The sequence below is a fragment of the Malaclemys terrapin genome, chromosome 10, assembly GCF_027887155.1.
Source record: "Malaclemys terrapin pileata isolate rMalTer1 chromosome 10, rMalTer1.hap1, whole genome shotgun sequence".
Lineage (NCBI taxonomy): Eukaryota > Metazoa > Chordata > Testudines > Emydidae > Malaclemys > Malaclemys terrapin.
In genome coordinates, this window is record NC_071514.1 from 83189192 (window position 1) to 83420590 (window position 231399).

Consider the following 231399-nt stretch of genomic DNA (forward strand, 5'->3'; position numbering starts at 1 on the left):
TCAGACACCTAGTTTTCTGATTTATACCAATGCAATGTCTACACACACACTAACACACACTTCTAAACCAGTCCATCATATCTTTTCTCTTTGGGGCAGGGATTCTCTTTTTTTGTATTATCTGTGCAGTATGTAACTCACCTCTATTGTGAATAAGTATCATTTGACAGCCACTGTGCACGTGTGCGACTGACTAGATACTATTCATGGCAGTGGAGAATCGTGCCCTAAGCCTTTAGGCTCAGCCTGGGGAAAGGGTGGTGAGTACAGTACTGTACCACAGCTCTTGGTAGGAAGAGTGACACAATTCATCCCCTGCGTTCCTCCTGCTCTAGTGGGGCAGAGAGGTAATCTTTTCAGTGTGCTGTTTGCTTTCCCCCTCACGCCAGGCCAGCAGACTGTGTTGGAGGTGGGTGGGGCAGAATCATGGCTCTGCCCACTCACCAACCGCTGGCTCACTGGGGAGCACTGGGCAGATGGTATTACTTTCCCACCACCATAACAACTCAGGCCAAAACATTACAGGGCCCCGGCGTGGCCTGAAGCGTATGGGGAGACCCCCCTGGCTCACTCACCAGGTCCGTGAAACTTAGCAATTTCTCCCATGAGTCTGGTCTGACTTTCAAGTCAGCACTAGGTGAGTGTCTTCCAGTCTCGGGTTTTGTCGTGAACATTTTGCACAGATGTATTTTTAAAAAAACAACAAAAAACTACTTCTCATGCGTGGCTTAGCAAAAGTGGCAAGGATGACGGGCGAGTGGGTGTGAGGTTTGAGTGTCTTTTGCGAAGCTTTACCCTGTGTGTTTTCTGGGAAATTTGGTCCATTGGAGAGCAAGAGAAGCCTTTCGGGAGGAAGGGAGCACCTTTCTTGCCACTGAAAGGATCTAGAGGACCTGAACTCCACGTTTGTTTTTCTTTCTTGACAAAGGACCACAAGAGTTTGAAATGCTGAAGAGCAAGGTTGGTTTTGTTTCTGCTTTTACACTGGAGGGGAGATGGTAGTGAGGAAAGGGTCCAAACAAGTCCTTCTGGCTGAAGGCAAAAGAAAATGTTGGCAGAGAGAACTGTGCCATAGGGAAAACAAAGGTTGTCCTAACGGTTCATATTATTCCACAGGGGGTGTATAAAATTGTCGGACAGACTGAAGTGACTGATACACAAAGGGGAATAAAAACTCATTAAAAGTCTAAAAGAAAACCCTATTAAAATGCCAAATATAAAATAGAGGAGACTCGATCACCCTGATGCTATAGAAACATCAGGGCTTGAATGAACCAAACGCTTCTTGCTTTTGAAAATGGAGGAAATGTGTTACATGGAGAACCAGGTGCAACGAGGGGCAGATAGAGCATCAAAGAGCACTGATAATATTGCAGGGACTTGAGAGGAGCCTGAAATGTTAAGGGGCTTTATTCCAGTTCCGGTGGGAAGGAGCATGCTAGCAGGTTTTTGAAAGCATTCCACCCTGGTTCGGATTCATCTGTTTCTTAAATCGAGAGCTCTTGGCTGCCACGTTGCTGAGGTGGGGAGCATCTTCCACATCCTCTGTCTCCTGCACTGGATGCAAGCTGGCTCACAACCCAACTGGGAGTGTGTGGGGGGAATTAGCTCTAGGTTCTCTCCTGCGATTCCCTCTGTCTGTCACTTTATTTGTCCCCTGAAAAGCCCCACATTGGACTGAATCATTCTTACGGGGCCTGAAATACCCTGGGAAGGGTCTTTCTTCTGGTGTCTTATTTCTGGTTTATTTGATCTTGGAGGAAGGCAAGAACTTATCCATATTCTTTCAAGCATAAAAATAAAGATTTGTTTTGGTTCCAGCTGAGGTGTGATGCCACCATCTAGTACCACTTGCTACTGCGGGCAACCTGTGTTCCTAGTAATGTCACCATTGTCTTCCTCATAACTCCATCTCCTGTGTGTTCTACACCCATCCCTCATGTCTTGCCCCATTTGGATCATAAGCTCCTTGGGGCAGGAACTGTCTTTTATCCCAGCACAGTAAGGTCCTGATCCTGACTGGGGCCTGTGCATAGTACTGTAATACTAATTATAAACAACAATAAATATGGATGAGAGACTGAGTCAGTTCTTATTTTATCCACAGTCTCTAGAACTGGCTACCTCCGAATAACCCAAACAGTAAACTCTTACTTGACCTACGCAATCATATTGTAACAAATAGATGGCCACTTTTCACTGCATGGCAACAGAGACTCCTGCTCCAGATGCATAACCCCTTACCACTTCTCCATTAGCGGTCAGCGGTATGGGGCCTATGCCACACAACTGAGCAATTCTGATTCCATCCACTAGATTCTGATTCCATCCACCCGGCCAGGTCATTACAATACATTCTAAGGGACTTTGAAGGGTTAAAAGGGAGACAATCTCAACTACATTACCATGGAAAGTTTGCCTTTGACAGATGCAATCAAACATACAGAGAAGCTGGAAATGGATACAAAACAGGGCCACCCTTTTTTCCAAAACTCCAGCATGAGAATCTCTTCGAAAACAGAAAAGCAATAAAAACCAGTCAGCAGCACTGCCGTCCTAGGCTGGGGCGTTCTGTATCAGCTAGCCCACAAGTCTGTGTTCCTGGAAAGATCTACGGCTCCTCGTCTGGGTTCAGCGGACTGTTGGATTAACACTTGCCCATGTGGAATTGTAGGTTTCAGTCCTCAGAGCCCTTTTCAGTCAATTGATCTACCTTGAGCTTTTCATCAGGTACAAATGGGCCTTCGACTTTCAACGGAATGGAGCAGCAGTAAATATAAATGGGACATGAATATTTTTTCGAATGGACATTTTAATGGTCTGTTCGCTGCTACTGCGGTCAGAGAGGCATTCCATTTCTACTTCATAAGTCGGTGGATTGAAACCAGTTCCTCCGACTCCTGTGTACTTCGTTCCCACGTATCTAACGGCTCCAGCATCTCCAGCGCATGCCACGTCAGGCTGCCCCACGATGGTCTATTGCAGACCCCCTGTGTCTCAGTGTAACTCGTGGATGGGGTTGCTTAAGTGTTCCTGCTTGAGACACGACAGCTCAGTTGTGTGGCTTGGCCCCATCTGTATAAAATAAACAAAGAGAACGTCAGACCCTCTTCGAGAATTGACTCATGCTCACGTATGCTGAAATAGTACATTATTAATGCATGACATGCAAGCGTGTACATTTTTCTTGAGCTATCCCACCTTTCACACCAAGCAGCTCAACCTTGGCTATTTCCCACTTCTTTATTTTGGGGATGCCCTCTTCTTTATTCCCAGGACTTCCAGCTCTTTTCAGTGGGAAGCTATGACACACAGTACACCGGGTATCTAAGCAGTGAGTATATGCATTTTGTCTCGCCCCAGCAGTCTGAAGGGCCAAGCCCCAACTTCCAGTGCACGACAGGAGTCAGTGGCACATGCCCAGCACAGTGGACTAAGTTTTGAAGCAGCGAGGGTGATGTAGTCCCCTGAACTTTTTCTAGTAAAGCTCCAACTAGCTAAAAAGTGAGCAGAAATTCATCACTTGTATTGCCAGGCACGTCCCCAGACATTTCCAGCACAGTGCAAGCTATGGTTCGGTTGATGCTGGCCATTCACATGTATGAAACTGAATGTTGCACTGTAACATTTAGAACTGTGGTCCATCATGAATAACACCCACCTTAGCTATAGTGACAGTACTATGGATAATAATAATATTTTGCACTTGTACAGAACCTTTCATGAAAAGTCTTCAAGGCACTTTGCAAACACTAATTACACCATATGAAGCATGGAGAATAACAACTGCCATTGCTCTGTGGGAGAGAGGAGACAGGACTGGTTGTGATGAACATAAAGGGAGTTCTTCACTGAGGCTGCTGGACGCAGACAGGAAGCTTCCCTTCTCTGCAGCTCTAATTCCCAGATGGAGCTACTGTGGCTTCAGCCACCTACTCTGACTTTCCTGTTCTCTCCAGATTCCTGGCCTGCCCCCAACTCCTGGCTGTCACGGTGGTTGGCTCTGGTGGTTGACTCTGCCGCCTCCTTATATCACCCAATTTAATGCCTCTCTGTTCTCAGATCCTCTCCTCATCCAATCAGACACTCAGAAGAGTCTTGGGGAGGAGTCCAGCACCAGGAGTGCTGAGTGATGGGTCGGGGAAGGAGAGCAGGTGCTTCTCTAATTGTTCAGAAGAGCTCAGTCTGTGTGTGAAGTACTGAGGAGGAGGGTGAACAAGAGGAGATTATGGGAGTGAGCAGAAGATGTGTGTAGAGAGGGAGAGAAGTCATGGATGGATGTCTTGGGGGATTGAGAACAGATATGGGTGAGGTGTCAGGGGAGGAAGAACTGATGGGAGGGAGTGTTTGGAGGGAACAGAATTATTGTGCATGGTATCTGGGGGCACGGAGGGAGAAAACTGATGGAGGAGTGCTGGGGGACAGAATTGATGGAATGGTGATGTCACGTGGGACTGAGAATTGAGGCGGAATGGGGTAGGGCAGTGGTTCTCAACCAGGGGTACTCATATCCCTAGGGATACACAGAGGCCTTCCAGGGAGTACATCAACTCATCTAGATAGTTGCCTAGTTTTACAATAGGCTACATAAAATGCACTAGCGAAGTCAGTACAAACTAAAATTTCATACAGGTGAGGACTTGTTTATATTGCTCTATATACTATACACTGAAATGTAAGTACATTATTTATATTCCAATTTATTAATTTTATAATGATATGATAAAATAGTTAGAAGGTTTTCCTAATATCTAACCTAAATCTCCCTTGCTGCAGTTTATGCCCATTACTTCTTGTAATTGGACACAGTACTCCAGCTGAGGCCTCATCAGTGTCAAGTAGAGCGGGACAATTACCTCCTGTGCCACACGTACAACATTCCTGTTAATTCAACTCTGAATATTAGCCTTTTTTTTGCAACTGCATCACATTGTTGACTCTCATTCAATTTTGATCTACTATAACTCCCAGATGCTTTTCAGTGCTACCACCTGGCTAGTTATTTCCCGTTGTGCATTTGATTTTTCCTTCCTAAGTGTAGTATTTGGCACTTATCTTTATTGAGTTTCATCTTATGGCTTTCAGACCAATCCTGCAACTTGTCAAGGTCATTTTGAATTCTAATCCTGTATATGTAAAATATGTATGCAAACTTGCAGATAAATTCCTCTACATTTACAAATACAAAGCCTGGCATGGAGCAATGGGATAGCATGAATGCAGTCTGCGTAAAATTCAATCAACTTCTTTTACCCCCACAAAACTAAAAGTATAAACAGAACATCCGCCCTCCATTTTATGGGTGAGAAAACTCCAACGTAGATGTGTTTCAGATGAGATGGAACATTGAAGTCCTGACCATTTCTGGCCATTACACGATTCCATGGCACTTTTCCCAAGAGTTGCAGTCTTAGCCTTGGTGTTCTGGCCAAACTCTAGTTCTGCTCATATTAATTCCCTCTGCAGTGTCAATCCTTCATTTCTTGCCCTAAATTGCTATGTAGTATTACTGTCTGCTGTTAAAGTGCTGCTATGTTACAGAGGTGGCACCATTTCACTGGTGGATGAAATATCTATCCAAAAAGTGCTCCACACCTCTGAAATCAGGCTACTTAGTTAAGTGTCAGAATATGCCTAATTTTAGGCACCCAAGATTGAAACAATGTACTAAAGATATAAAGACATTAAATGTATCCAATCCTATTAGTAATAGAATAGTGATCATTCTCATGAAAACTTTTTTCTAATATGTAGTAAAAGCTTTAGAGAACATACTACACTATATTTGCATCATTTGAGTAAAACACCAGTCATATTATTAGTTGTTTTTCTCCCCCCATAGCTTCTAATAGTAACAATACCAGAACTGTTCTTCATTGTTATGATGTTTCTGGTCAAATCAAAATAGTCCCTAGATTTTCCTTGGGTTATTAACTAATTGCTGGTAATCATTAATTTCTCGGGAATTAGTTCTCAAATCCTCCCCAACCAGATGGTATACTTTCACACATCCTGCTCGTTTTTAAGCCCAAATAATACATTGCATTCCTAATCCTGGAAATTAGAAGATTGTTTATTAAGAATATCCTGTTTTATGCATAATCCTTCGACATTTATATTCCCTTAGAAGGACCTGAGAATATGTGGCAGTTGAGTTTCAATAGCTTCCTAGGTGCCAGGTTAATAATCGGAAGTTGTGGCACTCTCTCTCTATGGCTTTTTCATGCTCTGAAAACTGTTTCACTGCACAACTTGGCCAAGCTCCTAGAGAAAGAAACTGTCAATTTTAAAGCTCAGCAAAGAGCTAAAGTACCATCTAGTGTTAGCAAGGTGGTTGTGAAGTGTGATGGATATTGTTTTGATTATAAAAAGAAGAACAGGAGTACTTGTGGCATATGCATATGCATCCGAAGAAGTGGGCTGTAGTCCACGAAAGCTTATGCTCTAATAAATTTGTTAGTCTCTAAGGTGCCACAAGTACTCCTGTTCTTCTTTTTGCGGATACAGACTAACACGGCTGTTACTCTGAAACCTGTTTTGACTATGCGAGTTGACTTTTTCCCTATTGCCTGATCGATTTCTAATGGAGAAGAGTGTGTTGTGATTAGCTCATTTTGCCACAATGGTTATTAAGCATAATGAAATACTCTGTAACCACATTTGTTTGTGACACTTTAAAAAGAAGAGTATGGCAATATAAAATATTCCACTCACTGGCTAAATTCTGCTGCTTTACACCCACACACAACTATAGTGGGGAAGAACAATTCCCTGAACTGTAGGAATCACTGGGCGAAATGTTATAGGCCCTGTCATGGAGGAGGTCATAGTAGACAAGTGTTTCTCAACAACAAGGTTGCAACTCCTTGTGGAAGGCAAGCAGGAGGGTGGTGGTTCCAGAAGGTGTTAAAATTGTAATTACAATCTAAAGCAAAGAAAATCTTTGTGACACTCTACACCCCAGGGGAGTGCCCTGTAACCTCCATATTCATCATTATGTATAATTGTGACACCTCACATGGCATGCTTTATATGAAATATTGTGGAAAAGGTTATGATCTGCTGAAACCCACTGTTCCATCTAAATATGTATATCATTAATGCATATGAAGTTATGAGAACTGTGCTGTATGGTTGTCACTAAAATATGCTGTGGGTTTGGGAAGCGCCCAGATACTAGCTTTGCAAAGACAATAACCAACTCAGGGACGGGTGTCAAACAACCATCAACAGCCATTGTCCAGCAAGGGAGCTACAATGCAATGACTCACCTGCAGAAGGCTACACCAGAAGCATTGCTCAACCTTGCCTGGTGACTCAGCAATGCCCCCAGACATGCCTGGATTTATATTCTCCAAGCACATGGACTAAGGCCTTGGCTACACTCGCGGATTCACAGCGCTGTGAAGCGCGAGTGTAGTCGTGTCGCCAGCGCTGCGAGAGCCCTCTCGCAGCGCTGCAAGTACTCCACCTCTCCGAGGGGAATAGCTTGCAGCGCTGCGAGTGAGCGTGCAGCGCTGCAGGCGCTGATTACACTGGTGCTTTACAGCGCTGCGCTCGGGGGGGTGTTTTTTCACACCCCTGAGCGCAGCAAGTGCAGCGCTGTGAATTGCCAGTGTAGCCAAGGCCTAAGAGTATACAGTGGCTCCATGCTTGGCCTTTTTTCCTCCCCACATTTAAACTGCAAGCAACTTGCCACTTATAATAAGTGGATTTGGGGTTGTTTTTTTTTTTAAATTGCTCTTAATGTGTTATAAGTAGCGTGTTGCAGGGTTTGGGGATTTTTGGGGGGGGGGCTTCTTCCACTTTTTGTTTTTTTGTTTTTCATCCTCACGCAATCTCTGCTTTGCACATGCACAGAGTTCTAGGGGGAGCTTAAAAAGACTTTAAAAAACCTTCCTTGATTTGTGTTTATAAACAGCGTGATTAACAGGTGATTAAGATAAGACAGGGCTGCTAGAATGTTTCCTAAAGATAAATGGTCTGAACCTGCAAAAAGTGAGTAACCGAAATGATAGAAAGCAGACGCCCCCCTCCTTCCCCCCGGGTTACGCAAACCCGACTTATGCAAATCCACACTTACGGAAAAAGTTACATAAGCTAGAAAGAGGAGAGGGGTTTTTTGTTTGTTTTTTTTGCGTAAAGGTCAGGTATATGTTTTCAACGTACGCAAAATTCGAGTTACGCAAGGCTCTGGGCTGGGGATGAGGGGTTTGGAGGGCAGGAGGGGGCTCTGGGCTGTGGGGTGGGATATGGGGGCTCTGGGCAGGGGAGGGGGGGGCTCTGGGCTGGGGAGTATGGGGGCTCCAGGCTGGGGATGAGGGGTTTGGGGTGTAGGGGGGCTCCAGGCTGGGGATGAGGGGTTTGGAGGGCAGGAGGGGGCTCTGGGCTGTGGGGTGGGATATGGGGGCTCTGGGCAGGGGAGGGGGGGCTCTGGGCTGGGGAGTATGGGGGCTCCAGGCTGGGGATGAGGGGTTTGGGGTGTAGGGGGGCTCCAGGCTGGGGATGAGGGGTTTGGAGGGCAGGAGGGGGCTCTGGGCTGTGGGGTGGGATATGGGGGCTCTGGGCAGGGGAGGGGGGGCTCTGGGCAGGGGAGTATGGGGGCTCCAGGCTGGGGATGAGGGGTTTGGGGTGTAGAGGGGCTCCAGGCTGGGGATGAGGGGTTTGGAGGGCAGGAGGGGGCTCTGGGCTGTGGGGTGGGATATGGGGGCTCTGGGCAGGGGAGTATGGGGGCTCCAGGCTGGGGATGAGGGGTTTGGGGTGTAGGGGGGCTCCAGGCTGGGGATGAGGGGTTTGGAGGGCAGGAGGGGGCTCTGGGCTGTGGTGGGGTATGGGGGTTCTGGGCTGGAGGTGAGGGGTCTGGAGGGCAGGAGGGGGCTGGGGTGGGGATGAGTTTGGGGGGTAGGGGGATGCTGGGGGTGAGGGGTCTGGAGGGCAGGAGGGGGCTGGGGTGGGGATGAGTTTGGGGGGTAGGGGGATGCTGGGGGTGAGGGGTCTGGAGGGCAGGAGGGGGCTGGGGTGGGGATGAGTTTGGGGGGTAGGGGGATGCTGGGGGTGAGGGGTCTGGAGGGCAGGAGGGGGCTGGGGTGGGGATGAGTTTGGGGGGTAGGGGGATGCTGGGGGTGAGGGGTCTGGAGGGCAGGAGGGGGCTGGGGTGGGGATGAGTTTGGGGGGTAGGGGGATGCTGGGGGTGAGGGGTCTGGAGGGCAGGAGGGGGCTGGGGTGGGGATGAGTTTGGGGGGTAGGGGGATGCTGGGGGTGAGGGGTCTGGAGGGCAGGAGGGGGCTGGGGTGGGGATGAGTTTGGGGGGTAGGGGGATGCTGGGGGTGAGGGGTCTGGAGGGCAGGAGGGGGCTGGGGTGGGGATGAGTTTGGGGGGTAGGGGGATGCTGGGGGTGAGGGGTCTGGAGGGCAGGAGGGGGCTGGGGTGGGGATGAGTTTGGGGGGTAGGGGGATGCTGGGGGTGAGGGGTTTGGAGGGCAGGAGGGGGCTGGGGATGAGTTTGGGGGGTAGGGGGATGCTGGGGGTGAGGGGTTTGGGGGGCAGGAGGGGGCTCTGGGCTGTGGTGGGGTATGGGGGTTCTGGGCTGGGGGTGAGGGGTTTGGGGGGCAGGAGGGGGCTCTGGGCTGTGGTGGGGTATGGGGGTTCTGGGCTGGGGGTGAGGGGTTTGGGGGGCAGGAGGGGGCTCTGGGCTGTGGTGGGGTATGGGGGTTCTGGGCTGGGGGTAAGGGGTTTGGGGGGCAGGAGGGGGCTCTGGGCTGTGGTGGGGTATGGGGGTTCTGGGCTGGGGGTGAGGGGTTTGGGGGGCAGGAGGGGGCTCTGGGCTGTGGTGGGGTATGGGGGTTCTGGGCTGGGGGTGAGGGGTTTGGGGGGCAGGAGGGGGCTCTGGGCTGTGGTGGGGTATGGGGGTTCTGGGCTGGGGGTGAGGGGTTTGGGGGGCAGGAGGGGGCTCTGGGCTGTGGTGGGGTATGGGGGTTCTGGGCTGGGGGTGAGGGGTTTGGGGGGCAGGAGGGGGCTCTGGGCTGTGGGGTGGGGTATGGGGGTTCTGGGCTGGGGGTGAGGGGTTTGGGGGGCAGGAGGGGGCTCTGGGCTGTGGTGGGGTATGGGGGTTCTGGGCTGGGGGTGAGGGGTTTGGGGGGCAGGAGGGGGCTCTGGGCTGTGGGGTGGGGTATGGGGGTTCTGGGCTGGGGGTGAGGGGTTTGGGGGGCAGGAGGGGGCTCTGGGCTGTGGTGGGGTATGGGGGTTCTGGGCTGGGGGTGAGGGGTTTGGGGGGCAGGAGGGGGCTCTGGGCTGTGGGGTGGGGTATGGGGGTTCTGGGCTGGGGGTGAGGGGTTTGTGGGGCAGGAGGGGGCTCTGGGCTGTGGTGGGGTATGGGGGTTCTGGGCTGGGGGTGAGGGGTTTGGGGGGCAGGAGGGGGCTCTGGGCTGTGGTGGGGTATGGGGGTTCTGGGCTGGGGGTGAGGGGTTTGGGGGGCAGGAGGGGGCTCTGGGCTGTGGTGGGGTATGGGGGTTCTGGGCTGGGGGTGAGGGGTTTGGGGGGCAGGAGGGGGCTCTGGGCTGTGGGGTGGGGTATGGGGGTTCTGGGCTGGGGGTGAGGGGTTTGGGGGGCAGGAGGGGGCTCTGGGCTGTGGTGGGGTATGGGGGTTCTGGGCTGGGGGTGAGGGGTTTGGGGGGCAGGAGGGGGCTCTGGGCTGTGGTGGGGTATGGGGGTTCTGGGCTGGGGCTGAGGGGTTTGAGGGCAGGAGGGGGCTCTGGGCTGTGGTGGGGTATGGGGGTTCTGGGCTGGGGGTGAGGGGTTTGAGGGCAGGAGGGGGCTCTGGGCTGTGGTGGGGTATGGGGGTTCTGGGCTGGGGGTGAGGGGTTTGAGGGCAGGAGGGGGCTCTGGGCTGTGGTGGGGTATGGGGGTTCTGGGCTGGGGGTGAGGGGTTTGAGGGCAGGAGGGGGCTCTGGGCTGTGGTGGGGTATGGGGGTTCTGGGCTGGGGGTGAGGGGTTTGGGGGGCAGGAGGGGGCTCTGGGCTGTGGGGTATGGGGGTTCTGGGCTGGGGGTGAGGGGTTTGGGGGGCAGGAGGGGGCTCTGGGCTGTGGTGGGGTATGGGGGTTCTGGGCTGGGGCTGAGGGGTTTGGGGGGCAGGAGGGGGCTCTGGGCTGTGGGGTATGGGGGTTCTGGGCTGGGGGTGAGGGGTCTGGAGGGGGCTCTGGCTGGGGCAGGGCTGTGAGGAGTGGGGGGGGATGAGGTCTCTGGGGGGACCAGGTCCAGCGGGTGTCCCTGCCCCCTATGGCCCGGCGCCTCTAGGCCTGCAGGGCCCAGCACTAGCAATACTCCACCCCTCCCCCCCCCCGTCTGGCTCAGATGGAACCTTCCGCAAGCGGCGCCAGGAGCCAATATGGCCGCCGCGGCGCCCGTCACGTGACCGCGTAGCGGCTCCGTTAAGTCCTGGCGGAAGCGCCGGTGCCACCGCCCCGTCCCGGGGCCTCCGCGCGGGGTCGCGGCTCCGGAAGTCCTGCCTGGTGCGTCAGCCGCGAGACTTGAAAGCGACGGCGGCCGCTGTGGGCGGCAGAAGGGCAGTGGCGGGGTGGGCGCTGTGTGAGGGGGCCGGCGAGGGTGCGCGGGGGTTGGGGGAGGTTTGTGGGGCGTGGTGGGGGGGCAGTGACAGTGGGGGGGGGGACTGGAGGGAGGTCTGGGGAGCAACGAGGGTGGGAGTGAGTGTGGGGGTCTGGGGGGGAGAGTGTGGGGGCGGGGACAGTGGGGGATAGAGTGGGGGGGTCGGGGACAGTGCAGGGAGAGAGTGGTGACAGTGGGGGGGAGACTGGGGGAGCTCTGGGGGTCAGGGACAGTGGGGGGAGAATGGGGGGTCAGGGACAGTGAGGAGAGAGAGTGGAGGGGATTGGGGACTGTGGGGGGAGGTCTGGGGGACAACAAGGGTGGGAGAGAGTGGGGGGAGGTCTGGGGGATGGGGAGAGAGTGGGGGGAGGTCTGGGAGTCGGGGACAGTGGGGGGGAGAGGGGAATGGTCTCTTCAGCCCATTTCTAGTTTTCCTGGTCTAGTTCTGCAGGAACAGTTTAAATCACGAGTCAGAAGTCCAAATATTTTTTTACAAAAACTTTTTAGTTACCTTCATGTGGGGCTTTCGGTGTTGTGGGTGGTGTTTGTATAAGGTTTTCTGAGCTGCCAGCCAAAGCATCTGTGGGTTTTAAAGGCTCCTAGGATGAGCAGGGTGGCCTAGGTGATAGAGCATTGCACTGAGACTCTGGAAACCTGAGTTTTATTCCTAGCTGTGCCACTGGCCTGCTGGGCAACTTTGAACACATCACGTCCCCTCTGTGAGCCTTATTTTCCCCATTTGTAAAATGGGGATAATGACACTGACCTGTTTTGTAAAGCACTTTGAAGTCATTTGATGAAAAGCTCTATACTAAGAGCAATGTATTGTAGCAAAGTTTGTTTCTCTCCTCTAGTCCCAAATTGTTTTCTCTTTTTGATATTAGGTATCATGGGCCCACAACAAGGAGGTGCGCAGGAGGAAAGTGTGATCCTGATAAGTGATGATGAAGCTGAGAGTCCTCTCGGGAACTCAGTCCTGTTAGTTGAACCATTGCGTAAGTGTTGTGCTTTTGCCTTGTGTAAGTCTCTGCAAAGAGACTTTTTTTTAGTTCAGATTTGTTTTAAGTATTACTACTGCTCTTGAGTCTCCCTGCCAGTGTTTGTAGTTCTAAAATAATCAAAGTGTGAGGGTGTTTCCTCTGTCTTGTGGCAGTGTATAACCACCACAAAAACAAAAAAGAAAATTGACTAACCAGGGGCAGCAATAAAACAGGGTACAAACAAAATGTTTGTAAATGCACTTACTAAACAAACTGGAAAAATAAGCATTTCCCTTCTCTGTTATGGCAATATTTGCTGTAGCAAGTTCCAAAAGCAGGTACAAAATATGCATATAAAACTCATCCTTTTTTTTTTTTAAGTGGACCGTGTCTCTCTTAAATTGGTGTCTATTACATTAAATTCCTTTAAAGGGCAAAGTATACTTAAGGAAAGTTGTTTTAAGTGGTTTTGTTAACCGTTGTAGTCATCTTTTGCCATTTAATGATCCTTCCTTTTGTTCAGTTTAAAATGTGGAGAAGTAGTTGAAATGCAGGATATCTTCATCGGGCTTTAGCAGCAGATACCGTAATAACTTAATAGGTGAACAAACTGGGGAGGAGAATCAGGAGGGTCACTAATACAAGGACAAGCTGTGTGATATTGGTGCTTATGCTGTTAGAAAATGAGATCTTTTTCAAAAACAGAGAAAGCACAAGGTTCTCCTAGTATTTCACATCTTTTAAAAACATTCAACGTAAGATCTCCAGAAATGTTAACTTTTTTTAAAGCACAAAGTAGTTTTAAGTTGTTAACCAGTTTCTTTAAATGCGGCTGGTGTGTGGTATCAAAGTACCAGTAGGATTTCCAATGCCTGTCCTGTATCAATGTGAATAACCCCTTTAATTTCTGTTGTGGTGGTGCCAGTCATAGACCAGCAACCCCCCATTGAGCTGGTCTCTGTTCAAACACTGAACAAAGACAGTCTTTGCCCCAACATGCTTAATGAATAAAAGCTAATAGCTAGTTTGGGTTTTAACTAAATCTGAAATCATTTTACTCTGAAATAAACCACAATGTATTTCCCTTTTTACAGAAAAACCTATTCTGGAAGACAAGAAAGCTGAAGAGATTGTGGATGAGGAATGTGAACTAGTAGTAACTTTCTGTAAACAAGGGAAAGTGATGCCTCATGCAAGATATGACTGTATGACACACCCATTTGAGTATGTTCAGTAGCATAGTGGATACTATGGGTTTCCCCTTTTATAGGGAGTAATACCAGATCTTTTATTATTGAGATTTTGTGTGCATTTATTTAATTTGTACTAAATTTCAATAGAGGAGTCTGAAAGCCCCATATCAGTGACCTCTTTTTTATGGCTAGACAATTTAAATCATATAATTGCAATCAGGGCACAAAGCAAGGTCTCAACTTTCCTGCTGGGCCACATGCTATTCTAAAATACCGTGGGTTTTTTTGTTTTTTTTATTAGTGCTTTAGTGCTATATATTAAGTTTTACCGGTGTAAGTTTATTAGCTGATTGTGTTAAATAATTGTGGCAGGATTTTAATAATCAGAAAAACTGTCATGAAGTAGAAGAGGAACAGAACAGTTATTTAGTGTATACTATAAATAGTGTTCTGCTCTATCAACCTACAGGCGAACAGAGTGTGAAACACGTTCACCGCTTGAGAACAATGCCAATATCTGTCATCAGTGCTACTGCTACATTTGTGATAAACTAGCTTCTGAGGTAAGGAAGGACTTGAGGTGTAGTTATGAAACACAGCCTTGAGTTGTCCAAAGTGAACTGTATAATAGGAACCATAAGGACGGCCACACTGGGTCAGACCAAAGGTCCATCAAGCCCAGTATCCTGTCCTCTTATACAGGATCTAATTAAAACAATAAATAATGTAACATTGAGTATTTTAACATAGGTTCCTAAACATCAATAATTCTCTCTTCGAATTGCCACTAAAACAACTTACTGGAAGCAATTTCTGTAAACTTATGGGGGCCAGATTCTCAGTTGGTGTAGCTCTTGTTTGCTTCGGACACAATGATGGTGGCTTGCATTGTGGTTTCTGTGGAAGTAACCTCTGATTCCTCTTTTTTCCCCCCCGGATTAGCTTGATATCAGAAGTATTCAGATTTCTCCACTTTTTGTTGCAGACAGGTTAAAAAAAAAAATGCTAAAATTTTAACAATGTGTAATTCATCAAAATATTCCAGCTCTTTACCAAGATTTTAGGGAAGTTTTGAACATGGAGCCACGTGTTCTATAGAAAATGGTTCATTAGCTCAAAAGTGGCTTAAAATATTTTCAGGATTTTTTTCCCCTTCTTCCCCCCCCCCCCCCACCCCCAATATTCACTAAACTTTTTGGGTTTAAACTATATGCCTTTCATCCAGGGATGACAGTGCTTTTCAGGTACCAAATAATTAAGCCTCACAACATTCCTGTGAGTTAGTTACACAAGTATAAAGGCTTAATCTTTCTAAGATCCAGTTCTCACTCTTTCTAGATCAGTCTGCTTTTCATGTAATTCCTCTCCTGTAATAGTATTTCCAGTTGTTGGTTGAAATCCACGCTCCAGTATCTTAAATTTGGATTTTGAGTACACTGGGAATGATCAACTGAAAGAAACGTATTAAAGAGTAAATAGAACTGAAATCTCCATGCTCACAACCAGTCAGACCTTGGCTGTTTTATATTCTTTAGTCTAGGTCTGGTAATGTGTGAGAAGAAGTACTACTTTGTAATTTTGACATAGTAGATTTATCAAGGAGGTTTATAGTGTAGATTATGCCTTTCCAGGCACAGGTATATTACTGTACAGTTTGTAAAATCAGCTAACGTTTGCATATGAATATGCAGTAGCTCAGTATAAAAGATACCTAGCAATACGAATGCAATGTTGACCTTGCTGAGCAAGGGATCGTAACTAATTTTTGTTTTGGTTAACTTGAATGCAATTTTTCCTCTTCCTTTCCCCCCTTTCCCTCATAAAACAGTGCCAAAACTGGACAGCCCCGTCTCACTGTCACTGCAATGCACATAACAAAAGCACATTCTGGAAAGACCAGCGTGGTTTGGCCTTGGCTGGTGTTCTTGTGATGTTCAACTTGGACCTCACAGATATAGATTCAGACCTTCGACAGGGTGGTAAGCATTATGCTTTTGTACTGTCCCAGAATCAGCGAGGTTTATTGTATAATATATAGGACTTTTTATGGGCATAACACTCTAGAAGAAAGCTTATTTCGACACTCTTTCCTCCTCAATCCCCCAGGAAACCTTCTGATAGAATTTGTCCATGAACTTTCAGTGGAATATAACAAATATCTTGTTGGTGAGAGAGTGTCTCCCAATTCACATGAATGTTTCTGTCACCCAAAACGGGGACCTGGGCAATGTAATATCTGCAGACAGCGCCATGTGGAGCTTATATACAGGTAACTGATGAGAGGTTCAGTGAATTTCCAAGGAATGTTTTTTAATTCACAGGGATTTGCTTTCCAGTACAGTTAGACTCATGACAACCTAAGGTTAATAACTAAACCGTGCCATAGAAAACTCGCTTTTTTTTCCCCTTCCCCAGTTAGGCCAGACCAGGATCCATAAATAAACCCTAAACTTTAGTGTCTGTCCTTGTGTGACCAAAGATTTAACAGTTTTTCCTCACTGTTTAGTTTTAAACTTCCATGAATTATAAATTCGGCTTCCTGACTAGATTTTTTTTTTTTTTCCTGGGGTGGAGGGTCCAATTTCAGTCCCAATACATTCCTTTTAAATGTTGCGGTTTACTTTAAACAACTTGTGTCTTTCCCTTGAAAGCATCTGAAGTATCGTGACCAGTCCATTTAAATGCTAACTATAGTATTTTGTGCAAATGCTTTTCCTGCTGGCACACCAGTTCAGAGCAGATCTACTTCACTAGAAGGACTTTTCATTCTCCTAGGTATTCTGGCGTTTTTGCACTGGTAACAACATTTCTAAATCAGGCAGAAAAAGAGACACCTAAAGCTGCTGCGGTCATGCTCCTGGGAGCAGCCAAAGAAATAGCACTTCATAAGGACCCTGCTCAGTAAGTATTCCAGTTCACCAGCTAATCCCCAAACCCCTTGGCCACAGTTGTGGCCCCAGGTGATTTACAACTGAATCATGGCAGAGCTTAAAATAATTTTAAATCAAAACGGGAGAGAAGTTGGAAATCCCAAACAAAGGGGGAGGATGGTCGAACAGTTAATTGGATTGCAACTTCTACTATCTGGACTTCTTTTATGAGCTTGGGCCGGTCACTCTATTTCTCGGTTTCAGGTCCCTATCTTTAAAATGAGTAATAATTTTCCATCTCTGTTTTGTGTGTTGAGCTTGTAAACCCCTGCCTTGAAGAGCTATCTCTTGTTCTATATTTGTACAGTGTCTAGCACAATAGATGCCTTCACTTTAGTCAGGGCTTTAAGCGCTATTGTAATACAGATAATATTAATTGTAGAAGGTACTCAATGCATTGAGTATGTTATAACGCTGCAAAAAGTTCAGTGGGGTAGATGTCATCTGTTTATGTAACTGATTTCTCTTGTCAATTTGATTGCTTTAAAACCAGTCCTAGGAAGAATATGTAAGCACTAAACTAATGCATTTGTGTTAGGAACTTGCAAAATCTTGGTGTCTCTGCATCTTTGAGGACGGCTGTACCTTGTCTAATGGAAAGGTAAGACTTTGCTTAGTATGGTGTGAGATTCATTGTCAATGGGATGGTGGTTGGCTGCAAAGTTTCTATAGTTGTGTTACAAAGTACATTAACACGTCAGATCCTCAAAGGCCAGCTTCAGTTACTGAAGGGTTTAAAATAGCTTTGGTGCTTGAAATCTAAATTTCCTGATCTAGAATTCCTTAAAGGTGAATTGTATAGCTCTAACACTAAGTAATACTAACTGTATCCATAATGTTACACAATTGTATTATATAAACCAGGATAGATCAGTAGAAAAGGTTAGTTAAAACTTACCACTCTACTAAATTTCTTCTGAAGCCTGAGGAATGGGGACATGTAACTTCTTTGCTTAACTCAATTCTTACTTTAGCTTTGCAGTTTACTTTTAACAGTAAATCCACCAGCCACAAAGCTAAGAACTGATTTTTGGGAAGACTTAAATCCTTTCCCTCCCACTGTTTCCGTAATTTAAACCAATGGCCAGGTGTAGCCTACATCTGTCCTCATTTTAAATGACTGCTTTTTACATTAGGGAAATAATTCTTTACAAAGTTAATGCCATATCACTTAAATTGTATACTTTATGTGACAGGGACCATTGTCTTGTTCTGTGTTTGTACAGCACCTAGCGCAAGGGAGTCCTGGTTATGACTATGGCTTCAAGAGAATAAAAACATGATCCCGAAGGAACATGAAATAGGATTTTTTTTATTTTATTTTTTGCCCTCCAGTTTTCCTTGATTTGTTTAGGAGCTCCCATTTAAGACAGAAACCGTGAAATCAAGTGCGTTTTCACCACCACTCTTGCAATATCAATGGTTCACGTCAGAATTGACTTCCTACTTGCTGCTACATACCTATTACAAAACACTTTGTTTGTAATGGCATTTGAAGTTACTTATTTAAAAGGACAGTGACAGTTTCTTTATTTTAAAGTAAAATATTTTAATCTCAAATTTAAATTTTAAATCAAAAAAAAATTTTTTTTACCACTATTCTGTTTTGTTTTTTTTGAATTTTGACTACAAATGATCTATCTAGTTTGGTACACACTGGCATGATGCTGTAGGGTTTATGTTGCAAACAGTGTGTGAGGCTCTTTGAATTAAAAAAACCCCACAATAAATACTTGACTTTTAAAAACCGAAGACTTACACTGGTTGTAAGTGTGATGGTGGTTCTCCCCACCCCCCGTGTGCCACCTGGAACTGGGGTACCACTGAGACCTCTGACTCACCAGCCTTGGCTCCCTCTCAGCACTGCGCTGCTGTGATAAGCGATAGACCGCTCCCGGTCCTGCATTTCCACCAGTATTCACACAGGCAAATCATAACTTTTCCAATGACCCCTCACATGACTCATCTTGTACAAATTGCATCATAATTCTGTCATAATCATTTCATAACCATACCCCCATGATGAATATAGGGTGTAGTGTCACAGTAAATCTTGTAAAATTGTTTTTATACAAAATCTAAATTTTAATCCAAAGTATCCATTCGAATTTTTTTATAAAACACTATAGACTTGTTCCTAATCAGAAAAGAAACTGACCTAGTGAACAATTCAGCTGGCTTCAAAAGATTTTACTCGCATCACTGACTTTTAAAACTAGTTTATTTTTGTAAATGCAGGATTACAACACAACTTCAGAGGATGCTCGTGCTGTGTGACTTTCCAAAAGTTTTATATGAAAAGTTCATTAGTTTTTTCCAGACTATCTCACTTCCATGTCACTGCTATTCCTTCTCAAATAGGTATGTCCTTTGCTTCTATTGGCTAAATGTTATTACTCGGTGGACTTAAATGTACTCAAGTGTGAAAGGGAGTATTTACATGTTATATCCATTGGGATTTCTAATGTGTTGCTACAACAGACTGTGGACAACAACCTGAACTCTTGAAATCTGTCCAGAGACTAAGCCTGGCGTGTGGTTTAATAGAAACTAGTTATAGTGTCCTACTAAATATTCCTTTTACTGGTAGTCTGGGAAATGGAAGCTTAAAACAGCAGGGCCGCATCAGGCTTACTTTTATTTGCCTTTAGAAATCACTACAGGAAATGTTCAGAAGCTGTTTGTAATAGTGACCGTAAGCATTCCTTATGATATCTCATATCTCCATAAGACACACATTGTCAAAACATTGGCTAATATTCTGGTACGTCCAAACAAAATTACTGAAATTCCTTGGAAAAAGCTACATGGTGTCATGCTTGTGTGGTTTGTGGACATTTAAATTAGAACTGTCAGCGCTCGGGTTGCAAACAACCATTTTTAGATGCAATGGTTATGTGGTCTAAGTTCTAAGATGTTTTTAGTTTAGCAAACTCAAGATTTACTGCGTCAAATATATTGTGAGCATTATGATGACTTAGCAAGAAGGATTAGTCTGTCATGATCAATACAATCTCTGTAGCAACCCAATCGTATTACACAAATATCTATTCCAACACAATTTTCTTCTAATGAATAATTGTCCTGAATACTGGAGATGTATTGCACCAAGGTCTGCTAGTAACTAGCTTAATTGGTGCTAGTAGCTTCACTCAGCTGCCATGACTAACGTGGGGTCCATCAAGTTAATTTTCTGAAATGAGTCATAACCTTTAGAAATACTGTAGCAGTCCATGTTGCACCAAACCTTAACACTTTAAAAAAAAAAAAAAAAAAAGAAAAATTGTGGTATTGCAGTGATATGGGTGTCTCTTTGCTCTGTTTTGTGAATTCTTATAGTACCTTGCAATAGTTTTTAGAATAATATTCTTTAACTTTAATTTTCAGCCTAAATGTGGTGCCATGGGATCATGGATTACTGACAACTGTCTTAAAAGGCCAGAACATCACTGGTCAAAGAACACAGAAAGGAAAGAAAGTATTTCTGTGGGAAGTACTTCCTGTCATACAGGCTCGAGTAGAAAAAATGGAAAACCAGGGACAGTAAGTTCTTATCCATCTTTTGAGGACTTGCATTCTGCATCATATCCGCTTTATAGAGCATGGTGTCTTTCAAACACCTAACATTGCTGCGGGGTGGGTGGGGTGGGGGTGGGGTGTGACCTTTTTTTTTTTTTTTTTAAACCAATGATGACTGACAACGTGTAATGAATGTTTTTCCTTCATGCTTTATAAAGACCATCCAAAGGTGCTTCTGACACCCTTATTGGTCTTAAAATGCACAATTCACAAGGAAGCTTCCTTCTTCTCTTCTCTGCTCCTTTTTTTGTCTCCTTAACCCCCAGGCATTCTCAGCAGACATGTCAAACCTGCGAAAAAAATTCAGAAATTGGGCTTGGTTTTGGCTTAATTGGCTTGTGAGTTGCTTGTTGGCTAGTTTTTGGCTTGTTGATTGTTTGGCTTATAGCTTGTTGTTTCTTTTTTTGATCGGCTCCCGGCAAGCAGAGGGAGGAGGGAAAAGAAGGGGAGAGAGTCAGGGGTGCACAGAGGGCCCACCACAGTTCCAGACTGCACGCCGGGGGGATCTAGTCACCTAGAGTGTTGGGACTCTTAAGGATTGGCTTGTTTTGGCCTTGTTTTGAAATGGGATAGCTTGATTTTTGGCTTATTGTGAAAGTCGGGGTGCTTATTTACCGCGTGAAAGTTGGCAACTGTGGTTCTCGGCCAGATGCCTGGCATTTAAAATAAAATCTCTTGGTAGGTATGGGACATTCTAATCTGGGCACAGTGATGAGAGACTCTCTCTTGCGTGGTTTGTTCTACTGGCTAGAGCAGTGGTCTCCAACTCTTTTACGCCCAAGATCACTTTTTGAATTTAAGGACAAACCAGGATCTATCCTGCCCCTTCCCCAAAGCCCCGCCCTGCTCACTCCTTCCCCCCCCCCCGTCTCCATGGCTCGCTCTCCCCCACCCTCACTCACTTTCACCGGGCTGGGGTAGGGGTTTGGGAGGGGGTACGGGTTCTGGGCTGGGACCGTGGGGTTTGCAGTGTGGGAGGGGGCTCTGGGCAGGGGGTTGAGGTGCAGGAGGGGGCTCTGTGCTGGGGCAGTGTTGGGGTGCAGGGGGGGTGTGGGCTTGTAGGGAGTTTGGGTGCAGGAGGAGATACAGGGTGCTGGCTCTGGGAAGGGGGGTCACTGCAGGGGGTTGGCTCTGGGAGGTGGGTCAGACTGAGCAAGGAACTAGAAATTAGGACTCTGGGAGCTGTTCCTGTCTCTTCCACAGATTATCCCCTCAGGCATTATCCCCATTTTACAGATGGGTAGAAGCAATCTCCCAAGGGTGTTGTGAGACTTGATTGATGTTAACAGAGCATTTTTAGATCACTGGATGCAAGGCACTGTAGAAAGCTAGTGAATTATTAGAGAGATTCTTGATCTGCTTCCTGTAAGGCCATAAGTAGTAATGTTAACAGTATCTCTTCGGTTTTGTCTCTGAAACTTCTTACAACATTGATAAAACCTTGATAGGTCTATGAACATACAATTAATACGTCTGGGACCTGTGCAAATGACTCTTTCAAAGAGTGTATAAAGATACATTTTCTTGCTGGGTAAATTGCTGTCTGTACTGACTCTACCTTTTGTAAAGGTTAGATCCTATAATAGCAGCTGCCATTGGGGATAGAATGAAAGCTTTTTCCAATTAAATGTTAATTGGGTTCATTCAAAACTTCGTATCCATTTTTGTAAGAAAACTCTGTTCCTCTTTTTTGTATTCATATCCAGTTTGAATGTTAAGGACAGTTCAAGGTACTTGATGTTCATGGTTCTGTCTAAACAAATCTTCATGGTCCAATTAAAGATCTGAATGATTTGGGACCCCAGTCATGTGAGTCAACCCTCTCATTTGATATGCTGCCACAGCACTTGCTACCAGAACCCAGATTTCAACCCTCGTTGTCTGGCTTCTCTGTTAGTGGTTTCTTCCTTTGGAATTTGTTCCACTGGGAAGTCCATTGGGGAAGCATAGCATAGGTCAGGAGTGGCCAACCTGTGACTCCGGAGCCGCATGCGGCTCTTCAGAAGTTAACATGCGGCTCCTTGTATAGACACCGACTCCGGGGCTGGAGCTACAGGCACCAACTTTCCAATGTGCCGGGTGGGGGTGCTCACTGCTCAACCCCTGGCTCTGCCATAGGCCCTGCCCCCACTCCACCCCTTCCCCCCCGCTCCCCTGAGCCTGCCAGGCCCTCGCTCCTCCCCCTCCCGAGCCTCCTGCACGCCACGAAACAGCTGATCGGCGGAGTGGGAGGTGCTGGGTGCGGGGCGGCTGCTGACGTATTACTGTGGCTCTTTGGCAATGTACATTGGTAGATTCTTGCTCCTTCTCAGGCTCAGGTTGGCCACCCCTGGCATAGGTGCTATTAAAGCTAGTAATTATCTCTCTCCGTTATACCCATGTGCGTGCACACGTATCCTCTTAATTCCTGTTTTTCAGTGGGTGCTGCATAGGGAGTAGCCTTTGAAGTTTCCAAATCACATTCGCCCCGTGTAGCTTGTATAGCTTGGCAATCATGCTTAAGTACAGGACCAGGATTGAAGGTTCATGTAGGGGATGCCTCAGCAGGCACCAGTCATCTGTGGCAGAAGCCCCTAGCCTCATCATTCTGCCACAGGGCAGAAGCCCCAAGCTCCCCTACCAGCCCCCGAGTCTGGTAGACGGAGAATGGGGGGGGGGGGGGTGTCCTTCTGGGACTGCACTTTAACCGTGAAAGAGCCACAGTTTGGCCACCCCTGGTATAGAGAGAAGGTAAATTCCTATTGATTACACAGCTGGTGTTTCCACAGCCAGTACCACAGTGGTGACATTTTCCTAGACTTAAATATTGAATAACTCTGTATTGGTGGGTGCTGCCCATTTTTTTGTTTGTTTTTTATCTGTCCAGGGACTTCAGTACTTTTGGGGTTTATCGGAAAACGAGATACCAGCAGTTTTATCCAGGCCTTTGTTTTTTCTGTACATAAATGTCTTCTATGTGGGAGCTATTGCTTTGTCTCATTAATTCTCATCAGTATTCCTCATTCATCTGCTCAAAATTTAATGCCTCCTCTTCTCCTCCCTTCCTTAGTTATAAGGAAATAGTTCGCTACTTGAAAGCTGTGAAATGCAATGACACTCTAGGGTAAGTGGCTTTTTTTATTTTTTATCTTTAAGATTTCCCCTGTGTGTGTCTAATCTTCAGTAAAATCACAACTTTAAAAGAAATTATTCTGGTTGACAGACTTGTTTTAGTTGCTGAACACAACATTGCATCACTAACAAATATTAGCTGGTAAACATAGTAGGATCCAGATTTGATATATTTTTTTTTATAACATTTGTAGGCCTGGGTTGACATGAGTGAGTAAGCATGGGGGAGGCATGTGTCTTGGAAGACCAAATTGGGAAGACAAATAGGTCAGCAGGCTGAAAACAGAATGTTTGTGCTAACTAAGATAGGTAAAAGGGTCAGTGAGCTAAAATAGAATGTTTGAACTAACTAAGATAAGGGGAAGGAACTGTGACAGACTTCCCTGGGGTGCACCCTGGAACTGGGGTACCGCTGAGCCCTCTGGCATGCCAGTCTGGGCTTCCTCTCACACTTCGAAGACTGTGGCAAGCTGCAGACAGCTCTTGGTCCTGCACTCTCTCAAACCTTTACACAGGCAGGGACACACCCAGCTGCAGTTACATGAATGCTTCTCCTCAGCCACTCATGAACTAACAATAGAGAGGCTGCAGTCAACTCCCCATAGCTCCTTAGCCTTGCACCCCTGGACTGTACCATCTTGCCCTGGTCAAAAGCCTGGCCAGTATAAGTTTATTACCCAGTCTGCCCCTCCCTCGGTGCGGAGAGGAGGATGCACCAGTTTTTGTTCCTGAGCAGATTCCCCAAACGCTTCTAGCAAAACCCGCTGTTTTAGGTGTAAAATATAAAACCACTTAATCTCTTTCTGTAGTTAATAAATTTATTATAAGTAGTGAACATACAGATCAAAGCAGATTGCATTTTGTTTTATTTTTTAGGTAATCTAAGCTTTACAAACTAGAAAGGATTTGAATCTAGCAGGGTACCATGTTAAATAGTACAAACAGTCCACCAAGCTTCCATACACAGGCAGGCTTTCTTCTTTCCCGCCTCGGACCTCCTTCCCCAGTTCAGTCTTTGTTCCTCAGGTGTTGTGTTGTAGAGGGAGTGAGGCCAAGTGATGTCACTTCCCCCTTTTTAAAGCTTCTTTCATGTGGAGGGAATTTCATTGTCCCAAACAAGCCCCAGCACAGTTTGTGGAAAAGTGTAGGCACCAAAATGGAGTCCAATATCACATGATTTAGTTACATGCCCTTGCGTGCTTCGATGAGTCATGGCATCCATTACCCATATTTTGGCTGAAGTGTCCACAGGGAAGCTTATTAGGTAAGGCTAAGCTTTTCCTGTGGCCTTTTTTTGGTTGATGGGCCATTACCTTAAATAGTTCATTCCCAATGTGCTGGATGTGAGCTACTTTGTGGGTTACCCAGGAGCAAACACGTGTGAAATACAGATGCATAGTCATTATTAGTAACTCCAGATACAAAAATGATACATGCATACAATAAGATAACCTTTCAGCAAACCATAACTTTTCCATTGACACCTCACATGACACGTTTTGTACAAGATGCATCATAATTATGTTATAATCCTATCCTAATGATATCCCTGTGGTGAATATGGGATGCAGTCACAGGAATAACCAGGGAACCATTTACAAAGAGCAAAATAACAACGAACAAGGTAAGTTGGGATTGTAAAGAGTAGGTTGAACATGGATGATGCGTGGGCAAAGCTTGCTGTAAAGGGATTGGTTCCTACAAAGGAACCAAGCCAATCCCAGAATGTGTAACGCAGCGTATAGTAAATGTAATGAAATCTGTAAAGGTACATAAAGGAAGATGGTTTCTCTGTAACCTTGGATCTGTGATGTACCCTACATCCACCCCCTTCATTCGAGTCTAATCAACTCAGTGTAGCGTTGCTGTATGCCAAATAAAGATACCTGAGTGACGAAGTCTGGAGTCAAACTGAGTTCTTGGGAAGCCAAGTGGAAAGAGGTCTCAAAGGAAATCCCGGTAATGCTTCCATGTTGTTAATGGCATCCACAAAAATCAAATCTGCAATCCTTTCTTGTATCCAGGTTAAGAAAGCTTAGAGATAAAATCCCATTCTACTTGTGCAAAAGTGGAGACTTCGTTAGTGCTGTACATTCATTGTTGCTTCCCTTCAATAACCTTGCATGCTGTACCGCCTGCCGGATAACCCCTTTCCAGTTTGAGATCTACCTAAAGATGTTCAGAACTGGGAGTGTTCCCTGTGGAAATAATTTTCATGACCCTGGAGAGTGGATTTCAATTGGCAAGTATTATTCGTTGAAGTGCTTCTTGCTTCTATCCATTTGGTACCCCACTTGACTATGGTTGTGTGTGGTTATCTGTTTGGATTAAATCTAACATGAGATTTATGGGACTTCCAACTCAGCCATAAATTATCTGGGTTAAAGCATGGTACATAAGTGTTGGTGAGGAACAATGCTATTTAAGTTTTAGACTCAAGCAGAAATTACTTTGTTTTACCATGCTCTAACTTACACAGATGCTAACTCTTGTCAGCCATTCAGCTCCTTTTTGTTTTTTCTAAAGGACTGCCTTGTTAAAAAGTGCTGAGTATTAAACCCTTTCATAAACGTATATGTTACCCACACTGTCATGATGTGTCAGCCTTGACCTTGAGCAAATGAGTGAACGGACCGTGGAGACACTGAGACCCATTTCACTAAAGGCATTTGCTCAAGGTCAAGGCGGATATATCAGGATAATGTGGGCAATGTATACATTGCCTTTGTGTACGTTGTGGTTTATTAGAGGGTTTCTGCTGAGACTATTGTGATAATAGACCTTGGTACACACAGACTTGCCCCACAGGAACGAGTCTGATACCCCAAGCTTATTTCACACAAGTCCACTCAGTAGCTATTAGTTGGTGATATTTGTAGGCGCATGGGATATTTAAGCACAATAGTCATGTACTGTAAACGTTCTGTACCTGATGAGAGGATTTATTCCATGTGATATGTTTTAGTATCTTTAATTAATGGAGATATCCTATCTCCTAGAACCGGAAGGGACCTTGAAAGGTCATAGAGTCCAGCCGCCTGCCTTCACTAGCAGGGCCAAGTACCGATTTTGCCCCAGATCCCTAAGTGGCCCTCTCAAGGATTGAGCTCACAACCCTGGGTTTAGCAGGCCAATGCTCAAACCACTGAGCTATCCCTCCCCCCTAATTGCTTGTACATGTCCCTAAGGACTCTGGGGGAGCATATTAAACTGATGACTGGAACCTAGAATTGTGGCATGAAATATTGTAAAGTAGCGTGGACACTTCTCATTTCTATCCCCTCTTTGCTTTACTGGTGTTTAAATTGTATCCTTACACATATGAGGTCACGGCAGTTACCGATTCTGTGACTTTACCCGACCTCTGTAACTTCTTCAGCTTCATGCTGTCAGTCTCCCCCCTCTCTTTCCCTACCCCACCCCACCCACAGCCCTGCCCCCTGGTTATTTTTAGTAATGTCACAGATAGGTCACTGGCTCCTCTGAATTTTTGTTTATTGCCTGTGACCTGTCTGTCACTAAAAATAACCGTGACACAAATCTTAACATTAAATACATGTAAAAACATTACTGTACTTAATTAAATCTGCCTCTTGTTTTGTTTTTTTTAAATATGCACTTCATTTCCATCATTTTTATCAGGCTTAAGGAGGTGTCTACGTTTTTCCTCCCTTAGGTTCTCCTGTGAAGAACTCCATTCTAATTAAGCATGCGCTCAAACTCCTTTACTGCAATCTGTCCTTATACAGAAATGTGAGTGTTTGGGTTAATCTTATGCTTCTGGTGTTAGTTTCTATACAGTTCTGTTCTATAGAGCCACTGTTTGTCTAATACAAGAATACACTGTTGAGCAGCTTTTTTTATTTTTTCTGACTTTATGCCAGGTTTTCCCCCAAACTTTAATACTGTACTTATATTTTCAAAACATTTGCAAAAAGATAATCCTTTCAATACCTCGGCAGGCATTAGCTCCTTTCCACAGTTGGGGAAACTGAGGCAGAGAAGCGGCAGTTTACCCAAGACCACATACTAATCAATGTCAAACTTGGGGGTTCCTGGCTCTTAGCCCTGAGATCAGTCCGTCAGAGGTACAGCAGGGTCCAGTGACAAAGCAGAGATCGCTGTGAAGCTGTAAAAAGCAAGATGGTGCAAAGGATTGGTTGATTGAACTAGAACCTCATCAGTTCGTTTTTTGTCAGATGTCCCCTGATGTAGTCCAGTTTTCAGTGAGTTGACATGAAAGAAGATGAAATTGTATTGGTCGTTATGTAAAGGGAGAAGCAGGGTGGTAAGGAAGAATTCTGCCAAAAAGTAAAGGAAGGCTTGTTTTCGTCCTTTGCCAATGGCGATGAAGTCATTGAAAGAAGAATGGAGGAAGTTTAAAGAATGTTTCATTAAGGCAGTGGAGGTAACGTGATTAGTGGTAAGATGGGGGTGCTTTCGGAGAATAAGATGGTGGTGGAAGTCTGTACAAACAAATTAAAAATATTCAGAATTTTGAGGTTTCGTGCTAATGAGACACTCTAAAATGCATACGAACAGGCTAAAAAGTCAGTTGCTAAGGTAAGAATGGAGGCTGAAGAGGAATTACACAGAAAGATGGCAGCAGGAAATTTTGGCTTTTGGCTTGATGAAAGAGAAACAAAATATGAATAACTCTGTGTGACGAATGGGAACTGTGTGGTGACTCCACCTAAAGAAGTGGTAGAGGTATGGGGAAAAAATAGTTCTGAAGGCCATTAAATGAAAAGAGAGCTGCAAATTCAGGCACTGCTGACAACTATGGGAAAGTCTCAGAAGGTATCCATCTCTGTAGAGGAGGTAGAAGAAACACCAAATAACATGAAGAATGGTAAAGCACCAGGTGAAGATGAGAACTGTGGATATGATCAAGGCAATTGGAGGTACTGGAGTAAGGTGGCTACCAGATGACTGGAGAACAGCATTGATTGTGCCTCTCTGGAAGGATGAGGATGGTGCAAATGATTCAAACACCGATCAGGGCGTGACAATGTTAAGTCAATCCTTTAAAGGCCTTGAGAGGGTTTCGGGGACAAGGTTGAAGTGCAAGATGGAGGAAAATACACCTCTACCTCGAGATAACGCTGTCCTCGGGAGCCAAAAAATCTTACCGCGTTATAGGTGAAACCGCGTTATATCGAACTTGATTTGATCCGTCGGAGTGCGTAGCCCCCTCCCCCCAGAGCGCTGCTTTACCGCGTTCTATCTGAATTCATGTTATATCGGGTGGCGTTATAACAGGGTAGAGGTGTACAGGAGAGGAGCAATGTGGCTTTAGAAAGGGAAGGAGTACTGCAAATGCAATATTTGCAATGAGACAGACACTTGAAAGAATGGTAAATGGAGGGTATTGTAGCAGTTAAAAGCAACAGAGGGTCCTGTGGCACCTTTGAGACTAACAGAAGTACTGGGAGCATAAGCTTTCGTGGGTAAGAACCTCACTTCTTCAGATGTCTTGCATCGGAAGAAGTGAGGTTCTTACCCACAAAAGCTTATGCTCCCAGTACTTCTGTTAGTCTCAAAGGTGCCACAGGACCCTCTGTTGCTTTTTACAGATTCAGACTAACACGGCTACCCCTCTGATCATTGTAGCAGTTATTGATCTTGAGAAAGTATGTGACTTTGTACAGTGGGAGCTGGTGTTTGGAGTATGGAGATGAATGGGAGGGGGACTTCAAGATGTGGAGGAGATCGAGGAGCTGTATTGAGGGTCAAGAGCTTAGGTGGTAACAGTATTGTAATTTTGGAGAGTTTTGAGGTGACGGTGGGCTTGAGAGAAAGCACTGTGCTGTGAATCCACTTCTCTTCATCCTAGTTTTTGGAGTTAATTAGTAGGAGAACCAAGCCTGTGGGGAGACAGAGAAAATGAATGTAAGCTGACAGTCCAGCCCTTTTGGCAAATATGGCATTGGAGTGGGCATCTGTGTTTGAAGATCATGGTTTGAAGGTAAACCCAGAAAACTAAGGAAGGTGGAAGAAGAGCTGTTGGCTGACATTTCAGGAGAGAAGCAGAATCCAAAGAGAAGGTTTGTGTACTTGGGAAGTATGCTCAGTGCCATCAAGAAAGATCTCAAACTGAAAAGAACCACCCAGTGTGTGTGGGCGGTAGGAGTACTGTGGGACAGGCAATTAGTAACAAATTTGAAAGGAGAAGTCTGTGCTGTGTTTTTTTTTTCCCTCTGTGATGTATGGTTTGGAAACAGTGGGTCTCCTGGAGATAGAAGAAAACAAGATACAGGTCATAGAAAATAATATACTGAGAAGATTGTCAGGCAAGTGGAGGGTAGACTGTGTGCATGGAAGAAATTAGGGGGAAGATGAACTTGGGACTCTGGGCTGGAAAGTGCCCATTTGAGGTGGGCTGGACATGTGATAAGAATGGGAGAATGACCACCAAAGACAATGAGAAAACATGGAAGACTGAGGATGCGATGGAAAGACTATCTGTCAAAAGAAATTTGAAGAGAAAAGGACTGGAACTCCAGGACCTATGAACCTGAGCTGTGGGCTGGAAGGAGTGGTGAAGAATTGCAGGCACCTCTGACACTGTGTAAAAGGGAAAAGCAATCTAAGTCAAGTTGACCACCTTTACCACAGTGTCCTGACCTAGAACAAAGCAAATAAAACTTACCATGGTTGAATGTTTTTAATCGTCAGCCGATAGAAGTCCATGGTATGGTCCATGACATTGACATCAATGAAGCTATGACAATTGCACCATCTGAAGGTGTACCCCTGAAGCCTTTTGTTGTACTGTGATAGGGTGTGTGTGGGTGTGTGTGTGTGTGTGGAGGGAAGGGGGGAGCAGCCTTTGCTTCAGGTGAGGCACAGTGGGGATAGTGTCTGTATAAGAGGGGAAAAGACAAGCCCCGTATACTCCAATGTATAACTCTAGAGTGTGGTCAGCACAGTGACTCTGAAACTAGTATCTTGGACACACTGTTGCAAATATCTGTGCTCCTCCTGCCCATGTGACTTCCTGCTGACAGGCCAGATATTACCATTTCACTGTCAGCACTACAGAGTCACGCAGGAAGAAACCCCTCTGTTCTGTCTCACTCACTCTGGTTTGTGGTACATAAAGCAGAAAATGTTGATTTTTTTTTTTTGCAGATTCTGTGGTGTGTACCATGCCAGAAACCATTTTTTATCCCAAATATTATGTACTTTTGTCTTTACTTGAATATATAATATTTACCTTGTTCAGTCTTTCTTTAGATCTAAAGACTGATTCAGCAAACTTCACCAAAGTCTGTGGTTTTGTTAATTGAAAGTTTTTACTCTGTTTCAGCCAAAATGCTGGAGCTCCCTCATCATGGTTTTGGGTAGTAGCACTACTCTGGAGAAAAATGGGCATGTAAATCCTGTCTCATTGAAAGAGCCACCACATGATTTCCAAGAGGTAACTGACGCCACTCTGCGATGGAGAAGCTTTTGCCTTGTGTTTAATTATTTTCTTCAGTTCGGGGATTAACTCATTTTGGAGTCTTGGGAATGGATCCACATTGTATTACATCATCAATTTAATTTGGCACATGTCAAGTCTCAACCTTTTCATATGGAAAGGAGGTGCTTTAGGGATAACACAAAAGGTCAATATTTGTATAACAGAATATTTTCTAAACACAGTAAACCTAAAGCACAGTTACATTAATACAAGCACATTTAGGGGGACTGCTGAGGATGGACCATACAATTACAGCATTCCTCATAGATAGAATAACCAACCTCATAGCAAGCAGAAATGGGACTGAAAACATTAAAACACCCTATGCCAAAGAATTTCGTTTTGGACACGGTTTGACATTTGTTGAATACTTGGGCTCTTTCTTGCTCTGCTTGTGACTGTCATAACTTCCTGTTGCAGATGGTGGTGTCTGTATCTTGCGTTCTTCTAAATGAACTGAAGACAAAAGTCAATGTTTCTCTGCCATCAAATATTTTTTCTGGTCCTGTAAGTATGTAACGGTTAATGAGGGAGGTGATTGTTTTGAATAGTGGATTTTGATTGCACTATTAGGTTTGAAAATAGCTGTCTTTCAATTCAAATGTATTAAATGCTTTTGAGAGAGGCTGAGAATCTTTAGGAAGTGGCATAGGAATTCCTAGCACAGTCTAGTGGTTAGAGCAGAGGACTTGGAGCTGAGACTCCCAGGATCTATTCCTGCCACTCTGTGACCTTCGACAACGATTGCCTCTCTCCGCCCAATTTCCCCCATCTACAAAAGGGGGATAAACAGACTTCAATTTCTGTATTAGGATTTGTTGACTGGCTGCTGCTAGATAAGGCAACTTTTTGATGGCAACTGATGGGTTGGTAATAAGTAAAATCTACTATAGTTGGAAAACCTGGCTGTCCATAATTTAATAATCAGGAAGCAGAGAGTTGTATATGGTACCTGATTTGTTTAGTGTGAACGTGATGAAAGTTATCAGTAATTAGGATATATTCATTTACCTAAGCAAACTGATTAACACTACTCCTTTTATTTCCTCTGAGGAAATCATGTTTAACTTCTTTCCTAATTGTGTAACTCAAATGTCAGGATTTTCTTGTCAAGTATCAGAGGGGTAGCCGTGTTAGCCTGGATCTGTAGAAAGCGACAGAGTCCTGTAGCACCTTATAGACTAACAGACGTATTGGAGCATAAGCTTTCGTGGGTGAATGCCCACGAAAGCTTATGCTCCAATATGTCTGTTAGTCTATAAGGTGCCACAGGACTCTGTTGCTTTCTACAGGATTTTCTTGGTCCATGTAACAACACTTTCCCTACTTAACAGTGCTGTTGTGAGCCTTAATGTTTGTAAGGCAGTTTGAGAACCTTTGGTAAAAAATACCACAGAAGTGCAAAGAATTTTGATCTCCCTTCCCATGTGCAAGTCTTATTGCCCGTCACTAGATCTCTTCTGTTTCTATGACTTTTGTAACCATCTATTCTGCAGTCAGTTTGTCCAGAAGGCTCTTGGCAAGCTCACCTTGTATTGATATTGCCCAATGTGAATTGAGGGCCTGGTTCTCCTGCCTTGCACTATATGTTATCATTGACACCTGGGCAAAGTCCGTGGAAAACGCTACTAGCTCAGAATGGGAGCAATTTACGCCTGATGTGAGCGGCTATCAATGCCAACGTAGGGTACAAGGCCACGGCGAATCCGGCCTTAAATATTTCTTAACATCTTTTCTGATTCCTTCAGTTACAGCTTGAGGCTTGTCTTATCCTCACAGTGCAAGCAGTGCAGCAGATGCTTCTAAACGACCTTCCATACTTGAGTTCCTTTCTAGAAATAACACTGGCTTTCGGGGTGAGTCTTAGGAATCTTCAACTCTAGTAAATTAAAACAAATGATGCTTAAAATACAATTAACAGCATATTGAATTTTACGCACGTTTTGTCAAGTTTTATATTTTGTTTTCTTTCTATTTTAAACTTGACCAGCTGTTTATTTTTCAGGGATTTCCAATAAAATGAGGTACTGTAGCATAGAATTCCTTCACTAGCTTATTCCTCTCTTTACCTACTAGAATAACTTCTGGGCTCTGAGGCTATTATTAAATGGCCTTTCCTGTGAAGAACACATTCTCCATGGCACTATTAACTTGCTTCTGAGAGATCTGAATTTTCAGAAGGCAACAATGTTGCATCTGTGAGTAAACACTTTGTTGAGGTCTGATCGTTTATCTGTGGGAAAAGTTAAATGCCAAAGATGTGGGGTTCCCCCCCCCTCTTCTCCCCCAGAGATGTAACTTGTGTGTGTTGGGGGGTGGGGGGTTATAGACAAGCAGCTAATTGTCAGTAAGACATGGCCAAACTTTTTTTTTTTTTAAAAAGGGTTCTGATACAAAATTTATATCTGCGCAGATACCAAATTTATATCCGCAGTGTTGCAACAACGAGCGAGACCAGCAGGGCCATGGCCAGCAACCGGGCCAGGAACCGCAGCGGTGAAAGTAGCAGCATGTTGGGTCAGTGCCCAGCTCGGGCAGCTCCTCCAGTATGGCTGTACCGCCCCCTGCCCTGCCCACTGGGGCAGGCACCAGGCTCACCAGCGGCTGTCACTGGTCACGCTAGTATGTGCAAGCCGCTCACACACTCCCGGACAGGAGTCCCTTCCTGCAAGCGATGGCCTGACCTGCTGCTGCTTTTGCTACTGCGTTTCCTGTTCCCAGTCGCTGGTCGTGGCCCTGTTGGTCTCTCTCATTGTTAGAGCCCTGCAACTCCGCGGATATCTGCATCCGCAGATATGCATTTTGTATTTGCGCAGGGCTCTCCTAAAGCATTGCCAAGTGACTTCTCATACCGGATACGTGTTCTTCTAGTGCACGTGGGGTGAAGGTTTCACTTTCAAAGTGGTTCTCGATCACGGGGAAGTAGTTTTAAGACTGGGAAAACTGTATTCCAACCAGTGGCTGTATGAGAGTCAGGCAAGGACACCAGTTGAGCTGCATTACTCAGTAGACTCCTCTCTCCAGGGTAAGATGTCTTTGATCTAAGACTCTGTGGGAAGAGAGGAAATGGTCTACAAAACAAATGAACCAAATTCTATATGGTGCCACATACGTTTTTAGAACTAGATACAAGTGCCATCACCTGCTACTCCAATTTTCTTTATTGTTCAGGTGGAAAAAACTTGGTCCTCAATATGTAGGTGAACTGCTCTGCCTGTACCTGACTTGCAGAAATAGGAAGATGCAGTCCATTGGCATCTTCATCATCCATTTAATTAGCGAGAACCTGTATATGTAAGTATGAATATTTGGAGTCAAATACCAGGCTGATTATAGCAGTGAAGATTACACTGATGAATTGCTCATAATTCCATTAACATTCACACAGTCTTGTTATGGATTTTATCCTTGCTGTTACAGCCAGTAATGAGATTCAAAAATTTGATGGGTTTAAAATTGTTCTGATGTCAATATTTCAGTGACAAGCCCTGTTACCTGATGGGCCCCTCAGGGTTTTTTGCATTCCCATTCCATCTATTGTCAAAGAAGTCTGTAGTCTGTTTTTAGGAACATGACCAATGACCAGGATAATATTCACTAGTTTTCTATTTGCCTGGGGAAAACAGGTGGGTGTTCCTTCCGCTAATAGACACTGCTCATCCTCTGTGGAAGTCATTTTTGATTAGTTAAATAAATTTAGGAAAAGCTTATTAATCACGTTACTGGGTTCCTAAGAATGCTTAATACTGCACAAATGTTTGGTTAACAGAACTCGCAAACTTTCTTAAAACATAGCTGGAAACCTGTCCCCCAAATAGCATAGCGCTCTCTTTTGTATAAAGTGTTCAGTGTAGTGGTAATGTCTTTGGTCCGAAGTCCGAGGCGCTTTCCAACTTCATGGGGAGTAGATAGAAACATTTTTAAAATGGCCAAAACTTGGAAATTCTGATGTGTTTTTTGAAAGGAAATAGGCATAGTTTCTATTCAGCTGTGAAACTGACACAAATCATGTCGATTTCAGTCAGCAGCTTCCAGGGTCTGTGGCTCCGGTGCAGTTTCCCCATGGCAATTGCCCCTGGGCCAGGGACCCAGGACTGCCAGGTGCCTGGGCCAGCTGGCTTCCCAAGCTATGGGGGTCAGGCAGCCTGAGGAGCCAGTTGGCCTGGAAGACATGGGGTCCCTGGCCTGGGGCAGTTTCCATGAAGCTACGGACCCTGGAAGGCCATTTGGTCATTTTAATGAAAAGTGATGGTCACTAATAGCAGCAACAATTCCAACAATATGGAGCTCAATCAGGGTTTTTTGCATGTTTCAATGAAACGCTAAAGTAAGGCCCTGCACCTTTCTAAGGAAGTGTGTCCCACAGAAACTAGAGAGCACAACATGCAAGACTCACTTCATTCAAACAGCTCCTCCACTGAGATTGGGTGTGGAGTCTTGCATCCTTAATATAGACGTGCTTCTAGTGGGAGCTAAAGGTGCACCAATGCTTGATCTGTCCCATTTTAGGCAAACTATGTGGAGCCTCAAGTTGTGTATAAAATTCGGAGACAATCATCTGCTCTGTGACTAGGTGTGGAGGGAAGGGTTTCTGAAATAGTCGTAACAGTACTTTTGGAATACAGTTATTGCTATAAATGCTTCAGATGTGTTACAGAGAGAAAGTGGTTTCACAGGTAAGCATAAGCCTTGTCTGGTATGATTGCAATATTTTATTTCTAGATTTGGCAGTAAAGCAGTCAAGGTTTTAAAATGTGGGCTCTTTTTTTGCCTTGGCATACCAGGCCTTAAGAATTGAATTAATCCTAAAACAAGGTAGCAAATGTTTGTGTATCTGAAGGCACAGAAGTTGCCTGCTCCAAATTTTTAATTTTTAATTCACAGGCAAAACATGTTGCAGACGGCTGTAGCATAACGTTCCAATTGCACTTCCTGGAATCTTGTTCTGAGAGGAAATCAGGGACACTTAAGTTATCCGCTTCTTAAAGAGCTTCTCATTTGCTTTGTTTCCGCTGTACATGGCAAAAGGGATGGGGGACTAATCACTGGCTTTCATGAGCCTGATGATGTAGATGTGTGCATGAGGGAGGTCTGAATACAGCCTTGTTTGTCAAGTTTGCTATATTTATTGAATTCCATCAGCTTGCAGAGTGGTAATATGTCTCAACATGTGCTCAAGTTCAAAGTTGTACTCCAATGTCAAGGTGACTTCAATGGTGACCTCTCCCACATTTTGGGACATGAAGTTTGAGCATTTGACTAGCAAGTGTAACAAAATATTGGGAATGTCACGCTCTCAGTGTAACTTTCCATTCATTATGAAGTAGCTGAAATGGGGAAGGAGGCTGTCCATCCATGGAAAGTGGATTAAGAATCTAAATCTGTTTTCAGGTGTCCATGGGCAAAGCATCTTTGCAACTTTCTGAACACAGTAAGTGTCTTTGTACCTCAGGTTGCTGACCCCAGCAGTGGTTCTCAAATGTTAAATTTGTCGTCCCATGTTAAAGCATGTCGTCTCTGTAAGCAAATGGAAGAAATAAAATAGTTAGGTTGAAGCTAGCAACAATACAAAGGAATTGGTGGGTCTTAATAAATCTTGGAAACCTTAGAAGGTTTCTTGTCCATCTTTCTTTCCATGGATTGGATTTAAGGCTGTTGGCTCTAATGCTGAGGGAATTGCCATGGTGGTGATTTTTCCTTGGGTTGCAATGTGTCACATTTCCTAGTGCTTGGTCAGAACAGCATTGCACACCAGGGTAGATGAACTGTTTTCTCCTCTGCCGAACGAATAGTGTTAGTTTACATAGTGCCATCTGTCTACAGCATGAAGCACATTAAACTTAAAACCCAGCCTTCATCTGGGAGCACTAACAATCTAAACAGACAATCCCCTGAAAGCAGACTGGAGAGGAACAGAAAGCAAACTGAATTACGAAGTTTAGTACCCGTCTTGTTAATGATGGGCCTTTTTTTGGATTTCTAAAAGGTTTGTTTTTTGTAGAGAAAGATAGTCCTAGTCCTATCTAGTTGAACACATCTCTCCAGGGAGTTCCAATGTTGTAGGTCTTTCAGAAGAAGTAATCTTGAGGAAAGAGTAGACTGGCAACGTGGACTGTGTGGAGAGAGGAGGGATTCATGTGTATGGGACCAGGTAGAAGGAGGCACACAGGTGTGAGTGAGAGGAGGGCACAAAGGGAACAGTTAATCCAGCAGGTAGTCAGGGATTCTGGAAGGGAGGTATTTTGGGAGACTTTAGTAAGTGGGTGCCTTTTTTTTTTTTTTTTTTTTTTTTTTTTTTAAATAGAATTTAAAAAAAAACTTCTTTTCAATAAAAACTTCTAACCACCTCTTTTCTCTGTGCAGGGATTACGGAAGCTGCCTCTTGGTACCACGACTGATCATGAAGTTGCCAAGTTCATAGCTGTTTTGGAAAAATTGTAACACTCTGAGGGTCTCAAGAATTTTCTAACCTGCTGTATAACACCTCCCAATTGGTTGCCTTTTGTTATTTCCCCTCAATAAAATTTTCAGCCTACGAGCTGATTGACAAACAAATTTTTAAAAATCCCGTCCAACCCTAGACTTGTGTGTTGAATGGAGGAGGCATTTAAGCCGAAATGTGCTTAACGCTTTCTTCCTTCTTGCAGGTGCATACTCTAGCAGTTCTCTGCAATCTGGCTTTCATGGAATATAACTTAACATGCTTACAGGGCTGCTTATTCTATGGAAGTGCTGAGAGAGCAACAGACATGTTCTCTACCATGACACATGCATGCTGACCTGTGATGTCAGCAGCAGAGGACTTGTTGAGGGAGCAAACAGCTCCTGGATGAGGGAAACTCTTAATTCATGGTCCTGCAGAAGTTTGATAGTGTGTGTTCTTTGGAATGCCACCTCTATGTGGCATCTAATTATGTATATGACCCACTTGTTTTTGATTAGTACCTCCACTCTCCATTTTCCTGGATTTCTCCAATCCCAAGTGCTTATACAGAAACTAGAAATGGTTCTTATGATGTAAATTAATAGTTAGTTTGTAAAGAGAAATTTTAACTTTCAGGTGTATTGCAGTTGATGGCTATTTGACGGGTGCTAACACGTCTGGGTTACTTGAATTGCTATCATAATTGTAGTTTAACAGTTGACTTTAAAATTGGGTGTAGAACTAGAGAAATGTAATTCAGCAGAAAATACAGTCTGACTACAATCCCTTTGACATCTTTCCATGTTGGGAGTGAAGGGGAAGAAATGTTGACATGTCCATGTATTTTATTTTGCACATTTAAGGCTTATAATGGCTTTTACTGCTTATTCGTGCCAAGTTCGGCTAAATTATTTTCTTTACAAAACCACTTTTTTATTGAAGTTTTGTCTTTTTTAAAAAAAAGTGAAAATGTGTATCTAAACCCCTTGTATAAAGCGTTCAATAAATGGTAACTATCGTAGTACTCTCCTCTGCTGTGCATCTGTTCAGTTCAAATAAAATTATGGTGGTTGCTTAGTAGTAGACTGGGCAGAATTTTATTTTTTATTCTTTCACTGGGTTTCATTTTTTTTAAACATTTGTATTTATTTAAAATTTCACAGTTGTAGGAAATTATGCGGGGTGGGTCAGACCATGAGAGCAGATGCTGAATTTCAACGAGTTAGCTTTATAAACCGTTAAAACACACGTCAGCAAAACATGTCAAAATAGACAAACTAAGTATCCTTGAATCCAACTCTGAGCATTTCTTGCTTTGCCTATCTGTGAATTTCAATTATTGCTAGAAATACTTTTCATTGGTTTGTGTGTGTGCAATGAAATTGATGTTTACTGGTGGTAATCTAATCCTTCCAAGTTTACTTAATTTGCAATTGATGCCTATTCACTTATTAGAAGCAGAGGCTATTCAAGTTTCCCCTCCCCCAAATGCACATGGGTCCTGACCTGCAGCATAGACTGCCAGTCTCATAAAGTCTCATAAAGTCTATATTCTTACAACTCACAAAACCCATCACTTCGGCTGTAAACTAAAGTCAGTGTCCGGGGGGTGGGTCATCACACCTCGCCAAGTCCTTTCTCATTTCACACTTTCCCAACTCATCAAATAGACGTATCTATTAAAAATACGCTTATTTCAGCCTGTGATACATTGGTTCCTTTCTAGAGGAATTTGGGATGGCGTCATATGTTGGGAAAGAACAGAGAGAAGCGTAGCCTTCGCATTTGACTACTTAACTCCCTGTTCACCCCTGCAGTGAGACTCATATCCTGACATCAGAAATGCAAAACTATAGATTTTTTTTTTTCTAAATGAGGCTCAGAAGTACTTCCCTCACTTCCCTGTCAAATCCCACTACCCTAACTTCCTCAAACTGAATTCCCCTGAAATGTAAGACCACTGGGCCATTCACCACTGAAAGAGTCCTTGAGCAGAGGGAGGGCCTTTGCTTGTGGTAACATAGGGGGATTTACCCATCACTCCAGTCAGTACTGTGGGGAAATAGAGCAGGGGGGCCTTCTTTTTCATAGCCAGAGCTGTGAATCTGAAGGCCCCAAAATAAACCCTGCAACAGAGATCTGTTATGCTAACTACCCTTACACAAAGCAGTACAGGCCAGGGCCTGAACTAGACTAGACTGCACAATTCCCTGCCAAACTCGGTCAAGGGTCATGACCAGAGGAAGGGGGGGGGGGGGGCAAGGAGGGAAAGAATAGAAGAAAAGCCCCAGCAGCAGCACTAATGAAATGTAATAACCGCTTGTGTGAAGCAATAGGTAACTTGAGCTAAATGCAATTTCTTAACTCCTGCAGCTTCTCCTTTGGGTGATCTGTGACCCACTCCGTGATTCCAGCTATCTGCAAAAAATAGCCAATCATAGATCCTCTTTAGGCGTCCCAGGGAACCCCCTCCCCCGCCCCCAATCTTTAACCAAAAGACCCCAGAAAATAACATGTGTCTTGAGAAATGTACCCAAACTGGTGCCAAGTACCACCCCTGGGGAAAACCACCAAGCACCCCTCTACCCAAATAAACATCCAATTCTCAGAAAAATGAGGAAGGTACCGGGGGGGGGGGGGAACTGACCCCGACCCTAATTTCTTAACTCGCGGTTTGGGGAGGGACTGACCCCAACGCTAATTTCTTAACTCATGACGTGGTGTTTGTACTTTGCTTGCGGTTTAATGAAATAAAAGGCCGCCTGCGAGCGGCCCTCGGGGTGTCAGTCTTCGGACTGCACCCCAGTGCACTGGTATGTATGTCAATAAACTGGCCTCAGGCTTGAGTCTTTGAACTAAAATCATTGCGTGGGTGTCTTTGACCACAACAGTACCCTTCTGGCTGCCTTCTGCACTGCTATCCCACCACCCCCCATAGCCTCTGGTTGGTGCCTTTTGCACTCTTAAAACCCCTGAAACCAAGCAATCCCGCTCTGCATCTCAAACGAAATAAAATAATGCTGTGGGTGCAATTCCACTGGCAGTCTGCAGAAGAAAATAGTGTTCGAGGGGGAGGATGGCTCAAGGATGTGTGCGTTTCCTGAGACGCATTGGAACTGAATAAATCACCAAAAGGAGAACTAGGGAAATCCTTGAATTTGAATGAGTAAGTGACATGCCTATTCATTATTTATCTCCTCTTGAATGTTAATGAATTGTGATGATTAGCCAAATTCTACCGAGAGGATCATGCTATAGATAATGGTATAATCTGATGTGTATAAAGAACAGGCTTTCTCTGAAGACCAATATTTCTTTATAGCTGTTTATCCAAATTTGGATAATCAACAGAAGTTGAAAACCTCTTCCCAGCCTTCCTGTGAGACTAGCATCAACATAACCTCAAGGCTTAAGTCCGGTGGTCAATGTGGGATGTCAGGCTGAAGATCAATCGGGTTTAATGCATGTGTAATCAAGATAAGCAGAGTTTCATGTTGGATGTAAAAAGTTCTATATGATCAAAAACGGTTGAGTTTTTTTGCTAGTATTTCTCTGATCCAAATTTCCTAGTTATCTAAACTGGAGTGTTCCTTTAACAGACACCACTATACAGCCAGTACTGCCCAAAAAATGCAAATGTGTCTGCATGCGAAGTCAAATTTCATCCGAAAATGAGCTCAGCTCTAATATAGAGATTCAAGGAAGTGGCTCCACTTATTTGCATCTGGAGATGGTGGTGGGGTCAGGTAACCTTGGCAATTCAAGAACCATGTTTCATAATTCCATTGCCGTGGCCTTCTGAATCACTGACTAACAAAAGGGCTAGTCTGTGACAAGGCTGAAGGATGGTCTTGTGACTGTAGCACAAAACTGAGTGTCAGAAACCAGGGTTCCATTCCTGCCTTTGCCTCACAACTCCTGTGTGACCGTGGGCAGGTCACACAAACCACCTGTTGCCTCCGTCTCTTCATCAGTAACAGGATACTACTTCCATACTCTACCTGGCCAGTAAGGATAAACTCATTGAATTTGAGTAAAATTGAACTGATCCTCTGATGGAAAGCACTGTCTAAGTAGAAAGTAGTATTACTGGTACTAAGGGCATGGGAGCTTTAGAAATGTGTAATAATAATAAATTCTTTCTCCACATCCAGTATGGTGGGGGTAATCTTCCTTAGATGTAAATATTTAGGAATTATGCAGTGTTAACCGGCCACTTCACCTTGACTGGTCCCTTGAAATGTGTTAACGATTTATGCTAAACAATCTTTCACCTTGTATTTAGCTGGGATCGCCTGAGTAAGTTTTCAAACCTGTTGCCAAGCTCTATGAGAGCTCGAAAGCTTGTCTCTCTCCCCAACAGAAGTTGGTCCAGGAAAAGATATTGCTTCACCCCACTTGTCTTTGCTCTTCTCAAGATATCTGGCCTGCCTGTCAATTCTAAGTAACGTTCCCTAGGTTTTGCAATCAGAGCTTAAATTTGACCTGTGCAGGGCCTGACAGAAGAATGAATAGTAAACTCTACAATCTGAACATCCGTCCCTACTCCCTGATAGGGATTATTCACTACTCCATTGTCAAGCAGGTTCAGTGACCATTAGCAGCCTTTAGCATATATCCCATCACTCTTTGGGGGCAACTCAACTTATATTTTGCTGTAAATAAAACCTTAAGATCAAAAGTTCAGCAGGGTTGTCTCCTAAGATCACCTATGTATGTGATGCTGTGAAATCTTCTGCCCTAAATACAGGCCTGTATGAGGAAGAGTCAATGGACGTTTGAGTTGAAGAACAAAACATTTCTGAAGATTCAGCTACTCCTATCTTAATACTACATGGGACAGGTTTCATTACCAATTATGGAAGATTCCTGCATCAGGTTCAAGAAACCTCAGCTTGGCTTTTTTTGAGGTATGCAGAAGAAGCCTGTTCTTAGTTAAGTCATCTAGAGCTAGATTAAAAGCTAATTGTAATTTTAATTTTAAATTCTAATTCAGACAGAGAACTACTGACACATGATGCCTTCAGCAGAGAAATGAGCTGTGCGCTGTTCCAAAGAATTAGAAAGGTCATGAGAAGACAGCCTTAAAGACAACCTTAGGGGATACCTTCTTGACCTCAATCAAATCAGATTTAAGGTTATTTCCAGCTACTCTTGGTGTCCAGGAGGGGAGATAATGTGGGAACAAAAGTATGGTCAAAGGATCAAAATACACTGTTCCTAACCTAACAGGAGATTGTGATTAGCCACAGTAACTGCTGTCTTTAAATTTCTGAAGATGGGGAACAATGTTTGCCTACTATAGTGTATATCCTAAAAACTACTAACAGGGGTTGATGCTGTTTGATGTTGGGGGTAGGAGCTGGAGTGTGAAAGAAACAAAATTATTTTTGGATAATACTGATTTGTATTTAGACAGCACCTTTCAACCAAGGATCTTTGAGCACTTTACAAGCATCAATTGATCCTCATAGCCCCACTGAATGAGGTATTATTTGCATCTGTAAAGGGGGGACAATGCTACTGACCACCTTTGACAAAGCACTTTGAGATCTGTCCCTGAGCAGCACTGTATTAAGAGCCAGGCATTCTTTTTCCCAGGAGCAGAGCCCCTGTTGGGCTAAGTGCTGTATGGCAGGTTTAGTAAAACTCAGTCCCTGCCCTAAAGATATTACAAGACACACACAGGAGCTGGGTGTAGGGAACTAAAGCACAGAGGAGGAAGTCATCCTCCCAGGATGTTACAGCAGATCAGTGTCAAAGGCAGGTATAGAAGACACATGCCTTGGCCCCTGGACCGTATGACCTCTATTCTATCCCTTTTGCAGCTTGGCAAATGGGTGCTAGGAGGTTAAAGCTTTGTCTTCACTTGGAATTAGCCCCAATTCTAAGCCTTGGTGTAACCACCTGCAAACTACAAGCACAGCTATGCCAAGCCCCATTTCCAACATGAATGTTTACCACTGCTTGGAATGGGGCGGTTGAAATTATGGCTTTGTCTGCCTATCTTAAGGGTTTGCACAGCTGTAGCTATCCCAGGGTTGAAATCGGGTCTTGTCCATAGTTGGAACGTAAGATACGAACACTCTGTGTCACTTCTCCTTCTCCAAAAACAATCTAGTCTGTGCAAGAGAAGAGCTGCTGCGTCCATCCCTCAGGTCAGTTACAACCTGGGCCTGATCCTGTAAGACTGAATAGTCTCAACTCTTGTTGACTTCTGTAGCAATGGACGGCTCACTCTTGCTCAACAGCTTCCCTTTGTCACTTGATGTTGCGCCTGACTTCTTAGCAGCATCAAGCCAGTTTGCAAAGAGAGATTAAAAAGGAAGATACTTGTCTTTAAAGTAGAGTCATTGTGAGGCTTCAGGACCTGAGTTAAGGTTGCTAATAAAATAATATCTAATCCTGGCACTCTATGACCTTGGCTTGAGGAGAGTGGAGATGTTGGTTACCAGGAGTTGGACTCCTACGTCAGTGGCAGCATGGCAGGTGCTCTGTGGGCCTTTCGAAGGGGGAAGGCTAAAAGATTTGCCACCTGCCATATATTTTATACCACGTTTTTCACATAGCGTTTGTGGCTGCTTATTTCCAGCTCATTTTAGACCCAGTAGGTAAATGATTTCACCAGTCCTTGCTGCTAATCTTGCATGATCAATGGTCCCTGATATTCTACGGCTCCTAAATTATCCACTTGTATATTTTAATTCTAGATTGCATCCTGGAGGATGAGGTTATCAACTGATACAGAAATGTCAGAACAATCTAGTTAGGAACAGATATTGCCAGACTAGCGAACACTGAGTCCGGCTAGTCCAGTATCCTGTCTCGGACAGGGGCCCGCATCAGATGCTTCATAGGTGGGTGCAATAAACCCTGCAATAGGCAGACTTGGGCTAATTTGCCCCCTATGAAGATCTCATCTAAACCCTAATATTAGAGATTAGCTTAAACGTGAAACACAAGGTGGCATATCCCTTCCCCCCCAGAATTGTAGTAGTAACTATTGTAGTGCTGGATAAGCCTTTTATCCAGCTAAATGTCCAGTCCCTCTTGGAATCCTGCTAAATTTTTAATCTCAATTATTTCCTGTGACAGTGAGTGCTACAGTCTGATTGCGAGCGTGGGGGGAAATGTAATCATGTTTTTTATTCCCATTGCCCTCATCCTCACTTCCCCAGCCCCACTTATTGTTTGTTACTTTCACTCTTTGCTTTGTGTTTCTAATTAGAGCAGGCGCTTTCGGGGCAGGGTTTGTGTGTGTATGTACAGCACCTGACACAATGGGGGCCTAAGCCCCAACCGGACCTTTCAGCCCTGCTGCTATACAGCTATTCATTACTAGTAAAGCAACTTTTGAAACGTTCGGTTTTGAGATTACGGCTGAGATTTGCAAAGCAACCTGCTTCTGGCCACCACATTCCTATTCACTCGAATATAGATTAGGTATCTACCCCCCCCCCCCTTGCCAACTTCGGAAATCTGTGTATGTTCATACTCTAAGACTTTCAATGGGCAGTCAACTACCCAGTCAAAATAAGAGCAAGATGTGGTGCCATATACGGTCAACACTGAAAGTCTCTTTGGCTTTTCCTGCAGTCCAGACCTTCAATACTATATCTTTAAACTGTCTCTGCTGAGCACGATAGGACAGTCACTGATAAACTATTTCTACAGAGGACACTAATTAACCTGCTAAATGAGATTATCCCTTCTGAGCATGCACCAGAAAGCTAAATTAGCTAAAACACCATGCAAAAGAGATCCATAATTAGCCGCCTGTTCTGAGGGCACCATCAATGTTTTGGGTGACCTAATGAGGCTGTGCTTGCTCTGTGGGTTTTTGTGGGGAGCTGGGTGGGCTCATTTCTGCTGCAATGCCATTGTCCTCACATGGCATGCTGTGTCGTGAACAGGCCACTTCACCTTGCTGGCCTCAAGGTTCTCTGGCTCAGTGAGTGTAGGAGAGGATTTACAAAGACAGAGAACGCTGAGGCCAGCAGCCCGCATGCAACCAACTCAGTCCCCAGTAAAAGATATTCCCTGCCCCACCATGTCCCCCAAACAGAGTGGTGAGATTGCAAAATAAGACAGAAGTCGGTGAATGACAATGTGATCGGTGTCCTACAGCATGCACCTATGTCCCTGCCTGCGTCTCTAGGCTCCAAACATTGGAGGGCTTTGGAAATTTGGCCCTTACAGTTTACAGCCCTGATCCTGCAGCCACCGATGCTAATGGCAAAAACACCAGGGACTTCACTGAGAGAAGGGTCAGATCTGACATTAGATCAAAGCCCCAACAAAAATACCTCCATCATGCTGCATGAGGCATTAAGGACGGTGAGTAGATCAGCGGCTAGAGCAGTAAATGGGTTGGAGCATAATAGATGTAGTCTTCCAGAAGCTCCATATTTCAGTACTTCCAAGGGCTGCAGTGTAATGAGCTTGTTCTGTCTTTGGTTGGGTGTGTTTTGGTGGCTATCGAATAGGCATGTAAGTGCAGTGGTAGCGCATTTGGTTTCCACTGGATGCAACGCTTTTCACAGGTCCTGCATTGTGGAGTTCACTTACTATTTTCCAGAGGGAGCAAAATGTCAGAGGACTCTGTAGTTTTCAGGCAAGAGCCTGGTTGCAGCCCCCATCATGGCTTCGGTGGAAGAATTGCCCATCGGCTGGAAAGTTCTAAGTAGCTCCAATGCGTTACTGCAGCACGTGACATGAAAATTCCAGGCAGGTAGCTGGTGTTGAGATGGCATCTAGGTAATAAGTCGCTAAACACATCGGCAATATCTAGATTGAAGTGTACATGTATTCACCTCCAAACTCGTGGTTAAGCGAGCCCAACTCTCCAGTAGAAGGAACATCATATTCATATTGCATGCTGCCATTCACTGGGCTAATGCATGAACAAATTCAAGCACTGGACAGGTGCAGTTGTGACAGTCTGCAGGAGCTGCTGTCCTCCACAGGTGCAGTGTGAGGATAGTTCCTTACCTGGCTGGTTATCAAGGCTGGGTTCAGAAGATGGGATGGAGAAGGGAATCTGACTCTGGACTGCATGGGAACGTCAAAATCGAAGCTTTAAAATTGGACAGTGAGTGAAGGCTGGATGAAGGCATTGGGCTGGGATTCAAGTGAGCTGGGTCATTTCCCAGCTCTGCCAGGGAAATACCTGGGCCCAACAACTGTGGGCAAGTCACTCAGTCTGGTCCTCAGTTCCCCCAGTGTAAAATGATAATCTCTCATTTCTCTCTGCCTTCTCTAGTTAGGCTGTGAGCTTTTCAGGGACGGGCCTGCCTCATTCGGTACAGCACCTCGCCCAGAAGGGCTGTAATCACAGGGAGGCTCTGGGGGCAGCACTGTAACCCTATACATTTCCTGTCAGTTATTGTGTTGTTAGTTAAACACTCTCTCAATGAACTGGGGCACACACCAGTCTCTTTCTTCCAGCTGCCTGCCACAAAAATCATTTGTAATAAATTGGACTAAGCAACTAACCAGCAGCTCGTTGCTGGCTGCCAGATGGACAGATGGCCGACAATCATTAATATCGCAAAATTTCAGGAGTTCATAATTCCCTAATCTATAAAGCTGGGCCTGCAATCTGCCAGACCTGGCCCAGAAGCGTTTGCTGGGGTGACGCCCACCCCAGCTGGGGACAGTCCTCTGTAAAACTGACTTTTTTCACCAGCTGAAGAATTTGGCCCGGCTGATATTTCAATGTGAGCAGGTGGTCAGATCCGTGTGCTAGGGCCAGGCCAACAGATGTGTGGCCATTGTGCATGATTCTAAAGAAAGGGACGGATGCTCCTCCGAAGTACCCCAAGGGAGGGCTGTTCAGTCTGATGGGAAGCTGAAGTTTCACTGCGTACCAGTCTTATAAATAAATTAAATTAATGGAGATGTCCTATCTCCTAGAGCTAGAAGGAGACCTTGAAAGGTTATCAAGTCCAGCCCCCTGCCTTCCTTAGCAGGACCAAATACTGATTTTGTCCCAGATCCCTAAGTGGCCCCCTCAAGGATTGAACTCATAACCCTGGGTTTAGCAGGCCAATGCTCAAACCACTGAGCTATCCCCTCTTGATTCAAGGTACAATGCAACGGCTGCTGTGATGTATTAATGCTCAACTGCCGCATGGCCGTTTTCAGCCATCCAGCTCAACGTGTTTTGCAGAGGCGGGCGGCAGCATTAGCTTCATTTTACAGACGGGAGAAACAGAGGAGCAAAGCCGTGAAGTGACTTGCCCCAAAGTCAGCTAACAGGCCTGGGTCAGAGCTGGGCACAGGGCCCATGACTCCTGAGTTCCTGTCCGGTGGCCCCTGCTGCGTCTCTGGAAAAGCTACCCAGAAAAGCTGAACATCCCACGCTGTCAGCCCCCGCACCCCTCCCCCCCATTGAACTTGCTGGGAAACCTGTCGGAGGAGATGCTGCAGCACCCTTGATTCCCAGTTGCTCCTAAGTGCGAGGTTAAACAGAGCCAGCGCCCCAGGCAAGTCCAACGCGAATGACGTCATCTATAACAAAGCTCTTCTCTAAGGGCGCTTTCTGGGCTCTGCGGCAGATGCGCGTAGCCCTGTTTCGCTGTCACTACAGTCAGATGTCTGAAAAGCCAAGAAAATCCAATAACCCACGTTCAGCGTCATTTTGTCCTTAAACCCCCAATCCCGGCCCATAACTGTTCGGAGAGGTGGCACGAGGAGCTTATGATTGATGTCAGCGGATCAGTAAGCTGGTATTTCTGAATCCCGTCTCGCTGACCTCTTTAAGCGACATGTGGTGTTGTTTAGAAAACGCAGCGCACCGTAGAGAGGGAGGAACCCCAACAGACTGCTAACTAGGAGCCCGACATCATGGCTTTAGAGTCGGAAAGAAAAGCCCAGTGTTGGTGTCACAATGGAGATGAATCCACTCTCGTTAAGAGAAAGCATTGCTTAATTATGTAGGTCTAGTGAGGCCCCCCCCCCAAAATAAACAAATCAACCAACTAACTAAAGAAAGAAACTCACCCCTGCTCCCGGAGCGGTTTTACCCTGGAAAGGGCAAAGCACCGGAGGTGCCGGGTTGGCTACAAAGAACGTGCCAGAGACTTTGGCTTCCACTAGGGGTGCTCAGAGGCGAGGCGATGGGTAGCAGCAGCCCGATGCTGGTGCCCCAAAGAAAGAGGTGCTGGAGCTCCTCCGTTGGTGCCCCCTGCGGCCACTAGGCTGGGTTGACTTACTCGTGGGCAGCAAAAGCAGAGAAGCAGGGGTCCCTATCCTCCCTCCAGGCCTGTGACAAGGGAAAGGGCCTACGGTACTGCTCATGGGGGGATGGAGGTGTAATGAAGTGAGGAGCCTAGTCCACCTCCCTTGGCTGGCTCTGAGCGGAGACGTGGCAGCTGCCACCTCCCATCCCAGCCATGCCTGAGACAGCAGCACGAGCCGGCCTCTCGCACAGACGGTAACAGGCTGGGGCACCTGCATGCCCTGCATATGGGGAAGCCCCTGCCAGTGCTGCAGGCTGGGAAGGGGAGCCCCAACATTTCCCCAGCCCCGAGCTCCTGTCTGTAACCTCCTGAGTGGGCAGTGGGTCCCCGGCTGCAGGGCTGCCATGTCAGGCATGGCCAGGAGAGCTGATGCAGGCTTCTGGGTCTTCCCTCAGAGCTGGCCAGGCGAGCCTGGGCCCCTTGCCCTCTCCCCCCAACATTGCACCCCCGTCAGAAGCACTGGAGCTCCAGGCTGGCTCTCAGGAAAAAAAAGTGCCTCATCAAAACGAGAGCAAGAAAGGACTTGGGACTAGCAGAGGAGGGGGTGCCTAGAAGATGGTCCTGTAACCAGTGTGGGCAAGCCCTGATGGCCTTATAAAATGGAATAGATGTTAAAAAGCTGAAACCAACTGTCAAGAGCTTAGGCATGATATTTGTGATGCTTAGGAAAGGGTTAAGCTGCTAACAGCAGTGTCATGCCCTCCAGGTCACGATTAGCCAATGAGAGTTTGCCCTAGTGCTGTGATATTGATAAATTGATTGGTCTAGAAGAGCATGGGTGGTGGATTGGCTATTGTCCCTGGACTGCAGTGGAATTCTCCTTCCCTGCTCGCTGGTGAATTACTCCCTTATTCAGCATACAAGTCCTTTAGTATTTTTCAAGTCCCTGGAATACTTTTAACAGGGGACATGGTGCCCAAAGAGACAGATGCTATGGCCGGGAAGGAGCATCCAATGGGCAGCACAGATTGGCCCGATATTGTCCCTTTTGGACTCCATCTCCGCCCCAGCGAAGATCGCGCATGTGGGGCCTTCCCCGCTGTTGTCATGAAAAGAACGGCCCAAGTGAGGCACGGGCCAGCTGTTTCTGAACGTCATCATTTCGCTTAAACTTTATGTGGAAATTTTGAACATCAATTAAAAAAAAGTCAGGATTTCCAGCGAAAATGTTCTTGGGAATTAAGTTCGGGACGCTGAGCAGCAACCAGACTGAGAACCTTATGCAGAGATTTCCGCAGGAGGTGTCACTGTTAGGCCAGAGAAAACAGCACAGTGAGCATTGTGTGGGTAGTGAGAGGCAGGGTGATAACACAGCCTGAGCCCCATGATGGAGCAAGAAACCCCCATCTTTTCCAGCCAGCCCACACCTGAGAAGCCCCAGTCCTCCCAGCAGTAGCACAAGCCTGACTTGCCAGGCCAATATAATTCAAGTAGAGTGACACTTTCTGGCGGGACTGCTGGCTTTAGTTCTTACAGCGGCAGGCTTGCTAGCCCCTCTCTGCTCCCCTTTCGTTGTGTGCATTGACCAGCAACGCCAAACTGAACCAGTCTAAGGCGTGTAGCCTGGTTTTTCTGAGAGCTGAGCCACGGTTTTGCTGCCTATAAAAACACAGCTCGTACTGCAGTCTGTAGGCAGACTTTGGTTCCCATCAGCTGAGCCTGCATTGGTCGAATGGGCAGCGACTCCCCAGGAACTCACCCAAAGTTCTTTTGATTTGACATGCAGCGGACGGAGCCCGCAAAGGACTTTGTCAATAACAGACGTATAGTACCTGCCAACAGCAACTACCCTGGCGCCCATATTGATTTGGAGCGGGAAATGTATTGCCCTTGACGAGAAAGCACGGGCTGCTGGAGAACGGTCAAGAGCCATTAATAGTGTGCACACACACACACACACACACTCTCTCTCTCTCTCTCTGTCCTGTCCCTATGCATGCTGACTCACATTACCAGCATGTGTGTGTAGCTTCCCTCTCTTACACGCACTCTCTGTTGAAATAGCAGCCCATGGGTTAACGTCTTGCCTTCCTTTACCTCTCTGCATTGAGCCCTTACTAATTTTAGTGCCTTGCATGGTATCACGTATCAGGGGGTAGCCGTGTTAGTCTGTATCTACAAAAACAACAAGGAGTCTGGTGATGCATCTGAAGAAGGGAGGTTTTTAACCCATGAAACTTATGCCCAAATAAATCTGTTAGTCTTTAAGGTGCCACCAGCCTCCTTGTTGTTTTTGTAGATACAGACTAACACGGCTACCCCCTGATACAAATTTTAGTGCCGCTTTTTCATGGGTTTGTGCAGACGCGTTGCTCGTGAAAGGTGCCAGTCTGGTGCGCTGGCTGTGCTTCACTCCGGCACAGGCACCCGCAGAAGGCCTGTAGCACCCCACTCTCCTGCCTACATGGCGCGGCACTGAACGGGGGGATCACCTGAACTAGTGCTGTCTCCATGGCCCATTGTCCTTGGCATCGCTTCTCAGCTTTCCCCACATGCCCGGCAAAAGTGGGGGGAAAGGGGGCACCTTAGTGCCAAATGTTGTGAGCGCTGTGATGTGACTGATCTAGCACCTTAGCCAACATGGCAATAGAGGGCTAATGTAGTGTCTAGGAAGTGGGTGGTATCCCGTTAAATAGTTTGGGAGCTTCCGAGTGGGTCTCCCCACCTTCCATTGCAGACACCCCCAGACCCTAACGAAGCAGCGGTGTCGCTCGGGCACCTATGCAGCTTTGTGCAGGGCTGGTAAAACTGGAACCCAGCGGTGGCCATGTGGCGGCGTCGCTGCGCAAAGACACAACAGCTTGATAACGCCACCTAGTGGCCAGGTTGAAGAGAGGGCGGTTAAAGAAGAGGCCAGAGACAGGAGCATGTGAAAGTGTGACAGCCGGCAACCGCTCACAGGCGACAACGAGCAAAACACCAGCCACATTCCAGCACTGCCAAGATGGGGACTCTGTTGTGGGACATGCTGGGCAAACACGTAGCAAGAGCCAGGCCGGACAAAGGGGAAACAGAAACACTGAGCCAGAAGGGCCTTGCCTAAGGTCACCCAGCATGGAACCCAGGTGTCCTGACACCCAATCCAGTGCCCAGTGCGACTGGTTCTCAACGAAAATGTAACTGTGGAGCACTGGGAGCAAAGGATGGCCCATACCATCGAGCAGTATAATGCTAGAACAGGCCTCAGTCATGGCTTGCCCAGCTGGGGTAGTGCACATTTTGGTTCACTGCAAAGGGGTTGGGCAGGGCAAGTGTTATGCCTGCCGCCACTGCATCGGCAATAGCCAAGCTCTCCCCCTCCCAGCTCCTCAGCCAATCTGGCTCTCCTCCCCCCGCTCAGCCCCCCCCCCCCAACACGGTTCTTTGTCCCAGGCTCTTTGCCAAGCGAGTCCCAGTCACCTTTGAACTCAGACTGACTGATCTAGTGCCCCCCCCAACCTTAAAAAAATCTATGACTCCTTGTCCACCCAATTCCCAATCGCCAGTCTCCTTGCCCAATCGCCACTTCTCCCCTGCCCCCCACCGCAAATGCCCAGTCTCCCCCTGCAGCCCACCCCAGGCTCCTTGTTCCAATCGAACTCCGCCCCATCGCCCCCGCTGGCTGGCTCTGCGTTCCAATCAGGCAGCTTTCTCCTGAACACGCTGGGCGTCAGCGGAGGGAAGCACAGTGCACATCAGCGACACAGGCCCTGCTCTCAGCTTTGGTGCCCAACCTTGGCTTGGCCCACAGCCTCCCAGTGCTGCAAAGGCCGGGAAAGTCCTGCTGAGCCCTGGACAGAATCTTCTGTGTTTAGCTGCAAAGCGCTGGTAAGTTACAAGTAACTTGTCCTTGTGCCACAGCACGGTGCACTAGAGCTTTTCAAAGGATTTTTTTTTTTAACAGAGGCAAAACAATGTGTTTTTTCACTCGCCTCCATCTTGGAAACAGCTGGACCATTTGGGCTGAACTTTGGCAAAACAATTCAGCCTGAGGCAGCCGCCCGGCCAGCATGGCAACATTTCCGCCCAAACAGCTAAAATTTGGCACCGTTATAAGTAACTGAAAACACGGTGTGGTATCAGGCAACCTTACTACTAAGCAGTAGCTGTCAGGCTGGCCTATAATACAAACCGCTGAGACAAGGGGTAATTCACCATAAGCATACACTTACCGTATGTACGATGTGCTAGAAGTAGGGTACTGACTGTGTACGTGCCGGGATGTATTTTGTGCTTGGTTCATGACCACTGTTGTGTTGCAGCTGAATGCAATTTGCGAGTCTAATGCAGCAGAGATGTGCTAACTGCATGCTACTGAACGCACTAATATGCTCCTAGACGCTGGCTTGCTCACTGCCTGGGCCTGGTTACTGATCACAGTGGTGGGATGGACCAGACAGTAACTGGGAAAGCGCTACCGAGTCTAACCAAAAATACACCCGTGAGCTCAGCTGGTGTCTTTAGAAATGAGGCTATCATCATAGCAAGGTAAGGGAGCGAAAGACGGAAACTAGTGTAATAGGATACGGGGCCCTTGTGTAGCAGCTTTTAGCCCAGGCTTTCAACGCCATTAATATTATCGGTTCTACTGCAACTTACACCCGAAAAGCTCCAAGCATGTAAACAAACCAACCAACCCCTGAGCGAATTAAGACTTGTAACACCCCTGGAAGGTTGGTAAATAGCCCTGTTTTACAGCTGGGAACCTGACGAGGGGAAGTGACTTGCTCTGGGTTAAAGACGCCCTAGTTCTAGCTACTAGCCCGTCCTCTCTTCCAGCACGCAGCATCGAACCCAGAAGTCTCGAATCCCAGGCGTCTATTCTAGACCATCGTGCAGGGGTGGCCAACCAGTGGCTCCGCAGACACATGCGGCCCTTCAGAAGTTAATATGCGGCTCCTTGTCTAGGCACCGACTCCGGGGCCGGAGCTACAGGCGCCAACTTTCCAATGTCCCGGGGAGTGCTCACTGCTCAACCCCTGGATCTGCCACAGGCCCTGCCTCCACTCCACCCCGTCCCCTGAGCCGGCCGTGCCCTCACTCCTCCCCCTCACCCCCAGAGCCTCCTGCATGCCACAAAACCGCTGAGCAGTGGGCGGGAGGTGCTGGGAGCAGGAGCGTGGGGAGCTGATGGGGGGCTGCTGACGTATTACTGTGGTTCTTTGGTAATGTACATTGGTAAATTCCGGCTCCTTCTCAGGCTCAGGTTGGCCACCCCTGGCCTAGAGCATCCATCCCAGCCTTCCACACTTCTTACATGACCGCTCTGCTCCATTTAGGTGGGTGGGATTATTTCCGTTTTTGTTTCACGGTAATTAAAACAGTGGCCGTGTTAGTTCTTTCAATTCTTAGCCGTTTAGCTACCTGGCTTTTCGGAGGGGTTGACGTGTTTAAAAAATGTGTAATCCGCCATCATTTCTGTGACTGCTCCGCGTCTCATTTTAACACGTTTCAAACAGGCCGTTTCAGTCTGCTGGCGCGGCGGCCCCGCTCGGCTCCACGCAGGTGCCAGCAATAAGCCTGGCCCTGGTGCTAGGGTGACCAGATGTCCCGATTTTATAGGGACAGTCCCGATATTTGAGGCTTTTTCTTATCTAGAAGCCTATTACCCCCCCCACACACCCCCTGTCTCGACTTTTCACATTTGCTGTCTGGTCACCCTACCTGGTGCTGAACCAGCACGCCCGCTCTTGCACCAGTTGCGTGAAGGGCACCGTGGAAAAGCCGGCCGTGGGACTAGATTTTTTTTTTGGTTTAATAACGCAGCAAATACTAACCAGGACATCTTGTGCAACGTACCCAGCAAAGCCTGAGGGATGATCGCTGTGTCTGAGTGATACAGTCACGCCTGGATTGCACCGTGTTATTCTAGCCAGCAGCTCCTGGGTCCCCGGCTCCCTTAGGGACACAATTAAGGCACCAGTCTTTAGGCAAAGGTAACTATGGTAGCCAAACATTAGCTGTTACTGTCAGTGGAGAAAAGCCTGGTCAAGAACTAATGAGCCATCAGCATCAGCAGCAGCCCCCGTTATCCCGCCCAGAGGGCATTGGCGTGATCGGCACGGGCGCCAGGGACACAGGCTCGCTCGCGTTCGGCTTAGCTCGGTACCAAAGCGTTAGCCAGCCAAATCCTCCGGGGTGGGGTGGGGGAAAGACGGTCTCATTATCCCGCTCGGCGCTGTGGCTGAGGCAGCTGGCCTGGCTGTCCATTAATAGATTACACGGAGGATTTGAGATTGTTAACAGGGAAGAGCGCTTTAGCTGGATCCAGGCTGGGAAAGGGCCACTGCGGCGCGCCCAACAGCGGAGGACGCATCCTTTAGGAGGGACCTGTACTTCTCCCCCTCCCGGTTACACATTTTCGGACAAGGTAGGTGGCTGATTTGATGTGTTTCTTTGAAAAGCGGCACCACAAATGCTTTGGCAGGGGAGGGGAGATGGGGGGTGAATTATTTCCCCCCCACGCTCCCTCCAGGGGAAGCGGGGTGAGAGATGAAATCAAAGCCGCCTTGTATGCCTTGCTATTGATTTGCCTGCATCTCTCTGTAACAACAGCAGAGACACGCATCGCCGGCTCGCCTGCCCCGGAGGGGAGCTCGCGGCTGCGGCTTGTTGAACAGTCCAGGGAGATGGGAATCGCCCCGCACCAGCGGCCCTTTGCAGCTGCTGTCTGGGGCTAGCGGCTCAGTCTCGGGCACGCTGCGTTGCCATTTGTTTTAAAAGCGGGGGCCTTCGCACCGCTCAGCCGGAGAAGCTCTGTTGGGGGTCGGGGGGGGGGTTAAAGTTAGCCATGCGCGGCCTCTCGGGGATGCTCTGTTGGGATCCCGGCGGCGGGTGGATGTTTTTGAGGGGACCATTGGCGTTTACTGTCACGGTAGATGAACGGGATCGGCTCTGGGTTCGCCCGGACGCTGGTCTTGCTCGCCCACAGAAGTTGGTCCAAGACAAGCAGTGACCTCACCCACCTGGTCTGGCGCATCAGCAGGGAAGTCAGGCTCGGGGCCAAATAGGGTGACCAGATAGCAAGTGTGAAAAATCAGGACCGGGGGTGGGGGGTAATTGGCACCTATATAAGAAAAAGCCCCAAATATCAGGACTGTCCCTATCAAATTGGGACATCTGGTCACCCTAGGGCCAAAACAGCCCTCGCCGTCTGGCTGTACAGGGCGAGCGTGTGTGGCGTTGAGGGGTCCGGGTCAGCTGGCGGCTAGACGTGGGGAGAAAGTGAGTGTGTGGGTCGGGGTGAGCGCACACCTCGTGCTGCTGCGTCCATGCAGCCCCGCTAAGACTGACGACCCCCCCCCAAGGCAGTGGCTGCCCCCCTAGAGAATGCAGGGGGTGGGCTGAACAGTGTGACAAGGGAGGCGGCCTCTGCGCCGGGTTGCTTTAGGTCTTTGGGGGCAAGTGCCACCTACAAGCGGCTGGGTTTCGAAGCAGACCAGAGGCAGATGGACAAATATGACTGAGCACCAGGGCTGCCTCGGGGTAGGGGAGGAGCAGAATGGAGCTGATGGGTCTGACCACCTCCAAAACCCGGCTCTGATGAAGTCCCTCCTGCCCGCTGCCCTCTCGCAGGCCGGCGGCTCGCTCCCCTTTAAGGTGCCTGTATCCCAATGTGCTCTGGCGCACTGACGCTTAGCCCGGGGGTGAGCTCTGCGACCCCCCGAATGGATTATTGGAACTGGCGGCGGAGGCTTTGCTGCCCAAGTGCCCCCCTGCTCTAGCAGCACGAATGGGTTCTTTACATGACATTACATGCTGCTTTCCACGCACGGCTGGAGGCTGCCCGGAGGGACACACCGGGACGAGGGTAGCTCGAACTGGCTGGGTACCACCCTGCCCCCCGCCATTGACCAGTGCAGCTCGGTTTGACAGCAAAGTGCAGCAGGGACCACTGGGGACAACCAGCCATTGGAGCTGCGGTGTTAGCCAGAGGGGCTTGGCCCAAAGGAAAGTCAGCATCTAGGTCAGGTGGTTGGGTCTTCTGGCCCCTTCCTCAGACGTGAAACAACTTTGCTTATCATGGACTTATTGTGGTATTCGGTGCCAGGACTTCCAGGGGCTCACCTGGACTCTGTTATGGCCTTGCTGTGTAACCTTAGGCCATGTCCATGCTCCGTGCCTCAGTTTCCCCCGCTGTGAAATAGGGACGATAATACTTCCTTCCTCCTCTTTGCAAAGAGCTAGAGGTGCCAGCTGCAGTATGAGACATTGCACTGTACATTTCCTTTGGCTTTCGGCTCTGGTATTTCTTCCTTCCCCCCCCTTTCTATGTTCTGTGATTGTTTCCCTCCCGCTCTCTCCTTTAAATTCTCTTCCTCTCCGCAGTCCTTCCCATTCTCTTCTCAGCCTCTCCAGACTATCACTGCCCCCCGTTAAGCACGTGTCTAGTGGTGTTAGCTGGCAAGGGGCAGTAACTGTTGGAAACCTGACCAGCGCTGGCTGTTCGGGTGGCAGGGATCGCCCTGAGACACATCACTGTGCTGCTCAGTGGGGGACAATCCTGCCAGGCCCCTCAAACCCATGAACCCAACTGCAACAGCCCGCAGTGAACCCTCAGTGCAGCTCGACCCCAAACCACAGCCCCGACTCCGATCTCTCTTACAGCCGTGTAAAACCGGAGTAACATTGGCTGCCTGGCAGTGGGCCTGATCTCCACCCTTCTCCCCCACTGTGGTGCAAGGGTCAATGACTTCTTAGTGAAGGCAAAATTTGTCTTGGTCTCTTTACTCAGGGACTGCGTCCCACCTGCTCCCCCTTCTGACAACCTTTTAGCCCAGATCATGTATTCCCCGGCCATCAAACACGCTGCGTTTAGAGTGCCCAAGTGGTTACGTGCCACACTCCACCTAAGGGCAGCAGAGAATCTAAATCGCAATCAAAGCTGACCTGGTTCTCCCGGTTACTTATTTGAATGCTAATGCTGCTGGCAGCGGATGCAAAGCACAAAACCTGCTAGCCCACACTATAAACTGAGAAGCTGTCGTGTTATTTATGCCACTGCTTAGCTCTGACTTTGGCGGACTAGGACCTGTGCAAAGGTAGGTGTGGGGCTGCTATTGTGATGCGGAGACACATGCAATAGCAGGTGGGCAGCGGAGAGACACTTTTACAATAAGGGCTGGATTGTGAGAAGGGCAGCGTCTTCCCAGGCCGGCGCACTTTGTACCTGCAACGTTTTAGTTGGAATTGAATTGCAGGAACAGCTCTGGGTGTTTGCACCTCTACCCAATGCAGGGAGAAGGGCAAATATCCCATTTGGTGCCTGCGCGTTCATTGCTGCAGGCACAGATTGCACCTGTGAACAGGGAGGCCGGGCTTCAGTCCCCAGAAATTGTACCTCTACAGGTATCCCGGAGTCTGGATTCCCCAGCAGCTCCTGGAACCTTTAATTTCGAGGTGGACGGAGAAATGGGAACTGGACTTGGAAGGAGCTGGGGGGTGGGGGGAAAGAGCGTGAACAAGATGACTCAGGAAATTGGTATTTGTAAAGCACTTTTCACCTTTAGTGCACCGGCTAAGACGCAGGCTGGGCTGGTGTTAGACAAAGTTGTTCTCCTCTGGTGGCTGTTTGGTATTGGCTTGGAAGGATTCGATTTTTATCAGTAAATATCGATAAACATCAATTTCACACATACACACACACAAAAAACTATACATATGTCCATCTATGAGGATGGAAATGTACCCAAAGGCGAGGTAGGAAAAATGCTGTTTGAGAGAAAGTATTCGAGTTTGATGTTTAGGATATTTACTTTGTATATTTTGACATGCGATGTTGGGCATTTGTGTTTCAACAGTTAAAGCTTTAATTTTTGGAATCTTAGCATCCACTGTCATGAAACAATTGTCTGCCCCTCCCCAGCCCTTGTCTGACCTTCCCAGAATTTCCCTCAATGGTGAAGATTTAAATAGCTAAAAATCTAAAAATAAAAATTTATATTATCCATCAAAATCATCACAAAACAAGAATCAAATTCTGCCAAGCCCACCTGTGTGCAATAAGTTGGTTTCAGTGCAGTGCCTAGTGGACAGCCCTCCATATTACATCACCAAACCATCACCGTGACAACTGGCACTCCCACGCTGGTAGAGAAATCAAGGACCGACTGTCGTAGGCCTGCTGAACCCCACTGTGAGACCTAGTGGGGGGAGCCCGCAGGTCAGGCCTGAAGCACGTTGGGAGGACAGGGTGTGAGGGATGTTCGCAGAGCCATGATGCCAGCCCCTTTCAATCTGTGCCCAATTTAATATAAATGTCACCGCGGCAGACTTGTGAGATGGGGTTCAGAGCTTTCACACCAAGGGCCTCCCTGCTTAGTAAAATGGGACAAACCGGATCATTCTGTTCATTGTGCTACTAATGGGCCAGATCCGCAGCTGATGTAAATGACGGCAGCTCTACTGAAGTCAATGTTGCTTGCCTGACTGACAGCAGCTGAGGGTCTGGCCCAGTGTTTGCACTGTAGGCCAGATTCGGATATCTTGCCTTGTGCTGAATAGCACCTTACTCCATCAGAAGTCCCACTGACTTCAGCGAGGCTATTTGTAATGTATGACTCAGGCTAAGAGTACCAGAATCTGGCCCTTAAAGTCCTATTAGATCCAGGAGGAATCTCTGAACGATCCCTTGCATGCGCTGCAGGAAAGCAATGCTTTTTTCCCTTTGGGGCTTCAAAAGAGCCTGAGGGGCTTGTGATGCAGCAGGAGAACGCTAGGTGAGGCAGACAGCAACCTAACTAACCCGCGACGTTTTATAGCAACAAACTCGATGGGTTCCACCTCCATGTTGGAATCAGCCCCCTGAGAGACAAGGGCCCAGATCCTGGAAGGTATTTAAGAGCCCCCACTCCCATTGAAATTAATGGGGGAGAGGTGTTCAAATACCTCTGAGGGCCTGGGCCACAGTGAGACAGGAACTCTGTGGAAGAACTAGGCGTAAGCCCCAGGCCTACCCCCTATCCAAGGCACTATCCTTCCTCCAGTTACCTGCCTTGTTCGAGATTAGACAACAGGAAGCTGTGCTCAGCTGTGTTTGCCAACAGCCAGCTGTTAGAATGGCTTATGCTGGCTCCGGTGGTTGGACCTCCTCTGCGTCCACTGGCAGATTAGCCCTATGCCAAGGGAATCTCAATCTTAGCTCGGAGATTGAGCCAGCCTTCTTTCCTCTGACCCAGGGCCTCTCCCCAGCTGTCTGAAAGCCCCTCACACAAAATTTGTCTTCCCTCTCATATCCAGACTTAGCGGGTATCTGCATATGTGGCACTAGCGACTTGCCCAAATCAGAACATTGGTGGGTCTCTTGCAGGTGTCCAAAAGGAAATCTTCCCCAGGCTCATTCAGTAAGAATTGTGTTTGGTTTGTCTCCCCTGGAAGTCACTCGTTGCCTCTCTCTTCATGAGCCCTTTGCCTTCCCCCATCTGAACCCCAGGCTGCTTATAGTCACATGCCACTTGTAAGTGTTGTCCTAATGTCTGAGACAAGTACACTTGGATCATCTCTGACCATGAGACACACAATGCCAGGAGATTCTCAGTCCGCAGGATCCGGGCCTGGTTTCACACAGGGAAGGCAGGATTCGGAACAAAGGGGCTGTGGTTAGCAAGTAGTACCATGTGTCCGACCCACTTTGGAGCTTAGTCCACTGTTACACCACTCCTCAAAGGCAGATATTTACATCAAGGCTAAATCCTTCATTTCCATCGGTCAGGAACAGCTGCCAGCTCCCCCACCCCATGCCGCACTCAAAAGGATTTGTTAGTCAAATGATAATGCCGTATGATGCACTATGCAAATTGCAGAGGGGAGGGGGAAACAACGCAGGGGAGAATTACTTCCAAATGAACACACGAGCCCGACCTAGTTCCTTAGCGGTAGCCTCACACTGAGCAGCAGCCATGGCAGGAACCCTTGATGCATGGGAGGGACCCATAGTTGCATCACAGAAAGAAGAGCGAAGGGCAACAGCTGTCGAACGCTGGTGTGACTCTGGGCTACGAAGGCCTTCTCCCATGTTTAGAGAGGTGGGGCTGGGTGGCGGTGAAGGAGCTGCAAACAATGAGCCCCTGGTAAAGGTCTGGAAGGACATCTAAGGGCTATGGCAGGAGCAGATTTTGGTGGGGGGGGAGGGTCAGTGCCAGGGACCACGATGAAAGGTAGCCCAAGCTCAGCTTCCTGGCATGACCTCGCTGACCATCTGCAACCCCCAGTGGTGACGACAGCCCGAGTCTGTGGCGCACACACAGTGAATATGCCGAAGGGGGGATTCTGCATCAGCAGATCCTAAGCCCCAGGTTGTGAGTTCATTTTGTTTGAACTCTTATGGCAGGGCTACGTGTGGAGCCACCGTTACCGGGTAACCGTCACGCCCATTGCACCCAACAGGCCCCGGGCAAAGGGGCGGGTTGCACTGAAAGCCTTGACGTGTTCTCGACAAGCCACTTGATCTGTGAACACCAGGGCAGGGTCTTTTCCAGTGACTAGAGAGGCCTGTAGGAAAGCTCATTTCCAAGGGCCGTCCAGCACGGACGTGTTCAGCCAGGAAGGGCCAGAGCGGGAGGGAACAAGCTACAATAAACGCACCTGAGGAGGAATGGGCTTTGGGAGTGTTAACGAGCGCAAATTTGCCTTTGTTTTTCAGCCCAGGTTGCTTCCCCATTAAGAAGGACGTTCGCTAAGACCTGCCACCATGGATGAATGGGACCTTCCACAGTGGAAGAAGGAAGTAGACAGCCTGAAATACCAACTGGCTTACAAGAGGGAAATGTCTTCTAAAACAATACCTGAGTGAGTCAATGCTTTCCCTGGCCCCTTCTGGCGGCCGTTCAGTAGCCCACATGGAACAAGGTGGTGGGTCTCAGACCAAGGCCTAGTGGTTGGAACGAGTGAGGTGCAGTGGCAGGCCCTATGGGAAGTGGGCCCTGCTGCTGGCCCTGAATAGGACGGCAGATTCTAGGGTCTCGACTCCATCGCCCTTTGCCAGAAATAAATCGGCATCAAGAATACTTGGGCCCAGATCTTCCACAATACTTAGGACCTTTGAAATCAATTGCAGTTAAGTACTTAATTACCTCAGAGAATCTAGGCGTAAATTCCTAACCTTAGCTACACAACTGGCTCTGCCCCACCAGCAGCACCACCGATATCAAGGGAGGACGGCAGAGCCAAAAGCATTCAGGATGGCCAGTTTTCTCCAGCACTCATTATCGTCATAGGATCTAAGCACCAATACATAGAGAGAAGTGGGTTGTGTGTCCAATCTTCCAGGAAGCCTAAGCACTGGGGTTCCAGGCCAGCAGGAAAGATTTGCCCAGGATAAGGGTAACGCTCGGTTAACACATGTCTGCACCTAACTTTAATTTAGCTCAGTTTTAGACATGTTTGGGTTGGATCAGCTGTTTCTCAGTTCTTTCCCCCTGGATTAGAAAGCAAAGGACGCTTCCCCTTCGGTGACCTGCTCTTGAGGTGGTAGTAGCTTGCAGAGTTCCTGCTTTAGTCCATATTTAATGGTGGCCATGCACCGCCCAGCGGGCCTGAAGATAGCGCTCCCTGCGGAGCCAGGCTGGAGGTGCACCTAGAAACATCACTTCCTCTCTCCGCACCCACAGCCTGGATAAGTGCACGTACAACAGAGTCGCTCGGCAACACTTGTGTAAAGGCAGGCGTCTGCTGGTGCAAGGGAGGGGGCGTGAAGGGAGCTGCCACTGAACTTGCATCTACCTCTGAAAATCTGCACCTTCGGGTGCAAACTGATTGCATTGGGGACAACTCCATAGCGCACGCAGCAGGACCTATTCCATTCTAGGCACCTTCCCTGGCTTCTGGAAAAATTCATATGACTTAATGACTTCGTTAAGTTCTAAATCTTTGTAGTGTTGTTGTGCAAATTCTCATGAGAAAGGAGTCGTGCACTGTTCTTTTAAGCCCTGGGAGCTCTAAGAATCCAATCCAAGACCTATCTAGATAGCAGAAGTAATAAATAAATATGAATATATGGAGGCATACCTACCATAGAACTGGAAGGGACCCTGAAAGGTCATTGAGTCAGTCCAGCCCCTGCCTTTACTAGCAGGACTAAGTTACTGATTTTGCCCCAGATTCCTAAGTGGCCCCCTCAAGGATTGAACTCACAACCCTGGGTTTAGCAGGCCAATGCTCAAACCACTGACCTATCTGCCTCTGCCCCTGCCATCCCAACTGCATCAGATGCATTGAAATTAATGGGAGTTAGGTGTTCAAATACCTGTGAGGGCCTGGGCCAAAGTGACACAGGAACTCTGTGGACGAACTAGGCATAAGCCCCAGACCTACCCCCTATCCACAGGACTATCCTTCCTCCAGCTTACCTGCCTTGTTAGAGATTAGACAATAGGAAGCTAGTGATGGCGACCTGCCATCCCACACTTCTCTGTGCTCTGCCTCCAACCGTCTACACCCTTTGGGTAAGTGGGGGGGGGGGGGGAAATAAGGAGAGGGAGGGGGAGTAGTCAGCAAGACACGTGAAAGGGAAAATACACCAAAAAGTGAGAGAAGTGAGAAGACTGGAGAGAAGAAAGGAGAGCGAGTGGCAAGTGTAGCTGAACACGGTGCCAGGAGGCCTGGGGGCAGCTCACCCACTCAGCCATCCCAAAGGCGGCCTGCTGAGACACGGTGCAAGGGACGGACAAAATTAAAGAACCAAATAAATGCAAGAGCCACTGCTCCTCTGCTAAGTTTCCTGCTCCCCACACCACAGACCAGCCCATCGGGCTTCGTCACCACTCTGGACAATGCTGTGCCCTGCAGCCGATGTAGCTCACTCCAACGGCAGCAACCCCACAGCATTGGGAAACTCAGAGTCTGGGCGTTGAGGGTTTAGTGGGACTGCTGGGTTCTCTTCACAATCGCACTCCTGACTCTGTGTAGCTGTGGGCAATTGCTTGGCCCCCTTGTCTTTTGAGGATACTATTATTTTACCTACCTGACGGGCCGGGCCGGCTGGGCGACGCCATGGAAACGCTAAGTATCATTACTGCATAACAATGAAAAGAAACAGTTCTAGCTCCACTTCAGCCAGAATAAGACAATGAGAAACGCCCAGAGCCGTTTAACCATCCCGCCTCTCCCCTCTTCTCTGTAGGTTGATGAAGTGGATAGAAGACAGCATTCCAGAAGACCCATTTCTGAATCCAGAGCTGATGAAAAGCAACCCTTGGGTGGAAAAAGGAAAATGTACCATACTCTAAATGCCCCTAAATCCAACTTCACTCCCAAGCGGCCGTGGCTGACAAAATGGCTTCCTCCTGAGATATTCAATTTTGCATTAACTCTGAATGTACATTTTTTTTATTAGTTTCCTAATATGACTAACTGTACAAACACTATCCTCATCTTGTCTTATTATTTTTATTAGTAGAAGCGATTCTTTTTTATACTGAAAAAGCACATGCCATAAAAAAGTAAATTGGTAAGAGATGCAATGTATTGGAGACTAGCTGATTAGCACCATCAGAATGGGGACTTGAAAAGCAATGTCGAACAACGGGCAAAAGGTTTCTCTTGATTAATCCTGTAGTTTTCAATTAAGCTTGCGCTTAACTATGCTTCTGTGAACCTTACAAAGCCTTTTTGAACTTGTAAAAGAAAAAACACTTTTATAAAACATTTTCAATACTTTTTGTATATTGTAGAATATACAATTTTGCAGCAAAGCCAGCGAAATATGAGAACTAAGAGTTTATAAATAAAATAAACAAAGCAATACTTCAAAAATTTTTAAAAACATTTATTTTGCTTATTTATTTATTTATTTATTTTACAAACAGCTGAATAGAAAATAAAAGCAGGAAAGTTCTCATGAACCATACATGTTCTTTAGAAGGCTAAGAGTCAAATTTTTCTTTCTGTTCTGTATGTATTGTTTCTTCAGTTTTATTTCTTTAAATTATCACTAGAGCAAATCCTTAATGTAAATATTCCGCCGGACGGCATTCGAAACCCCTTCATTAAATCGGAACCAAACATCGCTCTTTCCAACGGCCTTTCCGATTTGTTTTTCAACAGAGTTGTGCTCGGACGTTTGATTAGCTGATGGTAAACCAGAGAAGGTTGGTGGGTGGGGAGAGAAGATACGATAATACAATTAAATCAAGGGACTTAAAATGGGAAAGTCTTAAAGTTTAGGCAACAGACTGTCATGGAAGTACCAATAAGACACTGAAAAGGACGGCACCTGCAAACATTACTGCTGGGCATAGTTCTTACGACGAGTGGTTCCATAGTCAATTCAGTACGCCACATTAAGTGCATTCAGAACTAGGGGCTTACATTCAAAAGCCCCTGATCCTACACACACTTAAGCATCTTGCGTAACTTTGCTAAGGTCGGGTCTACATTTCAAAACTAGATCGGCCTGGCTCCGTCGCTCATGGGTGTGAAAAATGTCACGCCCTGACCACAACAGTTCGGTCGACCTAACCCCTGGCACAGACACAGGTAGGTGAAGGGAAGAACTGTTCCATCAACCTAGCTCGTGTCTCTTGGACAGATGGATGAACCACAACGGCAGGAAAAGTCCCTCTATCAGTGTAGGAAGTGTCTATGCTATGATGCTACAGCACCACAGCTGTAGCATAGACATGTCCTAAGTAAAATTATTGCTTAAAACATTGCAGGAGCAGAACCGCAGCCATCTTTATTACCTATTAACTGGGCCTTTGGGTGCTTCCATAATGAAATATCCTACCCTAGCTGCTCCATCTAGGGGACTGGACTGCCTTTGTGGCCCAAGTTTTTTTTCCAATCCTCCCTTATAAATAAATATTGTCAGACAGTTGCAAAACACGCCATGGAAATTGCTCCCCAGCTCCATCCACCCTTTCGGTGACCCACAGTCAGTTTGATTTCAGCATTATGGAACCACAGAAGATATTGCAAAGCTTTCTACTACAACATATGTTCTCAGTTTCCTTCCATCTCTCCTGACCAACATCATGTCTTTTCTGCACATACCTGCTGATGGAGACACCTGTTTCTTAACAAGCTGGCGCCCAAAGAAGTCCATTTCTGGCTGTGAAAAGAAATCAAAATGGTTTTAGTATACTCCTCCCCAGCAGATCTCTGGGTACATATTGGTTATAGTGTGTATTTAAAGAGAATAGTGCCAGCCCAGTTCAACATCAGATGGGATTTTTATCTAGTTACAATCCCAAAACGTGACTTCATTAAGAAAAAAAAATTACACAATTTATCAGTACAAATGTTTCCTTTTGTTATAGAAGTAGGGGCGGCTCTATGTTTTTTGCCGCCCCAAGCACAGCAGGCAGGCAGCTTTCGGCGGCGTCCGCTGGTCACGCCGATTCGGTGGCATGCCTGTGGGCGGTCCGCCGGTCCTGTGCCTTCGGCGTCCCTGCCGCCGAATTGCCGCCGAAACCATGGGACCGGCAGACCTCCCGCAGGCATGCCGCCAAAGGCCCTCACAGCGACCGGCAGGGCGCCCACCGCGGCTTGCCGCCCCAGGCGTGCACTTGGTGCGCTGGTGCCTGGAGTCGCCGCTGTATAGAAGCACAGAAATGTAGGGCTGAAAGGGACCTGGAGGTGTCATCTAGGCCATTTCCTTGCACTGAGGTAGGATTAAGTATACTGAGATCACGCTATATTTCAGTCCCTTTTCTTTAGTCATTCAGATAGCCTGCACAGGTCCAGAAACCCAAGCAACAAACCTTAGCGTGCATGGGAACTAGAATGCAAATAATTAGAAACAAAGCATGAAAGTGACTGGTCTGATTTCACTGTGAAATGCAGACACGGGGGGCAGGAGGAGGAAGAGAGCAGAAATGGTAACAAATTAAAGTTGTCTTTTTTACTCCCTAGCTCCTAGAATCTAGTAGTTGACGACAGGTCTCCCTGTGCTTACTATGAATTAGCCAGGTCCTCCCGTAATAGCCTACAAGGTCAGAAGACTAAAAATGAAAATGATTCCACAAACCAAGATGGTTCTGAATGTATTTATTTGTTATTTTTAAAATGTGGCCTTTGGTTCTTGGTTTTATTTCACATCCTCAAAGCCACAGAGCTTATCTTTCCTACGGCTTATACTCTCTATCTGCCATTAACTTGATTTCCCCCTGGATGAGATTACTGGCGTATAATGATTTACTGGATTAGAAATAACTCCAAGCATTTCTCCGGTTGGTAACAGCCACACATTCTGGGCACTGCAGCTGCACTGGAAGCTTTGCACTCCCTGTTAGGTATCCAATGGCACTGCAGGAGGGGAACTGGATGAATCAGGAGATTGGTAGATGGATATAGAGCCTCTCCCGAATTGGTTGTCGATTCAAACCCAACCTGGCTCAAGACGACCAGATGGAAGCCCCAGCGGCTGTTTGATGGCTTGGATGAAATGAGTGGGGCAGAGGTCACAGCTCAGTGCTCAGCAGACAGAGGTTCACATTACGCTGACTGATGCTAAGTGGCCGTCTTATTGGAAGCCTCAGCAGCACAGTGTCCACACCCCCAGGACACCCCAATGGACGAACAGGGGATCTGAACCCCAAAGAATAAGCAAGTGAATCAACTGGTTGTATACAAAGTTCTGGGGTATAAATATATGTCAGGCAATGTCTTTGATGGAAGCGTGCAATGTTCTGAACTCGGTGGTCATTAGGAGATCTGTATCCAGGTTAGAGTTCTGCACGTATGTGTGTATCTTTGCGTAGAAAGTTGTAATTGTAGCTGTGGCGCAACTACAGCATCGCCTCACCACAGGGAGCGAAGCCAACGGGCAAAGAGGGACACCTCCCAGACGAGCTGTTTACACAAAACTAACTCCAGGCACCGAGCATTGTACAACCCAGGGAAAGACAATGGTGGACCACGAAAGTTAATGGAAAGACATTAAAACTCCAAGAAAACCAAGGACGGAGGGAGTTTCCCCCCTCTGGGTAATCGGGTATTACCATGTTAAAAGGGAAGAGGGGCTAAAGTGAAGGGGAACCAGAAACAGAGGCCAGCATTGAAGTAGGGTGCTGCCTGTGACACACTGGAGCCCCGCTAGGCCGAGGACATGCTGGGAATCCGTCCAGCAGCAACAGGTAACTTGTATGAGAAAAGGGAGTTTAGCAGACACAGGAGTGTCAAGCCTGAGGCTGCATCTTTATGCTGATTTTCTGCGTAACCTGCATGTGTTGCTTTTCCTCCCCAGTTCATCTCTGAACCGACGATTTTCCCGTCAAATAAACTTGCGGTTTATTTTTGCCCCCAGCAGGTCTCTGGTGTGCAAACTGTGTGGACTATGTCCTGGTGCTGCTAATTCTTATGATTTTGTCATGAGACTCATGACAATTATTGGTTTCCTTAAAGCCCCAGCTCCTGGAGTCAAGTGGATATATGACGATTTCAGCCTTCGGTCTTAAAGAAAAAGTAAGTGTCTAGCCCTCGTGGAGATGGAGAAAGCTTCAAAATGTGACCCCAGTGCACCTTCAAAGCTCAAAGCAGAAGGCAAATAAAAAGAACATAAAATCTATTATTTTTACATAATCTTACGATTTTAAAGCCAATCTCGTGATTTTTTTTTGGTGAGCCTGACTCATGGGTTTGAACATTTGGGAATAGCAATCCTGGTGTTCCAAAGTGAACTCACTGGTGGCAGGTTTCACCCCTTCGGGGGTGATGGCCCAGAGGGGAGAAGTCCAAGCATCCGGGAGTTCAGAACTTAGGGAGACAGAGCTGGAGAGACTCGGGCTGTTGAGTCATGTTGCAAGGGGTCACTAAGCTGGTGGAAGGCAGGGTGAAACCTTACGCCTGTCGGCTGGCTGCTGGTGCCAGAGCCCTGAGCCTAGCAGCACAGCATGAAGGCACCCGAAGTTATAAGACAGGCAGAGAGAACCCCTGATGGCTCTGGGTGAGCCCCACAATGTCACATGGGGGTTCACGCTACAGAACCTGACGCCGACGGGGCCCCCTTCTTGGGAGCCTCAGCACCAGATACTGTGCCGATCTGAGCAGGGAGGCTGAGCAACTCTGCACTTCAGGGCAAGCTTCCCAAGGTCACCCACCCGGCCTCCCAAATCCTCCAACCATCTGTTTCGTAAGTCCCACGCCCCTCAAACCAGCGGCAGGGTTTCCCCCGTTTAGCCTTGCCCTGAAAAATTAAACCCCAAATGGGCAGAACTCCCTAGCATTCGATGGAGCCTCAATGATTTACACCAGGTGAGGATCTGACCCTGAGGACTTTGACACAAGCTCATAAACATTGCTAATGGTGCAGCTGGTGCCTGGCATGTAGGTAATTCTGCCATCAATATTTAATTACACTGCTCTATGCACTATAAAAATCATTGATGCATTTAAGGGAAGCATGGTATTGAATCCCTTTGTTTTTGCAGAGAGGAAGAGAGGTTTATAAATATCCACGATCGACCTCCCCCTCTCCTGCAATGCCTTTGTGAACGGTCTATTCGCTACGCGCAGGCAGTCGATTTCCTCCCTCCTCCCCAATACCGGCAGCATTAGGATGGGAAGCCAAACACCCTCATTGCTGCGGAAGCCTGAGTGTAGCGGAGGAGAAAGCAGTTTGAAGCGTGGAGCAGCGGGTGCGCTGCAGTTTAATACGTGGTTATGCAATCTGCATCAGAGGCACTGGCACTCGAGCAACGCCGCCTGCCCTCTCGGGAGGTGGGGCTTTAGTTGGGTCACAGCAGTAGCAACAGCCTCCTGGCCTCTTGGAAGATGGGTTTTTTCCTGGCTCCCCGGACGTTAAAATCCCAAAGCATAATTGGCAGAGGCAACGGATGCTAGGTTACTAAGCTACACCTCCTCTGAAACCCGGCGCCTTGAGATAAACCCTCCAGCGCTCCGCCGTGTGCGTTCGTTCCACCAAAAACACGTATATGCCTTATAAATACCGGGGCCGGACCCACAGCTGGTGTAAATCAGCCTATGTCCACTAAAGCCAACTGAGCTAGGCCGATTTACCCCAGCTAAAGAGCTCACCGATCAGTGCTGAAAAGCAGAACAGAATTGGAATCAAATTTAGCGGGATCCAGTAGGCTTCTCGAAGGCCCCTGTCCTCGGGGTATCTTACCATCCGAAAGCTCGGTGCAAAGTGACGATCAGCTAGGAAGAAGCTGCAGGAGCCGTTCCAAGCTCCATAAGAGCTCGCGCACATATCGTGGGAGGGTTATTCCCCGCTCACGGAGGGGATCTTGGTTTAGTGTTTCCTCTAAAAGAGGGTCTGTCTAGCTATGCTACAGAGCATAGGGGCCGACTCCGTGGGTGCTCTGGGGTTGGAGCAACCACAGGAAAAAGATGGTGGGTGCTAAGCACCCAACGGCAGCCCCCCTTACCAAAATCTCCCCCTGCCGCTCAGTGCCTCCCCCTTCCTCCCAGCGCCTCCTGTGGATCATTGGCTTTGTGGTGTCAGGAGGCATGGGGGGGGGGGAAAGGGGGGAAATGAAGGCGCACCGTGCTCAGGGGAGGGGGCGGGAAGAAGCAAGGTGGGGGTGGAGCCTGGGAGAAGGGGTGGAGTGGGGGCAGGGCCTGGGTGGAGCTGGGGGGGAGCACCCCCCAGCAGATTAGAAACTCAGTGCCTATGCTACAGAGCCCGTACCGAGGGGAAAGGAGCATGTTACCAGGTGGGCAACAGCGGGGAAAGTGGTTGCCTTGATATCAAAGAACATGCCAAGATTGATAGTTTTACAAATAAGAGGCAAATACAGTCACTTAAATACCATGAAAAACTGCAGTCCAGTTAGGGGGTGTCTACACTTATACTGCGGTAGCCATGGAAGGAGTTTTTCTGTTGCTGTAGTTAATCCAACCCCGTAAGAGGCAGTAGTTAGGTCAGAGGAAAAGTTCTTCTGTCAAACTAGCTGCATCGACCCTGGGGGTTAGGTTAATCGAACTACATCTCACAGGGCGTGAAATTTTTCACAGCCCTGAATGACGTTGCTTGGTTGACATAAGGTTTAGGTGTAGACCAGGTCTTCGAAAGCTATTACAAGCACCTTTTCAGAGCCTGTCAGCACAGATACCCATCTGTGCTGACTGCAACCCAACGACTCATTTCATCATGGCCAACAAGCAGCTGCCAGATTTGAACCACTGACCTCAGCATGGGAACAGCAACGTGTGCCATTGTTCCAGGCCCTGGGCCAGCCAACCCCCTTTAATTTATCTCCACTGCGGAAGGGATTCCATCTCACCTTTTCATCAAAAGCGGCTTTCTTCATGATGTGCTCCAGACGCTGCTCATGGTTGCGGACGTTGGACTTGGGCATCCCCGGCTTTGCACTTGGCTTATCTTCTGTTTCACCGAGGCTTTCTTCAGACACCTGCAACGAGGGAGGTTTACTTGGACAAGCCACATTGTATTTACAGTTCCTCCTTCTCAATTGTTCTCTTGGAGACAAACCATTGATCCTGTCAAGGTAAAAGCTGCTCTCCATGAGCAACCTCTTCCTTCTTTATTCATAAAATTCAGGGGGAAACGACCAGGATACTCTTTGGGAAGTGCAACAGCAGGTTAAGGAACATCCTCTGTTACAAATCTCGTTATTAGAATCATAGAATCTCAGGGTTTGAAGGGACCTCAGGAGGTCATCTAGTCCAACCCCTGCTCAAAGCAGGACCAATCCCCAGACAGATTTATGTCCCAGATCCCTAAATAGCCCCCTGAAGGATTGAACTCACAACCCTGGCCCACCTCCGTTACAACAGGAGACATCTTAACCCTGGGTTTAGCAGGCCAATGCTAAAATCACTGAGCTATCCCCTCCCCTAAGGTTATAACTCAGCAGTACACATCACCTTTCACATGGGACTTGCTCTGGGAAGCCTCTGCATGGGAACATTGGAGTGCTAAACTGCTTGGGCAGTATCACCCTTTCAAAGGCCCCAAGTCAGCCAACCAGCTGTGCTGTGGGAACGTAACTCTTGGGTGGACTGTAGGTGCACTTACAACGAGAAGACAGTGCAGTCTCGTGGCTGGGGCATTGAACCCGTTGTCAAAAGACTCTAGTTCTAGTCCCAGCTCTGGCATTGCTCTGTTGTGTCGACCTGAGGCCAATTACTTCATCTTTCTGTGCCTGTCTTCTCCCTCCTACCCTTTCCCTGTTTTGTCTATTTAGATTGGGAGTTCTTTGGGGGTCTCGACTGTCTCTCACTATGTGTATGTGCAGCACCTAGCACAACGGGACCCAGAGCTGAGCTGGGAATTTTAGGGGCTTTTGCAATACAACACGAGGTGATAAGCTTCCAATGGCCTGGAAATAAAAATCTAATTTTAGTTTATTTTTTTCCTGCCTGGCTGTTGAGCTTACATACGTGCTCAGGGACGTAAGGAATGTCACAGACTGAAGACAAACTACCACGGAGAGAGATTTCCATGGGTTTATCCTTCCTTGAGAAGCGAGATAAGAGAAGTTACCAAGCAGTTTTCACATGAAACAAGGCTCACTTAGGCCAGTTGTGTTTAATGCGGCCTACTGTCAGCACGACACAAGACTCTATAGTGGAGGAAGAGCACATTGCCCCACGGGATGAGCCTCCAATTACTTTTTGGTCCCATCAGATCGACAAGGTACACTGGTGGTTTTCCGTAAGTGTCGCTCTCTTTTCTCCTGGCTGGAGGATGGAATTAGAATGAGAGGAGACCTTTCAAAGGAGTGGGGGCACCTTGAACTCTCCCCAAGACTCCGTGTCCGTTACCGTGGCGGCGGAGCACGTAACAACTATCTCCCTCCTTAAGAGCAGTCTGGCCAGGAGACCTGAGCTTTTCCCCCCCTTTCCAATAGCTCTTTGCCATCCAGTCCAGCCTTATGAAGGCAGCAGGCAAAGCTATGGCCACACCTGCCCTTGCCCACCTCCGTTACAACACGCGACCTCTCAGAGCTCCAGTTCTCCTCCCGCTAAGCATGCCAGACAAAACGGGCAACCCGGCTCCTCACTGCGACGTCTGCTTCAGAACCGGCCTAAAACACAGGCTCGTTACCAGCTTTAGGGCCCAGTGGAGTCTGGATCACGCCCTCATTGACCATTTCCTATTGTTGCCTCCTTCCTATTTGTTCCCGGGAGTCTTTCAAAAGCAGAAAGGGCAGGTAGGTGCCCAATCTCCACTGAAAGTCAGAGGATGTCTAACAGCCCCCTGGGCCTTTGGAAGTCTCCCTTTAAGGGCACGTCTAAACTGCACTGTCTGTGGGATACGGGCTCGCGGACTCTGTGTTTTCAAGCCCGTGCTTGAGCACTGCTTACAATTGCTGGATCTGGGGCTCACAGCTGTGCTAACACATCCAGACTGCACTACGCAGACCTTCTGACTTGGGTCTGTGGCTTGAGCTACGTCCACACTGCAAAATGACAGGGCCTGGACCCAGGCTCAGACCCACCCCCTAGCACGGTCTTTGGGCCTGGGTCTTGAGTGCTTGCTGACCCCAGTCAGACTGATGTGTGCGTGTGGACAAAAGTGGGGTTGGGCTCAAACCAGAGTCACAGCCCAGGTTTTGTGTGCAGTGTAGACATACCCTAAAGTCCTGCTTAGAGCTCAGTCCCGCCCTGCTCATGCAAGTGGCATTTTCCCTGCTGGTTGTCAGACTTTTTTCACTCCACTCCCTGGGAATCAAAGTTCAGGAGAGCTAGCCTGAGACCCACTGCCTTCCTCTCAAAGAGCCTGACTGGAGATCTCAGAACACAGTTTCTGGTTTGTCCATTTAGACTGTAAGCTCTTTAAAGCTGTGTGTCCATACAGCGCCTAGCACGGTGCAGCCCCGTGATGGTTAGCCCTTAGGCACTGCTGTAATAAACATGCTTAATAAAAAAAAAAAAAAATTTTTTAAACACACTACATCCTAATACCGTGGCAATTTTTGCCATCATTTTAAGAACTCTGAACGTTGCATCCCGGCTTGGCCTCTCGATCACTGGCGCGTGCATTTCCCCGATGGCATCATGTAAACAAGAATCCTCCAGAGATTTTTTACACCATCGCTTTTTCCCACTTGCATTCCCTGAAAAACACCCTCTGCTGCGAGTCGCCGGCTCCGAAGGATTAATTATCTCGCCGAGCGGCACCAAGGGAGGCCTCTGTTGAAAGCAATCGGAATCACGTGAGCCCCAATGATGCCGTTTCCGAGCCTCCTCCTCTCCCCATCCCTCCCTCCCTCGTCGCTCCAGACACACGACCCACAGCTCTCGCGCTGGGGGCTCTCGCGTCGGAATGCTGCAGCGGTGTGAATGGCCCCGAATGCACCAAGAGCAGAACTTGACAGCCGGGGCCGTCGCTCGCTGGCAGGAGCGCACAGCACCCGCGGCCTCAGCTGGAGTCTTCGTGCCGCTCGCAAGGCAGGGAAAACTAACGTGCTGCGCAGAACTCTAGCATTACAGAGGGGAACAGCAGTCAGCACAGAAAACCTATTTATGCATCTCGGGGCAAGGACTATGCCTTGCTCTGTGTTCTCTGTTGGCATTTAATATCCGTCCCAGCTGTGCCTCATTTCACCTCTCTCCCTGCCCTCCACATCAATGCGACCCTTTGCTAAAGGTACATTAGCAATACCCTACAGCCGCAGCGATAATCTGTGTGTGCGCACGTACTGCTGCCCTCTACTACGTGGAATACGTCAGGCCGAATTGTGGATTTACCGGGTCCCTCTCCTGGCGGAGGTTGGGAGCTGCTCTCGGTTTCAGAGAGGAAGGGGGAGAGGACCGCCCAGGATGCAGCAGGCACCCGAGCACACATGCGCAGCCAGGGAATCATTGCTAGCTGCAGAGGCAGCTGTTTCAGTGAGGGATGAAATGACCTCATGTTCCTGGCGTGCTTCGGGATCTTTGGGAGAAAGGTGACACAGAAGGGTCCAATAATAAATAATAACGGAATTAACTATCTACCAGCAAGCAGATGCCAGAGCATCTCTCTATACGGACAGCTGCTTCACTGAAACATGCAAACTGCAAGGAGATGGGATACGTTCAGAATGACCTCAGCCATTGTTGCAGAATCACTTTTCAGCACTTTCAATTTCAGTGAGTATTTATTACCGGGGTCCCTGCAGAAAGATGAGCTGTTTGGCTCGGTCAGACTCAATGCTAACGTTACACGTTTCACATGGTGCAAGCCGAGGACAGCCTTAAAGCTGCTGGTGCACGACATACAAATCGTTGATGGTGGAGGGAGGTTTTAATCTGGAATTTTCACTTGCAAAAGGAAAGCTTTCGCATTGCACTTGGCGTCAGAGGGAAGTTGCCAGACAAAGCTTTCCCCCTGCCCGCTGCCATCCTGGGGCAGAGACAGCTAAGCCCACTGAGAGGCCGGAGCGGAGGATCTGGGCAGAGGCAGCTGGAGTTTTAGAACACAAGAGAGCAGCAACTTAAGCTAAGACTTCCCCAATGGAGTCACTATAAAGGGGGCTGGTTTCCAGTCATCGCTGAGCACCCTCCCTCCGTTAGGGCTTGCACACCCGTATACCGAGCCATCCAGAATCATTAGTCTTGGCCTCTGTGCATAGGACAGAGAGTACACTGCTGACGCTCACACTGCCCCTATAATTTGTGTAACCTACCCCCACTCAACAGGGCGCTCTGTCCCTCTTTAGCTACGCCCGGGCCACACAGGGAGCTCGATGAATCTGTCACGTTTGCTCTCCTTCAGCTTCGGCCCGTCTCCCATGATCAGTGTCCCACTCCTACCTGGCTGGCGTTCCGGGCCTGTAGCACAGCTTCCGTCCTCCTCATCTTCTCGAGCTCGATTTCTCTTGCAATGAGTTGCTTGGCCTGGTACGTCAACGGTTTCCGAGCCGGTAGGTCCGGGAACCTACAGACGTCTTCCACGTTTCTAGGGGGTTTGAAAAGAACAGATTTGGGGGAATCAATGAAACGGAGCCAGTTAATATTGGCCGGTAGTGTCTGACAGCCTTTGGCTGCTGTTAAGAGGGAGAGTTTTAGGAAGGGACAGAGTGCAGCTGGATAGCCAGCTCCCACTTGCGCCTTTGAAAACCTTACCCTCAAAATCTAGGGTCAAAGGTTCATTTAAACTGATCTGCAGAACTGGGTTTTGTTTCATCTGAGCCACATTCAAAATTCAGTACTTGCTTTTCTATTATCTTTCCTTTCAGAATAAACCTTTATTTATTGGGAGGAAGCGTTGCCTCATGGCCATAGGACAGGGGGCCCAGAGTCGAGATACCTGGGTTCTAGCCCCAACATTGTAACTTCCTGTGTGTGTGACTTTGGGTAAGTAACTGTCTCCTTGTACCTCGGTTTCCCCATCAGGGTCGTGCTGAGGTTTCGAGGTCTGAGAAGCACTTTGAAATCACTCGGTGAAATGTGCCAGAAGTGCAGAGCAAAGTCGTTTCAATGGATTCCAAACCAGGGAGAAGTTCATTCAGGTCCCATACTTCTTACCGTTTGTTTTCATGTGAACGCAGCGAATGTAATGCTTGCGTGAGAAGCCACACTGACAGCCCTGCCCTATCCGAACTTCGTTTAGCCACCGCACGAGCAGCAGCAGTGAAAGGACCCTTTGCCCACTGCTCTGTCAACACACTTCCTCCGCACCTCAGAAAGAACCACCTCTACTAACCAGGGTAGCAGTTGCCAGGGTCAATCCAGTCCTCGGCCTGTTTTCCACCGGTGCCATCAGGGACGCCAGTTAGTATTAACTGAATGGTCCAGTAGGAACTGGTCCAAGAGGCTGACCCACAGAGACCACTGACCCTGGGCAGCATTCAGCCCAGTGACCTGGACGGTCAAAGCACTGCACTCTGTTACCATCCCCAACCCACCAAATCTCCACTGTACAGGTCTATCTTCAAACAGACACCTAGCCATTACGCCCTTCTGGTCTGGTCTGTACGTAACATAGCGACCCAGTAATGCCTGTACTGAGCACAATACATTGGGGTTGATCCACTGCGTATCTTTTCGAAAGTCAGCTGATTCTGATTCGAAGACGTCAAATGATGGAGAATCCACCACATCCCGTGGTGACCTGATCCAATGGTTTATCACCTCTCTATTATTTCTAGTCTGAATTTGTCTAGATTCAACTTCCAGCCATCAGACCTTTGTCTGTCTAATTATAGAGCCCTTTAGTAATTGATGAGTGCCTCCATGAGTGGAAGTTATCTCCAGTGATCAAGTCCACCTGTCAACCTCAGTTATGACTCACTATCTCTCATTCTCAAGCTCCCATATATACAGCCCTACCGAACAGAGAGCAAAATTTGGAAGGGCTCGGACACCTGAGATGTACAAGGTCAGTATCTATAGCAAATGCATCTGATAGAAATCTTCCATTGTTGTTTGCAGTGTTGTTGTAGTCATGTGGATCACAGGATACTAGAAAGGCAAGGCTGGGTGGGTATCTTTGATTGGATCAACTTTTGGTGGTGAAAGCTACTTGAAGAAGAGCTCTGAGTAATTCAAAAGCTTGTCTCTTTCACCACCAAAAGTTGATCCATTAAAAGATATTTGTCTCACATGCCTTGTGTCTGCTAGAAATGTCAATTCTTCAACATCAGAACAAGCTCGCTCAGTTTTGCTCTGTCTAGTTCCAGTGCTCTGCCCAATGAGTTGTAGAAGCTAAAATAAAGCAGGTCACCTGGGTTTAAAATATTTTCTGAAGATTATTCAGTGAGAAATCCTGGATTAAAAGGATTAAGGGAATATAGGGGGAGGGATGGACTAGACAAGAAAATAAACAACGTAATAATATGGGAGACAGATTTTACTGCATATATTGCAACTCGGTCAAAAGGCTCTAACTTCTACAACCGATCGGTCAGACATTTGCCTATTTACTACACTTCCTACCCGATCCTGCAAAACAAAGGGTGGGCATCTAATCCCGGACAAGTTAAGATCCAGCTATAAGAAGAGAGATTTGGTCTTTGCTGGAGTTTCCTCTTGGATCCCTTATTGGGCTTTTAGTACCTGATCCAAAACTCAGGGAGGTCAACGGGGTTGACCATCCGCTTCAAAGGATTTTGGATCCTAGGCCTAAAACACGCAGCACAAGTAACGTTTCAGGATTTAATAAACTCAGGAGCAGATCTACACACTTGCAGATAAGTCCAACAACTTTCAATGGATTTGAACAACAGATGTATTTAGAATTAACTCCCCAGTGTCACACTGCAACATGAAAGAGAATTCAATTTCAGAGAGACCATTTCTTCATCTTGGCTGACAGGCTTCCCCAATAAATCAGCCCACTGGCAAAAGATCGGCATTGTCTGATCTGCTGTCTGCGGAACGTAAAAGTGGGTTCAGAGGTAAAGCCCTCCACGCTACAGCAACCTGACAGAGCATTTCCTGTTGTATTGTACGTCTTTTTCTTTATTAAAAAAACAACAACCCTGTCTATTGTATCAAAGTATCTCTACCCATTCCACCTGAATGGGTTTAATTAAGCATCCTTCACATCAACTGCATGGGAAACCACCTGCCCCAATTTCCTATCCAGGACGGAATGCAACAAAGGAGAGAAAAAGATTATAACCAACTCCCATTGTTTATTTTATTGAGCTAGGCTATAACCAGTCATTTTGGCTAAGCAAAGCAGTTTTATTCTTAACAGGATTTGAGCGCTGGACTTGGAGGGAAGGTCTTTTTCTGAGCAGTTAAAACATGAACACAGCCAGAGAATTTCTTAGAAACCAGATTAACCTCCTTGTATAACAATTATAAATATTTTATGTCTTATTTGATAATATTTCTCTTGAGAAAGAACAAAAAAACCCATGCACCTGAAGATTTCTCAGTGATTTAGAGACCAGCTTTGCTATTTGAAAAAGCATTCTTCTTCCAGTTTTCCTATTGTCTCTCTGCTGTCTTCGTAACTGTAGGAAAAATAAGGACTTCTAACACAGAGCTTTGCTTTAAAATATTGGGCTTGTCATTTCAAATATTCCTCTCATTTCAAAGTTTCTATGGCTTAAAATGAGATGTAGAGAGATTTTACTATTTGAAATTAGAAGGGACACTAGCACTTTTGAGAAACAGCTGCATTGGACAGTCTTGTCTTCCCAGCAACCCACGGTCACACAGCCAAAAGTGCAAATAGGACATAAGGCACCTTCATGCATGTTCAGATCGTTACAGTCACTATTACAGTACATTGCAGAAAATGCCAGCAAAAGAAAACAAAGCCCAGACTCAAAACTTAAGATCAAATATCATCCCAGCACATGCCTGCACCAAATGGTGCTTTTAATGTCATGTGGTTTCCACACTCTGCAACATTTTCAATTAGAAGCCCAAACCAGGGACAATGGGGGAGAGGATACCATTTCACTACAACCAGAGTGTATTAGGTCAGTTCTACATTGTTTCCATATGCATGTTGTGAAATCTACACGTGCCGCTTCAAGAAAGGCGAAAGAATCACTTGAAACAAATCTAAAAACCTACCGCATAGCGTAACTGCCAGCAATAAGATGCAGAGTGAAACCCGGGCAAAATGTTTGTCCAACAACTGCTGGCTTAAAAGATCACACAAAATATCCTCAGATGTACCAAGTACAATTCTAATCCATCACTGGAAGATCCACCTCCATTAAGCTTCTCCTTTATTAGAAGGCCAATTCAAATTTTTCCAGTCCTTTGGGTTGCCGCTTGAAAAAGGTTTCATTATAATGAAATACACTGTATGACTTAACTCTGGAGATTATACACACACACACCTCTATCTCGATGTAAAGCTGCCCTCGGGAGCCAAAAAAATCTTACCGCGTTATAGGTGAAACCGCGTTATATTGAACTTGCTTTGATCCGCCGGAGCGCGCACTCCACCCCCCCCCGGCGCACTGCTTTACCGTGTTATATCTGAATTCGTGCTATATCAGGTCGCGCTATATCGAGGTAGCAGTGCATATATATTAATTTTTTTTTTTTAACTTGGAGACTACATTAGCACAAGTCTTAGCTATAGTCTAGGTCCTATGTTATTACACTGTAATGTATTCCCAACACCTTGGATGTCTGAATTGTACTGTACATACTTAAAGCAGAATATTTAAAAATTATTAGGTCTGTAGCCTGGTAACCGAATACCATTATTACTAATATTCAGCAAATAAAAATATAACAAGGAGACCGATTCATTCCTGGTGCAACCCCATTGACATCAGTGAGGTTACATCAAGTAGTAACACAAACCAAAGTGGACAGAACTCAAATCTTAGGGAAGGCTGTGAATCAATAGCATATTTTTGGTGCAAAAAATGACTGACTTTACTCCTGATGCAATCAAGTAGAATCTGATCTCCTGTGTGCATGTGAACAGAGATGTCAGTCACATATTAACAATAACCCTCTCGGCAAGCTTTCTGGCAACTGAAATCTACAAACTTAATTCCATCTACGTGAGCTGCAAAGCTAAAGACACTGTGCAGTTCAAAAAACTCCAGTCATAGCTACACATCGTTTTTTCTGGAGACCTCTACTATAACCCCCAGTTACTCCATATTAGCCTATGGAACTTGACACACGTTACTGGCAAACGGAATGACGCCATTTTCCTATGGTTTTGCATTTTGTGGACCAAGAATTTAAATGGGGAATGGCCCTGATGCAGAGAGAAATCTCCAGGTTATTAGATACATCCCTTGTTTTTAAAGCTATGAATCTCTGACAAAGCATAGGACCTTTTGCCTTGGGCAGAACCATCTTCAAAACTACTGCCCCCCTCTCTCAGCAAAACCAGCCTCGACTTCCAGACGCACCCCCAACATTTAACCCAACACAAAGTTCACAGTGAAAGTCAACCATTGTCCTTGGGTTGAGTTCTTTGTTTGCAGAGTGTTGCTGTTTCCAAGTGCTGGATCCCCTTTCAGCTGCTTTGTGCTGGCGAGATGATGTTAATTTGTCTTTGGACCAAACTTGTCTTTACTGAGAAGCCAGGTTTAAAAATCACACTGCACAGAATACCATTCAGGGTGGACAATACTGCATTGTTTCTGCTCAGAACACTGCACGCTGGAGATGACTGAAGAGAGCTACGCAGAATCTCAGAGCCCAGTGCACAAAATCTCCTGTCCTGGGAAAGCCGCTCTCAAGGACAACAAGGAGTCTGGTGGCACCTTAAAGACTAACAGATTTATTTGGGCATAAGCTTTCGTGAGTAAAAACCTCACTTCTTCGGATGCAACTCAAGGAGTTTGCTGTATCGAGTTCTCCCTTTCCGATCATCCCATGGCTAATAAATCAAAACTCTCTCTCTCCATCTACACCAGTTGCTTCCATCCCATCTCATCGAAGAAGAGGTGGAGCAGATCTGTCTCTTGTCAAACCGGTCACTCACCTACAGGGGCCATGTAAACCCAGCCAAGAGCAAGGAGTCTTTCATTGTTTGGCGAAGTTCAGGCCATTGTAACGATACTTCTCTGTTAAGTTCCTCACAGTCTCATCGACGGTGGATTGCTGGAGAGTGGCGGGCAGGTAAACGAACAGATAGATCAACCCGAGAAGGAGCAGCGCAATCACCAGCGGCACTCCCCAATCCGTGATGAACAAAGTCTCATGGCAGCGAGCCTGGAACATAGGAGCAGAAGTTCGTGCCGCATTCTATTGTTCCTTGGACAAAAGAAGCGCCACGGGCATCTTTGGTTTTTCTCTCTGCCGGCTCTTCACGCCTCTCTGTTAAAAGCCGAAAGGCAGCTGTTTCCCCTCCATTAATCCGATTAAAGCAAACAATCTCACTCTAGCGTTCGCTCGCCTGGATGCCCAGGGAGAGAGCAGAAACTTGCGAACATCAGACAGGTGGTGGGAAGAAAAAACCAGGACTTCATGTGGGGGATTTGTGACACTTTAATATATTCCTGGAAAGAGATGGCTCAGTGGTGCAGAAAGGAAGTAAGACCCACCATCAAGAAAAAAAGAGGGGGTTTATACTGAAAAAACGTCACTAAGCCCCTTAGATACATAAGGGATTTGGAACAACAGGACATTTCAGCAGAATTAACCTTGGAGGCGGCTTTGCAAAAAGATTTCTTGAATGAAAAAGGAGAGATGAGAGACAAAGAAGTACAAGTCCTTTCCACGGGCCATCAGCTCCTGCATTCATTAGGTGCTTTAGAAAATCTTTATTGCTCAATTTCAGCCATTCCCTCCACCCCTTTGTAAATCACAAGTACTGCTGCTATGTATGGTTTGCGTTTTTTTAAAATTATTATTATTAAAATGATCAAAGTTGATAGCCCAGCAAGCACATCAGCATGTAAATTTCACCCAACTTCTATAATTAATTCAAATATTTAAATTAACTTTCTTGAGTCATTTTCTTTCCCTGTGAAATCCTGGTCCATGCTCCCAGGGGAGTTCTGTGCAATGCCAAATGAAAGGGATTTTGGCTGGGGGTTAGAGCAGAGGACCTAGGTTCTATCCCTGGCTCTGTCAATGACCCACTTTGTGACCTTGGGCAAATCCTTTAACCTTGCTGTGCCTCAATTTCCCCACCTGTAAAATGGGAATAACATTTTCCTACCTCATTGGGGGTGTGAGGCTTAATTAACACACTATATAAACAAAAATGCGTTAATTGGATTTTTTTAGTACTTATCAGAGCATCTGAAAGCGATTTATAGAGCATTTTGGTGTTACTTCCATTTTTCACAGAGCTGGCTACAGGGACTTGACCCCACCCACAGATCAATCAGTGGCAGAATTGGGAAAAGATTCATAGATAAGACCAGAAGGGACCACTGTTGTCATCCAGTCTGACCTCTAAATGACACAAGTCATAGGAGTCCCAGAATTAATTCTTGTTTGAAATAGAACACCTTCTATTGATGTGCTTATAACCAGCTATACAAAGCTACTCATATCTGTTAGATGCCTATAACATCTATTAATTGTTTGATAAATGGAATCCATATAAAGTCTGATAATAAAATTTGAACATAGCTAAGTAGGATCAGCACAAACAGGGTTCTTCTCTGCTAAATTCAGCTTACAAACTGCAGCCAGCATTTTAGCAAAGGCTAAGAGATTTCTAGTGTGTACCGAACTGTGCATCTCAGAGTGCAGAGGCATTTCATTTTCATCTGTCGCCGTGCTTCCCATTTTCAGCCACAACTGGAAGCAGAAATATGATATACGTAGGATCCACGTTGGTAGCCTGGCTGAAAAGCTCAAGAAGGTAGGGTTGAGCAGATGAACTAGAACTTGTCAAAGTTTTCCAAAATTCAATTTTTCAATTGGGGGGGCGGGGGAGGGAAACCCACGAAGAAAAACTTTTGCAAAAAGCTTTTGCATTTGGCAACCAATTCTAACCTGAACCTTTGCTTCTCCTGAACCTTCCGAGGTTTGCTACCGTTTATTTGCATTCCTTTGCTTTGAAATGGCAAGTTTTTGGGGGGACTAGACAGCTCAGAGGACTCATAATAGACTATCACCTCTTTATCATTAAGCATTACCTTGACTTTAGCAAAGCTTTTGATACGGTCTCCCACAGTATTCTTGTCAGCAAGTTAAAAAAGTATGGATTGGATGAATGGACTATACGGTAGATAGAAAGCTGGCTAGATTGTTAGGCTCAATGGGTAGCGATCAATGGCTCCATGTCTGGTTGCTAGCCGGTATCAAGCGGAGTGTCCCAGAGGTTGGTCCTGGGGCTGGTTTTCTTCAACATCTTCATTAGTGATCTGGATGATGGGATGGACTGCACCCTCAGCAGGTTTGAAGATGACACTAAGCTGGGGGGAGAGGTAGATACGCTGGAAGGTAGGGATAGGGTCCAGAGTGACCTAGACAAATTAGAGGATTGGGCCAAAAGAAATCTGATGGGGTTCAACAAGGACAAGTGCAGAGTTCTGCACTTAGGACGGAAGAATCCCATGCACTGCTACAGACTAGGGACCGACTGGCTAAGACGCAGTTCTGCAGAAAAGGACCTGGGGATTACAGTGGACGAGAAGCTGGATATGAGTCAGCGGTGTGCTCTTGTTGCCAAGAAGGCTAACGGCATATTGGGTTGCATTAATAGAAGCATTGCCAGCAGATCTAGGGAAGTGATTATTCCCCTCTATTCGGCACCGGTGAGGCCACATCTGGAGTACTGCATCCGGTTTTGGGCCCCCCACTACAGGAAGGATGTGGACAAATTGGAGAGAGTCCAGTGCAGGGTAACAAAAATGATTAGGGGGCTGGAGCACATGACTTTTGAGGAGAGACCGAGGGAACTTATTTAGTCTGCAGAAGAGAAGAGTGAGGGGGGATTTGATAGCAGCCTTCAACTACCTGAAGGGGGGCTCCAAAGAGGATTGAGCTCGGCTGTTCACAGTGGTACCAGATGACAGAACGAGGAGTAATGGTCTCAAGTTGCAGTGGGGGAGGTTTAGGTTGGATATTAGGAAAAACTATTTCACTAGGAGGCTGGTGAAGTACTGGAATGGGTTACCTAGGGAGGTGGTTGAATCTCCATCCTTAGAGGTTTTTAAGGCTCGGCTTGACAAAGCCCTGGCTGGGATGATTTTTGTTGGGGTTGGTCCTGCTTTGAGCAGGGGGTTGGACTAGATGACCTCCCGAGGTCTCTGCCAACCCTGATATTCCATGATTCTATGATTTAATAAGGCACCTCTCCTACCACAAAGCATCTCAGTAGTTGGTTCAAATTGGGCAGTGGGTGATGCTAAGTTGTTACGATTTGATGGCTGTTTAGTGGTCTCAGTCTCAGTCCCAGGGCACAGATGTCAGTCCAAAGCCTATGGCCAAACACTAAATTCACACAGAAACGGCCAAGGTGACAAATAAGTAAGTGGCCAAATTCTTTGCATGGCAGTCACATCGGGTAGTCTGGGGTTATAAGCAGTCATTTACATGACTTTGTAGGTATGTCTGATTTACATACTTTGACTGTAATTTCTTTGGGGCAGGGTCCATCTTTTTGTTCTGTGTTTATACAGCACCTTGCACACAGGGTCCTGGTCCATGACTAGGCCACTTGGCTGCTACTGCACAACACGTCACAAATAACTTGCAGAAGGACACAGTTCTCACTGTGCCCACGGCCTCTATGGGACATCAAGGTAGGCCAATAAGCATCACTGCTTTAGGAAGATGACACGGGCAAGCTATCCTTATTTCCACGTGGCTTTCTTCCTCGTGGCTGTTGACTTAACTCACCACCACTGGTCGCGCTCTCCATCAGTACCCGACCCAAAGCTAGTGATCCAACTAGGTGCTACGTGCAGGGGAGGCTGCCCTCACAGACTACTATCAATTGTTATTTTTTTCCCCCTATCGATGTGTGTGTGTCAGGTGAAATCAACATTTACCAATGACTAAGGGTTTCCATTGAATCCTTTCCAGCCTACACATGGGTTTTTTTGTACTGCTCGATAAAGGAATTAAAAGTTTTCAGACCCACACCTTTCCCAGTGACCATATTCTTCCCATGGGGCTTATATCAACATCTGCTCTGATTTGTCCATCATAATGCAAGCAATTCCTTCTTATTGCAGTTAAAAAACAATGATGTCTAACAAATGACAACTAGAATGGAATATCCACTCTGGACAGTGAGACCACACCCATTAACCATCTGCTATCGAAAGTGGGGTTTCTGTTTACCGGGATTAGATACAAGCAGCTGCTCACACCCTCCTGCCTATTAAAGAGTTAACTGCAAAGCATCAGCCACCAGATTTAGAAGCCTGCTGTAAAGCAGAGAGAGGGCATGACCCAAAATACCCATGAAAGAACCTTCTGCAGAAATGAAAAAAAAAAAAAAGCCAGAGACAAGACAGATTGGTGAAAGTTAAGGAGGATAAAACAGTCTGATTAGCAAGTGGGAGGGAAGTGAGGGGGTGGAAGAGCATGGGTATTGTGGGGGCAGGGTTGTGTTTAAAGTCAACAGGCTGAGAAATGAATGTGATATTTTAGCTAGTTTGCCATCTGCTCCTAACCTCTGAAATACCTGCTTTTCCCAAAGACTGCAGCAGGAGTGAGAGCTTAGCCCAGCCCATGGGCTTTCTTGCGTTGATTACATAACCGAGCAGATCTGTGACGTCCTCGGTCGCTGTTCTGACTCTTGCAATTTTTGTTCTGAATCTTGAGGGGACGTTGCCGAGCATTTTTAAAGCTGGAACCGTTTTGTCTTGTATGCAGAGAGAGGGAACGCAGCAAAGAAAAGATCCAAGCGCTCGCTGATTGCGGGAATGTCCAAGGCTGTAAATAGTGACGGCTCTTGAGTATTATTAGCTCAGCATTTTCCTGGGTGAGCTTTTAAACTTTTGGATGATCTAATACAGCTTCCGTGCTAGAACAGGGAAATCTTTTGGACCAACTCTGAGGACAACGCATTCAACTGAAATGTTATTAAAAATGAACTGCCAGATTGGCTCAGAGAATCTAGTCAGTATTTTGTCTGCACCGAGGGCTGGCACCAGCTGCTTCAGAGGAAGGTTTCTTTCACAGTTACGGCATAAGCTTCCCCCACGGAAACCTGACCTCCAGTAGTCAGAGGGCTGCCGTATGCCCTCAAACATGAAAAATAAATGCATAGATTCATAGATTCTAGGACTGGAAGGGACCTCGAGAGGTCATCGAGTCCAGTTCCCTGCCCTCATGGCAGGACCAAATACTGTCTAGACCATCCCTGATAGACATTTATCTAACCTACTCTTAAATATCTCCAGAGATGGAGATTCCACAACCTCCCTAGGCAATTAATTCCAGTGTTTAACCACCCTGACAGTTAGGAACTTTTTCCTAAAGTCCAACCTATTCTCACTCTAGATATTTCTATTCGCCACTGAAATGTCTAATACCACGTTGAATCCTGCCAAGATCTTCGGCCTCACCAATCTCTTGTGGCAATGAGTACCACAGGCTAATTGCATGTGAGAGAAGAACTATTTCCTTTTATCCCTTTTGAATCTGCTGCCTTCCCATTTCACCTAATGACCCCGGGTGATCAAGTGGTTGTGTCACAAAGGCCTTTTATCGCACGCGATTGCTCAACGCATACTCACGGCTCCAGTTTGTAGACATACTGCCCCTCGGGAGTGCGCTGCTGGTGGTAGGTCAGGTTATAGGCCAGCATTGTACTGATCAGGTCAGCCAGCTGCTGCTTCTCCTTGAGACTGTACAGCTGCGTGTTCACCTGTAAAGAAATAACCCAAACTGAGACCCCTTCACACAAGGGCTAGATAGCTATCACTCTAAGGTACCTATCTGCCCCCCACTACCAAAGTATCTGAGCACCTATAATCATCAGAGCAGCATTATCCTCATCAGAGAAATGGGGAAACTGAGGCAGGGAGTGGCTAAGTGACTTACCCAAGGTCACACAGGAAGTCTGTGAAACAGCAGGGCCTGGAACCCTGGTCTCCTACACTCACAACTGCCGTCTCACTCATGCCTGCTCTATATGTAAAACCTCTCACAGCTTCACAGAGGGACAACAGAGAGGGTCCCAGGTCAGTCAAACCCCTTTGTGATCTAGGTTTCAATTAGGCAGCAGTTTGCAAGATTATACACGCTAAAGAAAGACCCTCCCTCTCCTCCTCTTCCATCACGACCCCCAGCTGGGGGGATTTCAGCAGGACGACAGAAGCGGCGGTGAGGGGAGCGGGGTCTCAGCACAGAGCAGGTGCAGGTAACCTGCGGCACCAGAGCACTAACGCAGAACACGCCAGGGTTTGCCATGGACGCTCCCACCAGCTGGCACAAAGGGATCAGCCATGCGGGAGGGCTTGAGAAAGAAATGGGCCTCAATTTGTGCTTGCCCCTGCTGGCTGAGAACTCTTCCCGAGGCAAACACAGGAAGGCTGACCTGAGCCCACTAGCTGTGAGCAACTGCAGCTCCACTGAATTCAGCAGCGGTGCACTGGCTTGCACCAGGACTGAATGTGGCTCCTATCGCCTAGTTCCTGCGGCTGGACTCTCCGGGACCAGGCAACAGGACTTCCATTCAGGGCCTTCCCCTTTGCAATTAGTTCCATTGCGTGATGGAGAGCAAGACATACGCCTACTTTGCAGCAGTCGGCATTTGATCAGCTGTTCCGGTGGTGGTGCTTGGTTCCTTTCTGTACCCTCTCATAATGCAGCAGGTGGGCACAGACAGCCTCAGGGCGACAGTGGCAGCCCCGTTCATCCTCATTTTATTTATTCCTCCCCTTGGGAGCATCGTATGAAGTGTCCAGGGTTGCGTTTATGCAACCAAAGCTGCTGTTACGAGGATGAGTTAAAATTCCTCAGCGCTGGACAGAGAGTGGGAGATCGACCTGATCTACCACTGAAACAGGAGCACAACCTGCACTAAACCAGGGACTCAAAGTGACGGCTGTTATTACCACGTCTGAAATATACACGCTACGATGAGCCAGTCTGGCACGGGGCGGGGGAGAAAACAAAATCCTCTTCCCCCTTCAACACAGACTCTGGGCTCTTCTGAAGCCTGAGCCAGGCAATATCATTTGAAAGACCGGGGTTAGGGGCGCTACTAGCACAGACAGACCAGGAAGGGTTTGCATTAAGCTGCTGGCTCTATGAACTCCTCCAGCCAATGGCTGCAAACCCAGCAGCACCCTCAACGGAGCGGGAAAGAGGAAATCTGCCCTCCAGCCTCTGTGATTTATTACTTGAGCAGTCAATGAGGTGCAAATTCGCCCTGAAAAGACATTTCTCCGGCAGCTCGTGCTCTGCAATGCCCTCGCCCTCGCCCTCACCAGCAATGAAATCCCGAGAGCCTACAGCACCAGTGGCCGGCTAGCGAGCTACCGCCAGCCCACGAGCGGTGCAAGGCGGCATTTTCTAACACACTGAGAAACGTGTCCGTGTGCAGTATGAAAATTCCGCCCAGCTGGGGCAGGAGGGGACACGGAACAGGCCTGGGTAGCTACATCGTGGGAGAGGAATTGTCCTGAGCCTTGCTGGTCCTGACGGCTGGAGAGTAGGTGTCCAGCTAAACATCCGGCCGCGCAGGTCAGGGGAGGGCCCGTGCGCACCCAGCTCAGACGCGACACTCCCCTGATCCTGGGACAGGCTCTCTGCAGGCCAGTCCCCCTGCACTGTGCTACAGCAGGCTGAGGGCTGCTCTAAACTTCTGCCGGTTGCTAAGGCCCCTAATGAGCCGAATCCCCAGCCAGGGATTGGCAGAGATTCGCAGTGTGCCTTCCCCGCCCCTTTTCCACACATTCCTTCCCCCCTTCCCATGCTAGAGCAGAGACGCACAGCAGTTACTATCTCGCCCCTGGACCGCTAGGGAATCCTCCCAACAGCAGACCGGTCCTCCTGGGGTGGAACCTGCCAGCAGCAGAGCACGAAGCGGCTGTAGGATGCCGGAGAGCTCTAGCCCATGTTGGCTACAGATAGCAGGCTGCTAGCAGCAGGTTTATCTGAGCACAGCCTGCTCAGGGGCGTGGGAGGGAAGGAGTGGTACCTAAAACCAGCGACAGAAATCCCGGTTACCAAATAAAGCAGGAGCCGAGGTCAGCAAGGATGGCGGCCACAACACAGCATTCAGAGCAATCCAGCGAGATAACAACGAGCCGGGGGGGACACAACAATCCATACTAGGAGACAGGGAATTGCTAGCTGGGGCTCAACGTGGATGTATCATGTCCCAGGCTCTTTTCTGTTTACTATGATGGTACATGAGAGTTTATTCCCCTTATCTTCATTAATGTAACTGGGTAATTCTTATTTCTCATGGTGTCCCGCATGTAACCCCATTCACGAATGCTAGTTCGTGTGAAAATACGCTTATATAAGTGACTTATAAATGACTTCGCCCTCCACTGGGCAAGAGACAGACAAGATGGTTATCGAGACAAGGCAGCCTATTTCCAAAGACGAGTGGTTAAAGTTAAGGCTCCAACTCCTGTAAGAGGCCCCATTTGTAGAAGCACTGAGCTCCTGCACCCCCTCCCTACTTCAGTGGAAGTCTGCTGGGTCCTCAGCACTTTTGAAGAAAATCAGGGAACTTATTTGCCTAGATATGGCGTGAGAAACTGAAAGTTGGACATCCAACTTTGGAAATCTGGGCCCATATTTAGAGGTTGTTACAGCACTGAATCCAAACCCTGCTCCCGGATAAACTGGTAGAAATGCAAAGTAATTGTATTGGAATCAATGGAGATATTGCAGATTTACTCTGCAGTAACAGAGCAAATGTTAGCCCTTGATCTACAGTATATACAACTTCATTACTTACCAAAGTGTTGTATCCAGGCAACCTATGGCCTACGCTAAATACACTGCAGCTATGGGAAAGAGATTATGCTAATAATTGGACATTTACGCAAGGCCCTTCATCCTCAAAGATTCTAACACACGCTATTAAAATATATCAATGAAATGCAGCCACTTCTGGGGAGGAGGTTGGTAACCAACAAATATCCAGAATGCTGTACAAGGGTGTGGGTAGAACTGGAGCGTGAAGAAGGGAAAATGTAGTTCAAGGGCTTTAGAATAACCCCTTGCTCGCACTAAAAGTAACAGGCTCGTTTATTCACACAAAACTACACATTAGCCTTAATTTCTGAGGCTCTGCTGAAAGACAAACAAATACACATAACCGCAGGATGACGGATTAAACAGGTGACACTTCTCAGCAGAAATACCAGATCTTGAAAGACATCTGAATGCAAGATCAAAGTGCTCTGAATAAATAAATGTCACATTTTAAGCAGCCCCAAGCCATTGTTTAGCAATTGCTTTTGCTTCAAGTCCTCTCCTGATTATATACCTTTGTCTAGCTGCCTTACATAGCTGTCCCCTTTAGCCTCTAAATATGGGAAGGTTGCCTCAGGTAAAGCTTGGACGGATGGGTCACGAGATGAGAGCAAACATGGCATAGCTATATGACGGGGTGCGGTCCCTCACATACCGACCCGTACCAGCAACCCAGGACAACTCCTGGATGCCACTGCATTCGGAAACAGAATATCCAGCTCCATGAATCAGGACAAACTTTTATAAGGGTTCTGATCCTCATGGAGTGAGGGCTTGTGCCCCGATAGCCATCGAAGGATTGGAAGAAGGTGCCCCTTTGGCAGATTGTTCCACGGTTGTCCATTACCGGGATTCTTGCCTTTTTCTCTGCAGCATGTAGTACTGATTATCATCAGTCAGAGGACTCGCGATCAGACAGAGCCCTGGCTTGAAGTGGTATATAAATTGCGATGCTCTTTCTTATTTGCACGACAGTAGCGCCTAGAGGACCCCACCGAGATCATGGCCCCATTGAGCTGGGTGTGCACAACACAGCAAGTGCCCCTGCCCCTACCAGCTCACAGTCCAGGGTGGAAGGGGAACCAGAGGCAGAGAGCGAAGAAGGGACTTGCCCAAGGTCAGCATTGGGAGCAGAACCCAGGTCTCTCAGCTCCCAGTTCAGTGGCCTGTCCATTGAATCAGGGAAAGGAGTGCCCTGGGCTAAACATACCCTGCACCTAGTGTGGACTGACAAGCCACAGTGGAAGCATTCTCAAGGTCAGATGCCAGGTACAACTGGCACAAGCTAGTTCTCTCTGCCCACACTGGGAGCAGATCCCTTCATCACCATCCACACATTCCCTCTGGACATCCAGCTGTGTGTGTGTGAGTGTGGGGGGGGGGTCAGGGGCTAGTCTTCCCACTGATCAGAGACAGGAGCTAGACCAGGACTGGTCTATGCAACAGCTTCTCCTGGCATACCAGTTATTCCTCACAGTCCCACCCTCTCCAGAGTTTTGCTCTGGTTTGCCCACAACGAAGTTAGTGCAGCAGGAGCCGAAATGAATTTAGTGAGCGGGGAGGCAGAGGCTGAGTGTCCTCAACTCCCAGCAATGCCCGATGGAAGTGGAGGACTAAGCACTTTGCAGGACTGAATCCAAAAATCAACAAGAAAGTGCCTGTCGAAATAACACGCACACACGCCAGGGTGGCTCAGGAGCTGGAAGCAGTCTATGACCTCCTTCACCACTAGGCCATTAGCGGAAACCTAGCCTGGCTCTGCAGTGATCAGAAGTTCCCTCCCCCATGATAGCTGCTTGGTGTCATCGGGTGTCAGTCCATTCCCAACAGCTGCGAGCCCACACTGTGAAACCCACCATACCAGCGAGTTTGCTCCCCGATTGGCACCGTTGGCGGAGTCCGAGCGGCGTCCATTGGATCAGCCGGGGCTGGATTCCTGCCCCCCAGAACACATTAGGGTAAGGGGTGACTTGATCACAGCCTATACAGATCTACATGGGGAACAACTATTTAATAAGGGGATCTTCAATCGAGCAGAGAAAGGTCGAACACGATCCAATGGCTGGAAGTGGAAGCTAGACAAATTCAGACTGGAAACGGGGTATAAATTTGTGACAGAGAGAGTAATTAACCATGGGAACAATTTGAATCCTGGTGGATTCTCCAGCAGGGGCAATGTTTAAACCAAGATTGGCTGTTTTTCTAGAAGATCTGCTCCAGGAATTATTTTGGGGGCAGGTCTCTGGCCTGCGTTATACAGGAGATCAGACTAGATCGTCACAGTGGTCCCTACTGGCCTTGGAATTTATGAATCAGAGCTGACGTAACAGTGAAAGAGAAGCTACTTCTCCACTCCCCAAAACCGTCCACTCAACAGCTTCCTTCAGCCCTATCTTTCTTCCCCTCGCTTACGCGCCAGGCAGCAATAGCTGCTGCCGCGCTGTGATTTTTAATTGATCAGGGACGGATTCTTGCAACACACATTAAAATACAAAAAGGCAGAAAGGAAAAACAAAATTAAGCCAAATAATCCTTAGGCCCCGAACGCTGGTTTCAGCTGGTTTCCCAGGAGCCAAGCGACTTGCAACTGAGCAAAGAAACTCAGCGCACATCATTGTGCTGCTTTCCAGGGCTATTTTTAAACACGTTTCTGGAGGGCTGCAGAGACAATCTTTAGAGTGCCGGTACCGTGCTTTTCTTCCCCTGCAGGTGCATTTTAGACACCACAATATGTAAACACACCGCAGTGACCACCTGGCATTTGCATATGTTCCCAATCAAGGCCTTTCTAAAAACACGGCGGCCTCCAGAAAGAAACAGCTTATTGCACCAAAGACTCTAGGAAGCCATCTTTGATTTATTAGACTCACTACCTTTAGTTGTATCCATGTCAGTTAAAGACCTTCCCCTCAAGAACATAAGGCCTTTCTGTACAGAGTGACCTAGTAGCTAGTACAGGAAGATGGGCTGCAGGGAGTCAGGACTCCTGGGTTCTGTCACCAGCTTGCTGTGTTAGCTTGGGCAAATCACAGTTTACCGCTCAGAAAAATGGGAGGAAACACACACAAGCTACTTAAAGTTTTATTCCTTTGAGACGGCTGAAGGAAGACAAATAAGTGCAAAATGGAACAATTTTTACTAGCAACTTTAATGCTGATAAATCCCCAAGAGAATCCTTCGTCACTGACTGAGCTGTGCATACAGTGGACAATAAGCTACGTACCTTTCCCTGCCAATTTATTTCACAGGGAAACTCAGGATGCTTGAGAACACAGTTTTACTGCATCGTGACATCTGATAACCAGAATATAACCAAGCCTGACAAGGCAGCAGCTGTGTTCAAAACATGAGTGTGAGCAGAGATGTTTGCAAAAATAAAATCAAGTCCAAACTGTACGTGTGTGTAATCGAATACAAATCAGGAAAGTTTCCGCAGCATTCAATGCTGAAAGTGACACATGAACTGATAAAGGGCTGCCCCACCCCCTACAGAAGGGGAGGAAGGCCTGTTGCAGAGAAATGAAAAAGGGAAGTTACAGATAAACCAGATGAAAGTCCTAGTGGGTAACAGCAGAAATCTGTGTCAAGAAAGAAAAGCTGACGTGACGGCATTTTTTAAAAGATCTGCGTCCAATGGCAGAGCCACGGCAGGGATCTGAGGAAGTAACACTGCGTTGCACTCGCTCTCTGCTGACCGGAGGCTTACAACTGCAGACGATGCCATTCTGCAGATGGGGAAACGGAGGCAGAGATATTAAGTGACTTGCCTGAGGTCATGCAGGAGGTCAGCGACAGAGCCTGGGATAGAAACCAGCTTTCTTCCCTCCCAGGCTCTAAGTGCTGGACAATATGGTCCCATCCTATTGCTCTCGTGGGCGGTGGATTATGCCAACCACCACCCGTTCCTATCACAACAGTGCTCCCCCACCTAGCTGGGAGCGTGGAAAGCTCATCTCCTCGATGGCATCTACCATTTCACCAGAGCCTTGGGACACCCAGGGATTCTCTGAAGCCAAAGGAGTTCGGTGCTCGTACCCCCGAACCCAGCTCTGGTCCCACCATTACACAGAGCACAGCGCTCAAAGGGGTGTTCTCAGCTATAAACCTTCCTTCCCTGTTCCCCAGTTGCTGCTCCTCAATTCAGACCCGCAGCACTGCCTGCTACACCGGGCCTGGGGATCGCCAAGCACGGGCTGGCCAGGGCAGCAAGAAGCGCCATGCTTGGTGCCCGTCTGGTGACATGCACAAATAGGGGACTCTGAATTCCTGTTTGCTTCTGACCCAGTGACAATGAGGCTGGGAAAACCCCGCGCAAACGTCTCCCAGCCAGGATAGAAGCCACACTCGGTCCATCCACTGCAGGACTGGCAGGCTGTTCCCCAGACTCATTTGTGGCCACTAAGGGACAATCTACTTCCCTTTGGTACTTCGGCGCCCCACCCGCCATTAATGGTAACTGGTGGCCTCCGCACCTTAAATGCATTAAGCCTCATACCTCTCCTTTGAGCAGAGCGGGGCTATGATTCCCATTTTACAGATGGGGAAGCGAGGCCCAGAGAGACTAAGTGATTTGCCCAAGGACACGCAGGAAGTTTGTGGCAGAGCCAGGAATTGAACCTGGCTCTCCAGTGTGCCAACCTAACCCCCTATCCACTAGACCACTCCCTTCCTTCTTCCTCTGGGTGAATGGTCGAAGCCAGCCATCAGACATGCAAAGGACAGAACGTGCCAGCACTTTACAGGGAACCAGCCTTACTGCTGCTAACTCTGGGTCGTACCGAGCATCTCTGAGAGCTTTTAACTCTTGACTTCAGGTGCTGTGTCCATAGGATGATCCTAATCTGGTGTAGCTGGGAGTGAGGATCCCCCCAGAAAGGGGAAGATCTGTTCAACAGGAGAGCATAAAGGAACAACCTCCACCTGGCAGGACTGGGCCTTCTGTCACTGCTTGTATCCTAGCAATGCCAGTTACAAGACCTTCCCCGAACCACCCAGCCTTAGCTTCCCAACCATGGGAGATGCATCTGGAACACAGGTGAGGTTAACCGAGGGTCGAGCGCAATTAATCCGTAAAACCTTTAATCGCAAAAACAACATGAAGTAGATTTTTTCCCCTGATACAAGGAGGACAGTTAATACCCAGGAGGATTAAAGCACTGAGAGGGGAGGGGAAAGAGTTTCCTATCAGGGACACAATGTGCTTGATGGAGCGGGGAGCCTTCTCAGCAGGCCAAAAGGAAAATCCACCATGACATCTAACTGAGTGCCCAGGTAACTGAAACCAGCCACCCCTGTACAAAACAAGAGCTGCTGAATAGAGACGCGCCATCCAGGGAGAAAGCGGCCTGCACTCCTCAGCAACTGCAATGTACGGGCCTGCACCAGAGCAACGTCCATGTGGGTTGGAATGAGAGACACCAAACAGGGCTGTGCCACTTTCCCCCTGGCTGATAGGGACAGAGCCCCTTGCTCTCCGGTGCCAATGCAAAAGTGCAGCATTCGCTGACCCAAGTCAGACCCAGCCTCCGCAGCCACTAGGGCCCGTAAGAGGGATCAAAGAGGAAAGCACTAGTGTCCCAGAATCCACTGGGGGTGCTTTGATCCCATCCTAACACAACAGTGTGTTCTCCTCTGGCTGCACTCACAGACCAAATCTTGCTCTATACCCCGCTTCTGCTCCCGGCCGTCTCTGTGCTCTCTGCTGGTACAAGAGCTCTTCCTTCAGCTCTGGCTACCTGTCTCTCCCCCTCACTGGCCGGCTGCCTGTACATCTCTGCTCCCTTCCCAGCCTTGCTGGCCTCATTGCTTTGGTTTGACCTTCACAGACCCCCTAATTCTTTAGGCACCGGGGACTTACCAGGACTGTTTATGTCCCACCTATGGAAGTGCAAACTGACACGTAAGTGCATAAGAACAGACACGTGCGCGAACACCCCTCTCCCCAAGCGGCTGATTACCAGAGGTGCCAAGTTCTTGCAGCTCCTACGGACTTCAGCTGTAGGCACTCAGCACTACCCCACAGACCCCAAACGTCCGGCATCGGGACTGGGATGTCCTCTCACAGCGGCCCCACTTTAAAGCTAACCCAAAGGTTGGGGCACTAGGCTCTGGGGTGGCGGGCTCAGCCCCTTTCTATTCTCTGCAATTCATACCCCATCCCCGTCTGCTGCTCAGAATTATTCAGAGCATTCTGGGCCCCAGTTTGTCTGAGGGACACTTTCCAAAGGGATGGTTCCCGCTGCCCCATGGACAAGCACAAAACACTTGCCACCAGCACGGAGACATGAGCAGGGGTCACTCACCGGCCTGAGCTTTGGGGAGATGATGTCTAGGAGCAGACAGAGTGCCTCCAGGATGAGAGACTGCGGCCCCGCGCGGCTCCGAGAGCTGGGCGCGATCCCCGATATCATGGACGCCACGAGATTCTGCATCTGGTTCAGTTTGGTCAGAGCCTGGTTTAAGTCAGAGCAGGAAACCTGTGAGCCACTGTGTTGCAAACACACTTACATCCAAAGGCAAATCACCTAGGAACCCAGGAGTCCGAGTCAAGCTCCCCTGCTCCAACGGCTGCTTCCTTCCAGCAACACAGCTGTAACCATCTTACCTACAGAAAGGAAGCCAATAACCCTCCCTCATAGGCCCCAAAGCACCGGCCCGGGCCCATTAGTTCTCAGTACTTGCCTCATACTGGCTGTTGGGATAGGCTAGTCTGGGGATGCTGGACGCAGCGAAGAGCAGATGAAAAGCAACGGGGAGGAAGGGCAGGTATCTCATCAGCTGGAAGTTCTGGTCGTGCATCACGGTGCTGTTGACTATGTCGGAGAAGCCCAGCCACTCCAGAGCCAGACACACCGCGCTGAAATTGGAATCCTTTAACTTCATGTTCAGGAAGTTGTCGTACAGGCCCTGGAAGGAACAGAGCAGAGCGACGGTTACATATCGATCCTGACTAGACAGCCTGTCACCTACATAGCTGGGAGTCGGGGTTTCACGCATCCCACTAATATGTAGTTCAATTGTTGTGTATCCACCTCCTGCACTATCCAGAAGTAACAGCAAATCAATCCTTGTGGCATCTGCGTGTTAGACGCACACAGGAAACTGAACGGGTTTTATTTATTTGTGACAACCAGCAATCCGATTGGCTGCTCTTGCCCAATCCCAAGTTTTATCGCAGTTGGTGTATCACAATGACTGGACTTTATCATGCTTCTTAATTCTTACCCTTTGAAGACTAAAGGCCACGTTTACAGAACTGTGCATTTGCGGGTGCGCAGGTTAGATGGACAATTACCGTTCCTGCGTCACAATTGCATGTACAAGCTTCGTATTTGCCCATGAAAATATGAGACTTCCAACAATGGTGTGTGCAAAATTAGCATCTAAACGATTGCACCTTTGTGCAGGTACCCAGTTGCAAAAATAAAGGCCTATAGATCTTTAGCCAATTAGAACAGTATGAAGTTATCAGTGTTTCCATCAGAAAGTACTTGTTGTACCTCCAAAAAGAATTTAAAGGGTGCCTTTCAGGTTTTTAAGCATTGGCACCCCCACACCGCTAATCAAAGGGAACTGTAAACATTTATAATTTGTGATAGTTAATTGAAGAAGAAATCCATTCCCTGGCTAAACTTCCACACAAATGCCCTCATAAAAACTTGATTTCATTTCACAATCAGAACGCCTATGTTGGAAGTCTCCAGACAGCCACCGAGTTCAGTCAGTAACATTCCCGAGATGAACAAACTCCCACGCACGCTGCTACTAATCAAGTAGCATCTCTGCCAAGAAAAGTTTTCAGTTCACAAAGGACCTGTCGCCCAGAGTAAGCAGAACATCACTGAGAAGTCAACGGAACTATACCGACTTCCACCTGAGAGTCTGGTTCACAAAATTCCCCCCCTTTCTCTGGGTAGAATAGCGACATATTTACTTCCCTCTGTCCACCAGGATAAGATACCGGGTCACGTCACGCGACACTGTTGAGTTCAGTCACGACACACTGCACCGTAACGCCACGTGGGAGCAGCTGAGTCCACCGCTTCCAAGCTGCCTTGCAGTATCACCACACATTGCATGGAGTTACGGTGTGTCCAATGGTTCTTTACCCGCCATGGCTGAGATGAACGGCAAAAGGCACCATGATTCTTTCATCTACCAAGGTATCATAAGGCAGTGGCTCTCAACCAGGGGTCCGGGGCACCCTGGGGGACCGTGAGCAGGTTTAAGGGGGCCCACCAAGCAGGGCCAAGCCTAGACTCCCTGGGGCCCGGGGCAGAAAGCCAAAGCCCCTCTGCCCAGGGCTGAAGCTCGGGGCTGGAGACAAAGCCTGAGCAATGTAGCTTCCCCAGGCAATTGTCCTGCTTGCTACCCCATAACGCCAGCCCCGGTTTTTATATGCAGAAAACCAGTTGTTAGGGCACAGCTGGGCCGTGGAGTTTTTATAGCGTGGGGGGGAGCTCAGAAAGAAAAAGGTTGAGAACCCCTGTCATAAGGGAACCTGGAAGTAATTTTCAGGCACTGCCGTACCATAGTGAAACATGGTTTTTCCCTTTCATTCCATTCCGCAGCCTCTGGCTTGGTCTTATTTTAGAATGGTCAGCTGGCAACAGATGTGGTCCTAGAGACTAAAGCTGCGTGACCTCCCTGGTGTGATGCCAGCGGTAGCCGGTGTTAGCCAAATCTCTGCCTCATAACCTGGGTGGAAAATACCCTGGGGAGGTGGAGGCAACAGCACCTGGCTTTCCTGCCGAAACTGCTGTACCTGAGTGAGCTTCTCTTGCTCCCCAGAAGAGGTGGCGAGGTGCAGGATGTGATGGAACCTTTGGGTGGATGCGTTAAGACCAGCTCTTCCCCCAGCCATGTTTAACAGGTCAGCATCACCTCCCAGCAGGATCTGATTTGGCAAGGAAGGGTCCATGCCAATCCTCTGTCTGCGGAGAGACAAAGAACAAAGGCGGGAGCGTGGGTGAATAATAAAAGGAAGAAAGGGTGGTGAGGTCCAAAGATAAAGAGATTAGCCGAGCACGCTCAGGCTGTTCAGAATGGCTTTAGCATTGCCCTCCATCCAAGTTACAACCAACACTGGAGATGGCACAAGAGAACACAAGAATATGAGGTACCCAAGAGATGCTTAAATGAAGCCCTCTGTGCCGCAGGATATGAATTAGGACCTATGCATTGTAATGGAGATTTCAGATTTCTCCATTGCAAACAAATGCACATAGCTACTCGCTTCTGTAGCCTTAGTGGTGCCTGAAACCCCCTCCTCCCACATACTGAACAAACGAGAGTCTGTTTCCTATGCTACCCTGCTCTCTCCATGGTGGAGACATAACCAGCACTCCCTTTACCTCTGAATCTTTGGAAGCTGGAAGATCTCCTGCCAGATGGAGAAGAGCCCCTTGTTCTGGTCCTTCAAGCCAATCTTCATTGTCTGCACCACCCTCATGCTGAGCTCTTTCTTGCCTCGGCCATGAAGGAACTGGAAATACAACCAAGAAGTCTGATTATAGGCAATGCCATGAAGAACGTGAGGGAGGGTCCCTGCTGAAGAGGAAGGCAATTAGGGGCAAGGCAGGAAGAGGCATTTTAGTGGCATTTGACCATTCATCCTTCCAAGCTTGTGCTGATAAAAATGGCAGTTAATGGCACCCGAATCTGACTTCACATACTCTGTCTACAGGGTGATGCTAAGTTGTGATCCCAGAAAGGGGGAAATCTGCTTAACAGGAGAGCTTAAAGAAATGAAGTGGACCAAACTGGATGGACATTTCAAAGGCCCAGTGATGGGATACAGAGCTTTTCCTCTAGACTGCCAGCTGGAATCCAGCCCTGTGTCAAGAGCCACAGAGTCTAGACCACCCACAGGCCAGTGGGAAGCGGCAGCTCTGCCGTACCTGCAAGGTGTTTATACACGACCGGATGTCATTCTCCGTCTTCTCACACAGCACCGTGAGCGCCCCTGTATCTGCCTTCATGCCCTGCTTGACGGCAATCTACAGAAAAGGGGGTGAGTGCGTTAGCTCCCGTGTGACACAGGCCTCACAGAGGAATAATCCCGGGCAGAAGGGCGCTTTGGGTGTATACTTACCTCGTACAGTCTCTGCACCAGCCGGGAGGGGGCAGTCTGAGGAAAATTTAAGAGGAACGCTTGCTGTCTCAGCTGCCTCAGAGAGGGGACATACCTGCCAAAGGGGAACACAGAGGCCTTTAAGGATAACCCGTATGGAGGAGGGAAACCAACAAAATAATGAGCCTGTAGCTACAGACCCAGCCTAACTCCTTTCTTCAGTGGAAGTTTGGTCCATAGGGACCTCTCTATTGCAGACCCTAGCATACATTTAAACGTACTGGGTTAAAAGGGTCCTGGGTAGGTGCGGGTTTGTAATGCACACAGAGGACTTCGTGATTTAAGAAAGGCTCAAAGGTGCTTAAAAGGTGCCTTCTCTGGGGAGGTTTGATAAGTCACTAAGTTGCCTTGGGAATGCTATGGTGGGCAGATGCTGCTCAGAGAACGTGGTGGGACCAGAAATGTGCCAGCATCTCTCCCGACCAGTGCTAAAATTGTAATTTAGCTGGAGGAGAAAGAAACAGTTGAATGATTAGAGAGAGAGAGAAGGGGGGGAATTGCTTTCACACAATGAATCACACAGTGTCTTCACCATAGGTCCCCAAAGTGTGGGGCACATCCCCCAAAGGGGACATAGAGGAACGTCCTGGGGTGCGTGGCAGGGCCTGGGCCAGCCCCCATGGGGGCAGGGAGGGAACGCCACCCAGCCCCTCCCTGCCCCCAGCTCTGCTCCAGTCCTGCCCCCAGCTGCGCCCCCCAGCTCATGCCTGGTGCCATCCCCAGCCCCAGTGCGGCTCCGTTCTTGGCTTGGGGCTGAGGCTGGGGGCAAGGCTGGGAGCAGAGCCACCCCTGGTCATGGGCCCGGTTGCCGGCCCCCACCACAGCCCAGCTGCAGCTCCGCTCCTGCCCACCCACAGCTGCAACTCCAGCTTTGGCTCCCTTACCCCATTCACCCGCCAGCCCCTTCCAGCCATGGCCCCGTTCCCAGCCTGGCAGGGGTGTGTGGACAACGGGAGGTGGGCGACCCTCAAAAGTTTGGGGACCACTGGTCTTCACAGTCACCCCACACAAACCATGTACTCAGGCTGGTCTGCAGAGAAGGAAGCAAAGCATTGAGAAGTAAAACTAACCACCACCATTCTTTATTCTAGCCCCAGCACCACGGAGCAGCCAGCCAGCAACCCTCTGCTGGTTGGTTCTGGTTTTACGCCTGATCCTATCTTCAATTTCCTCACCCAGAGTGAAAGGCCCCAAATGAAAGATACTAACTGGTCATTGCAAATGCAGATGATTGGCCTTAATAAGATGCCGCCTTCCCGTCTCCTTTTTCTGCCACCTGCTCCGCCCGGGTTAGCTGCCGGCTCGGTCTCCGTGTCCTTACGGTTGATGATGTTTAGCAACACGTTAATAGAAGCCTTGAAGAATTGGGTGGGGGGAAATAAAGCGTGAACGTTAGTTCTGGAGGGATGCGGGAAAGAGTGAATACGACTGAGCTAATTCTCCGCTATGGGGAAAGCCGGGGGGAGGGTCAGGATGCTCGACTCCAGTGCCGCTGGGAGGGGCACTCATCAGCTGGATCTCTCTTCCTCCGGGTCTTCTGCCAAGATCAAGCACAGAACTGGTGTTAGTACGAGATCTGTCCATTACTGGGGGGCGGGCGCCGCGATCCAATCTCTACGCTCGACAGTCCTGTACCTATCCTCTCCCCAAGACGCCCAAGTGTACCAAATGCTTTTCTTGGAAGGAAACCCACAAGCACACAACCGAGTTAAAGGCTTCACCCCATTCTACATCTGAACTCTCTCTCCCCCATTTCCGACTTGCTTAGAACCCTCTCGGCCTCTTCCCCAGTACGCGCGGCACACATTGCAGACATGAGTCGCCACCACTAGGAGTCAGGCTTTGACATCTCTCCTTGGGCCCAGCCAGAGGAGAAGCCAGGCTAAGTTCTCCTCTCTCAGAAAGTTACTGACCAGTCTGGACTTGCAAAGCGGAGCAATGGTGACTAAACACACCTGCAGCAAACCACTAAGGGCCAGATTTTTAAAGGTATTAAAGCGTCTAGTGGGATTTTCAAAAGCCTCTAGCCACTGAACTCCCACTGATTTCAGTGGGTGTCAGGCAAGTAGGTGTTTTTGAAAATATCCCTGGGTGCCTAGGTACCTTTCAAAATCTGGCTCTAAGTGTCTCGGTCACTTTCCTGCTCCCCCAACACAGAAGAACAAGTAATGAGGAAACGGTAGGATCTCCCCAGCTACGAAACCCAAGGTTGGGCCCCCCCTCACAAGTCACAGGGCTTACAGTTGGCGCACCGTCTATCTCATCAATGACCAGGCAGTTGGGCTTCTCACTGGCCCCCAGCACAGACTTCATCTGAGTAGCAGCTTCAATCCGCGTTTTGAATATGTCCGGGCTGCGGTCATCACTGAAACAAAAGCCGTTTGGAGCCGTTTATATCCCTCTTGCGTTTATTCTGCCTTGAAGATATCCTGCCAGGATAGACCGGAAGGCCAGGCAAGAGAACCGACTCACCTGGCGTTCATTTCAACGACGTTGTATCCTGCATGCTTGGCAATCACGTGGGCCAGCGTGGTCTTCCCCAAACCCGGTGGGCCACACAGCAGCGCCACCTGCAGCAGAGAGTGGGAATACGGAGCAATGCACACCGTGTGCCCAGCACCGCAGGAGACAGTCGCTCGATATCAAACAAGGTCTATGTTGCAAAGGGTTAAAGCTCTAAAAACTGCTCTGTCTTTAAAGCTGCCCCATCTTCTACCTCCCAAGGCGCTGGGAACTTCTTGGCGTTAAGACCCTATGGCACTTTATACAGCAACACTAGCCCAGTAGCCTGATCAAATCCCAGTTCGGGTCATTGTAACCTTGCCTATTTAATTCCTGCCATTTCAATGAAATTCTTCTTCACATCCTGTCTTAAATGATCCCGTGGCACTGCTATTAAACATCAGCCTCGGTCCACCCTAGAAGCGGCTGCACGGATTGCTATATTTATGCATTTTACATGGCCAAGTTATAAAAGCAAACAAAAACAGTTCACTTATTCAAAGCGATGGGAGAATCCATTACTGGAACACATAAGTCAACCTGAACTATAGGCATCAGTGCCAGCTGTGCCAGCAATATGTATGACGGTATATTTAAGTTTGTAGAGTGCTTTGGGATCCCTTCAGGGTGACACATTCTGCATAAGTGGTTAAGATCCCAGCAATGTATTTACTTAAAACAATCTTTGCCATAACCTTAATTTATATCCCTTAACTTAATCCAACAGAGGAGATGCATGCAGTGCTATTCCACTGTTGAGTATCTATTCTTATTTTCCCTTTAAAATCCATTGACGGGACAGAGCTAAGCTGATAAAATCATAAACTGGAGTGTATGATTTCATCCTCCTATGATGTATTTGTGTAGCACTGCCCTCTGCTGGAAGGAATCGTGCCTGCTTAAGTGTATGTAATGTCACCCTCTAGTGGAGGTGATTTTCAGAAGACAAGAATGTACTACAGGCCAAGCACAAGTATGCGCCGAGTTGAAGCTAGCAAGCCTGTGCTTGGAACAATCTCCTTTCACCCCAGCCGCGATCCCACTTTTTAAACTTGCAAAATGCAAGAGCAAGCAGCAGTTGACAGGAAAACCCCAAGAATTCACTTCAATTCTAAAAAGTAAATCCCAATTTCTCAGGGTTGTGCTGGAAGAGGAGGGGCCAAGCTGCTAATCCGCACCTTGTATTTGGGTCTCTTGTGTTGATCCAGTTCAGCCTCCAGAATCTCTTCTGTGAATTGTGCCTTACTTCTCCATCTGTTCTGCTGCTCCTTGGTCTGTCTGAATGGAGGGCGGGCGTCAGCGCTCGGCTTCGCTTTCTTCACCGTTTTTTCCTTCCCGAAAACCACCGCGTCCCACAGCTTCAGCCATTTCAGAAGACAGCGATTTGTGTACTGGACGACAGAGGAGGAAAGGGGGCAGGATAAATAATCAAAGGCGCTTGAAGGATCTGCCTGAGCAGACATATGCAAGAGAGACTCCCCCCGTACAGAGCTGAAAGCATCCCCCCTCTGGAGCTTAAAAAGCTACTGTTTATGGACCGCACAGATCTCGGTTGGAGGTTCTTTTCGGCGTGCACACATAAAACCACCACAGTTGAGCAGATCAGACTCGAGCCTTCAGGAGGCCATAGGGATTTCTCCCCAGCCCAACCTCGACCTCAGAATACACACGCACTCTGTGTGTGTCCCCCAATACATGGATATAATTAACTAACTCAGGCATATGACATTTTAATCTTCTTGAATGGAAGATGTCACCTGGGTTTGGAGGTGCAAGCACCATCTAGCGGGCCCAGCACTGGATCAGGAATCAGGAGACCTGTGTTGTATGCACAACTCTGTCACTGGCCTGCTGGGTGACCCTAGGCCTGTCCCTTCCCACCTCTGTGCCTGTTTTCCCTCCCACCCTTTGCCTCGCTTGGCCACTTAAATGCTAGGTTCTTTGGGGCAAGGACCGTGTCTCACTAGGTCTATGAACACCGTCTAGCACAATGGGACCCTGATCTCAGATGGGGTTTCCAGGAGCTGCTATAACACAAACAACAATAATTTGGCACCAGAAACCCCCAGGATTAAAGAACTATCATCAAAAAACCCCAACGGTGTACTTTATATAGGGATCTTACATCATCACTGAGCAGCTCTGTGTAGTGTCTAGGAGTAAATCTGTCGACCCACAGGCAATGCAGGGCAGATTCGTCCTCATCGTCACCACCGTCTGTTTCCTCGTTAGGCTCTGAGGTCTCATTTCCAGCCTCTCCATGGAGGTGACTGCAGGAAACAAGGCAGAGATTAAAAACCTCAGAGCACAAAGTGCCCATCCCATGAGAGCCTGTACTAGAGTCCATGGAAAGATCAGGCAATAGTCATCATAGAACTATAAACACTAGCCTAGGTTCAAAACATCCAACACTCAAAGGACAGAAGAGATCCTAAATCCAGCTAACTTACTCCAGGCACCTGAGCAGTTAGAGAAATGCGGTGAAGGGAGAGCTAACTGCCCCAGGTCATGGAAGGTCCATACGAGACCATTGAGCAACTGCTGCCTAGCCAGTGTTGAGGTTTTTCAAAAGATCACAGACTGCACTGGATAAACAGAGGTAATGGGGCTTGGGTAGTTTTTAGGGCTGTCCATTAATCGCAGTTCACTCACACAATTAACTCAAAAAAATTAATCACGATTAAAAAAATTAATCGCGATTAATCGCCGTTTTAATCGCACTGTTAAACAATAGAATACCAATTGAAATGTATTAAATATTTTGGATGTCTTTCTACTTTTTCATATATATTGTATTCTGTGTTGTAATTGAAATCAAAGTGTGTATTATTTTTGATTATAAATATTTGCACTGTAAAAATGAGAAACAGAGGAAATAGTATTTTTCAATTCACCTCATACAAGTACTGTAGTGCAATCGCTTTGTCGTGAAAGTGCAACTTACAAATGTAGATTTTTTTTTGTTACGTAAGTGCATTCAAAAACAAAACAATGTAAAACTTCAGAGCCTACAAGTCCACTCAGTCCTTCTTCTTGTTCAGCCAATCGCTAAGACAAACAAGTTTGTTTCCATTTATAGGAGATAATGTTGCCCTCTTCTTATTTACAGTGTCACCAGAAAGTGAGAACAAGCATTTGCATGGCACTTTTGTAGCATGGGATTCCAGCAGCGGTCACACCAGTGCCAAATACAGAGGTAAAATAACTGCTCTAATCTTACTGGAGATTCCCCTGTTGATGCATCCCAGGATCACATTAGTTCTTTTGGTCGGAGCATCGCACTGGGAGCTCATGTTCAGCTGATTATCCAGCCCCATCCCCAAATTATTTTCAGAGTCACTGCTGCCCGGGAGACAGTCCCCCATCCTGTAGATATGGCCGACGTTCTTTGTTCCTAGGTGGATTCATTTACATACAGCCATACTAAAATGCATATTGTGTGCATGCGCCCAGCTTACCAAGCGATCCGGATCGCTCTGTATCAGTGACCCGCCCATTTCATTATTTACCATGCCCCCAATTTTTGTGTCATCTGCAGTTATTGGTGATGATTTTGTGTTTCCTTCCAGGTCATTGATAAAAATCTTGAATAGCATCGGGCCAAGAATACATGCCTGCTGGACCCCATTGGAAACATTATCACAGTAACACCTGGAGGCCTCATCTGAGATCAGGGTCCCACTGCGCTAGCTGCAGTACATATACGTAGTAAGAGACCGTCCCTGCCTCAAAGGGGTCACAGTCTCCATAGACATGAGAGGCAAACCACCGGTGGAAAAGGATTATTGTGTTACAGATGGGGAACAGAGGCATGGCATGATTAAGTGACTTGCCCAAGGAAATCTGTGGCAGAGCTGGGAATTGTACCCAGATCTCCTGACTTCCAGTTCATGCCCTGGACCACAAGGCCATTCTTCGACTTAAAGGAACACCCTGGAGCAGGCTCCAATGAGCAGGCAGCATCAGTGGCTGAATCCCAACAGAAGCCTCACTGCGGCGATGGAAGCGGCACCAGAGAGTGGCGTGTGAGAACCCTGGCAGTAGATGCTACAAGGACAGAAGGAGAATTGCCCAAATGACCCACCTGTTTAATATTTCGGTCAGCCGCTGCGATGCCTCCAAAACTCGCCTCCGACGCTTAAAAACAAACAGGGGTGCGATGGGGGTCAGAATTGCTCTAATACACGTCTGGCAACATAGCAAGGATTTCATAACTAATGCTCTTTGCCTAGCAGGGTGGCAAGGTTATGTTGAGATGACTATTTTTTTTTATTCCAAGAATTAAACACGTCACTTCCCCTGGTGGGCATTCCCCAGACCTGGCTGTTCAGGGACATGATATTTAAGGCTACATTTTCAAAATGTCTCTGTCTGTACTTGCAATAAAACAATTTGTGTGCACCTGATGGGTCCTTTGGTACAAGTATGAATGAGGCGGGGCTCTCAAACACCGTATGTTCCTCAAGAAGGCCGTCTGGCCAATTCTGAAGAACCAGGTTTTCCGAACTACCATTTAATGTAAAGAGTGCTACCCTCTCCTAGCTCATCTTGATCTCAGTGTTCTATCCACACAAGTAAGAAAAACAAATCATGTAAATTTGATATTGGATATAATCTATATGGTCCCTCTGGGGCTGGTGCGGTCACATTCTGAGGGTGTTTACACTGAAGCGGGAACACCTGCGACAATCTGGTCAATTGTCTTGGTAGCTGAAACGGCCAAGAGCTTTTCTGCCACTGAGGTGAAAGTGACCAATGAAACCTTGGGTGACCAGTGATGGACAGAGACTGGACATCCAGCCAGACTGTCTTAAAGACCTAGCTAGAGATCGATTTGCATGGCGCTCGTTCTGCATGGAGACCACGCCCCTTAAGGATCTGCTTTGTTGATGGTAAGCTATACGGAGCCATGCCTGGAAACCAAACGTTTCATGTGGGAAAGGAGGGAGAAGGGTTAGTCCAACAGAACAGACTCAAAGGGAAGTGGGGGAAGCCATCTCACACATTATTTGATTCATGTTAAGTGGGCAAAGCACTTAAGAACATAATACAGGGAATAAATTTACTAGGGGTGACATTTTCAAAAGCATTTAAGCAACTAAATCCCATTTTGAAAAGTGACTTAGGAATTTAGGAGACTAATTTTCATTGAAAGCCAAAAGGACTTTGGCTCTAAGTCACTTACATTCTTTCGGAAATGTTATCCCAGGCTTTTTCCATCTCTAACTTCTACCCTCAAATGGGAAGCAAGCAGCAGATCAGAAAAATGCAACTGCTGGCGATACTTCAGAACGTCGGGAACCTTGATTTTCAGGTGTGTCTGCTAATTCTGGGTACCCAGCTTGTCACACCGATAGCCTAATTCTTTCACAGGTTCTACAAACTACAGTCGGAACTGCAGGCGCTTAAGCTGTATCGAAACTGAAGATCGAGGCACCCAGAATTAACAAACACTTGAGAATTCAGGTCATTGATGCCTGACCCTAGAAATGTCAATTGCTAGCTGAGAGGAAGAGCTAGAAATAGGACTTGGGTACCATACCTCTTCAGACACTTGCTCCTTTAGGTAGGAAAAAGGAACCCCTAGTAAATGAAGTGGTCTTTGTGCGTTCCAGCCCAGAGAGTCGGGGAGCTGTAAAGATCAGAGACTGCATTAGTATTTACAAAGCACAGGTTCATATTTCACCCTTAGCAAGAGACTCTAGAGTACTCAGCTTCCAACACTACATTGGAGGCCACAAAACAAACCTACCCAACCCGGTCTCCAGTTGCCAGATCTTACCTCCACTCCAATTCTGGAGTGATCTTCCTTCAGAACCATGAAGACTCTGGTGCCATCAGCAGAAGTCACATTGACATAGTCCTCCAGGATGGGCGGGCGCTTGAGAACCCGTTTCGGGTCCTTTTCAGGGGGTGGCGTCATGCGCAGTGGAACCATGTCGTTCACTTCCAGGCTATCTGGGCTCACGAACTTTGGACTCCTTTAACACAGGAACACAAGAGAAAGTGGCCATGAAATCACATTCCCAGCAGGCTAAACTCAATGTACCAAAACTTGCTTCAAAACCGAAACATTAGAATCGAATACACCCAAAATCAGATTTCATGGGCCAAAGTCACCAGAAAATGGCAACAAATACAAGCAGGAAAATGCTGTGCAAACTTCCCCCAACCAAGCTCTGTCATCCACACAAAGTCTGCCAGGCAGCATTCCCAGCTAGTCTAGTACTGGGCGCCCTCCACACAGCTCTGCCAACGAACCTACATGCTGGTCTGCAGCACTTTGTAGTCTAGTCACCTGCAGTTTCTGGCCTGATATTACAGTCCCCTCCATACACCACTCTGCTGACCCTCAAACGTGACCCCCCAGTCCTTCTCTTCCCTCCCTGTCAAAGCCCCTGAACCTGACCTCGTGCTCCTGACATGCCCAAGAAAGACACTCAAATACCACTGCAATGAGTATGGTATAAAGGTTTAGATAGTGAGGGGTCTCTCCTGAGCAGAAACAGCCTGTGCTGTTAGTTCTGTGAAGTGGACACAAAAAGGGACTAGGATAAAGCCACCCACATAGTTTTCCCTTGTAACCTAAATGGACATCTGACCCCAAGCTTCCAAAGACCTTTAGTTTACTGCATAAGTTTAGCACCAAGATTTAAAATTACTGACTGTCAAGGGCCTTCCTCACAACAGTGACCAAATAATGAGAAAGGGATTCAAACCCTGTTCACCTGGCATGCTGCGGTTTGGAGCAGTCCCCGGGGGAAGGAGGCGGGGTAATGTCATCCTGGGGGAAATCAGGAGAGGCCAATTTGTCCTCCACACCAAAATTCAGCTTCTTAACGGCTTCAAGTCTTCGTCGCTTTGGCTTAGGAGCTGTTCGACACAAAGGGAAGTGGGGGAGGGAATGTCGATCAAAGCAGGGTATTTACAGAGAGCTAATACAACTCCTTTCATCCAGGGATCTCAATGCACTTTATAAGCATTAGTGAACAGAGCTTCATATCCCCTTTCAGAGTAACAGCCGTGTTAGTCTGTATCCGCAAAAAGAAGAACAGGAGTACTTGTGGCACCTTAGAGACTAACAAATTTATTAGAGCATAAGCTTTCGTGGACTACAGCCCACTTCTTCGGATGCATATAGAATGGAACATATCTCCTCATTATATGTTCCATTCTATATGCATCCGAAGAAGTGGGCTGTAGTCCACGAAAGCTTATGCTCTAATAAATTTGTTAGTCTCTAAGGTGCCACAAGTACTCATATCCCCTTGTATCCTCTTTTAACAGACAGGCAACTGAGGCACAGTAAGGCAAACTGACTTGTCCAAAGAGTCAACAAGATTGACAGGAACGGAAGCCAGAAGCCCGAGTTTCCAAGATCGTCCTGCTAGGACACACACTAATGTTTCCTGAATTAGAGAGATTCCATACAGTAAACTTTTCAGTGAAATGGCCTGCTCAGTGCCCACCTCTGGGACACCCTGAGAAATGAACATCAGTTGGTTCAAAGAGGAACATGGGCTTGGGAGGCGGGTGGCAGGCATCCGCTTTACCCTCTAGGTTAGAACAAACATGACAAACTGGCCAATCTAGCGTCATGCCAATAGCCTGAGCTGCAAAGGGGATCAGCACCTAAGAAGAGCATTTAAGGTACAGCACCAAGTGGAGGCAAAGGGAGGCACAAAGGGGCCTTGGCGTACATGTAGCCAAAGAGCATTTCCAAAACATACTGAGCACAGCAGGAGACTGGTGAGGGGGCAAGCTCTCCGAACACTCCTCCTCCTCGGATTCATGCAGAATACACTCTAGATGCCGCTTCTTAGGGTTAGCCTCCCCAGTGCTCTCCACGGCATTTGTCTGGTGTTGAAAGTCCTTTTCCTTTAGAGCGGCAGAGTCCTTAACCACATCCCCGGCTGTTAGAGCTTCTTCAAACGTCTGCTTTCTGCTTCGGAGCTGGGACACTTTGGGGGCCGATGGCGGAGATGGGACATCTGAAAAAGATATATTTTTTTAAATGACAGCGATATGATGTGACCCCCATCTGCATGGGGGGAGCGGCCACGAATAAGCCTGATTTTCGCAGAGGAGATGCCAAAGCAGACGGCAACACCAGCCAGCCAGCAGGCATAAACCGGCCCTTTAGCCAGCTGAGCTTGAACAGGTTTCTTTTAAAATCCAGCTGGGTTCCGTCTACATTTGCTGGTCAAGCCACGTTCCAGGTCAGTCCAGCTACAAGCAACTTTAAACATGGTTGCCTGCCCCAGGGAGATGGAACCTCAGTATTGGCGACTGTATGAAGAAATGTACCACACATGCACATTATTAGCATGTAAAACCCGCAGATAAGATTCATTGTTCCTCGAGTTTAAAGCCTGCAGGGAGCACAGTCAACATCCAAGACCAAGACTATGTACAAGGACATTAGGTAACCGCCACAAAGTGAGAAACCCCTTCCTGGGGCAAGTGGTTGATGGATCAAGGCTGGAGTTCCTGATACACTGGGCAACCCCGGCTCTGCCAGAGACCGGTGTGTGTGTGTGTGTGTGTGTAGATCTCTCTCCCCCCCCGTGCAAGCATGACTGCAACACACTACAAACAAACCAGCTTTTGGACACACACAGCGCCACCCACCTTCCATCTCTGCCAGCACCTCCAGCTCGTCTGCAAACTGCTGATCGAACTCATCTTCGATGCCATACAGCTCCGGCTCCTCCATGAGCCCGGCCCCGAGCTCCGCTCCGCTCCCGGGGCCCTGCACCCCACGCACCAGCCTTGCACCGCCGCCGGCCCGGGCTTCCCTTGCAACTGGAAGCCAGGCGCGCGCCGCGCATGCCCTTCCGGGTAACGTTCCATCCCGCCGCCTCGCCAGCCGCTGATTGGCTGCCTCGCCCTTCACGCGCCGCGGCCCTGGCTCGTGTCGCACCCGGCTGGAAACAATGTAGCCGCGGCGCCTTTCCGCCAGCCCCGGGCGCAGGGCAGCAGCTGCAGGTCGGTGGCGCTCGGTGCATTTCGGGGGTGGGTGCTGGAAGCAGGTTTTCGCTGCTGGGGAACCCCCCCGGGCCAGCGCGAAAAAGGGGGGAGGGGGTTGCACGAATTCCCTCCCTTCTGTCCCGTGCAGGGACCGTCACCCCTTTGCTTGTGCTGTTTTTGCAGCTGGCTCCAGAAGAAGTTGCTCCGAAGTCCTGCTGAGCTCCGGCTCCGGGCGGCAGGAGGACGCGCTGACTAGGCTAAGGGCTGCCGCTGGCACGTTATCCTGAAATCGGCCTCGTCATCAATTAATAACCACCCCTCGCTGGCGCTTCGTTCTGCCGTTGCGAGGGGCCAGTGACAAGAAGCGGTGGATGAAGGGGGTTGTTACCCGTGGGCCACAACGGGATGTGGGTCCCAACAACAGCTGGGGCCTGCAGCCTTCTTTTCTCCTGTTGTACATCAGTGGATGCTGACTGCTACCAAAGCAAGCCTGGTTTTTGACAGGCGCTCAGACTATCCAGGAGAAGATCCTGTATAGGGGACAGTCTTGTATTGTGCCCTGGAGGTGATTTAATTTTGTATCTAAAAGTCAATATGTGATGCACAGCGTGTGTGGCGTTCCCATTGCACTGGTGTCTGGCGTTAAATGCACGCCGTCCAATTTAAAAATCATCGATTATAAATAAACCATTCCTTGCCTATATTACTGACAACACTGATTCCGGTGCCAGCAATTCCTTTCTGTAGTACAAAGACATAGCCTTAGGTTATAATTGAATGGATTTTAAAACCTTTCACTCTGGATGGTTTTTGTTTACATTTTGCATTGCTCACAACTTGATCAACGAAGTGACTTTCACTTTTGTTTTTAGGGCTGCGGTTTTTCAGTTTCAGCCAATACAGGGATATAAATAGATCGGCACATATCTATTTCTGAATGACTTTTTCCCATGGATTATACATTTTTTAATGGCACAGTAACATTTCTATTGGGTTGTGTAGACGCTTTGCTTTACACCATCTAAATTTTGGGCCTAGTCTGAGTTGGCAGCATCCTTTCAGTCATGGCCAGTGGAAAAGCCTGTCTGAAGTTCATCTGCCCCTCAGAGTGTGTTCGTTGTCAATCCCACGTCAGATGGGTGCACTCATTATTACAAATTATTTGTATTGTGGTAGCACCTAGGAGCCCCAGCCAAGGACAAGGACCCCATTGTGCTAGGCGCGGTACAACCACATTGTGACTCCCAAATGTTGCATAGAGAGTAGAAGTGAGAGAGTTCACTGCCCTTTGTACACAGCAGGAAGTGGGGAATCCATTAACATCACCACATCGCTGTACATCCCACAACAGGCGGGTGCACTTACTATTATTAATTACCCGTGTTGCGATAGTGCCCCACTCAGGGTCCCATTGTGATTGTTGCTGTAGTAACACAATAAAAGACAGTCCCTGCCCCAACGAGCTTGCTGTCTTTCTATGAGAAGACACATCAGGTGGGTGTAACAACCAATCGAAGAGGGTGGACGAAAGGAGGTGTGAAGCTTCTGCACCGCATCCCAGCAGTCCAGTGTATGTATGATCAATTCTGATGCTTTGTTTTGTTTTGAAGGATTTTATAAACGAAAGAGCACACTCCCGAGGTGGAACGCTTACTTCCCTTCAAAGGGCCATGGAGCCAGGCAGCATTGATAACTTGTCCATCCTATACCAGAGCTCTGACTTCATTGTGGTCAACAAGCACTGGGATGTTCGCATCGACAGCAAGATGTGGTATGAGAAGCTGACCCTGCAGAGCCAGCTGAAGTACCGTTTCCCAGAGCTGGCTGACCCAGACACGTATTATGGCTTCAGGTAAGTGAGCACGGGAGGGCAACATTCATCTCAGCCCGACAGAGATGTTATCCCAGTGCACGTCCTCTCCGAGACAGCTGGGATATTCCAGGAACATGCCGCTTGCAAGACTAGGACCTAGAGAGCCAGGGATGAAACGTTCACAGGCCAGGGCAGTTGACTTGGAAATGAGCTACCAGAGCAGATTCGTCTGAACCAAAACCTGGCCAACTTCAGGACATGCTCCAAGCTGCGACCGTGTCCCACTGTAATGGGAGCCAAGAAAGCAAGGAGCATGGGGAAGAGGGAGAAGGTAAAGCTAGAATCGCTCCTGAAACCTGGGACCGGCAAAGAGCAGAATCCATCGCACACAGACAGTGCTTGGAGGATCTAAATTATCCCCTCAATGGTATTTAGGCGCCTAACTCCCACTGAAATCATTGGAAGTTATGCGCCTTTGAGGATAAGGCCTAAGTACTGAGTTCCTGACTGCAAACTGCTCCAGGTTGGCTGACTGCTGGGCCATTTGGAATCCCCTTGACTTTAGCGGGGCTCCGTCTCAGTGGAAAGCATCCATTCTCTGAGCAGTTTGCCCTAGATACACCTCTACCTCGATATAACGCTGTCCTCCTGAGCCAAAAAAATCTTACCGCGTTATAGGTGAAACCACGTTATATCGAACTTGCTTTGATCCGCTGGAGTGCGCAGCCTCTCCCCTCCCCCCCGGAGCGCTGCTTTATCGCGTTATATCCTAATTCGTGTTATATCGGGTCGCGGTATATCGGGGTAGAGGTGTACTGCGATAATGGGCACTACAGAAAAACCGAACCGAGAATGAAAAGCACTTACAATTAATTTAGATAAATAAACTACAAGACGTCCCATTGAAATGATGCTCTACCAGCAATGGGGATTAACTGTAACTATTTCGGTAAAAGCAAATTCAAGTTGCCAGTGTCCCTTTAAGAATGGGTTTGTCTTGAGGGGATGCTGAGCACTTACATAAGGCTTTGCATCTTCAGAGCTGGGCAGATCTGGACTACAAGCTCTTGGTGTGGGCCTGGGCTTGGGCCAAGATCCAGCATGTACTTAGATGTACCTGAGCACCATAGGTTGGCCTTTTAGGGTGGGATTTTCAAAGTAGCCTATGGGAGTTAGGCACCCAAACTCAATGCCCCGCATTTAAACCATTACGCAAGTGGGTGAAAGAGCCAGCTGTGGCTTTTCAGAATCCTATGGAGGGCATTTCTGACCCTCCCTTGCACTATCTATCTCTCCTAGGTTTTGCCATCAGCTAGACTTTTCCACCAGTGGGGCCCTCTGCGTTGCTCTCAATAAAGCGGCTGCCGGTAGCGCGTACAAGTGTTTTAAGGAACGGATGGTGACCAAGGCCTACCTCGCTCTGGTAAGCATAGCCCCCTCTGCATGGGCTCTGTCATGGGCCATGTCCTCTCGGCCACCATTCATTGCATCCTGCCCTTTTAATGGCAGCGTTACTCTCCGAGGCGTATAAACCGGTGGTGTGTCCTCAGCCATTTTTGGTGAAGGTTGGGATTCTGAAGGCACATCTGGCTCACAGCTGTTCAGCAGCGGCACCGGTGATGAGGAGCTAGAACTAAACCATAAGGCTCGGCTAACACCTGAGAGTAAGATCGGGGACTGACTTCATTTTTAAAATTCTAATCCCCCCCTTCCTATTCGCTCCAGGTTTCAGGGCCCACACGGCTGTCTCTGACCCTTCCTTCTAGGGGCTGTGGAATCTCCCCAGCAAGAGCAGCATTTCCGGACGAAGGGTCTCAGAAAGGAAAAACCGATGCAGGGGTTGAGCCTAGCTCCGTACTTGCCAATCAGAGTCTGACCAGGCTACGTGTTTCATGTCTTGAGTTAATGGAACTTTTTGTCTCTGCAGCTGTTTGCGCTGTACAGGTCAGCGCGTGTTTATTGGAGAACGGGGCTAGGTGTTACAATGGGGCTGTCCTTTCCTTCGATTTTGGCCCTGGATCCTCGGCCCACGGACTGTCCTCGCCCCTCTGTCTCTCTTAACATGGTGATTGCCGCCATGACGAGAACAAAGGAAAACCTCTCCCCGCCTTCACCCCTGCTATCCAGCTATGCATCTAACAACGTCAGGTTTACATCCCTGAGCATGCTCGGAGCAATGCCTGTCGCACACAACGGGGGAGTGTTCTCAGAACCTGACCAGCATCAGCCCAAAAAGACAGGCACACAGTGCTGCTCGGGGCTGCCCACGCTCAACGTTTTTCTAGGCTGTGGGTCATGATGGTTTCCCTGTGACCTGTCTGCATTAATCTCCTGACCCCAGGGCCAATTGTGCCCAGGAGAGATATAATTAGCTTTAGTTTTGGGAGAGTTTTTTTTAATCTGTCACTGATCATGTCACTAGGGCTCTTTCTTGGGTGTGCCAAGTCTCTACACCTGGAGGATCCCAGACCTTGCTGTTGAATGCCTAGTATTCTGCCCTTTGCAGAGCTATTTGTGTAGCTTGGTCAGATAAAATCCCTGCTGGCTTTTGGGTGAAGTGCAATTTCCAGTAGGCAGGCCATTATTTCTTGTTGTTCAAAGTTCACGTTGACCCTCCCAGTGTGAATTTTCCCAGCATGCACTGTGGCACCAGCTCTCTAGGCGGCAATGGACCGTGAGCTGTGCCCTTTTTCGGTATTGTGTGTTTCTACATAAGTGGAGGCACATGCTGCTGGTCCTGAAGAGGGCTTTCCATGAGGAGATGTGGCGCTGGCAGGGTTGTGACGGTGTCCTGTTGAAACCAACCAATTCTTGATACTTGGGGCCAATGGCAGACAGTACGATCTGAGAGCAGGTGTTGTGCCAGCCAAACAGATGGGCAGGAGACTAGCCAGAGTTTGTGCATATGTGAAGTGCGTGTTTGTTGCAGCAGTGCCCGGGGCTTGTATTGGGAAGTGCCAGGTTATAAAGCTGCAGGTGGCTGTTCACTCCATACCCTTCTTCTGGGGATGAAATGGATCTACAGGGGTTGATGGTCAGTCTAATATAACTTCCATGCCCCTTGGACATCCTCTCTGGAAGGCACAGACATCTATTCCACAGCTTCCCATGGGCTTCTGCCACCAACAAGCTGAAGAAGATTAATAGACTCATAGGTTTGCAGGGTTTTTAAAGGCCAGAATGGCCATGTACAATCACCTTGTCTGACCTCCTGCACAACTGCTGGCCAGAGAACCTCACCCAGTAATTTTTTTTATTTTATAATTTATTATTATTATTAAGGGGGAGGGATAGCTCAGTGGTTTGAGCATTGGCCTGCTAAACCCAGGGTTGTTCAATCCTTGTGGGGGCCACTTAGGGATCTGGGGCAAAATCAGTACTTGGTCCTGCTAGTGAAGGCAGGGGGCTGGACTTGATGACCTTTCAAGGTCCCTTCCAGTTCTAGGAGATGGGATATCTCCATTAATAATTAATAATAATAATCCTTTCCTCCCTAGTCCAACCATTTCAGTCCAGCCCATCTTGGTAGTAACTGCCAAGTGATTACTGTCTGACAACTGTGGTCTCACCAGTGGGTCTCAATAGAGTAAACCACTCCGTCAGCAGTCCCCGTGGTGGTACTCTGACCAGGCAAGCAAAGGATCAAATGGACTGGAGTCTGATCACCAATAGAAGTGATCTGTGCCAGCCATTGGTGAGACGATGTTATCTGCACTGGCAATGTGCATGCTGTACCGTTCCTGCATATGGAGAAGAGTGCCTTCCAGGTCTGTCAATCCGGTACCTTTCACCCAAATAAGGAAAATCCCTGTAGTATTGTGAGAGTCTGGACTTGCAGGTAATTGGCTGAATACTGGCCGTGCCAAAAGAAAACAGATCCACAAAGCTTTAAAGGTAACCCGGGGTGAAGGTTTCATGCATTAGTCAAGGAGTTTGGTAGTTCCATTGTTCCTACCTAGCTTAATTCACCGAACAATAGGTAAAGCTCGATTGTACTGTTTGCTTCATATCTGAGGAGATTTAAGTACTTCCCTTCATATGCAGCTCTACAGTAAAACCTTTGGCATGATTAAATCAGCATTGAAAATCTGTTGGTATAAATATGCCAGTAATCTTTTGATGTACGAGCTGACATAACTCTGCAGAGATCAGAACAATTTGGTTCTGAAGCAATCTTGAGTGAAGGCAGCCGGGTTGGGGTGGGGGGAATACGCCAAGATTATTGAATTCCTTAAATACAAGGATTCCTTCGTCTTAGTAGCTGAGGATAACTGTGTGTGATTTCCTGTGCTCTTGTGTGTTGTTCTCTTTTGAACTTCGATTTTCATGAAATGTTTCTAATCTCTGCTTTTTAACAACGGCGAGCACAGTTGAAAAAAGATGGTAATTAGTGCTTACATCCTGACTCACCAAAGCATTTAAGCACGTGTCTAACTTTGAAGTCGATGTGATTTAACCATATGCTTAAAATATGAATAGAGACTAGGGAGACCGGAGTGAAAGCAATGCCATAGAGAGATCAGCTCCAGTGCTCCTGTGTAATGATAGTGTATGCAATGTCCCTTTTTCATAGCTGAGCAAGAAAATCCTTTCCCTCTATTGGCTGTTGTTAGCCCCAGATGTTTCAGAGACAACCGTTGTGTGAATATGGTTTTGTGTTTATAGATCTGAGCTGAGGGGAATCATCTGCCTAGCAATCTGGCCGAGTTATTAATTCAGAGCCAATTGCAGACAAACGGCTTATTATCAGTGACATTTGGATGGTGTCGCAGGAGAAAACGAACATGCGTTGAGTAAATGTCACTCAGCGTCGCTTCTGAGGGTACGTCTTCACTATCCGCCGTATCGGCGGGTAGCAATCGATTTATCCGGGATCGACATATCACGATAAGATGCGATATATCGATCACCGAACACGCTCACCGTCGACTCCAGAACTCCACCAGAGTGAGCGGCGGTAGCGCAGTCGACGGGGGAGCCGCGGCCGTCGATCCCGCGCCGTGTGGATGCCAGGTAATTCGACCCCCCCCCCCCCCCAGTGTAGACCAGCCATGAGACCGAATCAATTTGTCCAGCAGAACTGAGGGATGTCAAACATTTCCTCACAGAGGCATCTTAGGAAGTGCTATTGGTGTTTCTGGAGATAATTATTGATACCCACTGTTAATGTTGCAGGTGTTAAAAGTCTCGATGATAACCCACCCAAGATTTTATATATTTATATATGTGAGGGCTGGTCTACACTAGGGGGGTGGATCGATCCAAGATATGCAACTTCAGCTACGCAAACAGCGTAGCTGAAGTCGAAGTATCTTGGATCGAATTACCTGGCGTCCACACGGTGCGGGATCGATGGCCGTGGCTCCCCGTCGACTCCGCTACCGCCGCTCGCTCTGGTGGAGTTCCGGAGTCGACGGTGAGCGCGTTCGGGGATCGATATATCGCGTCTTAACAAGACGCGATATATCGATCCCGGATAAATCGATTGCTACCCGCCGATACGGCGGATAGTGAAGACATACCCTGAGTGTGTCTATACGTGACTATATTAGTACTGCTTTCAGAGTGGGTATTCTTTGTGCGAATCATGTGTCTGAACTGTATTTTCTGTGTCGTATTAACAGACGGAGGCTGCAGCCACTGCCATTTAGAATCGGGTACTCAGGTTCTGATTCTGAAAGTGCCAGCACACGGTAGATTCATTGGAGACCAATGGGCTCTACAGAGATGCAGTGGTCTGCGTGCGCACTGTCAGTTCCAGGATCGAAACCTTAGATCAGAAGCTCTTTGGGGCTGGGACTTGCCTTCTTCTGTGTGAGCATGATTTTTGTGTCGAGTTTCCGTTTTCTTGGGGGAACAGTTGTGCCCAGAGTTGGTGGCCCAGAAGAGGGTCCAAGTTTGTTAAATTGCAATTTATTACTGGGTTTTGTTTTTTTCAGTGACCTGGAATTGTTCTGATCTGAGTTTCGGGTTGGTTTGTCCCGTTAACTAACTAACTAACTAACTTCTGTGCTGCAGGTCAGGGGCCACGTGAGCGAAAGCAGAATGACGATCTGTTATGCCATAGGGAAGAACACGACAGAAGGCATGACCCACATGATGTGTATTGAAGGGACAGAAGGTAAGCCTGCTCATAGATCAGACTTTCCTTGCACCGTTATCATGATTGTTTGTCTCACGAGACTGGCAGCTATGATGGATATGGCTGAAATCCTATTTCCCATCTTGTTTTAGGCTGTGAAAATCCAAAGCCTTGCCAGTCAGAGCTAAGCGTCCTTGAGCATGGTTCATACAGTGGTGACCCAGTAACTAAAGTGCTTCTACAGCCACTGACGGGTAAGTGCTGGAGGGCTGAGGCAACCCCAGCATGGCACTGTTTCTTATGTTAGGGGGAGCCAGGCTGTAGGGCCTTGAGTAGGGTGCAGAGCTTTTCTGCTGACTCACCCTGACAGTGGTGCTGGGTGGGTCTCATCAGCTAAAATATTGAGAGTCTCTCTGAGGCAAGAGATTTAGAGGGAAGGAGCAGGATGTCCTGCAGGGAGAAACCCCAGTCATCTGGCATTTGCAGTCCTGGGCCTTTTCTCCACTGTTGTGATTTGGTTGTGCACTGTGGACCAGAAGCATTTAGGGGCTAGGATGAAATGAAAGTCAAACTCATTGTCAGTCATGACCTAAATTGGGTCTTGAGCCCGGGTCTCCAAAAGTCAAAAAGTATGATGCATTCTCTCCTGACAGCATGGGCGTCAAGAGCCAGGGATTGAGTGTCAGTGTTTGAACTCTGTGCCCGTTACGTTTTTATTCCCATGTTTCATTTAGGCCGGACGCACCAGCTCCGGGTTCACTGCAGTGCTGCTGGACACCCCATAGTGGGAGACTTCACGTACAGCTTTAAGAAGGACAGTAACCCGTACAGAATGATGCTCCATGCTTACTACCTGCGGATCCCTACCAGGAAAGAACTGATTGAGGTGAGTGCTCCTGACCCCTTTCTGACCTCTCTGGATAGCAACTGGGTCCCTCACCATGTTGTGCACCGACTGGATGAGATGATCCAGGAACTGAAGGACAAGACTATCCGGGCAGAGGAAGAGGAGAGGAACCAGGAAGCATTGCTTAGTAGTGGAGGAGAGGAGATGCCGAGCAAAACCAAGACCCTGGAGAGAGAGGAAGAACGAACCAAGTGTGAGCAGTGGTTGGCGGAGTGGGCCTTGGCATGAGATGCTGCTGTTGCTGTTTCAAACCCAATATTCCATTTGCTCACTGTGGGACATGACAGATAACCCTCCCCTCCGCCTTCCCCGCCCAGGACCCAATGCCGCCTCCGCGTCAGCACTTTTTTATGCCGAGCTATCTTAGAATGAATCCTCCAAAGGTTCATTTCCGGGTCTGAAATTTGACTTATTTTAGCATCAAGTAGGATTTTGTTTTTCATGAGTTAAGTTCCACCCCACCACTGGATGCACTTTTCCTTGTTCTGCAACTCCGCTATGGGATTTGAATGTCATGCACCACATCAGAAATGAGGCAGAAGCCCCAGTGGACTGCCCCTTTGTATTAGCGCTAAACTGCTGGGTGGGCGTCAGCAGAGCTGATCCATTTATGGCGCTCCTGCAGAGAATGGTGGAGCTCCTTTCAAACCTGTAGTACTAAAACATTGCCAAGATACATTCAATTTAAAGGGAATCAATAATGGAGGAGAGAAGGTGGGGCCCTTAAGCCTTTCTGGGTGGAATCTTTGGGTCTGCTGTCACTTCCCCATTCCCGCCTACTGAGTGATCATGTCCACTCACTGAGTCCTATTAGCTATTGCTGTCTTCCAGTGCAGGGCATGAAGAAATATCATGCAGCATTTTGCATTGCTCCGACTGAAAGGATGAGAGTCATGCCAACCAGCCATGTGCTTTGCCAATAAATCCCAATGTGGGTAATCCCCAGTTAAACAGAGCTGCTGGGAGGGTCCTTTAATTGGAGTGCAGGACTCACTACCTTTCCCAAGTCTGCATTTAGACCATTTATATTTTTAAAAGGTTTTAAATTGATGACTACTAATGAATTTTAAACTTTCTAAGGAAATTTGTCACGGGATACAGTCCTTTAGCAGTTCTGCAGTGCTGTCGGTCTCAGATGTAAAAAGAACAGGAGTACTTGTGGCACCTTAGAGACTAACAAATTTATTAGAGCATAAGCTTTCGTGGACTACAGCCCACTTCTTCGGATGCATATATTTGTAACATCACACTTCTAGTACATTGGCACCAGTAGCAGATTAAAAATATCCAACACCCCAAAACTTTTTCCTACAGGTGGTGAGATTTTATTACACCCTTTACTTATATGCTCCATTTCTAAGAGCCTGCTCTTGCCTGGAGATGCACATGTCACTCCTGCTATGACTAAAAATGGGCATTCCAGGCAAGTCTCAGCAGGAGAACACAACTCTAAATAAATTCATGAGAATCACCTTGTTCTCCTAATGCCTGTGACAGGGCACTGCCTGGCTTTCACCAGTAGGTGGTGCCATAGGCAGTCTCAGGCATCACAGACCATTTGTTTAAATTGTCTTAGGACTTCAGCAGTGAGACTAAAGGAAAAACACACACAACTAAAGGAATGTTAAAGGGCTGGTGCACACAAACCATAGCAAGGAAGGCTGGGACTCAGTGTCCCTGTTTTAGGAGAGTCAGGAGTTGAAGGGAAGCCTTAAACGAGAATTTCCTTGCTTTGCAAATCTCATTCAAACCTTCATTGTTGCTGTACTTGCCATTTTTGTGTTTTAATTTTCTCCTTCGGCTTTTAACGGTAGTTTTAAAATAATGGAATAAAACTGTAATGGAATTCTGTGAGACAGTCATAGATTATTGGGACAATAAACCATGATAGCCCATTCAGATCTATTGTGACCTGTGTATCTTAGCTATTTATATCACACCAGTCACCTTAGTATCTGAGCACTGAGCTGTCATATCAGTGCATGCCTTTAGGGTCCCTTAATCCCCAGCCTATTGTGCATCTGACAGTGCACACTGTTTCAGTGTTGTTATAGCCGTGCCAATCCTAGGATATTAGAGAGGCAAAGGGGGTGAGGGAATATCTTTTATTGGACCAACTTCCAAAAGAGACAAGCTTTTGAGTTTCTACAGAGCTTTTCTCAAGGTCAGAGTAAAAGATATTATCTCAGCCACCTTGTCTGTTCCCCCAGATGACAAATATATCTACTGGGAGATGAAAAGAACTTCGCCGCTTTCCCTGGGACATGGAAACATAAACATTCTGCAGGGTCACTTAAATCATACTTGGGTTTTGCCCCTCAGAATGGGTCTCGTCACCTATTTCCATGGACGCCATTTGCTACGTCCTCAGTATAGTCTCAGCTGCCAATGTAATGCACGGAGGCTTGCTTGTTTCTGGCACTGTAGCTGGTATGTTCTCCTTCTGGAGCATGTGTGACTCACCCATCGGGAGGAGGGTTTGTGTCTTATAGAATTACCTCTCGTTGCACCAGTGGATGCATGTATGTGTCTTCAGCTTCCAGAAACTATGGAATTGCCATGAAATGGGTCTTTGAGATAACAGTTCATCATCAGAGCTTTTGATGCATGATTAGGAGAATCTTCCTGTTTGGCACTTTATTGCTTGATGTTTTGTGCGTGTGTCGCAGGCAGTTAGGGCCAGATAATACCTCGTGGGTCATTATTTTTCATGGTTCTTCCCAACACTATTCCCACTCATATCCGAAGCAGTGATCAGCTGGTCGATGAATGTGAATTGACCCTAAGGGACATTCATTAGGAGCAAAGCGTTCAGCAAATTTTAGTAGCTACAGGAAGCAGAGACTCTAGCTTGGTTTGCTTTAGTATCTGAACCTCCCCATTGAGTATCCTAGTTCAGCTGCTGGTATTTTGCCAGGCAGTCAGAGCCTCATCCATTAGAGAACATATCTCTTGCTCCAGAGACTGCTGGAGATTGTGTTAGTCAAAAGATGTGACGTGTATCAGTTGGCTGAAGCATGATTGTAGGAGTCATGATCTTGAGAAGCAATTCACGGAATAGCATTAGCATTGGCTCAGGGCAGTCCTGCTTATCAGTATTACTGGCTGGAGGTTACATACTGCTGCTATGCAGGCTAATGTTAGCTGCCCGTTTGGAGGTGGACAGAATATTTGTGGAAGTAGAGGATCAGGGATGAGAAGTTCTGTGGACAAAACCTCTAAGACTCTTCTCAGTAATGTCTGCACCAAAGGTCCCAGTCTTACCTACCTTTGGTCACACATACGCACAGTGATGGGGGAAGTGTGGGGAGTGGAGCTTGTTGCGAAGTAGCCTGATGAGATTCCTTCAGCTCTAAGCCAATGATGAGCACCAGTATACTGAGTAAGTGACTTCCCTGATCAGTGTGGGAAGGTGAAATTCACTGTGGTGGAAAGATCACACACAAAGTCCTGGGCAACACTTTATGCTTTTAACACAAGGCCTGGTGCAGGGCACGTACGCTGGGGTGAATTTTATATTATTATTATTATTATTATTATTACCCTGTAAGAGATTTAGAAAGTGTCTTCCAGCTGAGATATGCTCAGCATAGATCCTACCAGCTCAGCATCGGCGGGTGTGGCATGAGCCATTTGGCTCACGTTGGAGCGTGGCTGCCTGTTGGCCATGAAGATCTCAATTTGTCTTCGCTGTGATGACCCAGAACTCACGCTCTCCCACACACATACACGCAAAGAGGAAATTAAGCCATTGTACAGGCAACCTCACTGGTTAGGTGAGCGCACCCTAGTGTTTGTTCACTGGTTGACGGACGAAACTTGTCCCAAATGTTTAAAGTCTTGAAAACATTCCATCCAGGACCCTGTGGACCAAATGTTGGTGCAAAGACCACAGCATCCCCTGTCTGCTCTGCATGCCCGAGAGGGTTTAGACTTTATGTATTGCACTTTTATCCAATGTTGCAGGAATCAGAGATGAATATTTTTTTCCTGAAATTTTATGAATTGTTGATGGAGAAATATATTTTGCAGTAATGCTTTCACACTGCTTCCACCCTGGAACCCGGTTGCACAGTGTTTGCTGTTCGTGTTTATCATGTGGTAGAGATTTGACGGTTACTTCCCTTGGGTAATTTGCTAGGAGCCTTAAGTTGATCTATTTATATATTTATAATGTGGTGTGGGTAGTTTTTGTGGGAGTATTTTGTGACATTTTGTAAACCTCAGGCGAATCCTTGTTTATTGTTAATGCATTTGTGGACATTCCTGTAATAAACCACTAAGTGTGCACCGTGTTTGAACCAATGGCCTGTTTAATTCACACAAACAGGGTGTGGCATGAAAAGGATGCTGCCATATTAAAAAAAAAATAGCCAGTGACCTTAGCCCTTAAATTAAGGCAAAGTTTTCTGCACTGCTCCTCACGGTATCCTGATGAGGAATTATCTCCATTCTACACATGCTACTAGACAAGTTTCCTTTTCTTTGCTAAAGGAACGGACTCTATGGAACACCAAGAGGGTCCCGTGGGTAGGTTCAATTCCATGCTCCCCCACTGGTTGCCTGTGTGAACTTGGGACAAGTCATGTTGTCGCTCTGTGACTCAGTTCCCCACCTGAGTAATAGTAGCAGTACTACCCTTCCTTACAGGGGAGTTGTGAGGATGCATTCATTAAAATTGGGAGGCCTCCAGTGATGAAGGTCAGATAAGGTCCTTAGGGAGATAAACTATTCCCTCCATGGTGATCTTGGAGGGAAAAGTAAGAATGAAGCATAGTTTAAAGGGGTGCTTTGTTCATTGCAGCCCAGTTACTGTCTCCATAATCTTCCCTAAAAAAACAACAAGGAGTCCGGTGGCATCTTAAAGACTAACAGATTTATTTGGGCATAAACTTTCATGGGTTAAAAACGAAAGCTTATGCTCAAATAAATCTGTTAGTCTTTAAGGTGCCACCGGACTCCTTGTTGTTTTTGTGGATACAGTCTAACACGGCTACCCCCTGATACTTGATAATCTTCCCTAGTTATTCTCTTACCTGTATTCATGGCCTAAATCCAACCCTTCTCCCACATCCCCTCCACACACACACACACACACACACACACACACTAGCTGAAACCAGATACCTCCATATCATGTACACAGAGCGAGACTTTTGACCGTCTTTGTGATTTGCGTAACCCGGTCACCTAGACTCAGGCCAGTGACAGGCGGGGAAGGAACATGCTCTCCCCAACCTGCTCTTGAGGTTCATAGGTTCTTTGGAGGTGGAGCTGGAGGGTGAGTCTAGCCCATCAAACTTCATGTTCTCCTTGTTCAGACACGAGCTCGGATGAGTCACCATGCATCCGTGCATCTAGGATGCTATTTCCATGCGTCAGAGCAGAGCGTCGGCCCCTTGCTCTGAGTGAGGGGGCAGCAGGAATGTTCTCACTCTCTGCACACACACACACACACACACACACACCCATTGCATTGCATTGCATTGCCCAGGCCGCTCCTAACACATAGAATGCCCAAAATGTGACCTCAGCAATCCAAGCCCGACCTTGTCATCCTCCTTGCAACAGCAGGTCCCTCCTAGTTCTCTGGCCCTCTCCACACAGGAGCTTGGCCTGCATTTGCTTGAACCAATCTAGAACTGGTTTGGCTTTGAAATTTCCAAACGACGTTTGATCCCGTCTACACTGATCCCGTCTACACTGAGCAGCCGAAGCACGTTCAAACCAAGGTTCCTTTGAGTGGTTTAGAAGCTGGTTTTGATACCAGTGGGGTTACAATAGTAAGTGACAGGAGATTCACACAAACACACACACCGCCCAGCAAGTCCTTGATTAAACCCCGTGCAACCGGCTGCAGGGCCGTGTGCAGCCTCGTGACCGTGGAAGGCAGAGCAATTGTTTGCAGTATCAAGGAAGGCCAGACAAGCCAGGAGGGGCTTTAAGGAGGAATGAGGAATGAGCACATACTGGCCAGGCTGGAATATCTTGAGTCTCCCAACTGCTCACGCCAACCCGGCAAACCTGCTATGAAAACACAGGCTTTAGTTCAGATCAGTCACTCAAGGGAAATCCCACCAATAGCAGCTGCCGGTGCTAAGCTTTTGAAGGCCCTCTCCGGTCAGCAGCGATTGGAGCGCAGAAGATGTACAAATGGGCTTCATCGGTAAAGAGCTTTTAGCAAATTGCGATGAGAAAAAGCCAGGCCAGGCACTCAGGGAGGTGAAAAATGGCCCTGAGCATTTAACGAGACGATCCCACTGCATTGCTTTCCCACCACCCCACCCGACGGGAAGCACTGGGTGCCAAGATGCCAACTGTGATTTTTGGTTTCTTTGACGGATTTACATTGTACCTCATGCTCACAGTACCGTTCAGGCCCTTAATGCCTAGAGCCCTGCAAATCTGCCGATATCCGTGGGTCGGGGACGGATTCAGGTTCAAATTTTGTATACGCACAGGGCTCTATTAATGCCCCTCAGTCACTAGATGATGATCGAATCTCCCATCCGCATCTGCCTTTAAAAAACTGCTCTTTTTTTTAATTGAGAAGGGGGGGTAGGGCTTGGGAGTGGATCATTCTTCAGAGCTAGGTTTCAGAGTAACAGCCGTGTTAGTCTGTATCCGCAAAAAGAAGAACAGGAGTACTTGTGGCACCTTAGAGACTAGCAAATTTATTAGAGCATAAGCTTTCGTGGACTACAGCCCACTTATGCATCCGAAGAAGTGGGCTGTAGTCCACGAAAGCTTATGCTCTAATAAATTTGTTAGTCTCTAAGGTGCCACAAGTACTCCTGTTCTTCTTTCTTCAGAGCTAATCAGTCCTGGGCCTCTTTGCTGATTCCCTCAGCATGGGGGACAAATGACAATGGGGCTTTTAGTAACCTGGCAACATGTCCCTTGGAAATTGGACTGAGACTTCCCCAGCTCGTTTCACGCAGGCTGCCGAAGGACAGTCAGATGGTAGCAGGGTGTTATAAACAGCTTGCAGCAATGTTTGGGGGTGGAACCATTCCTTTGGTGGCCATGTGTGGAACTTTCCACTAGTTGGTTTCATAGAATCCTTACCTTATAGACCATATATTATCGGTGGAGGGGTTGGTGAAATTTTTCACAGGGAAGCGAAAGAACAAGAGGTTCCTTTTGATGCAATATTTCAACAAGAAATGTGACTGTGAATTCCAGGAGGAGGAGAAGGTGTTTGTCTCCCTAGACTCAGAGCGTAGGCCTGGGAGCCCAGAACTCCTGAGTCCTATGCTTAGAGATGCCACTGCCTAGGTTTCTGAATACTTTGCACGTACACAGCATTTTATAACACTATTGAGTTAAGCCTCACAACGCTTCTGTGAAGCTGTCAAATAGTAGCCCTCCATTTTACCGATGGGGAAACTGAGTCTCGGAGGAGGTAAATGATACACTAGCAGGTCAATGTCAGAACCGGGATTAGAACCCAGAGCAAGAGATGAAATTGGACGCATCAGTTGTCCTCTCTGAGTTATTTGCCCAGCTCTGCCTACAGGGGCCATTTCCGTCTCAAAACATCTGCAATTCAACCCTTTCTCGCCCCTGCCTTTCCCAGGCAGGAATAGCCCATAGCTCTAAACCCAACAGGCCAAATGCCCTTCTGGGGTAACTCTGCTGAGGTCAATGGAGTTACAGCAGTGGAGAAATTGGCCCTTATTTAGTAACCTGCCGCACAGGTGGCACTTGCTGTCTTGGGGCATCTCCGAAGAGTCTGCTTGGCCCACATCTTGATAGGTACCTACCGCCGGTGCAGCTGTTTGGAAGCTTACCTCCGGATTTGTTACATATGCAGCCATCAGGCTCTGCCTCAATGACTAGCACTCTGTTCATTCACCTCACCTGGAGGAGGATGCCTCGTTCACTAATAACCTTTAATATTATTACTGGACTTCACTGTAGGCAGAATGGTCCCACTGACAATACCAGCATTTTATTATTCTCCTGAGCCAAATGAGACCGAGGTCACTTTGGATTTAAACATACTAACCATCTGTTGGGGGCACAGACGTGGTGATTGGCACACTGGAAATGCCATAGGTAGCTAGATGTTTTATTTGTGCTCAGCTAGTTCAGGGAGGAAATTGCGGAGAGGGATGTTATTCATAATACCCTTTTTCACATGTAATGCTTTTGGTACATTACAGGTTCTTTATTCAGGGGGAAGTGGCCCTAAGGAGTGTAGTTTCCTGGGTTTAATTCATATTGCTCAGGGTTCATGCAGGTTTCACAAACCCCTTTGTGATGGAAGTCTTGATTAGGTATCTTCTAACAGATTATCTATAAGAGCAGGAGAAGCAGTTGGGATAAAATAGGACCCGGTCCCAGAACCTTTCCCTACAATCCAAACCCAATCTCTTTGAGGGTTTGATTACATTTTCTATTCCCCCTGTCCTGACCCCTTACTTTCCATTTTCACCCTCCATTTGCTTTTCCCCATTGACCTACAGAAAGGGCACTCATCTTTAGAAGGGTCTTCAGCATTTGGCTGACGGTGCACATGGCAGTGTGAGGGGGTCCTTGTTAAGACTGCTGTGTTTATGCTGACTGATGTCTACTCAATATCATGCACCCTTTAAGCCCCTGCCTGCCGTGTAAGCAATGAGCTGTCAAGGTCCCCGTGCTGTGTTCTCGTTCCCAATATTAGACCTGACCTCAGGTTGCAAGCCTTAGGCGGTCGAAGGCCTTTTCCTGTAGATAATATCACATCGAACAGGTTTCTGTAGCCTAATCATTCTGCCAGGCAGCTATCTTTGCAGGAGATCATTCTAAAATAGAAACCAGAAACGTAAATGCCGGTATTGACTAACATGCTGCTTCAGGGGAACCAGTTGGGCAGGTTTGATGTCCCTTGCCTGGGAGTCATTCAGCATATAGACAAGAAGCTAAACAATGAGAGCAGCACCCTCTGGCTTAACGGGGCTGTGCTAGGAATTTTACCTTGGAGGCACAGATCACAGAATCATAGAAACATAGGACTGGAAGGGACCTCGAGAGGTCATCTAGTCCAATCCCCTGCATTCATGGTAGGACTAAGTATTACATAGACTATCCCTGACAGGTGTTTGGCTAACCTGCTCTTAAAAATCTCCAGTAATGGAGATTCCACAACCTCCCTGGGCAATTTATTCCAGTGATTAACCACCCTGACAGGAAGTTTTTCCTAATGTCCAACCTAAACTGCCCTTGCTGCAATTTAAGCCCATTGCTTCTTATCCTATCCTCAGAGGTTAAAGAGAATAATTTTTTCTCCTTCCTCCTTGTGACAACCTGTTATGTACTGGAAAACTGTTCTCATGTCCCCTCTCAGTCTTCTCTTCTACAGATTGAACAAACCCAATTTTTTCAATCTTCCCTCATAGGTCATGTTTTCTAGACCTTTAATCATTTTTGTTGCCCTTCTCTGGACTTTCTCCAGTTTGTCCACATCTTTCCTGAAATGTGGCGCCCAGAACTGGACACAATACTTCAGCTGAGGCCAAACCAGCATGGAGCAGAGCAGAAGAATTACTTCTGTCTTGCTTACAACACTCCTGCTAATACATCCCAGAATCATGTTTCCTTATTTATTTATTTATTTATTTATTTATTTTGCAACAGTGTTACACTGTTGACTCATATTTAGCTTGTGGTCCATTATGACCCCCAGATCCCTTTCCACAGTACTCCTTCCTAGGCAGTCATTCCCCATTTTGTATGTGTGCAACTGATTGTTCCTTCCTAAATGGAGTACTTTGCATTTGTCCTTATCCTGGACTCTGCTAGGAGCTGTCTGGTAATGAGAGAAGGAGAGCTGAAATAATAACCTGCTCATCCTTTCCAGTAACAGGGCGGAAAAGAAGAAACCAGACCTCCTTAGCCTCAATAAAGACCAGGCCCGTTGACCCACTGGAGAATATTGTAGTGTCTGTGTTTCTCAAATGCGGCCACCAGGGGCTTTTCTTGCAGCCACTGCCTCATGGGTAGTGATTGGGGGTGGGATAGGGGAGGCAAAGCAGCAGTCCTTCCTCTGGGGTCACCAGCAGGGGTTGATCCCTGCCCCTTTCTGGAGCCACGAACACTGTAGTTGCAGGTGACCAGTGTGAGTTCCCCACCAGCCCTGGGGTGGCGGGCGGCAGGCTCTGGCCATGTGGTGTCAGGCTCCGTCCCACAGCCGCAGGGCTTCAGGCTCTGGCCCCAGACTCACCCCCTCCATTGCCCCGACCCCTGCTGCCTCCTCCACCTCCCCCCATCGTGTCCCCCATCGCCCCTGGCCCTCCTGCCTCTTTACCCTTTTAATTCTATTTGCAAATAGAGCGGGAATTATGGGACCCGATCCTCAGGACTTCAGCAGAGCTACACCATCTTCTACCAGCAGAGGAGCTGACCCTTCGTGCCCACAAACTGTTCACAAAGGGTGATGCCACCAGAAACAACACAGGAGGATATTGTGATTCACTCATCTGTTCTCTATGGCTAAAAGTAGCCAGAGGCACCTCACAACTGTGAGTCCCTCCTCCCCCCCACACACACTTTTCTTCACTTTCCAGGATTTACATTAATGCAAAAACTGATTAAAATCAGGAGAAGGCTGCCAAACTCAATGGCTAGGAAGAGTCATTATTATTACTTTCTTATTCATCATTGTTAGGACTGCTGGGCTAAGCTCATTGTCTTCGGTGGGAGTATTGCCTGAGTAAACATTAAGGACAAAATGAAGGTTAAGGGGTGACTTGTTTAAAATCTATAACTACCTACATGGGGAACAAATATTTAATAATGGGCTCTTCCGTCTAGCAGAGAAAGGTATAACATGATCCAACGGCTGGAAGTTAAATCTAGAAAAATTCAGACTGGACAGAAGGCGTACATTTTTAACAGTGAGAATAATTAATCTCAGGAACAATTTACCAAGAGGCATGGTGGATTCTCCATCACTGACAATTTTTAAATCCAGATTGGATGTGTTTCTGAAAGATCTGCTCTAGGAATTATTTGGGGGAAGTTTTATGGCTTGTGTCATACAGCAAATTAGATTAGTAGATGATCCCAGTGGTACCTGCTGGCCTTGGAATCTATGAATCTATGACCCCTCTGGGTCTGGCTCATTATTGTAATTATCATTGTTCTATTTTATTAATAGGTTGTTTTACTGAGACATAGTCTCCATCAGGCTGCAGTCCAGAATTAATTTTCCTCTTTCACAGGATGAATTTGCAGCTGGACCTGCCAGGAACACAGACTCCCAAGGGACTCTGATCCAAACAAACCCCTGGGGGCATGGGATGAGTGAAGGATTGGCATTCTTCCCTTCCACACCCCTGCCCCAGCTTCTGTATTTCAGCTGTAAGCCCCCCTTTTTGGTATCCGGTGGAGGATGGGCCTGTTCATTCCAATAGTCTGGCCATGGGAGAGGCTCATCTCTCCCCCACCCTCCCCCAGCGCAACCATTTTCTACTTATAATCATTTGTTGTCTGTAACACCTCCTGAAAAGGAAACCCCACAGGGACTCACTGGTAACAAAGGACGATGGCTCCGGATGCCTTAGCAAGGGGTAGGGATTCTGTATTTGTCCTGTCCCAACACTTTGCTTCCAGCCAGTTTTTAGCTTTACAAGCCATCACATTTTTATGGGCCTTTTAAATTGCTCCCACACTTTCACCTTGACATGCAAATCAGGTAATTGTATGTCTAACGAGCAGATCTTTGTAAGCAGAGGCAGGTTTTGAGCATGCGGACGGAGCGTGCACAGACTGAGAGGCCCAGCTGAAAATGTGTCCCTTTTTCTTTAACACAGTGACTCCAGTCTAGGGTGACCAGATGTCCTGATTTTATAGGGACAGTCCCAATATTTGGGGCTTTTTTTTATATGGGCTCCTATTACCCCCCACCCCCGTCCCGATTTTTCACACTTGCTATCTGGTCACCCTACTCCAGTCTAAGTGAGCTAATAATCCAAATCAGAGATTGTGGGACACTGGTGGAGTAACTGTGTATGCACACCAGTGTAAGTGACCTCGGAATCCAGCCTGGGATGCCAGGCCAGGGAACAATATCCAATATGTAGTCTACTCCAGAATTGGGGTAGGAACTCTCTGTGAACAGACTATGAGAATGGAGAGTATATGCTGCCTGCAATCTGGAAAGCAGGTAGAAAGAAAGAAAAACTCACTGAGAGCTCTTTAGGTCTCTTAAGCAGTGCACTACAATGCAATGCTATCCAATCCAATCCAATGCAGTACCACACCACAGCTCTGTCTGCAATATATAAACTGTATCGCTAACACAGTTTAAAGAGTTTCCACTGATTTCAAGGAAAGTTTTGACTTAGTAGGAAAAGCAGGACTGGGCCCTTTATCACCTGTTGAAATGTTTCATGAAGGAACTAGTTCACTCTCAAGGAAGTTCAAACTAACAGTTTTTTTAAAGTATCTTTTTCAAAGCACCATTTGAGAAACTGACTTGTCACACCCCCTGCTTGAGAGCAACATCCCCCACCCTGGAGTGATAAGACCGGGACAGACCTGTTCCTTAACATTACTCATCCCAGGGACACCAGACACTAGCAGAAGCCGGGTTTTCAGCTCTCCTGGTAACAGGTGGGTGAACATCTTTATTTGGGTTAAAGAAATTTCACTCTGATAAAAGCAGGAGAAAACAAATGCCCAGAGTGGAGCAATGATGAAAATGAAACAATATTAACTTTCTAGCCAATAGTACCATGGAGTAGTTAGACTGTAATGAGATTTAGCTGAAAGTTTACTAACATGGCTTGTTTCAGAGGGGTAGCAATGAAATAATTCTGCTGTGGAAAATGTGAACAACCGATTGATCTGATCTCTACCTTTTTATTTTCTACTCGCTATTTCTAGCTGATCTGATTGCTCTCTGTCTCTAGCCAGGGTAAGGAGGAGATGTGACACCTAAGTGGTCTCACACTGGTTTTATACAGATATAATTGTATGGAATATAATGGCGTTACTCCTGATCTGTCATTTAGATTCAGAGCCAGTGGTACCTAAGAATATGTGGTACCCTTATAAATATCCAAATCAGAGTACCGATAAATATTTCTGTTTAGTACATGTGGAATGCTAATTAGAGAGGATGAGCAGGGTTCTGCGCTCAGGTGCATTGCCCGGTGATTGCTAGCAGAATTTGTCCCATTACTTCTAAAGCGGAAAAACGGGAAATCCATAGGTGCTGGAATTAGGGGGTGCTGCACCCCCTGGCTTGAAGTGGTTTCCATTATATCCAGGGTTTACTGTTTGGTTCAATGGCTCTCAGCACCCCCACTGTACACATCGTTCCAGCACCCCTGGGGAAATCACACCTTTGACACAGTTCTGCATTTGCAATGTTAATTTTTATTCAGATGACTGATTGTCTGACAAAGAAAATACGCTGCACAAATTCCCGTGTGAATTCCAGGGACAAGACACTGAGTCTTCTTGTGTGTTAGGAAAACAGGGAGGGCCAGAGATTTAGCTGGTCTAAAGTGGCACAGGTCCACTGAGTTCAGTGGAGCATCCGCCTTGGGATCTCTTTAGTGAGGTTCATAGTGTAACTGTTGAAAACAACCCCAGGTGCTTAACCTGTTTGTGGGGTTTGGCTGGAATTCTTGGGCTTTCTCGCTGTGTGCTAAACGCAGAATGACTTTTTGGGGGCCAAGACAAACACCTGTGGTGTGGTTTGGAAAGCTCTGAAAGGCACCGGCTCCTGCAGCTGAGTGAGTGGGCAGGAATGCATGTACGCCACTGAAAGGCGATATAATCCTATCCCGTCTCACAGACTGCCCTTTAACAAGCCAGAGAGTCCTTCTGAGCCTCTTCAGTGGGACCAGTGAGACAGGTGACAGGAGTGTCTAAGGGCATGGAAAAACGCTGCTCTAAGGAGAGATTGAAAAGACCTGGATTGTTTACCTGAGAAGGGAGACATGTAAGAGGTGACATGATGAAAGTATATATGATAACGAATGGTTCAGGATGGTTGGGAGCTTCTGTTATAATACACAAGAGCAAGGGTCACATTCCAAACTGGCTCATAATACACAAGAGCAAGGGTCACATTCAAAACTGTTAAAAGGAAATGCTTTTTCACACAACTTGTAAGTAGACTGTGGAACTCACTGCCACAGGAAGGCACTGAAGCCAAAACTTAGCATGATTCCAAGAGGGATTGACATTGATATAGATAACAAGACTATCTAGAGTTAGAAGCAATAATGCTATTATTAATTATTATTATTATTCTTTTTGGAAGGGATATGAAACTTCAGGTAGCATTCTACCATGTGTACACAGACTGGCTTCCTGGTGCCTCCTCAAACTTCTCCCCTCCTGCAACCTGTGTTCCTTTCTCCAAGTTCCATGCAGGTTGCTACATCTTTGCTTTTAAAGAATTAATGTTGTTGTGTCTTTTGTGTTTGCTGACTTGCTGGAACCAGAGGTTACTAGTACATATCCCATCCTAGGGACATGGTCTGGACTGCCACTCTATTGCAGTCTCCTAGGGCTCAGTCTTTCAAGTGTGTTGATCTTCGAACCAGTCTCCCACTTCTTGATTGCATTATCGCTGGGGGGTAGGGGCACTTGCGTCAACACTGTTGCTGCCTGTTCTATTTGGTGGCAGCCTGTTGGTCCCCTGTATTGCTCATGTACCTAGTTGCTTCTGACTCCCCTACTCAGGCCAGCTGATGGCTGAAGTTCTTTCTTTGTCCTCCTTGTCCTGGCCTTGACCCTGTCTGTGTGTCAACTACTATGATCTCCCAAGCAATAGTGTCTCTGTTTTTGTGGGTTTCTCATTGACAGCCTGTATTTGCCCACTGTCCTCAGAATGATTTTTATTGTACAACAGCAGCACCTGGTCACATTTCTACAGTCTAATATTGCTGCTTATCCATGTTGCTGGGATTACATTACAGAGGGCTCTGATATCCAGTTGGAATCAAATTAGTGATTGATCAAATAACCTGGCTGTGAATATGGCATTTGAATGGCTGGCAGCCTTCTGCAGTGCGTGCACATTGATAACAGTCTTTGGAACTGCTAAAGTCACACTGCAGATATGCTCCTCTTCACTGGATGTCTTTACATCCTCATTCACTGCATGTACTGCTGCCCTTATCTTCTGGGGGTAGCTGCAGTGCAAAGTGGGTCTGTTTCCCAGCCTGTTACACCGTTGCCCATAGGCTGGGCATTTTTCTTTCTGCCCTTCGTGTTGCTTTCCACAGTGTATACGCTGGACCCTGATGCCTGCGTTCTTGGTGAGTCTGTCTCTGTCCTGCTTTCTGAGTTCCGTTAGCTTGAGCCCGTGTACTTGTTCTGCACTAGTGGCCATCGTTTTGATCCTTTCCCGCCTAGGCAGTTCAGGTGCTCTTGCTATTCGGAGGCATTTCTCTAGGGTTAGCTCTGATTGTCTCAACAATCTGTCTGTCTGTCAACAGAGTGTGGGGAAGTCAGGGCCCTGCACCCCCAATTCCTGCGATTCACCATGACTCTCAGCCAGCCAGTAAAATGGAAGGTTTATTAGCCAACAGGAACACAGCCCCAAACAGAGCTTGTAGGTACAACCAGGACCCCTCAATCAGGTCCCCAGCGGGGTAAGAGCTTATCCCTCAGTTTTGGGGCTCCCTCGGCTTCCCCAGCCAGCTCTAAACTGAAACCCCTCCAGCAGTCTCCAGCAGCCACCGCCCTTGGCTCCTCCCCCCACCTTTGTCCAATTTCCCGGGGCAAAAGGTGTCACCTGGCCCCAACCCCCCCTCCTGAGGTCAGGTTACATGCTCAGGTATTGTCACCCTGGTATCCCATCACCATGCAGACAATCTCAATAAAACTCCCACACAACATTCCCAGGTCAATCCACTCCGCTCCCTACTCTGTCACACTGTCCCATAAGCTGGAATCACAGGTCCCACAAATGATCCTGTCTCAGGTTAGGGAATCTTTTAAGGCTCCAAAGTTACATGTGGATGCCGGAGTTCTCAGCTCTGTGATGGAAGTATCTATTGTCTCTTCTGCTTCTTGGTTTCGGGTAAAGAAACAGTATCTCTCTACAGTCTCATTCTGTTCCGTACTCATCAGACACTTTTATCAGCTGTTTCAGTGTTTCAGGTATTATTCCTGGCAACAGGGTCTCACTCCTCACTTCTCATCTTTTCTCCCCAGTGACATTGTCAAAAAGTTTTACTTCCATTTTTTTGTCTTTCTCCCCCACTGTCAGATATGTATCCAGATCCAATTCTTGCTTCCCCTGCATCCACGCATGCACAAGCTTTTGCCTGGAAATCCAGCATTCCTGGTGCTCCTCATCCCCCCATGCTGCCTGTTTGCTCTATTGCTAGGTGCCGCTTTGTCTTCCTGTTAATTACACCCTCTTCCTTGCTGTGGGTCTCTCTAGCCTGCTCCCACCATGTTTCATCGACCATGTCCTGAGGTAATTACCTGAGAGACTCCACATTTCTAAACTAAACTATGCACAAATGATCACATTTGCAATGGGAAGGTCACCAACTTCACTCAAAAAACAATCCCATTTTTGCCTGCAATAGACCCACTTTGCCTTGAAAAATCTCCACATTGTCTGAATTCCTACAAAATGTGAAAACCTTTGATTTCAAGTTATTTTGCATTTTGTTACCAACATTCCGCACCCTCCCAGCTTTGTGTGAACCTGGGCAGATTTATGGCTTGGGTAGAACACAGGAAAGACTCAAGTTCAGCTGAGTGGTCCTTTGAGTTCTGGCACTTGTCTGAAGCCCAGATTCAAATCAGGGGCCGTGAAGCCCTGAAATCAATGATTGTGCCCTGCTTCCTTTCTCTCAGATATATCAATTAGCTTTACCTCGTTATTGTCAGTTACTTTAGGGGTCATGCCACTGACTGCACAGATTCATTATTCCAGCCTCTTTCTGCCTCCAAGGGCTGGATCCAATTCTGAATGACGTCTCTAGAAAGACCCTTTAGGATCAGGCCCTAAACGGGGGGATCAAACACATCTTGCTTATTATGCCTAATTAATAGCAGAAAGGATCTTTCTCAAGGATCCTCTCTGAGCATGGGGCACTGAACAGCAGCCAGGCCAGATATACTGTCATCTGACGCTATCAGAATGTCCCCCTTTAGCACATTAATATTGTCCAGGCTGTCACACCAATGAAGGCCTGGGAAGACACCAGCCTCCGTCTCTCCTCCCTACAGCACCAAAAGCTTGACACAGTGTTCTCTCTGCCTTGCCTTTCATGAGAAAGGCACGCTGGTTTTCTTTCTGGTAGGTCGGACTCACTGAGTGGAGAGAATGGGTCTGATTCTGCACTCATACAGCACTGTGGCTCCACTGGTTTCAGAGGAGTTCCTCCTGGTACACTGGTGCTGAAGCTGGGTGCCTGTTACTCCCTTCCTGGAGGTGGGTGGCCCCACTTCCCACTCCAACATGCCAGCCAGCAGCGCTGAGTCAATGCAGGGAATGGGGTGGGGATATGTAGCTGGGATAGGCCAGTTGCAAATTATCACTGCCTAGAGCAAGGGGAAAGCAAGACGTGAACTGTGGCTGCTGGAGACCCAATTTCTTAGTTGGAGATTCTCCTAGGGCAGCCCAACAATGCACCACCTAACTACAGGCTGGGTCCTTGTGCAACAATCTAATGGTATGATTGATTGCTGGTGGCAGGTTTGTTCTAAGGCACTAATGTGTCTGGGATATCATCAGCTCCCTTGTAAGATGAATTACTTTTATGTAAAGCAAACTGATTTGGGTCTTGGTTTTGCACATATTCCCTGGCTAAGGTATGGGACACAAATCAGTTGTCAGTAGTGTTGCTAGTTTACATGAATGGTACATTCATCCCACGGGAATTAACCTGACAGAGAGAGCTTCAGTGTGATAGAAGCTTATTCAATACGTGCTCTGTGTATATTCTGTTTTCCAGACCTAATTTGAGAACAAAGACATTTCACAGCCAAGATGAGCTGCATTTCCTACATATTGGCTTTTGCCCTTTGCCTGGGTGAGTTTACTTGTTTTCTCAATGTATAATCAGTGCATCCATTCGCTAGAGCAAACTGTCAGAAGAGCAGGCTCTCCCACATGGATTTAAATAGTATGTCTTCGGCTTTATTCCACACAGCCTTAGGTGACAATGGCTTTTAATTTACAAATCCACATTGCTCCCACGTTCACTGAAACTGTCAAAGAGTTCTAGCTAAGGGTTCGATCCAATACCCTAGTGAAGTCCAGGGGCATCTTTCCATTGATTAAATGGGCACTGGATAGGAAATTTATTGCACTATTCACACTCTTCCAGAGGGGAGTATACTCATCCTGGTCCTAGATACACTCGTCTCAGCTGGCCGACACACAATCAATGGATGGGTTCAATTATTTGAGTCCTGCTTCCTTGAAAGTGACTATAGCATTCTAGTCTGCTGCATTTTTAGAATACGCTCTTTTGATCCTTCAAATTGTATTTGCCTGAGTATAGTAACTGTATTAGCTTATCAAAATGACATCAACAAGGAGGTGAAGAAAAGACTCCTTGTCACAGACTATAAATTAAGGGATGCTTTACAAGACTCCTCTGATAGTTTTAGAATTTGTATTTGATCTTGTTTAAATAACTAGGGGCTATTTTTAACATTATTCCAATTTGCTGCAGGATTTTCAATGGACCCAGTGGAAGCTGCATCAGTAAGTTGTTTTGCCATCTGCTTAAATATCATCAAGACACTAATACAGCTCCTCAGGAATGCTAACAATGAGGTATTTCAGGTAGCTCAGGAAATCCTACCAGATAGTCCAATGCGAGAGAGATCAGCAGAGACCTCCAAAAGAAGGGTAAAACCAGGGCAATAAGAAATTAGGATGATAAGATGTTGAAACTGGCCCAAGCCATAGAAACCAATGATAATACTGGGGCTATAAGAATTAGAAGGAAAAGAGCTGTATTGGACCTGACATTTTAAAAAAATGTAGATACATAAATGAACATCCAATTGCACATCTAAAATAGGTGCAGTTATGGTGAGAGAATTATTCATTCTTATTATTTTATTTATTTGTATTACCATGGTGTCTCTGAGCCCGAATCATGAACCAGGACCCCATTGTGCTAGACGCTGTACTAAAGTAGATTGTGTGTAATTATTTAATTTGCATATTCAATCATCATAATTGCATGAAAAAAACAAACAATTATTTTGTACAGATATTTGCATCCTGAATCCAGCCCGCTAGTTCGTCTTGTGCCTCTGTTGTGGGTTCATGTCCTACAGCATATTCTCTCTCTAAGCAAATAGAGTGAGGGTCACGATCTGGATGTGTCATGGCTGAGGAATGCCATGTGAGAACTGCAATGGAGCAACATGCTGAGAACAAGGTGTTGCTGCATTCTGGTGGTGGGTGACAGTTAGTCCTGTATAGAGAGGGCCTGATCCTGGGTCTGGCTGAGTGCCAACACATGCAGCACCCAAGAAGTTAGAAAAAGTAACTTTCTGCCACCTTTGCAGCTCCCCAATCCTGCATCTGTGCTTCTGCTTGGCCCTTGTAACTTTGAACAGCCTCAGAGTGGCTGTGATTTTTTCTCAGCTGTCCACAGCCTCAAGGGGCCATTCCAGCTGTTGTAGAATGCTGATAACAGTGACATTCCGGCCACACCCCTTCTGTCAGAACCAGCAACTTTCCAATCCCCCCTGCACTGCTCCAGTGTCACAAAGGGGCGGTAACAGCCCAGAACATCCAGCCCACAGTCTGTGAAATGACTTGCTGTCTTGAAGGAGGAAAGAAGTTCTACAATATAAGATACTCTTGGTATTGTATTAAGATATGGTATTGTAACCATAATAAAGTCTGCGGTAGGACCATGTCAATCACTCATGCAAAAAAGTGAAAGATTAAATTTGTTTGTGTGCCTTTTTCCTCCCTCCCACTCTAGTGTCCTGAGGCTGGCATTCAGATAAATGGTATGTGATTGCGGTGTACAATCTATCATTGTATTTTGTGATAAGCCTTAAGGTTTGTTGTGGGGAGGAAACAGTGTTAATTTTTTCTTTTTCTTCCTCTTTTATCAGCAACAGAAGTTTGCGAGAACATAACCAGGTATTTGCAGAAATTAACTGGAAAAATCTTTTTTTGGAAGCATAGTTTGGCTGTTGCATGCTTTCCCAGAGTAGGTTCAAAGTCAACTTAATCAGAGGTGGGAGGAGATTATCTTCCTGCCCCTTTTGGAATCATAGACACGTCCATAATAAACCCCTATTTTAAAGGTTCAGCTCTGGATTATGGTAACTCTCAAATGGGAAACCTATCTGGCTCATTGGGTGCTCAGGGTTAGTACGGGAGGACTATGATTGGATGAACCATCTCAGGATGAACCCGCCCAAGGCTAGGTAAAATCCAGGTTCATCGCATTGGTGAAGCACTTGTTTGCAAAGACTGATTAAATGAGTCCTTCCAGCATCCACAAGGTCTGATGTATTGACATTAGACTTGGAGAAGGCTAACAGGCAAATTCAAGCTGCAATACGTGGGTGCAACTCCCATTAAAGTCCCTGAGCCATATTCAGTGGTGACCTAAACAGAGGGGTAAGTTACAGACTGGGTGTAAATTGGTCCGAATGTGGACGTATTTGCCAAGGTACTTGCACCAATTTGACATATTGAGTGTAACTTGCATGCCAAGAGGATGTAGCAGGAAAAGCAACAAACAGGCGATTGTGAGAGGTAGCAGGATCTTCTCCTCACACTATAGTAGATCCCACACCATCCCCAACACTGCTAAGGTTACATTCAGCTCTGCCCTAATGGTGCCAGATACAACCAAAGATCACAGTGGGAACTGCACCTGCTTATGCCAAAGCTGAATTTGTTCAACCAGCCTGGGACAAGTTATGCCACTCTGCCACTTACAGCCTTTCTCTGACCAGTTACACTCAATGCGTATCCTATATTAGTAGTTAGAAAACATGTCTTTAAAGACTCTCTGCACACACTGATACTTTGCCATTGATTTCAATGGAAGCTGAACTCACATACCATATGTTCTGAGCTGAAAAAGAAGCAGCTCGTTAGCCAGTCACTAAAGACACTGAATTAGCATTCGTTTCACTCGCGTGTTTGCTCTTATGGAGTCCATTGCAGTTTCTTCCTCTCTTTTCACAGTAATGATGTTGGAAGGTCCTCAAATTTCACTCATTTAATCTGTGACAATGTGAGTATCACAAAGTGCTAGTCAAGAGGTTGCAAATGTCCTTTCTAGTCCATTCTACCGTATTTCACTGCAATGTTAACATCTTGCTCGCTTCCATAATTTCAAACTGGTTGAGTTTTCTAGGACGTTGTGGGCACTGATAACAAGGAGATGATAATTCTAAAAGTCACAGTCCCCTGCTTGGTCCGCCCCCTGATCTAAGGGGAGGGTTTTTATCAGAACTTTTCCCTCCATACTGGCCAGTGCACTGGTGGGGGAGAGACAAGGCTACCCACAGTTGCCCTTCTCCTCATGCACCTGAGCAGAAGGAGGGGGGAGCAGCAGCCCCATGGAAGTGACTTGGGATGCCCATAGGCCATACAAGGGAGTTAGGAGAGGCCCTGCTCTCTCTTACTCTCCCAGAGTAGCAGCATAAATGTAGGTAATAGCCATACCAGAACCATGCCAGGTTCTGGGTGTAAATCCCTTCACAGGGAGAAAATACCTGGTCCTAAAGGGGTCTTTAATCTAGCGGAGCAAGACATAAGAAGAACCAATAGCTGGAAGCTGAAGTCAGACCAATTCCAATAAGAAATAAGGCACAGTTTTTTAACAGGGAGAGTGATTAATCACTGGAACAAATTAGCAAGGGAAGTGGTGGTGTCTTCAAATCAAGACCGGGTCCTTTTCTGGAAGATTTACTGTAGTTAAACACAAGCTAGTGGGCTCAGTACAGGGATAACTGAGTGACCAATGAGGGTCTGTCATACAGAAGGTCAGATAGATTATCAAATGGTCCTTTCTGGCCTTAAACGCTATGAATAACTTGGGGTTAATTGCTCTCATGTCAAGCAGGAAGTGATGTTATCATTTTGGAGAAATTATGCAGGAAATGAGAAAGAAAGAAAGAAAGAAAGAAAGAAAGAAAGAAAGAAAGAAAGAAAGAAAGAAAGAAAGAAAGAGAATGATTTATTGTCTAGGTCAATGGATTTGTTTGTTCTCCAGCTACACAACTTGTCAACATGGAACAGTTCCTTTATCAGGGAAGCATTGGAGTTCCTGCTGAGGAAAGACGTTGATTTACAGCTAAGTGTTGTGAAGCTCCTTGTCAGCAAAGTGAACGGGAAAGAGCTGGAGGAAGCATTGGAAGAATTTAATGACAAGGTAAACTAGCACTTTGAGTGAGGCTCCATGGAGAAAGTGCAGGAGTTGTGAAGCACACTTCTTACGCTAGCGCTTTGAGAAAGAACATTACCTTCTCCCTCCGTTCGTGCCCTTGTGTTCTTGTTCTGTGTTGGCTGTTAAACTACAGATACTCTGTTTATATTCTACTCTCTGCAGAGTGCCGATACTTTTGTTACCTGAATGGTAAGAAAGCAGCCATCACTATAACAGACTGCAGTCTAGAGAATGCACATAACCCAAGACTGTGAGCCAGGACACTTAGCTTGTGTTCCTCCCCCTGGTTTGGGGCAAATCACTGTGTTTCTCTGTGTCCCATTTTCCTCAGCTGTAAAATAGGGGTAAAATGTTGCCCTCTCTCACGGGATGCGGGGAGCTCTCATAAAGCTGGTCGAATAGAAAGAAAATATTACGACAGATTGATAAGCCAACTTCAGCCCACAAATGGTTTCCTAGCACAAAAACCAGCTACATTCATGACTAGTATTACTGGTGACAAATCGTTGGTCCATCTCTGGTTGTGAGGCCTAAAGAATTAGCATTTGTGAAACTCCTCGGGATCCCTGGCTGACTGGAGCTATAGCCGGGTGATGTACGGGATGCTGATTGTTACCCAATATCAAAGATAAAATATTTATGTTGCAGGTTGTTAACTCCTCACGGATCCCATCGGAATGGAAAGGCTTTGCACTGGAGGCATTATGGGATGGGAAGCTGAGAAACGAGGAGCTTTATAATGAGACAGAGTTTGTGGGGCCATGGTTCCAGAAGAGGTTAAGGCCCTTTTTAGCTGCAGTCTCTATCGACATACTCCAGTGCCTTCGGAATGAGACCTTGGGATGCGCGCAGTATCAGGCAATGTATGTTTCACTGGTTATATCTAGTCTCATTAGTAAATCTCTCCCGTCTCCCAACTCTCTGTGTTAGAAATGGATCCGTGACTTAGATTCAATTCAGATAGTGTTCCTGAGAGCCTGAGCTTATGAGGGACTGTGTGCTGTCTGCTGCCGTTTATATCAATGCGAGCTGGAAGCGCTTAGCACCAAGGAGTAAGTGTTGAACATCCGCCTGGATCAGAATCTGAGTTTGACACCTTCCTGGGTTCTGGATAGATAGATAGATAGATAGATAGATAGATAGATAGATAGATAGATAGATAGATAGATAGATAGATAGATAGATGGGGTGGATGGGGATAGATAGATAGATTCTGTATCTATATAGATGACTGATACCTTAGATTTGGTAACATCTGCTTCTTTGATGAGCGAATTGGAGAGATTAATCAGGGAAAGAGAGAGAGAGAAGAACGTTGGGGAAAGGTGGAGTGAGAGCTACGGAAGACAGTGGCTCAGAGCCTAGTGTGTGGGCATGGTACCCACAGTGGGAGAGCAGTATATACTGATCAGTACAACATTCACAGCCAGCTGAGGAGATTCTGTGACTCCTTTAAGTGGAATTTATGATAAACAGCCATATTGAGATCAAAGACTGGGAGGCAAAAAGCTGAATGGGACATCTTGCCTGTGATAACTAATCTGCCCCCTTCCCCCCCCTCCCCTCTGTGATGTATCATTCCCTGTTCCAGAGTTAAAGGCCTGGATCTGGAATTTAAAAAGATGAACCACAGTACCCAAGAGGAAGTCTACAGTGCTTTCCAGCTTCCTTACCTGAAAGGGTTAAACGTTGCAGGTAAGGGAACCCATGATGGCTCCAGGCAAACCTGACACATCGCTGTCTGTTTTCAGGGGATTTGAATGGTGGTTCGGCTCTGACACTTGGGGTGCCAGGTGGGCAGTGATTCCTGCTGGAGAGCTCAGTTTCTCCAGAGAGCTGCCTGGCAAAGGGGCTGTGAATGCCCTGGAATACATGCCTGGGCAGCCCAGAAACCAGTGCATTTTTCAATGCTGACTTAGGCCTTGGATATTTTTGCTGATGCCTCTTCAAGTTGTATTGAATGGTGCTGGGGCAGGGGAGTTTTAGCACCTCCTGCCTGCAGATCATGGCCTTTTGAATAGCCTTAGCAGTGCCTGATCTCATGGCACTTTCTAGTGAAGCATCCTTTTTTCAGCATCACGTTTCTTTTGAGCTGCGGGAGGTGCCCCCATGGCTGTCCATTGTTCTCTTGCAGGATCAGCTTGTGTTGATGGCCTTAACACCAGCACTGCTTGGCTAACGGCCAACTTTAGAAACTTCAGCAGACACGCTGCATATCACGACTTGCTCTCTCTGAACTCCAGATTTAATGGGGTAAGTAGTGGCTATGATTATTCCTACATACAGAGACAGGCGTGGTTATATTTTGGGTGTAGGACCCTGTTCTAAATGAGTTGCTGGCTTCTGGCCACTTCCTAGGCGGACAGGTGCTAATAATCAGAAACCTCATTGTCACTGCCAGCACTGAACGGCTCCCTGGTGGGAGGTCCAAGCAGAGAGGTCAGTGAATGATTGTCCCATGGAGAATGAACTACTCTAGGAGTGGTTCCTGGGGCTGATGGCTGAAACACATGTGAGTGTGGGGGACGCTTCCCCTGTTACTGTCCATGTGGTGCCTGTTGTGTGGATAAATACAAGCCTTGAGCCTGTAGACCTGTCATTTTATCAACAGCTCTGCAGGACATCAACTCAACCCCATCCTTCACCAGCACGGAGGGTTTTCTAAAAACTAGAGCAACGTGTGTTTTGCCTTGAGTCACTAAAATTGCTGCCCTGGGCATCCTTCCTACCTAAAGCAGATGTCTCATTCCTGTCCCTTCTCCTTTCACTCTGCCTTTCCTTAGTTCGATGTGCTCAGTAGTTTGACAGTGAAGCAGCGTGCGCAGTTATCAGCCACCCAGGGGACCTTGCAGACCCCCGAAGATGTTCAGAGACTGATGAGTTTTGTGACCACCTCTACAGTAACCGAGTACATCGATGAATTGAACAGACAGGTCAGGCTGGTGAGAGTCATTCCAGTGTCCAGGGCCATAGCCGGCCACTGGAGGAATTGTCATTGAAGGCAGTGGAACTTTTGTGCAAAAAGCCGTGGCAGGATTCATAGCCCTGATAGGCTTAACTTCCTCAAAAATGTTGGGGTACTCTATGGGAGTGTAGGTACAATACGGTATCTGTTCCGCATGCCCATCCATAGATGACACATTCCCTACTTCTCCGTAAGGAACATGTGGATACGGGGAGGGAAAATGAGGCTGGGATGGGACACTGCAGCTGAGAGGAATTTGGGACTGGGAGAACTGTGCTTTTATCTTCAAAGTAGTGTGTGTCTCCATTGGGCATCTGGGCGAGGGTGTGAGGATGGGAGTGGAAAAGAGGCAGAGGGGGAATCTAAAAGCAAGCCGTGCTCTCCAGAGTCTCAAGAGACTAGAGACCTATTGGAATATAACCAGCTCCCTTCCCAGCGGCTTCAAATCCAAGACCCCTTGGGCCACATCTTCTGCTGGTGTCCTGCATAGCTCTTTTGACTTCAGCAGTGCTATGTCAGTTCACATCAGCTGAGGATCTGCTCCCCACAGCTCTCTCTTTCTCCTTCCCTTTGCTCCAGGCCAACCTGAGTCTGAAGGGGGACATCAGAGCCACGCTGCTACAGCACATCCTAGCTGCAGCCCAGCCAATATTTCAGAAGGCAGATGATGCTGAATTCGTGCACTGGATGGATCCTCGCCTTGCAGGCTTGATCTCAGGACTGAACAGCACCCATGTCCCACTCGTTTTCAACGGTCTAGAATCTAGAAACTGCTCTGCCATCAATGCTGTGTAGGAGCTATTCCCTTCCCCTGTTTATCATAGGACTGGCTCAGACTATTATTATCATCAATTAAAGCTGGTTGGAAAAGGTTATTCCCCTCTCCCCCATGGAAAGTTTTGATCTTTCAGCAAAACATCTAAGTCCAAAAGATGTCAGCCAAACCCTGACATACCTTGATTCTGAAATGCTGCTGCCGTGCCTCATGGGAGCTGTAGTTCAGATGCCTGACACTCCCATTCTCCTCTGTACGCCAGGCTCCCTGGTTGGACTACATCTCCCTGGATGCATGTTGGACTGCCCTCTTGGTGAGCCTGTGTGGTACATCATGGGAGTCCTTGGTCATAGTGTAGACAATGGTTCCTCAAAAACCCAATTTTCTGTCCAAAAACAGTTTGGACAGAAAACTTTTGACCACCCCTATTATCAATACTTTTCACGTGCAGAGCACCTTTCAGACAAGGACCTCAAGTAGCACCTTACAAAGATGAGTGGCTATTATGATTCCCATTTTTCAGAGGTAGAAACAGATGCAGCGAGGCAGTGACAGAGCTAAGCATAAAACTCAGGAGCCCTGACTCCTGTTCCTGTGATCTAACCAGGACATCATTTTACATCCTCTGTTGATTATATGCTTATTATTTCGTGCAGTGCTGCCCACTGCTAGGTGCAGGTATATAAGGACGCAGTTCCCGCCCTGAAGAGCTGTTACATTGTTTTGATTTGGTTTTTTTATGGGGGAAGGGAGTTGTATTAAATTGTATAGATTACACTGAAGCCAGATCTACATGTAATGAAAGCGGTTTATTTCTGTGAACCCTGCATGGCTGCTAAAATACAGCAGTGTTAATAACACAAGGTCTGTGCATTAGAATATTGTGATGATGGTGTTATATTATGGACACAAGCAACTGGTGGATTCTAGCCTAGATCAAATGCACTGGCTAATCCAGACTGTTGCTGTGTAGAGATGTGCATCTTTTGAATCTCCATCCAACCCCTTTGCCCCCCTCATTCCCAAAAGCATGAGCAGGTTCGGGGTTCCCTGTTTCCAAGGGGCTTCCCAATTTTCCATCTCCATCTCCCATGAAATACACAAGCAGATTGGCATATGTATATTTTTGGTGCATCCAAACAGTGGTTAGCCTTAATCTGGTCCCAGGGTCCAAACCCCTGGCTCCCGATGGAATTTCCCAGCCAAGTCACTGGGCTTCGTGCCTCAGTCAACCCAGCTGGAGAGTGGGGTGAAAAACCTCCCAAGAATACACTGTACCTGAGCTGAGTTTACCTGGGCTCCCATCCAAATCCCACTGAGGTCAATTCAGACTCTTGATGGGAACTTCAACAGGAGTTTGATTAGGCCTTTGAGTACCAGGAAGGGGTTGCTAAACTGCTTAACTGGAATGAGTTAAGTGATGTATCTGCTATGTTACAGAGTAACTGTGCTTAATAGCTCCATCACCGACTTCAGCAACACCACGCGACAGAGCATTTACCGCGGGATACTGAACGTGACAGCCGGTAAGGAGCATTGTTCATGGAAAGGTTTCACTAAACGATTCAGCTGCTTTGACATCGTAACTGGTTCATTCCACTCCGCTGAGCCCCACTCCCAGGCTTTAGTTTTAAGCCATTGTCCTTTTCCCTCTGGTTATTTCAGGTTCCTCCCTACGGTGCTACACCACAAACACTAGCTTCACCGTGTATCTAAGAGAGACGTTTCAGGGCTTTGCTGCTTTTCTGAATCTGAGAGATCTTGCCTCCATCGTTCCAGCATCTGAAATCCAAACGGTACTGGAATAGCTAGGAAACGTGTTCGTGATCTTGCTACAACCCCCGGTTACACACACAGCCCACCTGAACAATCCTGTGAATTTGTACACGTGGTCTCCACATTTATTTTTTGCCTAATGCAGGAGGGGGCATTCTGCCTCCTGACGTACCTTCTTTTTGGGGAGACATTCTTTCAGAGTTTCTCTCAGTTACTAGTCCAATTGCTAGTGGCACATCTCTCTCTCTCTCTCTCTCGTATTTACAGGGGACCAATCACAGTAGTATCTGAGCCAACTGCCCCATTCCACTCCTCTGTTCATCGTTGACCTATGTTTAATGAAGTCTCTTGAAAGTTTCTAACGCGCTTTACACAGCCTGTTGTCACACAGGTGAAATAAGAGGCTGGCCTTGGAAAGTTCTACCTGTACTCACATTGGGGCGATTCAAGTGATCTCTCCTATGGGTAAAGTTTACAGAGCTGGACCCTAAATGGATAGATCTGAGTCTGGTTAGTTGTCCAGTCCACATTACCAAAACCACCACTTCAGGTGACACTAATTGACTCCATTGTTGACAATCTCAGCAGAGAGGCCAAGGGCCACTGAGTCTGAACTCCACTTTCATTGCTAGGCGTGATCCATTCCAGTTCAGAGTTGGGCACATTGGGAGAGAGCAGAGGGAAGTTACCAGCTCTGTGGTTTATACCCATTCTGTACATGAACAGGCTTCAGGGTTGTCAATCCAGCACCCATCACCCGTACAACAGTCACAGCAAACAGTTCCTTTTGTCTAAGAGTTGCTACCATCAGCCTTCTCCAGCCTAATCCTTATCTCTTCATCCCAGATTGTGAATACAATGGCCCCAGCTGCACTGGCTGATTTGTTATCCAGTTCTGACTTTCTCAATGACAACAACTTCCTGACCGTTCTTCTGAAGAACTATAAAAGGAGAGGGGCCTTCATTGACCTGTTTAACCAGAGGAGCATTATGGTAGGTCAGATATTTGCTTCTCACTTTCCCTAAGTCCAAATGAACCTCCATATTGTAATGGGTTTTGCACAGAAACACCCCACCAGTGACCTGAATTAACAGGGGTCCAAATCAAGAGAATTCAGTGAGTTCCACAGGCAGCAAAGGGATATTGAAAATGTGTCCGGACACTGCAAGTAATAAAAATCAGGAAACTCTTTGCCTTTGGGATATATTGGATCTTGCAGAGTGTTCTTGGAAGTTGACAGTATTTTATTGGGTTTTATAATATAGGAAGGACAAAAAAATGAGAAAAAAATTACATATGCAACTAAAAATGACTATGGGAATAAGAGCTCCATTAATATCTTCCAAGGTGCAATCTGAATAATCTAGCAGAGACTAGAGTAAAGAACGATATTTTGCTGCCATTTTCCTTTGCCTTCCCTCTAGGACACCCTCCCAAATGACACCAGGACGGCCATTCTGGCTGGCGTGTGGCCTGCAGTGTTGAGGAGTGACAACGAGACAGTGGTGGACACGTGGCTCAGTGCACGTCTGTCGCAATATTTCAGTTTTATCCAAGGCAACATACTGAACTTCAGCGGGACCCGGAATGCCAGCTGCACAGCGTTCCGCACAATGTAAGCCCCCTCAGTGGAGCACGGAGGGCTCCTTTGTGTCACAAGTATTTCTGATCCTTAGTTGAACAAATTTCTTGACATTTATATGTCTGTAACACAAAATACTCAGAGTCGCAGAACATTTCTTAACATTTCCTTGTTCCATCTTTGTTTCGAGTACCAGCTTCCCGGTCTATATGAGGAAGCCATCCTGTGCTTAGCTGCATACCTGTTCCTTTCCCCAGTTCTAGGCTGTGTTTGCTTTTGCCGTCTAATCTTCACTACTCCTTTGTTTCCATTTCTCTATACAGCGTGGGCAAACTGAGCAATAACATTACAGCTTTCAAGGTCAGCCAGCAAGAGATCTATAATTTCACCAAAGACTATCTCACCGGTAAGTCTCAATGTCTGCCCTAGGAGCAGATGGTCTGCTAGAGAATAGCCTGTATTCTCTTCTCACGTGATAGTGCCCAAAAGCATGAGAAATAAATTGAAATGTTAATGTTTGAACCCCGACTTGGATCTGGTTTAGGCTGAAATTCAGAGGTCAGGTTCAAGGCTGAATCTGGGCTGGGGTTGAGTTTGGATTCTGCAGGGGTGGAATGGCAGTAAGTATTTGCAAGAAATTTTAACTTCCAACAGTAGAAATTTCATGACAGCGCAGATATCTATAGGTACAGAGCTTTATCTCTAGCTACGTTACCTGGTTTATGATTTAACCGTCATTTATTATGCAGCAACAAGTGCTAGACCCAGATGTTACAATGCCAGTGACCCACGCACAGCAAATTGGTTTGCTGCTTACCTTGGGCGTTCCATCCGCTACAGCAGTGCGGACGATGTAAGATCATTCATCAACAACAACGCAACACTTGTAAGTATGCTGGCTGGGGGCTTCAGTGTGATACTGGCCTGCGATGCAAGCCAACATGGAAATAACCACAGCGTGAGATTCTACGCCTGGATCCGGTCCAACTGAAGTTAGGGGCAAAACTCCCATTGAATTTAATGGGTGTGGGAGTGGGTCCATTAAGAAGAGGAGCACTGGCTCGTGCGCTCCCCCTGGTGGCATGGTCAAGGCAGCTACCAGGCCCCAAAACAGCTCTGCCAACCCCAGCTGGACCTCAGACAACAGCAGAACCTGTTAGCTGGGGGAGAATGCACGACTCCTATAGAGTTGAGTTTATGAGAGTTGATATCCTTCAAAGTGGTAAGGTCTCCACTTATGTAGTTAAGGTAAAGTCCAAGAGCCAGGTTCTTCTGGGACGCCAGTTCCCTGGGCGGGAGGGAAGGGGTTTTTTGAAATGGGACAAGGACAGGTACACTCACGGAGCCTTAGCAGGCATGGAAAATAAACTCAGCATCCTACCTAGACTTATTCCACATGTGCTGACTTGGGCCCCCTGCCCTATATACCATGAAAAGAACTCAGTGACAGAGTCTGTATCTGCCTTGAATCCACCTCGGGCACTGTGCACATGTGAGATTTAGCTTTGCAGGTTCCTGTAGGGAAAAGACAAAGATCTTTGCTACCAACAATCCACACACTTTACTTCTCCCTCTCCAAGCAGACACCCAGCCCAACTTCCTGTGAAGTATTCTGGGTCGCATACTCCAACAGGCGTTTCCTAAGAAGTACTGTATTTAGACCGACACTAGCGGGCATTAAAAAAATTATTGGCTTAATCTCAGAGTTGCTGAGTGCTGTCAGTTCCTGCTGAAGTCTACAGATGCTCAGCATCTCTGAAAATCACGCTGAGCGTGGACTGACACTGCACATTCGCCCTTTCCTAGCTCCAGGATCTAGCCATAAACCCAGACAACCTGAGACTCATCAACCACACAAGAATCCATAAGGACGTAGCAGAGCTGTATGCCACAGCGCTGTTTGCCAAGAATTCAAACTTCAGTCTTGTCAAGTGAGTAAGAAATATTTATTAGCACTAAAAACAAAGAAAACGTGCAGGAAAGGAATGAAGATGGTGAGTTTGCTTCCATGTGCTGTGCAAACGTTTATAGAAGAGCATCTGTTGTTCATTTAAATTTACACACACGCTCATTATATTTATGAGAGCTGGGTGAAAAATGGTACGTTTCATGAAAAAAAAACCCACCGCACAAATCTTTTGTTTTCTTGAAATTTTTCTGACCATTTTTTAATGTTTCTGATTTTTTTAAAATGTTTTTCTCACTTTTCAGTGTTTTGTCCCCCCCCCTCCCTTTTTTTCCTCCTCTGAAGAAGGATGATGGGGAAGAAAGAGGAAAAACAAAAAAATGAACAAAGAAAAATGAAACCTTAAAACTGAAAAAAATTAAAATTGGGGTTTTTTGGTTGAAAAATTAGAAAATTTTGGAAAAAAAACCCAGAAAGATTCTATATGAACATTTTCATTTTTTTTAAAAAGTCCATTTTAATAGGAAAAAAAGTTTCAAACGAGAAATATTGACCAGCTGTCTAAATAGCCAATGGCAGACACTCTCTCTGTCTCACCCACCCACCTACCCTACTAACATGTTTTTCATTTCACTTTGCTCAAAGCCTTCCAGACCAGCTCCTCTGCTTTGCCAGACATTCTACCGCAATACGCCTGCTCAACTCCAGTGCTTCACTGAGCATCATTGCTAGGATAAACCTCTATTGTGTCCCTTCAAACGCATCAGAACTCAAAGACCCCTTTACCACTGACCGCCAGGTAAGTATCCAGAGGTCTGTGTGATGTTTCTTAGCTGTACAGAAGCCAGAGGGACATCCCATCAGAGTGTAACTCTAGGGGGAGGTCAGGTGCTGGGCTCTGGGGAAGTGTTGAATCGGAGTTTGCAGCTCCAACCTCTCTCTGTAAAGGCTGAATCCCAACGCTCCAAAATTTTAGGGAAGTTTGGCTTTGGAACCAGTCATCTGTGTGGTTTTGGTTTGACCCTTAATTTAGATATAAAGTTTAGATCCAGACCCAGAGTCTGAATGTAGGTTGATCATCTGGAGATTGGCTTCTAGGCCATAGTAATAAAAAAACCCAACATTCCTGAGCAGAATTTTGTCTCAGGTGAATGTTCCACAGAATTTTCTAGGTGGATTTAGTTATTAGCGATTTGTCGATTATTGTTTACAGTTTTCATCTCCCTTTCCTTCCAGCTTGCAACTATGCTCGTAGCTCAGATCACTACGTTTGATGCAAGGACCCTGGCTGCTTTGGGGCAGCAAGCCGTGGGGCTGACCTCCGGGCAGATTTTAGAACTGAGAGCTCAGGATATAGCAGATCCACTGGCCTTGCAGTCGCTTGGACAAGTCAACGGCTGGGATAGGGGACAATCTCAAGGGCTGATGAATAAGTTAATCAGCAGTAATTTCACGGTAGGAATTTGTCATCTTGCTAAGTGGGTCTGAACAGAGCATCTGGTGGTGATGTTATTTTGCCCATTTTGTATCTAGTGCACATAAATGTTGATTGCACGTTCATCGTTAGTGGAGCTGGTGCACTCCCCGTTGAACAGTCAGTTTCTATGGGGTTGAACAGAGGGTTCGGGATGGGGAAGTCTCCACTAAGCGCTGCACCTTAGAGTTCTAATCGGGTCTGCTCTGTGTTTTCTTCTCATCGCAGTTTGATACGGCAGAGGCGTTTCAGAGACTTGGAAGGTTGGTGCCAGGCCTCCCCAGTCGCGTCTTCAGTAACATCACAGCAGACACTGCGATGAAGATGGCTAAGAATGCCAATTTCCATAGAGCCATCAAGAAGGCTCCTGGCTATTTAAAGAGAGCTTTTGTGGCCAAGGTAAGCAAAACTGTTAGGTGAGAACCTGCCTTCTTTCTTATTACTGAGTACCTGGTCCCTGTGACAGCTGGGGGTGGATTAAAACATCCCCATGATATTCTTATAAGGGAAACGTGGTCTAGATGAAATTACTATAAGGTGGGAGCACAACTGTACTCAAAGGGTAGTTATCAATGATTCACTGTCAAACAGGGAGGACGTATCTAGCAGGGTCCTACAGGGTTCCGTCCTGGGACTGGTACTAGTCAATATTCCCTTTAATGACTTGGATAATGGAATGAAGTGTATGCAGAGTGGAGAGTAGGCTTATAACATTTGTGGATGACACCAAGCTGGGAGGGGTTGCAAACACCGTGGATGACAGGATTAGAATTAAAAATGACCTTGACAAATTGGAGAATTGGTCGAAATTCAACAAGTTGAACTGCAGTAAAGACAAGTGCAAAGTAGTGTTCTTAGGAAGGAAAAATCAAAAGCACAACTACAAAATGGGGAATAACTGGCTAGACAGCAGAGCTGCTGAAAAGGTTCTGGGGGTTATAGTGTATTACAAATTGAATATGAGTCAACATTGTGATGCAGTTGTGAGAAAGGCTAATATCATTCTGGGGTGTATTAACAGGAAGAAATTTCCCGTTCTACTCAGTGCTGGTGAGGCCTCAGCTGGAGTACTGTGTCCAGTTCTGGGGGCCATGCTTTAGGAAAGATGTGGACAAATTGAAGAGAGTCCAGAGGAGAGTGACAAAAATGATAAAAGGTTTAGAAGACCCAACCAGTGAGGAAAGGTTAAAAAAACTGGGCATGTTTAGTCCTGAGAAAAGAAGACTGAGGGGGAACCTGATAACAGTCTTCAACTATGTTGTGGGCTGTTATCAAAAGGACTGTGATCAATTGTTCTCCATGTCCATTGGAGGTAGGACAAGAAGGAATAGGCTTAATCTGCATTTAGGTTAGATATTAGGAAAAACTTTCTAAGTATGAGTAGCTAAACTCTGGAATAGGGTTCTAAGAGACATTGGAATCCCCATCACTGGAGGTTTTTACCTGTCAAGAATGGTGTAGGGATTTATTTGATCATGCTTCAATGCAAGGGTCTGGACTAGATGACTTCTCAAGGGCCCTTTGATGCCTACATTTCTATGGCAAGCAAAATGTAGTCTAGATTGCCAGAAACCCAGATCTGCAACCCAAGCCATTGAATTTTCTGGGGATGGAATTGCAAAATGTGGAGATCCCATCAGAAAATGTGGGCATCTGGCTATTATTAGCCTGATTCTTTCATCCCAATGCATTAAAAGCATTTCTGGGACAAGTCACGTGGGAAGTCAAAGCCATGTATTTTGATAAGTTGACGGTATCCCTTGCAGATCATCTCCAATTCCTCATCGCTGAATGACATTTTAAATAACGTGCCAGATGATTTGGTGGACCAGGTTCCAATCCCATTGTTGGTGTTTCGAGACGAGCTCCTAGATCTTCGCAAAATCAATGAGAAACAATGGACTCCAGAGCAGGTGACGTTAAGGGCTTGTCTCATTCTCTTCATTTCCAGAAGGGTGTTTAAGGCTGATGCTAGAGTTGGTTATATGTTAAATCAATGGAGGGTTGACCTGAGTGAGGGCTGGGCTCTGCATTCAGAGAGGAGTCTATTAAGTTTAAGGTTGCATTTAACTACATGTGGGAGGTGAAGGCCCCGGGGACATTTTGTGAGAGGTTCTGTATAAGTGTGTATTATTATTTTATCTACATGCTCTGCTTTTAACCACCCATGGTTTCTCAGACATCTCCGTGACCTGCACAAATCTGAGTGGTGTGAACGTTAAGGGAGTTGTTTGCCACTTATAAAAAGGATTATGGAGAGGTCAAAGCCCTCAGCAAGACATCTAATCACACAGTAACGTTAGCTTTCTTCTTTTCTCTGTGGGGCTGGTTGCGCATGGTTCTTGGCTTGTCTCCCCCATGTCTTGTCTATCTGAGTGTGTATTGTTCTCCCTCACAGGCAGCTGTGTTTTTTGTGGATGTATTGAATGCTACCGATAATTACGCTGAGTGAGTACAATTTTTTTTTAGAACTCCAAGCTTTGTGGGTAGGTAAAATAATCTCAGTAGATGGCTTATATGGAGCTATAGCGTATGTGCTTCTGACGCTGCTAAGGATCAGCGTGACAGGCTGCTTGGATGTGGGCCAGATTTCAAAGGTACGTACGCACCTAAATGCCTTTGCACATGTGGTCCTGGATGCCTAGGTGGAGTTTAAATACCTCTGTGTAGTGTTTTATTGTAGAACAAAAACAGACGTGTAAAGAATGCCCTACCCCTTTAAATCCAAACACAAATACAAGGGCTTCCCTCAGCCAAAATCCAGGTGTAGGCTCAGTTTGCCTCACCCAAGCTTAAAGCAAAGGCCTAAAGGGGGCTCGTTTCAGGACAGAAGGAAGCACTCAGCCTAGGGTACGTTCTGTATAATTCCCCTCCAATTGTGACAGCTTACGGTCACGGTCTCTTGCATATAGACAAACCCACAGCCATTGATCGTAGCGGCTAGAGGCAGCCTAGAATTTCCACTGGCTTGTGATCAAGCATCCTCTTTGAGTGAAATCTCATTTCAAATACCCTGTGCCCATGAAGAACTAACCCACCCTGAATTTAGCCTTTCAGCAGCAGTGCTGCAAGGTTTCCAGTGCGGCGCAGCCAGCAGACTGTCGCCTGACAAGATCTCGTCGCTGGTGGAACACGTGAAAAACAAAACCGCCACGCTGAGCGCTCACCAGGTAGGAGGTTCCTTGCCATAACGCTGGCTGGGGTAGAAAGCCAGGAGAGCATGTTATTAACATGTGTGTAACATGTTGCTGTCTGTTAGAAGCGCCACACATTCCAGGGAATCACTACACGGAAAGTTACAGGCTATATTTTTTAAAGTGTGGGTAGAAATGCACAAAGCCCCCCCCCAAAACACTGCATTGTCCTGCAATGGCGGTGCCCCAGGTGGTGGGCCTGGATTTCAGCCTGACTCTGGTTGAAATGAATCCTGTCATAGGGTTTCCCCAAGCTCTGCTTCCAGAACCTTCCTCTGCCTCAGTTTCCCTACTCTCATATTAGCCGGTAGGCCAGTGCATCAGTGAAGCTCCCAGCAGAGTCACTGTTTCATTCTCTTTTCTGAGGGATGCATTTATTGTTCAAACACAGCTCAACATCAGTCAGGACAGGTCAGCCAGGTCCTGAACTCCCACTACTGCTCCCAACACTGCACCTATCCCTACCCAGGATCCATCTAACTGGTCTGATAAGCCCCTTTCCAGCCCCTTCTCTGATCCAGAGTCTGCTGCAGAAACCTCCCTGCACTCCGCACCTCACTCTCCCTTATGTGACCTGCTCGTTGGCCTTTTATCTCAGCAGCTGGGAGGCAGGTGATCAGTCACAAGTGGGCGAAGCCCAGTTCCCTTAAAGAGACATCCCACCCTAAGACAGACCACGTAAGAGTTCAGCCATAAAAGGTTGTCATGTGCTCACATGCTCCTTTTACTTGCCATAAAAGGTTGTCAAGCTGCATCGGCACTGCAAAAATACAGAGTCATTCCTAAACTTATGGTCCTAGATTTGCTGGGGGCCTGTTTCCTAACTAATCCCGTCGGGGCATGCTTCTGTGGAATGAGTAACAATGCAGATGGGTTACCCCACAAAGCACAGTGGCTCTGACCCTGCGGGGTACTGCACACTGCACAAAGGGAGCTGGCTGAAATGGGACTTACCTCGCACCTCCCACCATCAGAGATTTTAAAAATAATCGTCCTGATTCTCCCATGCCCTGCCCCCGGGCAAGGTCATTTACCCAAGTTCCAAGTGGGCATTACCAGAACGGTAGCATTGTACGCCCAGCTGGCACCGGCGTAAGGGACGACCCAGGGAGCAAGGCACCAGGATCAGCTGAGGGCCTCAGTGTAATTCCCTTCACTCCAAGCAGAGTTCAGCTGGGGATGGATTTGACCCATACGCACAGGGGACCAAAACAACGTGGGGAAGAAAAGCAATGGTGGAAGCAAACCCGGCCTGATGAATGTGTGTCTGTGAAGCAGCAGGAGGGATGAAACATTTCATTTAAAAACAAGAGCTCCCCAGGATTCCCACTTGAGTAAACAGGGTTATTTTTCGTTTTTCTCTGACTCTACGGCCCAAGATAAGTTCTAGTTAATGTACTGAAATGTTTTATGAGAAGCAGGTAACATTGACAGTCGTCTGCCTGTTTCTTTCCATCAGTTATCCTGCATGGCCAAAATACTAGCTGCAAAGAACTTGACAGCAAACTTCACCAGCTACCCGCCAGACGTGCTGCTCTTCTTTGAGTGAGTATCTCAGAGTGGCATAAGCGCTCATTTCCCATATGAGTCAGTAGCATTCGGTCATGAGAGTAGCCCTGATTCAAGGCCAATTATGTCCTTGTGTGCCTAAGGATTACTCATGTGAGGGAAGGTTTGCAGAATTGGGCTCTCAGCTCCAATCCTGCAGCCCTCACTCATTAAAAATCCCCATCAGTGGGGCGTAAATTCAGCTGGAGCCATCTGGAGCAGAGCTCTAGTAAATATTTTTAAACCAGCGGGAGCCCCGGCACGTCCCGCGAGGCTGAAGCCCCGAGCCCCAGGAAATACTTGGTGAGAATTTAAGCCCTGCCTATTGGTTTCAGTGGGAGCTTTTTCTGAATAAAGACAGCAAGATGGAGAACTTCAGACCCAAGTCAGCAAAACACACGTGCTTACCTGTAAGCAGTCACTAGAAGAACTCCCATGCTTAAAGTGAACCACACGCTTAAATGCTTTCATGAACTGAGGCCTTAATCCTCAAAGCCCAGGAGTAAAGTTGGGTCTCTGTTTTAATGTAGAGCTTTGAGGGTCGCTGACCACAAGTGGCCGGTAATAAATGCTAGTTCTGGCTATCTGTTAGAAAGCCAGGTGGGCATTTGGCACCGCTTCTGTGGCAATGCGGGGCCATTGGCAAGGAGAGAATGGCTAGCAGCTCTGAGCATAGGAGGCAATGGCACTAGCCCCGGATGCACTACGTGCCCTCTCCATGGGGCGAGCAGAGCATGGAGCAGAAGCTGATGGGCCCGATTCCTCTCTAAGTCACACCAGAGGATCCCCAGGGTTTAGATTCTGCCCCATCCCGCTCAGAGCAGCATTAGCACATTTCTCAGGAAAGCGGCTGGCGTTACTGGCCCAACGTGCCAGGGACCTCCTCCAGGACAAGTCGCTGAAGAAGGCGCACATGCTGCAAACCACGGTTGTCATTTCTGAGGTCTGTTCCCCGCCCACACCCAGTTTACACAATTTCCATTCCTTACAGTTTCACCCAAGTGCAGAATCACACCTGCAAAGAGTTTTACAGTCTGGCTTCCCAAGGGAATCTAAACCTGCTGCCAAATGGATCGGCCCAAAGAACACAACTCCTGAATAATGCATTAGTGTGCCTGGTAAGTTACAATCTACCTTTCAAGTGCACCTTCTCGGTGCCCTAATGATCAGTTCAGTGCTTTAGCGGTAGTAGCTATACGCACGACATCAGCCTCCCGGAGTAAATTAAGTCCAGTTAGTTTCCTTTCCTTGCAAATATTAGTTGCTAATATTTGGGGCCAGATCCTGCCATTTTAATGTTGAGTTATAATTTACTCACTGAGTAACTGAGTAAGTTACTATCTGTTGTAAGATAGAGCGGTCAGATACGGCCTTTGGCTTGTAAGCCGGGTGAATACTGAAGGAAAACAAGTTTGAATAGTTCACTCCGAAATATTGCAGAACGTATTGACTGAGTCAAGGGATCTCACTCGCCCGGCTCTGGGGCGTTGCCTGGTTTATAAGAGAATTCTGACACCTGCTGTGTTGCCCTTTCCCCCAGGGCAGGGTGAATAACACACTGAGCAAGGAACAGCTTAGCAGCCTCGGAGCGTTGCTGTGTGACATGGATCCAGCAGCCATCACAGACTCCGACCCTCAGATCCTGGAGAATCTGAAGCTCTGTCCAGATCTAACAGGGGCCCAGAAAGCTGCTCTCAACGCTCTCCTCAGCAGTGGGGAAAGCCAGGACGGGTAGGCGCTTCCCCTTGGGGTGTTCTGGACTATAAGGTGGATAGAAAGCTGGCTAGATCGTCGGGCTCAACGGGTAGAGATCAACGGCTCCATGTCTAGATGGCAGCTGGTATCAAGCGGAGTGCCCCAAGGGTCAGTCCTGGGGCCGGTTTTGTTCAATATCTTCATTAATAATCTGGAGGATGGCGTGGACTGCACCCTCAGCAAGTTTGCAGATGACACTAAACTGGGAGGAGTGGTAGATACACTGGAGGGTAGGGATCGGATACAGAGGGACCTAGACAAATTAGAGGATTGGGCCAAAAGAAATCTGATGAGGTTCAACAAGGATAACTGCAGAGTCCTGCACTTAGGACAGAAGAATCCCATGCATTGCTACAGACTAGGGACCGAATGGCTAGGCAGCAGTTCTGCAGAAAAGGACCTGGGGATTACAGTGGATGAGAAGCTGGATATGAGTCAACAGTGTGCCCTTGTTGCCAAGAAGGCTAATGGCATTTTGGGCTGTATTATTAGGGGCATTGCCAGCAGATTGAGGGACATGATCATTCCCCTCTATTTGACATTGGTGAGGCCTCATCTGGAGTACTGTGTCCAGTTTTGGGCCCCACACTACAAGAAGGATGTGGAAAAATTGGAAAGAGTCCAGCGGAAGGCAACAAAAATGATTAGGGGTCTGGGGCACATGACTTATGAGGAGAGGCTGAGGGAACTGGGATTGTTAGTCTGCAGAAGAGAAGATTGAGGGGGGATTTGATAGCTGCTTTCAACTACTTGAAAGGGGGTTCCAAAGAGGATGGATCTATTTGTTCTCAGTGGTGCCAGATGACAGAACAAGGAGTAATGGTCTCAAGTTGCAGTGGGGGGGGGGGAGGTTTAGGTTGGATATTAGGAAAAACTTTTTCACTAGGAGGGGGTGAAGCACTGGATATGAGTCACCTAGGGAGGTGGTGGAATCTCCTTCCTTAGAGGTTTTTAAGGCCCAGCCTGACAAAGCCCTGGCTGGGATGATTTAGTTGGGGATTGGTTCTGCTTTGAGCAGGGGGTTGGACTAGATGACCTCCTGAGGTCCCTTCCAACCCTGATATTCTCTGATTCTCTGAAAGAACGAGATTAACCCTGAAATGGAGGATTATTTGTGTATGGGTTTGACTAGAGAATACTGTTTGTGACTTATCTAAACTTTGCCTTTTCCTGCATGGTGCAGGGCTCCTTTATCATGGGATTTAGGGAGTTTGCAGAGTCTTGGATCGCTCACTTTGTATCTGAACCGAACAACTTGGAGGTCAGTCAAGGAGGTAGGTTACGCACCTAGGCAGCTTATTAGGGAGATAGCTGTGCCGAGTTCACTCTTTGGGAAACAGGGGTTTGCTTCTGAGATGCACTGGGTAGCATGAGAGTTATATTATTGTATATTATAGCTGTGAACTATGTTCCACACTGTGAAATCCTTGTGTGAGCAGCAGATGCTCATGCACTTGGTCTTTCTCTCTTCCTCTCCCTGCTCCCTCCGCTCCTTTGTCACCAACCTCTTCTCTCCCTTCACAGATCTTACAATTGTTCTGTCAACGGAGCTTTCTCCTCTACCAGTCTTGCCATCTGGGACTCCATCCTTTCCTCTTTGCCAAACCCTGATCGTTTTTAATTCCTCTCTGCTTGGGTCTGATCCAAAGAAGTCAATGGATAGACTCCCGTTGACTTCAGTGGGCAATTGATTATGCTTCTTGTGAGCTAACGCCTGCATACCTCTGGGCTATTGCCCGTTTTGTCCTCAGCTTCATCCGCGACTTAGGAACTCCTATTCTTCCTTTTCCCCAGGGTGTGAGAAAGGCCTTCTTCAGAAGTGTTGTAGCTGGGTACCAAACCCAAAGTGCATCTCAGAAGGAGAAAACCATGCTTCTCTTAAAATCTATTGGATCCGCATCACCTTCATCTTCCAGATCTAAACGTGCCACTGAACGTAAGTGGAGGAGCGTTAAAATTAGCAATGGGCCAATCGTGGGTTTGGATCAGTTCGGATAATCACTCAATGGTCTGGGGGTAGCATTTTCAAAAGCTTCTGCATGACCTAGGAGCCCAAGTCCCATTCTCTCTGTTCCCCTAGGGCCAGCAAAACTGGGATTACTTGGGGGAAATTCTCTGGCCTGGGTTATCCAGGAGGTCAGACTACATGATCCCCATCTTCTGGCCTTAGAATCTATGAATCTGTGAAATCTTTCCCTGTCTACCAATTCTATCAACAGAATGCAAGTCTGAACCTATCACCGCCAGCACCATCCAAGACCCCCTCTTCATTGTGTATTATGACACTAAGGGGCAATTTGATGCATGCTTGAGTAACGAGGTTTTGAAAGCCAACCTGGTTCCATTGCTGGAGCAGCCTCTCACAGAGGAGTACCTTGATGTCATGAAAAGAAAACTCAGTGAGGTAACAAAGACTATCACGAAATAAGACAATAACAAGCAGCTGAGCTCCAACTTAGTACACGGCCTTTCCAGGCAGGGAGAACTCTGTTTGTAGGTGATTTTCATCCTTGGGAATAAGCGTCATGGGGAAAGATTTCTGACCAGAGCAGAGTACGTGCATGTTGGGTGGGGGGTGTTGGGATGTTCATTTCTACATCCTGAAGGACTATAACAGAGTCAATGTGCTGGCTGGGGGAGCGGGTGTTTCTTAGCACATCCATACCCAGCCCTTACAAGGTGTTGCTCTCCCGGATGGGGAGGACCACTTTCTGAGGCAGTAACTCTAGGAGTAGGTTCAGGGCTCTCTCTGTGCTTCCTGCCTTTGGGAGAAAGGAAATAGCAACACCAGAAGCATAAGGGGAGCTGCTTCTGTCCCCTCTCCCACTAATACATAGACATGGTTTTATTGTGTACTGAACTCAGGCCTGTGTCATTGTTCTGGGGACTCTGCCCGCCTGTGCTAACCCCTACTAAACAGAGCATGAGGTCACATAACCAGAGTGCATCCTCCGTGTCACAGTCTCTTCTGCGGCCTCTGGAGACACGATGCTGGAGGAGAAGCAGTTGCCGAAAGCTACTCCAGTCACCTTGTCTGGAGACAGAATTTTTTGACCTGCTCCCTCAGGGCTGAGTTCACTCCTCACCACAAGGAACATGCAGAGAGTCCAGTTCGGGCCAAGTTCTCCTGCCCCCCCAGTGCTGTCGTACAATTTGAGCGATGATGAAAACTGCCAGGGGGATGATGCAGAAATCATTCAAAAGCAGTGTGTCTGAGCTCAAAGAGGGATCCAGGGCTGAACTTTGCAGCTCGGGTCAATCCCTTGTTAAACAACAATGTGGTCTATATTTATCATCCGTAGTGCTTTGGGTATCATTCACTGTAGAGGAGTGGGGTTGGGCCGGGGACAGTGGTGTGGGGGAGAGTTCTGGAGAGAAGCAAGGAGAGCTGTGAAGATCAGTGGGAGAAAGGGGGATGGAAGGAGGAATGGTGATTAGCACTGGGGAAGGGAGGAGGAAGAGGGTATCATGGAGAGAAAGTCGAATGGTTGGGAGGTGAGCGACGAGCTGAATCAAGGGAAGTGAGAGTCAAATGCAAAATCAGAGCTGGAGAAGGGCAGGAATGAGCGCAGAGTGGTCCGGAGGAGCCTGCACTGGGTGTTAATGGTCTAACTGGGTAGATGTTGGTAGTCTGCAATGTTACTCCCGTGCCTGATTTCGGTACGTTGGCTGCCCATATGACTAGAGCACCTCAGCTCAATACCCAGAGGGACTGACCATCAGAAATCAAGCCAAAACTATCACAAAGAGACAGCGACCCGCGGGAAGCAGGCAGGCAGTGGTAAAAGTAAGGAGGGGATAGAAGCCAAGAGGATGCTGTGTCCGGTGGTGAGCGAGAGATAGAAACAGGATTTCCTGTTACACTTTAAACCAGTGGGAATTAGCCTCCTGCTCTTGATATCCATGTTTCACATACATCTAGCTGCTTAGCACGTTCAGTGATATTCCTTTTGCTAACGAGTCACCCTGGACCTTCCAGATTTACCCCGCTGGGATCCCAGAGGACCAGTTAAAGCTGTTTGGTCAGTTATCACGCCGCTACGATGAGAACGAGATCGGCACGTGGAGAGTGACTTCCAGTGACACACTATCAGCCTTACTGGATCCAGCAGGCGGACGCTGGAAGGCATCTGGGGTAAAAATGCCAGTGGCTGTTAACATAGCTATTGATGTGCTAGAGCAAGAGAGTGTGATCCCACAGCCAGTAGATAATAGACATGGGAGAAGGGAGAGGGTGGCATTAAGCATATGGAGTCCTTTGCTGACAGAAATGAAAGCTCTGTCCTTATTGCTTCCTTGCTAGTTTCACTCTCTTAAATACAATAGCACCGATTCTCCCCTGCTCCACGCACAGATTCTCATGGCACATTTTCACCAGCCCCGGCCTATCAGCGTGCTTTATTTACGCCAACTGGCTATTGCCTCCATGTGACTCTACGCCCGTTGTGAATTGGTGTAGCACGGGCACACTCCACCCTACCCCCCCGCACCCGAGACCAGGCTGCAGAGGGGCAATGGAAGAAAGAGCCAGATGTGCTGGTTTCCTTTACACAAGGAGAACTTTCAACTGCCCGGTTAGGGCCAGATTCTACCATCTTGTGCTGATGCGACAGAGCAACGTAACCGGAACAGGAGTAGAGCATCCGAGCCAATATTTAGAAAGATGGTTACACCACAGGATTCTATTTAACAGGCCTGGTGTGAGAGCTGAGTTTTGGGGAGAGGTATTTGATAGAGGGGATGCAGCTACAACTTGTACAGGGCCAAGGAGACTCTCCCAGGGGCATTGGCCAGCAGGCGTAGATGGGGAAGCGTCTGGATTTACATTCTTCCTCTTTTCATCTTGGCTGCATGGGCTAGAATGAGTCAGTTTCTCTGTTCCTGACAGCCACAGCTTTGATCATTGAAAGGATACAGTGTTTGTAGCAGTTACTATACTACTCTTGTGTGTTTTTATAGGGAGGGTTTGTATTCTCTAAATAAATTCACCTTCTTTAATTTTGTTTTCCAGGCCAAGCAACTGATCACTAGATACACGGACTTGGGGGGCACCTTAACTGGACCCTTACTTCAGAAAATTGGTGGTAGAGATCTGTGTGGGCTGGATGATGATCAGATTAATAAAATAAGCCCAGAAGCAATTGGGTAAATCACCTTTAGAAATGGAAGGGGCACTTTAATTTCACGAGTGAATCTTTAGACTCACGTTAGTGCTGCAAAGTGTTGGACAAAACTCCACTCTTTCAGGGTGCGTTGTAACAAGCGCTCCAGAAAACCCTCCAGATTCTGGACATCTCTTGGGTCTGCAAAGCTGGGCTGGAGAGGTCATGGGAGTCAGGCAGCCTGGGTTTTAGGTCTGATTCTACCGCTGACTCGCTGTGTGACCATCGGCAAATCACTTAACCTCTCTGTGCCTTCACACAAGTAACCCTTGCCAAGGAACTGATCACTTGGAGTAAGGAATACTTGTGCTAGTAAGAGAAGCAAGATTTGCCTGCTATGGAGCAGGGCTGGTTGTAGGATCCCATTATGGTGGGGGGAGGGCCCTGTGGGTACTTTGGGGCCTGCGTGTAGCTATTTAAAAAACAAACAACATTCCGAGTCCAGAGGCTAGTTGGACCCCTACAAAATCTGGTATTTTCAGGGCTTTAAAAAGTGAAATTTGGATACTGCGTCAGTATTTGCGATGATTTATAATTTCTATAATGGACAAGGACTCTCCAATCTGCTGCTATTCCACTGCTTAACACTGGATAACTTTGTACATATTTTGGACTTTCTGACAATTTGGGGCCCCTTGAAGATTTTCTTTGGGGGGTGTGGGGCGCAAATGTCCCCTTTGCTCCACCGATAGTGACAGCCCTGCTAAGAGGTTAGAACTATGGGTAGGAACGAAAAATTGCAATAAACCTGGAGAGAAAATGCCAAAAAAACAACGGTAGCGAGCTAATTGGCAAACAGTCGTTCTGAGGGAGTCTTGGGGTGATGCTGAAAAATTAACGAGCTACGTGCTTGCACTCTGCTATGGTAGCAAAGAAAGCCATGCAATTTTGGGCTGTTCTTGCAGAAACAGCCTGGGCCAGATTCCTTGCTGTGCTGAGGTCATACTCTGCAGAGTGGCCAACGGGAGCCGCTGGCCCTGCCCCCATTCTCCGTTTATTAGCCCGTATTCACAGGGTCAGATGGCCTGCCATATTTAGGATCAAGGAATAAATCATCCGTCCAATTAGCTATGGATCTTGGGAGGGTTCATATGGTCACAGAACTGGGCCTTTGTTTGCTCTCATTCTGGGCAGGAGCCACTGATTGTAACGTGCGACTTTCTCTTCACCTAGGACTGCTGGGAAATTAGACATTTCTTCTTGTTCACAAAGCAAGAAAGACCGTCTGTATGCAAAAGCCCGTGATGCCTTTGCTAGCCAAACTGGAACCAGTGCTTACTACCCTTTAATTCAGCCATATTTAGGTAGGTATTTAAACTTTTCCCTTCTTTTATTCTAGTGCAGTTGATACAGGACTGGTCCTCCCCTGCCCCCTCCATAGATTGGCATAACTAGACGTTTATAAAAGACATGCAGTAACAACCCTGCTCCCTGCTTGGAAAATGCTACCGCGTCTGTAAGTTTATTAAAAACCCTACCTATTTTTATTAAGGTGGAGCTCCAATAAAGGACCTGGAACACTTAGCAGGATCTAATATTGCCATGGATATCGACACATTTACTTCCTTAAAACCCAGCGAACTGCAGGTATGTTACACACATTCATTGCGTGCTCCTTAAACTGCTGGCGCGTGCCTAGTAGAAGACCCCAATTCCATTGCTAGAGATTCTACCAGCTGTCTTGGTATGGTCAGGATCTCTAGTGGAATGTCCATCAATGCAATGCTACAGAACAGCTGGTGGAGTGAGAGATCCACAGAGAAAGGGGGTTTGCACCACTGATGCACATATAATGCTTTAGACGTGTAAAGCATTATATGTGCATCAGTGGTGCAAACCCCCTTTCTCTGTCCTGAGGAGCTGACGATCTCAGAAGACAGGGAATATAACTTCACAGGAGAGAGGCCGCGCAATTATGTTTAGCAAGTGTTAGCGTCAAGGCCCAATGAGAACTGGATGGGAGGGATTTGGGATGCTGTCTCTTTAATACATATTTTTTTAAATGTTATTATTTTGTCAGTAATCATATTAGAAAAAGTATCCTCTGGTAACACCGCCTGTTTGTGAAGTTGAACTGTTTTCACAACTGCATTGCAGAACCTCAGTGTCCAGAATGTGAAAAATTTGCTTGGTGTAAACCTCCCTGATCTAAAACGAGCTGAAAATCATCCATCCGTGAGCAGCTGGATCCAGAGGCACTATCAATCAGAACTGGACAGCGTCCTGGGCATCGGTCTGCTCGGGGGAATGTCAGAGCCAGTCTCAGAGGCAACTGCTAGCAGTGGGACTTCCGCTACCCCTGATACCAGCACCACCCCACCGACCACCACCTACAATGTCACCATCCCCCACGAAACCACCTCCCCACCTGCTATCATCACCCCCCTTGCTACCATCCGCAATACCACTACTACACACATCATCACTTCCCCACTTGCTACCACCGACAATACCACCACCACCCACAACACCACCTCCCTACCTGCCACCACCTACAATGGCACCATCCCCCACGAAACCACCTCCCCACCTGCTATCATTGCCCCACTTGCTACCATCCACAATACCACCACCACCGACAACACCACCTCCCCACCTGCTACCACATACAATGACACCATCACCCATGACATCACTTCGCTACCTGTTATGATCACCCCACTTGCTACCATCCACAATACCACTACTACCCACCACACCACCTCCCCACCTGCTACCACCTACGATGACACCACAACCTACGATGACACCACCACCCACGACACCACTTCCCCACCAGCTACCACCTACAATGACACCATCCCCCACAACACCACTTCACTACCTGTTATGATCACCCCACTTGCTACCATCCACAACACCACTTCCCCACCTGCTACCACCTACAATGATACCACCACCCACGACACCACTTCCCCACCTGCTACCACCTACAATGACACCACCACCCACGACACCACTTCCCCACCTGCTACCACCTACAATGACACCACCACCCATGACACCACTTCGCCACCTATGATCACCCCACTTGCTACCATCCACAATACCACTACTACCCACAACTCCACTTCCCCACCTGCTACCACCTACGATGACACCACAACCTACGACACCACTTCCCCACCTGCTACCACCTACAATGACACCACCACCCATGACACCACTTCGCCACCTGTTATGATCACCCCACTTGCTACCATCCACAATACCACTACTACCCACAACACCACTTTCCCACCTGCTACCACCTACAATGACACCATCCCCCACAACACCACTTCCCCACCTGCTACCACCTACAATGACACCACCACCCACGACACCACTTCCCCACCTGCTACCACCTACAATAACACCATCCCCCACAACACCACTTCGCTACCTGTTATGATCACCCCACTTGCTACCATCCACAATACCACTACTACCCACAACTCCACTTCCCCACCTGCTACCACCCACAATATCACCATCCTACCTGCTACTATCCACACTACCATCTCCCCAACTGCTATTATCACCCCAACTAGCATCACCCACAATACCACCTCCCTACCTGGTCCCACCCACAACACCACCTTCATCACCTCCCCCAAGAAGCCTGTCACTTCCTCCCAGCCCACCCCAAACTCCACCTCCCCATCTCCCATCACCTCCACATCCACCCAAAAGACTGTCCTCACCCCAGCTTCCAGCACCACAACATCCACTGGCAAGTCTACCCCTACCTCAATAGCTACCACTCCCACAAGCCCTGGCAAGACGGCTGTTCCCCCTGCACCGGCCACCACCGTGTCTTCCACAACCATGATCACCCCCAAGACAGACACTAAAAAACCAGCTACCAACACGACATGGCCACCAAAGCCATTACCACCAGGATACATCATTCTTGAACCGGTCACCGGTATGTATCTGTACAATGCACCAAAGTTAGGAAGAAGGAAAGTCTCAGGAAACAATCCCGGTGAAAAAATACCCCTTGACTAACACAGTCATTTGAGTCTGTTGATGACCAGCACCAGAATATGTATTCTGTTATTAGTAAGGGCACCCGTTACAGCTACTAGCAAATCAAGCAATGACACCCCACCGGGGAGTGCTATCAGTTCACAATATGAAACGTGCTGCCGTCAGATACTGCATGCGTTGCAGTCCAGTCAGGCACATCTTAGCACGTTTACACATGCTCTGGGTATGTCTTCACTGCACACTTCACATGGGCTCTTAGCAAGTGCAAACTCCCCTGCCATCCACACCGAAAAACCTCACACCAGGGTTTGGAGGTGCTTTGAACTTAGGTTGGGTGACACGGCTGGGGTAGTGGGGATTTGAGCCTAGGCCGCAGGTTCACATGGGCTGGAATCCACCCACCTTGCAGCGAGGCTCCAGAATAATTATTTGAATGTTGGTAGTCCCCCAGTGCTTTCCCACAATCCCCCTGGAAGGACAGACAAAATCTGCAGTTGACTGGGAAAAAATCCTAGCGCACCTCAGCGCCATGTCCGCAGGCCCACACGGGCGAGTGAGGAAGCAGGAATGTGTGTAGGGCTTTGCAGTGGGGATGCTCACGCCTGGGCTGGGCTAAGCAGGGTACCAGGGTAATTGTGCAGTGTAGACATAGATGTATATTGGGGCCCCAGCCTCTGCCGATGTGAGCTGTTAACGCTTAACTGACCTTAGTGGAGCTGTGCTTGGTTACACCTGCTGACCATGTTTTTGGTGTATTTAGTGCTCCTGAAGAGAGATTTTAGCAGCCCTGAGGGTCCCAAGTATAACAAAGGCTGAAGCTGCTGTAGGGCAGCGTCCTCATATTGACCCAACCAAGGTCCCATGCCTGAGCTGAAGAAACTCTCTCTCTGACACAGAGGAGAGGTCAATGTCCACTAACCGTCAGCCCTTGGCCTTTTTGCACAGGATCCATGGGTGACACATTATATTATTGTTCACTCAAATATACCCGCCTGACTGATACCCCAACCTCATTGCACATGGGCACTGAATCAGACAGTATTGTTTGTCATTATGGAGCGAGTGTAGGGGGGTGAAAACATTATCTACTATACGGGGTTGGGCGGTGAAGCCACGGGAGCTGAACTGGAGATAGCCTCGTCACACCTGGGCTGGTGCGCAGGTGGGGAATTACACAGACAAATTCCTAAATGGCTTTTCTTCGAAAATGCTCTCCTGTCAGATAGTACAAAGAGCCGGCTTCTCTCGTCAGTACAGCCTGGTGTGGCTCCACTGAGTTCAGTGGGTTTTCTCCTGCCTTACATCTGTAATACCATCACCACTGCCAATACCACCGCCCCAGCTACTGTGCCCTAGTGTGAGAGGAAAAACAGTCCTTTCATGTATAGTAAGTTCTATTCCACCACGCTCTCTACCTGTAACCAGCTGTGGGGTGCTGTTGCATGGCTGTGCGACCTTGGGGGCTTGTAGGGACAATAGGTGATGTAGGCCAAAAGGCAACACCTCTCTGTCTACATTAATCCTACCAGGAGTGCCTGAATGCCAAACACGATGCTGTTCCCATCACCCCTTTGGGCGTTCGGGTCTGACCACGCTGATCATATGGACAAGCCAAGTAATTCTGATTTTTATTCTTTCCATCATCCAGCGTCAGGATCCAAACCAGCTTTCCGTTTGCTGCATGCCATCTCCGTTACCATCGGAATCTCCTTGTTGAGCAGGGTTCTCTAATGCCACCGTCACAGGCTCTGCCTCCACCACGTTCCTCCTTCCTTTAATTCCTCCCCTGACCCAAACCAGCTGAGATGGCAGCTGCAGACGTTTCATATCCCCCCCAAGGGAAGCAGCGACGCCATGAAAAGCAAAGACGCACAGTAGATCAAGCAGCTGTAGCACCGTCACTCTTGAGTCCCTGGAGCAATGCAATCATCCCGGAGAAAAGGGAAAGCACATTAGCACTACGCCAAACAGCACACTGTGGGTGTTGTCGCTCAGCGGTTCAGAGAGAAGAGCAGTACAAGAATCTCACACCAGGACCAGGAGCAGCAGCATGCAGAAAATCCCCAAAGGACCCTTCCTATTGGCTCCCTTTGCCCCATCCATGGGTATGCAAAGCCTTCTCCAGCTGATCTCCCAAGGCCAAGCCCTTCTCAGGAGCAGCACCCGATGCCTACGCTGCATCTCCTTGGTCAGCAAGGGTGAAGCCAGCCCATAGGGTTACCTGGAGGAAAGTCCAGTTGTGGGGAAGGTTGCAGGGGGTAAAGGACACGGGCTGAAATACTGATTCAGTTTGAAATAAACAGGGGTCTATGGTAGGGCAGATGCATTGCTGATGTAACGCCACTGGTTTCAACAGAGTGAGGCTAGCCATGAATTTGACCCACTGTTCTGTGCACGACACATTAACTACGCCTGGTTACAAATGGAACCGATAGGGCCAAGTCCTTGGCTGGTGTAAATTGCCACACTGCCATTGAAGTCAAGGGAGCTGCAGCAATTCACACCACCAGTGAATAACGTTATCGGGGGTGGGGGTGGGGAATCACCATTTTTCCAGCCAAAAAATACAAGTCAAAATAATGACTGTGAGTTCTAGTCTCCCATTACAACAACCTGGACCTCTCCACCATGCTGGGGTCTTTTATCTGCTGGGGATCAGTGTCACCATATGGCTAACAGGAACCTATCCAGGGGCCGGCTTCAGTTCCAAAATCTTTAGGATTTCAGGCTGTGAGGCAGGCATGAGCCTGGAAGACACACCTGCCTACTAGATAAATACTAGTCATAATACTATGATCAATTGTATTGTGGTTGGGTTGGGCTCCATATTGATCTGTCAAGGGGCTCCACTCTGCCACCCTTCCTTACATGGGGGAGAACTTGAGCCATAACTAGTCCCATTGGAATCACAATTGAAACTCGTGGAGTAAGTCACTGCCCACTGTAAGAGGCGCAGAATCGGGTCTATTATTCTTGTGCTATAAACACAGTAGTGTCATGTATCCATCTGACGGCTCTGCCAGAAATCCCATAGATGTATTTAATTTGCTTTATTTTGGACTTATGAGAGATCTTTGATCAGGATTTGTTCAAGCCCTGCCAAAGCCACTTGGGTGGGAACATTTATTTAAAAGCGTGTATATGGATTATCATTTTACTGCTGTATAGGCAACATCAGGCAAAGTATTTTACTTTTTCCTAATCACAGATGTCCCTTGATGTGTACAATGCTTTCAGTTTAAGCTGTCTTTCCACTTAGTTTTAATAAAATATACCAGTTCCGTTCATAGATTGAGTTCCTCCACCTGTTTAGAAATGCAATATGCATCCGAAGAAGTGGGCTGTAGTCCACGAAAGCTTATGCTCTAATAAAATTGTTAGTCTCTAAGGTGCCACAAGTACTCCTGTTCTTCTTTTTGCGGATACAGACTAACACGGCTGTTACTCTGAAAATTGCTATTTCTGTCTATCTCCTCCAACCAAGCTTGTATTCTCAATCTTACATTCCAATAACTCTCCTATAAATTCTCCCCATGAAGTGAACAGAGGGGAAAAATTGGGAAGGGAACCTCAGAGTTGGTCTCTTCCCTCCAGGTCCTCTACCTTCATGGTTTCTTCCCTCATGGGTTGAAGAGATTCTTATATATCTTCTTGCTGAGGGCAAGTCAATGGTGCTAGTAGACTGAGCGAGTGCTCATCTGTGTGAGGAAAGGCTGCACTGTCTAGCCAGAAGTGAGCAGTGACTCGTAGGGCTTTCATGGAACGTGCAAGTGACATGGTCAGAGGCAAAACACACGGGTGTTAGTGTGATAGTGTCTATCCCCCACCACTCCATCCCAGGTTTTGCACAATGTCCAGTTCATGCTGGAACAAGCCACTTTGGAGCTGTTAGAGATCTCCAGCTAGGACTGATCATTTCAATAAACCTGCAAAATTATTTACCTTACTGCTGAGATCCTTCGTATTCAAAGTTGTGGTGACCTGCGGCACAGCACCGTGTCTCTCATACTCAGCGAAACCCTACAAATGTGTAAACGGTGACAGTTCCAAGCTGGAAATCCTCATTGACCCATGAGCATTTGCTCCTATGTTATCAGAAAAACGAGGCATTTAAACAAAATTAATGGGAAGCGAAAGGTCTAGACTGATTAGCTGTATGCTTGGATGAAATATATTGGTATATCCCTCTGGAATACCTTTACTTTCTTCTCCCTCTCTCTGGTTTTAACCAGAAATTCCATCTTGGACCTGAGCAATCTTCCCACTGGTACACGCCATGAAGTTTTGGTTTTGACAGAAATCGACGTTTCTGAACATTCCCCAGCCAGCGCTGCTTTTAACCCTGCAGCCCGGCGCCAGAGGCTGTCCCTGGTGAGGAAGATCCTTTATTGCTTCCTGAACATCTGGACTGTCCTCAGCTCCCCTGCAAGTGACATCAGCCACAGGAGAAGTAGGGGCAAGCAGGGCCAGCTCTAGGCACCAGCGCTCCAAGCATGTGCTTGCGGTGGCACTCCGGCTCCTTTTTTTTTTTTTGCTTGCGGTGCAAAAAGCCGGGAGCCGGCCCTGAGCGGAGGTGAGCTGCGGCAGTGGGGGGCGTGGGGAGCGCCGCAGGAAGTAACCCGGGGGGGGGGCAGAGGAACCGCTCCCCCCCTCAGCTCACCTCCGCTCCACTGCCGCCTGCTCCCCCAAGTGCGCCACCGCTCCGCTTCTCCCCCCCAGGCAAGGCTGGGAGGGAGGGGTCAGAGGGGAAATGTGGCACACCCCGGGGAGGAGGCAGGGCTGGGGATTTGGGGAAGGAGTTAGAATGGGGTGGGGAAGGGGCCGAGTTGGGGTGGGGCCAGGGGGGGGCGCAGGAAAATGTTTTTGCTTGGGGCGGCAAAAAACTGAGCTTCTTTCCACTCCACCACCACTCCTCTCCACTAGGGCTAGGGGACCCTGGCTGGGGCCACAGGAAGTGAGTGGCACCCTCTTGACAGCATCCTGGCTGGCCACCAACCACCCTCCTCTGAGAGCATCAGCACCAGAGTAGGAGACCGGGGACTGTCTGACTTTCTTACCATCTCTGTGCCCCCAACCAAGTCAAGGGAAACTAGTCAGTGACACCAGATCTCAATGGCTCCCGGGCACTCTGTTCCACACCTGCTGCCCATAAAGAAGAGGAAAACACGGCTAACGTCTGTCGCATCTCTCTCTGGTTATAGAGCATGCAGTGGGGCCTGGTTATACCCACAGGTCTATATTTACAAGGACCATCGGGGTGTGCACACAACAACCCGATCTTACATTTGCCCTCTCGTCCTATTCCAGCCCCAGGCTTTGTCGCAATCCCTCCTTGAGCCATGGCCTTAGTTAGACTGTGAGGTTGGTAGGATGGGCTCTGCATCTTCTTTCCCCTTCCAGCAGGCACCTGGTATGCTCTGGGCATGGCAAAATAATATCGTTTTGTTAAATAAAGGGGTGTGTCATTTAACTCAAAGGGCTCAGGGCATGATAATCAATCAGTCAGTGCAAGTCTCGGGCTGGTGTCCAGCAGAGGTTCCTGACTGCCTTCTTCCCCTCGTGGGAAAGCTGGTCCAACAAGCTTGGTGACTCATTGAGGCTGGTAGGGACAATACCACCTTTTCAGTGCTCACTGAGGTGTGAAATAGCTGAGTGTTGAGAAGAGGATTAAACTCTCCCCAGCCAGAAGAGACCAGGGCTGAAAAACTTCAGCTTTCGCCAGCAAGACGAGAGAGAAGAGTAACAGACACGTTCGGGATTCCTGACTGTTTATTTTGGCCAATACTCACAAAACAATTTAGACCCTGTTCTGTGCATCACAGAATGGAGCATGGCGCTATTAATCCTGCCGTCTTGCTTCGGCAATTTTCAGCCCGGTTCTTTTATATTTTTTTAAAAGCCACCCAACGATTTCCGTGCCCAGTCCACAGAGCCTTGCAGCGGGCAACCAACAAGCTTTCGATACATTCTTAAGCATGCACGATATCCCGATACCAGCCCCCTTTGCCTACTGGGCTAATACCATACAGTTGATGTGGTAAGATTATGATTATTTATTATTTGCATTGTGTGGCAGGACCTATGAGCCCCAGTCATGGACTAGGATCCCGTGGCGCTAGGTGCTGTGCAAATGCAGAGAGAGCTGAGGGTCCCTGCCCGGAAGAGCTCACAATCTTGTTTTCGAACTGAATGAATAAAAAAAGGAAAGCAACTAAGATGGCTCCTGCTCCCCCACATGCTGCAGGGTTTTCCCTGCAGTTGTATGTTTCTGGGTCTTCCTTTGACACGCCGTAGAGAAATCAAGGTTTAGTTCCCCTTTCCTGTTTGCTGGGGTGAAAATTTTCATGACAGGAACGAAGCCAGGAGAAAACTTAGGAGCAACGCAGGCAGGAGGTGGAAAGCGCTGATGCTGGTCCTCAGAGAGGCTGAGGTTGGCTCTAGAGAAACGAGAAGAAGTATAACTGCCGAGGAACCGAAAGCTCAGCAGCCATCGTTTCCTGTCCTCTCTGGTAACATCCAGGCAAGATCTGCAAACCCCTGGGGTACGTCTATACTTACCTCCGGGTCCGGCGGTAAGCAATCGATCTTCTGGGATCGATCCCAGAAGTGCTCGCCGTCGACACCGGTACTCCTGCTCCGCGAGAGGAGTACACGGAGTCGACGGGGGAGCCTGCCTGCCGCGTCTGGACCTGCGGTAAGTTCGAACTAAGGTTCTTCGACTTCAGCTATGTGAATAACGTAGCTGAAGTTGCGTATCTTAGTTCGAAGTGGGGGGTTAGTGTGGACCAGGACTTTGGAACCCCTGAAATATCCCTCCCAAATTATCCATCCCAGGTTTCACCGAACACCCAACACATGCTGGAATAGGACATTTTTGAAGTGCTTAATTGGTTCTATTGAGTTCTCCAGACAGAATGGATGTTTTCAATAAAACCGTTGGATTATTTATCTTAATATTGGGCCTTACTGCATAGATTCAAAGTCCTGGTAAATTATGGCACATATGCTTTACTGACATGCAACTGTAACCCAGATACCTCCTGGGTGGTGCTCTGTCCCTTCTACTGGCACCGAGACCACTTACAGAGAGATTGATGCATCTGCTCTACAGCGTTAGCTAAGGGCCATATGGCTTTTAGCTCATGCAATAGAGGATCATGCATTTAGCTCCAGAGATCCCAGGTTCAATCCTGCCCGCCGCCGACCGGGGTCTGTCAGTGTTACACAACCATGAAACTTCTGAACCAGAAATCGTCACGATTGTTCCCCGCTTTATCAGAAAAAGGGGCATCTAAGCACAGTTGATGGAAACCAAAAGCCATATATTTCATACTTTCAATCTTGGGTGGAATACTGATATATCCATCTGGTATTCCCCCTGTGAGCCCAATGCCCAGTTTATCCAGCTCGGACTGTCTCTGCTGTCGGATCCAGTCCTTTACAGGTGAATTGTATTGTTGTTTTTTCAGATCTTGAAGATTTAGTCCCAGCAAGCCCTTGATATCGTCAGCTGTTAGATTCTAGGGGAAAAGCAAAGTAGAACAGTTGAGGGCAAGATTTTCAAAAGGGGCTTCTGTATTGCAGATAAAATGTAACATTACCAATAATATTTCTGGCCCAGCCCAAAGCTAGAAGGCTTGGGAAGTAACCTTTTGGGGGCAGGCATTAACTTTTAAATAAGTGTTTGTAGAGTGCTTAGCACAATGGGGTCACTACCGCTGCTGCTACTGCTATAGAGTCTGATCTTGGGAGAGTCCCGAAATCTGGAGAAACATCCAAAATGAAGCTCCAAACCAAATCTGCCTCCCTTTGGAGGCAGCATCCCCCAGGCTCAACTCAGATCTCACTTTCGCTGGTGTCACTCCACTGATGGAGTGACTCACCCTGGCCTGATTCCAGTCTCACAATGGTTTTACACTGGAGTCACTCCTCTTTCACAGTACGGTCACACTCACCAGCACGGAGTCGTTTTTCAAGCTCATGAAAGTTCCAATATCCATGTTCACGTTATCTTTGCTGAGAGCTCTTAGGTCCTCTCCAGGAGCACCGGCTGGGGTGGGAAAGAAACAAAATGAAGCAAACCCAGAAAGCATGGCTGACGTTCTGAGACAAACCCACAGAGATTCCCTGGCAATCTCTTGGAAATCAATGGAGTCATTCCAGGGATGACTTTGGCCCCAGATGTTCAGTGATTGTGCAGCGTGTGAATAACTGTGAGGCCAGGAAGGGCAGACAGTTCTTAGTCTGCATAGACCTTATTAGCCAGGTCATGCTGATCACGTAGCCCGGATTTGTTATTTACACCTTCATGGTATATGCAGCCTTCATGAGCCTGGGGCCCCCAGCACAACTCTCCCATAGAGATGGAGACTAACTCATTGGGTCAACACCTAGTGCTAGTCCAGCTTCAAGTTGCCCCATCAGACTGAATACAGACTGATCCCATCCACGTGGAGCCCAGCAGCGTTGTAAGTTTGGGTCCATCAGTGTTTGATGTATAAATTTGTGGGAGGGGGATTTCAAATCAGGTTTGCACGCCCTCAATCTCTTGTGAAAGTTTTGCACAGCTGTAAACTAGAAAAGGGCCTGAAACCAAAGCCTCTGATTCAGGCCTCCCGAACCTTCACGCCCCAGATCTAAACACTCTCAACTCTGCAGAAGTTCTGATCTGGACTCGCCCGGAAGGCTCAGCCCATCTCGACTGTCAGTACTGCTTTACATTGGTCATGGAGTCCTGCTTACTTAGATATGGCTTGATGAGGTTGTAATAAGCCGGGAACTGGTTGCGTTGGTCGGAGAAAGCTTGTTTAGCTTTGGGGTACAGGATGTCTTTTGTAGACTGAGGGCAGGCTGACGGGTCCAGCGACTTGGTCATTCTGCAGAAAAGTGAAGATTTGGGGAGATAAAAGCTTGCATCCCTTCTCTCTTTGGAAATCTTGCACCATCATGAATAATTATCTGAGTTTCTTTTTGCTATATCTGAGAACCCTATGCCCCAATACCCACTGAGAAAAGTCAAGGGTTGTATAGAAGAAAATAAGCTAATAGTCAGAGAGAAGTTAAGTCAAGTGACATGCCCAAAGCTCATACATCAGCTAAGTGGCAGAGTTGGGAGTACGGTTCCTGACATCTAGGCTTGGGCACTAACCCCCATTGTAGTTAACACTGCTTCCTGGATTAGGTTGTGTTAGATGAAGAGAAAAGGATTGGCTGGATGGGAAAATAGGAACAAAAAAGATCACTCACTTGAGGTTGCTGGGCTCTATCATTTTCAGCTGGGGCTCCGTCAGAAGGCAAATATATCGTGTACCGATTGCATTCAGAGCAGTGACGTTCAGTGGGTTCCCCAAGTCAGTGTACTTTGTGATAATTAGAGCAGCCTACAAATGTTTTTAAAAAGAAGTTGAATCACCTGGAAGTATTCCTCCCTCCCCTGCCCCCCAGAGCGAAGCAAATGTCCACTACGCACAAAACCAAAACCAAAACAAAAAAGGTTGGTCCAGTGATCCAGGACGGGTCACCCAACTTTGAATAAAATAAGCAGCTCCCACGAAAATAAGGATCTCCTAAACCATGGAGCAAATAAATAAGTAAGCGCTGAGCTGCCATCTAATTACCTGATCATTAGGAGGCTCATTGCTTAGCAGGACGGCAAGCGTAGCTGCTGAAGTTATATTCCATTTTTTAATGTCGTTGATGGTGACTAAGGAAGAGATGGCCCCAAGGTTGGGAATTATCTTCTCAGGGTATCCACTGGGATACAGCTGTGGACAAACGGATATTATAATCAAGGTAATGCACTATATTTTTCTGATGGCCAATGGAGAAGCAGGACCAACAGGTAGACAAATGCATAGATCTGTTCTTTCCCTGCACATTCTCCAGTTCCTTTCCCCAGCACCCCACCCACGCTCTCTGCATCACCCACACCCACACTCGCCGTCTGGTCATGCTCAGACACAAGCTCGCTCCATCTCCTCGATCACACCAGGCGTCTTGGGAAGAAGAGAGCTGGACACGTTCTCTGGATCTCTTCCCTGACAGCTAGAGCTTATAAACAGATGCACGAGTCGAGGCTTTGATGTCCTTCTGCTGTGCATTACCTCATCCAGCTTCTTCTTCAGCACAGCCAATTGCTGATCAGTGAAGGCGTAATGCGACATTTGCTCCAGGTGCTCCACCAGGGTGACACCCTGCAAACAGGCCTGTAATTCCTCAGGGGTATAGTAAATAGGCATGAGCTCATCCTTTACCACCTCCTCTGTTATCGTCTTATCCGCCGGGCACTCTGTGGAAGCAAGTATCAGACATCTCCAGCGTTACAGGGCTTTTGCTTTAAGCATTGAATAATTACAGCCTCATCATCCTGCATTATCAGTTACCCTAAAACCCAAGACGGGATAAGACAATTAGAGCTAAATGGTGCCTTTAGGGGGCGCTGCAGAGCACCGATCCAGCAGCAGTTGCACAAACCCTCCAGGAATGTAGAAGGAGACTGCCCTTGAATAGAGTGAAGGGCGGGGATGGATGGAGGCTCTTCCCCTCCCCATTCCTTCTGAGGAGTCTAGCACCAGCCATTGGACCTGACACACGTAGCCCTTGCAAGTGGTGGGCAGATGCCCAGCTCTGCCGTGGGGTACAAACGCTGTGGATGAAAAGGCCTCCGTTGGCCCTCCTGGTGCACCTACCCAAAGCCAGGAACAATTGAGTGAGCCCTTTACCTTCTTCAGTTTCACACGCCAAGATCTAACTCAGGGTATTATTAATAGCCAGGAGCCCCCCAGCCCCCTAGGCCCTTCCATGGAACTGGGTCATCGGGGGGGTGGGTTTTCCCAGGGTTGTGGCAGGTGCAAGGAGGAGCTCTGTTTAGATGTTCACAGGAGGCCCCACAAGACGCAGGCTGAGTCCTGTCACTAGGGCCAAGGATAACTAAATGCAGAAGAGCGTCAGGCTGAAATCGATGCGCCGAGGTAGCATCCCACGTACCGGCAGCGCGTTTCCACCTGGAAGGCAGGAGGTTTTTAACAATGGAGGCCAGCTGCTCTCTCGGCAATGGTGAATCATGCATAAAGCTTTTCAGCCAAGGGATTAAAACGTTCTGCAAAGAAAATCGATCAACAGGGGTGTGAGGTTTGCAGCTCCTGTGTGTTTCTCTGTGGCCACTTCCATAGCTAGGAACCTACATGTACTATGGAGACTAGAAATCACCACCGCGTGCTCCAGAGCTAGTGACCATTCTTTGGAGACTTTCAAAAGCTCAAGCAGGTCTGGTGTGTTCTGTCCACTAGAGGGCAGTGGTGCACACACACACACACACACACACACACACACACACACACACACACGACACTCACCAAAGCGTCCCAAAGGGAGTACCCCCTGTACTCCCTGTTCTATTTAAATACCGTTGCACGAACTTTCCCAATCCCCACCTACAGCATTACATTAGAGTGTTCAGTCTACAGTGTGATAATCTCTAGACCTCTATTTTTGCCAGTTTCACTGGAAAGCTGGTGCCTGTTGCTTGCAGCAGTAACATCACTCGCGACACACACAGACTGGTGCTACAAAGCCAAGCCTGGCCAGTAATTAGCCACACTAAATAAAGCTATTTGCAACGGGGGGGGGGGGGGTTGCTTTTGCACTGGTAACATCAATGGGAGTTTTGCCATCGATTTCACTGGGAGCAAAATCAGGCCTCGCGCTCACACCTTGGACACGTCAGGAAGCCGCAAGATGCCCGTTTGTAACATACCTGAGGGATCTTTTGCAAGATGTTACGATCAAATAGACGGAACAGTCCACTGAGCTCATTCAGGGTGGAAGCTGACCACTTTGAAGGGGGCCTGAAAACAAAAATTCATGCTTGATCAGCTTCCAGAAGAGGGAGAATTCCTTTGGGATCCTTTTCAGGCTAGGAGCTGCAGGGCTTATGCCCTTGTAACTTTTTGATTAAAAAAAAAATGGAAATGTTTGCATCATATAATCCTCTCCCCACTTTTCTCCAACAGGACATGGCTAATCGTCATCACTGGGGATATGAACTCCGGGATCGGCGAGCCAGTTTTAATAATTAAATGAATACAAAGAATGAATAGCAAAGAACTCTGAATTTTTATAGTTGATCATTTCATGCAAGGATCACAAAGCACTTTCTGCAGGCAGAGAAATTACTGCTACCTTCACATTAGATGGGGGAAGGCACAGAGAGATTCAATGACTTCCCATACAGCAGGCAGGGTCATAGCCAGGACTAGAACTGCAGGTCTCCATAGCTCACAGGCTAATGCTTAACTATTAGCCCACTCAGCTTAGACCCAGACTGCCACCTGAATCTGAGTCAAAACCGCCGAGGTTCAGAAAAGTTTGGTTAACTTATTTCTCCCCACCCCAAGTTCGTCTTGCATCTGCCTTTCCAGGTGTTGGGCAGGTTCAGAAGGGCTGAGGCTGTTAAGAGAAATGGCTGTTCTAACTATATTTCTGATCTGACTAGAAACAGGTGGGAAAGCTTGTTCCCAGAACCTTCATCTGAATGGATCGGCTCTGTAAATCTCAAAGGAAGCAAATCCTATGGCAATCCTACCCGAACGGAGTGCTTCCGCTGCTGAGGACATTTCTAATAGCCTCTTCTTGACTGGGCACGAAGGATTCACATTCATTTAACTGCGGCAGCAAACTCCCACTGGAACTTCTGATGTATTCTTCACCGAGGTCACAAACCAAGTGGCCCAGAATCTCTGCGTTTTCTTCACTCACCAGGGAGCCAGGAATTTTCTAGGTTCATAAAATAGACGTGGTCAGTAAAAAGGGAAGAATACTAGCTCTGGAGAATTCACAGTGCTGGTGACCATTCTTATTCCCTAGAGGGGAGTCCTAGACACAGAGTTTGGGTCTGGATTGTGGCTTGAATTTCATCCCCAGGCCCTTGATACAGAGGCCAGGCTTGTGATGTGTGCATTTGGGTCTGTGCTTCCCCAGAGTTCATGGATAGATGTGGCTTGGGCCTCTCTAGCCTTTCTGCAGAGTTTCTTGCCGTGCGGGCTAAGAATCTAATATGGGAAATCAACCCTCATGCCTCCAGGAACAGACTCAGTCCTGCAGAGGTCAGCAAGGAATTTCCCCTCCCCTGTTCAGCACTGCACACTGGGCTAGGTGCATCTGGGGGTGGGGCAGTTTTGTTGGTGTAACAAGCCTGCCTTCTTGTGGAAGAACCTTTCCTGATCCTTTCCTTGTTCTCCTCTCCTGCTGGTGACCTGTTCCCTCACCCCTTCCTCTGGTACTGGACTACCAGGACCAATGGCAGGAGAGGATACTGGACCAGATGGACAAATGGGCTGATCTAGAATGGGTCCTACGGCCCTTTTTTTCAGGTGACATTTCTTTCTACATTCTCAAAGCATTTGAGGGTCACATGTTAAAAGACATGGGCCAGAGCATTTCCTTTCCATAGCAGTATCCCAAATTCATGGCCACTTATAGCAGAATTTCACAGGTGTCTCTTTGCTACAGTCTGTGACTGCTCAGAACCTCAACCCTCAGGGGTACAGAGTTCAGATCTCTCTGCTCCAAAACCTCAGAGCTAAAGGACACTGTGTATTAGCTCTGAGCAGTATAGGGCTTATGCCACACAGGTGAACAGTTCTGAGTCTGTCCCCCCCAGGGCAGTGGTGACATTTTCACACTAGTCTCATTACAGTTATATTCTGAATCCCATACAGCTCTTGGGTTCCGTACAGGAGAAATGTACATTGTCCTCTGTGGCCACACAGCCTTGGTGACTGGAGCAATTTGTGTGAGCCGACAGCCTTGGAGGCTATGACCTGGGGAAAACACCATGCAGCCTACAATATAGCGTTCAGGTTTTGTTGATTTGCAACATCCGTCAAAGGTTAAGAATGAAAACTCAGCCTTTTTTCCTGTTTGCAGATTCACAATCATTGTTCTCAGCCCAGCATTCAGTTCCGGGGACCCTGGATTGTCCGTCCATGTTACTGACTGCATACCAAACAAGCTAAGGCTTCCTCTAGCAGCTGTTTCCGCTGTGGGGAATCTCTCTGCAGCAGGTCAATGTTTGCTTCCCCAATGTTACTGAAGTACTGTTGACAGCTTCCTGTCCCTGCATAATCTGAAGGGCTGGAAAGGCAAACACTCCATGAGCATCTTATTAAACAATACATTTGTTAAGTTCAAATTCACTTAAGTTGAAATACCCCACCCCCGCATCCCATCATCCATATTCTACAGTTTATTTCATATCCCAAACACTTTGCAATTGTTCTTCCCAGAGACCTGAATGAGTCTCTTTTCAATTATTTTTCTCCCTGGGAAATCTGCTTTGAAACCCAAGCTAGTGCTGTGCACGTCTGATGCTTTGGATGCAGAAGCCCAGCAGGATATCGGCAGCGTAGAGAAATTCAGCTGCACAGTCTGGCTTTTCGGGTTCACTAGATGTTGCATGTGAAAATATTCACAAAGCCAGGAAGGAATAAAAATCCAGTGTGCTCTAACAGGGACACTATCAAGACAAAAATACATTTTGCAAAGCAATCAGTGCCTTTATTATTAACACCCCCCTAGATTATTACCACTAAAAGAAGTTTAAAATCTAATTCAGTTTTTATCTTTTCTGCAGTTTGTTTTCTTAGTGCATTTCATTCTATTTGGCTGATACAATGGGGACGTGTGCATTATAAATGGATATACACTGATGCATCGCTAGGTATTTTATGGAATTCAGTGACTCTCTTCCTTCTTTACACAGCTGGAATAAGGCAGCAAGATGAAAGCCTTTGTGAAGTTACCTTAAAAACAGCAGCATGTCTTTAGGATAGTTGTCTAAATCCTTGGGAATGCCATTGAGCGTCACCCTCTTAGCCAAACAACTCAGCTGAAAATAAACCAGAGTTCAGATGAAAGAAGAAAAAACAACAAATATCTTTTCAGGGAGGGGGGACTAGAGAGCATGGTGCTAGGTCTGAAGAGGTTTAGGTTCTTGCAAAACCTTGTTAGCCAGGTTTTGACCTTGCCAAAGTAATGGCAGCGATTCAGATTAACACGTGGTTCAGAGCTAGGACACATCCCGCCTAAAGCATGAGAGTTCTTGGTAAACGCGCTCAGCCTTGGAACATCTTCATGACAACAGCAACGTGGCACTCTGTGTACGTGGGGACTGACCTGGTCTTCTCCTAGCTTGACATTCTTCTGCTTCATGGCTTTGGCAAGCTGCTGAAATCTCTCTGTTTCCATCTCATTGGCTGCTGCGCAGATGAAGCCTTGGAGGACAGAAGGGGAAAGTCTGAAAATCCAAAGGAAGCAAGTTAGGTGCGGTGAGGGAGTCCTTCAGAAGAGAAGAGAGTTGGTACTGATCTTCTAGAATTAACAAGCACACAGTAGCATACATGCCCCTACCAGCTCTCCTTCAAGCCCTAAAATTCCCCATACTCGGGTCATCAAGAATAAGTTCTAGGGTGGGAGAACAGTTCTAGCCAAAGGCTCCATGCTACCCTATATCTATTGCAGTCCAGGAGGCCATGGTCAGCCAGATAAGCATGGTCAAAGGACACAAAGCGGCAGTCGAAGAGCTGTAGCATTTGTCCCAACAGAAGTTGCCCAAGTTGGAGGAATCTCTCCATTATTTCTCCCAGGGTCCATAGACTGGGCCGGAGCCCTTAAAAAGTGAATTGCTTTCCATATTAAAAAGCATATATTGTAAAATCAGCATGACTTTGATACTGATTTTATATTTGCCCCAGACACACAGTAGCTGGAGAGAGAAACAGTCCCCATAACATTTTAGTCATTAGAATAAAACTTGGCAACAGGGTTTCTCAATTAGGAATGTTTTCTAGAGACAAACCAAGTACACTAAGGCCTTAGAGACAGTGGGCCTGGGCCAGGAACTTCATTTTAGGAAACAAGACTAGGTTATGGACAAATGTTGCAAACCACCTGTAAGTGCCCCACTGTGGCGAAACCCAGTTTGTTGGGTTTTCCAGGCCTTTCCTTTCTCTTACTGTGGATGAATTTGAGGAGCACTTGCAAATCAGAACAATGGCTCAACACACATGGAAAAGCAGAGAGAGAAAAAGGAATGCTACCTGCTGAAGTTGGACTCTGTCTTTATTACATCGTCGAAAAACATGGCGGCCTGTAGAACCAAGCCAAAGAGAATGTTAGTGTGTTACTCAACGCGTTCCGATCATCTCGTTACATTCAGCTTTATTCTTAGACAGCTCATGGGGGCAGAGTTGAACTACTGCACAGGCCCACAGCTGCAGCTGACAGCAATGGCGAGACAGCTTACTTGTTCCCGGCTCCACAGTTTCCGGTTGAGCTCTTGAACGCTGGGCTTTTCGTTACCAAAAGCCAGCAGTGATTTCGGGATGTAGCTAGCCAGACTGTCTGGGACATATTTAACCAGATTGACAGGACTCCCTGCAGCTGAAGCAATCTGAAAAATAAAACAACCCCCACGTGGAGGTTAAAAAGAGCAATCACTGGGAAGGGAATTACAGGTTGGAGGCAGGTAGTTTTCCCTCTGACCATCTGGGTAGTCACCAGAGAATTAATGCCAAGGAATGTTTTCTGCTTGGCGTATCTATCTGACTGTGAGAGCTGCTATGAGTCGATGCAATGGTACAGGTGAATCTGAAAGGTCTGCCAAAGAACGTCCTAGAGCGATGCGTATCTATCTGTGAGGCCCAGGCAGACAGAGCACAGAAGAGTTCCTTGCAATGCCTAGCTTTATGCTTTAACGCTGTTCAGCAGGCTAGAAATCGGAGTCAATATAGATAATCTCTCAGCCTGCCAGAAGGCACAGTTCCTGGGCGATATTGTGGCCAAAGACATGTCGATTTCCTAACTCTTCACACACAGCATTGGCAAGTTAGAAGAGCACGAACTAGAATGTTGCTGTAAGTCAGTTTTTCGGGAGTCCAACAGCTGGCTTTGAATGCCAGTCGAAAGTCATAGCCTCTCCTGCCGGGCACTTAACAGTGGGGAATTAACAGTGGTCTCTTTCTTCTTTGTCTGGAATCATTCTCACGTGAACTTGAGGTGTAAAATCGTGGCCAGCAGAAAGGGTCTGATTTCCTGCAATTGCAACAGTGGCACGTATACCAATCTCCATTAGTCAGCGTATGGAGAAGGAGCTCAGCAGAGCTCATAGCAAACTGGAATATCACTCCGCCCTGGGGAGGGTCTCTGAATGGCCCTCACAACTGTTCACATGCTAGAAGCCCTAAACCTTCCATCCATCTCAGACTCTTTCCCTGGGAGTGGAATTCTCCATGAGCCAGGTTAGTTCAGTTTTTACTCCCTTCCGATAGAGCTGTGGCCTAGGCCTAAAACGAGACCCGTCCCAGAGTGATATCAGGCTTTATTATGAGCTACCGTGGCAGGAAGCCAGGACCATCCCAACCACACTCATTGCAATGCCCTGCCCCTGCTGTAAGTACATAAATAAGCCAGGCAGAAAATTGCCTCTGCAGGTTTGCATGTCTGGTCACGCTTATGTGTATTCACAACACAGGGTGTTCTCAAGCAGGGAAAGTCACTACCCTCCTCAGGCTCTTCCTACACGTGACACCACCTTGAAAAGAAAAGTGACCTCACCTTTTCCACAAGTGCCATTTTCAGAGCAGAGGGCACGGTCACTATCTGCTTCACAAACCCAGGGATCTTAACAGCTTCCAAGATCACTTTTGGAGGCAGACTTTGAAGTCTGCTGCTGCTTAAGCCGGCCACCAAACTCCCGAGTGCTGCCAGGTTTTGTGCATCCAAGATCTGCAGCATAATCATAAAGACAAGGGCAAATGATTGGCCATCAATGGGTTAGATCTACAAGATCGATAGACCAGAGGCAGTACACACACACGGCTTGCGCTCTTTGTACCTGATAGCCAGAGTTGAATAATTTGTTAACGATAGTACTGGACTGTTCAGCATTCCAGCCATAAACTTCACTCAGGGAAGGAAGAGATGCTTTGAGGTCTCTGTCGCTGATGCCATTCTCAATCTGCGACATGGACAGCCCGACTGCAGCCTGGCCCAAGGCATTCAGGGTTTCAGGAGGGAATTGTTCAAATTTGTTCACCAACAAGGTTGCAACCTGCAAAGAGCCCACAGTGACAGAGGAGCAATTCAGAATATCCGAGATGGTGAACCCAGCTCCCGGGGGAGGGTCATTTCAGTTCCCTTGTCTTTGGAAGTCTTAATCACTGGAATTTTACAGAGAAGACGTCAGTGATGGCGCCAGTAGCATGTCCAGGGACTTTCCCAGTAAGATTAGTCAAACGCTAATGTTAATGAGGCAGTGTATTCTAAAGCAGTGGTTCTCAACCAGGGGTACGTGTACTCCCTGGGCTACGCAGAGGTCTTCCAGGTCATCAACGCCTCTAGATATTGGCCTAGTTTTACAACAGGCTGCATAAAAAGCACTAGTGAAGTCAGTACAAACTAAAATTTCATATGATGACTTGTTTATACGGCTCTATAGACTATACACTGAAAGGTAAGGACAATATTTATTTTCCAATCGATTTATTTTATAATGATATGGTAAAAATGAGAAAGTCAGCAATTGTTCAGTAAGACTGGCAGTGACATGTCTGTATATTTATGTCTGATGTTGGAAGCAAGTAGTTTTTAAGTGAGGTGAAACTTGGGTGTACACAAGACAAATCAGACTCCTGAAAGGGGGACAGTAGTTGGGAAAGGTTGAGAATCACTGGTCTAAAGGAATGAACATGGGACTAGACTGCTCTCTGTCTATCTAGGTCCCCATTCTGTGGACAACACTGCATTTTGCTCAGTCACTGATTGGACAAGTCATTTAACGTCTCTGTGCCTCCGTTTCTTCACTGGAAGAATGGGGATAATAGCACTTCCCCATCTTGGGGGGAGGGGGGACGTGGTAATGTTTGCAAAATGTTACCTGTGGTGTGAAGTATTATTAACATGGTGCAGGGTTGAGCTCTCCCCTTACAAAGGGCCAAGCATGGGCATGGGAATGTGTTTGTGTCCACTGGGAGCACTGTTCTTTCATAAAATATCAGGCTTGGAAGGTACCTCAGGAGGTCATCTAGTCCAACCCCCTGCTCAAAGCAGGACCAATCCCCAGACAGATTTTTGTCCCAGATCCCTATAATGGCCCCCTCAAGGATTGAACTCACAGCCCTGGGTTTAGCAGGCCAATGCTGAAACCACTGAGCTATCCCTCCCCCACAAGTGCTGGAGAAGAGCTCACACCTCAGCAGGGCTGTGAGCTCCAGGTCACTAGCCAAGGGCTTTACCTGCCGCTCCTCGGTTGTCAGAGAAGGTGCAGGTCTCTTGGTGTCTCTGCGCATCGGACCTGGGACACAGTTTTTAGTGATCCTCTGAGCCAGATTTAAAGCGCCATTTCTGTCAAGGTCGCTCACTGCAGAGGGGCTGAGGTAGCAAACCAATCTGTCTGGGAGGCTGGAAGTGGGAAAAAGTTAGAAGTGTTAAAGGAGGGTCTGTTCCATCCACCACTGAAAGGCAAATGTGTTTCTTGTGAGATTCTGCAGGGGGTTCTATATGCCAATGCAGATTTCCCACAATCCCTATTGGCTTTTACACTCTTCCAGTCTCTGCCGAGTGCTGGGGCAGAACGTGGATTTCCCAGAATAACCCTCTGTGTGCTACTGGTTTTTAGTCGGCAGAGGGCACTGCACAACAAAGCAGATTTCCCCTGATTCACCGAGGGCTCTGTCTGACCCACAAAGAGGTCAATTTTACAGTGTTCATCTGAGGATCAGAATTATGCTTTAAATATCATTTAGAAGTAACAACAAGGAGTCCGGTGGCACCTTAAAGTCTAACAGATTTATTTGGGCATAAGCTTTCATGGGTAAAAACCCCACTTCTTCAGATGCATCAGAAGTAGCCACTCAAAATCAGCAGACAGCAAGGATATGGCTATATCAAGACACCAAGGTACGCCACAAGTGAGCTGTAGAAGCAAGTGCTGGTATTTTACCTTGCTAGTTGGAAGCCAGGTGCAGAGGTAAGGAATGAGGTGTAATACACAGCCATCTCCCTGGGTAAACTGAGGTTACTGATCAGTTGTAAGTTGACTGGATCTCGGGCAAATTTCTGAAGCTGAGAGGGTTGACATGCAAAAGCAGAAACAGTTTGAATGGGCATTTTAATCATATTCCTTATGGCCCTATGTGGTAGTCAGACAAGAGCAGAAGAGAGTCTGAATGAGGAGATTCCAACAGGTCACTAGTCAGAGCTAAACTAATAGAAGAAATGATTTGGTGTGAAAAATTGTAATCGGAAAATCTGAGCATGCACTTGACACGACCGTCATCAGCTGTAGACATGGGACCCTGCAATATCTTGGATTTGGATACGATGAGTTGTGAATAAATAGCGGTAACGGAGGGAAGGTTATAAATATTGGGCTCTGCTTTTGTATGGCCTACACCTCACGTGTTAAAAAATCATGAGTTGGGCCTTAAAAATCAGGAGAGTGGCTTAAAAATGGTGCTATTTAAAATCAATAAATAAATGTGGGGTTTGTTTAATTTGGCCTCTATTTTCTGATCCCCTAGGGTACAGTTGGGTCGCTTTTTAAAGCCCGTTTCGAAAACCATGAAGTCTAAACATGTACTTTAAGCAAAAGCTGAGTTTCTCATGTAATAACATGATTCCAGGAGCTAACACTTGAAGAAAAACACCAAATATCATGTGACTGGTGCTGAAAGTTAGCCACACTGTGCTTGTCAGGGGAGGTGACTTCATGGGAGCAGTGAATACTCAGCACCTTTGAAAATCAGGCCCTTAATTTTTTTTAATCTGTTTTGCTTTTCTTATGATCAGAGTGTGATGTGATTAGCGCCAGTTTCTCTGCAGGTGATAATGTTCATAGAATCACACATTTCAACGCCAGGAGGGACAGTTATGATCATCTGATCCAACCACCTGCATAACACACGCCAGAGAACCTCACTGAATAATGTCTGCATCAAGCCTTTGTCTGAGCTAGAACATCTCTTTTAGAAAGCCGTCCGGCCTTGGAGTAAAGCCTGTTGTCGCCGCTGACTCCAATCTGGCTTCTAGGAATTACCATCCAGGAAGCCAATTTCAGTGCAAGTACAGAAACTTGCCTCTGTTATAATGAGGGATGAGCAAAATAACTTGGATGTAAAAAAGACCCAAATTGACCCTTTGCTGTAAATAGCAAATGAAGTAAAACCTTTTAGAGGTTACAAAAAATCTTTTCAAATATTCGCATCTTCCTGGCTTTGGGCAGGAGAGGAAGAGGAATGAGCAGGTTATCTTGAGGCTGGCTGCTCTCATCTCGCCTCAGACTAGTTTTCACAGCTAATATTTTGCACATTGCATATTCGGAGCATGTACTTACAGTTGGCTCATCAGCAAAGAGCTGCAGGTCTCCCACTAATGCATGCTCCATAAAGGAACCCAAATAATTAGCAAACCAAGCGGTGGAACTCAGGCTTGGAAGAGCTGCATTGTAGCAATTCTGTTTCGATCCTGCAAAACATGGATAACCCCCTTGTAAAACTAAGGCTCCAAATTGCAATCTGAAATTGGCTGAGCCGAGTCGCCTCTGAATGCAGAGCAGAAAACTTCCCCAAGTGTTTGTGCTCATAAATAATCGATAGGTCTTTACATGTCGAGGCATTAAGTTGTGCTGGTTTTGTACAGCCCTGAGTAAAACTGCACGTGAGCTGCTGTTTCACATAAATAATTAAATATACACCAGATACTTCAGCTCCTTCCCCGCCCCCTTAAAATTGCAAAAGAGAAAAGTTTGGTTTGTCTCAAATAATTTTCTAGCCACCCATCATCATGGTATCTGTGTTCCTCATACCCCGAAGTGATAGCTTACCACCATCTATTTTCCCCACTCAAATTCTAAGGTACGTGCAAAAAACCCTGCATTTGTGCATTCAGGAAGTAACTGCACACGGAACAGAGAGGTTGGGTGTGTATATCCAGCGGCCTTTGGAACATTTGACCACAGCTATTTCACCGCCATCTTCGAATGCTCCACAGGCTTTTTGCATGCAGATTAAAGTTTGTGTGCACGCCACTGCCTTCTGCTAGATGAAGTATGCGGCACAAGTAGACATTTTAAATGGTTCCCTTCTCTTAGCTGAGTTAACGGAACTGGATTTTTAACTCTCTGGACCAAATTCTGTACTGACTTTCAGCAGGGAAGGCCATGAGTTTGGCTGGCCAGAATGTAAATTATTGTGTCCATTGTATTTGAAAGCCTTGTGTTATTAAACCCTATAGGCAAGGAATCTATACCTGATCAATTACCAGGTTACCCGTCCCACAGCCATTAAAGAGAAGATTAGTGCACTGTGAAGCCTCAGCCATCAGAAAGATTGTGTCTAATCTTGTTATATCCGTTAGTGTTTTAAAGCCCAATCTTCTTTCTAATGTAGAAATAAGTCACTTACCGTCCCCCGTGAGATAATATTTGAGCCCTTTGTAAATATTCCTCTGGTCTTCCACTGTGAGGTTAGAATAGATGCCATTCAGGGCAGCAACTCTAGAGGGAAAAGCAGATGTTTCAAACTCAGTCAAACCCAGAAGGGCTAGATTCTTCTCAGAAGCAGGTAACCTGCAGGCTATACTTGGAGTCATGCTACTCATCACCCATTGGGTATGCTCTATGTGAGGTTGTGAACTAAAGCCTAATGGTCCATTTTCAAAGTCAGATGCTGGGACTGGCTTGCACGACCACTCCCTGTGGAGATCATGTTTAGGGTGACCAGACGTCCCGATAAAATCGGGACTGTCCCAATATCGAGCAGTTTGTCCCGTGTCCCAACCAAACTACAGTCGGGATGCCATTTGTCCCGATATTTTGTTTTGGGCGCCTTATTTATTTATTTATTTATTTTCCTTGTTGTTTAGATGGCCGTGACTGGCAGGGGGAGTGCCTTTTCAATTGTTACACTCACCCAGCATGTCCGGGTCTTCGGCGGCACTTTGGTGGCGGGTCCCTCAGTCGCCGACGGTCTTCGGTGGCATTTCAGCGGCAGATACTTCCTTCTTGGCGGCAAGGTTTATTACCCACCACCAAAATGCCACCGAAGACCGTCAGTGACTGAAAGTCCCTCCGCCGAAGTGCTGCCGAAGACTCGGATGGGTGAGTGTAACAATTGAAACAGCGCTACCCCTGTGGTGGTCCTGATATTTTAGAATTCTCCTCTGGTCACCCTAATCATGTTGCTAACTCCACTGGCACCCTTTTGAAAGTGTACCGGCGACTGCTGCAGGACACACGCACTGAGTGTGCGTCTATAAAATCACCTCATTTGTCGATTTCATTGCACAGAGGAGCGTCATTTATAAGTATAAATAGGCCCATGGGTGTATCTAGAAGGCCACATCTCAGTACAGTAAAGTATCTCCCCCCAAAATAATGATAGCACGTTGCTAAGGTGGCTGTGTAATAACAGTGTGAGTTGAGACCTATTGAAAAAACTTTACTTACTGTGGCTCTTAACAGAGTCCTGTATTTCAGCTATGACTCAATCCTAATCTAAGCAGCTACCTGCTCACCCCATCTCTGTCTCACACTAAATAAAAATCCAACCAGTAAATAATATTCCTTCCCTATAAGAATTACTTTCCTTTTCAAGTCGTGTAAATCATCTACACCACCCAGTCTTAACCCCTGTTGGCCTTAATGGAGAAAGAACTGGGTACATCGAAGTTTGTGTGCCATTACGTAACGGGAGAGACTTCTGACTGTTTCAGGGTATTGGCTATTCTGGGATGTGCTTAGGGCAAAGACAACTATGTCTTTGAGCCATCTCTTCAGCTGGAAACTTCAATGGAACTAGTTTAATCCTTGAATGAAACTTCAACTTCACACCAGCTAAGGAGCTGGCTGTGATTTTGCAGGATGGAGGGAGGGCAGGCTGCCCGTTCCAGCAATATTGCAGCATCTCGAGGTCTGTGCTAAGCACTCACATCTTGTGAAGTGTTCCACATGATGTATTTTTGGCATGAAGACAAGTGAAGACCTTTGGGTTGACCACAAATGGCTGAAGTCTCTTGAGCCATTGGGACAAAATAGGGGGGCTAGTCGCATCAGGCATCTGCAGCATCCTCTCCCAGATGCCGTTGAAGAAAATCACGTTCCATTCCTGCGAAAGAGGCATGCGAGAGACCTGAAGGGAAGGAACACGGAGAAAACGCACAGAGTCACATGGATGTCGACTTCCAAACACACACAAATGTAAATCCACAGGGTGTTCTACACTAACGAATAGAATCAATCTTAGCACTTCAAGACGGGGACCACGTCTTCCTGTGCGTTTGGACAGCTCCTACTACAGTGGGCCCTGATACTGACTGGGACTGCTGGACATTACTGCATTGCAAATAATAACAACAGCTAGTGCAACATTTGATATCGTCTAGGCATTTTGGTTATTTAGCTTAGAACTATTTCTCCCACAATTTTTTTTCCCCGGTGGTAAGAACCTCTCGGATATTCTGGAGACCAGGTTGATTGAGATGTGCCCTTCTTTATATTTAACTCCAAGTGAGAATACAATGACCTAAATAAAGTAGCTGAACTGCCATATCGACTGTGAAATCCAATTGGTGTCTGATTTACCTGCCTTCCACTGGAGTTAACATTTCAGAGGAATTAGCTATTGGATATACGGTACCTACCCGGGTATTGAACTTCTCCAGGGCAGCTACAAGTACATTGGTGTCAAATTTGGAAAAGAACAAAATGGAATACATGGAATCCATAGCACTGATGGGTCTGGAGCTGAGGCAAGGATACAAGGACTCGAGGAAATCATCCTTGAAAACCTGCAGCCAAGCGCTCTGGAAAAGAAAAGGGAATTATACACAGACTCCCGTATCGGGTCTCAGATTCCCGTAGACCCGTTTACACTTCCCTACCAATGAGCACGCGTAAGGGAGTGGGAAGTGGTGCAGCTCTTATGATGAGGGCAGGGCCGGATTTCCAATTTGGCACAGTAGGGATGTGCCTAGGGGCGCCGAAAAGTTAAAAGTGGGTGAAAAGTTTCATTTTTTTACAGAAAACACGAAGGTCAGCTATAGATGGGGGCGGGAGGGGGGCGCTGAAGATGCCGTGCCTAGGGCCACGTAAGGTGGAAATCCAGCCCTGGGTGAGGGGTCAAAAGAACGTTTCAAGTTATACCAGCTTAGATTCCTTCTAGACGTAGCCACATCGCTGAATTTGATCCTATGTCTTAGCCCACATAGATCAACCTACACATCCCTCAAAATCAGGGTAGAGCTTACAGTGGGTCAAAAATTTTAATTCAAAATATTTTTTCAACAAAAAACATCCTTTATTGTCCAAATGGGAAATTTCCAGGGGAAATGTCGCCATTCCAGTGAAACTGTTTAAGTTTTAATTAAAAAACCAAAATGCCAAAAACCTTTGAAGAAAATTTTTGACAAAAATGTTTTTGTTAAAATTTTTCATGTAAAGAAAAAATGGCTCTAGATCTGGTTGGGTAAAGTTGCTAGTGAGATGGAAACCTTGCCAAGAACCATGAATGAATACAGACGTGAGCTACGTTGCATAATTTTCCAGGATCTCAACTCTCTTTTTGCTCTGCTCAAAGGACTATCCTGTCCTGGTGGGCGAGAGTTGCCATCTCTGGAGATTTGGCAGATGGTACAAACACATTTGTTCCCGCACTGTGATGACATTTCTTGGGCTCTGATTAATTCCTGAAACTTCACTGTCCCACCACCTTCCTATAAATTGGGATTAAAAAGATGGTATCGCCCCATCCAGGAGGAGTGAGAAAAATTGTTCTCCTTAACCTCTGAGGATAGGATAAGCAGGAATGGGCTTAAATTGCAGCAAGGGAGGTTTAGGTTGGACATTAGGAAAAACTTCCTAACTGTCAGGGTGGTTAAGCACTGGACTAAATTGCCTAGGGAGGTTGTGGAATCTCCATCATTGGAGATTCCACAACCTGTCAGGGATGGTCTAGATAATACTTAGTCCTGCCATGAATGCAGGGAACTGGACTAGATGACCTCTCGAGGTCCCTTCCAGTCCTATGATTCCATGAAAATCAGGATGATCCCAAAGGTAGGAAGGTAATGCAATGGTAGATTCCACTAATTCCCTTCAAACACAAACTCGAAATGCCAGCTGGGATCTAGCTAACTTAAGGAGTGGTGTCTATGGAACACCCTTCGCATTCCAGACCAAGACTTTGGAAGTAACAGAGTCTCAAACTCTAATCTAAATTTTACACACGATCTACTGATAATGGGGTAGGGCATTTTGGGATTGTTAATCAGTTCTATGCAGCCCTTCAGCAGAGCTGGGTACATTTGATAAAGCTGCTGGCTATTAACTTTAGCATCGTGCTTTAGTCATTAGTTTATTGGTTAAGGCACTCCTGGGAAACAGAAGCTCACACAAAACAGGAATGTTTTACCCTATTTCATGTCTCAGAATCTTTGGGCCAGGTATTGGGAATCTGAATACGCACCATGCATTGGCCACTCCAGATGTAACCAGTTGTGCGGAGAGAGGGGGTGGGATTTCTTTGACGTTAACTGGCTTTATAACTTTCAATGAACAATATGCACTGGTCCATGGAAAGAAAAGAAGCAACTTTACCTGCGCACATGCATATTGGTCAAAAGAGATACTGCAGGGGGAGCTTTCACCACTGGCTATGTTCTGGAGTGTCTCCTTGCTGACACTGTAGGGGAAAAGCAATTGTCTCAATTTTTGTGTTAACCTCACCTGGCACAGCGACAATTGAATGGCAGAACTGGAGGAACAGTAACATATTTCGCACATAGGTCCACAAATCTCTTTGCAAATAAAAGCCCCAACTTCAGCTCCCCGTGATCCATGGGGTCGCATTTTTCAGGAGTAGTTGGATGGCCACTGGGTATTAGTGAAAATGTTTGCAAATTCCAATTCTGAGCATGAAATTTCATTCATTCAGGTATTCACGACTGAAGTTAGCTATTTGTTACTCTTCTCTTTAAAAAGTTTCAGTCAGCCAATCAGGGAGCAGAAACAACACAGTGTGACCTTGGTGACCAATCAGACAACACAAATAACAAATACTGGATACCAAATGGTGAAAGTGAATGACCTATTGCCCAAAATTATTTGCCATGGCTACTCAGTGGATACTTACAAATAACTGATACATTTGCAGAAACCAAATTAAATCCAGGCTAAGGTCTAGCCTGTTCAAGTCTTGGACAGAGTCTCTAATAATTATTTACACTGGGCCAAGGTCAGATCTCCACAAGGTCTGAATGCAGTGAGTGTTTTCAGCAGTAGCTATTCCACTGCAGAGCATGCCTTCCTGGCACTCTGAGGAGACATTCTGCCCGGGCGAGTCCTGAATATGCATAATCCCTCAAACTACTTCCATCTGGCTGCTCTGTAAACCTCCCCTTTCTGCCCCTCATGCCACTGGCACCCAAATATCTGCTCGTTGGGAAATGCCCTATGTAGTACCATGCTCTGGGAGTCTCCAGGAACAAAGGTGCTGCCTACGTGTGGCTATTATTATTATCCTGCCATCCCAAGCAACATCCCCTGGCAAAGGTGCATCCTCCCAAATGGACCCTATGGTTGGAATTATTTGCTGATGGCTCACGTACCTTTTCACTGGGGCACATAGGGCAGCTTCTGCTCAAAAAAGAAAGACACACAGCTGGAGATAATGGAGCAAAGGTATCAAAAGGACGTATCTGAAATATTTGTAATGGGAAATTATATGGCGAGAAACTTACCATTGACGGGGCTGCTGGTGCACTGAGCAGAGAGAAAGAGAGAGGGAGAACGTGAGCTCAGGGACTCGTTACAATAACACCAAGACACTTAATACAGCCATAGGAGCAAGCCACAAAACATTTGGGTTTGGATCCCATATTCAAACACACTTAAGAGTCCAGATCCAGGGTTTTCATTTGACCCATTCTAACTAGGGCACCATTGGCAAAATTCAGATTAATATTGGGTTCAGACAGCAAACCCCCCAAAGTTTAGGGGTTCCAACCCATCTCTCATTTAATTCTTTGTCCTATTCTAAACAGGACGGACTGTTCCCAATGGGGCAGCAGCAGCTGGTAAAGGGTCAGAGTTGTGTAGCAATGCAGTTAAAAAACACCGCGGGCTCTGCCACGTTTGCTTATTTCATCGCAGAGCTGTGGGATGCAATTCTGCAAAACTCACCCTGTTTCAGATTTCACGACGAATTCAGGACCTAGATCAGACTAATATGGAGGGGTTTGCTGGGGATCTTTGCGTGAGCCTGGGTTCATCTTTTGAGCAGACCTGGGCCCGTTGATGATTCTGCAGTAGAATTCAACTTGGGCCCGTGACGGGAGGAAGTGGCGCTACTGGGTGCTTGTGAGCAAAAGGTTAACCCCAGTTTAGCTACCATCTCACCTTGCACAGGTGCTCAAGAGGAGGGCAATCCATTGGCTGCTTAGGAGACAGGGGGGAGATTGGGCTCCACACCCACACTCACAGGACAGAATTTGGCCCTGGTTTTCTACCTCCCATTAATCTATTGGTATCAGGATTGGAAGCACGCTGGACTCCAATTCACACACGCCTGCAAGTGAAGAAAGGGGCAATTTATATATAATATGTAAAGTTCTGCTTACTGGATACATCGCAACAGAACCTGCGACTGGCACCATCCAACCTGAAAGATAATAAACCATGACTCCATTTAAGAATCCAGGTCAGAGACCTTCACAACAAGACGTGTAGCTTACCCCCCTACTCCCTGCAAATATGGGTCAACAGACCCGTTCAGAACATCAGTCTTGCCTCACTATCTTCTTTCTTTCATTTCCTGATTCTCCTTCTTAATACAATATTTTATAGAATCATTTCTATCTTAGCAATCCTTTTCCTTGTATCCGTTCTGACCACGCGATGTGTGTGTCTCCATGTTCACACGCATGTAGTATATTCCTCTATCTGCTGACAAAAGCTGGTGTGGATTTAGGGGTGGGAGAAAGGCAGCAGATTGGCGGTGATGGAAACTGATGTCCCTCCATCCACTCACTAGGCAAAGCATAGAGAGCAGCAGGAGAAATTTCCCCACACGGCTTCCTGCCGATAAACCTCAGCCTGAACTTGGAGGCCTCTGCCAGCAAAGATGCCAATTAGTTCCAGGCGCAGTGATGGCTTGAAAGATGTAGTGAGCGGGCAGCTGTGGGTTGTCTGCCCGACAAGGGATAACCTTGCAAGCATCAGTAACAAAAATGCGGGTGAGGAATCGGCGAAGAAAAGGGAGAGGAATCAGACCCTCATAAAGAGATGGGGAGGAAACTGGGAGCAGGGCAAGAAGTTCTCAGAGCAGGGACCTTGACAAATACCAGCAGCCAAAGGCTCAGACTGGAGGTCCTAGGGATTCCAGCTAGGTGCGCTGCAGAGCTTTATAGAAAGTTCCAGCGGCATCCCCAGGATAGACATTGCTACAGATTTACAGACAGCTTCCTGAGGGTTTGTTTAAAGAAAACAACCTGGCAAGGCTGGCACATGGGGGGTCTGAGCAAGCTCACACTAGTTGGCTCCTTGTTGCCAGACTGCATTTCCCATGACCTGGCTCTGTAACATGAGTTAGAGACACCGCAGTATTCGCTCTGTTCACCTGCTGAGGGCATCTAGGTCCTTTTAATGTCTGACCTCCCACTCCTGCATTTCACTCCTGCACCTCAATCTCAGGCTTCTGCAGCCTGGCTCCCCAATCTTCTCTAATAGCCCATCAGTGTCCCACAACCCCCTCGCCAGACTGCACAGATGTGGGAACCCAAATGAGGACCCAAGAGACCAATAATAATCCAGGGAGCCTTAAAGTTCATAGTATAATTATTACCTACATGGTGGTGTTTGTAGTACGGCCCTGTTAGGGTCAGGGACACATCACATACAAATGCGGAGGAGAAGGCATGACCCGCCCTGAAGGGCTTCAACTCCGATGTCAGGCAAGTTGGAGCAAGTGAACATAATGAACAATACAAAGGAGTGGAGGAAGATGGGCTGGTTATGGTTAGAAGCCCATGTGATTACATGGCTGGGTATATGCACAAACTCAACGGGGATGAATCATTTCAAGGAGGTGTTTTTGTGGGTTTGTTTTTCTAACCTAGCCATTGATACTGGGGCAGGTGCTCAGCGTCCTGGGATTCATTCCACCAGGACTGTTATCCGTTGCCTCGATTTCCTGATTCAGTCTTTCTGACCTCAGTAGCAGAATGAGGAGAGGAAAACGGGGCTTGCCTGGGGCGCGAAGGCATTGAATGTACAACATGGGGTGTTTCAGGAAAGGGCAGGGAAACAGGCCTGCCCATTGCAGTCCATTGCAAAGGACAGGATGGATGCGAACACTGGGTAGTCCCTCTCTGCACTCCGCCACCCAGCCAAAGAGGAGGTTTCTGCAGAGGGCTTGAACTGTTTGATCATCAAGGGTGGTTCACATGGAGAAGTGCTAATCAGCCTCCCGCATTTTTGGCAACTGTCTGTTAACCTGTTTACATAGTCTTTAGCTAGCTATTCAAAGGAACTCTGCAGTTCTCCACTCCCTGTCCCTCCACTCCCTGGAGCATTTTATTATGAAACCTTAACCTAGGTCAGACGAGTTCGTTCAGGCCAGGCAGAAGCCAGTGTTGAGAGGCTGCCAAGACACTAGGCAGAAAGATCCATTTTCACATTCTTCCAGCAGCCAGATAGAATCGCATCTATGGGCCTGATCCAAAGCCCATTGAAGTCAACAGGGGCCTTGCCAGGGAATTCAAGGGGGTTGGGCCAGACCCTATAGGAACTGTCCTGCTAGAGAAGATGCATGCTCTATCCAGTCCTGCATTCTGCCTCCTGCTATAGAAGAGCAGATCAATAGACCGGCTCGTCTAGTATTTGTCTCCTGCCATGCTGAACTGACAAATGTGCCATCCATCCATTATCTTGTCTCCAGTGCTGAATTATACTTCCCTTTTCTCTACACAGCCCAGCTACGGCATAATTTGAAAGCACTGATGAATGAAGTCCCACAACACCCCTTTGGGGGAACGGTGGTCAAATAAGCTTAAGTGGCTTGCCCAAAGTCACATGGGAAAACTGGGGAAGAATTGGGACTTGAAGCCCAGATCTCCTGTGCTGAAACCACAAGGCCAACTTCCTCTCTTTGAGGAAGGCCAGTAAAAACCTTCTAATGCACCTGCTTATCACACAGTACCTATGTCTTGGGAAATAATTTGTTCACCACCCGAGGTGGTGATCTGCCTTCTTACACCCTGAGGCATGAAGGAGAGGAATTGTTCAGGATGGCCAGAGGGGATAAATCTAGCAGTAACAAGATGAAACCAAGCAAAGGGAAATTTAAGCTAATTGGTGAGAAACAATTTCCTGTTGATGGTTTCCTGTTTGCCTCTTGCTTGAGGCTTTTAAAACTAGACTAGGGAGGGCCTTATAGATTGTTCCCCAGGGTACAATCTTCACCAGACAAAGTATGATGGGTTAGACGGGGTGAAATGGAGAGGTGGTACTAGATAACCAAGTACGTCTGTTCTTCCTCTGTGATCTGGTCCAGTGTTCACTGAAGTTAATGAAGAGAGTACCTAATTTCTGTAATCGCCCTGGTGATAATTACCCTGGTTTACAGATGCTGTTCTCATTCATGTCATTAACTGCCACACCCTTGTAATGATTAAATGAATGGAAGGCTGTGCAGGTTGGGAAGGGCTATCATTGCGGTATCATGTCCCAGAGCCAAAGGGTGGAACTTTCCGCTAGCTATCAATTTCCTAATTCACAGTAGGTTTACTACTAGAGAAAGCCCTGAAAGATTTTTTTTTTTTAAATAATAAGCAAGCATCTCATTGCCTCAATAGGCCTTGAAGTCCTATTGCCTGCTCGTAAGCAGTTGGAAATAGAGATGGGGGCATAATTATTACAACTTTCTTCCCCCTGCCTTTGGGCTCAGATATGCCAAGGTGCACAGCTGAGCACTCTGGCCCCGATCCAGGAAACCTCTTAAGCACATGCTTAACTTTAAGCATTTGAGAAGTCTCATTGATGTCAATGGGTGGTGTTACTCAGTTACATTGTCCTGCTCTTCTAGGCCGATGCTTTTATTCATCATGGACTGTGAGCACAAAAGTGTCCCAGACTGTAATGAACACCTCCGCTTCCCAAGACCCCCAAATATAGGAAATAATCGATTTGCCTCTGTGTCCTCCACATTGTTTACATCTCTCTAGTACGAAGGTACCCAAGGACTGTGTGAATATTCTTATAGCTGTTGCCTCTGCAATGCCTTATCATTCGTTGTGAGATGAATCTTCATATTTTAGAGATAGGCAGGGACATCACAGTTGAACCTCACCAAACTTTTAGGAAGTTTGGGTTCCAATTAGATTCCAGATCCAAATATCCCAAATGACACCATCTCTGGTGTTGATGGAATTATAGAAAAATGAAATCATAGAGGTGCAGGATCTCAAGAAGTTATCAAGTCCAGCCCCCTGCACTGATGCAAGACCAAGTAAACCTAGACCACCCTTGACAGGTGTTTATCCAACCTGTTCCTAAAACCCTTCAATTCTGCTTGTGATTTCACAAATGTGACCATAACTTCAGGTGAGAAATTAAGGAAAAGGTGCAGATGAATTTTTAAAGCAGCAAAGGGGGCAAACATCCTTTAGTAGCAAAAAAAAAAAAAAAAAAAGAGAGAGCAGAGGAATAAAAAAAGAGTATCAGATTTTGGCAGAATCATTCCTGCAGTGAATGCTTTCCAGGAGGTTCCTCGCTACCATAATGCGTGCCGGAGATAGAGAGAGAGATCAGCTAGAGAGAAGCATATATCAGTGGCTCTTTAAAAATAAGATACACAAGAACTATGACCATGTCCTTTCTATGTGCTCACTAAAGCACTTAACACATTTTGGGTGATTGTTACGATAATAAATAGCAGTAACTAAAGGCTGGCGATTTAGGGGGTTATTATGGCAACAATCAAATGAATTTTGAAGCCATGTTTTATTATAGCATTTCCTCCCTGGAGAATTATTTCCGTAGAGATTTGCTTCAATAATAGCCATTTGGGAGAATAATATATGGGGTGGCTGTGCACCCTAATAATAGTACTTACCAATCAAAAGAAGCAAACCCAGCCCTCTGCGTAAAGATGTCATAGCTGCGAAGGTTCCCTTCGAATCCATCTGCACTGTCGAGTCTACGCACAACAGCAAAGTAGTTAATTGCAATATCAAAATATGCCAAACTTATCCTCAGGAGATTAGGAAATAAGCAAGACCCCCATTCAAATGACGTGCCTTTTAAAAGATACCGACACCAGCTGACCCTCAGGAAACTGTGAAATTAACTATCAGAAACTTGCCTTAAATGCATTAAGGAACCCACTGCCTGTTATGCTTACCGGACAAAAGTGCTAGACTATGTGCCGAGATCAGAGCATTAGCTATACATTGGCTGCCATGGATTTCCTACAGCAAACAGCCTACCCCTCATTAAAGAAAATAACAGGTTACATGGAAAACAAAGGCAGCGCGTCCTACCCAATGCAGTACATACCTCTGAGTTCTCAATCAACGCTCCTCATTGTGTGTGAGGTTGGAAACGGCACGGTACAAGAGGGCTGCTTTTCACTGTATGAATCAGGGTGTGGATCTTAGAGTCTAAAAACGTCATTTGAAATTATAAGATGGATGATGAGTGGCTACCACACCTATAATCGCTGGGAATGTCAGGTAGCAAAAACATGTCGATTTGCTAATAGTTTCTGTCTCCCAGATACAGACAGGAAAGGCATCGAGTTCAAGTGGAATGTGCAGGATTAAATCAAAGGAAGGGCATAATCTCTCTGTCCCATGCACGGATCTTCCAGTGGCATCCATCTAACATTTGTGTGAAGAAGAAGGGGAGAACAGAGCAGTGCCTTACAGACCGCCGGTGCTGTTTTCTAATGTAGGTATTTCTGACCTGGAGATTCTGCTCTCAGCTATGTTGAAGCCAATATACTGAAGCACGTAGCTTTGAAACCAATGTGGAGGCACCAGCTGAGATCAGAGTACAGCCCTACATTACCACTGGGTCAGTCTTCCAGGCCATTCCTGGGAAATTCCAAAGAATTATCCCGCTGCCTTATTCTCTTGCATAATCTCTGATGGAGGGGGATGCTTAGGATTTCCCTCTGCCCACAGAAGACAGACATGGGAGAACGGCACCTGATCACATAACGTATGGATTGCTGACAACCCTAGCATGGAGTGTGTGTGGGAGGGCGGGGGTCAATCAAAATGTCAAAATTCCAACCAGCTCTCATTGCAAAGATTCCTTGAAGTGTACAAAGCACATTGAAGACATCTCTGGAATCCCAGTCTACTGAGAAACCAGAGACGGATTCCTCCATACTCCTGACCTTCTACACAGTCTTTTAGTCCACAAATGTTCATTCATCTCCTTATGATGTAACTTTACTGGCTTCCCAATCTGCTGTTCCAGGGCTAATTTCTGCAGGCCACTCTATTCCATAATCTGACATTCCTAGTAAATTGCACAGCTGTTAATTAGGAGTCTTTGTGTATTCATTGCATGTTCTAGGTGGCTGAGAAATCACTGCTGGTGTTCGATTTGCAAGGTCCTTGGCGGAAATGTATCCTGGTAACTTCCATCCACCTCCACAGGGATTTAGTACCAGTTATGGAATCTCATGACTTTGACAGAGGTCTCTGGTCTTCTGTTGCCTCCAAGCGAAAGGGTTTTCATTGTCACATTGCAGATAAGATATCTGGACAGTTGTAAGTTGTGATAATGAAAGCATTTGATGAGGGATGGATGTCACATTTTCTTTCTGTCCCTTTAAGATTTTTACATAGTATCAATCACCATGGTACTCAGCAGCAAAGCAAACAAAAGAGCGTGAAAGGTCCTAAGCAAATGAGATTTACGTTCTCATTCCCATGCAGAAGGGAGGGTGACTTTGCATGCCCAGGTTTGAGGGTCTTTTTTGGTTGATTTTCATACTATTGTTGTTCCTGGGGGAAAGTGCTATAGAAGAGGTAGGTTTTACACCTAGGTCTGTCAAATTATGAGCTATGTCTGTACAGGTAGGTGGAACATGGGTGTGTGGTGACTTATTATTCTGCCATGCACCCAACCCCTACTTTCTCTGGATACCTGACATTCTCTAAGCATCACTTTACAACTGTAGCAGCTATTTCTGTACTCACGTGACATCAGTTTAAGTCACACACGTATCTCTGTCTGACTCAGAATTGTGTGGGACATTGATAATATAAAGTGACTGGCAGCAACACTCCTCCTATCACCACCCAAACGACAGAGACGTTATATTTGTAAATAGCAGAATTCTGTAGATTCCTTGGTCAAAGTAACATGCCTAAAATCATACATATCATAATGGAGCTTTACCACACAAAGGAAGTGTGTTTTTACAGGAACTCAATGCTTTTCAATGGAAATCACCCAGTAGGGCAAGAAAATCCAGGCAGCACCGGGTGCTGCCTGCAACAGCCCTGACAACTATTCCTCATTTCAAAGCCTGAGAAGTGAAATACAAGAATCAGGAAAGGACCCACGCCAGCAGAAAAACCAACACTGAACCTCCGTCAAGGACTAGCTAATCATATCAGCGTATGGGACAGGAAGGAGTCAGAGCACCCAGATCAGCTGCTTGTGTCAGTCAGGAATGCACTCATCTCGAATAGATACGCAACAATCGCCACTTTCTTACAGGAAAGGGAGCACTCCCACCTGCAGGGAAGGACTTTTATGTTCAATTCATGATCCCCCAAGTTCACTATTCCTGTTTATGTTCTTAAGTTGCCTGATGGGTATTCTAGAATAACTAGCACCCAGTGGTGGTGTCCGACAGATTGTACTTAGAGCCTCATCTGATGCTCATCTCGTGGACGCCTTTCCTTTCAACTTCACCAGGTGTCAGCTCGGGCCCTTTTTTACTTATTCTAAGTACCCTGGCAGTAACTCAAGTATCATTGCATGGTACCCGTGGGTAAATGAGATCTAGATGTAGATATCACACACCAAAGCCCAGGTAAGAGAGAATTCCAGGAGGCAGGGATGCTGTAGACGGTGTGTGCTTAGCTACCATTTCACAGAAACCACAGATCCCTGTGTTGCAACAGGGCTTTTTAATCAATGGTGTGGTTCACTCCTAAGCGCTGTGTGCCCCCTCCCTTTCCACTTTTCCTCTCCTCCCCTCAGCTAGGTGTTAAAGCATGTGAGCTTAGGGATGCGTGGACAAGTTGGCACATAAAGCAGCAGGAAGTATTGCTTTCAACTGAATGTAGGTGACAACAACCATGTTGGCCAATACACTGAACTGCAGACCTCCCGCGCTAAACGCATGACTCTCTACAGCTTGAGCTAAAGAACTAGGCACAACGTCCCATGCCACATCCCTCCACCCAAAAGCAGAGGGCAGCAATGGGGATAGCACAAAGACAAGGAAGAAAATAGGGAGTAGTGAAGGTGGCTTTAGTTGTGGAGCAAATAGGGTGATGGGGAGACTAAGGATAGAGAGGGGGTAGGCAGGTGGGGAGTGGTCCAAACCACTGAAAGCAAAGACAAGAAGCTGGGGTGGGGCGGGGTGGGGAGGGAAGAGATTTTAGCCAAATTCCCATGGAATTCAGTGGATCCAGGATTTTACCCCTGGACCTGATGTGGCAGGCCAAAGGCAACCAGTGGGCCAGTGGAGAGATTCATAGCGGGGATGGACATGGTCCGAGAAACAGATAATCATTACAGTTGACATCCTCTCTTGTATCCCCAAAAGAAAATAATTAAGTGTATTCAAGAAACCTTTTCTCCCTTGCCTTAGCTATGAATATTGCATCTACCTCTGGCTCACGTTTTCCTTCGCTGGCATGTGCCGTGTACGTGCTAGATATTTCTAGTCCAATATGCAACGCCAGGCTAGGTGCTGTAAAGGGAAAACAACACGGGGGTGTGGCAGTATGTCATCCCCATTCTACACACCCTGCAGAGGCGAGCGGCTGTTACAAAAGGCTTTGTTTATGTTGCTAGTTAAAACCAATATTTGGTTTGGATTTATTATCATAAATCAGAGATCTCTTTGCTTTGGGAGGCCTGTGGGAAAGCAGGTGAACAACTCAGACCACGGACAAGTGCCCATACAATATACCGAGAGGCCACTAGCAAATGTGTTTTTTGCTGGCAACCAGGGTCGGCAAACTCAGCAAAGACCTGACTGAGGAGTTCTCCACCCCCCAGCCATAGGGTTGGTCCTGCATGGACATGGTGGGATGGGAAACTCGCCCTGCCAATAACTGTGCTCTGCTTACTCTGTGGGATGAATAGACAGCACCAAATCCTATTTAACTCCATGGGAGGCTCTCCCTGGACTATAATGGGATTTGGGTTGGGTCCAAAGAGAACTGCCAATGTAGCCCTTTTTGTAAACTCCAAATCTCTCTGGAAATGTCCATTTGACGTTCTGTTGTCCAGGACACTGTAAAGAAGGAAAACGACATAGCCCAATGTCTTTTACAGTTCAGATTTGCTTTGTCAATAGCATTTTTTGAATCATCGTTGGTTGAATTGGTGGCAACTTTTCTAAGTCTGCTTGGGCTATGCACCATGCCACCAGCTTTACCGTGTTTGCCAGCCAAAGCATCCCAATGCCAGAGGGCAAGGGGCTTGTAGCCCCCAAATTTGACATTCCTACATATCCCAGAATCTGACACTACTGCAGTCAGCCATTTTGTATGTTCAGCCACTGTCAGCTGAAACCCTAACATCACATAGCTAGAAATAGTTTTAGGGCCCTGAGAGGCCAGACGATACTATCGGAATTGGAGTTTGGGACAGGGAGTTAAGGTTCTATGAAAATAGAAGGAATGTTTGACAGCCGACCTTGGTTTTAGGCACCTCTGACATGTCCGTTTTCTTATTGTTATGATAGAAATGCTTTGCTGATAAGGTGAATAATGAATTGCCATTGGCTGTTGCTCGGGGAATTGTTTAGCCTATTAGGGGCTATTATGAGTTATGTGCTTTGTTCAGAGAAAATATATAAAAATTTTAGTCAGAAAGTGTGCTTTGGAGCAGTCTGAGGAAGCCTTTCTTTGGGCAAGGGTCTGACGCCTAAGTTCTCCAGCAGCTAGATGGAAAGAGGGGCCCCCTGATGCCTGGCTGCTGAGTCCTCTAAACCATTGTGATACACTGTACCTCAAAATAGCACCCTGTAAACCCCACATTCATCAGTCATATACGGTTATGAAATATATTTCATAAGTTTGCTAGTGACATACAAAGGCAGCAAACCACTCCTAGGAGGGTGCTCAGTGACCACTAATCTGCAGGGGAGGTGTAATCAACGGATTTACAATTCCATGAGGGCTGCCCAAGCACCACATAATGGGGATTGCTGAACTCTATGACTCAACAAAGCCCACCAGGACATGTCTGGGCTAGTATGTTCCAGGCGTATAAAACAAGGCACAGTGGCATCATGCCTTTGCCTTTCTACTCCCCCACTTATGCTGGAAGCAACAAGAATGCTGGAAAGACAGAAGACGTCAGCTGAGAAGACTGGTCCAGGTTTAAGGGAGAAACATGTGTATTATGAACTTTAACATCCAGTGAGATGAGAAAATTGCTTGATCTAAATACTGCCTCGTGTAATAGGGTTCAAGATTTAGATTCTGCGCTTACCTTTTATTTTCTTTGGTAACTATCTCTGACCTGTTATGCCTACCACTTATAATAACTTAAAATCTATCCTTTATTCCTGACACTGCCTGGAGAGAAACTGTCAAGTTACCACTGCTTTGGGTTCTTAAAACCCTGGGTAACAAGCTCACTGGTATCAGGTAGTGAGTTTCAGCTGGCCTGACCAGGTCAGTGTACCCCAATTCACTTATGTCATAATCTGTAATAGATGTCATGTAAAATACCACTGGAAAACCAACATATTCCTGCATGTGTATGTGCAATAAAAATCCAACGGCCTGTACAAATGTGAAGGAAATAAGGAACTAAAATGGGTTTGACCAGACAAGTCTGGGGAGCCTTTAAAGTCTTTAAACCATGATTTGAGGATGTCAGTAACTCAGCCAGAGGTTGGGGTCTATTACAGCAGTGGGCGGGCGAGGTTCTGTGGCCTGTGATGTGCAGGAGGTCAGACTAGATGATCATGATGGTCACCTCTATGAGTCTATGAGTGGGTGAACAGGTTTTTTCCAGACAAAGGAAAGGCCGATGCCTCCACCCAGGTGCAATCACAGACAACTGGCAAGCACAGTCAAGTGGACATTCATTGGCATATGGGAGGCTGCAGGGGCAGATCAACTGGCATTGTAGAAAGCATCAGTGGGGAAGAACCCACCATGGAACCTTCTCCATCAGGAGTCTCAGCAGTTAGGCCAAGGACGGAGCAAGCCAGGGAGACTGAACATCTACAAAATAGGCCAGGTCCCCTCTAAGGCACCGGGACTTAGTGCAGCGTTCAAGCCAAAGACTGGACTCCAGAGACCTAGATTCTGTTCCCAGCTCTGTCACTGACTTGCTGTAAGAAGTTGGCCAAATCACCTATCCTCTCTTTCCTCTTCTGCTCAATGAGGGTAATGAAATTTATCCCACAGGCATATTCAAAAGCTAAATACAATTGCATTGGTGAAGCACTGTGATGGAGAGTGCTAGATAGAAATGCAATTTATCTCCAGGGCCTAATTCATGAAGTTTTTCTGGGGTCTAGTAAAATTCATTGCATCAGGAAAATGAAAATGCAGTTATTTCCTAAAGCCATTTTAGAAAATTGTTCATCAGCCACCAGTTCACAGGTAAATCAGCATCTGAACCCTATCAAAATAACGGGAGTGAAATGAGAAATGGAAGTGATGAATATTTTGTGTGTCCTGCTAACCCCACATCATTTTTTACAGTGTGCAAAAGATGTATACGTTATTTCCCTCAGTCCAGGGAAAAGGGATATTGTGCGAAGGCATATACATTCCTCCGCTGAAATGCCTATGGAAAAGCAGAACACCAGGAAATGTGCAACCGGTGCCCCAGTGCAGTCTTGGAAGGGACGTATTATGGATACAGTAACTCTCTCAATCCCTTTTCAATCTCTTCAGAATTGTACAGCTCTAAAATGTGTTGGGACTTGGTGAATGATGGGAGTCTCCCCAGTTCATTCAAATAATGCTTTGTAAACCTCCTCCCCTTGTGCATTGAAATATTCTTTGCCCCGTACATGCAAACAGAGAAACACACCTAAACAAACAAGCAGGCTTGTGAGTGTCTCAATTAAGAACTTAATAGGCCCTGAGTCAACCAGCATTTTTCCACATATCCCATTTCACTCACCAGTGGATGAAACCGGCTCTTAAATCTTCATGCTATCCCTGACAGAAAGGGCCATTGCAGACTTAGCCAAAGCTTTTCCGAGGCAAGCTCCCTGGCTGCCTGAACGAAGCTGGTGATCAAAGGGTTAATTCATTGGCTACTTTTTTTTTTCTCATGCCCCATCTTAGTCCTACCCTCTGCAAAAATTTTCTCTTAAAATTTGCCACCTTGGCTAGCATTGGCCTATGTCCATCCATGGTAGCAGTGGAGGGAGTTCCAGTGTAGATAAGGCACCAGTAGCCTCTGGCATTATAACCCTTACATCACAGAGTATCTTAACGGCATATTTCATGTTAGTCTGTGAACAGCTGGCCTGTCCAATGTATTGTCTTGTTGCGGCATTTTAAAATTAATTGCATGTATTATATATCAGTTCTTCTGATAATAAATTCAGAGCTGCAGGCCTGAGATTCCAATCTGATGGTATAAATCGGGGTAACTCCATTGACTTCATTGGAGCTCACCAGAGAAAACAAGAGAGCAGAATCAAGCCTCAAGCGTGGGATGTGCAAGGCACACATCTGGCTATTATTTCACTGTCCTTGTGTGTTCTGTGCGCATTTATTATGGACATCGTATTAATACAAAGATTTGTGTTTTAAAACAGGATTCTATTTGTCCAGATGAGCCGCTCTTCTTGTTTGCTTGGGTGTTTTTGGTTACAGTGAGAAGCATGTGGGAGGGGAAAGCTTGTTGGAACACAGTCTCCAGTGCCTCGAACCACACCTAAAACTCACGCAGGGTAACTAACATGGGGTGGGGGCTATCTGCCTCTTATGGTTCAGAACTGTCTTTAAATGTAAAATCATCCAAGACCAGCAATCTTTGTCAGCAAGCAGCTTCCCAGGGTAAAAGAAGTATTTTGGGGTGAAGAAAGATTTGATTCCTCCTGAAAATCTGTGATAAGTCTGTCTCTTGTAAATGTCTCTCCCCACCACCTCTGTGGAAACAGGGTAATAAAATTAATATTTCTTGGCTGCACAGTGTAAGCAAGATCCCAAGATCTAAAGATTATCCCCATTTTACAGATGAGAAAACCAAAGCACGGCAAGCTTAAGTGATTGTCCAAATTCATGCACCGAATCAGTGGCAGAACGAGGACTAGCCCTCCTGATTCACAGTCCCCCTCGCTAGCCTCTAGACCGCATTGCTTCTTTGTCTGTTTATTTCCCACCTGGCTCCATTATCTTTATCTCCCCAGGACTAGGTGCTGTGGGAATTATTCTGAAGTCACGGCCGAGAAGATCAGGAGGAGAGCTGCAAAAGCCAGTTTGGATCAAATGAGTTCTGATCAGAAAATTCATCCAAAAAGCAAACTGAACCCCTCCCATACTCAAGCCTGGCTGGTGGTTAAAATAACCTTTTTTTGTGTTTGTTTTAAGGACCATATTCATGATGCAGTACAGTGAGGTGAAAAACCATCCACTTTTAATACTCAGACCATCCTTCCCTCCCTGAATGTCCAACAATGGTGAGGCTATTGAATGAGAAAGAACGTCACAACGTCTCATTGAAATGTTAAATAAACTTCCACCAGCAAGATTGCCCTATAGTGCTGGAAAGTCCCATACAACAGCGCGCTCTGACCTTTACCGCTCCTATGCCATGCATCAGTGCAGGTGCTTCATTCAGACATTCCTATCATTTCAATGGCCGGGCAGGCAAGAAGTATGTTCAGTTGTAAAGGTCACTGAGGGCCCAATCCTGCTTCCCTTGATACCAGTAAGAGATTGGCCTTCCGTGGGAGCAGGCCCTTAGATGACACATTACCAAGTCTCCCCCCTGCCCTATGGAGCCCTGCTCACAGCTGAATGGCTGCCCCAGGATAACCAGGTGGGTACACCACTGCCCACCTTTGTGGATAGAGCCCCAGTGATGCAAGGCTGGGCTAGGGTGACCAGATGTCCCAATTTTATAGGGACAGTCCCTATATTCAGGGCTTTTTCTTACATAGGCATATATTAGCCCCCACCCCCGTCCCGATTTCTCTCACTTGCTATCTGGTCACCCTAGGCTGGGCACAGTGACTGCCCATTCACCCCTGGGGCCTGGAAGGCATTAGCCACAAAGCGTTCGGACGGTGCCACTCCCCTGCCAGCGGCTCGGGCCCGGCTTCGCCAAGGGCTGTGGCATTTTCAGTTCATTACAGACTGACTCCTCCTGAGGTGGTCTGCGGTGCAGCCCCCTCCAGCCTACCCCTTGTAGGGAACCCCGCAGAGGTCCCGCCTTTGGGGACCTGGGCACAAGGGGCAGAAAACATTCCCCACGGTCTCTGATCCATCTTGATTTAGAATTCCCAGAGCCAGGTGCAGAGGGGAAGGGGAGGTGATGACAGGGAGCTCTGCCCTGTAAGATAGCTACACAGCGGGTGCCATTTTCAACTGGACATATAGGTGCCCCCTGCCCTCAGTGCAAATTAACTGGGGTTGATATGCCGTTACCTAGTCTGAGCTCCAGGGAACACCAGTCTTAGTCAGTCCACAGGCTCAGGCTGCCCCTGTCTCTGCCTGTTCTAGTTTCAAGTCTCCTCTATGAGTCAGTGCTTTGCGATTAGCTGTTACTCAGCCAGTTGCCCTGTCCCCCATGACGCAAGAGTGACACCTTGCGCTCTAATGGAGAAGTCGGATCATAGCGACCCAGCCGTGCTGGGAGCTGTACAACCCCCGGAGGGAAGCAGGTAGCTCCTGGGCTTATAAAAACCAAGCAGATACTTGCTCATTCCAAGTTAAAACCCTCAATCCAGCCTCTCCTGCCTGCACTGTTCAGCCTTGGCAGAGACCTCACTCGCCAAAGGGCCCCCCCCCCCCCCCCAGCTGCGCCCATGCTGCCTCTCTATGCTGCACATTTAGCACCTTGTTAAGGCACCACCTCCGGCTCCAGCCTGCATGCAGCTTTTAACCCTTTCCTGCCTCTATGCTAGTGTGGCTGGTGACCAGCTCTGCAGGGCGTCCCTGATCCCTTGGGATAGGGAGATTTTAACCCTTTCACCGATGTATTATTGGGAAGAACTGCAAGGCCCTATGTTGTTCGGCAGAGACTAAACCTGGGCACGCACAGGGAGATGGTTTGGAATTGTATAGGCCCAGCTCTGGCAGCTGGCTTCATCCCTTCCACTGCTTACTGAGTCTCCCAGCAGTGCTGAGGTTCTCCTGGGCCGTAGCCCTTCGCACACAGGCTTTACTGACAGCACCAGAAGCGACCCGTGTCCTGGGGAGAGGCAGCTAGAAGCCAGTGTGACGCGGAGGAAGGTGGCTCTATTTGGGGAAGGAATTTTAATGGGAATCTCTCCTCCCTTTTCCCATACAGGTCCAAGCGCTGTCCCCAGAAAACCCTTTATCCTGAGAGAGAGGGTTATAGGCCACAGAGTCCTAGAAGTTATTGATGACTATTAGGTCACCTAGGCTCAGATCCTCAAAGGCATTTTGGTGCCTAACTCCCATTGAAACCAATGGGACTTTGGTACCTAATACCTGTAAGTATCTGGATCCTCGCCCTTTCCTTGCTAGTGCAGGATTGTCCGTTTTCTAGTCCCTTGCCCCATCTAGTTTGGCACGTCCCAAGCAACGGATCTTCCACTGCTTCCAGCCGCCAAGCTGCTTCCCGAGGCACTGACTGGGTGACAGTCAGGAGAGTCCCAGAGGCTGGAGGGAGGGATGGCAGGAAGGTTCAGGAGCCTACGCTGATGAAACCAGGTGAATTTCCCCTGGCTGGGGGTTAAACATTTTGCACAGCTCGCTAGCTACCCCGTTCAGGAGAAGGCTGGGGAAGTTAAACAACTTGCCCGAAGTCATGCGGCAAAGTCCGGGTCGGAGTTGGAAAGGCAGCCTACGGGGGGACCCCAAGAAGAGTTACCAGTGCCCAAAGCTAACACTGCCTCCCCTCTCCCCCCACCCCCAGTGAGCACTGCCTCTCCCTACAGATCAATCCAATTGATCCCCATCCTGCCACCTAATGCCCTGCACCGGGGAAAAGAATGTGGCACAGACAGGCAGGGGGGAAACCACCCAGAGGGGAAGAAAAATGAAGATTTCTTTTGGGAGCCTAGAAACTGGAAGTGGAAAAGGCCATTTGATCCATGCCCTGCCAGTGCAATTCCCTTGAGCATGTCTTCCACTGCTCTACCAAGGCTAATAGGGCCAGGGATGGGCCCCCTCACTTCCCTGGGGGAAAGGATTTGGCGAGGATGATCACAGCAGCTCAGGGCAGTAGGAGACAAGAAAGGTGCGTTAATAAGCTGGCTGTTAAATTCTTCTAGTAAGCTTCCCTCTTTGGCCACTGGATGTCCCTGTTCACAAGTAAAACAAATAGGGCCAGTCGTGCTGGGGGAAGTGGAAGTTGAGGTGGAAACACAGCAGAAAAAGAATCCAGAGGGTATGTTGCTCCACTGCCAGTGAGCGCATTGAGCCAGTTAATGGAGTGACTCTGTCAATCAGTAACGGAGTCTCTACCCTGCAGAACAAGGACTGTTTAGCACTAAAGCGGAGGATTTCAGAAGGCACTGGAGTTTGAGAGGTCAATGACTAGTAGAGATGAAAGCCCTGATTCCCTTGCACTTTATGCAGTCATTTAAACATGGCCAAATGGGGGGGGGGGGGGATGTGTGTGTGTGTTTGAAATGCTACCAGACCAGAATGGCAGTGATCCGCCACTTGGCACAGGTGTAAGTGATGCCACAACGTGCCACACAATGGGTGCCGGGTCCATATTGTGGAATAATGCCCTGTCATCTGTGTTAGCACTGATCTAGAGAGCAGTGTCCTGTGCATTTATTAGTGTCCAATAAATAATTCTCCTGTTAAAGTGTAGCTACTGTATATGATGCTTTCTGCTTTTCATTATGTATCTGTCTAGCGATCATGATTTCTAAAGTGCCCATCACTTTATTTTCTGGACCTCCCCTCCAGTAAGAATATAACATAAGAACATGAAAACGGCCAGACTGGGTCAGACCAATGGTCCATCTAGCCCAGTATCCTGTCTTCCGACAGTGGCTGGTGCCAGATGCTTCAGAGGGAGTGAATGGAACAGGGCAATTTCAAATGATCCATCCCGTGTCATCCAGTCCCAGCTTCTGACTGTTGGAGGTTTAGGGACACCCAGAACATGGGGTTGCATCCCTGACCATCTTGGCTAATAGCCATTGAGGGACCCATCCTCCATGAACTCATCTAATTCTTTTTTGATCTTCACAGTATCCCCTGGCAATGAGTTCTGTGAGTTGATGGCATTTGCTGAAGAAATACTTCCTTTGGTTTTAAACCTGCTGCCTATTAATTTCACCAAGTCATGCCTAGTTCTTGTATCATGTGAAGGGGTAAGTAACACTTCCCTATTCTCTTTCTCCACACCATTCATGATTTTATAGACCACTAGCATATCCCCCTTGGTCGTCACTTTTCTAAGATGAGCAGTCCCAGTCTTTTTAATCTCTGCTCATATGGAATCTGTTCCATACCCCTAATCATTTTTGTTACCCTTCTCAGTACCTTTTCCAATTCTAATGTATCTTTTTTGAGATGGGGCGACCAGAACTGCACACAGTATTCAAGGTGTGAGTGTACCATGGATTTAAACATCTAGTGACGTCATGGTATTTTCTGTTTTATTATCTATTCCTTTCCTAATAGTTCCTAACATTCTGTTAGCTTGTTTGACTGCTGCTGCACACTGAGTGGATGTTTTCAGAGAACTCTCCACAACATCTCCAAGATCACTTTCTTGAGTGGTAACAGCTAATTTAGATCCCATCATTTTGTATGGCTAGTTGGGATTATTTTTTCCAATGTGCATTTCTTTGCACTTATCAACATTGAATTTCATCTGCCATTTTGCTGCCCAGTCTAGTGAGATCCCTTTGTATCTCTTCTCAGTCAGCTCTTATTATCTGCTTCGCCTGATGGAGGGATAAAAGGCCAGGTCTAGACTATGCTGGGATGGGAGATTTCCATTTACATACATACACATAGCTGGACCACTCTCCACACAGGCTGCAAGTCAAACTTTCTTCTCGTATCTCAGCCCCTTGGCCTACGGCAGCCAGAGAGCTTCCGTGCACCAAGTACTACTCGCAAAGCTGCGGAATAGTTCAGTGTGTGCATACCTGCTTTGTGACTCACTGAATGCCGTTTTGTCTGCACTCTGCCAAGAAACTGCCGCTGCACCTTTGTTTTCCGTTCTTACGCGCAAGTTAGTGAAGTGGGCCGAGTTGACAAGGCTGTTGTTACTCCAGGAGCTTTGATTCTGCCGCTGGAATGGTTCTTTCCTGTAAAGACTCGGGGTATGTCTGCACTACAGTGGTACAACTATGGGGCCGCAGCTGGGCCACTGTTGCTCTGCAGTGTAGATGCTTCTTACATCGATGGAAGGGGTATTTCCATTGCTGTAGTTAATCCACTTCTCCAAGAGGCGGTAGCTAGGTCGACAAAAGAATCCTTCCATCAGCCTAGCTGCTTCTACACTGGGGGTAAAGTCAACCTAACCACAGTGCTCAGGACACAACATTTTTCACAGCCCTGAGCGACATAGCTAGGTTGTCCTACATTTAGGTATAGGCCAGGCCTCAGCCTTAGCCCAGTGCCTGAGCTCCTTCCTCTCTGCTTCTTATGAGCTTTGCATTCAGTGGTCTAAAACCACGGGCTCCCAGCTTATCACTGTAGTAAATCTCTACAGAATGATTACTGACCTACTTTCTGATCAAGTCATTGCCTCATCACCTTTCCCACAGCCGTACCTACAACGGGCCACCTTTTACCAACAGTCTTCCAGTCCAGTAGTAGATAAGGTTCCATACCTTATGAGATCCTGGGACAAGACCCTGGGTCACAGGGGCCTGGAAAATGGTACAATTCTGGGAAAGCAAGAAAACTAGGAAAAAGTGTTAACTAAAAAAGTCTAATATACAAATGAGTAGCAAAGGGCCTGCTCTTCCAAAAGCCAGGCCCCCAACTGCATGTACAGAAATGAATGCACAACTGTGGTCCAAAAAATTCAGAGTGCATGCACACAAATTGGGTGGCTTGGGACACATGTGGCTGTAAATGCATCACACTGGCTATTTCCACCCAGAAATCATAGAATATCAGGGTTGGAAGAGACCTCAGGAGGTCATCTAGTCCAACCCCCTGCTCAAAGCAGGACCAATCCCCAACTAAATCATCCCACCCAGGGCTTTGTCAAGTCTGACCTTAAAAACCTCTAAGGAAGGAGATTCCACCACCTCCCTAGGGAACCCATTCCAGTGCTTCACCATCCTCCTAGTGAAAAAGTTTTTCCTAATATCCAATCTAACCCTCCCCCACTGCAACTTAGACCATTGCTCCTTGTTCTGTCATCTGGTACCACTGAGAACAGTCTAGATCCATCCTCTTTGGAATTCCCCTTCAGATAGTTGAAGGCTGCTATCAAATCCCCCCTCATTCTTCTCTTCTGCAGACTAAACAATCCCAGTTGCCTCAGCCTCTCCTCATAAATCATGTGCTCCAGCCCCCTAATCATTTTTGTTGCCCTCCGCTGGACTCTTTCCAATTTTTCCACAACCTTCTTTAGTGTGGGGCCCAAAACTGTACAAAATACTCCAGATGAGGCCTCGCCAATGTCGAATAACCCAAATGAATGAGCAATTGTGGTAAATACACCTGCAAATTATACACCCAGGGTCAAATGCATTCCTGCAGCCAGGTTTCACTCAGCACAGGGGAGAGCGGGGATGTCAGAGATCCAGGACGGTTCTCTATTTCTTAGTTCCAGTCGACAGTGACCCAGCTCTGGTGTGAGCTAGATTAGATGAGATACTGCTCTAACCTGTGCCAGCGGAGGGCTAGCATAGCATACCTCTGCTACCTACTTAACACAGCTCGTCTTACTCCAACGTATTCGCTGGGGGAATTCTCATTTCTCCCGCTACAGCACAAAGGGGCTGGATCACACTGAGAACCTGGGCCACCACTTTGTGTCTTAGCGAGCATGTAGCTTTTGGAAAACCAGGCCATATATAGAAACAGAGTGAAAACCATTTTACTGGGGGTCAATGTAACTTGCCAGGAGCCCTGACAACGTTAGTCACATTAGTCCCCACTGACTCCACTGGGCCTCGCACGGCTAACCTCTCCCTTCCACCCAGAATGTTTCAGGGTGTGGGTGTATGCAGGTGGGTGGTTGTTGCCGGGTTTCAGCCGTTGTGGTCAGGCGCCCACTGGAAATAGGCAGCATCTTCTCAGTGGTTTTGAGCTGGTTTTAATTGATTGATTTTTAATTCTGGGCATGGGCGTTGCAAGTTACACCCTGACAGAGGTGGTGCCGCAGGAACTAAGTCTTAAGCTTCACGCCCAGAGATAACGCTAAAGGCATGAAGAAGCTTAACAATGAGGTGACACTGCTAGCGTGCTGCCAATATATCACACCCTGCCATCCCTGGGGTATAAATAGCACCAGTACCAATCAGGGCTTCCTATAGATCCCAGAGTCTCCCTGGATTGTTGGAGGTTAGGGTTAACTTCCCCTCACACCACTTTCCACTGCGTAACCAACAGGTTACATAGGCACGATATCATTATGAGAACTATGCACTGCCTGGGAAGGTTGGGGAGGAATATGATTCTGGATGAAAATCATGTCAGTTATACTCAAAATATATCCCAAACTCTACAGAAATACTTAGGGACAACAAACGGGGGGACAGAAAAGAACCATTTTTAGTAATAAAACCAGGAGTTGCTTTGGGAACATACAGTTTAATAGTGACAGTCCAGAAAGCATGTGGAGAAGAAGACAGGGAGTTTGCCAGGAGACATCAAAGCAAGGTTAGCTGTAGAACTGCCTGCTCCATGCAGTGCAGTGGGCCAGGGTTGCGTGGTTAAGAAGGATAATGCATTTTCTGGCAGTGTAGGTTCAGGCTTTTATCTCACCCCCTCTAACTGCTAGAAACCAACTCCTTTCCCCTGACAATTCTCCAGCCGAGGACTTTGTGGTTAAAGGAAGGGCCAGTAGCACAATTAACTCATCTTAATGGACTGATTTACCCATTCCTGTGATTGGCAATGGAATACAGGACATGAGAAATCCCTTCCACTCTTTTTTTTGCTCTCTTGGGTGTTTTCATAGCACCCATCCACAGAATATCTAAGGGCTGCTGTAGTATCTACATGTTCATAAGTACATGACACAAACAGAGCAATATGCTCAGTGCCTGGGGAAACGACTGCATCACGTTGCTCCAGTGTGACCTTTGTGGCCAAGTCAGGAGCGTCATGATATACTGACTCATAATCTGTCTCACACAGGAGATGTTTATTATAAAAAACAGCTACTACAACAGGCAAGTACACCGGCTTCCACACAGCTCGATTTCCAGCTTTATCTCTCATGTTAACCAGGGGTCACCCTCTGCTTGGAGCTCTGTACTAGAGACATCTAGTGGTCTGAGTAATATACTGCAAAGAAACATAACATTATAAGGAGCAGTGTTGATGCACTCTCCTCCCCAGTCAAGGAAGGTCACAGCATCTTGACCCAACAGGCCCTGCTTTCTCCACAATGTTCCAAGTGACCATGGCGAGGAAAGTGATGGGACATGGCGAGGAGTCCGGCACTAAAGAAACCACCTTTCCAAGTGCCTGGTACATTAACTGCTTGTGTCAATAATTTTTTTTTTTGCTTCCTTTTCAACAGACTGGATCCATCACTTGCCCTCTGCCCCACACAGCAGGTCAGTTACACAGAGCATTCTGCAAGCATTTCAGATTCTGCAGGTAGCGTCTGTACATGTGCATGAAATGGTGTCACAAAGATGACTGCCCTTGATGGAATCTCCAGTGATGCAAAGGAAACACCGTTGGCACTACTCCTTAGAAGAGCGGTGTGTAATTACCTAGCACGCTTCGATATGTCTAGCAGGCCACATTACAACAAAGGCATCTGGAACACCTCCAAAGTGCCATGTTGCCTTTTTCATTCCATGTTATCAGTTATCTGGTGAGATTTCCTAGGGCTTTGGGCCTCTTTAGGAACCAGATTTTGCATTTTGTGGCTCAGACATCTTTGCCAGTCTCACTTTTCTATCGAAGTGAGTGTATTTATACCAGCCTGTTGGCCTATGGCATCATCTCCTGATGAACTGTTATTGACAATAAGAGCCAGAGTTACAAAGGTGTTTAGATTAGGTGCCTAATGAGTTTATCCAAAAGTGCCTATGGGAGTTAGGCATGTGACTGTCATTGGCAGTTAGGTGCCTAACTCACGTAGGTGCTTTTGTATCCCACTAGGCACCTAACTGCATCTTTAGGTGCCGAATCTAAATACCTTTATGAACATGGCCCAACAATACTATTTTGTAGGTCATGTGACAGTAAGCGGACTTCCAGCTGCCCCGTGTTTTAATGGGTGTCCCTTGTTCACTTCACACCACATTTTCTAGCAGAATGTTTCTAGTGAATGCTCCTGACTCCGCTTCCCGCCCCGCTTTGCAGGGTCCGAGAAGAATGCATAGCGCAGAGTGCAAAGATTAATCTTTAGAATCTCAGATGTTTTTTAACATCGGTAGCAGGGAAAACACAGGGAATCTTGAGCTATTATATATCTTATTCTGAAAGTGGACTGGTAAATTATAAAATGACTCAGAGACAATGTCTGGCTCTGTGTGTCTATGGTGACCAAGCAGTGGTGATAATCGATAGCTAGATGATAGATAAAGAGACATATCTTAGAAATACCAAATGATAGAATCTGTGTAGACATTCCCACTGCGGCTGGAGTCTGGGACCCAGGGCCCCCTGCACTTGCCAGGTTTCAGAGCCCAGGTCCAGCCCATATGGGAACATCTACACTCTTAGGCCTTGGCTACACTTACCCGCTAGTTCGGCGGCTGGCAATCGAACTTCTGGGTTCGACTTATCGCGTCTAGTCTGGACGCGATAAGTCGAACCCGGAAGTGCTCGCCGTCGACTGCGGTACTCCAGCTCGGTGAGAGGAGTACCGCGGAGTCGACGGGGGAGCCTGCCTGCCGAGTGTGGACCAAGGTAAGTTCGAACTAAGGTACTTCGAACTTCAGCTACGTTATTCACGTAGCTGAAGTTCCGTACCTTAGTTCGAATTAGGGGGTTAGTGTAGACCTGGCCCTATATAGCCCCACAGTCCAAGCCCCGCAAGCCCAACCTAATTGACATGGGCTGAGACTCATGGCTGTGGGTTTTTCTTTGCAGTGTAGACATGGGCTAACGCCCTGTGGGAGGAGCTTGTTAATTACATGCACTGCTAATGAATTGGTTTCTGTATTTGTTGCTGCGCCATCCAGAGAGCCTCACCTTCTACATTAGAGTCACCATCGGTGTTCGCAGTGGTGTGTGCAGGGCCTTGTGTATTGAATGAGCTATTTATCGCATTCCTGAGCTGGGTGGTGACGTGAAAGCCAAGAGTTCTCTCAGCAGCATGTCACTGGGAAGCCACCAAAGGCTCACTTTCCTCATGGTTCACTGAGTATAATCAGCTGCTAATGCTACAAATGCAGCCGGTTAAACTGCCTGCATCCTTAGGCACCGAATTAGCTTTTGGAGAGAACGGAGGGAACATGCCAGGAGGCAAGCTCCAAACAGCAGGAGGGTTATGGGCTCAGGGGCTCCAGCAGAAAACAGCATGTGATGCAGTGATGCTGGTTAGACCATGTGCCAGGGATGGTGATGAGCTAACGCACAAGTTCTCAGAGTGACCTGGATTAGCTTCCTACATACAACACACCAAGTCGTCTGAGGAAAGGGAGAACACTGTAGTTAAATATCAGAGGGGTAGCCATGTTTGTCTGGATCTGTAAAAAGCAACAGAGAGTCCTGTGGCACCTTTAAGACTAACAGATATATTGGAGAATAAGCTTTCGTGGGTGAATACCCACTTCGTCAGACGCCAGACCTGCCTCTGGAAATTTCCATTACATGCGTCTGACGAAGTGGGCATTCACCCACGAAAGCTTATGCTCCAATACATTTGTTAGTCTTAAAGGTGCCACAGGACCCTCTGTTGCTTTTTACTGTAGTTAAACTATATGTCAGATTCTGGCCTCGGTTACACTCATGTAAATCCAGAGACACTCGCTTGTAGTCAGTGGAGTGAGGCCAGATTTATGTAGGTGTAACTGACAGAATCTGGCACCCTATCTTATCAATGCTTTCATACACCTTATGGTTTTCATTTAAAAAGTCTCTGTCCCTGTCATCCCAAAGGTCTTATTGAATAAAAAGAGGGAATATGGTTGGAGGAACCAATGACCAGGCAAGTCAATTAGAAATATTTTGTCCAGAAATTTAGGATAGCACTTAGATGATTGTTAAATTGAGCACCTATTGCCTTGGTGTTCTTATTCCCAGACTCATTCTAGCATTTCACATTTCTCTAGATTGGATAACATTTGCTGCCTGCTGGTCCAACCACCCTCAGACCCTGTGACTTTTGAAGTCTAGTTTCATAAGAGAGACAAGGTGGGTGAGGTCAGATCTTTTACTAGACCAACTTAAGTAAGTTGGTCCAGTAAAAGATCTGTCTCTCTAATATCCACCTTGTCTCTCTAATATCCTCGGACCAACGTGGGTTACAACACCACTGCAAACGACAACGTCTAGTTTAATTTTCTGTTTGCTCACAAATTCCAGTGTTAATGTCCACTACAAAAGAAGTTTTTAAAGTTATGAACTGAACTAATAAAGGTTGTAGAAGGGTTTGTTTGTTTTCTTTGACTAAGTAGGAAAATATGGCAATTTAAAAACTAATGGGCACGGGAAGTTATTTAGGAGCCTAACTCCCATTGGTTTCAATGGGAGTTAGGTGCCTGAATACCTTTAGAAATCTGGCCCACGGTCTAGAGATCAGGGAGCAAGCAGTGATCAGGAGCTATCAGACATTCATTATTAATTAATAAAATAACATGTGATAATACATAATACCAATAGTGCAAATGAGCTCAAGTGTCACCCGCTTAACCTCTTGATCATAGAATATCAGGGTTGGAAGGGACCTCAGGAGATCATCTAGTCCAACCCCCTGCTCAAAGCAGGACCAATCCCCAGACAGTTGTTTTGTTGTTTTTTTGCCCCGTTCCCTAAATGGACCCCTCAAGGATTAAACTCACAACGTTGGGTTTAGCAGGCCACTGTGCAAACCACTGAGCTATCCCTCCCCCGAGGTTACACCGATAAATAGCTCATAAGAAGTTAAATTTATTAATACTCTTCAAGCAAGTTTCAGACATGAGCACTATGTGTTACAAGCACATCACTAGAAGGTGTCAAGTATCAGGGGGTAGCCGTGTTAGTCTGTATCTACAAAAACAACAAGGAGTCTGGTGGCACCTTAAAGACTAACAGATTTATTTGGGCATAAGCTTTGGTGAGTAAAAACCTCACTTCTTCGGATGCATCCGAAGAAGTGAGGTTTTTACTCACCAAAGCTTATGCCCAAATAAATCTGTTAGTCTTTAAGGTGCCACCAGACTCCTTGTTGTTTTTGACTAGAAGGTGTTATATATGGTTATAAACCATAGTGATGAGCAACTTACTGACCTGTAGGATTTGATACCAATCTATAACAATTGATTATCCATTATTAAGAGATCTTTTCATTAGAGTGGTCAGAAAATGTTTTCCCCCCCCGTGGACATTTCAACTTTTCATCAAAAACATCAAAAAAATTGAACGAAATGTTTGGATTTTTGGTTTCCTGATGAATAATCAAAAATTTCCGAGGAAACCAGACCTTTCCACACATTTTCCATTTAGTCAAAACCAACAATTTTCTGTTAAAGAAGTTTTGATATTAAAATTTTAACCATCTTTACTATTAAACCTTTATTAACTTTTCATAAGCTATTTACAAATGTATTTTTAATATAAAGCATTTTTTTTAATGCAGGGCTTTTTTCCCCCAGTGAAACAGAAAAAAAAATCTATCTTATTTTCCTAAAGGGTGTGCTAAATTTAGTATTTGGCTACTATTCAGTTTCACTAATATTTTTTCTTTAACCATAAAACAGGAAGATCTGCATTTTTAGGCGTTTCCCTGACGACGTAGTCAAACTTACCTGTGGTGATACTCACTGAAAAGCTTTCCTGAGGCAAAGCAAGTGTTTGAAGTCTAAGACCGGTTCTGTAGTTCAGAACACTTTGCAGATCTGTGTGCGCTGTATGATATTCCCATTTTAGAATTTCAGCTTCTGTTAGATTTACTGCTGGTTTTAAAAAGGGGGAAGGAATGTAAAAAATTGTCATATACTTTCATTTCTGTTTTTCCATCAAAATTTCATTCACAATGAAAATTTCCCACTAGCTCTAGCTAGAGGACTAGGGAGAGTTTGGGGAATGTGTCAAGCCTTGGATGAAATGGATTCTTTTGGTGTGAGGGGGCAGCGTACGCTAGGTTTTCATATGTGCCTATGTTTTGATGTCCTATAATCCATTTACAAGCAAGAGAGTCCAGATATATCCAGCGATTGACTTGTCTGTAGGAGTTTGAGTGGTTATTTGGCATTGGAGAGGAGGCTGTTCCAGGTCTGAAGGAAGGTGTGAAGACAAGAGTGAAGAAGAGCATTTAGGTGGGAACAGCAAATGGAGCAAGAGGATGCTGAAGGAACATGGCAGTGGAGATGGACAGTAAGCAGGAACCTCCATGATGCAGATGAGAAGTTTGAACTGGATGGAGTAAGAGAGAGGAAGCCGGAGAAGGCAATCAAAGCAGGGAGTGAAGGGCCAGATGAACAGGAGAGGAAGGTCTCAGCAGCAGCACTTTGAATGGGCAGGAGAGGAGAGAGCTGAGAAGCAGAGAGGTCAGAGAGATGGAGGCGGCAGTGGTCCAGATAACCGATGACCAAGGCAGGGACAAGGGCCTCAGCAGCGGCAGTGGGAGGAAAGGACTTGAGAGACGTTGCAGAGGAAGAACAGATGGGATCCAGTGCCAGCCTGGGCATGGAGGAGGAGGGAAGAGTCAAATACAACCCCAAATGTACCTGCCTGGGGAACAGGGAGGAGAATGGAATAGAAGGCGAATAGCAGGTGATGAGAACTGACTAGAGAGCTGTATTTAATCATTTAACAGCACACTTAGATAGATCATGTTATTTTCCCTAAGGTGATCCTAGGAAGCCCTCAGTGCACTGTCAGCCTGAAATCTCGTCCTAAAATTATAAAAAGAGCTGAGATACAAACCTTGATTTTTCAGTTCATGGGCCAGATTCTCAGCTGGTAGAAATCATCATAGTTCCTTTGTGGTCAGCTACGAATCTGTTCCATATAGGATTCTTATACTTACAGTTCAGGATTCTGTTAGGAGACCTTCAAACCATCATGTTATCTTTTCATAATGCCATTGCATTAGCAAAGCTGACCAAGTGAGGTCTGGGGTGCCAAGAATTACAAAATATACGGACTATCAATAGCTTTGGAAAGACATTTTTCCTGGGTCATTCATTCCAGTGAAGCAACCTAGCATCGACTAAAGTCAACTTGGCAGTTACAGTCCTGTTGTTCCCACTTCCATGATCATTACAAATGAAATACAATTATGTTGTTTTCTTATTCTGTGACATTGGGCCACTTTTCCAAAGGCATTTAGGCACCTAAAGATGCACATAAGTACCGAGTTTTGCCTAAGCAGGTTCAGGGCCTAACTCCTGGGAGTTATGTCGCTAAGGGTATGTCTACACAGCAAGCAGAAACCCACAGCAGCAAGTCTCAGACCCTGGGCCTACAGACTTGGGCTTGCACAATAGCACTAAAATAACCGTGTAGATGCTCAGGGTCTGTAGCCTGCCTCCTCCCTAAGCTTCAGAGCTTGAGCTCCAGCCCGAACCGGAATGTCTACACAGGGTGAGCCCTGCAAGCCCGAGTCTGTATACCAGGGCGCTGAGACGCGCTACGTTATTACCCCATTTTTGTTATGAACAAAAAAGAAAATGGTTATCTGGTCCAAACGCTTAGCCAGCACGAGACAGCCAAGACTGGCAAAGAAAAAAAGCAAACGTCCGCTGGATAAAGGATTAGTCTTCACTTGGTGCATGTGGCGTAGAGTTGCTGTGTGCGGTTGCCATCTTCTGCTAAAAGGTGGAGGCACTTGAGGAGTGGCTGAAGTGAGTTCCGTACACAGCCTTTTTACACTAGTCTGAGAGTCTTTGGGCTGAGAGGTTTTATATAATGTAAGACATTATTACCCATCACTTAAAAACAAATCTCAGGGAACATGGCAGTTATCTGGAATCTCCTAAAATCTGCAACTATATCTCTATATGTAAGATGAAGTAGTGACTCAGACACCAATCCTGCAAAGACTTATGCATATGCTTAACCTTACGCACTTAAATAGCGCCATTACGCTCAGTGGCATGGTTACAGACTAACTCTTGCCAAATAATAGAATTATTATGAATTATTATTATTATTAAACATTTATGTTGTGTTAGCATCTGCTCAGGGTCCCATTGTGTTAGGTGCTGTACATACAGATAGTAAATGTCAGCATCTCTGTCCTAAAGAGCTTGCTGTTTTATCAACAAGCCATTACTCGTGTATGAAACAAACAAACAGAGCAGTTGTGGAGGGAAGACCAGATAAAAAAATAACAGGGAATTCCGCATAGACCAGCCGCGTTCACAATTCCTAACCAATCAACGGTAGCAGTAATTGCAACTTGCCATCTGCCCAGCCTAGAACTAACTACACACCAATAATCTAAAGGCAAATGTTCCAGGTCTCCAGAGGTGAACGCCTTGTGCATTAAACCCCACTGGCCACTCATAATGTGGTCATTTATTATCCTGCCTCTTCCTCCTCATTTTAAAATTGCCCACTGACTTTAACGAGATTGACTGTGGGCTCAGACAGCTCATGCAACTGTCACCAGGGAGGAGTTTCCCCCATCTTGATTTCAATACAAATGTTGCCCAGTTAGTAATATTGCTTGACCTGTTTATGTTGCCTGCAGCACGGTAAATATCTTAAGAAAACCACTTACTGGAACACTTGCATTAAATAGAACGATCGAGGCCTTGGGCTTTGTTCCCAGGTAACCTGCCCAAATTAGCTCTATTTGTGAAACTCATTGTTCCAGAAAAGCAGGAGGTGATCAAAACTAAACCACCCAAGCACCCTATGTGTTCGGTCTCACCCGGAGTTCAGTCTTCCTGCCTTTCTGCAAAGACTGTTGACAAAAGGGCCACTGCATGCCAGCTGCCATCGTGGTTTCTGTGACATGAATATCTGTCTCCCTAGGAAGTGGACTCTGAGCACTTACTAATTCCATATAGGCCAGCGGTTCTCAACCAGGAGACCACTGCCCCACAGCTGAAGCCCAGTGCCCCAAGCCTCGGTGCCCCATGCAGGGCTGAAACCAGGAGTGGAGCTGTGGGGAGCCCCGAGGCTCCCCCTGGGGCTAAAGTCCCGAGCCCAGCACCCCCATGGGTCTAAAGTCCAGAGCCCCAGTGTCCCTGTGAGGCAGAACCCCCAGCCCTCCCCGCCCCAGGTCTCCCCTGCTCCGGTGGCTGAAGTCCAGAGCCCTGAGCCCACCCCCGCCCCCGCCCTCCGTGGCTAATGCTCCAAGGCCCCTCCCCACCCAGTGGCTGAAGCCAGGAGCCCCAAGTCTGACTCTCTCCCTTCTGGGCCCTGGAGTTTTTATAGCATGTTGGGGGGTAAAGGGGCTCAGAAAGAAAAAGATTGAGAACCCCTGGACTTGATGACCCTTGCAGTGCCTTCGAACCCTATGAGTCTATGACTGAGTTTAGAGTTAAGCTAGTAAGAAATGGAAAATTGGGGGACATAGAATATGTTTTGCTCACATTAATACACACATTCTTTTTTATTGTGATAGATAGATAGATAGATAGATAGATAGATAGATAGATAGATAGATAGATAGATAGGGTGTACGGGGATAGACAGATAGATAGATACATAGGGTGTATGGGGATAAATAGATAGATAGATAAATAGATAGATAGATAACATCTCAGTTGTTTTGTGGTGTAATGAATGACATACTGGTAGTTCCGTGCCTGTTCTAGTGCTCAGTTATCACTCAGTGCTTAAGGAGCTTACACGAGATCTGCCTCATTCTCTGTGTCCAGTTTCCCCCTGCTGCGCATAACGAGTGTTTCACAGTGCCCAGGCCAGACGGTGTGGGACGCTCATCCCTTAAAAGGCCCAGTCCCCAGTCCCACCCCTGTCTAATCCAGTGCAGAAACCATTAGGAGCTGGGCAAAAGATCACGTCCTTGAGCCTGTGCATTGGCACTGCGCCCCCCTGCTTGCCACAGAACTCTGCTCCCACCTCCTACCGCGCTTACATAGGACATACGCGGTGCTCAGATCTTGTGCTGGCTTTCGGCCCTGGGGTGAATTTCAGCCTATAGGCCTTATCCAAAATACCTTTCCTTACAATGCAGGTCACCAACATCTAACCCTGTTCTCTTCATTGGGGAGAGGGGGATGTCGAACGAAGTAGGCTGGGCTGAGGTTTAAAGCCTGGACTTAAGGCACCTGTACATATTTTACAAGTGTGTTCATGTTGTTGAGCTGTACATCAGGAACACTAATATTATATTCAGATCAAAAGGTCAGCTAACGCAGGGTGATTATGTAACAGTGAGGCTGGGTAGGTGAAGTCTTTTAAGGATTAATAAAGTTCAAGGGAAAGTTCTGTGTTTTATTCTGAAGATCAACAGGGAAGTAGCAGATTAAAAACTATGATACAGTGCAAGACACCTGCCTGGCAGCTTTGAAAAGAGACGGCTAAGGGGGGATACGATAGAGGTCTATAAAATCATGACTGGCGTGGAGAAAGCAAATAAGGAAGTGTTATTTACTCCTTCTCATAACACAAGAACTAGGGGTCACCCAATGAAATTAATAGGCAGCAGGTTTAAAACAAACAAAAGGACATATTTATTCACACAACACACAATGAATCTGTGGACCTCTTCACCAGAGGATGTTGTGAAGACTATAACAGGGTTCAAAAAGAACTAGACAAGTTCATGGAGGATGGGTCTAGCAATGGCTATTAGTCAGCATGGGCAGGGATGCAAAACCATGCTCTGAAGTGTCCCTAGCCTCTGTTTGCCAGAAGCTGGGAATAGGTGACAGGGGATGGATCACTTGATGATTACCTGTTCTGTTCATTCCCTCTGGGGCACCTGGCATTGGCCACTGTCTGAAGACAGGATACTGGGCTAATGGACCATTGGCCTGACCCGGTATGGCCGTTCTTATGTTCTGGCAGGAATGCTCGCAGTCATTGATCTCCTGAACGACCATGAGTGTAATGTAGATAACGTAGCTCCAGGAGTGGGGAGGAAGGTACCTGAGGTCCACATCTCTTGCATGTCGCCAAATACATTTCCATAGGCGCTCCATGTGCCCACAGCATGGTGACTGAAGTAGAACAAGGGAGGCATGGATAATGGGGATCCATAACCATGTGATTCCACCTACCAAACAATACCCCCCCATGGAGATGAGGGGGAAAGAAACCATGTGGGGTGGAACTGATCTTTGTTGGAACTGTGTGTTTACTCAGAGAATTCTTTCCCAGGCGTCTGGCTGGTGGGTCTCACCCACAGGCTCAGGGTCTAACTGATCAGTGTATTTGGGGTCAAGAAGGAATTTTCCCTTGGGTTAGATTGGCAGAAACCTTGGTTTCTTTTAACCTTTCTCTGCAGTGTGAGGCATGGGTCATGTGCAGGTTTAAACTAGTGCAAATGGTGGATTCTCTGTAACTTGAAGTCTTTAAACCATGATTTGAGGATGTCAGTAACTCAGCCGGAGGTCAGGGGTCTATTACAGGAGTGGGTGGGTGAGGTTCTGTGGCCTGCAATGTGCAAGAGATCAGACTAGATGATCATGATAGTCCCTTCTGGCCTTAAAATCTATGAGTCTATTCTGAGCACAGGGTCTAAATTTGGCCCATAGCCAGTACAGGGCTGTAGGGTGTTTTATTCACAAATTGAAACAATGCCTGTAATAACACCATATATGTTTTAAATACCCCAGTTGCCTAAATGCCAGGCAACTGGAGACCAGTCTCATGACTCACTAGTTTTTACATCTGCAGATGGTAATATGTTGTTTGTTTGTTTCCACTCCTGTTCAGTCCTAGAGCTTCTCAGCTAGGTGTTAGAACCACTGGAAAGGCTGGCTCCACTTCAGGTAAAATATGCACCAACCCTAACTCTTCCCTAAGAATGCTATCAAGATATTTCCAAAGTGAACTGGGTCAGAAATGCCTGTATCTCTCACAAATAAGCCTGTTCTCATGAGACTTCCAATGCAGCGATGTTCAGATGCACTTGACAAGCTTCCGATAAATGTCTGAAAGGCTGGACAGTGATAACCTAACCCTGCAGTCCAGATCTTTCCATCACTAATTTAAACAGAAAGGGGGTCACATTTCCCAAGGATGATAGTGATGTGGCCCTACAGTATGTGTGACCAGTAAGCAACCCAGCAGTCCTTGACCTTGAAATACTGCACAGGGATGGGTGTCCTCTGAGACATTAATTAACAAACTTGACCATTATTCTGTCTCATCAACTATATCTGAAGGTGCTGGTGACACAGGATGTAAAGCAAAAATACACAGATACCATCCAAACTTTGCAACTTCTAAGTTACAGCCTGATTCGACAGCTCTTACGCTGAGTAGCATCTGCTTGTGCAAATAGTCACACTAAAGCCAAGGGAACTACTCACCTGTATAAAAACTACTCAGCGTAAGTGTCACAGAACCAGGCTCTTAGTAGACAGGTTAGCAAGTCACAAGGGTTGCACAACTTCTTTCGACTCTGCCTCGGCTCTGAGGAATGAGTAGCTCTGCAGGAATTCGTTGGCAATAAATCCACTGTGTTCACACCAAGAGATGTTCCATGAACTCTGGTGCTCACCAAAATGAGAATTTAAGACAATAGAAGGATGATTCATGTCACTTAAAGTCAATGCACTTCAATGCAGAATTGGAGCTGATAATGTTATAAAACTGAGGGTGAGACTGACACAGAAACTGAGGATTTATAGATTCTAGACTGTCTTTGCTGACATTAAGACTGTGACTACACTCCACAAATCTTTTTTTTTACCACAGACACCCAAGACCACCAGTTTTCTTGGACGTCTCTTATCCAGCCACCATCCTCATTTGCCCCAAGGCCTTTAGTAACTCTCTGACATTAAGAACACAACTGATTTAATTTAATTTAATATATGGAGATATCCTATCTCCTAGAACTGGAAGGGATCCCAAAAGGTCATCGAGTCCAGCCCCCTGCCTTCACTAGCAGGACCAAATACTGATTTTACCCCAGATTCCTAAGTGGCCCCCTTAAGGATTGAACTCACAACCCAGAGTTCAACAAGCCAATGCTCAAACTGCTGAGCTATCCCTCCCTCTGCTCAGTAAACATTATCACTGTGGTGGACAGCTGAATGGTTACACTGAATGGGCCACGTCTGTCAGTTTGGCTGTGGAAACACAGATCCATTTCTCATGCCTCTCAACTCACTAGCTACTATTGTTCATTACATGCCTAATCCAATTCCCGTTGATGTGAGTTCCCACTGGAGCCTTTCCATTGACTTCAACGGGAGTTCAACTGGGTTCTCAGAGTATATCACATACAAACATTGCTCTGGATTTAAAACCAGATAGAAGAAATGGTTAATAATCATATGAAAAAGTAATGGCCATGCTCTCATTCAAACACTTGGTTTGGTTTTAAGGGTAAAAGGTGGTAGAATCAAAATCTCCCCGCTGATTGAACCAAAAAAATCCAAATGGCTGCCTATGAGAATGCTGGTTGAACTGTTCTTGTCAGATTCTTTCCAGATAATAAAAATGTATTTTGAGATTATCTTTCTTTAGTCTATCTATTGAGTGAATGATTCATATACCAGTTACGATAAGTGCAATGTAATTAATATAGGCAATGGTATGCTATTAAAATATTTTATGAACTTTCTCTTCATTAGTTTATCATAATTTTAACAGTATGAGCAAATAGAGAAGCAATGTGCTAACTGCCAGGTACCTATGTTCATTCCCCTGTTCTCAGTTTATGGGTCCAGTCCCATAAGGTGCTGAACATTTCTTGGGAACTCCTGATCACGTCGCTAGTATTTGGGAGCATTCAGACCTTCACAGCAGGTGAATCTTCATAAGTAGGCTTGGCAGGATTAGCTTTTTATCGGGAAATGTCAGTAAACATCGATTTCACCGACACCCACAAACCAACAAAAAAAATATGTCCATTGACAATCATTTGAAATTTACAGATAGGTAAGGTAAGAAAAATGCTGCCTGAGAACTTATTAGAGTTCAATTTGAGAATATTTGCTTTGTATATTTTGACCAGGGAGGTTGACAATTTTTGTCCTATCAGTTACTAAGCTTTTTGAAGCTCAAC

At 47.0% G+C, this 231399-nt stretch overlaps 6 protein-coding genes and 1 long non-coding RNA gene across 10 annotated transcripts; 5 read left to right on the top strand and 2 right to left on the bottom strand.

Moving 5' to 3' along the window:
- Nucleotides 1-11412: 11412 nt before the first annotated feature.
- On the top strand, nucleotides 11413-38307 carry LOC128844240 (uncharacterized). Its single transcript, XM_054041785.1, has 20 exons — nucleotides 11413-11507; nucleotides 12486-12596; nucleotides 13676-13805; nucleotides 14244-14337; nucleotides 15603-15753; nucleotides 15881-16043; nucleotides 16550-16675; nucleotides 17243-17305; nucleotides 18943-19065; nucleotides 20092-20247; nucleotides 23333-23386; nucleotides 25419-25636; nucleotides 27071-27147; nucleotides 30707-30817; nucleotides 31283-31369; nucleotides 32611-32718; nucleotides 32939-33060; nucleotides 34034-34156; nucleotides 36254-36293; nucleotides 37226-38307. Exons 2-20 carry the CDS (start codon nucleotides 12491-12493, stop codon nucleotides 37301-37303), a joined length of 2130 nt encoding a protein of 709 aa, XP_053897760.1. The 5' UTR covers nucleotides 11413-11507; nucleotides 12486-12490; the 3' UTR covers nucleotides 37304-38307.
- Nucleotides 38308-54407: 16100 nt separating this feature from the next.
- Nucleotides 54408-63868, top strand: GNG13 (G protein subunit gamma 13). Of its 2 annotated transcripts, none has more exons than XM_054041606.1 (3): nucleotides 54408-54878; nucleotides 61149-61294; nucleotides 63627-63868. In XM_054041606.1, exons 2-3 carry the CDS (start codon nucleotides 61197-61199, stop codon nucleotides 63730-63732), a joined length of 204 nt encoding a protein of 67 aa, XP_053897581.1. In that variant the 5' UTR covers nucleotides 54408-54878; nucleotides 61149-61196; the 3' UTR covers nucleotides 63733-63868. The 2 variants fall into 2 exon arrangements, with proteins under 2 accessions (XP_053897581.1, XP_053897582.1); XM_054041607.1 differs by lacking the exon at nucleotides 54408-54878 and adding an exon at nucleotides 57380-57549.
- Nucleotides 63869-64256: 388 nt separating this feature from the next.
- On the bottom strand, nucleotides 64257-111102 carry CHTF18 (chromosome transmission fidelity factor 18). Its single transcript, XM_054041601.1, has 22 exons — nucleotides 110925-111102; nucleotides 110024-110284; nucleotides 109022-109166; nucleotides 108076-108274; nucleotides 107836-107925; nucleotides 106378-106430; nucleotides 104419-104563; nucleotides 103472-103684; nucleotides 102264-102361; nucleotides 102033-102156; nucleotides 101001-101146; nucleotides 99753-99846; nucleotides 99559-99657; nucleotides 99013-99143; nucleotides 98424-98592; nucleotides 96341-96565; nucleotides 95962-96111; nucleotides 86455-86585; nucleotides 75170-75314; nucleotides 70693-70821; nucleotides 65498-65555; nucleotides 64257-64573 (listed from the first exon to the last, which is right to left on the bottom strand). The coding sequence occupies exons 1-22, from the start codon at nucleotides 111007-111009 to the stop codon at nucleotides 64437-64439; spliced, it is 3027 nt and encodes a 1008-aa protein (XP_053897576.1). The 5' UTR covers nucleotides 111010-111102; the 3' UTR covers nucleotides 64257-64436.
- A 100-nt stretch (nucleotides 111103-111202) lies between these two features.
- RPUSD1 (RNA pseudouridine synthase domain containing 1) lies at nucleotides 111203-124360 on the top strand. 3 transcript variants are annotated; one of them, XM_054041602.1, is made up of 7 exons: nucleotides 111203-111281; nucleotides 111447-111828; nucleotides 112874-113115; nucleotides 114376-114499; nucleotides 119095-119197; nucleotides 119311-119412; nucleotides 119893-124360. In XM_054041602.1, exons 3-7 carry the CDS (start codon nucleotides 112934-112936, stop codon nucleotides 120291-120293), a joined length of 912 nt encoding a protein of 303 aa, XP_053897577.1. In that variant the 5' UTR covers nucleotides 111203-111281; nucleotides 111447-111828; nucleotides 112874-112933; the 3' UTR covers nucleotides 120294-124360. The 3 variants fall into 3 exon arrangements, with proteins under 3 accessions (XP_053897577.1, XP_053897579.1, XP_053897580.1); XM_054041604.1 differs by having other exon boundaries at nucleotides 111209-111828; XM_054041605.1 differs by lacking the exon at nucleotides 111447-111828 and having other exon boundaries at nucleotides 111222-111281.
- A 15782-nt stretch (nucleotides 124361-140142) lies between these two features.
- Nucleotides 140143-142401, top strand: LOC128844077 (uncharacterized). The gene is made up of 3 exons (XR_008446427.1): nucleotides 140143-140157; nucleotides 141220-141268; nucleotides 142253-142401. It is a non-coding gene; the product is annotated as an uncharacterized LOC128844077 (long non-coding RNA).
- Nucleotides 142402-143220: 819 nt separating this feature from the next.
- On the top strand, nucleotides 143221-171826 carry LOC128843944 (uncharacterized). Its single transcript, XM_054041088.1, has 30 exons — nucleotides 143221-143289; nucleotides 144018-144121; nucleotides 144561-144679; nucleotides 145210-145359; nucleotides 145971-146182; nucleotides 147607-147692; nucleotides 147832-147962; nucleotides 148789-148935; nucleotides 149368-149558; nucleotides 149849-149931; nucleotides 150275-150411; nucleotides 151332-151456; nucleotides 152077-152230; nucleotides 152668-152886; nucleotides 153134-153304; nucleotides 154672-154818; nucleotides 155304-155353; nucleotides 155955-156075; nucleotides 157559-157644; nucleotides 158639-158765; nucleotides 159188-159378; nucleotides 160586-160676; nucleotides 161197-161338; nucleotides 161622-161806; nucleotides 163382-163537; nucleotides 164414-164547; nucleotides 165738-165868; nucleotides 166057-166151; nucleotides 166662-168474; nucleotides 170188-171826. The coding sequence occupies exons 2-30, from the start codon at nucleotides 144049-144051 to the stop codon at nucleotides 170268-170270; spliced, it is 5550 nt and encodes a 1849-aa protein (XP_053897063.1). The 5' UTR covers nucleotides 143221-143289; nucleotides 144018-144048; the 3' UTR covers nucleotides 170271-171826.
- Nucleotides 171827-174290: 2464 nt separating this feature from the next.
- LOC128844930 (uncharacterized) lies at nucleotides 174291-202021 on the bottom strand. The gene is made up of 29 exons (XM_054043084.1): nucleotides 201992-202021; nucleotides 201704-201787; nucleotides 197211-197251; nucleotides 196332-196353; nucleotides 196200-196227; nucleotides 195190-195274; nucleotides 193236-193397; nucleotides 192525-192724; nucleotides 191000-191091; nucleotides 189931-190061; nucleotides 188539-188660; nucleotides 187832-187997; nucleotides 186433-186648; nucleotides 186153-186323; nucleotides 184843-184989; nucleotides 184637-184686; nucleotides 183714-183834; nucleotides 183341-183426; nucleotides 182543-182672; nucleotides 181123-181313; nucleotides 180295-180385; nucleotides 179526-179637; nucleotides 178643-178827; nucleotides 178157-178303; nucleotides 177786-177919; nucleotides 177282-177415; nucleotides 176495-176589; nucleotides 175873-176059; nucleotides 174291-174976 (listed from the first exon to the last, which is right to left on the bottom strand). The coding sequence occupies exons 2-29, from the start codon at nucleotides 201771-201773 to the stop codon at nucleotides 174882-174884; spliced, it is 3411 nt and encodes a 1136-aa protein (XP_053899059.1). The 5' UTR covers nucleotides 201774-201787; nucleotides 201992-202021; the 3' UTR covers nucleotides 174291-174881.
- Nucleotides 202022-231399: the final 29378 nt, after the last annotated feature.

Coding starts and splice junctions, on each gene's coding strand:
- LOC128844240 (XM_054041785.1), top strand. CDS start 12,491: ATGGGCCCACAACAAGGAGGTGCGCAGGAGGAAAGTGTGATCCTGATA. Junction 19,066..20,091: donor TGCTATTCCTTCTCAAATAG/GTATGTCCTTTG, acceptor TTTAATTTTCAG/CCTAAATGTGGTGCCATGGG. Junction 20,248..23,332: donor AAAATGGAAAACCAGGGACA/GTAAGTTCTTAT, acceptor TCCCTTCCTTAG/TTATAAGGAAATAGTTCGCT.
- GNG13 (XM_054041606.1), top strand. CDS start 61,197: ATGGATGAATGGGACCTTCCACAGTGGAAGAAGGAAGTAGACAGCCTG. Junction 61,295..63,626: donor TCTTCTAAAACAATACCTGA/GTGAGTCAATGC, acceptor TCTTCTCTGTAG/GTTGATGAAGTGGATAGAAG.
- CHTF18 (XM_054041601.1), bottom strand. CDS start 111,009: ATGGAGGAGCCGGAGCTGTATGGCATCGAAGATGAGTTCGATCAGCAG. Junction 107,926..108,075: donor ACTCCAGAATTGGAGTGGAG/GTAAGATCTGGC, acceptor TGATCTTTACAG/CTCCCCGACTCTCTGGGCTG. Junction 104,564..106,377: donor CTGACCGAAATATTAAACAG/GTGGGTCATTTG, acceptor TGTTTCCTGCAG/TCACCTCCATGGAGAGGCTG.
- RPUSD1 (XM_054041602.1), top strand. CDS start 112,934: ATGGAGCCAGGCAGCATTGATAACTTGTCCATCCTATACCAGAGCTCT. Junction 114,500..119,094: donor CCAAGGCCTACCTCGCTCTG/GTAAGCATAGCC, acceptor TCTGTGCTGCAG/GTCAGGGGCCACGTGAGCGA. Junction 119,413..119,892: donor GCTTCTACAGCCACTGACGG/GTAAGTGCTGGA, acceptor TGTTTCATTTAG/GCCGGACGCACCAGCTCCGG.
- LOC128843944 (XM_054041088.1), top strand. CDS start 144,049: ATGAACCACAGTACCCAAGAGGAAGTCTACAGTGCTTTCCAGCTTCCT. Junction 146,183..147,606: donor TGCTCTGCCATCAATGCTGT/GTAGGAGCTATT, acceptor GCTATGTTACAG/AGTAACTGTGCTTAATAGCT. Junction 158,766..159,187: donor ATAATGCATTAGTGTGCCTG/GTAAGTTACAAT, acceptor CCTTTCCCCCAG/GGCAGGGTGAATAACACACT.
- LOC128844930 (XM_054043084.1), bottom strand. CDS start 201,773: ATGGATTCGAAGGGAACCTTCGCAGCTATGACATCTTTACGCAGAGGG. Junction 184,687..184,842: donor AACTGTGGAGCCGGGAACAA/GTAAGCTGTCTC, acceptor TTGGTTCTACAG/GCCGCCATGTTTTTCGACGA. Junction 176,060..176,494: donor TGAAAAACGACTCCGTGCTG/GTGAGTGTGACC, acceptor CTTTTCCCCTAG/AATCTAACAGCTGACGATAT.